At 45.7% G+C, this 243793-nt stretch overlaps 4 protein-coding genes across 9 annotated transcripts in view; 1 reads left to right on the top strand and 3 right to left on the bottom strand.

The window, feature by feature from the left end:
* Positions 1–6798: 6798 nt before the first annotated feature.
* On the bottom strand, positions 6799–164728 carry LOC119175769 (M-phase inducer phosphatase 1-B). Of its 4 annotated transcripts, none has more exons than XM_075876141.1 (18): positions 164373–164728; positions 156755–156890; positions 156542–156578; positions 155498–155565; positions 153878–153923; positions 123910–123979; positions 67576–67692; positions 65892–66002; positions 64709–64735; positions 62271–62435; positions 52640–52816; positions 31662–31743; positions 31557–31594; positions 31427–31489; positions 31258–31356; positions 29302–29429; positions 25653–25770; positions 6799–7602 (listed from the first exon to the last, which is right to left on the bottom strand). In XM_075876141.1, exons 5-18 carry the CDS (start codon positions 153913–153915, stop codon positions 7456–7458), a joined length of 1380 nt encoding a protein of 459 aa, XP_075732256.1. In that variant the 5' UTR covers positions 153916–153923; positions 155498–155565; positions 156542–156578; positions 156755–156890; positions 164373–164728; the 3' UTR covers positions 6799–7455. The 4 variants fall into 4 exon arrangements, with proteins under 4 accessions (XP_075732256.1, XP_075732257.1, XP_075732258.1 ...); XM_075876142.1 differs by having other exon boundaries at positions 156755–156887; XM_075876143.1 differs by lacking the exon at positions 156755–156890.
* On the bottom strand, positions 149664–151832 carry LOC119175768 (long-chain fatty acid transport protein 1). Its single transcript, XM_037426729.2, has one exon. The coding sequence runs from the start codon at positions 151754–151756 to the stop codon at positions 149807–149809; it is 1950 nt and encodes a 649-aa protein (XP_037282626.1). The 5' UTR covers positions 151757–151832; the 3' UTR covers positions 149664–149806.
* Positions 164729–164831: 103 nt separating the features above from the next.
* On the top strand, positions 164832–216885 carry Slbp (Stem-loop binding protein). Of its 2 annotated transcripts, none has more exons than XM_037426727.2 (6): positions 164832–165118; positions 168311–168382; positions 182418–182462; positions 209361–209480; positions 211517–211678; positions 216574–216885. In XM_037426727.2, the coding sequence occupies exons 1-6, from the start codon at positions 165072–165074 to the stop codon at positions 216686–216688; spliced, it is 561 nt and encodes a 186-aa protein (XP_037282624.1). In that variant the 5' UTR covers positions 164832–165071; the 3' UTR covers positions 216689–216885. The 2 variants fall into 2 exon arrangements, with proteins under 2 accessions (XP_037282624.1, XP_037282623.1); XM_037426726.2 differs by having other exon boundaries at positions 168308–168382.
* Positions 216886–235230: 18345 nt separating this feature from the next.
* Positions 235231–243793, bottom strand: part of mura (ring finger protein murashka) — a 195311-nt gene continuing 186748 nt past the window's right edge. For both annotated transcript variants that reach the window (XM_075876139.1, XM_075876140.1), the window contains one exon: positions 235231–238995. In XM_075876139.1, the coding sequence (XP_075732254.1) occupies positions 238933–238995 (63 nt within the window). In that variant the 3' untranslated portion in view covers positions 235231–238932. The remainder of the gene's footprint in view (positions 238996–243793) is intronic.

The raw sequence follows: 243793 nt of genomic DNA, 5'->3' as shown, positions 1-243793 counted from the left end.
CCTTCATATACGATTCTGCATCATATCAAAATGTCATCATATCAAATATCAAATGTTTGTAGCGAATTGGCTTAAGATTTTATGACGTGTTGGCAAGGCTGTATACAGTCCTTCATATATGATTCTGCATCATACGTTTTTCTTTCTGCTCCTGGCCAACCTTTTTAGTTAATACGATTTTTGCATAACATTTAATTTTCTGCGTATGTGTGCATCATTGTGCTGTCCTGTCTTGGCGCGCTGTTTTCATGCTCAGTACGTACCGACCTGGACTACCTACAATTAGTTTCGCAGAAGCTGAGACTTGGAAGACGAAGATATAGGAGTGAAAGCTGCCAGAGCAAGGGTAACGAACTTGCAGTATGCAGATGGCATGCACCGTGTTAGTAAGAACTAGAAAGTGCAAAGCCCTCAATCTGAAGATGAAAGAAGAAAGTGAGAAAACTGGTATTTTGGCATAAATAAGACATGACCACAGGTAAAGAGAGGAGCATTCAGGCAATGAAGTAATGGGTTCTGCAGAACATTGTTTTCAATGATTTAGAGTACAGAGACTGCAGCTATACTAAATTACATGAATATGCAGAAGAAAGCAGTATGTACACTTCCATAAAGGACTAAAATATGTTAGCCTGAAAGCTAAAACATATCTGATTAATTCTCTAGTTTATTTAGCAATGTATGAGTGTGAATAGACCTTTCAGAAATGGGAAGGATGAAAAGTTTGATTCTTTCATGCTCTAATGCTAGTGTAGAGTCTCTGATTTGCTAAGCGTTCAAATCTTATGGCCATGAAATAGTGTAAACCCAAGTCAGTGCAAAAGTCCTTAAACGAAATTTTTATTTTGGCATGCCATGCCGGACACCAGTTCAAGAATGCATTATTTGTACTCTTGAGCTTCAGCTGAAACATCCCTGAACATTCTGGTGTGCTGCAATCAACTGGTACAGTGTGGGTGAATTGAACTCGCCACTAGTAAAACAGAATATCACAACTGTACTGTAAATAACTCCAGTCAGCATTTCTCAACTGTTATCATGATATTGTCATGCTCGCTCATCAAAACCAGTTTTGTTACTTTCTGGGTGCACATACCTTTCATGAAAATGGTAACAGTTAACCACATCTTTAGTATGTGAACATTTATTGTTTGCATACTGCCAATCTCAGAAGAAGTTTTAGACAGAGGGGCGTATATAACACAGTAGTTTAAATATTGGAGTTTTTATACATTGGTAAAAACAAAATATAGTGCATATTTCATCATGAAATTCAAGTTACAAGAAACGTTAGAATACAATTAGGCATAAACATGGGAGCTATGATATTTTTAAAAATATGTTAAAACAAAATTATACAAGATGATGATGATGATGATATGTGACGTCCCAAAACCATCATATGATTATGAGAGACGCCGTAGTGGAGGGCTCCCGAAATTTCGACCACCTGGAATTCTTTAACGTGCGTCCAAATCTGAGCTCATGGGCCTACAACATTTCCGCCTCCATCGGAAACGCAGCCGCCGCAGCCAGGATTCGATCCCGCAACCTGTGGGTCAGTAGCCGAGTACCTTAGCCACTAGACCACCGCAGTGGGGCGCATTATACGACTGGTGATTAATTTGACGCACGTGCTTCAAGTCAGTGATTTTTGCTTGACATTCCAGTAAAAGTTTTATTCAGCTTTTCTAAGGGGCCCTAAACACATATCTTAGCTGCTGACTATGACACACAGTATAACAGCATGCTGTCATACTGAGATAAATACTAAAGCAATGATAAAGAATCGTCCAGGCCAGCAAAAACTATAAAACTATTGTCATAGATATGCTTATTGTTAGTACCAACACCTCAGCACTAGTGTAAAAGGACAAAGACACATTCAATGTTCTTTTTTACATGTAGTAGACATATCGTCACGGGATGGTACTACTATACTGTAGGGTCTTGTCTTAAAATACATTAAGAATAATGCTTGTTGGCTGGGAAAAAATGTCTTCCTGTATGCATAACCACATAGCAAAGCCTGTGTGCCTAACCAATAAAAAACAGCATAAACCTACAAGTCTCATACCTTCTGCCTCATTTCTACTACCTAAAAATGTTGGTGCGTGACACCACTGTTAGTGTAAAAACGGACCTCTAGAGTAAATTAAAATATTAAATAACTTCATTACGGCTTTGCTCAGCGTGAGATCACCACAATATTTGCAACAACGTGCTTTGCCTCATCTGTACAAAGCCATGGTTTGGCCGTCTTATTTGAATACTGGCTGCTGTATTTGAATACTGTTCTCTCCATTGCACTTGCTGAAGTGCAATGGAGGGGACAGTAGCTAATGAAACTAATTTGACTGTTTGTATAATCTGGTGAAATTTAACACAGGTATCTAGTTCTTTGTGCAGTTTCATGGCATCCAAAAAGTGAAAGTGCCTTGAAACTCAAACTGAACACTAAACTATTTGAATCAAATATTCTATGTAAAATACTACTGCTTATTAAATCGCAATGCTATATAAAAATAGTCTAATTTCTTCACCTTGTTGCACTTAACTGCATAAGCTTTAAAATACATTAAGAATAATCAAAATCTGATCACTGTGCTAAAAGTACAGTGAGCAACAGCCTATGATGTAATGAAAAATGTGTTCTTGAGAAAATAAAAAAAGAAGTTTAGAAACATGGTAAATATTTCTTCTTTAACAGGAAGAGGTATGAAATAAGCATCATCATTTTAGATTCCACAAGGAACATGGTCATCATTGTTCCCCTAAGTATGCTTCTTTTTCACTGTGGTCTCTATTAAATGGTGCATGTCAGCGGACACAGTTTTCACTTCTTGAATGCCTGAGCCATTCTTAACTTTTGATGATGACCAGCTGGCATCGCACTGTTGTTGGTTAAGCCTCTTTGCAAAATAGCAGACAACAATGATGCACTGCTGTCAAGCAGATTAATCTTACAGCGTCCAAAAGGGAGGGAAAAAATTGCACCCTGTGATGGAAATTCACCAATGCTCTGCAAGTCTGAGTTTTTCTTTTTGAAAGCACAAATTTCGCCTTCACCAGACAAAAAGTGCTTTTCAGTTAGGAATAGACAATACAAATGAGTCTTTCAAATGAGACCAAAATGGTCATGCTCCTCAACATAGTTTTCGTCTGGTGCATTGCTGAATACGATTTTCCGAGTAGCTTTGGCAAGCGAATATTGTCATGAAGTTGACTCCGAGACAAAATGACACACACATTAAATGTATATTTTAGAAAAGGCTTTAATTTTTGGACCATATGGTAATGTTAAGACATTCAACGAAACTTTTTCATGACTTTTTTTCCTTTTCATCTTGCAGATCAGGGTCTCTCAATAACTAAAGGAGTACTGACACGGATTTCAGAATTTTTGTTCTGTAGCTCAAAATAAAGATGTGTGTTCTTGAGAGCCCTATATAGAGTATTGTAGTACCTTGGAACACATTGAATATATTTTAGTACAGCGACCTTAAAAACCACTTTCGGTCTCAATATCTAGGAAATAGTTGCATAGTGTGGTGATGGAAGCAACATTTTGCTTTTTGGAACAGATTCTAGAGCAGAAAAAATGGTGCTTTGGAGCAGCTTCAAGCATCTTCGGAGCAGAAAAAAATGCTATACCCAGGGTTGCTATTGGTCTTTTCAGAGCAGATCATGTTCCTAACGACTCTTGGAGTATAAAACAATAAGCATTTAATATTTATATTTATGATTAAACATGCCATATGCTTGTATGTGCTAGTCTAGTAGCATCATTGGCGTAAACCATGGGGTAGTCAGGGGAGTGTGGACTTTTATGTTCTGGCTGGGGAGGCAAGTGATTGATTGATATGTGGGGTTTAACGTCCCAAAACCACCATATGATTACGAGAGTGAAGGGCTCCAGAAATTTCGACCACCTGGGGTTCTTCAACGTGAAGCCAAATCTGAGCACATGGGCCTACAGCATTTCCACCTCCATAGGAAATGCAGCCGCCGCAGCTGGTATTCGATACCGCGACCTGCGGGTCAGCAGTCGATCAGCCCTTGCAAGTGTCTCCCTTGAGATTCAGCTTTAGCGCATGATATAATTGAGTGAACAATTATATATAATGCAATCAACTTTTTAAAAGGCTTTTTATCTTACTGCATACCTGTGTTAAATGCGCTTTAGCTGTGTGAACTATGAAAATTGCAAAAAGGTGAAAAAAAAAGAGACTGAATAAAACAATGCAATTGCTCAAGCTCGGACGTCATGCTCGTTTTTATTTAATTTTATTTGAAAGTATGATTTAATTCTTACATAAATAAAAATACACAACCCCTATTAAAAATACAAATTCGCCACCATGGCCTGATATGTCAGCCCTCGTGATTTTTCTGGATTTACGCCACTAAGTAGCATAATAGAATGATGGTGTATACTGCTTGCTTTTGGTTTCGCTTATACTCAAAGGATGGTCCCATGGTTCAACTTCATTCTCTTTAGCTAGCCAACACCATTTTGGAGCAGTTACTAGTAAATATTGCACTTTGGAGCAGCATGGAGCAGAATTTCTCTTTGGGAGCAGTTTGGAGCAGCACTTCCATCACTGATAGTGATGCATGAACACAGTTTGGCACATGTCCAAGTCTAATGGGGACAGCAACAGCATTTGTATTGGCTGCTGTCTGTTGCACATTGAAGTTGCAAACAACTATGAGTGAATTGTCCAGCGACTCCAAGAGAGATTACAGCCACAGTGTGCGCAAATCTAGCAAACTGTGGCAATTCATCATGATAATGTCGACTGCACTGGGTCTTGCAAATGCAGAGTGATGAACATTTAAAAATCAAGTTCAAATATTTTGTGCGTTTCCTAGCTCCAGTGTGTGGAGATCATTAACACTACGTGCTAAGAAAAATGTCGCTAATACACTGCCTCAAAAGTGGTTCAGCACACCTTCAATAAGCAAAACCCACAACAGTTAAGTTCTCCTGCTCTATTACTACTATTGAAATGGGGCACTAGACAACTGAAACCACTTGTTCACCATTCACGAGCCTACTTAACCAGACTTATGAACTGTATACCTAAACATATAATGTAAGCATTTTTTATGAAATCAACTATGAAACTACGATGCAAACATTCTTTACAAATAAAAACTTTCAGTACTTAAAGATGGCTTCTCTTGAACACGAACGTTCCTATGTATAGAAGATGTGAGCGCCAGCTACGAGTTTTTTAAACGATTCGGAGTTGTGAAGAGACTTCAATTTTAATGCTCTTCTCTCACCACATGTAAGGCCACCACAACAGACGACTTAGCCCAATGTCTCACGTCATGCCACAGCTAAGCTGATCATTAGACCCAGTGGTACAAAATGAAAATAACTTCGATTCAGCAAGCTACTAGACATACAGCCAGTAACTCTGGAAGTGACCGCGCAGGCCTTCCACAAGCCTGTGGAAAGAGAAAGCTCAACTTCTGGCAGCTTGCTTGGGCAGGGTGAGATAGTTATATCAGGGCAACCATGCTTAGTCTTAAGGGTCCAGATGGCTTGAATCTTCTCATTCTCAGTGCAGGCATATGGCACATGACAACCTTGTCTAGGTTCATGCTAGAATGCTCATTTAAACAAAATTATAATGAAGAAATGTGCTCTACAGCCAGATTGCCAGTGCTAAGCACTGGACATCGTTGGTTCTGTGACTAACTGTGCCTACCATTAATGTAGAGTCTTTGAGTTGGTGTTCTTTGAGTCATCCACAATCGTGTTGTACTTCTTTATTTTAACTATTAAATGCATATCTGTGGTACTACGATCAATCACCATTTTAAAGGTGGACTTGGGCCTTTGTAGTGCACTGTTGGAAAGTACCCGCCATCACAAAGTGGCTTGTCTAGTTTGCTGTCTGGAAATGCCCACCATGTCGTTTTAAACTGGGTGCATTTTCATTTGGAAAATATTTGCAGCACCACCTTTTACTCAGTGGCGCAAGTGTTTACAAAAAGTTACTGCATATTTCATAGGTGACAGCGCCACAGAAGGTAAAAATAGGGAAAGAAAAAGTGCATGCATGTGCACACACACACAGCTGTTTCTTTTCTTTTCCCCTTTGTTGTGGCGTGGAAGCACTTGTGCTGTGCGCATTCCTCAGGCCTGGCTCTCTTGGCTTTGTAGAAAGTGGCAATGGCTCAGGTGAAAAAGATAATTATGTTCTTCCATCTGACAAAAAAAGAAAGCTCTTCAGACGAGTGCTCCATTTACAGCTGGTTCTGAAGCACACGTCTACATGCCCAAAAACGTCCGACCTACACCCTGGCGAACGCTTTGAACAGTAGCACATGTCTTCGAGGTAACACCAAAGGAATGGAATAGAAGAGAATGGAGAAAAGGATATGTTGATGTCCATCTGCATTTGAGTGTGTTTTCGTGAAGCATCTTAGTTTAGTAAAAAAAAAAAAAAAAATTTGGAATGAACCGGTGGTAACATATGTGGAAGTATATGACCGCAAAGGATTAAAAAAGAACCTGAATTGTTGGCCATCCTTGTCTGTGTAGTTTTGTTGCGAGTTGTGTAAGCTTCTGCATCATAAAGCTCCACTTGACTATTTGAGGATGAACTCCTTCTTTCGATAGTTGGGCTCGGTTTCCTCGAGCATTCCTTAAAATACAGAAGGAGCTCAACTGTACAAAGGACAAAACTAACAAGCTGAAATGATGAGAGATTTGGGTAAGATTATTGTGAGATTTGGACTTCGCCAATTCCACAAGTAATGATGATAAAAACACGAAAGTCTGCAAAATATTTTATTATTACACAAAATTGTGCGTAAGAACATGTGCGTTCAATGTACTCACCGTGAACTTTCTAAGACCCATCACTTATTTCCAGTGTCCCATATAATGAAAAAATAAACAGAGGGAGCTTACTAAATGACTAAAAGAGTTGTCACTCTCATGCTCTGAAGACAGTAAAATAACAAAAAAATATCCTAAGTGTTACAAACAACTGGCTTGCAGTTCGTGATATTTGTGAAGCAATAAATACATGCACGACCCCTGAGCAGCAAAATAAGGTAAAATGCAAAATTCATTCTTTTGTGGATGTAGACATGCTAAAGGGTGTCTGTACCACTTTGACAGAGGCTAGCAGGACTCTGCTAGAGCAACTTCTATGACATCAAATGACAGTGGGCATGATAAACTAAAACCACTTAGAGCGAACCCAACCATGCTTCCAGAAACCGCTCAATGAAAATGCCCATTGCCAAAAAACACAGTAACACGAAAAGCAGGAGAAGTGGCAGTGCAAGTTATGATGGTAAGTTGCCGTACATTTCAAGTGTAGCTTTAAACACTGCTTAGGCCACGACAGGCTGGCTTTTGCCTACAGTGTCCTCTGGTAAAGTATAACTGCATCCAACCCATTCAGAACCTGATTGCCCGAGTGCCTAGAACTTCTTCAGGGGGCGAGCCTGACCAGCACCACGACACTTGCAAGCTGCTCCTTCCGTCTTGGCCATGCCACGATACAGTCGCAGGTCAGCCTCATAGTTCTTGTGGCGCATCGGAATGTATCCTTGTGGTGTACACAAGTCCTGCAGGTATCACAAGAAGGGCACCACATATGAGCATTGTGCTGGCAGAAAACATCATAAATGCAAAGTTCTCCTGAATTTCCGTGATCCATCCTCAATACGACACAAAAACATGATGCATCAGTGGCAAGTTATGGTGAAGTGCATGTTCTGATGAATGCACACTACATTGTCATGGGAACAAAAAAATAACTCAATTGACTATATGTTGAGCCAAACATGAAATGCATCAAGAAATTTCAAGTTTTTGTTACCAAGATGCATATACATTTGTGGGAGTCGGTCTGGTTCCACTAGATGAATTGGTAGTAGAATACCAACAGATACTGAAAACATAACATACGTACAAGGACACGTGATTGTGCTCGTCTGTACTTTCTTCAGTCTTTATAGGTTCGATTCATCATGTGATTATGTTACTAAATTGATAAATAATAATTATTTGGACAACATGATGGTCTTAGTGACTGCTGCACCACATGAGTGATTAAAAAGTTTGGCCATATTGCGTGTATCACCCTTCAACAAATACTGAAACACAAGAAATGTCAATGGTAGCAGCAACACTGCTCATGGTATCCTGTAAATATTGTAGAACAATGTTCAAAAAAGTTATTTGGTTGTGCAACTGTTCCTAATGAAACATAAAAGTTACAATAAACACTGGCTTATGCAATTCTGGTGCACTACAGTGCACAAAAAACACAACGAACGGAACGCAAACGATGACGATGAGGGTCGAACTTTCAACCACAGGTTCAAAGTTCGGGTTGGAAGTTCAAAGGCTGAAAATCACTTAATCATTATAACCCTCATCATCCCCCTGAATTTCTGTCTTCTTGATATTTACTTTTGTAATTTGCAGCTCTGCATAATTTGCATATTTCTAAAACATGACTAAGTTTTTCTGCCTAGCTGTAGTGAACATACTTTTAACGCTAACGCGGATAAATCCCAAACTAAAAATTTTTGTAGCATTCCAAACATTGCTTAATGGGCTCATTTAGAACTTTGATTGAAACCAGTGACACCGTCACGAGAATAGAGTTTTCCTGCAAGTTAACTTTTTTTTTTCCTGACCTATGGGCACATCTTCATCTCCATTTAGTCTTTCTGGCCTTAAATTTGATGCTCGTGATGTGACACATGTCCCCCAATGCACACAATAAAAGTTGGCAGATGTGTGTGATGCACTTAGAATGTGGCAGCATGGAGCAATCTACTGGGTGACGACAGATAGCGGGACAGTGCCATGGCTGCATGCAGAGGGAACAGACCCCGCGATCACATACAGAAATCATAAAGGTTGGCACGTTCCCATTGTTTACATCCTCTTCTATGGCCTCAAAAACAAATATTTTCTGTGACCTTGAGAGACACAGTAGAGACACTTAGTTGCAGTTTTGCTGAGCGACTCTTGAAATGAGCTACTAGCATTAAGTATACAGCTGAGGACACTCACAGTAGCATTGCCAGTGAATGAGCTTCACCCAACACAACAAACTTATCCCAATACTACTTCAGGCATAACTAGAGTTCCTTCAAGCCAAGCCGAGATCATGGTCAAGACAAACAAGCATCATTCTGTCAGCATGAGAAACGTCGTGCCTGGGAACTGAGATATCCTGTGTGATCTGAAGCAAAAGCTGTGTACTGCTTTTTTTTTTGTTGCACATTTGCTTAGCATTTTATTATGGCTGCAGATAAGGAAACAACTTCACAAGCTTTCATAAAAAATGATTTTTTCTGTGATGTTTACACAGACTAGACTAAATCAATTTTCATGGCTTGACCCGGTGTTCCGAAATTTCCCAGCTTTCTCCAGACATGCCCGAATTCCGACAAATACAGGTTTTGCAGATTGCTCCTGTATGCAGTAAACAGTCAACTGCCTATAGAACTCGTTACGAGCAGTAATAACATGTCATGTAGATTACCTCGACCTGTGGTGTACCCGTTGCATTTTCTCAATACCTAAAGTTTCACCTAGCCAGCTGGGATATGTCATTACAAAGAGCAAACGAACAAGTGCGGTTCATGGATCAGTCAGTGCCAATCACTTTTGCAGAATACATCACACCTGTGTGATGTGAGAAAGGTAATAATTTAAAAGAAAAGGAAACATTTGTAAAGATAGAAAATGTGGCCATGGCCCAAAAATTCAGTTTTTTTTCTATCCAATGACAAGCACACACAACAAAACATACAACGAAATCCAGGGCACGTCTTGAGGACACGATTCGCTCCCTCACCTCGGGCCTACTTCAGCGATTCTCAAGGAGCCGCCACAACAACGTTCTTGAAGTAGGAATGTTTTCCAGAACACTGACTATCATTTAAAGGGGTGGTGCCACCATTTCTGTGGCTTGCGCATTCCTTGCTGCAAGCCGCTACCAGCCTTCCTTATAGATCCAGGAAGAATAATACACGCACCAAGATTAATTTATTCTCACTAAATAAATTAATATAGCACTTTTTATGTGGACCACTTTCGGTTTCGGTTTCTGGGCACAGAATTAGACTGTGACATTGCAGTGTAGCTTGGTCACATGGCCACACAAGACTGTGACGCACGTTGGGTGGATTATCGTCTGCTCTCGCTGGCTTTCTCGCACACATGTGCCGCACAAGCACCTGCAAAATAAACATGTAGCAGCCGCGATGCTTTGGCGGTACATACGTGGCGGAGATCTCACAAAGTCACTCCCCTTACTACAATAGCCGTGCGCGTGGGACAGGGATAATAGGGCGGTCACTCTTATAGTCACCCACAAGGGGGGTTGTGCAGACACAGCCTTACACATTGACATAATAAGGAAGGGGTGTGCTACAATGAACCTTTGTTCCCCCTGAAGGGGAAACCTGTGCACACCTATGCTCACTACAGATACAGTGTACTACTGTACTACAGATACAGTGTACTACTGTACTACAGATCTGGTGTGGCGTCACTGCAACTTTTGTTGGCTTTCCTAGAAAGCTAGGACAGTTCTGGATGCATTTGTGGTGGGCTTTGTTCAGGAGAATGAGCATTTAGGTACACTTTGGAGGCGAATTAAAAAATATTTTAAATCTTTGCTGTGTCCGACTGTCCATGTGGAGTGCTCTAGCATACAGAGGAATCCCACAAGCAGGGTTAGAAGTGGAAGTGGGTTTCAGTCTTTTGAAGCAGCTTTTGGAGCAGGAATAATGCAGTTTTAAAGCAGCTTTGGAGCAGTAAAAACGGAGTTTTTGAGCAGTTCTGGAGCAGGAAAAAGTTTTGTAGCATATAAATTACATTTTGAAGCAGATTTATTGGGTCACACATCACTGTTAATTAGAATTTTCACTTTCTGGTGAAGAAAAAATTTCAGTAGTTTTTACTAAGCATGAAATGTTGATCAAGCAACAAGACTTGCCTGAAATTCATATATATTAAGCCTATTAAGCCTTACAACATCAAAGGTGAAAGTGCAGTAACTCAAACAAAAAAAATATAAGCGGCATTCTGGACAGCTACTAGACCTCACATGAACGAAAAAGTTCAATGCTAAAGTGTTCCAATGTTCGAAATGTAATTAAAACACCGCATCCAACATGAACAGCAACCCAAGAAGAGATGAGCTACTATGTAATAAAAGCTCTCTTCATACTAAACCCATATAGGGCTCTATAAAAATAAATGTAAAAAACTTATGTTCCGGTCACTGAAGTGCCACAGCCAACGTGAGAACCACGAGGAAATTTAGATACGCTCGCCATGCCATCGCTAGGCAATTGAGTGAAATTTTTTCATTACAATAAGAATTATATAGACACTCAACGGGTTTCCGCCGTCGCCGCCATGTTTCGCATAAACTACAAGTTGATACGATTCCCTGCGCATTGTATGTTCGACCCACACATAAAATTGCGCTAGCTGGGGTGATGAGTGCTGCTCAAGCAGAGACTAAACGAGCCTGCTGATCTCTGTCGCTTGAAGGGCACACGCCTTAGCATCCCCCCGTGTGTTAGAACTGCCGTTGAATGCTCAAGAAAGGAAACACACCGCTAGTCTTGAACGACAATGAAAAAACGTGGGGGAAAGGGGGGTCGCTTGAGCAGCAGCTATGAACAGATTTTAATCAAGGGGATGGCAGTGAGCAATGTAACTAGAATAAGCTCTGCATCTTTGCCAGCGGAGGCTAGTGGGCCAAATGGTCGTCATGAGAACTAGCGGCACTGCAGTCCGAATTAGCTCTACTCTCGCCGCATCGTCTGCTATGATGGCGTACCGTGGTGGTATGCCACACTGTTGCTCGCGATGGCTTTCTTATTGTAATATTATCAAACTTGACCATTCATTGAGCTTCCAGTCGACATTCTCGCGTCGCATTTGTGAACTGCTTATGTGAATATGCACAAGGTCGCCTGTATAGATTGGGCCTTGTGCCTTCTGCCCATTGCAAGTTGGCTGAAGATCGATGTTCTGCCTATATCTGAACTGTCTGCATTGCGTATAACCTCAAAGTGCGGGAGGTTCTATGTGAATGAGCATTTCCTGTAGTTTTTATGACTACTGCTATCATTTTAACAAGAGCGGTCTTGCCTAAATGAAAAACGGCCTAAACATCAGTAAAAGCCTCAAACAAGTTGGCTTACTGGAATACAGAAATGCTCTAGAAAAACAGTACTCATGTTTTCTTCTAGTTGCAAAAGACATTCTTCAAAGATAGTACCCGTGCTATGCACTGTTCCCCAGACAAGTCTTTGCGATGGCTATCAATCGAGAGCAGACTTCAAAATCTTACAGCAACTTCACCTTCTTTCTTGCATTTTACACCTTTTCAGAATGCGCTTGATTGTTATTCTTGCAGAAAGAAAGGATATTCTCATTACAATATGAAACATTACTACTCTAGCCATCATGTTCTCATGATGAGCAGTATAACTCAAAAGATGCAGAGGCGACCGCTCCAACTTTTCAAGCACTATCTAAAAGAGGCCACCAACTATAGGGTTTTCATGAAATGCCTCTAGACAGCTTTCTCATCTGCTTTTAATGTAGAAAGAAGGCCAGGTAAAGGATGATGTAAGCAGCTTTCTTGAAAACACCTCATCTGAGCGAGTGCACTTTCGTATTATTTGGGCGTGGCTTCCATATGGGTGCTTTTGAGAGTTGCTATACACTTCTGCGAACACACCCACGGATGTAGTACACTCACAGTGTGTTAATAATGCCCCGCCATGGTGGTCTGGTGGCTAAGGTAGTCAGCTGCTCACGAGCAGGTCGTGGGATCGAGTCCCAGCTGTGGCCGCTGCATTTCTGATGGAGGCAAAAATACTGTAGGCCCATGTGCTCAGATTTGGGTGAGCGTTAAAGAACCCCAGGTGGTCAAAATTTCTGGAGTCCTCCCCTAAGGAGTCTCTCATAATGATATGGTGGTTTTGGGACGTCAAATCCCACATATCTCCTTCTCTCTATCTAGTGTGTTACAGGTGGACTACACTGCACCGGGAAGAAGTGACACCGATGTGTGCAACACCCCATTATCTGCTATAAGAGTTGAAAATGGGAACACTGCAATTGAAAAAAATATCTACTGCTGTAATATGAAGCAAATGTAACAAAACACAGCCACCGGTAAAAGACGACCACTTATATGCGATTGTGTTGATTCATAAGGGAAATATATATTAAAGCAAGAATATTCACTGCTTTAAAGGCAGCACGACAGTTGACAATTGATCGAATGTCACTGTGATGCAACTCTTCAAGTATAGAGAGCATTGTTTGCTGCGGGCCTTTCATCCTGCTGTTCTACTTTTAGTGGTTCGTCCAAACTGGGAACTGAGTATCCGAGAGATGCCATGCGTTTTTTTTTTTAGGGGAGGGAGATTGGCAGCCTTGTTATGAACATTTTGGCTTCGATATATGGGGTAAAATTTCTGGGAACAAGCGCGGAAGGGGACCGTGCGCGAGCTCCCAGTTCCCAGGCGAGATGAAAACTTCTTGTCCAGAAAATCATGATGGTAGTGCGTTACCATGTGATCATTCTCAAACTGAACGTCATAGGTTTTGTGTTTGGCAGTGAGCTTTCTATGTTTGCAACGCCATGCATGCTCCCACCTTTCAGGGGTGGAACAGGGCACATGGGTTTGGGAGCAGTCTTGGGAGCAGGCAAAAAAGTGCTTTTTGTAGAAGGCTTGGAGCAGTTATAAAGACGTTTTGGAGCAGGCTCCAAGCAGCCAGAAGCGCCTTTTCGACTAAGTTTAGTGCAGTAAGAACATTCACAGCAGATGTAGCCCGTTGAAAGCACTTGTGAAGATACAATTGTTCCATGCTGCGCTTTTCAAACACTCAGCTAAATTGTGTGATAGCCTCATTATTGCGATAGAAATTATTTGGACATTCCCGGTGGGCTTTTGCCATTGCCATCATGTTTTATATAAATTAAAATTGATAACATACCTCTGCACATGGTATGCTCTATCCGTGGGTAAATGCTCGCGATCAAGGACGACAAACGCGGTTGAAGCAGACAACAAATGATCCGGCTCCTCTCTGGAGCTCTTTGGGCGGCGCGCATGTTAATATCCGATATTGTCGCCCGAGAGGCCTGTAGTCGAAAGCGCCTCGCCCGTCTTGGAAGAACAATAATTTAAAAAAAAACCTAGAGAGGAGGGGGGTGTTGCTCGAGCAACAACTATGAACTGATTTTAAGGGCATGGTTGAGATCGCTGGAGCGCACGCTATCTCGGCAGTCATCAGTGGGCGGCTCAGGTATTCAATGCTACGTCCTGCACTCTCATCGGGAAGAGACTGTGCGAAAACCGCGCTTCGGCGCCTAAAGACGCCAAATGAAGCCAAGCATTCATGCCAACAAGTGTGTTCTATTTCACTAAAAGTTCTCTTCTTACTCGTCGTTCTCGAAGTCCTTCGATGCGCATGCTATTCACGCGGAAGGTTTAAATAATTTACAACAGTGGCCGTATTGGAAGCCAAAGCTGCTACTTTGGACATGAAGCGCCGTTTCACTGTAGAAAAATAGAAATCAGGGATGTATATCGTACGTTTCCCCTTCCCGCCAACGCGGTACTGCTTGCTTTTGTGCTCCTGCAGAGAGCGCGTGGTGCGTATGAGTCACTTCACAATGTACTGCCTGCAGTGCGGCTTAACAAAGATCTCTGAACTATACCAGCACTTCCGAGAAGCGAATCTAGCAAAAGGAATAAAGCTCATTAGTCACGTTTATGATGTGGACACTCGAGTCATTGTGAAATGCATTTTTCAGGTCTGTGACAATACCGTGTCGGGAGCGAGTCAGATTTCTTCGGGACAGCTGAGGGTGAGCATGCATTCCCTTTCCCGTCTATCAACTTTCATTGTTTGGAGCTCGTCGGACTTTGCCAACGGCGCCTCGCGCCTGAGGCGAACGCTCACCTTTTGTTGCCCCTTTGCGTACGCTAGGCCGAAGAGCGGTACGGTGTCCTAGTGCGTGGCCAAGCTACGCCGACCCGTATCTCTCCGAAGCCAACGCGAGTGCCTTTGCCCTCGCTCGAGCCACCGGACCCTTCGTCCCGGTGTCACCAAGAATCACTTTACAACGGAGACGTGCTCGCGGCACTCCTGTGTAGTACTCCTCGCCCATGGCGTGGATAAGCCCATTTGCTTTCCCGCCACGCATTTGCAACGGGCTGTACTGTGTTTTGGTGTTGCCGCAGACAATAAAGCGTTGCGACCCTGAGCAGTATTGTGTTCTCGCCACGGCGACGGTTAACGCGTGCCCTGCGGCTCGCTAAGACTGGACCCATGCTAGTGGCCGTACTCCTTCGGGATATATATACACTACAGCGGTAAGTCTCATTCTGTCGACATGAATCCGCGTACTCTATCGATGTGCTGCGTTGACGTTTATGAAAACCATACAATTGTTGTTTTGATGTATCTTGCAGTAGCAGCTGTCTACTGTCATGTGCAAACACTTGCGACGTGCTAAACAATAAATAAAAACTAAAGTTATACGGCCATGGCATTAAAATTTTCGAGAAGTTTAGAGTCATTCATGTCTTCCATGCCACGTGAGCATGACCCGCTTACTTCGCTGCGAAGCATCAAGCTGAGCTTTAACCACTGAAAAACAAGTTGAAGTGCTCGCCTCATTTTTTTTTTTTCTGGCTCTCATGTCATGCTTGCTCTATCTTTCACGAACGTGGCTGTGTTCGCCGGCTGTGACCGATACAGCTGTACACGTGGAGAGCTTTTCTTGGTGTTGTCTGCATTGTTATGGCATCCGAAAGCGCAATAATACATCGGACCTCGCCGATGCTTCCATGTGGCCGCTTCTTTCGTTGCGAAAAGGCAACTTCGCACAGCGAGAGTCTCATTTTAGCGCGCCAAGCCGACAGCACAGCGCTTGAGTTCCCCGCATTAACTGCAGAACGCGTTATGCGCGTGTCGCACACGCTCCCCCTTAGGCGAAACATACTGAATCGCCTGCGTCCTCTCCCACGCCTATCCTCAAATTGCCGGGAGCTCACTGCCAGAGCCAGGTGCGGCGTTGTCGTCGCTCCGCAAACTTGAGCTTTGGTTCCTAATTCTCGCATTCCAGCGTTTTGTGCACTTATCCTAGATCAGAACCAAAAGGATTAGCTGCCAGCCTCCCTTCCCTTCATATACCATTACAATTTCCCGATATCGCATTCACTGCTTCACCCTTGCAGTGCAAGTACGACATTTTTAATTATGTACAGCCGTCCATGTATGGTTTTTTTTTTTTTTACCTGAACGCGTGAGCGTCAACCACCAAGTCGATAAGTGCGAAGCACAGCGGCCAAATGAACGAGAATATGCCGATGCACTCGATGAGCAATCATGTGCACCAGCCTGCACTAAGCTAATCCTAGAACTAGACAATGCCCCCCCTCCCCACCTCTTTGAGCACCTCTACTGCCATCTTCATCCTTTTTTTTTTCTTTTCCGAACACTGTCATCAAGCTATATATATATATATATATATATATATATATATATATATATATATATATATATATATATATATATATCAATTGTATCACTGGGATGTGTAAGGCGGGCAGCCAACTCTTTTACATCAGATATTGCATAACTCTACAAAAAAAAAAAAAAACACTGGTGTAAGAGAATACAGCTTCGCCAAAGAGAGACGTTCTTCTCGCAGTCTATACGCATTGAGAGCTCAGCACGTAGAAGGGGTTCACGAGCCATTCGCGCTGATGCCTGCCACGATCGTTCACCCAGAGTGATCGCGACCGCGCCCTAAGGATCAAAGTTCACATCTGCTCATGGAGTGATCACAGCCTTTACAAAACCGAAACTATGACCATTTCGATCAAATCAATAAGGCAATGTTTCAGCCACATTTCTGGGCACAGTGCTTGATGGCTTTCACACTGTGCGGCTAAATTCTGGTGCCGAGACGCAGTAAGGCGCTGATAGGAGAGTTTGGCGCAGCAGAGGTGGTTCGGCGCAGTAAGCAAGTTTGGCGCCCAATGGCGCAAATGGCGTAGCTGTTCCACCCCCGACTTTTTGAATTGCATCGAATTTCTTTGGAGGTCTGTCACGGTCAACACTGATTGGTGTATACGCCAATGAAGAACAAATTATGGCATGCAAACGATTTACTTCACCATGCTGGATTTAAAAACTCTGCTATAGTAACACGGTCTCAACTTTTTTCGCTCATCCACTCACTTTCCTGGGGTATTTTTGTTGGACGTTTAAACTACCTTTCAGTGTGTGCCTTCATCATGCCCTCAAATTACGTTGTCGCATAAACGACTGTCTCTTCACCTATACTTACATGTCTTGATTGATATGTGGGGTTTAATGTCCCAAAACCACCATATGATTATGAGAGACGCCGTAGTGGAGGGTTCCGGAAATTCAGACCACCTGGGGTTCTTTAACGTGCGCCCAAATCTTAGCACACGGGCCTACAATATTTCTGCCTCTATCAGAAATGCAGCCGCCGCAGCCGGGATTCGAATCCCGCGACCTGCGGGTCAGCAGCCGAGTACCTTATACTTACATGTCTCATATTTATGCTCTGGATATTATTTGAACGCGATAATGTCAAAGAGCTCGTTTCGCAGGAATTCTGATGTCTGTGTCTCCAGTTGTGAGTGAGAAAACATCATCTTGTCCGTGACTATGCCAATAGAATAAGAAAGAACTTTAATACGAGCACGAATCGAACAGAGGCTCTCTGCGTGGCAATCAGGTGTTCTGCAACAACGGCACATCAATGGTTCAAACTGATTCAAACAACAATAACAAAAAATGTTAATGTCGTGTAGTAAAAGTTTTCACTGATATTGTGTCTAACAAAAAAAAGCAAGGCGTTATGTTTACACTTCTTTCGTTCATGTAGTAGAAGGAATCTCTTTAAAGCACTCATATTAAGCATTGAACGCACTCACATCAAGTACTAGAAGTGTAGAATTGCATCAGGCGTCCAAATATGTGGAATGCGCAACAAGTAGGTGTTTTAGAGGCCCACCCATTACAGAGCGCTCAAAAATATGTTTGCATGTTGCCTTACACACGTGCAGAGGGCCCTTTGCAGATTGTAGTAGTTGGCACTTAACAATTGTACTTTCAATACACATTATACGATAGTTTGAAAAGCCCAGTGTTGCATGCACAGCCGTTCGTTCCCTCACATAATATAGAGTTGAGGCATACACGGAGAGCAAAGCTAAGCTAGTAATTGAGAAGGCGATTCGCACAGGGTCCTCTTGCGCTGTTGCAGTCTACTCTGAAGGCGAACCTCAAGTGTCATCCAAGTTATCGAATTGCTTTCTTTGCAACTGTTGTGTAATTGTTTCACACAACATGTACATAACAATCAATGGTGTCAATCTCTGCTATATCTGCCAATTGCTGCTGCATGTAGTAATAATAATAATAAAATGATAATTTTCATTTGTCCAACAATATGAACTCTCAGGTAACATGCAAGAATAGAGAGAAAATTTCCTTACGATCGTCCGTCTGCTAGCCCATCACCGCAGGCCGAAAGAGACCGGGGGCTACTTATATAAGCTTCCAAAGCTGCTTATGGCAGCTTTTATCTTGGCTCCTGCGACTGTGTAACCTTGTTTATAAAGAAAAAAATTAATAAACAAGTTGCACGAAGTGGACTCCTCTTTGCGGTCTCCACTGTTGGAGCTTGGCGCAAAGCAAGTTGGCGTACCTCACTGTAGATAATCTACTTCTGCTCGGTACGCTCCATACATGACAAACGCGTTTTCGTACAAGAAACTACACCCTGTCAAGAAGAGCCCGAGAAGCACTGTGAGAATACAGTGCACCATTTGCGGTAACCGCTGACACGTCGCTGCTGCCGATCACAACACGCGCGAGTTTGTGGGGGCAAAATCAGACTGCAGCGCCACTAGTTTTCGCAACTGCCACCAGGCCCACCCCTAGGGCGGAGCTTTCAAACTGAGTTTATTCTAGTAACATTGGTTGTGATAGCTGGAGTGCGATATCGGCAAGCATTAGTGCACGGCTTGTACACAGTTCTACAAGGAGCGCTCTCAACAGGAAGAGATTCTGCAATAACAGCATATCCCCCTGGAGCGGACATACTTATTCTCTTACACCAGCATTTCATAGTTGAGTGTCGCGATGTCAGATCCAAAAGAGTCAACTGTCAGCCTTTGTATTGTTACAGGGCCGTGATGTCAACGAAGGCAGCCGCCGCTGTTTTCATGAGTGAACATTTTATTTGGGCTAACCTGCGCCCAAAAAACGATATGCCACTCTACAAGCAATACACCCTATAGAATGATGGGAGCGAATGTAGAGCGCCGGCCGTCGATAATCTGCCACGCAGCAAAGTGTTTCAGCATTTAAGATTCCAGCGTTATCGCTTGCGGTCTCGTAAGTTCCAGAACAAACAGTAATGTAGGTATAATCTCATCGGAAGGTTCCAAGATTATCTAGATGGTCTCCAGTCGTTCGCGGCACGGTTTGAACAAGGAATCGTTACACGCGTAATAATGCGGTAACTAAAATAAAAAAAAAAGGAGCGCGTGCAGCATCACCATTACAAATTGTTGCCATTGTGGCCATCGCTTAGACAATGTCACTGGTTTTTTCTTTCTTTCAATATATATGGCAAAAAACTCGCCGCACCATTGCCGAGTAGCCGCCGACCACGTGCCGAGCAACCGCCAAGCACGTGCTTGCATTACTCACCACGCCCTGCGTGTCATGTGTTCTATGTGCGAGCGAAACTGAGGAAGATGACTGCAGCTCTAGTGGAGAAGAAATGAGCTGGCAGTCTTCGGTCATGTGAAAGGCTTGGGAAAAATGTGTCAGTCCTACAGTACATGCATACTTCGACCGGTCAGGAATGGTAATGCATTATCTTGACGGGGATACCCTTGTATGCACTGTTTGTGTATAAGTGATAGACAGCACAGAAGTCACGTCACTTGCTGCAGTGACCACATTTCCTTATGACAAGACTTTGCTGAGTTATGCCAGGTTGGATGCTGAAGGAGTGAGCTGCTAGCCTCACTTGGTACATTAAAATTTTTTGATATTTTATTTTTTGCTTCTCCTTTGTGGAAATACAGTGAATTCTATCATTTCAAGCGTACTACAGGCCCCTGATGGTAGGCATTCAGCAGACATAGCTACAAGACATGTACATATAACGCTTCGAATACAAGGTGCCAAGTATTTCAGTGCTATTAGTATACTACACTTGGCATTTCTGTATTAATGAAAGAGGGAAAAAAAGAGAAAATCAAGCAGGCCATGAAAATAAATGCAAGTGAAATTTGAGAATCACGTGGAACAGGATTCACAGTGAAGAAAGACATAGTAAACCTATAACAGCATTTGCATGTGTAAAAATAACCTCACACTGTCGCAATTAACTACTGTTACGGGCAGAACTTAATGGTATGAAGGAAGTATGAATGCCTATACTTCATCTCAGAGGTTCCCTTCAGCACTATCGAGGCTACAGGGCCCCTTAGCCAATAAGAAGAGCGCTTAGCCCCTCCACATGTATTCCCCTGAGCAGCATCATCTACTAAGCGTCCCCCTGGCGTCGGCACGCACACATTCAGCGAGCAAGCGGCAAGGGAAAAATAGAGCACATGGCTGCACCAATCGGCGCTGGTGCGCTCTGCCTCTAGTTTATCACGTCATCATCGTGCAACTGTGACCCCTAAGTTCTAAACTGACGCTTGTATTTGCTTTATATTCAAGTCTGGAGCTTTGACAGCAATGTACTCGCGACTACATTGCGCTATTTCTATGCGATTAGTAAAGGAGAGGCACAAGGCGCGTGCCGAACTTGGAAGCTCAGCGACGGTGTGCGAGGAGAAAAAGAGTCACCCGAGGACATGCGCACCAGACACGTAGACGCAAGAGATTAGTATAGGAAAGGCTCGTGGCACGCGACCCTAGGCCTAGATGAAAAATCCCAGAGGATGAGTTGGCACTGGGTGTTGGGACGCCGAGCTGCGCAGACGTGGGAAACGAGCGTCGCTGCCGCGACAGAAACAGCTGAACAGCCCGGTTTCGAGGCTGTCGGCAAAGAGGCTCGAGGAGTGGCCGTCAATATCGGAAGAATCGAGTGGGGCTGCCTGGACCTGCAACAACCTGTCACAGCAGTTCCTGGGTGGACCGCTGCTCCCCCTCTTCGAGACAGAACGTATGCAGCTCGCACCATAGCCAAGACGCCGTTGACGAGTTGGGCGTAGATTGGAACCAATCGGCAATGAGGTCGAGTGGCTCTTTCGGTGAAAGAGGACGACGACGGTAGGAACTTGGGGAAGACGTCGATGACAGAAGCGACGAACTGTCCACACAGCAAAGGGCAACGAGTCGCAACGCAACAAGCCGTAAGAACATTTCCCAGTTGACGCCATATTGGCTTGAGGAGGCGTTGTTAGAGCTAGTGGCTAGGGCTAGCGATGGATAGGGACTGAGCCGCAGTCAGTTTGGGTTTACCTGTGTACACGGAATGCTATTGAGGATTATTTAGTTGTTGGTTGTTATTAAGCTATTGAATGTTGTTGGGGTTTTGAGTGTTATTTAACGTGCATTCGGTGTATCGTCCTTGTCAGTTGTGTTTGTTTTGCCACACGTGTCCCGCGTCTCTCTCAACTCCATCCAACGCCTTCTCTAGGAAGATGCCTGCCGCATGAGAAAAAAAAACAGCTGCCACACCCTTTTCCTCCTTCATTTTGAAAATGTTCTCGGTCGCTAGCGTCACTTGTGACGGACGGTGCAACAACGCAAATCTTTGCATAGCCTCCGCAACAGTGGTTCACAGTTGCAGGTCTCGAGCAACTCTCGACTGACGCGCCCCTTTGGGCCGCAGATGAAAAACGCTTAGCTGGTACCGCCCGTCACCGTGATGAAGGATGGATGGATGGATAGATATGGCTGTACCCTTTAGATCGGGCGGTGGCTAGCGCCACCAAGCCGTAACACTTAATGAACTAAAAACTAGATTTATTTTTTTTTCTTTGAAAAGTGAGTTTGAGGATTCGTACTTTGCAGTGAAGAGTTTAATTTTCACTCGTGCCTTGACTTTAGCGACCAATCAGATAACCTCCTTCTAATTAAGTCTACCCACTTAAAGTCTATTTTGCTCTCCCAGTCCCTAAACCCCAGTGCTTTGAAAAAACTCTGCGCCATCATCCTGAACTATAGGGTGAAGCCCTTTACAGAACATTATCAAGTGTTCGGCAGTTTCTTCTTCCTCTCCACACGCACTGCATACTGTGTCTACCCCTTCGTACTTGGCCCGACATGTCTTGGTTCACAGTACTCCCGTCCTGGCCTCAAACAGTAGAGAACTACCCGAAGTATTATCATAGATCCTTTCCTGGGCAATTTCCTGCTTAAAAGTTCGATAGATAACTAGTGCGGACTTCTTAATCATGCCCATTCTCCACATGTCAGTCTCCGTTTCCTTCACTTTCTTCTTAACCGATAGTTCTTTTTGGTTTGGCCACCTGCTATTTTCTAAGTATTTACCAGTCAATTTCCTGGTTCGCTTCCTCCATTTTGTATCGACATTCTTCATGTACAAGTAGCTGAAAACCGTCCTAGCCCAACGCTCCTCCCCCATTTCTCTCAATCGCTTCTCAAATTTTATCTTGCTGCTAGCTTCCCTGCCCTCAAATGATGTCCATCCCATATCACCTTGTACTCCCTGATTTGGTGTATTCCCGTGAGCTCCTAAAGCAAGCCTACCTATTCCACGTTGCTTAATTTCTAATCTTGCTTGAACTTCTGATCTCATGCACAAGACCGCATTGCCGAACGTCAGCCCAGGAACCATGACCCCTTTCCATATTCCTCTCACAACATCATACCTATTGTAATTCCACAGTGCCCTATTTTTCATCACTGCTGCATTCCTGTTACCTTTAGTCGTCACGTATATTTCGTGTTCCCTCAGGTACTCGGTCCCATTGCTTATCCATACGCCCAGATATTTGTATTCATCTGTTACCTCTATCGTGACTTCCTGTATTCTAAGCTCACTACTTTCGTTGTCATTGAAAATCATGACTGTTGATTTTTCCTTACTGAATCTAAAATCTAACCTATCTCCCTCATTACCGCAGATGTCCATCAATCTCTGCAAATCTTCCTTGTTGCTGGCCATTAGCACTATATCACCTGCGTACATGAATGCTGGTAGTGCCTGATCAATAAGTTTTCCTTGTTTGACTAAAGAGAGGTTGAAGCCCAGTCCACTTCCCTCTAATTTGGCCTCTAATCCTTGTAGGTACATCGTGAATAATAAGGGTGACAGGGGACACCACTGCCTAAGCCCCCGTTTTACCTCTGCAGGCTTGGGTACCTGTTTTTCCCACTTTCTAACTACCTTGTTACCTTTATAGATACCCTTTAAAAGATTAGTGACTACATGTTTCACAGTGTGTCCAGTATTCCCCACAATTCCTCTTGAACCACGCTATCGTACGCTCTCTTGATATCCAAAAATGCTAGCCACAGGAGCCTCTGTTCCTTTTCTGCTATTTCGATGCACTGCGTCAGTGGGAACAGTGAGAACGACAGTGTCGGTCGCGAGCGCCACCGCGCGGAGCTTGTTTGAAACTGAAGGCAGGCCAACTCCGCTGGGAACGCGAGCCATTCCTCAGGCATCTTTCTAGAGGAGTCGTTGCTCCATCCATCGCAAGCGCTTCCGAGATTAATATGCGTGACATATAATTGACATGGTTCTAAGAGCTTGTCTCGCCAATAACGACAGAGCATACCTGATGCTTGTTTGGATCATGAGGTGGCACAACCCGATTGCTCATTAGTATCACACCTCTTATTTGTTGCTGTGAGTGCTTTAGGGGAGCGTCAAGGGCAAGTTTGGATCAAAGCAGGTGATTGCATCCATGGAGTTTCCTAAAATTAACTAGAGGGGACTCTGGCGCTGCGATCGTTCAGCGACCATGGGAATGATGGGTAGTACACACATTTGTCTAGTCTTTGTACTAGCAGGCGGCGAATCGTACTTGCAGCTTCGTTTATTGCTGGTTACGGTTTTGTTTTAAAGGACGGAACAAACCCTTTTGAACTTCGTGACCCGATTCGAAATTGTAAGCCTAAAAGAATAAAGTTGTGAAGCGCAAACGCTGAACATTTGCTAATTTTTCCTTCGTAAAAAAACTGCTCCAAGCCACACGGACACACACGGAGCCAGAAGCAGGCCAGAAGTAAGAAAATTAGACAAATGTGTGTACTACCCATCATTCCCATGCTCGCTGAAGCGCTGTGCGTTGCAGCTCCCATAGACACTAGCACCAGAGTTCCCTCTAGTGCATATTAGGAAACTCTATGATTGCGTCTGCATGGGTGGTGCCATGTTGATTTTAAATCATGATTACCGGCGGTTATTAATACAACAATTAAAAAAATACACCAAAAATGCAATGAATAATAATAAACATATTACTTACTGATGCACAGCAGTGGATGCAAAACAAGGGCATATGTCTCGACCTTGCCAAATTCAAGGCGATTATATCTGGAACTATGTTTTCCTATGCAAGCATGTGGCTTGCTTACAGCACGTAACTTTGTCAGTGCTGAACGGAAGTGGCGAGGAGGAGTACAAATGCTCCAGTTTAGCAAGCTGAATTCTAAGCTATGGCAGTTAAGCTCACCTTCTCAAAGCAGCACAACAGCAGTGCAGTTAAATTTCACGTATCTTGGCAAAACAACACAATCATCTTGAGTTTCCAAACTTGGTGTCAGTGGTCCTGGGGCCCCCTGACGTCAAGTTTGGAAACTCAAGATGCTTGTGTTGTTTGAGAGTTCTACATGCGGGTGCACTTGTGACCGATATACGTGACGAGCATTGCCTATAAGATATTAATATCAGCACCAATTGACATCTCCGGTTGATGTAGACAGAGGGCCCACGTGATATTCCACGAGTAAGGCAAATATTGTCAAGATCAGAGAACATTTGTGGGACACATGCAATGCGCCACTGGCACCAGGTGAGGACTGTTGTTTGTCAACCCTCTCGCTCTGTTATCGGGCTGCTCTCAAGGTGGTTTAGGCTGCTTACGCCAAGAATGCTTTTCTTTTTTTGCAGAAGGGACACACACACAAACATGCTCAAAGCACCCAATCGTTTCATTCTTTACCGACCATGGGTCCCCCAATTTGAAAACTGCCCATTCAAGGTCACCGAAGCTTGAGCACACGTAGTCTCAGGCGCTCTCTTGCTGTGGGGCGCTAGTTCCCTAAAATTTCTTAGGCGGGCATTTCAAACTGACACTTAAGCGATCTGAATTAACAGTGCCAGCATTAATTTTATGATGCACTAGAGAATTTACGATTTAATTTAGAGATCACCAGATCCAAAGCTCTAAATTACTATAAAAAAGCCGCAAACAAAACTTTCTACAGTCAGGGGTCTTTTAACAATAACAGCTAGCACGCAAAGCATGCACTGTAGAAGGTAATTAGGCTGAACCAGCCGATAATTCAGAAAAAAAAAAGCCATTGCAGCACATAAATGAACCACTGCAAAGCTCACCTGAAATTCGTTGTAGAATGCCTTATAGCCACCTTCAAGGACATATATTTCAGGATACTTTAAGGCAGGATACTGCGCCTCGTTCATTTGCCTGTCCTTTTCACGGAGCAAACGTGACCTGTGTTGTAAGAAAAAAAAGTACAGCTAGCTTTATAAATTGCTGTCACATGGTTGCATTGAAGTGTGTTCAGATCCTGAAATCGAACAATGCTGCAAGGTCTTATCAAAGTATAACAACCGACACTGACAGCTGCAGTACTCCATCCTGCTTTGGGCTTCAACCAAAACACATATTCTACAAGAATAAACAGCCTGTGTAAAAAAAAAAAAATATGATGTAAATTGACAACACACCCAGTGAGCGTTCATAGATGAGCAGGCAACAGGAACTACTTATAATTGGCTTGACAAAAATTGTTCAGAGCAAAACGTGGCCTGCAAACAGGCAAGCAAGCAGTGTCCAGCTCTGCTGACAATGCCACCAAGACAGAACAGCGCTGCTAAGTAGCCTAATTGAATTAATTGTATGTGCTATAAAATGGCTATTCATTCCAGCAGAACAGTAAAGAAAATTGTGGTTCAGAATACAAGTAAGATGATGCATAATAAAACAACTATTGTAGCCTTATAAAAATAACATTTTTATTTAGAATATTATGAAAATATCATGTGCAAAGCTGGCTAAAAACGAAGGTAATTACAACGGCTTATTGTGTGAAAGAGGACCAAAATGCACACTTTGAAAGATAAGCAAGGCAGAGTCACACGAGTGATTTCAATGACATAGTGCGGGTAGCAGAAAACGTCTACCTGAAACTGTAGAGTTCTCAGGTAAGCCATCGATCAATGAATGAAATTGAACAAAAATGACAACCAATAGACAAATCAAGGAAAGTGCAGGGGACATTATTTGTAGTATTTACGATATAAATTAAAGAAATTAGAGTGGATGAAAAGACAAATTGCCACTGGCAGAGACTGAACATGCACTGTTGAAGTCACCAAGGAGCACTTGTAACACATATAAATACCATAGCTAATATCCAAAAAAGCTTAACAGCTGCCCAGCTTCGGCACAAAAACACCAAAAAATTGTGATTGAAAAAGGCTCCAGACAAGCAGATTTACTTTCTCCAATCGCAGCATTGCTACAAGTAATCAAACAACTGAACCAGGAGGAAGCACGAAGGAAGAGTAATGAAAAATACCTCAATAACTTAAGAGTTATAGATGACGTAATGCTCTTCAGCAATGATGGTGACAAATTAAAAAAAAAAATGATTGAGTATGCAAACAGAGAAAGTATCAAAGCAGGGGTGCAAATGAATATGCTAAGACAAAAGTAATGATTAACCGTAGGGGTGTACAAATATTTGAAATTTTGATTACTTTTTTCAATAGTGCTTGCTATTTGATTCAATTAATAGCAGAACTTTACTATTTAACGTTCCCGAAGACAAATACGTACAACAGTCAACGCCCGATCGACACTGGCCCCTTCAGTTTCTCAATATAATTCATTCCACCACACTCTCGTAATGTGGCGAAGCTGCCTTTCAGCTGATTATATATATATATATATATATATATATATATATATATATATATATATATATATAAAATATTGATGAGATCTAACAGACAGTAATGCCAAGGAATGTGCAGGGGAAGAAGTTATTAGAACCAATGGAATGTAAATAAGAAGAAAGAAAAGTGGATGAAAAAATAACCAGCCTGCTCACGGCTGGTTATTTTTTCACCCACTTTTCTTTCTTTCTTCTTATTTACATTCCATTGGTTCTAATAACTTCCCCTGTACATTGCTTGGCATTACTGTCTGTTAGATCTCATTAATATTGTGTTAAAACACGGAAAAACGAGCCCTTAGGTATAGACTTCTTTCCCTTATTTCATTGAACGAGGGTCTCGTACTGGCAGACTTGGTGTGTTTAGGTTGTATAAGAGGGACAATTAATCAGCTGCCCGCTCATAATAAGTTCACGTGCTACGTGATGCCAAACATGCGCATAAAAGGGTGTTTTCACACTCGTTGCTTGGCTTATAGATGACGCTGACTGTCACTCCTACTTCTAAATTCACATATAAACCCAAAAAAGTGGATGGAGGGAAGGCCGCTGTGGTAGCTCAGTGGTTAGAGCATCGAACGCGTTATTCGGAGGTCGTAGGTTCGTTTTCTGCTCACGGCTGGTTATTTTTTCATCCACTTTTCTTTCTTTCTTCTTATTTACATTCCATTGGTTCTAATACCTTCCCCTGTACATTCCTTGGCATTACTGTCTGTTAGATCTCATTAATATTGTGTTAAAACACGGAAAAACGAGCCCTTAGGTATACACTTCTTTCCCGGCCTTCGTCAGGATTGAATCCTGACGAAGGCCGTGCCATGGCCGAAACGTAGAGTAAACAATTATCAAATTTTCGTAAGTGTGCTCCTTTATTCCTAATTATATATATATATATATATATATATATATATATATATATTTACATCTAGAATTTTTGATGCTCGTATTTATTGACACCTAGGAGACAGATTTAGAACTACGGACTCCAAGGGAGCACATCCCTGTCCGCCACACCAGTACGGCTTCCACAGAAGTTGAAAAAGGAGGAGACACTGAGAAAATAGCATCTCCGCCTTTTGTGTGTAAAATTTGTCGGGAATCATGCCTAATTCTTTGTAAGACAACTACAAAACACCACCCTGCCATTGCTTCATCAGCCAAACTGAAAGAAGCACTTTCATGCTGCTATCTTATAAGAATATGCTTAAGAATCCACTCCAACATTGTTTTTTGGGCTATTTCACTTCGAAGTATTTGACAAACATTCTAGAAATAATCTAGATGCATTCAAAAAATATGTGATTCAATTTGCCCTCACGCTTCAATATTCAAATTCGTTGCTCACCAAATATTTTGCTATTTTCACACTCTAACAGCACAGATAAAGAAAAAATATTTGCAACTGACAACAAACCTTTAGAGACTGTACAACAGAGTATACACCTCGATTAGCTACAAACAGGAAAGCCCTACCCAGGAAAAAGAAATTCACTGACCAATAAGGATGGCACAAGCATTTGCGACAGGCATTCCGAAATGATTACAGGTAATCTACCACTGTCCCTAAAGCGCAAGGTATGCGTACAATCACTGCATACTTCCATCTCTAACATATGGAGCTAGAACAAGAAGGCTAATAAAGAAACTCAAGAAAATGTTAACGACCACACACTGCACATTAAAACAGAAAATTTACCAGATGTAACATCAAGAGATTGGCAGACAGTAGAATGGATCAGACATCTAACAGGTGTAGCTGATGTTCTAGTTCATAATACCAAACTAACCTGGGCCAGCCACTTAGTGCACAAGATAGATGATCGGTGGTCAGTTAAAGCTAAAAGTGGTTAAGAGAAGAGAAGAGAAGCCGAGGACTACAACAAGTTAGATGGAGCAATGAAATTAAGTTCACAGGGACAAAATGAAATCATCTCGCACAAGATGGGGCAAACTGGAGATCATAGAAAAAAACCTTTGTTTTACAGTAGACATAAAATAAATAGTCCACGAACTATGCTGACAACTATGCTTTGCTATGTCAGATGGCAGAGTACAGTACTCACAGCTTTGGACCCCGTTCAGAAGAGAATTCGCAGTGAAAAACCAAGATTCGGCGGGAATCGGTGTTTGATGCAGATTTGTCCAGTAACTCTGACACGATGTGCTCAGAGCTGTACAAATTTATGGCATTCTGGAAAAGCAGCCAACCATCAAGCAACTATTTAGTGCGCCAGGAATACAAAGCACAAAAGCAAAAAAAAAAAAAAACAGAACTCTTTTTATATTACCAAGTATGAACTTGGTGATACAGGGGTGTAACAGCCAAAATACAATTTCAAGCAATATTTTGAGCAGCAAAATTTTACCTTTGAAGCACTAAAATCCTGATTAGGAGCAGGTTACGGGGAAAAACATCATACATTTCTTTATCATGAAATACCATATTTGAAGCAGTATAAACAAAAAGGTTTACATTTTGAAAAAAAAAAGTAAAAACCATTTAACATCACCTAAATCAGGCAGTGTGAACATGAGCACTGCTATTTCAATGAGAGAAGTATTTTGAACCATCTCACGGGGCAAAGAATGATAGTTCATATTAGCATCTGCTTTGCCTGTCGAATCATTTGACAGACTCAGCGAATTTAAATACAGATCTACCAAGTGCAAGACCTTGAAATTTGGGAGATTCGTAAAATCGAGAAGTAGGAGTGGTGAAAAAAAAAAAAAAAAACTGGTGCACAATTCAATGCATTCCCTTAATGCATTCTACCAGGTAAACTAACAACGGCATGTGCCCGTTGGCCCGGCAGCGGTACCAGATATTGCCAGGACCGTGGCCTGGACGACGCAACTTCAAAACAAAACAAAAAAAGTTTTATGTGCCACTGCTAAGGCAATCGACGTGGTTGCTGGTAATGCTGGCGTTTGCCAGCGTTAACGCGGCAGAGGCTTCCAGTTTTAGTTCCTAACAAGCCATACCCGCATTTTCAGGCTAGAAAATTTACACTTCCCATGAAGTGTTGGTGGCTACAGCATTGCATTTTTTACTTCAATCTCCGTCGCCTCACTGATATGTATCTGCTGTGGTCAACGGACCGATGGGTGCACAGTGTTGTTACTACTTTACCTGGTCATATTTTAAGTACATTCTAGGCACTATAATTAGGGTTTGCGTGTTTTGACGGATGGCGCAAACTGCAGGTGGCCGATGTGGCCTGCGAAATTAGCGCACCTGAGAAAATTTTGAAGCTAGCTGGGCAATCTGGCACAGTGCGGCACAATTTCAGCAAATTTTACAGTTTTGGCGCAGCTCAGTGCAACAATCGAAAATAGTATCGAATTGGTGCCATTGGCGCAGCTGTTGCACCCCTGGTGATAATAAATTGAAATTGTAACAAGACAATTTTATTTTGATTTTGGGTTCAAGTTAACAGAAATGATAGATTGCCCAACTTTCGTAATGAATGAAACATTGAAAGAGATGTGCATATTTTCAAGAAACATTTGAGCCATATTGTCACGTGATTGTGATGCTGATGAAGGCAGCAGTCTGCTTGTCCAAGACGAAATGTTACTTACACAAACGTGCACTCAAAAAACAAACTCAAAATGCAAGCAATATATGCTGTGAACTGAAAGCAGCCAGAACAGTCATCGGTCATCCAGTAAACTGACCTGCAGTGAGGCGCGTTGGCATTTATACACCAGGCCTCGAACATTCAAGTATTACCGCTGGTGCTAATGTTTGCTCTTAGATACAAACTTCACTATTTGTCTCCTGCACATAATCTTAACCAAATGATCTCAAACAATCATGAAGCTGCTAACAGTCTTTGCGGGTGAAACCTGAGCGCATCAAAATATAGCAATAAACATGCGTGACAATGTCAACACTCACTATGAAGTACTAAAGCATTCAAAATGATTATGAGGACGTATGAAGTATCAATACTTCAGGTTGACCAACCTGTCTCCCAAATTGGAAAAGCAACACACTGTAGCTAATTTATTCTCACCTGTATGTGTCCTCCATCAAACTCAAAAGGGTAACGGCAGTCAATCACCATGTAGTCGTCCACAACAGAGTCATACTTTCCTCGCAAGACATCAGCAAGCTGCACAACAAAACATTGGGGAACCAGTGCAGTCAGTGTCTACAGAAAGCATGAATGTGCATATACTTACAGTGGATGGGCGTATCATCTTGAGATCATCATGCTTTCCCTTCACCAAAGGCAAGGCGTAAGGCTGAAGGAAAAGGGTGAGAGTTACCATCATACTTTACTTTCATTCTTACCTACGAAAAAAGTCTCACCTTTGTGTAATCTCCTATGAGATCAGGATCATCAGTAGCTGGAAAACAAAAATGTCAATGCATACTTGTTTCGTTTCACTAGCCGCATGGCGTGGGTTCTCTTACATTTTTGTAAGGCATTCATGATGGATGCATCAGTGTCGGAGCGTGACCTGGTAAAGTTGGTCACCTTTAAGGAACAGCTGGGCTGCATAATTAAAAAAAAAGACAGAGGCAGCTTAAGCACTAATAGACAATAGAAGCATCTAAAGGCAATAATAATAACATCTGGGGTGCCAAAACCACAGTATGATGATGAGGCACATAGTAGTGATGAGGCACATAGTAGGATTCAAGATATGGCCCAACTGAACAATGACAATGCCAGCCAGAACCATGTGGTGGAGGCCACTGTGGCCAGTGAGAACTTCAATCCAGTTCCAGCTACAACCTTGAAGGATAATCAGTTGATAACCAAATGTTTTGTATCTGATGACCAAGAGCGCAAAGTGCGTTTAGCAGCTCTCGCATCTTCGTTCTTTCTCACCTAAATGACGCAAGTTCTATCTTTAATAATTTTATTTAGTGTGTATGCAACTAAGAGATGGCACACGACATGCTGTGTAATTCTGAAGTATGTTTTTTGTCGCTTCTGTGGCACATCGAAAATTCATGACATGCATAAAAGTATGCATTAAAGTTGCATTTCTGATAATTTAACTGGAGAATGATTTAAAGGTAGCTACTTAAAGCTGGAAAATAAAAATTTTCATTTTTTTCCGCAGTTTATTATTTAAGGCATTAAAGGGTTAAAGGGCGTTACAACAAGACACCTCCCCGTTATCCCTTATTCTAAGAGTATGCAACCATGCCAACACATTATTTCACGATAACACCTCTATTTTTATGAAATAATTTAAAATACTCTTTTTTCCCTTAAACTATTGTTGACTGAAATAATCTAACTGATAAAATTGCAATGCAAGACTCGCCTTCTTTCTTTCAAAAATAGTTCGAATAGTTCATTAGCACCACTGAATATATTTGCTTGATTTGTTCCTATTTGTTGTATAATTTTGTACAATTTGACTATTTATCCGATAAATTTACTCCTTCAAATTTACATTACTTTTGTGTTTCTTCAGCTTGTTCTTGTGTTTTTGTTTTAGAATTACTATTTGCTATTTATTTCCATTGTATTCCTTGTTCAGATTGATTGATTTGTGGGGTTTAACGTCCCAAAACCACCATTTGATTATGAGAGACGCCGTAGTGGAGGGCTCCGGAAATTTTGACCACCTGGGATTCTTTAACGTGCACCCAAATTGTATTCCTTGTTCAGTGCCTTAGCTTTATTTTTTTATATAACTGGGCCTTTTTTGAATACCATGTATCTATATTTTACACTTGCTCTAGTCTGCTTGAGAGTGCAATAACAATAAATAAGTAAAAGTAAATCTTATGATAATCTCCTTAAAAAATGCACTCAGTTGCAAGATTGCTAACGCTTTTCATAATATCATTGATTTGATATCAATGCCCACCATGAACTTGAGATCAGACCGCATGGCCTTCTGGCATTAATGAATGCTGATAACGGCTTAGGCATTTCATAATAAATTACAAAATGAACACAGAATGAAAGGACACGATGGACCATGCGCCCCTCTTTCCCATTTCACAGTGAAAGTTGCCATGAGATCACAACAAGGCCGATTATGGCACTGTAGTTGTCCCTTGCTGCCGGTGTCCATAACCAATATCGAGTGAAAAAAAAAAAAAAAAAAACCACCGAAGCCGCAATAAAAGAACAACAACAACAACAACAACGACGACAACAACAACGAATCTACCGAGGCCCCATAGGAAATCGAACCTGGGCCCTCTGCGTACCAGCCCAGTACTCTACCACTGAGCTACATCACTGCTTGAAACTTTGTTGCAAACAGACCCTATGTGAGCTTCATGTTGGGCGAGGAATTGCATAATACGAGTAATGAAGCATTTTGTAACATCAAAGGAAAAGCCAGGATTCACACAATGCAAATTACATTATGAGAGGGTTGTCCAATGCTCCAACCTATTATAAAAGCCTCAGGAAAAATTTTTTGTCATCGTCAGCCACGGCATCAACAAAGTGCACATAATGCCTTACAATTGCGCAGCGGGTACTGTTCTTTTTCCAAATAATGGCAAAGAATTGCATAGTGGACAGTTTCCCAGTATGCAAAAATTATGATTCATTGCATATCAGGTATCATGCAAGTGTGTGTGTGTGTGTAGTAGTTGCCCTAACAGTGTTCAAGAAGAACTGTTAGGCTGGGCCTCGCTGTGACAGTGTTGCACGTTCCATGCAGGGTTCGCATTTTTAATACTGTGTTTTCTTTCTTCATTACTTTTTTTAAAAGACCACAACCCGAGGTCCAAAAATTTTTTAAAAAGAGATAGATATATGTGCAGTTTTTCTTTGCGAACATGCTGCCGCAAGAATTTTGCAAATACATGCTATTATGAAGAAGTTACAGAGGTTAGAACATCGGTCTAAGTGGGTTTCAAATTTTTGCGCGGCCTCGCCCCCTTCTCCCTTCCATGAAGGGGAAGGCGTAGCCCATCGTCATGACTTCGTCCACTTTGGCAACGTGACACCACATCAGCGATTGACGTCATCGGCGAACTCGATCAAATGCAGCGCACTTCCGCTTGCTGCGAAGCCTGGTTGTTTGTTTACCGTTTGCCGCACCAGCCGCGGGTCAACCGTGTAAGCGTCAGGTGCGAAGTGTTGACCACAAAAAATCAGGTCCCCGACGTACGTCGCTGAATGGCCAATTCGCTTCAGCCATGTAGCGCGCAGGGCCCCATCGTGAGACACCCGCTGCCGATGCTTCTCCGCTGCCCAGTCGCTCGATTTGCAGCTGACGACAGAGCAATGCTTTTTACCCCTGTTGCTCATGTCAAGGGCGAAGTACGTTAGTACGTGCGCACAGGCACTGTAGTTGAGCGAGGAGTGTACATGTGTACGCGACAACTGTGAGACTGGTTCTTTCCCAGCAGTGCCAAGAAACAAGGGGCAGTTTCGTCACTGTGGGTGGGAACAGGAACTGATGTTGACTTCACTACTGTTTTTTCACACCTGACTTAGACCAATCAGCGAGCTGCTTCGGCGAGCTGTGTGCTATGTCACGTCCCCGATCGCCGAGTTGACGTCACTGCGCGTGCAAGGGGGTCGGGTCATGCGTAGGAAAAATGCATGGGAATTGTTTTTTGAAATATAGGCTCTGCGTGACGCGCAGCACTGTAATATTCAGAAAACGTGATCGCTGCTGTCTAATCTACAAATTACCGAGCTTGTATGGAGGGTGTAAAAAAATGTTGGGAGCCTGTTTACTGGCCCTTTAAAATTGTTCAATTTGAACAATGCATTTCAAGTTTAAATTCTCGCGTGCTCGCAGAGTTTGTGGGCATCTAACGCCATGTAGGTAAAAAAGTAGGAAACACACAAGATCTGCAATGTTTTGGTTGTTTTTTGCTTTGGGGAAGAGCACTGATTATGGAGTCTGTTTCCCGTAAGGAGGTTCCTAAAAGATGACGTGGTTCTCGCGAATTGAGCGCATAAACAGCAGATTTTGAGGATCAAATCAGCAGCAGTGAGCCTGGAGAAGATGTTGACACAAAATTTCATCACCGATGACGAAGATGCGTCAAGTCAAGCCGGAACATTGAGCGAGTGTCAGCCGTATGTGTGGCACACATTTTGTTGTCTAATTAGTAGTTAAGGGTGGCAGAGCATGTACTCACAGCAATTTTACTCATTTTGAGGGCCTCAATTTGCTACGGACATGATTCCTTGCCGGCCTCTGTAAAGCGTGCAGTATTTTTAGAGACAAAACCCAGAAGTTGAAGTTAGACGCACACTCCAGGGTAACGCAGGACGCTTCGTCCGGGCCATCGATTCCTTCCAGCTGTCTTTCGCTGATCATCTAACCAGTATGATCTGCGACTACGCCAACAAATATGCATGGATGCATATTTTAGAGAGGCAGACATACGTGAAAAGAGAGAACTTGAGGAGGAACTTCTTCAGTCCTGATCAAGTGATGAAGTACATTCAAATTCTCATCTACACGGGAAATGTTAAATCTCCTCACCTTCACCTCTACTGGAATACCTCATCGTTATATTTGGGCCTCATTCCTTCAAAAGTTATGCCCAGAAGCTGGTTATTTTTGTTCCTTGCTTTTCTCAGTGTCATGGACTCTGAGCAGACAGACCCTGTCCGCGATAGTTGCACAAGGTAACCTATATACTGCTGCACCCTCACTAACTTTCTTTTTTGTGGAAAGAACAGCTTTTGGCAATAACTTTTAAAACTTGTACAACCTTTTTGCAACATATTTTGAATTATTTTTAACCTCATCTTTTATATTATTCTCGTTTTTAAAGCGGTAATTGTATAATTATTGCATAAACTTTTCATTATAAACATTTTTTTCTAAGTGTGCATAACAAGTATACATGCAATGTTTGTGTTTTTGGACAGAACATTCTTTTAGCTACACTTTGGTACCAAAGAATGTAAATAACGCATTAGTGTCCATTTGCAAAAACAAATGTTTTTTACACCTAGTAAAAACGGTCCCTTTCCCATGGTAGTGAAGGAGCTCACAACTACAGATCACTCTTGTTAAAATCGAACATCATAATCTGGCAAAATGGGTCCGTTTCACCCGAAGTCCATAATATCTAAACACTGAGAGAGAGAAAAAAACCTTATTGTGTGTGTGTGTATGTATATATATATATATATATATATATATATATATATATATATATATATATATATATATATATATATATATATATATATATATATATATATATATATATATAGGGAGCAGGTGGGAGGTGACCCGTCCTCACAAACACTAGGTGGGCTCCTAAGCTCACTGACGTCCAATGCCACTCGGGCTCGGTGGACCAAGGCCTTATGGCTCGCCAGGTTGGAACTGCCGAGCAGGGCTGCCTCCCAGTCCTCCCGTGTGGGGTTGAGTTTAGGGATGAAGCGAGAAGTTGACTGGCATGTGCACACCATGTGGAAGACGTATGAAAACTTCTCCGCACATTGCGGGCATTTTCCTATACAGGCAGGATCGAGATCTTTTAAAACTGCCGGGTACAGCAGTGTTTTGGTGTAAAGGCAGAGGAGCAAACATTCCTTCGCCTTTGTAAGGCCTGAATCAGTAGAATTCAGTAATTTCTCAAAACGTTAAGACTGAATTAGGTTCGGGATCCATTTTGAAAGAGCCTGAGGGCCTTATCCAGAGAGTGAGTGCACCGGCGGTGGCGTCAGCTGTTTCGCTGCCGGCGGTGGCGTCAGCTGTTTCGCTGCCTTCGAGACCCACGTGAGCTGGAGCCCATATGATCTTACGGGACACAGGGGCCTCAAAGTAATTGGTGTTTTGTAAAATGCAGTACGCGAGGTATGGGACGTACTCGGCCCTTCTCAAGTCTGAAATGACGACGCACGAGTCCTGTACTGTGGCAGCTTGAGCAACGGCCACTTCCTTCGCTACATGCCGAATGTGTTTCACTGCATGCTTATGAAATAATTCTACAACCAGCACTGGTTATCAAAGAAGCACAGATATCAAATTTACTCATGTCAAGATTTTTGTGTCAATAAATAGCTATCGACCCCCTAGTAGGGATTCGTGACCTACAGCGCAACTGTTGGATGAATAACTATTACTTTTATCAATTTAAATCACTGGTATCTAGCACAATTCGAAACGGTCAGCAATGCCACCATTTTTAGCGCTGGGATCGCTACCAGTGGTGCTACCTCTCGGTCCTGACCATTTCTCCACAGAAAAGAGTGACATCAGGCTCAGCTGCTCCGCAAACACTTTGTCTGCTAGGCCCACTCATTCAGTCATGCCTTGTCACTTGCATTGCCATCGTCGCCGTACAAAGTGTCAACTCGAGTTGAATACGATAATCTGGAGTTCGGGAATCGACCCTTTGCAGCACAGCGATTCCAAAATGGACGCCGTTCCAAGCAGCAATGAGGAGGTGCCCGAGGATGCATGCTTTGGCCATGCTCGCTCGTGTGTCCCAACTAGCTATATTGGCGTACCCAACATTCAGGTACACTCAAACCTCGTTATATCAAAGTGGCATTTTAATGTTTGTTATATCCGGAAATTCATTATATATTTCACTATATCTAGGTTTGTTATATCAAGGATTTAGTGTATACGCAAAAGATTCAATAAAATATCGGTATAGGCAATGCACACCAGGGGAGAAATACAATATGTTCCTGCTTGCCAGGTCCTTTTTTGCGCCTCCGGATGGCTCCACCTATCCGGCCTCTCACGGTTGTGGCGGTAGTAACCGGGTGAACCCAAATAAGTCTACAGAAAAACTAAAATTCACTACTAATGATACCTGCTTTTTACTTGTAAGCAATGATATTTGTCTGTACTCTACTACACTTCGATAGCTTGTGGTCATGTTGGCGTGTGATATACGTGTGATGAAAAGACATCCTCATTGCGCTTTTTCTGTACTTTTAACCAGACGACTAAAACTCAAAATGGTTCTCCGACATGCTGACTGACGAGCACACGTTGAATCACGCTCCTTTCTTTTGCCAGTCTTTTATAAGTGATTTGCCTCTTGGTAATTTCACGAAATCATTCAATGCGGTGCGACAAATATAAAACATGACGAGTCAGTGCATTTCCAGGCTTCGGCGCCAGGATAAGAACACTTGAATCGTAGACGTCATCGCTACTAGCGTATCATCATTCAGGATGGTGTGCGTGGAATGTATCACACTGAACATGTAGCACTAGTGTCAATGTCACAGGGCACTCCATTCTCCATTAAGCTCTCGTACGCTGTTTGCAGTCGGAATATAATAATTTCCACGCACTGGACGCGATTCAATTATGGCTCAGAGGACCAACGCACACCAAACAATCGAATGAACGGCACATCTCGATTCTGAAATTTGGTGTAAATGTGTTTTTAACGAAATTGCAGTGCAAGTTCTAATAAAAGAGAGAGTTCCATTACAGTAGGTGCTGGGATGCTATGTAGCCCCTCCACAGCTGCAAAGCTTAGCCCAATAATAAAGTACTAGCAGGCTTTTTCAGCCACTTTTGTTGATCCGCTTGAAATAAATTTTCTGATTTTTGCAATCGGGAAGGGGTATTTGCTTGAATTGTGCCGCCTAATTGGTGCTGGGAACTTTTGCTCACGCGCAGTGTGAACGGCTCACTTTACGGCCCAAAGTTGGTCTGGGAGTTCTGAACTGCGCAGCACCAAAGTTTTTTTCACATTAATTTGACGGGAAAACTCCCCTAATTGGAGCACCAAAATGTCTTAGTAGTACTTTCAAAGCTTTGGTCGCGATGCTTAACAAGATTACCGCAATGAGTCACGAATGCCTAATGCAAAAGACAAACAAAAACTTTTTATTTACACTTAGCTCGAAAAGAAAGTTATGATGAGACTGAAAAGTACCCCTGAGTGATAATGCAATCTTTCAGGCAGCATTTTGAGTCGGCTGCAGCACTCGAACCATGAGCGTAACTAATCAAGAGTTTCCTATAAGAGGATTTTAGCACTAGTGTCTATGAGGGCTGTAAGGCGTAGCGCTTCTGTCAACATAAGAATGATAGATAGCACGGATATGTCTAATCTTCGTTCCTTTGGCTCCGTGCGGCCTGAAGACGCTTTGCCGCAAGACAAATATCAGCCTCGGTTCACCTTGACTTCTTTTGGCTTATGAATTCAAATCAGCTCAAGGAGTTCAGAACGGTTTTTTTCTTGCATTTAACAAATCCGCACATGTGTTCAAAGCCCACGAGCACAAAGACAAGGCAAATCAGTGTACCACCCCCGATTACTACGGTGGCTCAATGATCGCAGTGCCACAGTTGTCTCTAGTTAATCTTAGGAAGCTATGAATTGAATATCCAACACTCCATGAAGAAGAAGAAAAAAAGAGCCAGGCCTGCGTGGCACACGCAGCACAGTGAAAGCTGAAGAGTCGCCTTCCTTTTTAAACTCTTGGGGCAGCTACTACAAGGACACTTGCATGGTACCCACTATGCCATTCTTCATTATTATTCGGAGAAGCGCCGTACCCGCTACACACTTGCAAGGCATTATGTGCACTTTGCTGATGCTGTGGCTGACAAATAATTCTGGCCGAGGTTTTTGCAATTGGAGCATTCAACAACCCACTCTTTAAGCAACTCGCATTGTGCGACTCCTGGTAGTAGTCAGTTTACTATTCTAAAAATGCTTCTATACACATGTTGACGCTATTCCTTACCAGACATGGCGACTGCACAGGGTCAGTTTGCAAAGGAGTTTCAAGCAACGACGTAACTCGGTGGTAGAATAGTGGGCTGCCACATAGAAGACCCGGTTTATAATCCCACTTGATTCTTGGCGTTTTTTATGTGGTTAGTTTTTCTCTTATTTCATGTGATAGTGGTATCAAACACTGGCGGCGGTGGACAACTATGGCACTAAAAACGACCCTTGTTGTATCTCACAAAAGCTTTCGCTACAAAACTAGGAGGGAGCATCATGTGATAATTTTGAAGCCTAGCCATAAAAAAAATGAAACATGAGCATGGTGGGAAGTAAGCCACACGTATGAGGAACAAGGGAAGGAGTGGTGTCTAAGGAGGTTGGATTGTCGACGCAAGGCACGCACACTCATCAATTTTTGTTTTAGTAGCTTGCTCCTTTTGCTGGAGTGTTGTCTCTAGTCATTGCGCTGGTGTGTACGATAGTGCTCATTGCTCCCGCTAGAGGCGCAGCTGTGCTCATTTCAAGAGCACTCACCAGATGGCGGCCGCCGCTCAGGTGGCGCTCGGCTGAGTGCTACACGCGAGGCTTCATACTGACTCCACACAGCGGGCAAGGACCATGATCACTGTGCGTCGCTATGAACAGCGAGCAAGCAACAGATGTGTGTTCGAAATGCTGGTGGTGGCAGTAGTGTGAACGGCATAGCCGAAGCCGCTCCAAGCGTCGCGCATTGCAGCCTACAATGCAGCTTCTTGAGTGTTGACACATTGAGCTGTCTGCCGACACCCCAATGTGGGCTGTCGCAGAAGACTAGTCGCACGCTGTGCATATAACTGGTACAGCCCACCATCAAATGGCGACATGACGATGGATGCATAGGACAGTGGCTGTCGAAGACAGCGGATGGTATCAAGCTTGTGGGCTGGCACAAGAGCGTGTGACGAAACTCTTAAAGAAAAAAAAAAAAAAACATTCCACCAGCCAGGCCTGCACAGAAGGCGCAGCACAGTCACAGTGAAAACTAGAAAAATGGCCTTTCAGAGCCCTTCAAAACACTCACTGGGTAACTACTGCAAGCACCCTTGCTTGATACCCACTGGGGCATTATTAATAAATTTTTCGGTGTAGTAGGCCGGTGTGCGCTATGCTTTTTTTCGTCACTTTTCTGAGAGGCCTGGTATCAGCTAAACACTTGCAAGTGTGAGGAAGAAGAGGAAGAAGGAAGAAGCGCATTGCCATCGCCCGGCTCGCTCGGCTGTTCGCTCCCAGGCTACGCTTCGCCTGCTGCTGCTGCTATCTTCGAGGTCGCTGTGTACCTCAATAAACCCCCGTAACAAGTGGTGAAGCTGCTGGGTCACGCCAACCCGGAACTTCGCAGACGGAAACTCAAGCCAGCCTCTGCAATGTCAGATGAAGTAGCAAATCAACCGCAGCAACAACCTGCTGCTCTGGTGCCCACATTGGTCTGCCCTAGGCCATCGCGTCAACGCGACCCACCAATCTTCAGCAGTACAGAAGAGGAGGATATTGAAGACTGGCTCGCTGAATACGAACGGGTAAGCGTCATCAACCGCTGGGATGACGCTGCAAAGCTCAGCTATGTGTCATTTTATTTGAGTGGCGTCGCCAGCGTGTGGCAACGAAACAACCAACGCGACTTCCCGACGTGGGCTGCTTTCAAAACGCACAAGACGGAAAGTATTCGGGCACCCCACTGTTCGCAAGCTTAGAGCCGAGCAACGGTTGCGTGGCAACGTGCAGCAGAATGATGAAACATTCACCAGCTACATTGAAGACATTGTCGACCTGTGTAACCGCGTTGATGTCGCAATGGCCGATACCGATAAGATCAGGCATATCTTGAAAGGGATTGAAGACGACGCCGTTCAGATGCTCCTGGCAAAGAACCCGTCTGCAGTGTCTGAACTTGTCACTCTTTGCCAAAGTTTTGATGAGCTGCGCAAACAACGCACAGCCACGCGCCGCTCTCATCCAGAGGCGACTTCAATGTCGGGATTGGCTGTTGCTCCTGACAACTCATCTCTGCTGCTACAGATTAAGGATTTCGTTCGTGAAGAGGTCGCTCGCCAGCTTTCTCTGATGCCACTTGTTCACAACCAGTCGAATTCCCCGTTGGCGTCCCCTCTCCAAAACATCATCAGGGAACAGGTCGCCGAAGAGGTCTCCCCTTCGCTCCATTAGGCTCCGACTGCTGCTCCCCTGACGTACGCCGCAGTCGCTTCCAGGTCTGTGATGCAAGGTTACAGCTTGTAGTCCGCCTATGCGCCCCCCAGTAACGCCGCCCGCCCGCCCAGTCGTACAGTACGACGAGCCGACGACCCTTGGCGCACGCAAGACAACCGTCCCATTTGTTTTCATTGTGGCCTTGTGGGACATGTGGCCTGTTACTGTCACTTTCGTGCACCACCTAACTCCAACAGTGTGCGTTTACCATGGGTCACGTATGCGCCATGTCAACCTCCCAGCACTTATTCAGACGACTACGAATCTGATCCTACTTCCCAGACCCCACCCTCCTCTCACCGCTCGCCTTCTCGCCACCACTTCCTTTCCCTCATGCACTCACGGCGGAGCCCTGTGTGCCACGAAAACCAAGTAGTGCAGCTCAGGAGGCGAGAACTGCGATTCCGGCGAAATGCATAAGGACTCAAATTTCTCCTCAAAACGTTATTGAAGTCGCTATATAAGGAACATGGACGCTAGCCCTTGTCGACACCGGCGCTGCCCTTTCAGCGATTGATGCCCATATTTGCCGCCATATCAGAAAAGTCACGACGCCTGTTTCTGGACTATGCATTCGTACAGTCAACGCGCAGCACGTCGAGCCATGCGGGGCCTGCACAGCTCCTGTCGTCATCCAGGATGTTCTTTATGCGATCGAAATCATTGTGCTGCCATCTTGTTCTCACGACATCATATTGGGGTGGGATTTCTTCTCTACACATCATGTGATCATCAAGTGCGCCCGCGCTGAACTCGAGTTGTTTCCATTTTCGACAGATGTCATCAATGACAAGGACACATGTCGCAATATCACAGTTTGTGACGACACCATAGTGCCTGCCCAGTCTACTGTTCTTGTCTCCATCTCTTGTGACTCTGAAGACGGCGGCTCAGTGCTTTTCGCACCATCTGCAATTCTAGTTCGCCGTCGATCATTGCCATTTGCCGTTCTTAAGTTCCATTCAGGCGCCTCTGTGATGCACATCACCAATCCATCGCCCGAGCCAATCACTTTACGACGCCAGGAAACCCTCGGTAAAGCCGAGCCACTGGCGTCATCTTCGATATTCCGACACCATGGACGACCCCACTGATATGGCAACCCTCGAGACATCAACTCCTCGGCCACTACCGCGATCGTTCACACCAGCTATAGCCAGCAACCTTACCACGACACAACGAGACTAACTTCTTCGTTTGCTCGACGATTTCTCTTCCTCTTTTGACTGCCAAGCAAGCGCACTCGGCCGCACAACGACTGTGTTTCACATACTATCAACACCGGAAGTGGCACACTTGCCTCTGCTATTCGGATGACATTGTCGTCTTTGTGCCAGATTTTCCGACCCATCTACAACGGTTGCATCAAGTTCTGACCTGCATCCAAAATGCCGGTCTCCAGCTTAACTTGAAAAAGTGCCTATTCGCCGCTAGAAAACTAACTATACTAAGCCATGTTGTCTCCAAAAAAGGCATTCTTCCCGATCCTGCTAAACTTCGAGCCGTATCTGACTTCCCGAAGGCTACTAACCTGAAAGCACTGCGCACCTTCATTGGCCTATGCTCCTATTTTCGGCGCTTCGTAATTTTGCTACTGTAACCGCACCTCTCAATGCACTCCTCCAATGTGACAACGAACTACCTACCTGGCCAAGCTTGTGAAGATGCGTTTACGACACTTCGACACCTGCTTACGTCTCCGCCAATATCGCCTCACTTCGCTCCGAGCGCACGCACAGAAATTCACACTGATGCTAGTTGTGTCGGCCTTTGTGCTGTGCTGGCACAACGATGCCAATGCCGAATACATGGTTGCATATGCCAGTCGTGCACTCACAAAACCCTGAACCAATTACACCATAACCAAAAAAGAGTGCCTGGCCATCATATGGGTTCTACAGAAGTTTCGCCCCTATCTTTACGGTCGCCCTTTCAACGTCGTAACAGACCACCACGCTCTCTGTTGGTTGTCAAAACTCAAGAACCCGTCAGGTCGCCTTCCTCGGTGGGCCCTCCTCCGACTCCAGGAATATGACATCTGGATCGTATATCGTTCTGGCCAACAACACTCCGATGCTGACGCCCTGTCACGCTTCCCACTCATTTCAGACACCAGCGCATCTAGTTACAATCACGATATTTCGCCATTCGTCATCTTGGACATGGCCTCAGGGCAACGAAATGACCTTTGGATCGCCACAATTCTAAACGTTTTGTCATGCCCCATGACCACTTTGGCTCCACGAGCGCTACGCCGCCAAGTGCAGCATTACACTATCCACAATGGTCTTTTATACCGCCGTAACTGCCACAACAATGGCCGCACATGGTTATTGGTCGTGCCCTGCCATCGTCGCAATCTCTGCTCCGCTTTACACAATGACCCTCAGTGTGGCCACGGTGGCGTGTTCAAGACGTACATGCGCCTTGGCCTACCCTATTATTGGCGCGGAATGTACAGCTTCGTCTGCAAATATGTCGGCTCATGCCTCGCCTGCCAAGGACGCAAACCAGTCTCGCACCTCTCCAGCCGCTTCCCTGCCCAGCCCACCCATTTGATCGCGTCGGCATTGACTTGTACGGGCGTCTCCCATGCACTGGCGCTGGAAATCGCTGAATTGTCGTCGCCGTGGATCACTTGAAATATACGCCGAAACCCCTGCATTGCCTGCCGCAACAGCCAAGGACGTTTCCTCGTTTGTTCTACGCAGCTTTGTTCTCCGCCATGGCACCCCTCGTGAACTGCTCAGTGATCGCGGCCATGTATTTCTCTCAGACGTGTTGCAATCACTCCTATCCGAATGCAAAATTATTTACCGCACCACTACCGCATATCGCCCACAGACAAACAAATTAACAGAACAATTTAACCTAACTCTTGGTGACATGTTGTCGATGTACGTTGCGTCAGACTACTGCAATTGGGATTTTGTTCTTCCGATTGTCACATTCGTCTACAATACCGCCTCCCAAGCAACCACCGGTGTTTCACCATTCTTCTTGCTATACGGCCGTGAACCCACTAGCACCATTCATACGATTCTGCCGTATCATCCAGACGTTGAAGACTACCAGACTGTGTCTGCGGTGGCTCACCACGCCGAAAAATGCCGACAAATAACCTGTTCTTTCACCTGCGACCAACAGTGTCGCCAAAAACAGCGTCACTATTCCGACATCCTTCCTGACCTTTTCACAGTCAACTCTCTCAAGTGGCTTTGGGTCCCGCCAGTTGCTGTTCCTGACTTTTCGTCTTAGCTCTTCCGAAGTATCACGGACCCTACCGCATGGTTGCGCAGACCTCTCCTGTTAATTATGTGGTTGAACCCGTTACACCATCTTCCGAACTTCGTCGTCGGGGACGAGAAACAGTCTAAATTAACATTCTCAAGCCGTATTATGACCCTCTGACGTCTCTCTAGGTCGCCAGGATGGCTACCTCTCGATACCGTGGGTTATTGTGAGAAAGAAGATGGACACATGCGGAAGCGCATTGCCATCGCCTGGCTCGCTCGGCTGTTCGCTACCTGGCTATGCTTTGCCTGCTGCTGCTGCTATCTTTCAGGTCACTTTGTACCTCAATAAACCTCCGTAACACAAGGAATTTTGTGCCAATTGATCATGCAGTGGTTGACAACGATGAGAAATTATGGTTGAAGTGGGTATGTGCCATAGTTAATAGGGGAAAAAGAACAAGCTTTTGTAATGGGTTGGAGCATTGGACAACCCACTCGTTACCCTATTCGCATTGTGCGACGACTGGTTGTTCTTTCGCTGTTTTAAAATGCTTTATAAGTCGTATTAACACGATTGTTTTGCTGACATCAAGCCTGCCTGAAGCAAGTTTGTCAGCAAGTCACAAACAGCAGCGTAGCTCAGTGGTAGAGTACTGGGCTGGCATCTAGCGGATCCGGGTTTGAGCCCCACTGTGTCATCAGTGCTAGGTTTTTTTTATAATTTCTCGCGATGTGGTTATGGACAACGGTGGCAACAGCGGTGGCGGCGGCGACAGACAACTGCGTGTGACCTGAGTTGTGATCTCATAACAGCTTTCGCTGTAAAACATTGTGTATATAATGTGTAAATAATGTGTAAATATAATCACACCACAAAAATTCTCGTGTCACGTCTTTATATGATGATGATTGAGCATATTGTTGCGAATGTATTTACTACTTTAGAGTAGAAAAGTACTCCAGCAGTCAAGATGGCAGCCGTTGTGTATTTTCGAACAGCCCAAAAACGTCGTCGTCTTCTTCTTCGCACCGCCCGCATAGCTGCATAGCCGCGAACCCGCAACATCGACCTCCGGCGGCGAAAAGCGCCGACCCGGCGCTTGTTAGCAGGTGTTGGACGAGATGTACGGCTTGAGGCGAGCGACGTGGACGATGTCGGAAGATGTGGAAGGTATCGAAGGGTTTAGAGGTGCTATTTCATAGGTAACATCAGTTACCTGCCGTAGCACACGATAAGGTCCGGAATACTTGGGTAGAAGCTTTTCAGCCAGACCAACATGTCGCGACGGAGTCCACAGAAGAACGAGGTCACCTGGACTAAAGTGGACGTCCCGATGGTGGCTGTCATAGCTACGTTTCTGACGGAGCTGCGAGTCCGAAAGGCGCTGGTGGGCAATCTGACGGGCTTTCTCCGCGGTGCTAATAGCGCGGCGAGCATATGCTGTGGACAGGTCGGCAGGGTTGGGTACAAGCGTGTCGAACGGCAATGTCGGGTCTCTTCCATACAAAAGGTAAAAGGGAGAATATCCAGCAGTGTCGTGGCGTGAGCTATTGTAAGCGAAAGTGACAAAGGGTAGCGCAATGTCCCAGTCACGATGATCCGTCGACACGTACATGGCGAGCATGTCAGTGAGTGTGCGATTCAGACGTTCTGTGAGGCCGTTTGTTTGAGGATGGTAGGCCGTCGTAAGCTTGTGCTTGGTTGCACAAGAACGAAGTAGATCGTCAATTACCTTAGATAAAAAGTAGCGACCGCGATCGGTGACCAGTTGACGAGGAGCACCATGATGTAAGATGACGTCTTGAATCAAAAAGTCGGCGACATCTGTAGCGCAGCTGCTTGGAAGAGGTCTCGTAATTGCGAAACGGGTCGAGTAATCTATGGCGACGGCGACCCACCTGTTACCGTCGGTAGAAAGAGGGAAAGGGCCCAGCAGGTCGAGGCCGACACGATAGAAAGGCTCGGCAGGTACGTCGATCGGTTGAAGGAGCCCGGCGGGGTGTACCGCTGGCCTTTTGCGGCGTTGGCACGACTCACAAGACCTAACATAACGTTGTACAGAACGGTAGAGGCCGGGCCAGAAAAAGCGTCGGCGGACACGGTCGTACGTTCTGGCAACACCAAGGTGGCCAGCCGTTGGTACATCATGTAGTTGCTGAAGTACGGTCGAGTGCAAATGAGTGGGTATTACGAGTAGTAGTTCGTTTCCCACATGGTGCATGTTGCGGCGGTATAAAATGCCGTCTATGACAACGAACATGCGAAGCGAACTGTCTGTACAGCCTGTGTTCAGGCGGTCGATTAGCTCGCGTAGGGACGCGTCACGCCGTTGCTCACATCCCATGTTGCCGAAAGCAGAGAGCGAGGAAATACAGATGGACGCGTCGTCGGTTACTAGATCTGGAGCGTCAACGGGGTACCGAGAGAGGCAGTCGGCGTCTTGGTGTAAACGGCCAGACTTGTAAACCACTGTGTATGTGAATTCCTGGAGGCGCAGAGCCCAACGAGCAAGGCGCCCCGTTGGATCTTTGAGGGCTGAAAGCCAGCATAGAGCGTGATGGTCAGTGGTAACTGTGAAAGGCCGGCCATATAAATAGGGGCGGAATTTACCAACTGCCCATACAAGCGCCAGGCACTCGCGTTCCGTAATAGAGTAATTGCGTTCGGCAGGAGAAAGGAGCCGGCTGGCATACGCAAGAACTCGATCGTGACCGGATTGACGCTGGGCTAAAACCGCGCCAATACCGTAGCCACTAGCATCAGTGCGGACCTCGGTTGGAGCAGACGGGTCGAAGTGGGCGAGAATCGGTGGCGTGGTCAGAAGTGTTATGAGCTGGGAAAAGGCCGTGCCTTGATCAGGACCCCACTCAAATGGTACATCTTTCTTCAAAAGATCAGTGAGGGGGCGTGCGACCTCTGCGAAGTTTCTGACAAATCGTCGGAAATATGAGCATAGGCCCACAAAACTTCGAACGTCCTTGACACAAGTCGGTACAGGAAAATCCAGGACAGCTCGGACTTTGTCGGGATCGGGGCGGATGCCGGAGGAGTCAACGAGATGCCCTAGAATAGTAACTTGGCGATGCCCAAAATGGCATTTCGAAGAATTAAGTTGGAGCCCAGCCTCTCGAAATACTGAAAGAATTGAGGAAAGGCGCTCGAGGTGAGACTTAAAGGTTGGGGCAAACACAATCACGTCGTCCAGATAACACAGGCAGATAGACCATTTAAAGCTGCGCAAAAGCGTGTCCATCATCCGCTCGAACGTTGCCGGCGCATTGCACAAGCCAAACGGCATTACCTTGAATTGGTAGAGACCGTCGGGCGTTACAAAGGCGGTCTTCTCCCGGTCGAGGTCGTCCACGGCGATCTGCCAGTAACCGGAGCGTAAGTCTATCGAAGAAAAATAGGTTGCGCCATGAAGGCAGTCCAGGGCATCATCAATACGAGGAAGCGGGTAGACATCCCTTTTGGTGACCTTGTTTAAATGCCGATAGTCCACGCAGAAACGCCAGGTATTGTCCTTCTTTTTAACTAAGACTACAGGGGACGCCCACGGACTCGATGAGGGCTCTATGATGCCTTTTGTGAGCATCTTATTCACCTCCTGTTGGATAACTTGGCGCTCTGATGGTGACACTCGATAGGGACGCCTGTGAATTGGAGCTGCATCACCGGTATTAATGCGATGTTTGACTTGCGATGTTTGACCTATGGGCCTACCGTCAAAGTCAAATATGTCCGAATAGCTCGTGAGAAGATCAGTGAGGTCTTTGACCTGAGACGGCAACAGGTCTGAGGCAATCATCTTAGTTACATTGTTGAGCCGTGTAGAGTTGGCTGCGTCGGTGCTATGCGGGTTCGGCGAGGCGACTGTGGCCAGTTCACGTGACACTGATGAGATCTGGCACTCGTGTGACGGTGAAAGAGTGGCGAGAACAATGCCTTGTGGTAGGATTTGAGGGCTGAGTCCGAAGTTCAGAAGAGGAAGGCACGTCTTGTTCGCTGTGACAGTTAATATGGTGTACGGGGAGGAAACGTTGCGGGCCAGTAAAACACCAGGAGAGGGAAAGACCACGTAATCCCCATCCGGAACACTGGGATATGGTTCAACTGTGACACAAGTTAGGGCTTGGGGTGGGAGGCGAACAAACTCAGCGCACGAAAGCTTGTTCTGTACCATCTTCGACTCTTCGGTGGCCGCAGGCAAGTCAAGTTGCACGACGCCGGCTGAGCAGTCAATTACAGCGGAGTGGTCGGACAAAAAATCGAGTCCAAGGATGACGTCATGTGGACAGTGAGCGAGAACATGGAATAGAACGGACGTCTGGCGGTCGGCGAATCTCACACGCGCGGTGCACATTCCGAGCACAGCCGGGGTCGCTCCACTAGCGACACGTACAAATAGGGACTCTGGCGGCGTAAGGACCTTGTTTAATCGTGCACGGAGGTCAGAGCTCAGAATTGAAATATGTGCGCCGGTGTCAATAAGGGCAGTAACAGGAAGGCCATCCACTTCTACATCAAGCAGGTTTTTGTCCGTAGTCAAGGTCAGCAGAGGGTTTTCAGGTCGGGAGTCCAATGCAGCGTCACCTCCGGGAGCTGCATTGCTCAGTTTTCCGAAGAAGGGCGTCCACTAGGGTGGGGCGACGAATAGCGGCGGTGCTGAGGTGACCTGGAGCGACGGTCATGCGGGGACGGCGAACGGCTGGACCGGCGGACTGGTGTCGCAGGAGTGCCATTGTACGGTCCATCGTCACGAGCGCTGTACTGCAGGGGCCGGTGGTTGTCGTCACGTCGATAGCCAGGAAACGACCGAGGTGGATACGTGCGGAAACGACAGTAGCGGGAGATGTGTCCTACACCATGACAATGAAAACATATAGGCTTGTCGTCCTGTGTCCTCCACTGAGCAGGATCACGATAGCGGCGGAATCTTTCTGGTGCAGGAGAAGGCGCTATGGTACTGACCCGAGGTTCCGTCAACGAACATACAGGCTGCAGCCCAACGTTTGCCAGCTCCTCTCTCACGACCTGTTGGATCAACGAGATCGTTGGTCGATCATCAGATGGGCGGGTCAGAAAAGACGGAGACGCGGCCTCGATTTCTCTACGAACGATGCGAACCACACTCTCGTTGTTATGTGGTCGACTGCATGGCGGCTGAAGGTCCTCGCAAGATGACGTAGCGGCCGTGTTCGGAAGACGCAAGAAATTCTTGGCGACCCGGCGACTCTTCAGCTCTTCGAATCGGCGGCACTCTTTGATGATGTCATCAATGGTGGAACAGTCTTTGGAAACCAGTATGTTAAAAGCATCATCTGCAATGCCTTTAAGTAAATGGCTTACTTTGTCTTCCTCGGACATGTTGGGGTCGGCACGATGGCAAAGGGCGAGAACGTCAAGGATGTAGGTGACATATGATTCGGTCGTAGTTTGTGCCCGACCAGAGAGTTCTTTAGAAGCGGCCCGCTGGCGTCCGACGGCCTTACCAAACAGGTCACGAAGCTTCTGTTTGCAAGTATCCCAGCTGGTTATGTCCGCTTCATGAGCCTCGAACCACGCGCCAGCTGTTCCGCAGAGATAGAAGCCAACGTTGGCGAGCATCATCGTAGGGTCCCACCGGTACACTGCTGCAAACCGCTCGAACTTCGGAATCCAGTCGTCAACGTCAACATGGTCGGTGCCGCAGAAGTTGCCAGGGTCGCGCGGTTGCGTCAATACGACCGGCTGTACAGGCTGCGCCGGAGTCGCGGCTGAAACAGGAGCGGCAGAATTGGTTTCTGTTGCCATGGTCGGGCAGTCGAGAACACGTCCGCTTCGAAGTTCCGTCTTGCGTCGTACCCAGCACCTCCACCAAAATGTTGCGAATGTATTTACTACTTTAGAGTAGAAAAGTACTCCAGCAGTCAAGATGGCAGCCGTTGTGTATTTTCGAACAGCCCAAAAACGTCGTCGTCTTCTTCTTCGCACCGCCCGCATAGCTGCATAGCCGCGAACCCGCAACAATATGTTCAAAGGATCCACGGTTTACTGGGTTTGACCTCTGGAGCAAGCTGCTTCATCATCATTTCGTGGATATGTGGAAATTTTTTGCTCATGAGTCCACCAAGAAAAGAAAATGAAACAGAAGCATCATGGAAATGAGCACGAAAGCAAGGAAAAAAGTGGCTTGTTGACACTATGCAAGCTCCCTTCCATTTTTTTTTCTGTTTCATTCATGTCAACATCCTCTCAAACTGGCTTGGCTGAAGGCTTGGCTTGGCCAAAAGCCACCAATGTCCTCACAACTGAAAATCACCCAGGGATGCGCGCACAGACAGCGACGTGTTCAAGCCTGTTGTCAGCCCGGTTAACACTGCAAAAGTACACTTTATGTGCCCTATTTTTAAAGAAAAATGCCGCTAATTTCATCCAACATAGCTGATAGTCTGTTGTATCATGGTCGGTTAAAAATGAACTTTGTTCCATTAATTTAATGAGCAGACCGAACTTAGGCCAAGTAATGGTCCGTGGTATCTGAAAGCCTGCTGCATGCGAGTCCGTTATAATGAGCGTACACTGTACTGTACTACTGTGTTTCTCACTAATAAAAAGAAAATGTGGCTATTGAATAACAATTCTGATATGATAAGAAAGAGAAACACCATTCTATAACGAGAACACAGTACCTGTGAACAGTATCTGGAAGTTGAAATGCTAAAATTCTGAATGTTAAATTATCGTTGCTTGACTGAAGCTTCATGGTGAAGTCACTGGTCAGGTAATCATTTTCCCACACTTTTTGCAATTAATTAATGAACATATTTACAAGCACTCAAACATACACAGCCATTTTGATGCTGGTTTGGCATATTATTGTAACAGGAAACTTGTCACAGAAGTATGCAGCACATTCTTCCTTTGCCCAGCTGGTTAAAAATGGTTCATAAACCATAAAGCAAAAAAAAAAAAAAAACAAAAAAACCTCTGGTAAGGCGAACTTTGTGGTTACTTCCAAAGGGCCAAAGCAACAAAAAGAGCTTGTAGACCTGCACAAACAGTGTATCCTTCAACCTATTTCCATAAAGCCAGAATAGTCAAGCATTCAGCTATGCGTAACTGTAAAAAAAGTGGAAGAAAAAAATTTATAAAAAATGAACAGCCGCTTTTGAAATTATGAAGTAATCTTGACTGCTGTAGGCAACGCACACATGTTATACATGTCACACACACACGCACACAAAAAAAAAGCAGCAATGGCAAACTCAAGTCCTGGGAACAAGTGCACACACAGTAGAGGAGATTACCTCAGTGTAGCTTGTGAATCTCTGCAAAAGAATGCCCTTGCTGCGCTTCTGAGATGGGAGGCGTATTATATCTCCTGGTGACACTGGGCGTTTGAAAACACTGCCTTGCAGGTATTCGAAGGGCACTGCAACCGTGGGCTCCAGCAAGCCAGATGCGCCATGGTTGGCAGCAGTTTCCTGCACAAAAGATGTGGTGGAATGAACTGTTAAAGCATCAAACACCACCAAAAGGACAAACTCGCGAAGTTTTATCCACTCTGGCCCGCTACCAATCAAGCGCAACATCCATTTTAGCATTAACTTTGCCTGCCCAATGGCACCAATACATGTATCAGTTGTTCGACCACTAGCGTTGCAACATGCAGCAAACCATAAAACGTTACGTATAGCAGCTCCACTACTGAAAAATCTGAGCAACTGCGTAGTTGCGGATCCAGCGATCCTTGTTCGTATAGAGTTCCCACAGCTCCGTTTACCAAAGCGTCAATGACTCTAATGTTTGAGGTAGCGTGTAAAGTTCGCCCAGCACAAGTAGAATCTTGTTAGGGAGATATGCAAACTCTGGGTGCAACACGTACTCTACATTTTGCTGTGCTGTAGTCACTTGCTGCTGCTTACAGCAGTTAAGATACACATAGTTTACAATGAGGTCAGTCCAGTTGTTTACCCCCTCAGATGCAGCGACTCAATGACGGCGAAGCGTGAAATAGAAGTAACACTCGCTCGGTGGGGCGATGGCACCCTCTCTGTGGAGCCCTGGAGTCGGCCACAGCTTTTAAAAACATTTTTGGCGACTTTTAGTTCATTATTAAGATTACGCTGTGGTGGACGCAAAGCCTTTTTTTACTGCGCGTACACGCATGCGAACAACTTGGTTATTTCCGTATGTTATATAATTTACACTTTGTCCATTCATTTTAACCCGGTTTCGAGCATATGATCCGTATTGGGCGATTTACTGTGAGTGTGATAACGCCACACGAGATGTATGGGTGAATGACAGGCTGGGCCTCTAAAGTGCTCTGCATTTTTTTAAGCAGCTTTCCTGATATGAATGCATAATTTTCAGTGCACATATTTGGCATGCCTTATAAGCTTTGGCCAGGCCATTGTTTTTCTGCAAGTCCTTCTGGAACTTGAGTATCTTATTAACCTGGAAGTCAGCAGGAATTAAACATGCATTAAACCACCTTTTCCTGAAAAACAACAACAACAACAACAACAACAACCCAGAAACAAACAAGTGAGCATACTGCCACAAGTTCAGTGCTTTTCAAGCAATATAATATCCACAGAATAGAACTACCACCAGGCAACTTTCTCCAATATCTTGCAGCTCCCCTACTCCCTTCAGTCCAAGGGCGGAGGGATGACAGAACCCTCCTACAGCATTTACATCAACCTTCTTTGAAGTTTTTCCAACTAAATTAGATAACCATAAGTGACACCTGAAGTAAACCTTAGATAGGGTGCCTATGTGGGGTATAACATCAGCCAAACAACACAATTTTCACAGGTGCTGCCTAGAACTCTTTCACAGCAGCTTTTAAGGTAAAAGAGATGTGATAAACACTTATTCACAGATACACTGTTACTACCGTACTTACTCGCATAATCCTCGCACTTTTTTTGCCAGAAAACCGATGAAAAGTTGGGGGGTGCGAGAATTAGGCGGGGAAAACTTTCTACGAAAACGTACAGAGCGAAAAAGAAAACGAAGTGGCCGCAAATCGGGATTCTCACACCAGCAACTAACAGCAAGCTTTAAGAAGTACTAATTAAAACTTACCTCAACAATAAAAGCAGAGGTTCAACACAAGACAAGATTTATTTGAGACACAAAAAGTGGAAGCAAATAGTCGAGAATTAGAATAACATATGCAAAGCTTGCGGACGTTGCGGGCGTAGCGGTAGCGTTCAATGCTCAACAGGAGCCCTCAAAAGGTAAGCGTGGGACTTCAGCATTGGGCTGATGGCTATTTGACAGAATTGTCCACAGTTTCCTTCTTGAGAAATAAAGTTTACCATCAATCCCAGTTTTAGGCACACGGCAGGCCCAACGCGTCTGTGTGGCTTTCAGCAGCCATCAACAGTAGAGAGCACAAAACTCGTAGACTCCGAAGGGCCTACCAGCGGCCCTGTTGCCATTTTTTAGTGCATGATCTATCACTTGCAACTTGAAATTAGCCGTAGAGCTTCAGTATCGCCTCATAACTTGACAAGGTTACCGACGCAACATACAAAACACGCCGCAACGCGCACTGGTCACTTCAGCTTGGCTTGAATTGAATTGAATCTCCGTGCAATAGTACGCTTGATGCTTAAGAGATGACGCCAGATGGCGTGTGCTATCATCAGTGGCTAGAAGGATCAGACGACATTATTGCAGCAGTTTTCAGGGGTGCGATAATTACTTGAGGAAAAAAAGAAATCGTATTTTTTTTGGGCGATGTGGGGGGTGCGAGAATTATGCGAGTGCGAGGATTACGCGAGTAAATACGGTAAATGGACGAGAGTCCTTTATTCCTTCTTTCAGGAATCCTACAGCCTGGACCATCCACCGGGCTCAGGAGGAGAGTTGGAACTGGTTGACCAGCTTCAGCTTTGCAATCTCTACCTCCCACACTTAGTGAAAAGGTGTGGCTCCGTGTTTGTTTTTTGTGGTTGCGGCACTTGGCACTAGAAGGCGATGCTTCCTTCACATTGCAGTGACAGGCGAGTCAGAGTGTTTGGCACTTACAATGCAGAGAGGGGCAGCTGTGTAACATCAGTTGGAAAAGGTGCAACACAACAAAGTGTGCGAGTGTATTTCTCTGTAGTTGCTTGTAACTGGTGCCTTCGTTTGCATTCAACCTTCATTCAAGCCAGTAGAGCTGCAACAGTGCATGGCGGGTAAGTGGCATGGATCCTGTTTCCTCCGCTAGCAATATCACCAGTGTAGAAAACGAGATGTGACCGACTTTGTGCAGCAGGGCACGGTTGGTGCTGGTGCGGGCCAAAATGCGGGACACTTCATTCCCCTTGAGGCCCTGGAGTCACAGAACCATAAATGGTGTGGGGGGAGGGGGGGGAGGGAGGAGTGTTGCTGTGTTTTAGAATCTTCATTTCTCTGGGGAAGATACTGCCTTTCATGCATGATGGACTGTCAGTAAAAGGAAATCTGTTAATCGGAACCACTGGTTCATGGTTCATGCTTCCTTACAGGACAAAAATTCAAAGGTTTTCAAGGACTTTCAAGGCTAAATCTGTGAATATTCAAGGACTGGAGCAAACATTGAAAATATGGCTGTATTAACAATTTCTTTCTAGAGAACTTTCGATAATAGTTCCTTGGAATCACGGATAACCACTTTCAGTGTTCCTGAATTTCAGTATTCTAGTAATCACTACTCTTGAATTTTCATATGAATTTCCACTGCCTCCTGCTGCTTAGTCTTGGCAGTCCTCCTAAGGGCATTTGGCTTGATGGTGCATGTCAAGTCACCAGCTGCCTCTGCTTTCTCTGCATACAAGTCTGCTATAGCTGTTAATTCGTTACGGGCAGCTTTTAGTTTCTTCTTTTTTGTTAACATTTCCATCTCCTCCAAAATGACATCTTTTTCTGTTCCTTATCCTCCTGCTTTTTCCTGTGACATGTGCAACAATGTTTATAAAAAAAAAAATTCAAGGATTTTCAAAAATTTTCGAAAATTCTAGCACTTTCAAGGCCTTGAAATACTTTCCTAATCCAAGGATTTTCAAGGGTTTCAAGGAACCGCATGAACCCTGTGCTTAAATGAAACTACTACCTCAGATATGATCGGTTTCGTAGATGAATACTGCTACGTAGTTCGCCTCTCAGTAAACAGAACTGTTAAATGGAACACATTTTCCCGGTCTATTCAGGGTTCATGAAATGAGTCTACTGTAGTTGCATGCTGCCACTTGGGAGGTGTTGACAACTGTAGGACCTTTGCTTCTATAGATATAATGCCCTCTTCGACTGTGTTCGTGAATTCGGCAAGAATACTTGCGAATGCCAGTGCTGTACACTTGTAGTCTGATGCTGAACACGAAGGCGTTTTGTCCTGGATACTTGGCTGCATCCACATATTGCATGTTTGGGTCATTACGACAGATGCACCTGTTATTGTTTACCCAAGTAAGGTTCAGACTTGGGTTCAGACTTGGGTTCAGACTTGGGTTCAGACTTGGGTTCAGACTTGGGTCCTTGGGTTCTAGGACGGCTAGGTATCCAATGCATCAGAGGACTGCTGGGCATGTGTGTGAGAGCTAGAGTCTCTCGACAAAGTAATTACGTGTTTCAGTAAGTTCTTTCTAAGCGTTGTGAACGACGATTTGAAGTAGTCGGTCAGTAGAGCCAGCTGATAGTAGTCTAAGGGCAAGCTTTGTGGCTTTCTGCATCAGTAACTTAAACGGATACTGAACAAAACTTTTCTGCTTCAGATTTTCACTCACTTTGAAAGATTTGGTTCTCAAATCAATAGAGACAACCTTCATTCCAGGTAAAAACTACAGGGAAATAATGAATTTATTGCATTTTTCACAAACTGCCCCGTCCAACCCCTGCTCCATGAACTAGCAAAGGTGTTGTCACAAATGCCCGAAGCAGGCGAGCCAACAATGCAAGCCATCGCCCCTGTCTCTCCAACCACTGAGCTTCCCCTACAGTTCTTAGAATCACTATGAACGCACTGGTAGCAAACAATGCTCCCAGCTTGGGTAAAGTATCAGTGCATTATTGGAAGGGGGAGAGTGGGATGAAAGGAGAGATGAAGAAAAAAGGAAGAGGTTAGGAACACGTGCACCCTGCATGTGCCTTGGCAATTGTGACGTCATGGCTGGCGCTCATGTGCAACTGCTGCACATTCACAATCCATAAAAAATACAGCCAGCTGTTCAAAAATATGGGAAATTAACTGTGTTTATCGAACAGTCGCATCTTCCAAAAAGAATTCTGAAGTTATGTCAGTTTTTTTTTTTTCAATTTTTGTTGTATCCCTTCAAGGCCGAGTTCCGTAATTTATAAAGCTTTACAGCAGGGCTTGAAAAAGTCTTAAGGTGGCACGGTTCTTGAGACCATTGTAGTGGTTGGCCACCATTGAATGAGGGTGAGTGATTATGAGTGCGCCGTCCAGAGTCCGTTCCGTGAACTGGAAGAGGTGTGGTCACAAACGTCCAAAGTGGGCAAGCCGACAATGCCAGAGAGACGCGGACGACGGCTGGCATTGTTGGTAAGATGGGTGAGCTGTGTCACTGTTTTCTGCAGCCAGGGTAGTGTGGTGGAGCTGGACCGATCCTAATGTATGTGTAGTCTGAGTATTTGAAACAAGCCAACCATTGGCACTATGATGCCCTGTAGACTTGCAGGATCAGCACCTCGTGGCTTGGTGGTCAGCCCGGGTGTATGCTCAAAGTAGTAAAAGAGTGCCAAACCACTTTTCAAAGTAGTCATTGAATGACCTCAGTATCAAAGTTTATTGCCTGATGATTTGATGGCAACAAAAATTTTTTGAATCTGTTAAAACAAGTTGCAGGATTTGTTGCATGCTTGACAAGTGTTTCTCTTTTCTCATTCTGATGAGCCAGACAGAAGAGATGACAAAGGAAGAAGCTATGTGATGATCTTGAGCACATGCAACTAAATGCGAACACTCTCTCCCACAGCCATTCTGGTGCCTGCTAGTGTGGCTACTGCAAACTTTTGCATACTATAGAGCATAATTCCTGGCATGTAGATATACCGTGTGGCAAGAAGCGCACATCTGGCCCTTGGTTTATGTCGGCTACCTGCCAATCGCAGTAATCTGTGGCACAACAAAAATCAGCGTGACCACACTCTGAAGAGCATGAGTACACGCCTCTGAATGAAGAAAGGGTGCTTGAGAAAGTGGCAACTTTGGGCTACGCTTATGAACTTTCCTTGCCATTCACGGCTGCAATATTTGTCTGAGCTGTTCAAAGCAGTGTCTGCTATTTCCTGTGCACGGTTTTTCACTAAGATCAAGGGTAGCTTCGGGACCTGTTTAGCAGTTCCAATTTTTCTGGAAACCATTGAAGCCTGCAGGTGTCAAGGTAACATTCAATGATGTTCACAGCCTCCTGAAAACAGTCCCGTTTGCTCACACCTCTTGCCCACATAATCTGCAGATAAGCATGGTGTATCCCTGGGACAGTGTCTAGGAGGTGGGAATGTTTGAAGAGGGCCAAATTAAAGAAGAATGGCAAGGCCACCGAACCTTTCAGTGTAACTCTGTTCATGGCCTAAAATGTTTGCACAATGGTTGGCACATCTGGGCTATTGTCACCCAATATCAGATGGCAGCTAGCTGCATAAATCTGAATAGTACTATGAACAGGTTTTTACTATGAAAAAAAATTGGGAAACTATAAGTTCCGCCTGTTAGCTCCGTGTGCAAGGCAAATTAAAATTAGGTTGAGATGCTCATAAATTTATCCTTTGCCATAGGAATGTGCTTCAAGCTTAAAACTTCAAGGAACCCTGAAACGATTTTGATGATTTTGTACAAATGCACTGGGCCAGTAGACCCAAGTCCTAAGGGTCATTTACGGACATAATTGAGCTCTCTGCATAAACTGTGCAATTTATTTTGCCTTAACACTTTCGTGACCGCGCCTATCCACATCGATAGTATGTTTTCGATATTTACAATTTCAATATTTGCCCCGTTCCGAGCGCTTGTGGACATCTTTTTCCGTATAATGCGTATAAAGAGAAGTATTTTATTAGCTTTGCTTTTGTGTTGCTCTTTTTTATTGCGTGGAGATTCTAAAGCACCTTTCTATACACACGGGTCAGCGTACGTAGTTTCAATGATGGAGCTGACGCCGTGTGTGATCACTCCACAAGAACGGTGAATTTCAGAAGAGTCTTGTGCATATAGGCTGAAATCTTAAAATGATTACACTAGCACAGGCTGACTAGCTAGGATGACCCTAGCTTTTCGAGCAGCAGAGTTTGCTACAAGCTCGATTGCGGTTGCCATGGCATGAAGACAGTGCAGAGCGCGTGATAGCAGCGTTGATGAAAATGCCTACACAAACGCACGTGGCGTTGGAAACACACGTGGGACATTTGCGGCGGTTATTAAAGAAACATCACGTGCGAGCACGTCAGGATGATTGTCGTGCTGTATTTTTGCCGACGTAACATGGGCCTCCCACAGGCGTGTCCGTGGGCATACGTCCTCTTTCACATAGGTCATTTCATTCCACCTGCAGCATGGAAGTTTCCACTCTCGAAGGCAGCAAGGCTGCCCACGTAGCACTTGCGTGCTGCTCGTTTCGCTTCTATCAAGTATTGCGGATAAATGTCAGGACAGGTGGTCACCAGGGGCGCTCGCATCTTGTCAGAAACGCGGCTGTGATTGGATATGTCGCGAGCGCGGTAAAATTGAATACGAGACACTGGGAAGTTTAGAATGACGTTCGCAGGTGTTCCAGGCATTGCTTTAGTTGCGGGCGCCATATGAGTTTTAAATTAGCGTTTGCTCCCCGTAAAAGTCTAGAGACTTTCGCCACAACTGCTAACCCAAATGCACAGAAGCTACGCACAGCACTTCGCGGGCCTCGTGGGCTGCGATCGCCGCATGCTATTTCGAATTTCCTGCAGCCAAGCTGCGAATGCGAGCAGCGGCTCGCATTCGATTGCACCGCAAGCGACCACACCGCAAGGGCTCGTGGCGCTATTATAAACCTCTCTTATAGAAGCCGCATGGTGACACAACCTTTATTTCTGCGTGTGTGTGTGTGTAGTTTGCGCGATAAAAGTGGTAGATGAACCGTGCGCTCGCTGCCGTTGCGGCGTGAGCACTGCTCCTCGGCAAGAGTAAAAGTGGTAGGCGGACTCTATATTCGCCGCGGGCGTCTGTCGATGAAAATGATAGACGCGTGAACTCAAATATAAACTCGTTGATTCTGAGAAGGCCCGAGTTCAACTCGTGACTGAGATGGTGCCTATGTAACTGTCAAGCCCTTTTTATCCCACTCTGTTTGTGCACACGCTTCTCCTGAAACGTCGACTACATGTCACATCGTTCGTGTGCGATGCGGACTACATGTCACTGGCATGCCGGTACACGTTCCTTGCGGTGCATTTGGGAGCATTCCCCGCTCTTGTGGGACGCAGACAGTGTTCTCGTTGACGAGCACCACTTGAGAGAGCTTAGTTGATGGGCGTCTCTTGCATGTCCAGTTCCCAGTCTTGAGAGGGTGCACTTCTGCGCTCAGCGGAACGACCAACAAATGAAAGAAGATGCCTCTGGTTTGAAAACACCGCCTGACTTAGTAGACCGTCCTTGGTGCGATGACTGGTTCCATCGTAAGCAATGAAACGCAGCGCGCTGAGGGGTGGATTTGACTTTTTCGTACTGTTGGCTCGTTCATAAGGGGGTGTCGCCAGAGCTTAGGAAGATCTGGAGTTTCACGAAATCGGGCGAAACTTGCTTCTTGCTTCTTGGGTTGGGGAGGGGAAGAGCACTGTTGTAGCTTAGGCAATGGCATGTGCTGGTGTGGCTTGAAGGGGGCAAGTGCCCCTTTTATACCCCCCTGCTGACGCCCATGCAAGCAACTATGCAGCAGAGGTTGCTACTACAGCAATCCTCTTAAGTCACCTTATTTTATCGTCAAAGGTAAGGAAGACGACGTCTCTCATAATCAAATGGTGGTTTTGGGACGTTAAGCCCCACATATCAATCAATCAAAGGTAAGGAAGACACCGACCAAAAACAAAAGAACTTCAAAATAAAAAACGTTTTGGTTCCCACACAGGGGCCTTGTTCACAATATCTTTTCCTATGACAATGAGCGTTCATAACCAGACAAGTTTTTGTCATACCGACATCACATCACATCAACCTCGACACACATTTTTGCGTATGCATTCACTGCGCTGACTCGTGTGTGTTTCGCTTCCTGCATGAAAATCTTCTCAAACTACAGTTGTCTAGAACTGTGGCCTAAAAGGATTAGACATAGTAGTATAATCAAAATTCAGCCGAAAACCATTCAGTCACTGACACTTTCTACTGCCAACATTGAACCAATCTTTCATCCACTTTTCACCTGATGGCATTTCAGAAAGACCGACTTCTCGGTTTCACTTGAGCACGAACCTTCGTTATCACTGCGAGCTGCAGATGGCACCCACTACAGCATGCATGTTTTGGTTGTAAATCGTGAGCCTATGCATCTCTATGCATGGCAAAGCGTGAAGTGGACACGCATGTTCTCATGTTGATCACAGGATCCAAGTGAGTTAAAACTCACTTGCAAATCAGTTATCTCTGCTACACACTTATCAATGTGACACAATTGGCTGTAGCCTGTATGACTATTTCTGGAGAGAACCAACAATAGTGGTCAGATATGCTGTGGCTGTAGTGAGACTTTGGCTGTGCATAATTGCCATTCACAGAACATGTGTGGCGAATTACAGCACAAAATCCCACAGAATGGCTTCAATCTCTCTTCTAAAAATGCTTGTGCAGGGCAGGCTTCAGAAGCCCGAGTTTGTAGCCACTCTGCCACGGCAGCAATCATTTTTTTGCTGTTTGAAATTTGTTTTCATAGCATCAAGTACGCAAAGCAACAAGATGAGCAAGCAACCTACCTCTTCTGCAGAAGAGCAAGACAACTTGGTAACATCGTCAGCCGAGTCGCTGTCGATATTTGGCACGTTTTCTTTGTCGGTGGTGCAAAAAGTTGGCGAACGCCCAAGGGTGAGAGGCGAGTCTAAGAGCTTCTGGAAGGACTCTGGTAGATCGGGCACTCGTTCCTGTCAAAAAGTAGATGCAGTCAGTATTAAAAACTGTTATGCAACAAAAACTGGCTGAGCACAAGTATTAGCCAGTTTTTTATAATATAGGTCCCGCACAATAATGCTTTAGTACCAGAAGCAGGGTTCATACAGGTCCTTTAAAACCTTCGAAACCCTAGAGTTTGAAAGGTATCTCAAGCTGACTAGAAGCATCACTTGCTTGACAGGGAAAAAAGGAGCATTAATACAGAAGACAAGGGTGAAGTCATTAGGAGGTAAGCGGAGAGAGACAACATGCACCAATGGCTTAAGAAGGAAAATTAACATTAAAACACGAAACAAACAAACATAATACACGCAAACTCACATGTTGTATGTTTCTGAAAAGGAAACTAGGTTGTACTGGGCAGTTTAGACGGCTGTAATCCTGAATTCTAGGGTTTTAAAGGTCAGAATACAACTTTCAGACCTTCAAGATCCTTGAGAACCTTTCAAGTTTGGAAATTTTATTCCAACCTTGAAAACCTTTGAATTTTAGGACAACTGCAGTCCGAAATCCACAGGACGCCGTGCTTTCCATTTCAGAAAACATACACCATGTGAGCCTCAATGTATTATATTTGTTTCTTATGTTCATTTCCCTTCTTAATTGTGTATATTGTCTCTCTCCACTTACCTCCTAACGACGTTACTCTTGTCTTTTGCATTATTGCTGCTTTTTTCCCAGCCAAGCAAGTGGTGCTTGTGGTTAGCACATAGTGCAAATGTCAGGCCTTGCTAATACTAAAGAAGTCTCAGCACTTGTCCTAAACAATTGTGTGTTGAAAACTGCTTTAGATAGCATCAGGGTTAGACTTTCCTACAGTAGAATAATACAGTTAAAACTTGATTTTACCCAATTCCAATCTAAGGAACAAATTTGCATTCCCGACAGGTGCTTATTTCCAATGACGTTGTCAACCCGAATTACAAAACAAACTTCCAATTAAAACCGTCATAACAAAGTTGTTCTGAAATAAATTAGTAAAAATAGGTTCTACTTTCTTTATTTATTACACAGATGACATTTTTCTTGAAGTGCAGACACTAACACTATTGCATGGAAACCTCTGTCACTAACAGTTACAAACCCACATGTATGGGACTGTGGACTAAACAGTTGCCCTGTAATTTACAAGACTGTGCAACAGAAGGTAGGGGTTTATTGTTCCTGATAATATTACTACAGGAACCCTACAATGTGATCAGGTTATTTCATTATTTATGCAAGAGGTTATCTCCTTGAACTTTCTTGCTCACCCAGCTCACATAATAACTGCATTTTCCTCTGCTTTACATTTTGACTGCAAGTCGTATTTCATGTGACTGCCTACCTGGTCTTCACCACCCGGACCACATATGTAGGCATCAATGTTCAGGACTCACAAACAGACATTTCACATGAGCACATGTGGGTTAGCAGCAAAAAGAATGCCATGGTAGATTTTGGGTGCCTCAATGTTACAACTTTAAGTTTCAAAGGACTGAAAAACCTCTTTCAATTTTACAAACTTCTTGATTTAACAAAACAATTTCAGCATGGTGATGACTTTGCTAAATCGAGTTTTAACTGTATAAGTGTAATAATTTGATTGGAATTTGTTAAAGTAAACAAATAAAATCCTCATTTGAATGCAGTTTTTCAGTCCTCGAAAACATGCCATGTGCCCTTGAAATTCTTTTTATATCTTTGAATTTTCTCCTTTAAAACCTGTAGGCAGCCTCCTTTTAAGGGGCAACTCATCATGTTTGGGCATCAGAAGCAAAGACATTGCTGCTATTGTCTGCAAATTATGAAATGGCTGCACAGGATGTAAGAAAACAAAATTTCACACAGAACTCCATGCACCCTTCCTCTTGAGAAATCTCGATTTCCAGCCGCAGTCAAAGTTAAACACTCAAAAATGTGCCCAGATAAAATGCTTGCAATGTTACTGAACAGGCCACGTAATATCAGTAAATCACTAAATGCGTATTGCACAGTGCTGCCGGTACGTCATGCAGCTTTATAAAAAAGGTGCTAGCTTTTTGGCAGCATTTGAACGAGACAGTACAGTCTATTTTCAGCCTATTTCATGTCCACTGCAGGAAAAAGACCTCTTCCTTACAAAAAAAGAAAGAAAAATATTTAAATACACTATAGATAGTGCCCTACAACTTTTGGTTCGAAAACTAAATGCTGAAATATTAAGGAATTTCGGAAAATTAAACACATAACGTAGTCTTTAAAAAAAGAAGAGGTGAGTGCTTACATTCATTTTGCTTGGCCCTGGAAAATTCTTAGAAAATAAAAAATACAATCCTAAGAGTGTGCATGATACAGAGTTGGCAGCCCTACAAACAAAATCCAGAACAGACATAGCTCTTGCATTTTACAACTAGCAGCAGCCAAAGACTTTCCATCTTTCAATAAAAGATGATAACATGATGCATCTAGCCTAAACTAGATGCCACCTACAACTCACTTATGTAGTCAACATGCAGGCTTAGTTGCATGGTGAACACACTAGAAGAGAGTAGCACATGAAAATGTTTAAACCTATGGTCATGAACAAAAAAATACAATGGGAACCTCATGGTAAACACTGGCCCTATTCATGTGACAGACATCCAGTCATTACTCTTAACTGAGAATGTGAACAATGGATGGCAAAGGCCAATGAGGATGAGGACATCGCAGAGAGCTATCACAAACCATTTGTATGCATGTTTCTCAAAATCAAATGGCAAACAATCAAACTTTCCACTTCTGAATTTCGTCAAAGTTTCCCAACACTTCTGCCCCAAAAAATGACCGATTTCAGCATCACAATTTTTGTAGCAAGGATACTCCGGGTTGCCTAAGGTAAGGTAGGCTTATAGCGCATAGCAAAACTTGCAACAAAAACACATCACAGGGAGATAATCCATTTCCATTTAGCGAATTCCCTTCGCTAGCAAAGGTTTAGCGTAAGGTTGTGTAACTACACAGCATACAGTAGTAAGAGAATACCTTACTAGAACGACCAAAGGAATACCATATTAGCATACAACGCTCCAAACAAAATGACTGCACATTTCGTACCTTCAATAGTCCACATATCCATGCCTGCAGAATCTTTGAATGCAAGTGCATCATGCTTTTTTCAGAATATATATATATATATATATATATATATATATATATATATATATATTTTTTTTTTCAGTGATTGAGGAAATTTAATTTGGCACCCTCTGTAAGCACTGTCATATGTTCACTCATAGTGTGCTGTAGCTTTTAGTTTTGACTGATGGCAATAAAGCAAGAGACTTGGCCAAAGAGTCTGCAGCGAGCTTTAAATTTTCACCGCCTCTCTTACATATTGCTTGAAGCACAGAGGATGGCCAGCATAGAAAGAAACTCTAGTGCATCAGTTGCCTAGCGATGACAGGATCACTGGCAAAGCCACTTACCAAAAAGCAGTCCTCAAGACTTGACACAAAACCGTCGTCACTGTCACCAGTAGAGATAAAATCCAGAGCACTTGCTCCTTCCAATTCCTGGAGGCCATCCCAGGATGCACTCTACATACATAACATGTCCTTTGATCAACAAAGCAAGCTCAATCTGTGAATGCACAGATCTGGTGCATTTTGCACTGAGCAAACTTACAGAAATTAACAAAGCCCTGCAATGACATCTGCACAAGACTATTGTTAAAACAAAAAGAATAAAAAAGGGGAATGGGGATCAATATATAGAACCTGCACAGTGGGCATTCAGATGTCATAATAGGAGCGTTTCTGTTAACTTCAACCACATGGGTTTATTATGGGTGCATTTAAATCTAAGTAAACTGTCATTTTTGCTCTTCACACACAGAAATGTGGCCACTGCAGCCAAGTATCAGACCCACTTCATCACTCTGCAGCGGAATGTTACGTCTGAGCCACTGCAGAGGACTAATTGAAGAGCATGGAGAGCAAGAGGGTGGACCTTCATCAGTGCTTTGATTATGAACACACCACCCTACATAAAACAGATGTTCATACCATCATGTCTGACAACAAACGCCCATGCAGAACCACCACTTTTGCCTACTTATTTTTAAGAACTATAGAAAAATTAGAGAATGCAATGAACTTTCCGAGGATATAGTACACTTGAGTGACAACAGTGCTATTTTCTCATCGTCCTGAATTGTGACGTGTATTACGCCTTTTATACCTGTTTGCATGCTGCAATTGTTGAATGTTATTCTTGTTGCATTCTGTTTTTGTGTATGATAGTCATTCACCATATTGGCTTTGTATGTGCACCCCCCCCCCCCCCCCTGCAGTAATGCCACTACGGCATTGCAGGAAGTATGAAAATAAAAAGTAAAAAACAAATAAAGCATAAAGCTGTTCAATGTAGACAAACACATAACAGTATACCACAACAAAAAGGTAGCAAGCAGAAATGAGCATCACTGTCACAAATCCAGTACTCCTTAAGTATGGTCCACAATGGTCCACCCGTAACATTATAGCACGCAGACAGAATTCTCGAAAATTACTTCAATTCACATTGAAAAAATTTTTGACGCAATACATCAAATTTAGGCTGGATGTGTCGTTTAATATTGTATAGAAGACACTCGGAATTTCACAAAAAGACCGCTACTTTCTCTTATATCCCCAAGTTGTACAAAATGTTACTTGTTTATTTTGAACAAATTTATTTTATCAGAACTTGATTATAAATTAGATTAACCATTTTCTGCTAGTTTCTAAATCAGGAGAAGGTTGCAAACATTTCAAAACACAGCTTTTGCACAGATGACAAGAAGTTTGCAGTAGTTTTTAAAGCAACAATTTTTAATCATGAATCCACCAGCAGATAAAGCGATCAACTCCACCCATTGAGCATGCCCAGAAGCAGATCAGCAGGAGCACTGCACCAGCCACAGCTTAATGTAACCAACACTCCCCTCAGTTCTCAGGTGTACACACACTAATTCATATATTGGCACATTCATCCCCACTGGTGTGCCAATGCAAGATACAAGCAAAAAAAAATTTTATAGGAGACTACACAGTCTTTTACATGGGCAACAACCTAACCAATCTATAAAGACCAAATTGGAGTGAATATGAAACAATGAAAGCTACACACCTCATCAGATGACTTCTTGCCTGAATCTGAACTGCAGCTGGGTGCATTTTCTTGTGAGCCACAGCTGCTTGCATGGCTACTAGATGAATGTATTCCTTCGTCACTATCATGGTGCCCCTAAAAAAAAAAAAAACAGGAAAGACTAAGCTACCATTTTCTCCTTCAACACACCTTATATTCATGGTACATACTGTTACATTCATAACATCCAAATCCCCAGAATTTTTTTTCTTCAACATACTCCAGACCTGGAACAATATAAGTTAGGGAGGCCTAACGACACCCTATGACGGTCAGTACCAGGAAGCTTGAAGTAGGAGAATCAAGGACATATAGAGCAAATTTTACTGATTGAATGCTACATTTCTTACTACCCTACACAAGGCAAACATAACATAATGCTCGATTTTCTATGCTATAATCTAGCTGAAAGCGCCATTTCACACTTGCAGTGTGTAGAGAAAGGTTCTTAGACAATTTTTTTTTATATCATAACTCTTCGTTTTATTTTAAATTTAATTATGCATGCCAAGTCCTTCTGTATATCCTGCTGTATGAAACATTGTGTCCCATAAAATTTATGTATACAGAGCTGCATTCTTCGTGGACTATTTTTGAGTTTTCAATATGAATCGATGACTACCTGTATTACTAAAAGCTACATGTACATCACGTGCTTTACTTTTTGCCAGTACCTCCCGATACCTGATAACAGGGTTGCAGTTATGAGCGAGGAAACCTTATCCTTCTATTTACTTGAGGTAGACTGTGTTTATCTTTCATTCTTTTGTCGATTTAAAATGGAGCCCTCAGCATAAGTTGTATGATAAAATATTATTTGATTTGATTTAAAAAACTACTGTAAAAGCAATACTTGCTTTATTTATAAGCAATTAACCAGTTGTGAGCAAATGTTTTCAGCATTCATAACATTACAGGGAGTTGTTGCAGAAACTGGGTAGTGGTGTTTCTACCTTAGTCCACCTTTAGACATAATAAATGTTTGGAAGAACACTAACATTTGTTTTATGCATGTTGCAAAATAGGAAATCGTGGTGAGGGTCATAAAACCAGCATTCTTATCCATAGGACATCCTCAGCAAAAACCTGTCATTAAATGGTGGCTAAATGGGACTTTGTGGATGCCGAAAGAATTTCACTTGCAGAGTTATATAACCTCTTTGCTACCTGTATCTATTTTTGTGGACATGACTTGTTAACAAAATTCAACAGCAAACTGTTCAGTGTCATTTAAAACTCGTGCCTTTGTTAACAAAAGCATCCTTTACCCATACCACAAGAGGGTGCAGCAAAAGTAAACATTAGCATCAAGCAAAAAAAAATGATGGAGGGCAGATCTTGCAGCTTAACGCTGCTTAGGAGTAAGTGCTTAAGTTTTGCAAATCAACATTTTTTGCATACAAAGTAGTGTGAACAAGAGTTGTGCTTTATTATTTGACGCACTGAAAGACGCACTTTATATTTGCCGGTGATGTTTTTTCCAGCTGATGTCCCCATTTCTAGATGCCCATTTTAATCAGTTAGAAATGACATCTCTTTTTCTTGCCTACATCTTTCTCTTTTTCTTTGCCTACATGCATCACCATAAGAAGTTGGCATAGACTTAGAAGTATGTTGGGGAGCAGCATAGCACAAAAGACGGAATTGATACACAATACACACAATCTTTTAAATATGGAAACTATGCAAAACTAAATAAAAATACTAGGAAATGTCTCTGAACAAGAGGCACCACATCTGGCTTACTGAATCAGTATTCATGGTGGTATTATGTATGAGTAACTATGTTTAGTTCTATCTAATGCCATTATACTAATTGAGGATCAAGTGGTTTTAATACAATTGCATTTGTTTATTCTTCAAATTTATTAACTATTTTTCAAATTAATATATACTCAATACTAAATACTGCTAAAACTAAACTTCTTTAGAGTTATATGGCTGTTTAACGTTTCCACGAGCCTTTAGAAATGATGAAATCAAAACCTTGCCATTCTCAGCCATTTCATCAAGGACTTGTTGACCACAACAACACATCACAATCCACCTTTTTTAGCAGAGTTATTGGAACAAATACTGCCCACTCTAGGTTAATGAGTTCTCATTAATGTTGGGTCTAATAAAGAAAACAGACCCATAAAGGGAGGTACTACTAAAAAACATTACATTTCATTTTTCTTTGCTTTCACAAGTACAGTATCCCTACTTTCACGAAGAAAATTGAAAAATCAAGATTGTAAATAACTCAAAGTTGGTTAAAATCGCCTTTCAAGAGCACAAGGTGGCTATTATTATTCAAAAAGAGCCGATTGTCTAGAGTCCCCCGAAAATTTTCAGTGCGCAGCTTGCCATTGCATTTCGCAAGAGGAGTTCACCAAAGTTACATGCTCAAATTAACCACGGCTCTCAAGTTATCATGATGAAAGAAATCATTTTAAAAGGCGCATTTTTGCCACAAAGATGAGGCTTCATTCCTCTGTTTAGAATGCGTTTTTCTCACGAGGCAATTGTGGGCAACTTCTTCAGATTGGACATCATGCTTTTGGTACCTTGATTGCCAGATAGGGATGAAATTTTTCTCGAATTTCTCAACAACATGTGAAGAGTGCAATTACATCTTTTAAAATGTGATATTTAAAAAATTATTATGAACCTAAAGTAAGAGCCTTCTCACACATTAATTTTTCTTGTGCATTAAAATGTCTTATGAAGCAATATGAGTTATTAATAGTTCATAAAAATAAAAGTTCAGTGGCAGAAAAAGTGTGTCCAGAAAGAGCTATATTTTACATACTGTCATGGTAGAAAACAAAAACTATACAACTTTACAATAAAACCGATTACATATTGTAAATCAGTGTAAAAATTATGTAACCAGCAAAAATATCATTGCCCTAGGCTATCGATGTGAGAAACCGTTTTTTTCGAGTAGCATTTACCCTTCAATTTACACTTCTTTCCTTGCCCACTCTAACGTATGTTAAAGAAGCACCTCACATTACAACATTTATTTCATATTGACAAGCATTGGCAGCAACATCAGGCTACAATGAGAAGTGCTAAACTCTTTCATTACCCTGCATACTCAAATCGATCACCAGTGACCGACGCTTTTAGATCGTCGATCTTGACATGTTAAATTTGTTTCTCGTGCACCCAGCACTGTCTAGTAGTTAGTCCAACCACTCAACTTACAGAATCAATTTGAATTTGCTCTTTTTAGCAACATATTGATTTTTGACAGACCTTTATGTGAACCAATGTGCGTGTACTGTTGGTAAAGTCAACTAAGCTGGTGAACTTCACAGAAGTTTGTGCCCCTAGTGATTATGCTACAGTAGCATTGAAACACGCACGCACGCGTGCCAACACACACGCACACACACATGCACACACGCACACACACACACACGCACACACAGCAATGATGTAGTGGTTAGAGTATCAGCCTTGCGTTCACGAGGTCCGTGGCTTCAATCCCGGTGTCGTGCAGTTCCCAACCAGATTAAAAAAAAAAAATTATCCACGTGATCATGGAATTGCATTAAGAGGCCTGGGGTGCTGCCTTACCGGTGACCACCGCTGGTAACGCACTCCCTCAATATAGAAAGATTGGCCACCCTGGTGCAGTCAGTATCTGGCCACTACCTCCCACATGCATACGTCAATTAACACACGGCCCTCAGTCCCCAGCGGCTGCGAAGCAGCTGACCACGGCGGCAATCAGATCTGCGATGCAGCAGGGGGCGTAAGAATCTCTTCGCCTGGACAGGCCACCACTGGAAGCTGAACTTGACGATCAGATCTGCAATGCAGCAGAGGGTGCTAAGAATCTCTGGGCCTGGACAGGCCACCACTGGAAGCTGAACTTAGCAACGTTTAACGCTGAAACCTCATCTAGTGAGGCAAGTCTAGCTGTACTATTCGAGGAGCTAAAGGGTGTTAAATGGGATGTAATAGGGCTCAGCGAGGTTAGGAGGACAGATGAGGCCTATACAGTGCTACAGAATGGGCGTGTTCTTTGCTATTGTGGCTTGGCTGACAGAATAGGACTCAGCATGGGGTTCTTTATACACAGAAATATAGCTGGTAACATAGAGGAATACTATAGCATTAATGAAAGTGTGGTAGGTATAGTAATTAAACTCAATAAGAGATACAAGATGAAAGTGGTAGAGGCTTACGCACCTACATCCAGCCATGATGACGTGCTAGTCAAAAGCTTCTATGAGGACGTGGAATCGGCAATGAGTAAGGTAGAAGCACAGTATACAATACTGATGGGCGACTTCAATGCCAAGGTAGGGAAGAAGCAGACTGGAGACAAGGCAGTAGGAGATTATGGCATCAGTACAAGAAATGTCAGAGGGGAGTTCGTAGAATGTACAGAACGCAATAATTTATGGATCTAGAATATCTTCTACCGAAAAGGAGGAAACCGTAAAGCGAAAACGAGAAAATCGTAAGTGGAGATGGAGGAGCCCTAATAGTGAAAGTAAGAACAAAATAGACTTTGTACTGAGTGCACACCCAGGAATTGTGCCGGATGTGGAAGTGTTTGGCAAGGTGCGATGCAGTGACCGTAGAATAGTAAGGTCTCAAATCCGCCAAGACTTGAAGAAGGAACGACAAACTGACATGCAAGAAGCCAATCAATGAGCTAGCTCTAAAAGGGAAAGCAGAGGAATTCAGAGTTTCACTTCAGAACAGATACTCCGCTCTTTTCGAGGAAACCAGCCTTAGCGTTGACGCAATGAATGATAACCTGACGAGTCTCATTACGGAGTGTGCAGTGGAACTTGGAGGTATGGTAGTTAGACAGAACCCTGGAAAGCTGTCTCAGGAGACGAAGAATCTCATTAAAGGGCCACTCACCAGGTCCCATACCAAATTTTAGTTAGACCGTGGAAGTTGTTGGGTGTCTGATGAGGAACGTTTTGCTACAAAAATTTTTGAATCAGTTCATTACAAACTGAGAAAACAGTTTTTTTTTTTTTTTGAAGCGGCGCGAAGCAAGGACGAGAGGAGGTGAGCTCAAAACCCCTGCCGCTCCTCCGCGTAGCCTTCGCAAGCCAAATCTCTTCCCTACCCTCTCCGACATCCGACCAAAAGGTCACGTGCACATGACGTGCCTTAACAAGCCCAACCCCCGTGCACGAGGTGCCTGTGAGGTATTTTTATTGCACCGGCCATCCCTCGCAGCTTAGCTTCCAGCGCTTTCGTTCGGACAAGAGAAGAGAGAATGCAATTGCAGCATGTGACAAATCTCTAACTCCACTCGCACTGGACGCATTCTTAAAATTTTTGCGGCTTTGAATTCGTGAGGCAATACGCACTTCCAGTGAATTCATTACATGGTTACTTGAAATTGTTTCAGGGCCCCTTTAATACATAGAAAAGGAGATGACAATGACCTAGTGATCCCACTACGCGATGGTGCACTGATACGAAAAGTAAATACCTTCCAACCTGTTCGACTAAAACACACACATTCAAACTTGCATTTGCAGCAAAAGTCCATCAGGAAGCATATTAGATATTTGTAGCTATGTTTCAAATATTCTCCTTTTCATCTTTGCTTAGGGTATTATACTTTGTATACTACAACAGAACATAAAAATTTAATTTTTAGGTGCCATGTAAAATATTTTGCATACGGCATCTGAAAAAAATATGGAATTGATGTTGCTTTAGCAATGAAAATAACTGTCAAAATTCATGACTGGCCACATCCTCTAGAAAAATAACAGCCTGTTTGACAGTTTCATTGGTCGCAGGTATATAGTGAAATATAGCCAAGCAATCATTTTAGGGTGAGGAACTGAAGCAGTGTACAGTTTGCACTGCAAAGCAGTACCAGTGCTTGCGTGCACCAACATAATGACAATATGAAGTGTATGCTTTCCCACAACTGTATAAAGTTTAGAATTTGTAATGGTGTTATTTTTGTTGCTTATGAGCTAGCTAATGATAATTACAATGCATGTTCTTTGTTGCTGCTTCATGAACACAGTCTTGTTATATCGAAAGGCACATGTTTTCATTTGTTCAATCGGTGTGTGCATTATTTCTAACAAGGATGCCTAATAGAGAGAACTTTCGCTTGTACAAACATTAGTTTAACAAATATTTCAGAGTAAACATTTTTAAAAATCCCTGGTGGTTTTCCTACACATTCTCTGCAGAAATCTTTCAGTTAAACAAATTTCGTAGTAGTGAACATTTCAGTTGAACGAACTTGATCTGCAGACCTGGGCTCATTTATCAAAATCATTCAATGAAGTTTTGCACTCTACAGCACTGGCGCAGCCAATCTGTGGCTCTCCCGAATCGCCCATCCATCAGCGGCAGGGTAACATCACTTGTGCACGCAGTGCCACTGAGACAAAGCCGCTGTACGGGAGTTTTAAACAAGCCTCATGCGCTTCTGTACCTGAGCAGAACTACAAGATTTAGAAATTGATTCCAGTGCTGTAAAACCAGAAGAAAAGTGTGACGAAGTTGTAATGGCCCAGACTGTAGGATAACTTAGAAAGTTTCGAGATTTCTTGTGACAGCAACAAGCTGTGCCACAGACAGTGGCAGTGCACCGAGACGTAGGCTCTCTGGACAGCTTAGTCTCTTCTTGCACTTTAAAGGCACCAGAAGAGACACAGAATGAAAATCACAGAATTATTTTGAAAATAAATTGGATTTCCGCACATGAATCAAGCACAATTTCACAATCCTGAAAAGCCCTTTCTTGTGACGACACGGTTATCGGCAGGCGAGAAAACTCGCGAAAAAAAAAATGCAGGTGGAGATGCCACCTCGAGATTCTAGCATTAAACACTGTGACATAATAGATTTTGAAGTTGTCTAATCGGTAAAAATGAAGTACATTGTCATCTGTGAATGCCATAGACCAAGCATACGATCTACCGAAAGTTTATCAAGCCAATGTCATGAAAATACCAAATATAAAATTTTAAACGCCTGCCGTAATGCGTGGCGATTTCGGTGAGAAATTTTTAACCTTTATTTTAACCAAGACATTGCTTCTCTTCAGTGTAGCTTTAAATCTCAAAAAAACAAACCGTCCTAATGACCTCACAAAAGAGACATTCTCATAATTACCCTGAATGAAAGTGCATGCACATAGTTAACATGCAAGGTGTTATGTCAGTGACAGCATGAAACAAGGACCAAATGCACTTAACCAAACAAATTAATGCAAACGCTTGCCCCTGGAAATTTTGGAAATCATTATGTTACTTCCTTCAATTAAACTACTACTAGGAATGAAATTAGACAGCTTTGAACCATACCTAAACAGAATTCGTATTTTTACAGTTGTAACCATGTTTAAACCCTGTCAAAATAAAGCGCGCTCAACTAGCCAGTGAGTGAGCAATAAGGCAAGTATTGCTACTACTTAAGAAAAAGTTATGTACTAACCTTTACGCTGCATCTAGGAGACTAATCGCTTCATGGATTACAGCAGATTGAACAAAACGCAACGCTAATGCCCAGTTTAATCTAGCTCAATTTACGCGCCTGCCGTTTTCTTGGGACTAAATAGCTGACAATTGTGCTTTAATAGTTTTAGGGTGGTGGGCCTCCAAGCAGCTTGCGTGCCCAAGCTCTTGTGTTCGTCTGTACACTCATTGCTCACGCATCGGGTAAAGAACACGGGAAGAACACAAATAATGCAAAAGAGCTTGGGCATAGAAGCCACATTGGGACACTGGCTTTAAAGGGAAACCAAAGAGAAACAATGAATCAGTTCAGAATGATAGTCTACTCTCTTAATGTAGTTATTTTCAACATCATAGGTTTATCAACAGAGAAGAAAATCAAGTTTGAAGTTTCATTTATGTCTCTCGGCGTGATGTTCCGGATCAAAGAATCGAAGTCGGGCACCAATGAATAAAAAAAGAATTCCTCAAACTTGGACTATTTTGCACATTTTCTCGCTCGCCAAGCATCTTCTCATGACAAGCGTGTTTTCTGTATCATGAAAGAGCGATTTAATAATATGAGAAAAATAGTTTTGCTCTTAAGTGTCTTTTCAATGCTATATCGTAAGACGTTTCAGATATGTGCCCCTAGACCTCTCTATTTTCGTTTTCGTGCAAGAGCCTCAAAGGTGCACTAGAGGAGGGCACAAAACACATGAGCTTGGGTACGTACGCAAGACACTAGTGGGCCCTGGCAGTTAAGCTAAATTTTCATTTTAAACACCGTTTCTACATCTTCGTAAAGGTGGAGACTACTAATACAACAAAGCCTTCCAGAGAAAAACCCAGTGTCGCCTGCAAAACTATTTTCACAGCACTACGTTAGGAGATACCCCTAAGCATATTCATGTTCTAAATGCACCACGGTACAACTGAACGCACAAAATGAGCCCAAGTAGCCCTCAAAAAGTTGCGCAAGTGCGGGCGACCTTCGGGGGCAGCCCCTTCCCTCGGGCGCTGGCCGGCCAACGACTCCCAGGAGCAACCCTGCCCCGCCGGCCGCGCCTCGGGTCAGCGCAGGAAATGGAAAGTGGTCGCGCCGCCGAAACCAGTTTGTCGCCGCCTGGCGGAAGCGACGGTCCGGACAAGAAGCGAGCGGGCCTATCAGAAGTGGCACTTCCTCGTAAACGGGGGGGCCGCAGATATTTTCGGGGGTTGTTTTCCCTTTCGCCGCCGCACGGTGCCTGCAAGGTGGAAAACAAAGCGAGGAGCTTTTTGTGGTCCTCCTCTCGCGCCAGCCTCCGGCGGAAGAGTCGGCGAAGCAGTTCCGCCAGCTGTGCGCTCAAGAGGATCCGCGGCTCGACGAGGCGTCTCCCCTTCCGCTTGCCGCAGCTGTGACTCCGGCGAAACGTGAGCGGGCGACACAAGTGCGCGTCTTCGATCGAAATAGTGGGCGTGCGAAAGAGGACACAGCGGTTCACGTGACATCTTGGATACCCTTGATCTGTTACCGCTGAAAGCTTGCTTAAGAAATAAGAACTACATGCATTGCGTGATATTAGGAACACGACCATGCATATGCGCGGGAAGCCACTGAGAAGCTATGCACTAGCCCCCAAAAATATAGTCCAGCATAATAGTCCACAGCCTGTCACATAATAATAGTCAAACACGTTCCAGCCGAAAACGAGCTGAAGACAGCCGCCACTGCCCCCGAGAACCTGCAACTGCCGCTCGGCAATAAAAGTTAACCGTGAAGATGACATCAGCGAGAGTAGGGTGCCCCCGAGCGATAGGGAAACGCCACGCTCTTTTGCACCCTCCTAGCGTTCTTGCTTAGGCACGCCCGATCGATCTTCCGGCCCCCTCTTCAAACCAAAGCTTCGAATAAAAAAAGAAAGAAGAGCCGAAGGCGCGAACGACTCGTGCAATGGCGGGAACTCCACCTAAACTTCTTCGTGTACTGGCTCGTCACAAACGTCGCGCTCTCCAAGTCTCCTCCAGAGCGGAATGCGTCGAACACTTGGCTCGCAGTGGCGACAATGAACGCACTGCGGAACCCCTCCCGAGGGCGTCCGATTGACGAACGCGGCCCCGCGCACCGAGAGACGCGGGCGCTCGCCGCGTGACCTGCTTCCGTTTCCTCCTGACACGGTCTCTTGAGTCGGAGCAGGAACTCCCAGGCGTCGAAGGTGAACGCGCCCACCGAAAGGGAAAACAAGGCGCCGGCGGAGAGGGGGCAAGGTTGCGGCGCATGCTCCGCAAACGAGAGGTCGCGTCAGATGCAAGAGAGTGCGTTTACAAAGCTCACGCTTGTCTTCAAGATCGAAACCAAAAACCATCGATGGGAGCACATAGGTGCGGCAATTGGGACCAAGGACGTGCTGGCGATATTCGCGGCACTGCGGATAGGAGGCAGTGGCCTACTTCCGTCAGCATATTCCATCACCGTGAACAGCATTTTCCGCTCTACAGAGTGGTCCTTTAATGAATTTTTTACCCAACAGGAGTTTTACCCGTCTGGTACTGGTCCTCCCCCATTTCAGTCGGTTGATTGTTTCACGGGGTCCCACGCCCTAACACGATTCGAGCTGTGAGAGACGTAGTGGAAGGCTTCGGATAATTTCAACCACCTGTGGTTTTCTACCGTGCACTGACACCGCTATAGTACACGAGCCTAAATACTACCTTCATCGATTGATTGATTGATTGATTGATATGTGGGGTTTAACGTCCCAAAACCACCACATGATTACGAGAGACACCGTAGTGGAGGGCTCCGGAAATTTCGACCACCTGCGGTTCTTCAACGTGCACCCAAATCTGAGCACACGGGCCTACAGCATTTCCGCCTCCATCGGGAATGCAGCCGCCGCAGCCAGGATTCGATCCCGCGACCTGCGGGTCAGCAGCCGAGTACCTTAGCCACTAGACCACCGCGGCACGGTTGGCACCCGCGCCTTTAGGATCAGCAGCCGAGCACAGAGCTCCGCAACTTCGTAAAGGATGGAATGAAGTCTGCAACCCCTGCCATTTAGCCTATACACCCGATGTAAGAATTAAAAGGCCGCAAGCGCTAGCCATTTTCAGCGGGAAGCGCTTGCGAGCCGCTATATTACACCTGAGCTGGCGTAAGTAACAATAACGGAAAAAAAACCCGACAGGACAAAGCGTTCACGAAAGTAACAGTGTTGCAGTCACTTGTAAAGGGCGAACTGCGTTTCATCTACCACCGAAGAACTACAAAAATGATAGTCGTGCTGTCACCCTTGCTTTTTTATATATACCTTGCATAAAAAGCTGGAAGATCCCGAGTCCATCAAAACGAAACCCATAAAGGAAGGCGAACAAGGGCAGCAGAATATACTCAAGCAATTAGAACGCCATTCGCTTGGTGGCGTGGCATTATTGCGGTCCGTTTTCGGTTTGGCTGGTTCATTAGTTTTTAATTTGAGGGTCGTCAAAATAGTGCGCTACTTTTTAAAGAGGGAAACCGGGGGAAATCTCGGTTTCCGTCGCCTGGCAGTCGAAAGCGCGAAACTTATTTTCGTGGCAACAGTCACGAGAGAGGAAATGTTTTATCAAAAATTATAAAAAAAAAAGAATCCAGGCACGTGGGAGCGAACAGTAGTGCGCGGGTTCCCTACGATGATCGCCGATGACCATTCGGGCCCGTAGAACAAAGGTCTGGCGGACCTCGGGTGCCTCGTCGTAGAGGGCATCGTCCCGCAGCTGCGGTTGTGGTACAGGATGACGGGAGGGGGGAGGAAATATTTTCGCGGCGCACCCCAGCGTGACATGCAATACCGTTGGGGAAGCTGCCACAGTCCAAACTATTGGCACAGGCACAGGCACACGAAAATTTCGCACCAAAGTGGGATCCTTCATACGTTCCTTTGAGCTCTCTGACAAAAAAGCCCAAACGAACGTATCGACCACGAGAACGGGGGTGGGTGGTGCAGGCAACTGGCGTACGCTGTGTTAAGGCGCGCAAGTTAAATACCTCGCCCGAAAAGTGGGCGCACTAAATAAAGATTTCGGGGGCTGCCCTCCCCTTCCCCCCGATTGGTTACGACCCTGACTACACGCACACGATGCCAGTATAATTGGTATAACTGTCAAACGCCAGGGACACTCGAACGTATTTTGCACCTGTCCAGCGTCTACGTAACGGAACGACTCAAACAGAGATCTTCGAGTTATGTCGCGAGGACATACCGTGGCGCCACCATGCGGAGACACCCCTGTGACGTACGAGGTTGGATTGTTCGGCCAGCCCTTTCCTGCAGAGCCCGCCACTGTTCTTGCGTCTCATTTTTTCTTAAATATTATTTTATTGAACTTCGACGAAATCTGTAAAATACTGATGTGGCTTCTTCACTGACTGTACGAAGTACTAAATAACTGCTCCGAAAACAAATGTTACGCTTCTCATAATGATAATAAGGGCTGCAGTGCGAGCACGAAGGTGCCAGAAGAAAAGTGAAACGAAAGGCGAGGCAAGGAAAGCAAAGAGGACAACACTGCTTGCCTCGCCTTTCGTTTCACTTTACTTCTAGCACCTTCGTGCTCGCACTGCAGCCCTTATTACCATCAATTCCAACCAACTAGCCCAAATAGCCGTTCTTCCTTCTCATAATGCCCAACTGCCGGTGTCGTCTGCTATGGCCACCTAATTCACGGGGGCCGAGCGCGCTGCTTTTGTAAAAGGTAACGAGTCATTCTGTGTCGAATCGAAGCCATCAAATGGGCATTAGCGCTTGCTTGCTGGCAAAACATTTTTTTTTTCTGCAAGAAATGCGCGCAACAGTTCCACTTCATACATTGCAGATTTGCACCTAAACACGGACCGTGGCGGGTGACACGACAAGAATTTGCAAATGTACATTCCTGCTTAGCACGTATAGCCCTATATGATGCATAACGCAAGCTGATCGATTACCCGCTCTGTGGGAAGCAATCCTGCATCCTCACAGATGCCCGCAGCCTTTCTGTTACGATTGGAGGCACACTTAATTAAACGCACGCGAGTGCTTCATTAAGAGTTGTAGCTATAGGTGAAATTTCTCACGAGCAAGAACTTTACTGCGGCGCGATCTTAAATGTTTTTGTATCTGTCACCCCTTATCGCGCAAATTTTCTACAGCTGTCACCATCGTACACATTCAATCGCCATCGAGCTACACAGGGGTGAAAATTTTGGATGACTGGCTCAGTTCTGGAGCTTCTACAAAGAGGTCAGTCGCGATCGGAAAATACGATCCTGACCGGGCTCGATCACAATAGAAAATGCACCGTGGGCCAGCCGGCCGTACTTAGCGCCCTTGAATAAGCATGCGGCGAGGTTTCGTTCATCGCGTACATTTTGTGGTAGTTGTTAGAAGGGTGAACCAGTTGTCGAAGCTCACCGTGTTTTCGCCTGTAGCTGAAAACATAAAGAGAACAAGTGACAATGGCTAAAGACCCATCTATACAGCAAGGAACCCCGCGAGTCCACAGTCACACATGTAAACTCTCGTGGTCGAAAACACACGTGAGAGCAACTAACATGGACACCCGGGGAGGGGGGGGGGGGGGTAAGGGGAGTGGCGGTAAAAGATACCGCCACTCCCCTATACGGTATAAGATACGGTAAAAGAATGTAACCTTTGGCAAAAACTCAAGCGGCCCATGCACGAAGTAAGAACGAAGGTTTCGTCGAACGTGCCGCACAAACACGCAAACGCAACTGGCCCCGAAATAGACTGGAATAGGCTAAACATAACGGAGAGAGAAAAGAACCGGAAGGAATTGTCGGCTCTGACAATTCAGACAACGGCGCACATTCTTAAACGCAACGACGGCAACCTCCCACACTTGCAGGCATGTTACCACATTATATTTTAAAACATACAGAATTTGGACTGTTCGCACGTTCATTTTTCGTTAAGAACGAGGCTCCCATGTGGAAACTAAATAAATTACTCTTCAAATTGGATTTAATTCTTAAGAATACTCAGCTTCTAAATTGGATTTCCGGTTATCTTTCGAATCGAAAACAGTACTTTTTCAATGACCATTGTTCTCGTACAGTACCGGTTGACTCGGGTGTTCCCCAAGGCTCTGTGCTCGGACCCCTCCTCTTTTTATTGTTTATAAATGATATATCACATGATATACCTGTAAAAGTTAAGTTATATGCGGATGATTGCATCCTGTACTCGGAAAAAGAAAATCATGCTGGTCAAATTCATTTAAACGATGCATTTCAAAAGGTCATTCGTTGGTGCGATAAATGGCAGATGTCAGTTAATTTAAAAAAACTGTTTTCATGAAAATTTCTCACAAACGTAACACTCTTCATTTTGCATATTCAGCCAATAATGTTTTTTTGCAGGAGGTACAACACTACAAGTACCTTGGTCTTTGGATTTCGAATGACCTTAACTGGACTAGACATATTAACACTGTAATAAGCTCGTGCAATTACAAATTATTTTATCTTAGACGAGCTCTTAAGCACTCCACTCCCGCCGTTCGCCTTGTTGCATTCAATGCAATTGTTCAACCTACTTTAGATTATGCATCCATAATTTGGTACCCTTACACCAGAAAAAATATCAGCGAAATGGAAAAAATTCAAGAGAGCTGTTAGGTTTATTTACAACAGTTTTGGTCGTACTTCAATAACATGTTTATTAGCAAAAGCTAACCTCCCAACACCTACACAAAGAAATAAAGTATTGAGATTGAAATTTTTCTTTCGGTTAGTTAAAGGTTATTTTAAGTTAGACTTATCACATATACTTCATTTGTCCACAGGATATACCACAAGGCAGAGGCATGCCTTTACAATAACCCCATTTTCCATTCGTAATAGCACATTCAAGTATTCGTTCTTCCCTAGGACAATTACCGAATGGAATAACCTTAGTAACGAAGTTGTTTCCCAGTCATTCTTGAACCTTTTTGCTGCGCAGCTCTAGCAGCGAGTGTCTAATTTCTATGATATGAGCTCCTGTTGTTTATTTCAATCACTGTAACCATTATCTTGAATTTAGCGCTCATTTCTCTATATGTTCTTATGCCGGTTTATTACAAACCACTGTTCTTTTTTTTTTCGTTCTGAAAGTGTGTAAATGCCTTACCTGTTTTATATTTATTTGTTTGCCGATTTGTAAACTTATGAAATGTACATCCACCCTGCCAAAACCCCATGTTAGGGTTGCAGTATTCATAAATAAATAAATAAATAAATAAATAAATAAATAAATAAATAAATAAATAAATAAATAAATAAATAAATAAAACTGAAACGTTCTGCTTTGACATGAACTTCCGTGGACGGTGTTCATTTAAGCCCACGGGCTTGGAATAACAACAATAACAAAAGAGTGGTAACAACCCCATCACCCTCTAGGAAAGCATGGTATATAGGAGTAAAAATAAAATATCGTGCTTGGCTCCTTCGCAGTACGTAGCGCACTGTGGCAGGTAGTAACCACGCCGCCGATAACTTTTACCGCACATCTTCAGAGTTTGTAGTCTGCAGAAGTTCGCACACTATAGAAGTGAGAGCAACAAAAAGCAACACTTTGTTCAAAAAAAGTGAAAACCGCGCGCAGTCAGGCTAAAAACAACGCATTCAACCGTCCGCTCCCCTTCGCGAGAACGAAGCGAGATCACGTGATCCAACTCTGCACGTGCCAGCGATTGCAGCGCCCGCGCATACAGTGGTGGGCCTCGCAACGACGCCAACCACACAATTTTCGAAGGCCACTGGACTGGACATGCATGACTCGAGAGTTGCCCCAAACGAGACTGATCAGAACATACGCATATTCTTTACACTCGTCATTTGTTACCGTTGCTTCCCTGTCCCCGATGTAGAATTGAATAGAAGGCCAGAGCAAACTATCACCCAAGCCGCCCTCTCTGCCATTCAACAAATATATCTTTCACACACGCGAACAACGAGTAGAGTAAAAAAAGAAAAAAAGTTCTTGGGCACGCCATCTCCAGTTTGTTGTGTGCCTTTACAGCAAAGGAAAGTAAAACAGTCGCGTGCTGAGTGTCCCTTATCTTACAAACTCCTGTTGACGTACATTTTATCACGTGCATTCCAAGTATCTCCGTGCTTATCGTATAGGCGTGTTCAAGCTTTGCTTCCAATTTCGGGGGGCTCTTGAAAATGTGGCTCCTTGCCGAGGGGGGCTTTTGTATCTGGCCCTCGACAAGGCCTTTCGAGTGGCAATCATTCGGACGCTTGCCAAGTGCTCCACACTCCTCCCAGCGGAAGCGCCAGCGAAGAGAAACAAACATCCGATTTTTTGCCTATGCTCGCGGCCAATTTCGAACGCTCTCTCAGTGTTCAGCCCTGAAAATATTTTCCCGCAAAGTCGCCGAAATATGCGCACTAGCACCAACCACGCCATGGTGCTATAAAGGCGAAACGTTCCATACAAGCCATTCTATTTTCAGAAACCGTTAAGCAACGTGTTTACGCCAACGCGCAGTAGCTGAAGTCTGCGCGGATGTTAGCGACTTTTCCGTTTGGGCAATGACCTCATACCTTGCATACTAAGTACAAGGTATAAAGATCAGGACTAGACCTAGGTTTCCACGGGGCAAAGCAGAATCAACCTGGATCACCGCGAACGTCGCACACATAACTAAGTCATAACATAAGTCATAACTGCACACGCCTAGTGCAGTCAACAGGTATATATAGATGGGAGACGAGAGTCGAAAAACGCGTTTTTCTCCCCCAAATTAGAATACTTCGTCTTTATTTGCTATCCTAAACTAAGTTTAGTTTCTCTACTTACAAAAAAAAAAAAGGAAAGCAATACTGAAGATGGTAAATAAACTAGAATCAGGTTGAAATCACTTTTAAAGAGCACAAGGTGGCTACTAAAAATTAACTAAAAAGATTTAATTGCTTAGAGTCCACTGGCAATTGCCAACTGGCTGCTTGCCACTGCATTTCCGCATGCGGACTTCACTAAAGCCACGTGCTCAAAATAACTGATTCACAAACTCTCACAGTGGCAGAAATCATCTTAAAATACATACCTTTGCAGCATAGATAAGCTTTGACGAGTTCCTTTAAAATGCGTTTTTCTAAAGATCCATTTTTGGGCAACTGCTTTAGTTTAGACTTAATGTTTCTGTACTTCTGGTAACCAGATGAGGATGAAATTTTCCCCGCATATTATTTAACATATGAAGGATGGAAGTTTTTCCTCTAAAGCTTGATATCACCTGTATAATTATTACGAACTTAAAGTACGCAATAAGTAATGGCTAATTATTCTAAAAATTCTCACAATTTTTCTTGCCCGTTAAAATGTCTTATACGCACTTTCTTGATAGTTATTTCCGTTATACAGTTGATTTTGAGCAATACGAGCCATTAATAGCTCAGAACCATAACATTTTACTGGCATAGAAAGTTTGTCCAAAATTAACTATAGTTTACACATTGTCATGGCACAAAACGTAAACTGTGCAACTCACTAAAAAACTGACTACAGATTTGAAATCGACATAAAAGCTTGTATATACAGCAAAAAAAAAAATCATTATCCTAGGCTACAGATTAACAACATTTTTTTTTTGGAATCACACCTCCCCTTGGGACACATGAAGAGTTATTAAGGTTTCCTAAAAAAAAAAAAACTGCTACAGTTTCATAAAACAGGCGTTTACAAAGCAGCACTCGCTGAGACAGAAAACAGACGCCGCCGTGAATTCGCGGGAAAAACTCAAGATACGCCGACGCTCGTGACACACGTTTTTTTTTTTTTTTTCCCTCAACCGAACAAACAGGCAAGCCCTAATACATATTTCTACATGTGTCCGTTCCATTTTGCTCAGCGTTAGCTCAAAGGTAAACCAGCGACCATACATGCTTTGTTTTCGTGTAAATCCATCTATAATCTGCAATTTTCGCACAAGTTTAACAAGTAACACTGAAATAGTAAGGACAGATGTACCTTATGAATGTGGTCAATCTAAAATAGCCTGTGCATGCGCTTCTTTTTCGCTCGGAATTGAAGTGGAAATCCGACGTATGCAACGAGGCGAGTGTTTGCCAGCTTGATTGATTTGTGGGGTTTAACGTCCCAAAACCACCATATGATTATGAGAGACGCCGTAGTGGAGGGCGCCGGAAATTTCGACCACCTGGGGTTCTTTGACGTGCACCCAAATCTGAGCACACGGGCCTACAACGTTTCCGCCTCCATCGGAAATGCAGCCGCCGCAGCGAGTGTTTGCCAGCATTCCGTGAACGAAAGCTTTGCTGCGCGCACTTTCAGAAGGTTGCTGCGATGGCATTAGCCAAACTCAGTATTTGGGCGGGCTGTTGCTCGTTATCTTTGAAAGGTCGTAGCTATGAGGCGGTGATAGTACTGCTTCGAGAGTTTGCGTCGGGGTGGCGAACCGCCGCAGCGGATTTTCAAGGCGGGCCGCCGCGGTTAACGTTACTAGAATAGCGGGCTGCGCCTGTTTTCCCTTGCGGAGGACAAGGGGAGGGGGGGGGGGGGCGTACACGATTTGCCCAACCGTTTTTTTTTTTTTTTCAACGGAGTCGAATAAACCAGACTCTGGCTCTTCCTTACCGTTGCCAGTACGCACTTGGATCACCAAGGCGCTGTCCATATACCTAACTCAACTCTTTCAGGACCGCGACAACACGGCCAAAGAACTTGGCCACTTCGTCTGGCGTCACCTCTTTCCGCATAGGTTGGCGTTCTAAAATACCTACGCACCCATGCATATTTATTGGAATTTTTGCAGATAGTCGCGGGCAGGCCTAAAACGTCCCAGCCCGCCCCGTAATGTGAGGCCGAAATGTGGCCCGGCTGCTTTTTTTTTGTCACGAGGAGAAGCCCTCTAGCCGGGGCCACCACATCACACCCCAGCAAGGTCTGGACCTCGCTCGTAAAACGAGTAGCTCAAAGACTGTGCACTAAGGTCAGCAGCTATACGCACGTGCGACGGAGGAGACCCCCCCTAGAGGCCGCAAACGAAACAAACCCCCGAACAGTTGCGGCTGTGCCAGGCTGACGCAAACATCGTCGCCATCAGAACTTGAAGCTGTGATGCTGTCATCATCGCACCCGTCCTCACTCCATTCAACTGGGGTTCCAAAATAATTTCAAGCTTCTCAAGGCATAGGCGCTAGCTCACCCATACGCGCATGACGATGGCACCATGCGAGCAAAGCGCAACACTGGGTGGGGCCCTGTGTCTGATATAACAATAGAAGCGAAACTGAAGCTGCTGGAAACTGGTTGAAAAGGCCGCCTCCACACGTTATAAGTACAGAAATAAATTTTTTCTCGAATAGATCTTCCCCGACTACATACAACAGCTTTCAGTGACAAGACGGAATGAATTTCGGGCAATTATTACCGCTCAACACTGCCAAATCACAAAGCTGACGACATAATTTGATCTTCAACTTGCAAAGGGATTTTTGAGTACGAAACTTGGACGTTACCACCCCCCCCCCTTTTTTTTCTGTGAAAATAAAATAATGATTCATTATTTTCGACATTGATCCTTATGAGAACCTGACGGGGAATCGAAATTTCTCCTTTAGATTGGGAACAACTGGAACTGAAACGTTCTGCTTTGATGTGACCGTTCGTGGTCGGTGTATTTAACTCCATAGGCTTGAAATAACACGCTCTTTTCGGACAGCACCTTGGCTTTTTTTTTTTTCGATCGAGCGCGCATTGTAGAAAAGGATAGCCTTGATGTCATCTAAAGTAACTGCCTCCCCCCCCCCCCCCCACCAAATGTCCAGGTGCCGAGACCTCTATAGTACTAGCAAGGCATGTGGTTAGTACATCGTCGAAGTGTACTAGCTACATGCACTGCAGCTCGCTTGACAGGAAAAAAAAACACAGCGTAAACGCAGCACCCAAGACGTGTGAAGTCGCGCGAAGACGTTCCGTAGAGATGGAGAGAAAGCAAGAGCACGCAACGACGGGTCAAGGCGCGAAGGGCATGCAAACTCGTGCCGGCACATTTCGGACATGACAAGTTTGCCGCATCGACGCTAATCTACAGCAGAAAGCAGGTGGCACTGCGATAAAGTGTTTTCAAGGACAGAATGCAATGCCAGGACATTCAAGGCCCTTCAATGTCAGCTTTTTTTTTCAATATTTAAAGGACATGTACGAACCACGTGCAGTTATTAGCATGTATAGCACAAATTCAAGGTGGCCAGTAACACTTCTGGAGCATTGTCAGAAAGCCCTGCCGATAGGTATATATAGTCGAGGCTCTTGAAAGCATTTGAGCCAAAAAAATAACGGCTGAGCGAGTGGCTAGGATTTTACTATAAATTCTCAAAGTAAGCGGCGCGTTCGAAAAAAAAAAGAGAAAAAAAGAAAGAAAGAAAAAAATCGAGCGCTCAAGGTCGCTACGAGCGCGCGATACATTTTCTCTCTCCCATCCCTCCCTGCTTCTCTCCCAGCGCGCTCACGAGACGACCAGTGGATCTCACGGGCTGACGGTTGTTCCGCCCGCAACATTTCTCGAATCTTTACTTTTTTTTCTCTCTATCTTTTTTAATCTCTCCTTATACGTTCCAATGTGATTGATTGATTGATATGTGGGGTTTAACGTCCCAAAACCACCATAAGATTATGAGAGACGCCGTAGTGGAGGGCTCCGGAAATTTCGACCACCAGGGGTTCTTTAACGTGCACCCAAATCTGAGCACACGGGCCTACAACATTTCCGCCTCCATCGGAAATGCAGCCGCCGCAGCCGGGATTCGAACCCGCGCCCTGCGGGTCAGCAGCCGAGTACCTTAGCCACTAGACCACCGCGGCGGGGCCCGTTCCAATGTGGGGCGACTGCTGAGGTGTCCCAGACAGTTGCAGGGTCCTTCTCCATTTCCCGGTTGATATGTGGGGTTTAACGTCCCAAAACCACCGTATGATTTTGAGAGACGCCTTCTCCATTTCCCATTTTAAAAACAACTACGATTCCAGCGTGCTCGTCGCAACTAGAGGAGAGAAAGCGCTCAATTCACCGCAATCCCGCTCGTGCTCTACAAATTCGAAAAAAAAAAAAAGAAATTCCAGCAGTCAATTCGCGAGGCAATAAGCACCTCTCATCATAACGCTGTTCGAAGATAACTTGGAAGAGCGACGAGGGGGTGGCGGAGGGGGGTAGTGTATACGTGGGCGGCACTAAACAATTTTTTCTCGTTATTAGTAAATTAAAATATTTCACATTACCGAAAGATCCAGCATCGCCGCGAGAAGACGCCCGGGAAAATACAAAACGCGCAATAAGAAAATCTTGCAGGCGACCAGCTCGCCGTGGACTGACAGCATATAGGGCGTAGTACATGATCGAATTCTCGCTTAACATTACTTGCATCGCGTTCTAAGGAACATAAAATATTTAACGCAGCAAGTTTGAGAAAATTCCACTAAGCTAGTTCCCGAACGCAACACTGAAGTTTACGTGCTGAAATTGGCGAAATCAATGAGGATAGAGTTGCGAAATAATTCGTCTATTCGATATTTCGCTTTACTGTTCTTCTATTACTCAGTAACGTGAAAATAGGTTCGCCAAATAAAATAATCGGACATAGACAAGTACTCTAGAACAGTACTCACGTTGACAGTGCGTTCGCAGTGTACATGTTTTGATTGATTGATTGATATGTGGGGTTTAACGTCCCAAAACCACCATATGATTATGGGAAACGCCGTAGTGGAGGGCTCCGGAAATTCAGACCACCTGAGGTTCTTTAACGAGCACCCAAATCTGAGCACACGGGCCTACAACATTTCCGCCTCCATCGGAAATGCAGCCGCCGCAGCCGGGATTCAAACCCGCACCCTGCGGGTCAGCAGCCGAGTACCTTAGCCACTAGACAACCGCGGCGGGGCTACGTATGTTTTCATACTGGTCAACAGTCAACAGCCGATAATAACATACATACTCCCGTTCCAACTCGCGCGCACCCGCCTGTTACGACGTGCATTCAAACCTTTCGTCCTTCGCCACACACTGCCGCCCGTGAAAATGTCAGCGGTACGCGTCAAATGGTACGTGAAAACGTCAGTGGTACCGACAGCGTCAAATGAAACGCAAAACATCGCCAAGCATTCGCTCTCCAGTCAGCGACACGGACAAGCGCGAGCACGTCAACGGTGACGACTGTAGATGCACGCAATACCATAAAGTTTCCCACAATACTTACTAGAGGGAACTCTGGCGCTAGTGTCTATGGGAGTTGCAACACACGGCGCTTCAGCGAGCATGAGAATGATGGGTAGTACACACATTTGTCTGATTTTCGTACTTCTGGCCTGCTTTGCTGGTTCCGTGTGTGTTCAAGTGGCTTGGAGCTGTGTTTTCACGAAAATATAAATTAGCAAATGTTCACCGTTCGCGCTTCACAACCTTATTCTTTTAGGCTTACTATTTCGAAGCGAGTCCTTAAGTTCAAAAGGGTTTGTTCTTTCTTTCAAAACGAAACCGTAACCTGCAATAAACGAAGCCGCAAGTACGAAGACTAGGCAAATGTGTGTACTACCCATCATTCCCATGGTCGCTGAACGAACGCAGCGCCAGAGTACCCTCTAGTTATTCTTGAGAAACTCTATGCGCAATACGTCTTACTGGAGAACGCAGCCCGACGGAGTCACGATCGCACGCCGAAAGTTTCGCATTCTGTAGTGACATGAAAGCTCGAAAGAGCTCGCGTGGACCGTGGGGCGAAATTTCCCACAAGACGGCGGTAGAATACGCAATTCAAGTACGCTCACCAACGTCATCGTAAAGGCATGCAGATCGAAAGGAGAAAATTAATTGATTGATATGTGGGGTTTAACGTCCCAAAACCACCATATGATTAAGAGAGACGCAGTTAGTATGAGGCACCTATTACCGGCGTGCTGCGCAAAACAGTGCGGCTGATGCAGAGCGCGTAGCCAGCGCCAGTGCCGTCCACTAACGAAGCTGAACGGTTCCGCAAAGGTGAAAGATCCGAGCACGGGAAAGAAAGGAGACTTCTTCGTTCGCACGGTGCACGAGCGGAGCCGCCAAGGTCGACCCCGTTCGGGATTAGGAGAAGGCTTACTCGGAAAAGCGTCCGGCAAGAGGCAGGCCAGGCGCCACCATTTAAGCTAATGTTGGCATGCACGCGTGCCATTGAGAATGACGCGGGGACGCGACCACTTGGCTGACCGAGACATACGGCTGGGAGACGAGCATAACCTCCCCCGCTGTACGTCATTGCCGAATGCGCTTAGGATGTCGGGGCGCCTCGCTGTCGCATGCACGCCTGGTAAGCGCACGGAGCCCAACGGTGTACCCACCGCTCTGTGGGAGGCTTCTACGAAGCAACAATTATTGATAGAACTGACGGCGCTTAAGCGTGAGAACGGCTGCCGACGGAGGCAGCACGGCCTGGCATGGGAGAGTGTCACACGCGCAGAACCTATCCATTGGCGTGTTTTATTTGGTAACGTGGTTTTAACCAACGTAGTGCATGTTATGAAGCTGTCTCTGCGATTGGTTGTGATGATGCTAGTCCCAACATATGATTAATGTTTGTGAAGATTCTTTGTTTAACCGAGGGTTGAAAAGAGGATGTTTGAATCTGAAAGGGGAGCGGATGTTCGGGCTTGGACTCGGGCAGTAGCCTGAGGCTGCAATAAAGCTTCTCTTCACCGGACTACAGCTCTTCCTTCGCGCTGCCACCGTGCACTCGAGTCACCGAGGGGACCCATTCCGAACCTGAAACATCTTCCCTCTTTAGCTAGTGTTGAAGCTAGTCGAGGAGGAGGAGGAAATTAACTGGCGCCGTAGTGGAGGGCTCCGGAAGTTTCGACCACCTGGGGTTCTTTAACGTGCACCCAAATCTGAGCACACGGGCCTACAACATTTCCGCCTCCATCGGAAATGCAGCCGCCGCAGCCGGGATTCGAACGCGCGCCCTGCGGGTCAGCAGCCGAGTACCTTAGCCACCAGACCACCGCGGCGGGGCAAGGAGAAAATCATTTCTATTGCATGACGCAAAGAGGCTGCTATACCATTCAGCAACGACTGGTGTTTCAGTTGACACCGTTTCTATTCACATTAACACGGCGAAAAGACCGCCCAGATATCGAGCTTGCCACTTATTTCATGGTCTTAAAGAACTTAGTCGGTAAACAAGTGCCCAATGTTTCTCCTCCCTTAAATTTTGTGTTTTGAGGTTAATTTCTCAGCAAAGCTGTAAAGGGGGCACCTTTTCGGCTGAGCTGTAAAATAAACACGTCCCTGAAGCGTCAGCGTTTATTGCGACGCAGTCACTTTTGATCACGACCAAGCCTCATCTGAATCAAATTTATCGGTGGTATTGGCTCCTTCGTGCAAGCCAAGCCGCTGTAGAGACCCGTCAACACATCTGTTGGGTCCCAAAAATGTGTGTTTTTTTGTAAACAATACATGTCTTGTGTTAAATAAACTTTCATACTTTCAAGCAGTGCCAAAGAGATGACGTCAACCGGGCTTAATCACGATCAGCGTTGCACCGTGTGCCACCGGTAAACCCGTTTAAATGCTGGCGAACAACCCGTCGATTTAGTTCACTTACCTCGCTCCGGAAAGCGCAACTATGGCGCGGTAGGCCCACGTGTTCCACTGATACGAATTAAAAAAAAAATCCAGTCGAATAGCGGTCTGCACAGCACACGAAAGATCAATAGATGCCGCGTTACTTGGTGCGCGCTCCGTCGCCTGCTCAGCGCTTCTCTTTTGTCGCTGTAGATGGCGCGACGTGCATCTTACTGCAAGACCGTTTGCTTTTCTTGCGTGACAGAGACCTGGTTTAGACTTTTTTTTTAGCACCGTAATTAAACGATAGTTCCACACACGAGAGACCTCAGTGACAAAAAATGAAGATGCATAAACTGGGAAACCGCTGGGCGTACTGTCTTAGCGCAGAGTCGTCTGCTGCGGCTAGCTAGCAGACGACAAAAAACCCGCGTCTGCCGGGGCTAATGGAAAAGAAAACAAAGAAGAAAAAACAAACGCTCGCGCTGCGGATTCGTGGAGTGCTTTTCTGGACACTTTCGAATACTGCCAAGTCTGATTGTCTTTTACTAATGTTGTGAGCAACTTGTTTAAGTCTCCTCTATCTCGAGCTTAAAACTAACCCCCGATGAAAATGTCGTGAAACTATCGCGCTCCGTCTCAGAGTATTCTACTTCATTGCCAACGACCGCGAACGCAGAAGAAAATCGACCCGTTCGCACTTTGAAATGCGATTTTCGATTCTATAAATTTGTGGAAGTGGATGCATTTGCGCGCAACATAATCAGCAATGCAGTCATGCACGCGTGCGTGAGTGAGTTGCCTGGGCTGCTGCTTCCGGATCTTATCCCACATGCACAACATCCATGATGACCTACCTACACCCTCAACTGCGGAGGGTATTGCAGGAGTAAAAAGGCCAAGTTACTCTTCAGAGTGTTGTTCTACTCTCGCAAAGCATCAGAGTGAAATTCATGTTCACTTTCTATGAAATGAGAGAGTGAGACTGCGTTCTACTCTTTTCCGCTCCGAGAGAGTGAAATTACCTTATACTCTTCAGGCATGAAAGAGTAAAACGCCGTTGTACTCCTGCCCTTGATTACATTTAGACTCCGTCGGCACACCGCGAGTGATTAGCACTACCTAATAACTACACTTGTCGGCAGTAAAACAAACTACACTTGTTTGTTGAGGCGTCACAGACGATTAACAAGACGAACAACGTACCCATCGCGCGCCAGTGAATTTCAGCGCACTGGAAGGCACTTGGAACCCTTAATATCCGGCTTTTTTCGCTTAGGATATGTGTAGTGAAATAAGCGAATGTTATGTTACTCAATCGAAACTCAATGCAAACGGCTATAACATTCCAATATTATTATACATGTTTTTCTACGACCATCACACACGGGGATGCTGCCGTAAGCCTAACGTACGATTGTTACAGCGCGAGAGCAGAAAGACGACGAAGGGACAAGGGAATAATGTTCCCAGTAGAAAACGCACTAAGCTTTCTTGGCGAGCCACGAGTCCAGAGAAACAAACAAACAGACAGGCATGCTCTCGCGCTATAACAATCGTCATGTCATACCAACTAGACCAAACTACCACGCTCCTAACGTACGCTACGGCAACAATGAAGTATTATGGCTTTAGTCGTAAAATGTGACCAAGAATGACTGCAAATATGTCCAAGGGAGTGGAAAAAAAAAAAACTAAATTGTTTAGTGTACACTTCAGAAACACGATATCTTAGCGAGTCACTGCAAATTCCGTTCAAATAATCGGTTGCGCTAATATTTTTTTTTCTGCTGTAAAAAAAAAAAAACGTGTCGGATAGACGCTCTGATCTCACGGAGCTCAAAACAAACACATTAAACAGTGAGATTGCCAGACCAGTGGTCTGCCCTGTCTCCGAGCTCCTGCTTCCTTGCTCCCGACATTCTTGAGGCCTGGGCATCCTGAACCAATACGGGCTTTAGCTCCACTGCTTCTTCAAGAGCGCCTCGGTGCTTCCTCCTGTGAAGGTGCGGCCGGATCGGGCGGTGCTCTTAAGCACACCAATCTGATGTCTCTTTCCTCTCCCGGCCAGGCATATTCTGCCTGATCGGCTTTCCCTTCCTAACAGTGATTTGCCAATCGATCTGTTTCTGCGCAGTGGTCTGACGGGCGTTCCTGTGGCCCTGGTTCCAACCAATGGGGAATCCATTCGCATGAAAAATCCGAGAATAACTTAGGAAGAACTCCGGAAGACTTCCGATCACTTTCCAAATGATCACCGAGGTGCGTCAATTTGGACGTGGAGGCATCCTGTGCTGCTCTCCGGAACAGGCCTTCATCACAGATCTCCTGAAATGCACAACGTTCGCCTCGAATCCGGTGAGCTGTTTCGTGCCTGCCCATTCGGCATGTGTGAAGGGACTAGTTCGAGGGGTGGACTCGAGCCTTACACCACCTGAAATACTTGAAATGTTTGCGGCTGCAGTAGCAGTCTCTGTATTCCGATGCACGCGTAACACTGGAAACAAAAAGGTCCCCACAGAGTCAGCGATTGTGACTTTTGCCGGCACGAATCGACCGACCGAAATTAAGGCGTGACTACTACTAATTAGTCGTGTTTAAGCGCTATCCCCTCACTTACTGCAGTGTAAAAAAATGATAGAGGTACGGGCACACCCTCAAGGGATGTAGATTGGATGTGAAGTGCCGCACATGTGGTGACGCAGCTGATGATGAAAGTTGCCCCATGAGGAAACATGAGTTGCGCAACTGCTAAGATCATCGATCAACAACGATGCTTCCAACGCGAGGCCCGATCTGTTCTTTCTGAGCGCTCACGTGGCTATGTCACCGCTGCCAACCGGGCAAATCAGGTGTCTGAGTCGTCGCTGCCCGATTTAATAGCATCAACGGTGGAAAGGACGATGACGAAGTTGATGGATATTATATTCGAGTGCCTAACGGAGTTATTGGCACAAATAGTTGGTACTCAGTTGAGTCGCATCTCGCAGGGCGGTAACCGATCTAATATACCTTCACCAGTTGAGGTTACTGAGATTCCACCAGAACTAGGCTCTTCGAAGCCAAAGCAAAGCACGTCGAACTCTGGCCGTAAAATAATTGTACCTCTTGTGCAGGACTCCGATTCCCATGTCTCGCAACCAGAACAAATGGACTCTGACTCGAGAAACATGAAAAGACGTGCTTCTCCTGAAGCACAATGTTCCTCAGCGAGTCCCAAATCAAGGAATAAGAAATACCAGAAGGAAAACCCATCAAAAAAAAAAAAGGATTTTTACAGGAAAGCATATTAAAGAAAGCAGTGAGTGCTGCTGGGATCTCATCAAAATAGGGAATTTAAAAGTACTACAGTGGAATTGCCGCTCTATTTTTTCGGCAGCTACTGGCTTACCTTATCTTTGCGATCATTATTCCCCTGATGTTTTACAAGAAAATTGGCCTGCAGAGAATAAATGCTCCAGGATTAAGGATTACCGCACATTTCGTTCGGACCGCCCAAATCGGGGTGGTGGTTTGGCGATATTTATCTCATCTAAAATCGCTCATAAAGTTAAAATTACATATCAGTCAATGACTCCGCGGACAGTGAGATTTTTAGCATTAGTCATTACTATTCCTGGGTTCCTACCATTATCGTTAATCAATGCATATTTTCGCGTGGGTGTCCAAAATTCTGTTCTAGATACTGCAGTTTCCTGTTGCCAAAAACATATATCACATTAGTAGGTGATTTCCATTCTCATCATATTTCGTGGGGCTTTAGAACCGATTTGAATGGGAAACGTTTGTGGGATTGGGCGGATAGGAAAAACTTTACATGCATGAACACAAGAACTCCTACTTTTATGTGTACCCAGTCCTATTCAGAGCTTGACCTAACTTTTTCTAATGCTAATCTGTCCATCTCATCATGGTCTGCGATTAACTCGGGCCCAAGTAGCGACCATATGCCCATATTGTTCGAGGCTGTATGTCCAGTAACCTCCATGGTTAGATAATCGGTTACGCATGTAAACTTCAGTACATTTGAGAGGTTATTACGAGGCGCTTTAACTAACCAAACAGATGATAGGGAACCACACGCCATTATAATAAGCGACATTTTTTTTAAAAGACCTGTTGAATAATTCTAAATTCACCATTTAAAGCTCTAAAACTCCTACCAACCCTTGGTGGAATGCAGACTGTCCGCGGGCTTATAGACTAAGAAAAACTGCATGCACAAATTTGACAATGAACGATCCGAGTTCCTTTCAAAACCGGTGAATAGAAAAGCACTATTTCACTTTCAGAGAAATAAGGAAGTTCTTCCGGTACTAAGAAACGTAGGATCCGTAGTATAATCACCAGGTGAACTGAAGGCCTTTCTCAAAGATATAGCTCAGGGCCTAAAAAGTCGCTTCACGACTATTCCCTTGTACCAAGCCCAGTCCTCACATAGGGGTGAGGATTTGGAAGAGGTCACAACTTCAGGACGCTTTGCTTTCTAGATGCAACAAGGCGCAAAAAATCGCAGCAGTCTCTAACAGCAGAGTACACTAGATGGCATGCGGCTTCCAAGATTGTGCTCACCACCTGAACACAAAGCATTGAGCGCATGGGCGTTGGCAAAACTGTCTTGGGGGGGGGGGGGGGGGTTCGTAGAATTAGTGGTTTTGAGGAAGAAGGAAATCACTCATTCCGTCTCTCGTGCGAGGGTTACACTAAACGCCAGTCTTATGGAGTATAAGCTGCGTGGTATCGCGGCTTGGGGAAGGGGGAGAAGTGAAGGCAAATGCTGTTGTGGCTCAAGAGGGGAAAACGCCTCCTTTTCACCCACCCCACCTCTGCAGGATCCCATGGCCGACCAAAAAAATTTGTAATTCTTTTTTGAGAAAATAAATATAACTTAGAATAGTGGTTCGCGCTAGTTTGCGAAAATCGGTGGTAGTTTTTTGCGCACCTCCGAAGAACGCGGTAAGAACGTCTTTTACGCTTGTCCCATTCCATAATAGGAGGAGCGCAAGTAATTACTCCAGAAATCCAACGTTTCTATGGTAACTGAGAACTTTTCTGTTACGACACCCTGCTCACGAGTTTCATTCCACACTGCTGTGGGTCCAAATATAGGCTTCCTTCCGACTTCACATTCTTAGAAAACTCTCAGTATCACTCACGACTCTTCTCCTAAAATCGAATGAAAATAATAATAGGAATCAACATGTCCGCTTTGCTGCGGAAGAGACCAGTGCGCACTCGTCCACGAACAGCGACGTGAGTCGCCGAGACGCTCTCCTCACGACACCAGTTCAGCACCGCAGGAAGTGCGCAAACCGAGCCCGTCGCCCGAGAGAGCTCGGCAGCACCTGACTGCTCGCTTCCTGCGATCGAGTGTCCGTGGGCCGACCACTCTGCATCCTGTGAAAATGACCAGTGCACACTCCTCCTGACATGAGTCACCGAGGCATTCTCCTCGCGACACCATTTCGGCAGCGCGGGAAGTGCGCAAACCCGAGCCCGTGTCCCGTCGCCAGGCACCGCCAGGCACGACTGCCCGCTTCCTGCGATCGAGTGTGTGTGGGCCGACGGAAACCGAAGACGGCGCCAGAGGACGACGGCTGAAAGACGACCGCCGTTCGTTCGGAGTCCGCTAGTCACGGCGCTCATTGGGAAAGGAACGTGCGCAGACACACGCCACCATTCTTTGTCCGAAACCTCGCGAATGGCGGAGGCAATCGTGTAGGTGTGCGGGTACAAAGGTCCGGGCGAGCGAGCACTGCATGGATGTCTACGGGCGGCGGAGTAGCAATAGGGACGATTTTGGGCAAACCCTATATGTCAGCGCAATTGCAGCGAACCGTTTCACACAGTCACAGCTTCACTGAAGTCTTCGGTCTGCGCTTTCAGGAGGTATTCGCGAATAAGGTTTTTAGAAAACAAAATTATGCCGACACGAACGGTTCTCCCTCGACATGGCGACAGAGACTCGTACGAACAGCGAGCCGCGCAGTGCTTCCCGACTTGTCTCTACGGAAATGTTCTCCCATTCGACAAAGGGCGAATGGCCATATACAGGCTTTGCAGTGTAGGAATCACCGTGAACAGAACACGCAGCTTTCACTATGGTGGTCATGGTGGAGCGACTAATCACTGAACGATCATCGCAATCTGACAAGGTCGCGCATTTACTCTCAGGGGATCTGCCTTTCCCCAGTTAGGGAATTTCCATCCATCCATCGCGAGTGTCTGCGCAGCGAATGATTCCAAACACGACAACTGCGAAGAACGTACATTTATTCGAGGTTACGAAAGTGCGCGACGTTCATCCGTGCAACGCCCCACCAGCGGCCAGAGGCGCGAGGCCCACCACTGGAAGCGCGAGCGCTGCAATCGCTGTGACGTGCATGGTTGGATCACGTGATCTCGCTCAGGTGAAGGAAAGCTGGCGGTTGGATGCGTGGGTTTTACCGTGACTGCGTGGTGTTTTCATTTGTGAACAGCGTTGTTTTGCTCTGGCTTCATGTGTGCGGACTCCTGGAGACTACACAATCCGGAAAGTTGCAGTAAAAGTTACCGGCGGCGTGCCACAGTGCGCTACGTATACGTGAGGGCAATGTCACGGCCGCTGGCTGTGCCACTGTCACCGCTCTCTTTCTCTGTTGTGGTTTTTATTTCGAGCCTATGGGATTTAAATGGGCACCGACCATGAATGATAACATAAAAGCAGAGCGTTTTAGTTTCCGCACGGGAGCATCGTTCAAAAGGAAGAACGAATGCGCAAGCAGTCCTATTGTGCATATATTTCAAAATAGGACGTAGGTGTGTACAAGTGGGGGAAGATGCCGTCATTACATTCAAGGATGTGTGCCGTTTCTAATGGAGAAACGTGTCGGATAGACGGTCAGACCTCACGAAGCACAGAGCACATTAAACAGGTTAGCTACAGTACAGCTGGTTTCGAGAAGCGCCGAGACAGTCAAATCTGCTCTTCTAAACAAGAAAATGCGGACAGATGACAAATGTTACTTGTCATGAAGAATTATACGCCATGGCACCATCTTACAGAGTGGTGTAGTGGTTACCATGTCGGGCTATGTGCAGTGCGTCTAGAGGTCGAAGTCTCGAGTAGCCCTCAGTCATCTTGTAGATTCAAAGCAGCTCTTTAACTAGCCTGTGTAACGCTGTCTCTCCGTCCGCACAAGGCTCCCCTGACCGAAGGTGTTGGGGCGGTGCCAAGTAGGTCACGCATTCCCTCGCAGTGCGCGCGCGTTTACCTCACTCTCTCCCTCGACTGTCGCCACTCTCCGCACACCATATCTCGCTTTACCATCTCCACCACTCACAACGTTCATGCGCACATCGAACGAAAAGTCTTTACTTGGCTTCCTTTTGATGAGCGCCAGCGCCAACATGCTCACCAGTGTAAACGTTAGCGCCCGCTGCTTCACATCTACACCTGGTTCCCTTCAGTAGCCGATGATCCGAAGTTTTTCAGCCTTTCCTTTCTTTTCTTTGTCGAAGTTCTTGTATTTAGCCATCATTACGATCCGCGCGCGGGGAAATCCGTCAAAAACAATTAGGAAAGCGAAATTTCGGCCCAAGTTAAGCTATTTTTTTTTTGGTGAGGTGTACTGCTACTCTCTTTGGTAGGCTCATTTTGCTCTGCTTCAGGCAGCGCTATGTTGCTCTGTTAAGGGGGAGTGATTTGACCCCTTCTAAGGAAATCATTGTACTGTGCCTCAGCAAGAGGTGATTTACTCTAGAAAAAAGAGTGAATAATGGGACAAGAAAGTACTGTCCCAAAAAAAGTGTCCAGAACTCGCTTAGTTTATAGAGTGTATACATCATAGATACTGTTAGCAGGAGCGACGAAGAGGTGACCTGTGAACTATAGAGCGCTTGAATTTTATGCTCCGTTAAGCAATCAAAGCCGCATCTGTGACGGGTGGTGTCAATTTTATCCAAGTCTTGACGCGTTCAAGCTATCGTCGCGCATCCTCTCGAAGCGCTGTATAGACGGTACAGGTTTGAATAAGTACATCCGTCTGCAACGTTATATTTTGTTGTCTCTATCGTTGCACAAAACGTACAGATAAAAACAAGAAGAAAAGCGAGCGTCCAAGCTGCGCGTCCACGTCACTGACCACGAGAGCGGCGCAAAGACAAAGTATAGGTGCATGAAGAAGAGTGTTCCACACCCGTACTACAGTGGTGGCCCTGTTAAGCAGCACGGCCCAGACAGGGCCGGACCTATTTAATTGCTTCAGGACGCTTTGCTGCGAGTTTCTGCGCGTTGTTGCATCTCGAAAGCAGTCTCTAACCGCAGAGTACACTAGATGACATGCTGCTTTTAAGATTGTGCTCACCACCTGATCACAAAGCATTGAGCGCATGGGCGTTGGCAAAACTGTCTTCGGGGGGGGGGGGGGGGTAGAATTCGTGGGTTTGAGGAGGAAAGCATTGATTTCGTCTCCTATGCGAGGACTCAACTAAACGCCAGTTTTGTGGGGTATAAGCTGCGTGGTATCGCGGCTTGGGGAAGGGGGAGAAGTGGAGACAAGTGCTGTTGTGGCTTAAGAGGGGGAAAAACCTCTTTTTCATCCCCCCACCTCTGCAGGATCCCATGATTGACCAAAAAAATTTGTAATTCTTTTTTTGAGAAATTAAATATAACCTAGAAGAATAGTGGTTTGCACTAGTTTGCGAAAATCGGTGGTAGTTATTTGCGCTCCTCCGAAGAACACGGGAAGAACGTCTTTTACGCCTGTCCCATTTTCTTATAGGAGGAGCGCAAGTAATTACTCCACAAATATAACGTTTCAATCGTTAAATTAACCTTAAAAGCAAAAAAAAAACTTTTCTGTTACGACACCCTGCTCACGAGTTTCATTCCACACTGCTGTGGGTCCAATATAGGCTTCCTTCCGCCTTCGCATTCTTAGAAGATTCTCAGTATCCTCCACAACTCTTTTCCCAAAATCGAATGAAAAACAATAATAGGAATCAACATGTCCGCTTTGCTGTGGAAAAGACCAGTGCGCACTCGTCCACGAACAGCAACGTGAGTCGCCGAGACGCTCTCTTCACGACGCCAGTTCAGCACCGAAGGAAGTGCGCAAACCGAGCCCGTCGCCCGAGAGAACTCGGCAGCATCTGACTGCTCGCTTCCTGCGATCGAGTGTCCGTGGGCCGACCACTCTGCATCCTGTGGAAATGACCAGTGCACACTCCTCCAGACATGAGTCACCGAGGCATTCTCCTCACGGCACCATTTCGGCAGCGCAGGAAGCGCGCGAATCCGAGCTCGTGTCCAGTCGCCAGGCACCGCCAGGCACGACTGCCCGCTTCCTGCGATCGAGTGTCTGTGGGCCGACGGAAACCGAAGACGGTGCCAGAGGACGACGGCTGAAAGACGACCGCCGTTCATTCGGAGTCCGCCAGTCACGGCGCTCGCACGGAAATGTACGTGCGCAGACACACATTACCATTCTTTGTCCGAAACCTCGCGAATGGTGGAGGCAATCGTGTAGGTGTGCGGGTACAAAAGTCCGGGCGAGCGAGCACTGCAAGGATGACTACGGGCGGTGGAGTAGCAATAGGGACGATTTTGGGCAAACCCTATATGTCAGCGCAATTGCAGCGAACCGTTTCACACAGTCACTAGCGACACTGGAGTCTGTGGTTTGCGCGTTCAAGAGGTATTCGCGAATAAGATTTATAGAAAACAACATTATGCCGACACGTACGGTTTTCCCTCGATATGGCGACAGAGACTCGTACGAACAGCGAGCCACGCAGGGCTTCCCGACTTGTCACGGTGGCAATGTTCTCCCATTCGACAAAACGCGAATGGCCATATACAGGCTTTGTAGTGTAGGAATCATGGTGAACAGAACACGCAGCTTTCACTATGGTGGTCATGGTGGAGCGACTAATCACTGAACGATCATCGCAGTCTGAGAAGGTCTCGCATTTCCTCTCAGGGGATCTGCGTTTCCCCATTCCCGGGTAAGGGAATTTCAATCCATCCATCGCTAGGGTCTGCGCAGCAAACACTGCCAAACACGACAACTGCGATGGACGTGTATTCATTCGATCTTACGAAAGTGCGCGATGTTCACCCGTGCAACGCCCCACCAGCGGCTAGACGCGAGGCCCACCACTGGAAGCGCGAGCGCTGCAATCGCTGTGACGTGCATGGTCGGATCACGTGATAACGCTCAGGTGAAGGAAAGCTGGCGGTTGGATGCGTGGTTTTTTTTACCGTGACTGCGCGGTGTTTTCATTTGTGAACAGCTTTGTTTTGCTCTGGCATCATGTGTGCAAACTCCTGCAGACTACACAATCTGAAAAGTTGCAGTAAACGTTACCGGCGGCGTGCCACAGCGCGCTACGTATACGAGAGGGCAATGTCACGGCCGCTGGCTGTGCCACTGTCACCTCTCTCTGTTGTGGTTTTTATTTCGAGCCTATGGAGTTAAAATGGGCTTTGACCATGAATGATTACATAAAACCAGAATGTTTCAGTTTCCACACGGGAGCCTCGTTCACAAGGAAGAATGAATGTGCAAGCAGTCCTATTATGCATATATTTCAAAATAAGAAGTTAGTGTGTACAAGTGGGAGAAGTTGCCGTCATTACGTTCAAGGATGTGTAACGTTGTATGAATTGTCAGAGGGTCAATATATAGCCTGACGAAGCCCAAAACAAACACATTAAACACGTTAGCTACAGTCCGGCTGGTTTTGAGAAGCACGGATACAACGAAATCCACACTTTTAAACAAGAAAATGCAGACGGATGGCAAATTTCACATATGTCATGAAGAATTATACGCGATGGCACCGTCTTTCAGAGTGGTGTAGTGGTTACCATGTCGTGCTCGCAACGTGCAGAGCATTTACAGGTCGAAGGCTAGAGTATCACTCAGTCATCTTCCTAGATTCCAAGCAGCTCTTTAACTAGTCTGTGTAACGTTGTCCCTCCATCCGCACCGCCCTCCTCTGGCAGCAGCTGTTGGGGCGGTGCAGGGCGGCGCCAGGGGGGGGGGGGCAAGGGTGGGCTGGAGCCTCCCAAAATTCTCGCCTGCCCCCCCTATGCCCACCCAAGTGCCCGGAAGCATATATTGAAAACCCAGTAGGAGCAGAGCTAGCTTGCCCCCCCCCCCCCCCGGAGGAACTCACTTTTCGTGGTTGCCCCCCCAGTAAAAACATCCTGGCGCCGCCCCTGGGGCGGTGCCAAGTAGGTCACGCTTCCTCTCGCTGTGCGCGCATTGACGCCACCCTCTCTCTAGCCTGTCACCGCTCATCGCGTGTCATCTCTCTCAGTTCACCCTCTCCACCACTCGAAACGTTCAAGCGCACATCGAGGGAACAGTCTTTACTTGGCTTTCGCTTGATGAGCGCCAGCGCCAACGTGCCCGCCAGTGTAAACGATAGCGCCCGCTGCTTCGCATCTACACATGGTTCCCTTTAGTGGGGGTGATCGGAAGTTTTTTAACCTTTTCCTTACTTTTCTTTGTCATAGTTTTCGTATTTAGCCATCCTTACAATCCGCGCGCGGGGAAATCCGTCAAAAACAATTAGGAAGCCCAATTTCGGCCCAAGTTCTGTTTTTTTTTTTTTTGTGAGGTGTACTGCTACTCTCTCCGGTAGGGTCATGCTGCTCTGCTTCAGACAGCGTTATGTTACTCTGTTGAGGGGGAGTGATTTGACCCGTTCTGGGGAAGTAACTGTACTGTGCCAAGCAAGAGGTGATTTACTCTAGAAAAGAGAGTGAAATATGGGACAAGAAAGTACTGTCCCAAAGAAAGTGTCCAGCACTCTCTTAGTTTTTAATATGTACGTAACATCATAAGTACTGTTAGCAGGAGCGACGAAGAGGTGACCTGTGAACTATAGAGCGCTTGAATTTTATGCTCCGTTAGGCAATCAAAGCCGCATTTTGTGGCGGGTGGTGTTACTTTTATCGAAGTCTTGACACGTTCAAGCTATCGTCGCGGATCCTCTCGAAGCGCTGTTTAAACGGTACAGGTTTGAATAAGTACATCCGTCTGCAAAGTTATATTTTGTTGTCTCCATCGTTGCACAAAACGTATAGATAAAAACAAGAACAAAAGCGAGCGTTCAAGCTGCGCGTCCACGTCACTGACCACGCGAGCGGCGCAAAGACAAAGTATAGGGGCATGAAGAAGAGTGTTCCACACCCGTACTACAGCGGTGGCCCTATTAAGCAGCACGGCCTAGAGAGGGCCGGACCTATTTGAGTGCTTCAGGACGCTTTGCTGCGAGTTTTCGCGCTTTGTTGAATCTCGAAAGCAGTCTCAGAGTACACTAGATGGCATGCGGCTTCTAAGATTGTGCTTACAACCTGAACACAGAGCATTGAGCGCATGGGCGTTGGCAAAACTGTATTTGGAAGGGGGGGGGGGGGGGTTGTAGAATTGGTGGTTTTGAGGAAGAAGGAAAGCACTCATTCCGTCTCTCGTGCGAGCACTAAACTAAACGCCAGTCTTGTGGGGGGGGGGGGGGGGGGGTATAAGCTGCGTGGTATGGCAGCTTGGGGAAGGGAGAAAGGTGGAGGCAAGTGCTGTTGTGGCTTGAGAGGGGGAAGCGCCTCCTTTTCACCAACCCCACCTCTGCAGGAGCCCATGATTGACCAAAAAAATTTGTAATTCTCTTTTGAGAAAATAAATACTGTGAAATACTAGTAGTTATTTGCGCTCCTCCGAACAACACGGGAAGAACGTCTTTTACGCCTGTCTCTTTTTTATAGGAGGAGCGCAAGTAATTACTCCACAAATCCAACGTTTCTATCGTTACATTAACCTTAGGAAACAAAACTAAGAAATTTTCTGTTACGACACCCTGCCCACGAGTTTCATTCCGCACTGCTGTGGGTCCAATATAGGCTTCGCTCCGCCTTCGTATTCTTAGAAGATTCTCAGTATCATCCACAACCCTTTTCCCAAAATCAAATGAAAAATAGGAATCAACATGTCCGCTTTGCTGCGGAAAAGACCAGTGCGCACTCGTCCACGAACAGCGACGTGAGTGACGCTCTCCTCACGACGCCAGTTCAGCACCGCAGGAAGTGCGCAAACCGAGCCCGTCGCCCGAGAGAGCTCGGCAGCACCTGACTGCTCGCTTCCTGCGATCGAGTGTCCGTGGGCCGACCACTCTGCATCCTGTGGAAATGACCAGTGCACACTCCTCCAGACATGAGTCAGCGAGGCATTCTCCATTCTCCTAACGACACCATTTCGGCAGCGCAGGAAGTGCGCAAACCCGAGCCCGTGTCCCGTCGCCAGGCACCGCCAGGCACGACTGCCCGCTTCCTGCGATCGAGTGTCTGTGGGCCGACGGAAACCGAAGACGGCGCCAGAGGACGACGGCTGAAAGACGACCGCCGTTCGTTCGGAGTCCGCCAGTCACGGCACTCGCACGGAAATGCACGTGCACAGACACACGCCACCATTCTTTGTCCGAAACCTCGCGAATGGCGGAGGCAATCGTGTAGGTGTGCGGGTACAAAGGTCCGAGCGAACGAGCACTGCATGGATGGGCGGTGGAGTAGCAATAGGGACGATTTCGAAGAAACCCTATATGTCAAAGTCAGCGCAATTGCAACCAACCGTTTCACACAGTCACAGCTTCACTGAAGTCTTAGGTTTGCGATTTCACGAGGTATTCGTGAAAAAGATTTCTAGAAAACAAAATTATGTCGACACGTACGGTTCTCCTTCGACATGGCGACAGAGACTCGTACGAACAGCGAGCCGCGCAGGGCTTCCCGACTTGTCACGGTGGCAATGTTCTCCCATTCGACAAAGGCCGAATGGCCATATACAGACTTTGTAGTGTAGAAATCACTGTGAACAGAACACGCTGCTTTCACTACGGTGGTCACGGTGGAGCGACTAATCACTGAACGATCATCACAGTCTGACAAGGTCGCGCATTTACTCTCAGAAGATCTGCCTTTCCACAGTAAGGGAATTTCCATCCATCCATCGCAGGGGCCGCGCAGTGAACGCTGCCAAAGACGACAACTGCGATGGGCGTGTATACATTCCAGGTTACGAAAGTGCGCGATCTTCACCCGTGAAACGCCCCACCAGCGGCTAGGCGCGAGGCCCACCACTGGAAGAGCGAGCGCTGCATTCGCTGTGACGTGCATGGTTGGATCACGTGATCACGCCTCGCTCAGGTGGTTTTTACGTGACTTCGCGGTGTTTTCATTTGTGAACAGCGTTGTTTTGCTGTGGCTTCATGTGTGCGGACCCCTGGAGACTACACAATCCGGAAAGTTGCAGTAAAGGGTACCGGCGGCGTGCCACAGTGCGCTACGTAAACGTGAGGGCAATGTCAGACCGCTGGTTGTGCCACTGTCACCTCTCTCTTTCTCTGTTGTGGTTTTTATTTCGAGCCTATGGGGTTAAAATGGGCACCGACCATGAATGATAACATAAAAGCAGAACGTTTCAGTTTCCGCACGGGAGCCTCGTTCACAAGGAAGAACCAATGCGCAAGCAGTCCAATTGTGCATATATTTCGAAATAGGTCGTAGGTGTGTACAAGTGGGGGATGATGCCGTCATTATATTCAAGGATGTGCGCCGTTGTATGAATTGTCAGAGGGTCAATATATAGCCCGGAAGTCCAGTCATTTTCCCTTCATTTTTGTTAATTTCACCCTATTCCGGTCTATTTCGTGGTCAGTTGCTTCCGCGTATTCGGCCAGCGCGTTCGGCTAAACCTGCTTTGTTACATGATAACACATTCCCCTCCAGTCTTTGCTAAAGCTTACTTTTCTAGTCAAGGTAAAATAACCGCAGTCTGTGCCACTCCCATCCTCCTACCCGCCTGTCCGTCTCCATGTATGTACCCGACCACACGGGTTTTCATCCACCAGTAGCGTAGCCAAGGGGTGGCACACAAAAGCTGTGACCCCCCTCCCACCCAAAAAAAAAAAAAAAATCTGCCAACGCGCCTGTCGTCCGCAACTTCAGCTCACAGAGTAACCTTTGGGAAGTACTTGTACTCAAAACTGTAGACGCAATCAGGATGGAATTTGATGATATATATCCCAAAAATGCTAAAAATTTGCCATATCAGTGTCTAAATGGCTTTTCGGAAGATCATTTAGCCAATCCAGAAACATCCATTGTGATAGAGACTGATGCTTCCGTTTGTGAAGAGAAGGCAGGCGTAGGAATCTTATCATCCTCTCTAGATTTGGCTTTCTCAATTCGATTACGCGACTTTACCCCTATTTACCAAGCTCAGCTACAGGCAATAGTTCTAGCATTGCGTATAGATTGCCCACAGTTATATCAGCGGTGATTGTTCCAAGAGACTGTCTCTGTCTGTGCTGCCTTAAGCGCATCAAAATTTTCGCATACCTTACAGACATTCTACTCGCTCATTCCTAGACATGTGCGACTCGTTCGACTAGTGTAGGTACCAGGCCATAGAGGTTTAGCTCTCAATGAGCATTCAGATGCACTAGCTATATCTTCCCTTGATGGTACTGTTCTGCCTATTTCACCTACGTCTCAATATATCACAGCAGCGCGTTGTAAAAGACGTGCAACGGCCAATAACTTCGAAAAATCTCCTTTGTTTTCATCAGACTATCCACAGCTAAAGCTCCCTTGGAAGAGCAGGAGGGGTACATCAAGAAAAGAGAAAATAGTGATTACAAGGCTGCATTGTAGAGTCCCTTCATTGAACTTTTACCTCCACAGGTCGGGTCTGGTCCAGTCACCTTTATGCCTTCACTATAATAAGAGTGAATCTCTGGAGCACTTCTTTTTGACATGCCGGAGATTTAAAAGTCAAAGGTGAAGACAACTACAAAAACCCCTACAAAAGTTAAACTTAATCTTGTCACTTCCGGTGATTCATTCATTTAGCGCAATCGCATTTGGTTTTAGCCACAGGAGCGTTTTCAACGCTGTTGCAATTTTTTTATGAGAGTATAAAAGAATGGAATGCTAAACGTAGCTAAATTCAATTGTTTTAGGCATAGACGTTTTCTTGTGTGTGTGTTTATTATGCCATCCATTTCAAAGTTTTTCGGGTTTTTTTTTAAATCCTAGAAGTTTTAAATATTACAGTAGGGTTGACAGGCGGGCTAGTTGGTACAAAGTCATATTGGAATAATTGGAAGCGCAAACCAACGGGACAAGCTGTCCCGTTGGTTTGCGCTTCCAATTATTTTATTATAAATTTTAAATATTACCTGTAACACCTAATGGATTAAACCCTTTCCTTCAAGAAGTGAATTAGTTTAATAAGCAAGGCACCGTCCGATTCATGGCCTATCCCCGTGGGTGGGCTGCGCCACGCTGTGGGGGAACCAAACAACTAACACGTTAGCTTTAGTACGGCTGAAGCGCGGAGACTGAAATCTGTACTTCTAAACAATAAAATACACAGATGACAAATACTACTTATGTCACCAAGAATTATACGCCATGGCACCGTCTTTCAGTGTGGTTTAGTCGTTACCATGTCGGGCTCGAAATTCGCAGAGCAGGTCGAAGGCCCGAGTCTCACTTGGTCATCTTTTTTTTTAACCTCTTCCTTTTTATCTTTATTTTTTTGTCTTAGTGCTCGTATTTAGCCATCCTTACGATCTGCACGCGAGGAAATATGTCGAAAACAATTAAAAAGCCCCATTTCAGCCAGAGTCCTGCTTTTTTTTTTTTTCGAGAGAGAGATGTACTACTATACTCAGTTCCAGAAGTTCCGTGCAGCACTGTGGAAGCTACAGGCCTTCTCAACCAATCAGGAGGACGAGCACATCTAAGTGTATCCTTCCGCGCCCTGTCGTCTGCTAGCGACGTGCGCTGCAGTGAAAGCGCCAAGAGCGTCTCGGGACGCTGTCCAATTGCGCAGTGAGATGAGCTGTAACTGTGAAAGCAGTTAAATATTCTCGGCACCGCAAAGGGGCGCGTCTTAGAGTTACTTGCACGCAGACATTTGAGGGATAGGGTTCAGTGGCTCACGTTTCGGTGGAAGGTGCCGCACTAGCCAAATTGAATATGAAAGCACCACGCTTCATCAGATTTAACACACGCATGCCTATGGGCATGCGAAGTGCCGCTCGCGTTCGATACGAAATGATGGCTCTATTCCCGGTGCCTCGCCGTGCTTATCGTGCTACAGCACACGCTCGCTGAAGTTGGTGGACGCAGCCGTTCTCTTAAATGAGAGAGCTCAAGCTTGCATTTCTGCCGCCCACCTTACGCAGTGTCCCGAACACATTTAGAGCCAACTGCTTCGCTCTCTTGTCGTAAAAGCTGATCCGGCAACGGTATCGCACAGGTGAACCGGGCTCCGCCATTTTGACAGGAGTGACCAAATCTGCCACCGCGGACTAATCACAACCCAAAACTGGGTCCTCCGCGGCGCTGTGGACGCTAGGGCTGTGAGGACTACTCATAAAAGTTTAGACGGTGTCGTACCATTTCTTCGTACTTTATAAGTAAAAACATAACACATACGAGCCACAACAGCCTTATTTGTTTCGTCATTTGCACCTTATAACACGTACAAGCAAGAACTCTTTCTTCAGTATCACGGAGCCACAAAAAATGTTTTCTACGGAAAATGCGACAAAATCGCGCTACAAATCACAGCTACAGCACGCAGAGAAGCCTTCAAGTAAAAATCCTCCGACGATTGATTGATATGTGAGGTTTAACGTCCCAAAACCACTATATGAATATGAGAGACGCCATAGTGGAGGGCTCCGCAAATTTCGACCACCTGGGGTTCTTTAACGTGCACCCAAATCTGAGTACACGGGCCTACAACATTTCCGCCTCCATCGGAAATGCAGCCGCCGCAGCCGGGATACGAACCCGCGACGTACGGGTCAGCAGCCGAGTACCTTAGCCACAAGACCACCGCGACGGGGCTGCGATCGACTGTCTGTGGGCCGACGGAAACCGAAGACGGCGACAGAAGACGACGGCTGAAAGACGACCACCGTTCGTTCAGAGTCCGCCAGGCACCGCCAGGCACGACTGCCCGCTTCCTGCGATCGACTGTCTGTGGGCCGACGGAAACCGAAGACGGCGCCAGAGGACGACGGCTGAAAGACGACCGCCGTTCGTTCAGAGTCCGCCAGGCACCGCCAGGCACGACTGCCCACTTCCTGCGATCAACTGTCTGTGGGCCGACGGAAACCGAAGACGGCGCCAAAGGACGACGGCTGAAAGACGACCACCGTTCGTTCAGAGTCCGCCAGGCACCGCCAGGCACGACTGCCCGCTTCCTGCGATCAACTGTCTGTGGGCCGACGGAAACCGAAGACGGCGCCAAAGGACGACGGCTGAAAGACGACCACCGTTCGTTCGGAGTCCGCCAGGCACCGCCAGGCACGACTGCCCACTTCCTGCGATCGACTGTGGGCCGACGGAAACCGAAGACGGCGCCAGAGGACGACGGCTGAAAGACGACCACCGTTCGTTCGGAGTCCGCCAGGCACCGCCAGGCACGACTGCCCACTTCCTGCGATCGACTGTGGGCCGACGGAAACCGAAGACGGCGCCAGAGGACGACGGCTGAAAGACGACCACCGTTCGTTCGGAGTCCGCCAAGCACCGCCAGGCACGACTGCCCACTTCCTGCGATCAACTGTCTGTGGGCCGACGGAAACCGAAGACGGCGCCAAAGGACGACGGCTGAAAGACGACCGCCGTTCGTTCAGAGTCCGCCAGGCACCGCCAGGCACGACTGCCCGCTTCCTGCGATCGACTGTCTGTGGGCCGACGGAAACCGAAGACGGCGCCAGAGGACGACGGCTGAAAGACGACCGCCGTTCGTTCAGAGTCCGCCAGGCACCGCCAGGCACGACTGCCCGCTTCCTGCGATCGACTGTCTGTGGGCCGACGGAAACCGAAGACGGCGCCAGAGGACGACGGCTGAAAGACGACCACCGTTCGTTCGGAGTCCGCCAAGCACCGCCAGGCACGACTGCCCACTTCCTGCGATCAACTGTCTGTGGGCCGACGGAAACCGAAGACGGCGCCAAAGGACGACGGCTGAAAGACGACCACCGTTCGTTCGGAGTCCGCCAGGCACCGCCAGGCACGACTGCCCACTTCCTGCGATCGACTGTGGGCCGACGGAAACCGAAGACGGCGCCAGAGGACGACGGCTGAAAGACGACCACCGTTCGTTCGGAGTCCGCCAAGCACCGCCAGGCACGACTGCCCACTTCCTGCGATCAACTGTCTGTGGGCCGACGGAAACCGAAGACGGCGCCAAAGGACGACGGCTGAAAGACGACCGCCGTTCGTTCAGAGTCCGCCAGGCACCGCCAGGCACGACTGCCCACTTCCTGCGATCAACTGTCTGTGGGCCGACGGAAACCGAAGACGGCGCCAAAGGACGACGGCTGAAAGACGACCGCCGTTCGTTCGGAGTCCGCCAGGCACCGCCAGGCACGACTGCCCACTTCCTGCGATCAACTGTCTGTGGGCCGACGGAAACCGAAGACGGCGCCAAAGGACGACGGCTGAAAGACGACCGCCGTTCGTTCAGAGTCCGCCAGGCACCGCCAGGCACGACTGCCCACTTCCTGCGATCAACTGTCTGTGGGCCGACGGAAACCGAAGACGGCGCCAGAGGACGACGGCTGAAAGACGACCACCGTTCGTTCAGAGTCCGCCAGGCACCGCCAGGCACGACTGCCCACTTCCTGCGATCAACTGTCTGTGGGCCGACGGAAACCGAAGACGGCGCCAAAGGACGACGGCTGAAAGACGACCGCCGTTCGTTCAGAGTCCGCCAGGCACCGCCAGGCACGACTGCCCGCTTCCTGCGATCGACTGTCTGTGGGCCGACGGAAACCGAAGACGGCGCCAGAGGACGACGGCTGAAAGACGACCACCGTTCGTTCGGAGTCCGCCAAGCACCGCCAGGCACGACTGCCCACTTCCTGCGATCAACTGTCTGTGGGCCGACGGAAACCGAAGACGGCGCCAAAGGACGACGGCTGAAAGACGACCGCCGTTCGTTCACAGTCCGCCAGGCACCGCCAGGCACGACTGCCCGCTTCCTGCGATCGACTGTCTGTGGGCCGACGGAAACCGAAGACGGCGCCAGAGGACGACGGCTGAAAGACGACCACCGTTCGTTCGGAGTCCGCCAAGCACCGCCAGGCACGACTGCCCACTTCCTGCGATCAACTGTCTGTGGGCCGACGGAAACCGAAGACGGCGCCAAAGGACGACGGCTGAAAGACGACCGCCGTTCGTTCAGAGTCCGCCAGGCACCGCCAGGCACGACTGCCCGCTTCCTGCGATCGACTGTCTGTGGGCCGACGGAAACCGAAGACGGCGCCAGAGGACGACGGCTGAAAGACGACCACCGTTCGTTCAGAGTCCGCCAGGCACCGCCAGGCACGACTGCCCACTTCCTGCGATCAACTGTCTGTGGGCCGACGGAAACCGAAGACGGCGCCAAAGGACGACGGCTGAAAGACGACCGCCGTTCGTTCGGAGTCCGCCAGGCACCGCCAGGCACGACTGCCCACTTCCTGCGATCAACTGTCTGTGGGCCGACGGAAACCGAAGACGGCGCCAAAGGACGACGGCTGAAAGACGACCGCCGTTCGTTCAGAGTCCGCCAGGCACCGCCAGGCACGACTGCCCGCTTCCTGCGATCGACTGTCTGTGGGCCGACGGAAACCGAAGACGGCGCCAGAGGACGACGGCTGAAAGACGACCACCGTTCGTTCAGAGTCCGCCAGGCACCGCCAGGCACGACTGCCCACTTCCTGCGATCAACTGTCTGTGGGCCGACGGAAACCGAAGACGGCGCCAAAGGACGACGGCTGAAAGACGACCACCGTTCGTTCAGAGTCCGCCAGGCACCGCCAGGCACGACTGCCCACTTCCTGCGATCAACTGTCTGTGGGCCGACGGAAACCGAAGACGGCGCCAAAGGACGACGGCTGAAAGACGACCGCCGTTCGTTCAGAGTCCGCCAGGCACCGCCAGGCACGACTGCCCGCTTCCTGCGATCGACTGTCTGTGGGCCGACGGAAACCGAAGACGGCGCCAGAGGACGACGGCTGAAAGACGACCACCGTTCGTTCGGAGTCCGCCACGCACCGCCAGGCACGACTGCCCACTTCCTGCGATCAACTGTCTGTGGGCCTACGGAAACCGAAGACGGCGCCAAAGGACGACGGCTGAAAGACGACCGCCGTTCGTTCAGAGTCCGCCAGGCACCGCCAGGCACGACTGCCCGCTTCCTGCGATCGACTGTCTGTGGGCCGACGGAAACCGAAGACGGCGCCAGAGGACGACGGCTGAAAGACGACCGCCGTTCGTTCAGAGTCCGCCAAGCACCGCCAGGCACGACTGCCCGCTTCCTGCGATCGACTGTCTGTGGGCCGACGGAAACCGAAGACAGCGCCAGAGGACGACGGCTGAAAGACGACCGCCGTTCGTTCGGAGTCCGCCAGGCACCGCCAGGCACGACTGCCCGCTTCCTCCGATCGACTGTCTGTGGGCCGACGGAAACCGAAGACGGCGCCAGAGGACGACTGCTGAAAGACGACCGCCGTTCGTTCGGAGTCCGCCAGTCACGGCGCTCGCACGGAAATGTACGTGCGCAGACACACGCCACCATTCTTTGTCCGAAACCTCGCGAATGGCAGAGACAATCGTGTAGGTGTGCGGGTACAAAAGTCCGGGCGAGCGAGCACGGCAAGGATGTCTGCGGGCGGTGGAATAGCAATAGGAACGATTTTGGGCAAACCATATATGTCAAAGTCAGCGCAAATGCAGCGGACCGTTTCGCACAGTCACAGCTTCACTGAAGTCTGCGGTTTGCACTTTCAATAGGTATTTGCGAACAAGGTTTTCGAAAACAAAATTATGCCGACACGTACGGTTCTCCCTCGACATGGCGACAGAGACTCGTACGAACAACGAGCCGCGCAGGGCTTCCCGACTTATCACTATGGCAATGGTCTCCCATTCAACAAAGGGCGAATGGCCATATACAGGCTTTGCAGTGTAGGAATCACTGTGAACAGAACACGCAGCTTTCACTATGGTGGTCATGGTGGAGTGACTAATCACTGAACGATCATCGCATTCTGAAGAGGTCGCGCATTTCCTCTCAGGGGATCTGCGTTTGCCCATTCCCCAGTTAGGGAATTTCCATCCATCCATCGCGAGTGTCTGCGCAGTGATCGTTGCCAAACACGACAACTGCGATGGACCTGTATTTATTCGAGGTTACGAAAGTATGTTCATCCGTGCAACGCCCAACCAGCGGCTAGGCGCGAGGCCCACCACTGGAAGCACGAGCACTGCAATCGCTGTGACGTGCATGGTTGGATCACGTGATCTCGCCTCGCTCAGGTGAAGGAAAGTTGGCGGTTGGATGCGTGGTTTGGTTTTTACCCTGACTGCGCGGTGTTTTCATTTGTGAACAGCTTTGTTTTGCTCTGGCATCATGTGTGCAAACTCCTGCAGACTACACAATCTGAAAAGTTGCAGTAAAAGTTACTGGCGGCGTGCCACAGTGCTCTACGTATACGTGAGGGCAATGTCACGGCCGCTGGCTGTGCCATTGTCACCTCTCTCTTTCTCTGTTGTGATTTTTATTTCGAGCCTATGGGGTTAAAATGGGCTTTAACCACGAATGATAACATAAAAGCAGAACGTTTCAGTTTCCGCACGGGAGCCTCGTTCACCAGGAAGAATGAATGTGCATGCACATATTTATTATGCATATATTTCAAAATAGGAAGGAGGTGTGTACAAGTGGGGGAAGTTGCCGTCATTACGTTCAAGGATGTGCGCCGTTGTATGGATTGTCAGAGGGTCAACATATAGCCCGGAAGTCCAGTCATTTTTCCTTAATTTGTGTTAATTTTACCCTATTTCGGTCTGCGTGTTCGGCCAGCGCGTTCAGCTAAACCTTCTTTATTACATGATACAGATTCCGCTCCAGTCTTTGCTAAAGCTTACTTCTCTCGCCAAGGTAAAAAAACCGCAGTCAGCCACTCCCACTCTCCTACCCGGGTGTCCGTCTCCATGTGTGTACCCGACCACACGGGTTTCCATCCACCAGTAGCGTAGCCAAGGGGTGGCACACCAAGCCCAGGACCCCACCCCCCCTCTCCATCTTTACCATGGTGTATAGCGAACAAAATAACAGTCTACCACATCTGCCTGCTAGGAACGAATTCTAATCAGCCGCTCCCGTTGCGCTGCTACCGTATCATGATTGGAGCGGCTGTCAGGCGTCGAATATGACAATCCACCACCACCCGACCAGTCAACCTGACAGTCAACTTGCTTTGAGCTCACAAGCTCACTCTAATCCAAAAGTAAGCCGAAACTATAGTGAAACCGATTCAATTACTTGAACCACGAAGCGTGAATCATGAAATTCATTCTGGGAGCTTCGTGGCAATGCGCTCTACTTTCGCGTCGTCACGGTCACTGCCAGTGAGTGGTTCCCGAGCAGACTGGGGAACAGCATGGTGCGCGCGCTCGTCACCATAGAGCAGCCATGCATTCATTTCGCTCTTCACTGCATTGACACAGCGACAAGCTATGTAAAAAATGTTTTTTTTTATTCGGGCGAATCGTGCAGCCCACAAAAGTCGTTGTGCTCAGGAGGATATCAAAGGCTCGTTTTCTTCCTCTCTTACACAAAACCTAAGAAAGGCATAGAAGAATCTACTTGTAGTGTAGTTGCCGTATTTACGAGACAATTATGAAACTACAATGGACGGAAGAACAGGCATTCGGACGGACCCTTCGGACAACGCGTCCGACGCTGAGCGGTCGTTCTGCCGTATACACTTGCAATAAGAATGCGTGGAATGCCGGCCTCGGCTTAGCGTGGAGCGTGCCGTATCACGCAGGTATTTCTGCGAATCACATGGAACGAAAAGACATTACAGCAGCGTCCACGGCATTGTCAACGGTACACACAAACTTCTCAAGCTGGCTCGATCTGCGTATCCATTGGCGATTTCTCGCTACTTGTGTCGTAACCGCAGATCAATCGAATACGTGTACGCTGATTGCCTGTACTTGGTCATTGTTCGCATTATTCCATGTACCGCTGTGCAGTCTATAAACATATTGCTTTATTTTAGACCATTACCCATTCACTGTGTCTGCTTGCGTACTGAACGTTGAGTGACTGCCTGTGACAGTCCCCCCCCCCCCCCGCCTTCTTTTGTTTGCCTTTATTAGACAGTGTTAGCGGAACACACAGCAAACCAGTTGACATCCTTAAAGGAGTCTTACCGTGCCTATAATAGACACCCTTGGGAAAAAGCGCTTTCCATATCACGGGGGTCGCGAATAGTCGAACACCCTTATCAACAAAAAAAAAAACGAAAAATAATAATAAAGCCTACCGGTCAGGCAGCACGCCATTACAGATGACATCCGCTTAGAAGGTGCGCACACGCGCCCAAACATACATACACTTTGGCGTATTGCGAAATACCACATTGCGGGAGCGTACGCGATTCGCAGCCTTACACCAACCATTGGTATACAAGGCCACAGCCACTGGATGAAAGATGGCATCATAATGGTTAGTTGTCGGGCTAGTTGGTTCGATATCTCGCAAAGGAGGGCACGGATTCAGGGTAAAAAACCGTGTCTTAATGGTATTCAGTGATCCCAATCAGCAGGTGTCAGTACAGAGCTGAGAAATACCGAGAATAAGCGAATAAAAGTACCTCGCAGTATGGATAAACGAGGAGGAGGAGGAGGTAGAAGAAGGAAAGGCAGGAAGGTCAACCAGCCGAGCGTCCGGTCTGCTATCCTACACCGGCGGAAAGGGGATTGAGGGATGAAAAGAGAGATAAAAGAGGAGAACATAAAAAAACAGGTGAACTTACAACTACACTGCTGCGTTCTATAGTAGTGGACGCAAGACTTCAGGCGTGTCACGTTCCACCGTAGGTCGTCGGATCATGATGCCTGCTGAAGGAAGGCTTGCAAGCACTGGACACCGAACGTCCAATACCCGTGGTGCGGCATCGGTGTGTGGTGGTTTCAGCCTGCGACGAACACTTGATGTGCGTCGAGCAGTGGTGGAAGAACTATTAGGATAGGTTTGTCTTCTGACAATGCCGAAGTGCGCTGTGAATCAGCCTGACGCTGAGGCTGACATACATACGTGGAGGTGCAGGAAAAGGCCGCGGCAGCAAAGAGGAGGAGCATGATTGCGGGCAATAGCCCGTTTGCGCAGGTATGATGGGTGTACTGCAGCTGCATGTACGTACGCAGGCTGGTGCTGGCCAATGATTGATTGATTTGTGGGGTTTAACGTCCCAAAACCACCATTTGATTATGAGAGACGCCGTAGTGGAGGGCTCCGGAAATTTCCACCACCTGGGGTTCTTTAACGTGCACCCAAATCTGAGTACACGGGCCTACAACATTTCCGCCTCCATCGGAAATGCAACCGCCGCAGCCGGGAATCGAACCCGCAACCTGCGGGTCAGCAGCCGAGTACCTTAGCCACTAGACCACCTGGTGCTGGCCAAGTCGGACAGAAAACTCTCTCGGCTTTTTTTATGCGTGCCTGCATTATTGAAAGGCCCTGCGTGATTGAGTTCAGAGGTTGCAACCAGGAATGAATGTGAATCAAAGAACTGTGGGACGCCTCGGGCAGGGCATTCATGTGAAGACGACAAATGCTGTAAAGGGCGATATGGGATGGGCCAGTTTTGTAGTGAAGGAAGTTCAGAGCAAAATGAGGTTCAAAGAGAAGCTGCCAGAGAGTAAGTGGGCAGAGGAGGTGTCCTGGTATTTGTATAGGAAGAGCGTTGACACACAGTGGAGAAAAAGAACCGAGGCTCAACAGCACGGCTGGCAGTGTTGGCGATATGGCAAGAGCGCTAAGCGATGGAAAAATAGTAAGCCATCTCCCGCTAAAGGGAGCTGTGTGTGGTTGCGAAGCAGCGGGGAGATGGTTCGTTTGAGCGAGAGACTGTGTAGTTTATTGAGGGCTGGCGCTAACAATGACACTGGCGGGGGCATTGACGCTGGCCACGGCATTGAGCAGGAGAGAAACCTGGGGAGGCACAAAGCACGCAGTGATGGACCGGTGTTACCTACTGGAACACGCCAATCGCTGATAACGGGCAATGAGAGACAGAAGGCGCCGATTGGACCCGGAGAGGCGCAGTCCGCTTTTAGTTGACGCGCACGCTGCAATTTTTTTATTGTTCAACAACGCACAGGAGAAATCTCCCAGTGGCACTACCTTGGAAGTCAAGATCCAGTGCAGCGCGAGCAATCGTTTTTTTTTTTTTTAATCATGAAACTCGCCAGCAGACGCCGCCAGCATCGGCGTTGCGAGGCGAGAGAGGGTGTAAAAGCCGCGGAGAGGCATGCCCGGAGGAGAGAGAGGAGTGTGCGAGAGTAGGCTAGCAGACGCGCATGAGCAGAAGGGGCTGGGGTTAGACGCCGCAAGACTGAGGGACACGGCCGCCGGCCATACACGATGCTTCGCATCTAATGGAGTCGTCCATTGGCGGATTCGGAGTGACCCACCAACTCTGCGCCGGAGCACTCCACTCTGGCGGAAGGCAACGGAAGGGCATCTACCAACGGAACACACTCCCTCCCTCTGGAGAAAATGGCAGGGTCAGAATGGAAAGCGAATGGAACTCTTCTTGCTTGAGTGGACACCCTGAATAGCAAAACGTGAGCTTCGACGCGAGGCGCAACTGACGCGACCGGCGTCCGTTGGCGCGCCCAAATATGGCACCGTTTCAAGGCACGGGGGGGCGCTTGCGACTTCCGGTCGAATTCGCAGATTTTCGCGTAGTAGAAAAATTTGCTCCGTGGAGTGGATCTCGCGACGAAGCTGCTCCAGATCTGCAAATGGAACATACAGGGAGCACTCTCAATCCGCCAATGGAATAGACTTGCTCCGCATGGAGCAGAATAGAGTATTACCGGAAATGATCTGAATCTGCCAATAGATGGCACCATAAAATTTTCTTAGTCACTAACTAAAGGGCAAGAACGAAGTCAGAAGGAAGGCAACTCGGGCGAAAGCGCTATACCGTATCAAGCGAGGTAGGGTTGCTTTGCGTAGTTATAAAGCGAGATTCAGTATAAACAGTACAATGCACATGCTGTGGGGGAAGCTAAGGAGGAAACGCCAGAGCATGTTCTGATTGAATGTGAAGTTATCCACCCACGTGTACGCTTGGGCACGAGCTAACATGGGGTTTTGGGTTTTAAGAACAATAGAAAGCTGTACAAGTCCGCGACAGAAATACGTAAGACGGGACGGTCACAATTGATCCCAGAAAACAAGATAGAAAGGTCAGCTGTTTGGGCTAGTTGGTTGAACATCGTACATAGGGGAGCGCGGATTTGACTACAAAGAAATAACACGCTCGACTGAAAATTACACACGACATAAGAGCGTCTTTTCTGTCGTGTTTCATTTCGTTGCTAACCTAATCCACGCTTCCATATGCGTGATACGTAGAAAGGAGAAACAATAGTGGGAAAAAGAATGTTATTATGGGGCGGAGAACTGGTCTGCGAATTTACGTTTTTCTTCTTGTCTACTACTACAACTACTACTACTACTACTACTAATACTACTACTAATGCTACTACTAATAATAATAATACCTGGGGTTTCACGTCCCAAAACCACGATATTGTCATTTGAGAGACCATAGTGAAGGGCTCCAGAAATGTTGACCGTCTGGTGTTCTTAACGTGCAACTGACCCCTACCATTTCGCCTCCATCAAAATGCGACCGCCACGGCCGGAATCGGACCCGCGACCTTCGGTTCAGAAGCCGAGCATCATAGCCCCTGTTCCACTGAGACGGACATTTTTTTTTTCTATAGTAAGATCGTCTTAACTGAAGAAACAAATTTTTTTATGTCGCGCCCGGTGGCATACATGTACACCGCCCCGATAAGATCAGGTCTTCCATATCAACCATCCATTCGCGGTACTCTAAGCGAAATGCCGCTATTCTGAAATTCGCTGTCCGCAAAGAATGTTCGCGCTAAAGTAACACTACCTCCTTCACTCCCCCTACTACCACGCTAAGCCGAACCCCCCCCCCCCTCCCCCCCCCTATTTTTTGTCGCCGTGTGCCTCATCAAACAGTCACCCATCACGAGTCCCGGCAGTGTTTCGCGGCCGTGTCGCGGTGCCCATCGCCATTCGCCCAAAAAAAATCCTCTACGGCACGCGAAAAGCAACAAACCACATCGGAAACATGACAAGCGTTCGACGCAAACGCGGAAGAGCGTCCCCCCCCCCCCTCGAACACGTGACCATTTCTCCCAGTCCGCGGCGGACTTGTGCACACACGCCAGAGCTGCGTCTCGCCCGTCAGGGTTCAGTGCCAGCACGGCTGTAACGCGCTGTCAAGCGGAGTGATAAATGCGTATACAAGCTCCCATCGTTTCTAAAGAATGCGCCGAAGCAGACGTTCCGTTAGGCGCACTGAATGTGCGCGACGTGTCCGAGTTTTGGGCGAAACGTTCGAATAAAGAGGGTGCGGCGAAGAACTTACTGTCAGGACTAGCACGAAGTTAGAGCGTAGCTCCTTCGAGATCAGTTTGAAAAGCGAGAGAACAGAAGAGAGCGCATACTATCAGTTCAGTTCAGTTTATTAACCTTAAGAGCTTCCCGAAGGAAGCATTACATAAGGGGTGGGTTAGAACTTCTCACATAGACATTTCATATTGATTAGTTATATGCTGCTGAAACAATGATGGGCAGGTGATGGCGGCAATGTCAGCAGGAAGGCCGTTCCAGTCTTTGGTAGTTCGGGGGATGAACGAGGCGGAGAAGTGAGCAGTTCGGGCACGTGGGCGCGCGACCTGCTGCGGATGACTGGGGTGTAGTGGCTCTCAGCCTGGTCATTAGTGGCTAGAGACGAGCGCTGCATTTGTGTTTCGGACGCTTCAAGCATTTACGCACTCAGAATAATTGACGACCTCCCGTCGCCCTATCAACTCGCTCGCTCGTAGATTTCGCTGCAACTAAAACCACTTCGCCAAGTGTATACTAATACACGCTGACGCAGTCTGCGCGGCCACCACTACAAGAGCCCGTCACCGTGTCCCGCAGCGAATTTCAGCTATTGAACACTGGAAGTCGTGAGGTGCCGCATTAAGGGAGCGTTTCATCGCAACAAATTGCCAAAGCAGTTCTTATGTAAGAAGGAACGGTGCCGTCTCACGCCTATACTTGAAGCAAGCTCGACTGTCAAACTCTGCATCCCCATGCAAGAAGCCCTTTGGTTCTGTTAAGTGCCGGGGGGAGAGGAGCACATCACGTTCATGCTTCTTCCCTTTATATTTTGAATCTGTCCCGCCGCGGTGCTCTTTGTGGCTAACGTACTCGGCAGCTGACCCGCAGCAGGTCACGGGATCGAATCCCGGCTGCAGCGGCTGCATTTTTCAGTGGAGGCGAAAATGCTGTAGGCCCGGGCGCTCAGATTTGGGTGCACGTAAAAGAACCTCGGGTGGTCGAAATTTCCGGAGCCCTCCACTACGGCGTCTCTCACAATCATATGGTGGTTTTGGGACATTAAACACCACATATCAGTCAATCAATCAATGAATCAATCAATATTTTGAATCTATCGGTGGCGTAACTGCGCGCGAAGAACCGCAGTCCCAAGTCGTGGCAAGTGCCGCCGCACCATCTGGGAGACTCTATACACTGGCCGTGGACAGTCCAGGGGTCTTGTGAGCCTCTCGAAAAGCGCCTCTACCCCCCCCCCCCCCCCCCAAAAAAAAAAGCACCCACGCGTTTCGTAAGATTTTTTTTTTTCAGTCTAGCGCGCGCAACTGGCGAGAGGGAGCAGAACTGCGCATGCGCTTGATCTAAGAGAGGTGCGTGCGTTTGCGCACGCCGGAGATCCGCACGCTATAGATCGCGGCGCTTGCGTTGCGCCCGCAACGACCATTGCGTACCTTACCTGCGGCTCTCGCGACATCTCGACCCGATTTGATCGATTGATCGTCCCAAAACCACCATATGATTATGAGAGACGCCGCAGTGGAGGGCTCCGGAAATTTCGACCACCTGGGGTTCTTTAACGTGCGCCCAAATCTGAGCACACGGGCCTACGACATTTCCGCCTCCATCGGAAAGGCGTTCTCCTTTCGTTCCGTTGAAAAGAACGCACCACATAAACGAAAACATCAAGTAAATTTGAACCAACAGTTGTTTGGTAACGCTTCTTTATATTAAATGAAAAAAAAAAAGTGCCCACTCCTAGCGAAGGGATGCGATCAGAAGCAGAGAGACAGAGGGATGAAGATCAGGGAATAAATTTTGAGTCGAAGAATAACATGCGGCCAGGCCTTTTCTTCTATTCTCGTTACCGTGACAACGACTGACACGCTGTAAATTATAGTACACGATGCGCTCACATCTTTACGGCGGTCGCTTTCTTGGACACAGCACGTTTCCGCAGCGCAGCAGAGAAAACGAGCTGTCGGGACTGCTCGCAAAAGTGCATTAAAAAAGAAATCCCTAAATAGCCACGTCAATAGATTTACTTGCGGTAAACTTTTTTTTTGTAATCCAAGATTTGCGTTTTCGTCACACACACACACACACACACACACACACACACACACACACACACACACACACACACACACACACACACACACACACACACACACACACACACACACACACACACACACACACACACACACACACAACGTCAACAGACCATTGATTTCACACTTAGTAAAATAATAACGCTCAGTTGACAGTGTTAATATAACCGTAAAGGAGATAATACGAATGACGTAAGTTCGCGTAAATAAAATAACCAGTAAATAGTTTGCTAAACAAACTAGAAGGCGGAAACAAGGCCTAGCGTATATAAAAAAAAGAACACTATAAGCTTATGAGCAGCCTGATCAGACTTTTGGGATAGAAAATTGAGCGTATACATATATATCAGAAAAATCGGTCACTGGAGAGAATCAGACTATTGTGCGACCAGGCGGGCGTCTTTTCGTCCACAAGTGGGTGACTTCCTCATTCCAGGCTTAGCCATGGCTAGCCGCCGACGCCCGAGCCCTTTCCACTAGTCGTCAGAGCTGGTCCTCAGGGATCATCGACGCCTCCCACTGGTCTTCTGGATTATCTTGTCCGCTCGGTTTATCCATGGGCGAGGTAATAGGGTTGTTTCGACAACCTCATACCATGTGCTCGCCTGTAGCCTTCTACATGTCACAGCTTGCTTCCTATTTGAGCCTTTTTTTTTTTCTGAGCAGATTGATAGCGGCATCGTTGCTTTCGGTAGTGCGCGAGTGGGTCGGAGTATTTTCGTGGTAAAATAAAACAAAAATCGCTCGGTTGTATAAGACTATAGGCTTTGAAGAATTATGTTCAGAAACTAATGAAAATCAGCTTTACTAATATCAACTCGCACCCGAAAGGGTGCCCGGGAACGCCAGAAAGATAATTTGCGAAATATTTTTAGCCACCGAGCGTCTGTGAACAAAGTGCTCAGCTAAGACCGTAGCCGTGTTCAAACGAGGAGGTCTGAGAAAAAAAAAAAAAACACCGTTCATAGTGTTCAGCAGCGGCAAAAGACAGAACCTGCGCAAAGTGGTGAATTTCTATCCGTTTGGGTAGACTCTGTACAGTAACGGTATCCCGATTAATCGAATGAACCTGTATCGAGTCACACTCGACGTTTTTTTACATACCGAGTTTTGCGGGTCGAAGATTACTCTCGGATACTTTTTTTGTAAGTCGGAACATTTTAGTTTAAGCCACCTAATATACAGCCTCCAGCCACCTAATATATACCCCCGTATTCACAAACGCTCCTTCACTCAAGGAGTCTCCTCGACTTGAAAATGTCGATGGGAGCACCGTCTCTTGGCGGGTCAAGTCACTGCATATCGGCAATATCCTGCAGCGATTCTTGAGAAGCGTAGCGTCAATTTCAGTCGAGCAGCGGCGCAGTGCGCAACTCAAGTGAAGGATAAAATTCGAGTCGAGGAGCGTTTCTGAATACGGGACATAGTCTCCGCGGCTCCAAACAAGATACAGCGCGGCTCGTATACTAATCTGAAGTTTGGGAAGACGGCGCGCGCCCATCAAGGAACAAGCGCCGGCCACGAGAGCCCCACAGCAGGGCAGTTCCGCAGAAAGAAGGAAGCCAGGCTTGGCGCGGCGACCGTGTTTACTATAGCGTCGGGAACTTTCAACAGCGCTATCTGCAAGCGGCCCGTCGGGGTGAGAGCTATCTGCAAGTCGGGGTGAGCAGGGCGCACACTTACCAGCAATCGGCGCCTCCAGTTGCACTGGCGCCGGCCGAGGTTCGTTCGGTTGGACACGTCCTTGAGAACCCTGCGCCCAGACAGCACACACGGGTTGAGCAATGGGGAGGCGGCTACATCAGCCACGGCACTGGTGAAACTACACTCTTCAAAAGTTACTAAAAAAAAGGTAGCAACTGCAGCAGTTACTACCATTTTGCTACCTGTTTACTACCTACGTTAGTAAACAGTTACTAGCTGCAACCGTTACTAACTTTTCGCGCCCTGTTCACTACCTACGTTAGTAAACAGTTAGTAACTGGAATGAAAGAGCTAGTAACTGCAGTCGTTACTCGCTTTCTTGCCCCGATACTACCTCTTTGCTACCCGGCTATTGACTATCTACTCCAAAATGGTGTGCGATTCCTAACACATCCCGAACATTTCCCGAAGTTGTGTAGTAATTAGACATTGATTGACCAACATTAACAATGAAGAAATAATGTGCCAAAATAATGAACAGGGTTGTCTCGGTTACTACTTCTTTTCTTGAAACCTTTAAAAGTTACTACCCATGGGTGGATTCCGATTCTGATAATTTATGAGAGAAATCGTCTCGACGTGTCAGTATTAAACAAAAAAATTATGACGCGGAAGTTAACCATACATTCAAGGAAATACATTTTGCTTTAAATTACACAACCGAGATGTGTAAACGTCATTCTGATATTGTCGAAACGGAGAAGTACAAGTTAACGAACCATAAGCGAGTGCTACACCCTCTTTAACAGACAATTACAACGAACTCACTAAATTACAGAAAATTAACAAGACCAGCGGATCAAAATAACCAGACGGTCACAAATAGCCTCGAAGGCATTCACAATTAATCCACTGCAGGGTGTCTCCAAATATTGTCATTGTTTTGGCGCGTCCAACCCCCAAAAACGGTCCTTACCTTTTAGCGCTGATATATTAGCCGTGTGAAGCATTCAAATGCCCTGAGAATGAGTTCGGTACCTTGTTTCGGCTGCTGTACATAATGCTTTTTTGTGGCTCTTTTATAATGAATAGATATGACATATTTTTTTACGAATAAGGCTGATTAAAAGTCTTGTGTTACATTCCCAAACACACGTAACCAGGTAGTACAATACAGTGTCATAGGTTCACATTTGCTATATTTCATCCTGAAACACAAGTGCTCCCTTGTGCCACACACGCACATGGAAAGAAAGGGCTATATATACCCCACGCTTACTTTATACTGCATGCGTAAAAAGTAACGAACTTGTTAGGTCTATGCGTTCTTTGCGTTCATGGTACACCACGCTACCTTTCCCGAAGTTGTGTAGTAATTAGACATCGATTGACCAACATTAACAATGGAGAAATAATATGCCTAAATGAATAAACAAGGTAGTATTGGTTACTACTCTTTTTCTTGAAACCTTTAAAAGTTACTACCCATGGGTGGTAACGGCTAGGGTAGTAACAGTTACTAATTGCTGGTAGTAACTGCAACGGTAGTAACTGTTACCACCCTCGCGGTTACTAACTGCGCTTACTACCAGTGTTGTAACATGTGACAAACCATTACTATCCCAAAGTTAGCAAGTACTGGTACTTCTTTTTTTTTTCTCTACGAGTGTACGCGCACGCATGTATGTACTATAGTCAGAGTCAAGCGCGACGGGCGCCTTAGCTGCTGGTTGCTTTCGAAATGCGAACTGAATTGCGATGCTTCCCCAGAACAAATAAACGTCCTCTGCCGCATGCAAAGCTGCTTTAGCAATGTTTCAAACTAGGAAAAAAAAAAAAAAAACTTAAATGAAGCAAGATTTTCGTCCACCGAGATCCGTAGCAGCGATTGACGGTGGAAAGTTCGCGATGCTATGCGAGCAGGAAAATAAATTATTTGTTTTTACCAATCGCCTTTGCCACCGATTACATAATAATTTGCGCAACATCCACTCGATTCTGTCCTAAAAGCAATAACATCTACTTGTGCATTTATACAAATGAAGCTAAACACCTTCACGTGAGACCACGTTAGACATTTCATTTAAAAAAAAAAAAAGCAAGTAAGCGAAACGGCTGGATCTCCCGTAATCGAGAGTAGACGGAAGCATGAAATGGCTACCGTCTGAGTATATTGTCTGCAGACGATAGCAGCCGCAATTTTAGTATCCGCTCGTGCGTATCTGCTTTCACTGTACACTGTCAACCTTTATGAAAGGGAACACGTGGGCGCGTCGCATGCGCCCTGCGGCGGCTGCCTACAGGACCATCATCAACCAACAGCAAAAGGCGTTGGCTGTTGGCGTCATCTATTGGCAAACAAAACAACTATTTATGGCCACTGGACAAGCGCTGCAAGATACTGTAGGCAGAAATGGCTTAAGTGAACGAGTTGATGACAGAAGGGGTGCTCCCGTTCCTATAGACCTGAAGTTAGATTTTGGGCCTACACACGTGTGTTGGCGCTTTCATCCTCGTTCACTTAAGCCAGTGCTAGATTTCACTTCAGACCATTCAAAGATAATGAAACAGGGCATAGGCGCGTCATATGTTCACTCAGCCTTGCTTAGGACGGGCAACAGATTAGCTTCCCAGGTAGCAACACACAACCAAGCAGGTTTTTCCGGAACACACCATCGCGCAAGCCTGTGAAAAGGTGCGCGAACGTTTGAAGCCAAATCGTTCACAGGCGGGAGGCGACAAAGAACGAACGGGCTATGAGAGCAAAAGAGTACACGGCCATTCCGTACACTCATCGTGTGACTCACGGTTTGAATAACTGGCCCTACGTTGATTGATTTGTGAAGTTTAACGTCCCAAAACCACCATTGTGATTATGAGAGACGCCGTAGTGGAGGGCTCCGGAAATTTCGACCACCTGGGGTTCTTTAACGTGCACCCAAATCTGAGCACACGAGCCTACAACATTTCCGCCTCCACCGGAAATGCAGCCGCCGCAGCCGGGATTCGATCCCGCGACCTGCGGGTCAGCAGCCGGGTACCTTAGCCACTAGACCACAGCGGCGGGGCAAACTGGTCCTACGTTGCGGCGTTGATGTAGTTTTTTTTTTCCTCTTCCCCACAAAAGCTGGAATCCATTAGCGCAAAAGTCAGGAAAAGCATTGACACACAAGTCAGAGTACATGGGAGGGTTCGCAGCGTTTGCAGCATCAAACACACTCTTCGGTACATTGAATGAATAATGGCGGTCATCGTCTACCTGATTCCACTATCATGCGGAAAATCATACACTGGACAGAGCGGGAGATGTATCAATATCCGTCTTAGGGAGCATGAACGATCACTATCGTACACCGAACCATGTTCACTCGCCGCCCATAGTAAACAGTGCGGTTGCATTCCGTTCTTCGCCGACACTGAAATATTGTCACGTCATAAACAACAGTTAGCGAGGGAGATCGTCGAAGCGTTCCACATTCAAAGGAAAGGGGATAAATGTATCAGCGTACCCTCTATCGCGCTAAGCGATGCGGAATTCCAATACCTAAACGCCCCCTACACATGTTGATATCAATGATTATCTGTTTTCTGTCCATTTTTACACCTTTATATTTGCATGCTCTTAATAAAAATCTGTTGCGAGTCAGCACCCGTGTTGTGCCCTTACTTTTCTTCTAAGTCCTCGTTCTCCAGTGCGCTATTAAAATCAAGATAAATCCGTACCAACTCACTCAAGTTGCAATTATCATACTGTAGACAGCCGTTGTAGAGGTCACGTGATCACGTGTTCCCTTTCATAAAGAACGACAGTGTACAGGTGGCGCCACAAACGGCGAACGGTGGCGAAAAGCGGATGCGAGCGCCTCATAGAAGCCTTGCGCAAAGCACCCGCTACAAGCCGTTGTTGTCATCCAATTTCCATTCTAGTTTGATACTTGCACTGCCAACACTGCTTTATTAGATAGCCATGACGTTCCTCACATCGATCATTCAATTTTATTTGTGTGAGAATGACGGGCCCGTTTTTTTTTTTCAATACTGTGCACATGCTCGATGCAATACGCACGTTCTTAACGCGTATATTGAAGTTGCTTGCCTGATTTGTTAACATAGACAAAATAAAGACTGTTGGCACCTTAAAACGGACATCTCGCTTTATTGAACATTCCGAACATTGATATGTGGGGTTTAACGTCCCAAAACCACCATATGATTATGAGAGACCCCGTAGTGGAGGGCACCGGAAATTTTGACCACCTGGGGTTCTTTAACGTGCACCCAAATCTGAGCACACGGGCCTACAGCATTTCCACCTCCATCGGAAATGCAGCCGCCGCAGCCGGGATTCGATCCCGCGACCTGCGGGTCAGCAGCCGAGTACCTTAGCCACTAGACCACTACGGCGGGGCGAACAGCCGGAACAGTACAACAGCTATGTAGTAAATCACGGTTGTACGCCAGCTTAGTGCGTTTCCTCTCGTTCCCGGATGTGACCTTCGTGCAAGCCTTGTATTGAACGCGTGCTCGCGCCAAAGAGAGGTCTTTCTTCCTATTGTTATTTTTTTTCGAGCGCCTTGACGGTGATAGGCATTGGGCGGAGCAGTTTAGGGGCCCGGAAGGTCGTGTGCTGTCGCTTCGCCTAACTCGGGCAAAAACCCCGCACACAAATAGAAAAGAAAAAGAAAGAAGAAAAGAAAGAAACGGGGGAAGTAGGGAGAAAAATAGAAATGAATGGACAAAGAGTGAAAAAAAAAACACAGAAAAACTGCTAAGGCGAAAAAGAAAGAAAACCTAAGAGAAGGCTGCCCAGCTCCACACTTGAGGCAGCTGCAGACTAGTGCAAAGCTGCATTTTTTTTTTTTGCGTGTTCACGCATGTAAACTAAACCGCCAATAAAAACTGTTTCCGGAATATTCGGTATAATCCCGCAAGTGAAAACATTCTTGGTGGCGCACAAGACGGTCCCAGCAGAACGCCAGGTTACGGGAACGAAGCAACGTTAATTGGTATTCAAGTTAAATTTGAGCAATTACAAGAGGCAGCAGAGCGGAGAACATTAGATGTTTATTAAAGACGGTTGAAAGAAAACAGCTATAGAGCGGAATCGTCGAGCTGAGGTCGAATTCTATTCGCGGAATAACTTATCAAAACACAGTAACAACAAACTAGCGTGCAAATTCGAGCAAGCGTTATAAATACTGAATACCGAGGTCGCCCAAACCAAACAACGTTGCCGCTCAATGCGGGCAGACGCTGCGCCGTGCTCCCTAATGGGCTGCAGAAATAAGACGCCTAATTCTTCCTCGAATCACTACCACCAACAACAACAATGCGGTGTAGAAACCGACAAGTGCGTTTGCGCATCGCCGAGCTATACTTACAATTCGTGGTGCTGTTTTATCGACAACAGCCCGACAGCACTTTGTCATGAAGTACACCGTTAGCTCTGTAGAATGCGCGACTATTCAATTATTGATTTAATGGCTTAGTGGAATTGTGAGAGATAGTGTGCGTCCGTGTGTAAGATTGATTGATTTGTGGGGTTTAACGTCCCAAAACCACCATTTGATTATGAGAGACGCCGTAGTGGAGGGCTCCGGAAATTTTGACCACCTGGGGTTCTTTAACGTGCACCCAAATCTGAGTACACGGGCCTACAACATTTCCGCCTCCATTGGAAATGCAGCCGCCGCAGCCGGGAATCGAACCCGCGACCTGCGGGTCAGCAGCCGAGTACCTTAGCCACTAGACCACCGCGGCGGGGTCCGTGTGTAAGAGACAATGCATATTGGGGGGGGGGGGGGTATAAAAAAACAAATAAAAGTACCCCGACCCGTACCACAAGCATAACGGGTTAGAGTCAGTGCATGTGTTGCGTTCTTGATTTAAAACATATTGTTTTAATTGCACCAGCCCATATACATTGGGATGCACGTTACCCCACCACTTATGTGTCGTTCCGTTATTCAATCGCAGCGATCTCAGAGCTATCACAGTCCAAAGTTAAAAAAAAAATTCCCCATCGCGTTGACGTCTTCGCACAAGAAGAACAATCTTGCCCTGCACGCCCCGTCAAGTAGCTGCCCACGTAAAGATGAAGAAGGGCAACTGAAGTGCGAGTAAGCAAACGTAGTACAATCGCAGACGAGGCCAATCGAGGAAACGGTGACGCAGGGGCGTCGCAGAACCGGAAGTGCAGGTGTCACAAAACAAGGGTTCGTTTTATAATGTCAGGAGAGACGCGAACAAGTTGAGTAAGATTTGATAGGTGGAGTTTTAACGTCCCAAAACCACCATATGATCATGAGAGACGCCGTATAGTGGAGGGCTTCAAAAATTTCGACCACCTGGGGTTTTTTAACGTGCACCCAAATCTGAGCACACGGGCCTACAACACTTCCGCCTCTATCGGAAATGCAAAAAAGTTTATTAAGCGGTGCCAAACGTAAGGGCGGTTGTTGCGGCACACATAGAGCTTCCTAACATATACATGCCAAGTTTACCGCGGGAAAAAGTTGGCGGGTGTCCCAAAACGAGCGCTCAAAAAGGGCGCGCCGCCAAATTCTCGCGACGAAACGCCGGAAGGACGCCTCGAGGTCAACGATAAAAAAAAGAAAACAAGCATCCAAAGACTCCCCGGGCGCGCGTCCCTCTCCCCTCGGAAGCGTGGGTTCGCCGACGAACCTCCTCGCATCGGCGCCCGAGCAAGCCCTAGAGAGTTCTCGATGGAAAGGGGCGTGGTGATGCAGGGTTGGGTCATCTTTCGCGGACGGCCCTCGTACCGTCTCGCCCTCTTCCCAGCCTTCGCTGCGTATCGCGCCGACGAAATGATGAGACCTTTCTGGAATCTCGCGCGGAAGGTATTTAATCGAGCAGCCGAGATGGGAGATCAGGAGAAGAAGGAAGTTAGCGCCAGTGTGCGTAGGGTATTCCGCCGTGTCTGTCGGCGAAGGTTTTGTCCTTAGTGACAAAGCAGGAGAAGAAAGTATGCGCCAGAGTGCGTAGGGTGTTCCGCCTTGTGGGCGAAGTCTTTTGTTTTCCGTGACAAAGGAGAAGAAGAGGATTTCCCCCTGAGGGGTGAAGACTCGAGCTACAGGCAAGAGTGTGTGTGTCTACCGCTATCGAGCGAAGACGCGTGGCCACAGCTGCGTGTGTGAAACCGACGTGTTTCCGGCGAAGAAGTTTGAAGCTTGGAGAGTGGCCAATTGAAGACGCGAGGTTTCCTGGAAGAGAAACTTCGGGGGCAGCGGAACGACAACAACGCTAGACTTTTAGTGAGTGATTCTCGGAAGAGTATCATTCAGACTTTTGTTCCAAGAACTTTAGACTGAATAAGTTTTCTAACTCTTTAGTCTTTAAGTGTCTTGGTTGTTCGATGCATGCGACTGCATTGTAGTGCGTATTGTTGTCTGTGTCCGTTGTTTCGAGTGTGGCTGATTGTATTGTGTAGTACGTTGTTTGATTGGTGACATATTGTATTCAACTATTGTGGAGTGTGCATACTTGTGTATTGTTTTGATCTGGCATAATTGAGAATATAATTTTGTTTTGTTTATCAACTCTCGGCTCTGACTTGTTCTTTGGGCCACAGCCGGCGTCCGCTGGCGCGCCAAAAAGGACCACTTCTGAATTGTCCACGCTTTCGTGGTGCGGTTTGGGGGGGGGGCGATATTTCGGCCCTTGGAATCAGCCCGGCGATCGCCTCCCTAATTAACGGGACCTGTGACAGCGGGAAACGCTATGCTGCGCAGACGCGCGAAAAATCGAGCGCAGGAGCGGGGGGGGGGGGAGGCACGTGAGCACGCAATAAAGAAAGAACGAAGTGTTCAACCAGGGCAACGCGGGTGTTGGTCTTGTCGCTGTCGTAACATATTGGTGCCAAAAAACCCGGGAGAAGGCCGACATCCTCAGCATCCAGACGTTCCCAGGATGGACAAACTACGCAGACATCGCGGCATCATTCGCGGTGCCACGACCCGACTTTTGTTCGAAGTCACCAATGTCCTCCTGCGAGACACATTACAGTCTGCCACCGACTAGCAGGAAATCCTTGACGGGCTCCGTGGAAAAGATTCAGCTCTCACCGAACTGGATAAACAGATTTCCGCGGAAGCAGCTTTCCCACGCTGGCTGCACGGTGGCGCTACAGGCACGCTGCTCTATGGGCGCTCTGAGACAAAGCCACCTTGAAGATTCTAGGTGGCTTTGTCCGAGATCGCCGATGAATTCTGTGGGTATACGCTGCCTCTCGCACTCTGATCACGAGCTGCCTCTGCATGGCTGTGTTCCAATACTCACCGTAGACGGCTAAATAGACAGCTAAATGGACAGCGGCCATCTTAGGTCCCATTCCAATTCTCACGTAGTCGGCAAAGTAGACAGCTCCGAGAAGACCCCATCGTAGACAAATACGATGCAGGCTACTTTGCTGTCTAAACAAAATGGCGGCTCAGCGAATCGCTCAGATAGATCAAATCTCGCCAGAATGGCCGTCTGCACACAAGCAGACGCTTTCCCAGACGCTCAATGTGAGTAAAGTTTATTTGTTTTTGATTTGAACACAAAACAAGCCATAAGTTACAACTGTTACGTTTTTTTAGCTTTTTTTTTCTCGACGCGAGGTGGCGCATTGTCGCGTAAAAGCTGTCTAAACGTGTTCCAATTATCGGACAGCATGGGCTCGGTGCGGTCTTCTAAGCAGTCTGCGTGGACTGTCTACGTGCTGTCTGAGAATTGGAACACAGCCCATCTGGCGACTCTGAGCCAGAGGACCAGAGCGGCCAACCGAATACGCCAATAATCTTCGTACTTCTGGCCTGCTTTTGGCTCCGTGTGTGTTCGTGTGGCTTGGAGATGTTTTCTCACGAAAAACCGAAAAAAAAATCGGCCAATGATGAGCGTTTGCGCTACACCACCTTATTTTTTTTTAGTCTTACCATTTCGAATCGGGTCACGAAGTTGAAAAGGGTTCGTTCTTTCCTTCAAAACAAAACCGTAACCAGCAATAAACGAAGCCACAAGTGTGATTCGCCGACCGCAAGTACGAAGACTAGGCAAATCTGTGTACTACCCATCATTTCCAAGGTCACTGAACGATCGCAGCGCCAGAGTCCCCTCTAGATAATTTTAGTAAACTATGGCGGCACACAGGCATTGAAAGTACACAGAAACGGCTTTGTAGGTGAGGCGCGCACTCTTCTATTTGACGAAGCCACTTTAACGTCTTGCCCATTTCGACTATTTTCGCAGCCGTGAAGGAATTAAGCGAACATTTAAAGGCTACAATATTAATGAGATTAGCGATATTGTTAAATCTCATTAATATTGCAGCCGTGGTGTTATTCGGTGAAGCTAGCGGCCAGGTAAAAAATATTTCCTTTTCTTAACAACGGGCGCAAACTTGGGAAACGACGACGGCGAACAGAGACGCACACAGCTACACAGCCCGGGAAGCCAACATTGTGTCTCAGACGAGCAGAAGGCGATTTCGTAACACCTTCTCAGTCGACTCAGAAAACATGCCCACCCCTAGTCTGAAGCTTGATTCGCCTAACGTGACTGCACGAGCTCCATGGATACGCTTCCAGGCGATCTTGAAGACGCCGCCTCGGTGGTGCTTCACTGATTGATTGATTGATTGATTTGTGAGGTTTAACGTCCCAAAACCACCGTATGATTATGAGAGACACCGTTGTGGAGGGCTCCAGAAATTTAGACAACCTGGGGTTCTTCAACGTGCACCCAAATCTGAGCACACGAACCTACCGCATTTCCGCCTCCATCGGAAATGCAGCCGCCGCAGCCGGGATTCGAGCCCGCGACCTGCGGGTCAACAACCGAGTACCTTAGCCACTAGACCACCGCGGCGGGGCACGTGGTGCTCCACTGTCGAGTGCTGTGGTCGATGTCAGAGCATGTTAAAGAACATGTTAAACATGTTAAGAGCATGTTAGAGATGGTCTTCCAGAGCCCTCCGTTACGGCGTCTCTTGTATCGTGGTTTTGGAACGTTAAACCCCAAACTTCGAAGCGTGTAACGGTTTAAGCTACAGTTGGTATGGACACGACGATTGTTATATAGCGCGAAAACAGAACGACGACAAAGAGACACGAAGGAGACGTTGTCCCTTTGTCGTCGTTCCGTTCTCGCGCTATGTAACAATCGTCACGTTAAAACCTGTAACAATTAACGCGCGTAACGAGTTGTCACGCAGCGGATTCCGACCAAGGGGGCCCTGAACGCGTTCATCAAGGCCCTGACGGACGTGCTTAGAGCGTTGGCCGAGCACTCGCAAAGGCAAGAAAGCGGCCGGGCGTCGCACAAACGCGGTCGCCCCGGAAAGAGAGCTATCGACCTCGTGGCCTCGCGAGACGGCGGCCAAGGCCGAGTGTTGCTAACACACTGACAGACTCCTAATTCCTATAGATGAAAAAAAAAAAGGCACAGCGGCCGCCTTTCGGTACGGACCGCTTGCACAACCGCCTTCTTTGTGACCGGTTTGTTGGCGCTCTGGCGAAACTCCGCCCCATTTTGCGGCACACGCGCAATCCGAGTCGTCGGCCACGTGGGGGAGACTTTCCCCGGAACCAGAAGACGCTCACTGGCTATATACAAAAAAAACATCAACAAGTCTCGCGATATCGCTGTACTGAAGTACGGAAGCTGCAACTTGGCCAGCGGGGTCACGTGCAGCAGACTCGCGTCGTTTCTAATCTCGTCAACAATCTTGAGCGCCACTGCCCCAGTGCCAGTCGGGTTGCGAAACGCAGTGTAGTAGTAGGTCGCAGACACGGGGGGACCATTGTGTACGCCCAGCTGCAGTGCCGATAAGCCGACCCCCCCGACCGATTCCACAACACGGCCGAGACAGTATATACCGTGACGCCTGTGTGTTCTGGGAAAGACACAGGTATACGGCGAGTGCAGGAACAAAACGCCTCGCCGACCAACACGCTTGCAGTTGCAGGTCACAAGAACTCGCACCGTCTCCCTTAGGCCCGTTTCACTGATCGCCACCTCCACAGGTGGAGTTGTACTGCCGCCTCCGACGTCGCCATGACAAAGCGACAGCGCCCAGCGATGACGGCGTCAAACATTGCTTTAACATGACGTCAAAGTTCACGTAAGACTGCCACACGACGTCATCCCGTTGTATTTTTTTAGACCGCTCTTATGACAGGGACAACACAAACGAACTTTGGCCGTTCACGATAAAGGTCATTTCTCGCGTTTAATGGGGGCATATATTAGCCATATATCAGAAATCGACTGGCGTCAATTGTCACTATGTCAACAGCGCCCAGACGACACTCCCGCCAAGCATCTCATCCCGCTTGCTTGCAAGCGGGACAATCGTGAAGACGCACGTTCTTATTGCGCATTCAGGTATACGTGGTGCTTCCCAGCGTCCATGTGAATTAAAAATCAGTTTTGGTTATGGAGTACCAACACGAGAGAGCCAAGTATCTGACAAGTGTTTTTTTTTGTATGTTTCTTTTCTTGATGCAGCGAAAGCTAGGTATACAGTTTCATCACACTCTTCTCTACACTCTAGATACGGCTCGCTTAATTCGCTGTTGGCTCGCGCGCGGCAAGTAGCACCGGCCGCATCTTGTAACTCTTGCTTGCGACTTCAATTGAATTAATCAGTGATATTTGGCGTCTGCTTTAGCTCACGTTTCATATGTATAATGTGTTGACGCTCGCTAGCTTCAATCATCCGGGATAAAAGGTTTGGCTGACAGCTTCTACATATACAACTAATCGTAATTGTAGCGGCTTTACGTCTCAAAAGCACGATATGATTAAGGGGGACACTATAGTAGAGCCCTCCGAAAATCTTGAACATGTGGAGTTCTTTAACATGCAATTAAAATAGGTAACCGCCTCCACTGAAATGCGGCCGCGACCTTCGTGTGTACTGTTATGACCGTCGTCAGTAGGCGCCATGCTGTCACTGAGAAGCGTAGCCGGGCAGCGCTCCCACGCCTGGAACCCCAGTTCTCTCGGAAACCAGCGTCCAGAGCTGACGGGGGAGCGGCGCTCTTTTTAATCCTCAAACAAGTAGCCGACTGGCCGGCTGCCTATGCCCGCCAGGTATTGTCCTACCTAGCCGGAGGATGAGACGTCGCGTCGCCACGACGCCGTAAGCCGTTCCAGAGAGGACAACAAAGACAGCGTCTTCCTTGGAAGAAACCGCGGCCGCCGCCACAAATTGCCCTGCTAATTGAGCGGACAGATCGGCGGACCGTTTGATGTATGCTGTCAGGAGCTTGGGACCCCTCGACCAGCGGCACACACACGACGAGGAAGAGGCCCCCTGGCGCCACCTTGCAGTGCAGTGATCACGACTCATATTGGATGTTCACGTGGACCGTGCATGCTCGTACCCCTCGCCTGTTGTGTGTGTGTGATTGGTGTTCCTCTCAAGGAGGAGGAGCCCGACAGGGCTTATAACGACGCCGCAGAGTGCAAAACGTCGCTCTGAACTGTGTAACGGTTCAACCACCACGCTCGTGGTTTGTGAACTCCCAACCTCATGCTGTAAATATTTGTAAATACTGCCATAAACCTGTTTGTTTTTGGTATCCCCATCTTGTCAGCGTTCGTTTCCTCCACCTGAAGTTGCGCCACGCTACCACAAGAGACCGGGTAGACCCCAGTCCGCAACAACGGGTGAACACCACTGGGATCCACCACAACTGGTTGGCAGTGGTGGGATCCACAACAGTACACAAAATTAAAAATGTGTTCAGCGTCTCAAACTATAGTTGCAGTTCAATCCGCCCACACTATTCACATGAAACATCGAAAATACCATCCCATGGCATGTCCGCCCTCATTAGTATCGAATACACTACCGGTTATATCAAGGCTTCTGCAGCCCCACCACGGTGGTCTAGTGGCTAAGGTGCTCGGCTACTGACCCGCAGGTCGCGGGATGGAATCCCGGCTGCGGCGGCTGCATTTCCGGTGGAGGCGGAAATGTTGCAGGCCCGTGTGCTCAGATTTGGGTGCACATTAAAGAACCCCAGGTGGTCGAAATTACCGGAGCCCTCCACTACGGCGTCTCTCATAACCACATGGTGGTTTTGGGACGTCAAACCCCACAAGTCAATCAAATGAATCAATCAAGGCTTCTGCAAGATTTTTGCACACGCCAATGACGTATTTTTCCCCCTAAGAACAAATTTCCCTGTAAGGGCAAAGCAATGAAATAAGTTCGATAGGAACGAATTGAGACTGTTATACGAAATCCACCCCTCCACCCCCTGTCGCTACCGAAAACAGCCGGCGGGTTTCTTCTCCGCTTGAACAGAAATCGTGGACTGCCCTCCTGCGTTTTCATTCGCCCATAAAACATTTAAGGCGCGCGGGGCGATGTTATCACCCTTGGACTACTACTTACGGAACCTCGCGACGAGACAGCAAAAATGGCTCTGAAGCGTCAGCATAATTGCAATATAAGTATATACGACGAAGAAGCATGAAACCGCACCAAGAGAAATTAAACGCGACAAGAACGCTGTTAGTACCTTCACGCAATTTTGAAGCTGTGCTTTTGAGAACATAGCAACATCTCGTAGTAGTGACCATCGCTTTTGGGACGTAAAACCCCAACAACTATTGTTAGAAATAATCGCGCACAACTCAGCGAGCAAACTTTGCCTCGTAAAGATGGCAAGGGTGTTTTTTTTTTTTTTTGTAACTCCACGTGTCACAGCATAAAAGAACTAGCAAAGAACTGTCATCGAGGAATCGAAGAAATCTAACATGCGTCATGAAAAGTCATCTTTAACAAAATAGTCGATCTTCGCCTATACAGAAGAGTTAAACAATGACTCAGCGACACTCGACATGACGGCAAGTGCGTATCATAACAGCAGTTCTAGACAAGGCGGCATCATATCTGAACTACGAACTTAACTTTGTAGCACTTATCAAACACGCAAGAAATGCTCAGCACTGTTTTGCAATCACGCTGTCAATCTGCGTCGTTCATCTCTATACTCGTCACCATTTTCGAGAGAGAACCGCTCCCCACTCGCAGTTGACCAATTTGGACACGGGCGAAGGCGAGCGTGTTGCAGTATTCATTGCCCCCCCACCGATGCCTTCGTTATTCGGAGTTTCTGCGCATACTACTGCGTGGCTTTTATACAAAAGTATGGCTGATTATGTCATGTACTGTATAGGCGACTACCGCGTCACCTTGCGGCAGCCCATAAAAGTCCGGCAATGCCGCCCAGCCATACCACTACTCAGACGCATTAAAATGGTGACACGCAATTTGTCGAATGAAGAGACCATTCCCTATGCGCCACCATCAAGACACCCCGTCGAATACCGTTTGCAATCGCTTTCTCCATACACGAGGGTGAGATCTCTATAGATGAGCAGCATCGACTTTCGTAGGGAAATTGTATCGTGCTGTTCCCGACCCGGTGAATTTACGCCACGAATATGCCCCTCGCTAAACTATCCCTATACTTGGCGTCATCTCCAAGAGCCGACACATACGCATTTGGCAAGGGAATCATTCGAAATCATGTTAGAAAGATTTGAGCCGCGACGTCAGAGTTCCCGCAAAAGCACGAAGATGGTCCTGCTTTGTTATTTGCAGTTCCTGGTAAGTCGCAAGATAAGGTTGGGAACGCTATCAGAGACGAATGACAATGTCTTACATTTGCCTATGACGCTGGTTTCGACTGCCGATTCACCGCTGTATCGGATGACTCGTTATAATGGGTGCCCACTATACGATATGAGGAGTTATCAGTCTCTGGAGAAAGAGAGTTTCAGGGGAATGAATGCGTGGATATTTTAGCGCGCTAACGGCGTGGATATTTGTCTGCGACAACAGTAGTAATTGAAGATTACGACAAAATAACGGCGCACTTTTTAAGAGCGTGATACGACGCCTCCTATACCGAGTGTCCCCGCCGACATGAAACAAGCTTATACGAACGGCTGTCTCCATATTTATATTTTATTTTCCAAACCTCTGGCTTGGCCGGGCGTTGGTAAAATACCACGCACACTTGGGTATAAGGTGAGATGTTTTATACAGAAGCTGGCGCAAGATGACGCCCCATGTTTAGCGAAGAGTTCAATGATTTAGCCTTGATAATATAGACGCCCTCTTTTACGGTCTGTGAGCAAGTGTTCCTTGTTTGGCACTGGCGAGCTGTAGCAGACGCCGAGCACTTGGGCAACGTTTAGACTTGTTGAATTAAAGCGAGAAAAGCCGTACAAGAGAGATAATCCGATGCATAGCGCGACTTAGTTCACACTTGAAGCTGTATAGTAATCAACGCGCGCTCCTCGTTTGCCTCTTCTACATGCGTGCGCAATAATAACCACCATTCCCGCCTCTCACAGAGTGCGCGTCAAATAACATCACCCCACACTCGGCGAGGCTGAACATTTTGCTTTAGGCATCACCAATGTTGATTCACTGGTCTCTCGTGTGAGGTTATACGCTTCTTAAGGGCGGTAAATTTAGGCTGCTATATAATGAACGAATACAAAGAAACATTACATATATAACATGCCACTTCATGTTTGTTCGTTGTCTTCGCACTGTTTTGAAGGTCTTGGTACACGTGAGAACTGACCCCGCAGCGGTATAGTCTCTGCGGCCTCATCTCACATCAAGAAAATTGTGAAAAATCTACCACCAGCTATAAAGGGGCACCAGAAGGTTGGCATTAAAGCTGAATGTGCGAATAGCAGAGGTAGCAGCCTCAAGATGTTTCCCCAAAAATTACCAAAGGGGACCAACGCAACGGAGAATTGAACCAAAAGCAGACCGCTGCCGTTGGAGCGAAGGTGGAGGAGGACCGATCAAATACATTTTCTCAGTCACGACGAGTACGTCAAAGCTTGCTGATGCAGCCAGTTGCTAGAATGGGAGTAACCACCGAGGAGTGCCTTTGTGCAAGAAAAGTCCCAGTTTCGCCAAAAGGGCGAAGCAATGAATGCGATAGCAACATGTCGGAATGTTTCACGAAGCAAGCCTAGCATTGTTAGGTGCAATATTGATTGCAGTAAACATGCGCTTGCTAAGTAACAACGTTTCCCGCGGCGCGGCCACAGTACAGATGACCACAACTAGGCTCGTGCGTAATGACGGCGTTGATGAGAAGCGCCTCTTGTAGTGGTGGTGGTTGTGGTGGTGTAAACTTATTTATCTACAGGACAATTTTCGAAAATTCTCGGCTTGCGGGAGGGGGGGAGGGGGGAGCTTAGTTCACGGCTCCGCTTGCAGCAGCCGCTCTGCGGGCCCTGTCAATCAGGCTCAGCTGATCTTCCAAGTTCTTCCTGGCCAGCAGCTCCTCCCATCGCTCCTGTGTTCTATTTTTGTATTGGGCAGCGCATGCTGGTAGTAAGGGCTATAAGTCGCGTGTCGCCGCTGGAGGTAGTTTGTTATGTGTAGAGCTCATCTATATGTCGACGGCCGCTCCAGGTACACTTTTGGTATCATTTTTTCGCGTTGAGAGCGCAGCCCATAGAAGCTCCTACCTGCCATGGGGACAATTTAATTGCTATCGCAACAGAAAGGAAGTTTTTTGAACACACACAGAAATATATATATATATATATATATATATATATATATATATATATATATATATATATATATATATATATATATATATATATATATATATATATATATATATATATATATATAATGCAGATTTTTAATAACAATTTTGTGAGAGTGACGCACCAGTCGTTTTAGCACACGTACTCAACGTCGAGGCAGAAATGTTTTTCTGTAACTAAAATATAGCATTGACGAGACTAACAAAACTCGTTATAGCATTTTTAATTTGGCTTAACGGAAGGAAGTTGTAGTGATTGCCAATTTATGGTGTACCCAATTTTTTTTAGAAATCACGAAAATTGCCCGTGATTGGACATCTCCCCCTTCGATATTTAAATGCGAAGTCGAAACTGGTAGGCACTGAGAAAACGCTGGCTCTGTTGCGTAAGACTACTACAACAGGAAGTGACGAAATCGGCATCGAGGCACGCCGTAGCACAAATTCGTCGCAAAATCGGCAGACATTGTGAAACGCACAAGTAGAACACTAACCCCCGTATTCTAGAATGACCCTTCACTCAGCGCTCCACCTCCACTTGAGAAAGCCGATGGAAGCGCCGTCTCTAGGCACGACAAGTCACTGCATATCAGCAATAATCTGCTGCGATTCTTGAGTAGCGCAATTTTATTTTCAGACGAGCGGCGGCACAGTGCTCGATTTTGTCAAGGGTGAAAGTCGAGTCGAGGAGCGTTTGTGAATACGGGGGTTATTCTTTCAGTGCGACGTGTCGTGGTTACCTGGAAGTGGAAGCGAAATTATCTTTCGTCTGTTTGCAACAAGTGCCACGGTGGCTGCCCCGGAGATTTATGCTTGAGAAAAAAAAAAGAGCTTGATACTATGTTTTTTCTTGCGCGCAGCTCGGAAGAAACAGACAAGTACTAAACACTACACGCAATCCTGTGAAGTGAGATGACCTGCCACTTTTTAAGACCACGACGCACCTTCATTCAAATTTCGTCACTTCCAAGTCACGGGTAGTTCTGGTCCGGCGGGAACGTATTTCCTCGAATGTCGTTCCAATTTCGTGATTGAAAAAAAAATTGCAACGTGCTACAACTTTCTCATATAAACAGTCCGCAAGTCAGTAATTAAAACATTCATTAACAGGTTCTCATTAATCAGTCTCGTGAATGTGATTTCAGTTGCGTAAAAGTATTTCCGCCTCGACATAGGGTACGTGTGCAAAATCGACTGAAATGTGACTGACAAATTTTTTCGAAACACATGCACCGTCTCAAAAAACACCCCGTGCATACTGAATTTGAAATCTCGGTCGTCCCAGTTCGGGCGCTCTTGGACTCTGGAGCGACCAAATGGAAGAGCCAGCAGTGGTGGCCGGAAAAAATCCTCCCGACCTCCATGTGTGGGCCGACTTGAAAGCTTAGGCTAAAGCACGAAAAAAAAAAAAAGAAGTCTAGCCAGCTCCATGGCGTCTAGGAGGTCGCGACCGAAGTATCTGCCCACTTAATTCGCTGCTATGAAGCATTTTTGTTTTGTTTTGTTTTGCCTCTAACTGAGTAGTTATTGGACAAAAGATTGAACAGCACACGTAGAAAATACAAGTACACGGCTAGTATTTCTGCCCCGCAAGTACAAGCGACATCTGCCTCGCGTGCCTTACTTGTCTTATCGCCGCATCACTAACGGGGTGCGCGCTCTTGGCCAGCACTCTGGACAACGAAGTTGACGAGGTCGGAGTTTTCAAGATAAGATCGCAAACGCCGTGATAAAACCCACGTTTTTTTTTTTTTTGAGGTCAGCAGGCGACATAAGTGACGTAGACGACTCTGGCAGTGGTCATCGGGTCAGTTCAGGCTAATCTCAGAGCGCATACAACTACAACCCCACCCCCGCACACACACACAAATCGACCCTTTCTCGAATTCCAACAGGCAAACCAACAAACTGCGATGCTGAAGCCGGGAGTGAAGACAGCCAAATCTTTTGACGCTTTCAGCGATGAGGCAACGCGTTTTTTTTTTTTTTCAGAGCACGCGCATGGCGCGTGTCTCTTGGCCTTGAAGGGGCCACCGAATCGATTAGCAGCGTCTTCCATGCGGCAGCATGCAGCGCCTGGTGGGTGCGCGGAAGCGTCGCCGGGGGGGGGGGGGGGGGGGGGGGGGAAAGAAGCCTCGTGACCTAGTAGAGCCCGGAGACGCCCACAAACACAACACTCGAGAAGCGGGCCTGCCTTGACGGCGCATCATGATCCTTATCGCGGCTTCGCGCTATCCACGGCAACATTTTCTTTTTTTTATCTCGGCGTGCGTCTAAACTTTCGCTCGCATATCTACCCCACGCACTGCTCACGACGCATAAACCCAAGCAGCGGTGCCGTCGACGTCAACAAGGTTTATTCTCGAACAATTATTTACGAACACAAAACGCACCCGTGTTACGAGATGGCCATAAGGTGAGGCGCAGGGCTTAAAACGGGATGCAGACTAAGTTGCGCAGCAAAGACTTCAAGTCGAGGCAAAGGTGTATAGACCCATTCCATGTTTGTAAACACAGGTAGGCCGACGTCGACACTAAGGGGTAAAATTATAGCGACGTCCGCGCGTAACTTCCGCCGTAAGCGCTGAAGGTTGCGATGTGCGCCAACAAACAAAACTAGGTTGTGTGACGCGACTCATCCTACCGCGACGCAGCTCATCGGCATACCGTTTTTTTTTTTCTCGTTGCTTGAATGAGAACACCACATGCACCATTGAAAACCATTGAAAACCCAGCAGAAATCGCGGTAGGCAGAGCATCTCTTGCCTACCAAGACCTCGCCACCGCATTTTCGTGACGTGCAAGTCCGGTGGAATTTGTCTACACAGCGTGGTGCTGTAAATAAAACACCGGAAGGCGCTATCTTGGCTGAAAAAGCCTGGCGTGACGATAGATAGGACGCCCGCTTGTCCGTCCGATCGGATTGGCGCGCTTACCAAAACAATTGCAGCAGCCGCAGCAGTTTTGTTCCTCCGTAAATACGCATTCACGTGCAGCTGGGGACATTTTGATCCAGTCTCGCGCAACCACCATGCCATCGCAAGTGGCCGCTTTGGTCAAAAGCAACTGCTTTGACTCGTCACTCGCTGCTGGATTTTCGCAGTCGCTAACCTCTGAAACAACAATCTTCCTCCACAAGGCATTATTACAAGAGGTTACTTTACAGGGCAACGATGATGGCGCGGGGCAGACGCCAATCAGGAGTTCGAAAGCCACAAGCACTGTAGGCGGAATACCGGTCGATCGCCCCACACGTGACCGTCGAAAGTGCACTAGCACAGAAAAGTCCGACAGGGACGTGCAAAGCCGCACCCATCTTCGGCGTGGAAGCGCGACTTTGCCCTGAAAGTTGTGCCACAGCGGGCGAAAGCGAAGAAGGCCCGCAAGACTGCCGCATTCCCGCACCAGCGAACACGGCGCGCCAGGACCGACCGACCGGATGCTACTTTCGCGTCACGAGGACGCGGCTGGTTTCGCTCCTCGCGAGGGAAGCCAAGAGCCCGTGGCAACGGCCAAGACGATCCTCGGAACAACAGGAGAGACAGGAAAGATGGAAACACGGTCACAGGAGTCCTAAGGTCCCTAGATGAAACAAGGTAGCGTCACTCATTGTTCTCGAGCCGTCCTCCTCACTCTCTCGATTACTCCTCTTTTAGATGCGGAGCATCTAATACTCGAGGCTTGTAGTGCGGCGCCGTCCGCAAGCTTCCTCCTCCTTCTTCCACCATCTGTGCATCCCTTCCTCCTCTACACACCGCGCGCGCTTCACTCCTCCACCATCTGTGCACTCTTCCTCCTCTACACACCGCGTTCGACATCTACAATTCTCCTGATTCTCCAGTGGACGCGCATGTGGCGTCGCGCTTCGAGAACATTCAACAGCTGACAGTGCATGCGCCGTCGTGCTGTATATATACTCAAGGTCGGCGCTCGCTCGCTCAGTTGCCGCTCGTCGGTTGGTTTGTACGGCGCGTCGACGTCCAAGGTCGCGGTGAAATGAATTCCAACGAATCCACAAACACAATGATCGACGTCCCTTCGACCAGCGCCGCCCTTTCGCATACGTGTGTACGTGTTCACTCATTTAACACCCCCTCCTACAACCACGTTAACCAATTTAGCCATCGACCCAAGTAAGTCGCAATTTAACACCCCATTTCACAACCACGTTAACCAATTTAGCCATCGACCCAAGTAAGTCGCACTTTAACACCCATCTCGTGTCGACGAATGCGCAGGAAGCTTTCACGGAGAGAGATTGCACAGGTGAAAGAAGCTACGTCACCGCGGCTCATGAAACGCGATCGCTTTTTCTCGTCGTGATGCGCGCAGGTCTAGCTACTGTGCAATGAATACGGGGCGCCGCGCCGGCACGTATACGGTACCCCACGGCAAGGAGCGCGTCTGATCCAAAACGTCGATCATGATTTATGTCGCCTATTAGCCAATAGCACCATGTCTGTTGCTCGACACCAAATGGAAAGCGCCGGCAGCTCCGAAGAAGGTGGGCGCAGGCATCTGTGTAAGAAACAGGGAGCCTGAAAAAAATTGCAACTTCACGCTCCGCCATGCACTTTCTTTGCCGCGCACAACTTCCTCATTTTCGCTGAGCTGTAGCAACCCACGCCGTGCCGAATCACTCACTGTCCTCAGTGTACTGCCGGCACCACCCGTGCCACGGAGTAGCAGTCCACGGTGACGAATGCGACGTGGAGACCGTCAGCTGTTGAGGCGCGAAGCTATACTATACGTCCAATCAGTGATGCATGGCGCTTGAACGGCCAGAGAGAACACGCACAAACAGGTCACCGCAAGCCGAGCTGATTTTTGCATAGCGTGAAAACGAAGGAGGACGAACGCAGCGTTTACCTCGGGTTCTTTAACGGGAACCTAAACGGTAACACGGGTGATCTCTGCAATACGGCCCTTGCAAATGCAGCCGCCGAGGCCGGGAATAGTACCCGCGCGCTCTCGAGCTTAGCAAGGCGACACACTTAACGTGCTCGGGCTACCACGGCGAGTCGCTAGTGGGCTTCGCGTTCGACAACTAAACTCGCGGTTGTATCCTGCCTTTTAGGCAACCGATTTCTCTTCGCTACAGCTCACCTGTTAGACCAACAGTCGCCTCGCCATCAGTACAGCTAGGGAGGCACGACAAACGGTTCGACGCAACTTGGGCGCGAAGTTCAAAAGCAATCCCTGACGCACTTTATCTTTGCTTAGCACGCTTTTTAAGATGCCATTGATTATGGAGAGAGATTATGAAGTAGGCAACAAAAAAGAAATCATGCCACATTTGCAAATCTTGGCTCGCAAAGGTATAGAGAAAGTTCTGTCCCCTCACCACGGCAACCAAGCACGCAAGCTTCGACACATTTTCGTAATTGCGTGGGCGCTAATTAGCCTGACCGATCCCAACAAGCGGCGTAAAGCACGCGTGGTAAGGAGAGAGGGCTCCCCCTCCTAATGGCCTAAAAGGGAACTCCATACTCTTGCTTGGTCTGTTGTTTTTTTTTTTTTCAGCAGGGTAATGGCCACGTAGGTTTTTGCCGATAATGGCGGCTGAAGACCTGACGATAGTTATAGCGCGAGAACAGAACGACGACAAAGAGACAAGAAGGACACGTCTCTTTGTCGTCGTTCTGTTCTCGCGAACTATCGTCATGTCATACCAACTAGTCCAAGCTGCCAGCCACACTTCTAAGGCTGAAGACCGTTGATTTTGCATTCCAAGAACTGATCTTACCTGCCACAAAGCCACGGTCAAAGGGCAGTCCATTGTATCATGATCTCATTTTCATTTGTTATCATCTACCGCAGTCGAGCAGGGGCGGGGGCTGTGCCCCCCTTGATGGGAAACCCTACGCGCGCCCACACTGTCACACGCAACTGAGCCCGCGAAAAAGCCCTTCTGGGCAGTCTGGGATAAGAACAACATAGTTCTTGACTCAAGGCAACGCATTCTTCCCAATTTTCCGCATGGTGTGACTAAAGGGACATTAAGAGACACAGCAAGATTTTAGACTGTGAGACAGCATAATTTTAAGAACTGCAGTTCCGGCAATCCTACACTAGGAATTCCACGAGAAAGCCACACTTGCGCCATTTTGAATTTCGCGGCCGTTCTGTCACCGTAGCGATATTGGTAATGTGGAAACCCCTCACCGCCACCTAACTTTAGCCCCGCCGCGGCGGTCTACTGGCTAAGGTACTCGGCTGCTAATCCGCAGGTCGCGGGATCGAATCTCGGCTGCGGCGGCTGCATTAGCAACGGAGGCGAAAATGCTGCAGGCCCGTGTGCTCAGACTTGGGTGCACGTTGAAAAAACCCAACTTGGTCGAAATTTCCGGAGCCCTCCACACAGCGCAACAAACGACTGAGCATTTCAACAGCTTACGTGATCAGAGTAGAAACCATGCATGACGTCACGTCTCTGAAGAGACCCTGACTATAGTGACGCCGGCAAAATATAAAAGACCCGTGATGTAGCCCGGCGTAGTTTAGAGCCCCCTCCCAAATGACAAGGGCCAACCACTGACACTGGCGATATACTTAGAGCCTAGTCTTTCATTCCAATTGTAAAGCGGTAATATGACGTAATGCCTGACGATTCCGTTCACGTGTACGAGACTCCTTGAGGTGCAAGTAGAGGCGACTCTGTCGCAACCAATACCGGCACGGGCGTTTTTCGCGGGCGCTATATGTTAGGTACGGGTGCATGTACACGCCGGCATCGATTTGATGTCCCAGTAAAAGTGTCACTCGCTGGGTGCGGACAACCCTCGCCTTCTTATACTGGTAAAAACGCGGAGTACTTGCACACTAGGTGCTCTAGAGTCTGGACCAGAAGCAAGCAGCAGCCGCCATTTTGCCACAACCAAAGTCACCCAGAGAAGACGACGCCTGTGAAAACGGCAGGCCAGACCTTTTCTACTCGTGAAAATATCACTGAAGAACTCAGTTAACGTGGTGTCAGGGCTGGTCATTCGTTCTTGTGTGTTTCTGGCTTCCCAAGCCTCCCCAGGACGCTTTATTAGAGAGTTTTAGTACAGCGTACGCTGCGTACGTGGCGGCGTTGCGTACGTAAGGACGCCACGTTCTGCGTAGTGCGCAGACCACAACGCGCACGTATCGCGTTACGTACGCAGCCGCTACGAACGCACGCATGAGATGCGTGCGTGCGTACGTATGAGCTGATCGCGCCGCTCTCGAACAACTTCGCGACAGCGCGAGACTTCGTTTTGCAAAATGGCGGCATGGAAGGCAAGCACCGACCGGCTCTGTGGCTTAAAATATGGCCATAATCTGGCTATAACACTTGGATTGGCTCACATTGGCTGTCAACAACACGTGCTTCTATTTTGATCTACCAGATGACGCAACACGCTTCACGCTCGTTACGTGCGCGGGTACTACGGCGTACTAAAAGCCGATTAGTGGCAAACGACGCCACGTAACGCAAGGCGCTTGCGTGATGCGTACGTAGCACCATTCCGCAGTACTAAAACTCTCTAGTGATGCTCTATGAGGCTTTAAGGAGCCGTGGCACAACCACTCAACAATTTGCGGGTTTTAGAAGTTCTATTGAACCTATACATAGTAGAAAAATGGACCGTACAAAAAATTTCAGTACAAAATAGGTTATACAAGTCGCCGACTATCAACCCCGCCCACCACCGAGTGACAGCCATTTTAGCATGACGTCACCGGAGTGGAACCATCGTCTTCCGAAGTTGGAGAACATTTGTTTCAAGTAAAATGCAGCAGAATCCTTTGGCTGGTTTTTGAAAATTGTTACCTTGCCACTCAAAGGCTGGTTTCAGAATGGTTGTCTTAATGTCCGAAAACTACTCGAAACGTATTGGATTTGTATTTGTATTCCATTCAGTTTTGAAATTTACTATTCGCACACACCTAATTACACGGCCTCTTTAAAATGAGCAATTCACTAATAAAGCTCATCATTTTCCTTGTGTCTTACTTCCTCTGTACAATAGACAGTTATATTATACCGGGCTTACCGTGATACCAGGCGTACCGCGATTGCGGGATCGAAGCGCGCATGCGCAGATAAGTACGTTACCCGTCCCACTTACCGTACACCCGCTACTTTCCGGACTTAACGTTACCGAGGTAGCTTAGGTGTACGAAGTGTACGTACAACATGGCGTCGATCTCGGACGCCCGCTTCGAAGTGATTTTGGCGTAGTTGTTGAAAAATCACTTGGTTCGCAGCAAACGACTGTTTAAAGTGGCTTCGCTTGCCTTCAGTTAGCTTCGATGACCGAGTATTACGGATAATTTGGCGTAGTTTTTGAGATGGCTTCCCATTTCGAACGCGTCTAGGCCTAACTACAAGATCGATGTCACCAAATCAGCAACATAAATGTTTTCGCGTTTGGTGCGTGGTTCATATTTATTTTTATCATTACTAAAACAAACTTGCAACAATGCTTCGCGCGTTGGCAAGGGCAAACATTCTCGTTTCCTTTTCACTGTTCGTTAACTTATTAACCAACCGATAGGTGGCGCCACAGTCACGGTTCGTCAACTTATCAACCAACCGATAGGTGGCGCCACCGTCCCAGCTGGGGCACGTAAACGCTGTCCTGCTAAACTATGAGACGCTGTCCACAACGAACGTTTGCTGCACGGTAACGCCATTCCCTTAACCTTCCCTATGACGCTAACGGTAAACTATAACTGTCTAATAAAGCGCATGTGTCGGTGCCACACCGCATGCACGTAGTGTTTAGACCTCGGAAGGCCGGTGCGCTCACTGAAAACAACGCAGCCGAGTTACGTCGTAAATCCCCTCAAGGTGAAGAAAAATTACAAATAAGGTTTTCATTACGGTACTTGCACCGCGAGAACTTGCGGAACGCCAAAAAACGTCACTTGTGATGTCATTAGCACAGCTGCACGTCGTTGTCGACCCTGGCAGTAGTGTTGCCGGCAAAATCGGGAGAAACAGTAACCCATACCGTGAATCGGCACGGTGTAGGTTACTGGCCCCTCTGTATAGTGACACGGGCAAAATAGTATGCTTCAGAACCCCATCCTTCATTCAAGTACTTACACGCCTTCACAGCGACTACCAGAAGCCAAAGTTGGCCCTGAAAAAAAATTCCTGGGTACCCATCATGTTTTCCAGGGGGCCAACGCAACAGCTTACTCCATAACTTTTGGGCACAGTCGATGCCTTTATATGCGATCAACAGGCAGAATCAGTAACATCTCTCGCTCGCACATGGTCCCGCGAATACTCTTAAACATGGCGCATTCTGCTGCCGGTCACGAGTGCGGCTCCGGGCGAGTCCGCGCACTCAGAGGCGACACGCGCCGGCACACAGGCGCTCATAGAGGTCTCGGTCGAGCGGCACGTAGCGGCCGACGGTCTGGTCCAAAAAGAAGCACGGATCGCCGCTCAGCTGGTCGATGTGGTACTCGTGCCGCTGCAGCTCCCCCTTCTTCAGCTTGTACGTGGACGTGGCGTCCACGGCACGCGTGAGTCGCACAAAGAGCGGCACAGCATAAACAGGCAACTGGTGCCGCAAAGCAGCGAGCAGCGCGTCCAAGTCGGTGCGGCGGTCGGGGTCCTGGACAGCGAGCATGCCGGCACGACCCTCGGTTCCTGGCAACGAGACGCCGTATGCGACGCAGTCGCTCAACCCCAGTGCTTGCGCCGCCACGCCTTCCACTTCGGCCGTGGAGACGTTCTCGCCCTTCCATCGGAAGGTGTCACCCGTCCGGTCACGGAAGTAGACGTAGCCCAGCTCGTCGGTGACCAGCAAGTCTCCAGAGGCGAACGCCATGTCACCCTTGCGGAACACGTCGCGGTACAGCTTCTTCTGCGTGGCCTCTTTGTTGACGTAGCCGTCGAACTGATGCATGTGGGAGCGCTCGACTTTTCCCACGAGCTCACCTACCTGGCCGGGACCGCAAGCGAGGCAGATGCCCGACTTGTCACGCAGCGGAAGCCCAGTCGTCTCGTCGACGCGCACCAGCTTGATGGGCAGCAGGCGCTCGCCCAACGCGGGCCACAGCAGGAACAGCACGGGGAAGAAGCCCACGGCCCCCGGCCGGTTGTCGGTGTTGACAAGGTTGGCGTTGCCTTCGGTGGCGCCATACACTTCGCGGAGGTCAGCAAGTCCGAAGCGGTCGGCGAACGGCCGCCACAGCTGAGGCCGCAGCCCGTTGCCGAACATGAGGCGGACCCGGTGCGCACGGTCCTGCGGGCGAGGCGGCTGGGCCAGCAGGTAACGACACGTCTCGCCGATGTACTGGGCCACCGTGCACCCGTACTGCGCGCAATCCTCCCAAAAGGCGGACGCCGAGAAGCGTGGCCGCAGCACGGCCGTGTTGCCGAACAGGAGCGCCTGGGACAAGGCCAACACTCCGGCGGCCACGTGGTACACCGGCAGGCAGACGTACAGAACGTCGTCGTCTCGCATGGGCATCATGTGGCGCACGGCACTGGCCATACTGAAAAAGCGACGCTGCTTGATGATCGCGGCTTTGGGAAGACCCGTCGTGCCGGACGTGTAGATATACAGCAGCCGGTCGTCCATGCCGCCGCGGTACGGCGGCGCGCTGGGTTCGGCAGCTTGCAACAGGGGCTCCAGCCAGGTCACCGGCGCGCCCAGATCCTTCACGTCGGCGTCGAGGCAGACGTAGAGCGGCTCGGTGCCAAGCTTCTCCGCAATCAGGGGCCGGGCGTCGCGCAGCGGTTCCAGCAGCGCGCGCGTGAACACAACAGCACGACTGCGCACGCAGGATATGCAATGCGCGAGCGAGGCCTGTTTCAGGTTATAGTTGATGAGAGCCGACACAACACCCAGCTTGGACAGGCCCAACCACAGCATGACAGCCTCGGGTCGGGACTCGGCGAGCAAAGCTACTTCGTCGGTGGGTTTCAATCCCAGCGCCGCAAACGCGCACGCAACGCGCTCCGAGTAGTCTTGCACTTGGGAGAACGTCCAGGTCCGCTGCGCCGTCACAAGACAGGGCTTGTCCGGCTGCCGGCGTGCTACCGACGCGAACACGCGCGCCACAGTCGCGTCTTCGGCCACGCGCCGGTGCATGTACCAGTTGAGGCGCATGTAGCCGACGGCAGCGAGCACGTCGCGCGGCGCGGTTCGCGCCAACAGGCGCAGCGTACGCCAGCCACCGGTGACAAGGTAGGCTACGGCCAGGAGGAGCGCCGCGGTACTCAGCGACCACAGCGTGCCGGCCACACCGAAGAGGCCAAGCAGCAGCGCCGACTTGGACGACATCGTCACACTTCTGCGGCCACAGCGCCCAGCGCATGGCGCCGCGCGCACCGACGACCTACTTTTATGCGCCGGCCCCAACGGGAAGCTCAAAGTCCGCCGGCATCGGCGAGAAAATAGTTCGCTCGCGCCATCTGGCGCCGGGCCGCGAAGGCGTCCGCGGCGTGTCACGAGGCCGCGCCGGGCCCAGTCGCCGCCAGGTCGACCGGTCTTCGCAGCCGCCGCTGACCAGCATTGACCACGAGGTCAGTGCTCGCCGTGCGGCATGCACGCTTCATTCAAATCGGGGATTCCAATGAAAATTTGTACACAGCATGCGCGAACGAGTTTCGCGTTTACCGCTCTGCGTGCACGTGCACCAAGTTACGACGCACGTGCGCTCCGAGGCGTTACCTGCATTAGCGCAATCCCTTTCTTACCGCGCAACCCAGAGAAATTCTCAACAGCATTTCGCGCTTACAACGTCTATCATCAAAAGACTCGCACAGCACAATTCGGGACACCACATTCCCAGTAATTGAAGCGACATCTTGACTTTTGGAGCAGAAAAAAAAAAAACAATAGTGCTTTGGAGTGGCCATAAGTACTTTCGGAGCTGCGAAAATGCCAGTGAGGAACAGCTATTAACATTTTTGGAGCAGATGCCAAAATATTCCAAACGACTACTGGAGCTAATAGCACACTCTATGCACCTCATAAATATTATTGTTCATTTATTAAACCTATTTAACATATAATCCCTTCAAATCACAAGAAACAACTCATTAAGCACCTGGATGATCATTGAACACAAAGATGAGCAACGTACATTTAAATTACCAGTACTTGGGGCAGAGAGGTGTACAAGCGATAAAGCTGAGCACAAAATTACTAAAGTGGCCACAGTATTAATGAGAACTGACACCTGGCGATGACTGAAGCTCCCACGCTTAAATGCGCATATATGCTCTATAAAGTGAACGAAGGGACGACCGCCACCGCAGCTCAGTGGTAGAGCGTCAGACGCGTTATTCAAAGGCCGCAGGTTCGGATGCTGCTAGTGGCAAGTTATCTTTCTGTTCACTTTTCTTTCTTCACATCTGTATTACAATTACTTCTAAATACAGCCCCTATACTTTCCCTGGCATTGTTGTCGATGGTTTCTCATTATTATTGTGTCTAACAAAGAAAACAAGTCCATAAGTTTAAAATTTTCTTCAAAAGTGGCCACAATCACATGTAACTATTGACAAATCAGCAATTTATAATTGGTACGAGTTCAATATATTTTGCCACAATAGCCAGCAATAAATAATTCAAAAATAAAATCAGCTAAGTGAGCTATACACTTAAAATGTCAGTTATTGTGGCATATGTTAGGTGAAAGCTTGCGAAGTGGTAAATATAATACGCAAAAGTCATAGATAACAGTACTCGCAGCAGCAGACATGAATCAGTACAACATTGAACTAATCTCACACACCTTTAACTCAAAATAGCCTGCTTGTTAGCTGATATAAACCTGACTCAGATGTATCATTGTAAATAAGCTAGTATATAAACCCTTTCACTGTTTACAAACAAAAGACCCTTGAAAACATCCGGTTTCATTCATCAATGTGCCCAATAGCATCGGTGGGCAAGATGAGCTTTAGAAAATAGCTCACTTTTTTCCTACACTTTCTTCTCTTATTTGGCAAAATATACTCAAATAAATGTTCTTCTGAGCTACATAAAACTGTTACGAGATTTCTTTGAACTTTATGCACGTTCCTTTTATCTGAAAACTAAAGAGAGACATTCCTTGCCTTTTAAAAAAACTTGAGAACGTGCTTTCAGTTTTGAAGTTACGAGCTGGTAAATGAGGTGACCGGAAGTGTTTTGTGGTACAATGCTTGCTATCTTGAAACAGTCTATAGCTTGTTTTTGTTTTCCTTTAGGCTCGCTAGAAAGTCACGTAGCTAAAGTTTACTGTTTTCAGTTTCCCAGTGCCATACTGAAGCAAATTCGAAGCAGTTCATAACAATTATTACACTTAAGAACAGCATGAAGCAATTAGAGCAGCACTGCATTCCTCAGTCCTAGAAAATTTCAATACTACTGTAACATTTAGCCTACGAATTGTACGAATGAAGATGCACATACCAACATTGAATGGTTGGTGAAGGCTCCTCCTCTTTCATGATACGTCCTGGAAAAAGAACAAAAATGGATGTTTAAAGTACATATCTAACATAATAATCCCAAATCACAATAACCATGAAGCGTGGAAACTTGGGCAAGTTGGTACGACGTAACTGTTTTAAGTTGCGCTGTTCGCATATTCAGTCGCAATAATCAACCCAAACATGAGTTTCAAGCCTGATCATATGGGAAACTAATTGTGATGAAACAGAAAAGATGCCTTAAATAAAATAGTTTTCAATAAAGTTACACAGGCATGTTTCATATAACATTCAGAAGCAAAGTATATAAAAAAGAAGCACCAAACTACGAAAACAATGTTTTTGCCTTTGCTTGCAGTTAAATTGAATGCTACACCACAGAAAGCTTGGTACTAAAGAAATATCAATTATTATTATGCAGAACAAGCCACAATAGCCTAGGCAGAGCCATATACCTTTTTTCTTTACTTAATATGCAACACCTTTACTTAACATGTGTACCAAATTTGGCATTGAAATGAGAAATAATACTTTTAGAAGACATTTTTTTACGACACTCAGATGACGTATCTTGAAGTTTGGAAGGCTCTCATCATGACGAATTTTTTTTTTTTAATTCTCTCCAAAACATTTTAGCAATGAGCCATTTTCAATGCAATAAATCCGCACAACTTTTTTCTGAAACACATTTGAGGTGGTCGCCAAAATGGCTGAGACGTTTGGCTTAGAATGCCCTGCGTGTCAGTGCACCAAGTATTCTTTTGCCAATTCACAGCGCCTTTTTTTTTTCTCGGAACAAAGACTGAACCAGCGTAGCTTCCAAGCATGACTGCTTTGACTTCACCCAAGGAGAGAACGAAAAGCAGCAAAATATATTTAATACTCACTGGTATATTCTGTTTTTTATTGCTGTCAAAACATAAAACTGCAGCACTTCCCAATGTTCACCTTAAAACGGACAGGAATGTTTTCAGTTGTCTCCTTGCTACAAATAAATGGCGAAGCCCTAGTGAGGCTAGAAAATGTACTGGTAAGCGTGAGTACGCCCTGAAAAATTAATTACAAGTTTTTTTTAAAGCAGAGTTTCATTCCTTCTGTACTCTAAACAGAAACTTTATGAACTTCTCGTCCTATGCTTGCGCAGGATATCACAATGTTTTAATGACTGCTTCCTGGTTTTGTCTGACGTGCACCTCACAAGTGCAATGACGATGCACTCAATGATGAACAACAGAGAGGCTTTGCTCACTCACTCACACAGATACGTTGACCTATGGTGGCAACATCGTGGGAGAATACCACTAAGAAAGAGAGGCGCAAGTGGCCACTATGTATTTTAGTACCTGACATTATCATGATTAGCCATAATGGTTCATGAAGTCATCAGAATCAATACTATAGCACGGGCTAGTGTTCATGTCAGGTGTGCTATGCAAAAAGCGACTTTAATGTCAAAATAAAACAGCATTTCCTGGGCTTTTTCTTCTTAAGGAGCACCTATACTTGCAGGCACGTTGCCTCGGTATCTTTTAGTTACCACAAAAAGCTGTCAGCATGCACAATCAATGTAAAAGGCCTGCATTGACTAAATGATGCATACCTGCTGGAGACTTTGGCAACGGCAGAACAAAGCGTGTTGACAGGGGTGTTTGTGCCGGCGATCTCGGGCTGAAAGAAAAACTAGACTCAAACCAAGGCCAGCAACAACACATTAGTATGCGCACACTTGTTCAGCTCTTTCTTTCCAAAGGGAAGCAGCTCCTAAACTTACTCTAGACATTTTTATTTATTGACACTGCAACTCCTTTAGGAGTTTTAGCAGGGTGAGATAGATACAATGATAATAATAATAATGGTAATAATAATAGTATTATCAATAATAAACAAATAAAAGAAAAGAGACACATTCAATAAAGATAACAAATTCATGTTCAATGACCCAGGAAAGCATTTACCATAGGTACAAATGAAACAAAGCAACAAGCAACGGAGATACAAATAGTCATTAGCTATAAAAAAAAATAACTGATCATGCTTCAGTCATCAAGAAAGGATAAGAATGCTGAGAAAGAAGTTGATTCAACTATTTTGTTGCTAAGGTTATCCCAATCTGTGACTGTTTTCTGAAAAAAAAAAAAATACTTGAAGCAGTCGTTATGAGAACGGAAAGGAGTGATTGTTAGTTTGTGTCTTTGGCGCGTTGAGTAACTGGAGAATGAAATCCATTCGCTAGCATTGATGTTATAGTGCCCCTTGATTAACTGATATAAGAATTTTAAACATGATGAGCGGTTTCTTTCGGCTAAGCGCTTCAGGTTAGCTCGAGCTTGCAGGTCATGTACCGAGCTGCATCAAAAATCGTTATAGATGAACTGTATAGCTCTTTTTTGGACGTTTTCTAGCTCAAGAATATTACCTTTTGTATAGGGGTCCCATATAACAGCAGCATAGTCTAAAACAGGTAGGACAATGGAATGATATGCTAATTTTCTTACAACAGGGGTAGCCAAAGTTAACATTCTCCTTAAAAAGAAGTTTTCTATAAGCAACCTCTCTACATATCTCTAGCTAAAGCCAATAACACAAAATATAAGTCACGGCTATTTATAGCAGTACAGTAAGCAGAAAGACGGAAGTTATTTACGCAAGGGTAGAAAAAGGTAGGCCGGGAGTAGATTGCCCTGAGAAAAAAGAAACAGGAAGAAGGTTATGACAAGAACACAAGCATGAGAGAAATCTTAAAAAAGAAACATGTAAAAGTGCCTACAGCATGCTCTTGAAATGGGGTTAGACATACTAAAGCAAGATAATAGCTTCGAATGCTTGCATCATCCCTAGGAATCCCCAGAGAACTTGCCTCCATGTCATTTCTGTAAGGTTTCTTGTCAGACCATCAATTGGACTCAATTCTCCTTCCCAAAGGGGAGAGCCGCTCTTGGAGGGTGAAAGCATGGTTTCTTGGAGCTGAGACTTTCTTCACAATTCTTTCCCTGCTATAATGAGAACATGTCTCTGCCTAAATCGTTATATGAAATTGCACAATTAAAAAAGAACACTTATTTCAGCTGTCAAAGCAAAGTCAAGCAAGCAAGGAAGCTTTAAACAACATTTAAAGTTTGATGAAAGGCAGTGAGGGTATTAGAAGACTTAAGAATTTTACTATGTATAGTAACTGCATGTTACCAGACATAACCCTGGCTTCACCAGTCTCTTGCTTCTACAAATAAATTACACAGTTATAAGGTTTAGGGAACCCAACAAAATACTTCGATTCCACAGAAATTTTTCTAAAGATGTACTGGTAACTAGACTAAACTTACTGAGCAATATAATCATCCAAAATGACACCTTTGTGGCACTAAACTCCGTACTACAAAACAGTTCGAATACTGAAAACAATTCAGTGACTTCAAATAACTTTGCAAGCTGCCACATTATCCACAACAGTGCTTGCAGATCAGTCGGGTCATAAATCACAAAACCCTCAAAAAGTATCATAGCCTTAGAAAACATGGATGAGAAAGACGCGACAGGATGAGCACTAACTTTATACTGTCTATTGCCAGAAACAGCAGTATATGTAGGCCTGTACACAGAAAAAGGTCCAATTAACACACAAAAAAATCTAGATTGTACAGCGCTGGAGTCTCCTTGCATGTAAGCGAGGTGTTCATTTTTTCGCTGGAAGGTTGCGATGTTGGGTATGATGAACAGCCATGCCGCCGGCACAAATGTCCATGTACCGTAACAATTGCATCACATGCGGCGGAGTAGCTTCTACACTTTTGAGCCGATAGTCTGCGTAAATCACGGCACTCCCTTTCTCTGTGCATGGATCTACACACACTGCAGTTTAGAGTAAGACACTTGGTTAGCACTTGTCCTGTTGCACCCTTTTCATCTGTGTATTCTAGCAACATGATACTTTCTGATCAATACTATGATACTTTTTAACCAACCAGCCCAAAAAGTAATTTTGTCACAAAACCCACCAAACATACTGGTCATGCTGTGCCAAACACTGGCTCGCAATTAGTGCAGCTTTTCCATTCATATGTGAACTTAACAAGTGCAGGAGAATACATTCCCAGAATATTTCTTGGTAAAAAGTTATTTGTCTGCCTGACCACCTCACCGACATGACTACCGAACTACCCTTGAACTGTACACTACTTATAAGCAAAACCATGTGCATATGAATATGTATATGGCAGCAACATCACTGCACTTTACATTGACTGTTCACCAGGATGGCTTGGTGGGCTAGCAGGTAATGCATTATAAAAGGAATATAACAACAACAAAAACAAACAGCAACATCAAGCTTGCTGTTCAAAAAAAAGGGGGGTGGAAGAGGAGATGATAATATTATATAAAACTTTACGTCCCAAAACCACAATATCACTATTACAGACGCGGTAATGGAGAGTTCCGGAAGAAATCTCGAGCATATGGTGTTCTTTGGCGTGCACTCACATCGTACAGTATATGGGCCTCTGCCATTTTGCGTCCATTGAAATACGACCACCACAGCAGGGGGGGGGCTAAGCTTAAGGCACTGATAGTGACATCAAGGTTGAACATCACAAAGGGGCACCGCAACCCGATTTGAACATGTGTTTTTCATCTGTTTTTCCGGTGCTCTGGAATGCGCCAATATCATTGCACAAATGGCAACACCGAGATCAGGGCTGTTATAATATTAATTATAACCTTGATTTTGTCTACAGCGACACACATCGGCTATATGAGAAGTGGCGTATGTCACGTGAAAGTGACAAAAACTGACAACATATGCAGTTCGTTTTTGATTGGTCTGTTGCGACAAGTAGCATGCAATATTCATATGGTGGTAGTTAGGCCTTACAAGTCACATGCTGAAAACAATGAAACTTCTTTTCACACTTCCTCAGAAATAAATAATTTCAGTTTCTAAACCATGCATTTTCAGAATTAACAAGGCACTTAGCCAACGAACGCAGCTATGGCATGCCAGCAACTAAAGGTGGAAACGCATGCAGCCTTCTTGAGTATTTTAGTGAGCCAAAAGTGTGACGCGGTGGTCGCTGGCGTTGTCGTAGAACGTCTCTTGCACGCAAGGTGAGAAGTGTCCCGGCCTAAGGAGTATGTATTTTACAAAGTGGGGAGCACTGGATTGATTGATATGTGGGGTTTAACGTCCCAAAACCACCATATCATTATGAGAGACGCCGTAGTGGAGGGCTCCGGAAATTTCGACCACCTGGGGTTCTTTAGCGAGCACCCAAATCTGAGCACACAGGCCTACAACATTTCCGCCTCCATCGGAAATGCAGCTGCCGCAGCCGGGATGTGAACCCAACCCCTGCGGGTCAGCAGCCGAGTACCTTAGCCACTAGACCACTGCGGCGGGGCGGGGAGCATTGGAGTGTCTGCTACCAGACGCATGTGGTTCATTATAACCATGGTGACAACACAATTAAAAAGAGAGGTAGCAAGGTACTGTGTGAAGGCCACCATGAGACATTTTCCATATGTTTTTCCATAGTAATAGGAAACAATGTTTGACCTCAGCGGGAGAGTGAAATGCAAAAGGAAACATTTCTCATCTTCGTCTGCGCAAGTTTTCAACTTTGAATGAGTACTCATAGCTTCACTTATCATGCACCCATTTGCATCCTTGTTGTGGCATTCGTCGTGGCTAAATAAGGCTGTCGCAAAAGTGTCACTGGGCCTAATTAACTGCTCAGACTCCCTTCAAGCTGTACAAGGGACTAGTACTTTGGCATGGCAAGGAAGTTCCTGCTACATAGAAAGAATGGCATTGCGGCAGCAGTCGTATCACCACCAGGGACAGTAATGGTGGTGCACATGTACATCGATGTTACGGCACAAGCTGAGACAATAAGCAGTCACTGTTATGAACAACATCTACACTGAGATGGCATGCACATGGGAAATCCTTAACCGTGCTCTGTTTTGGTTGCTCGACCTTGCAGTGTACGGTGGAAGCACCAAAACATTTTTAAACTTTTTTGCCAGAACAGCAAAATGAAAGGGAGCCTGGCAGTGGCTCAGAGCCTTGAGTACGGACTGTATACAAAACAAATTTTTGCTTAGACTTGCATTGTCCTATTGACAGTACTGAATTCTCTTCAGGCACTGATGAAGGAAAATGACACTCGAGCCAGTATTATCCCACCGGTCATTTTTCTTTCAACAAACTCACACTTGCACCAATGATGAATGAAAAATAGCTCAGTATGTCAGCAATTTGATATAAAAAAAGTCAACAGAGGAACATCAAGGCTGCAGGTAGCATGCCGTCCTGCAGAGCAATCAGCTTTCTCCTATCTACAGGCCTCACTGCATTACATCACTCTTGCAGTGAAGCTCACCAAAGCAAATTCTAAGTGGCGTGTGGTTTCCTTCAGGTTCAGTGCCTTGTTTTATAACATCTACTAGAACGGTGTCGTTTTGTCAGAATATTTCCAATTAAGTGTGAAGTGATTGTGAAGTTAGGAGTAGTACGCTTTTAGAACTAGGTGCAGGTTCCAATACACGGAAAATATAGACAATTTTCCGTGAGGGAAGCTTGAGTTCAAGTTTTCTCAGGCTCTTCCAATTCCCCCAGAATGACCAGCTGGTAGACAGTTTGTAGAAGAGTGCCCCACAATGCACTAAATTTATGCCAATAAGGTTACAAATGTTGTGACTGTTGCAGTCTCTGTCGCACTTTGCCTACATTTACAGATCTAAAAAAAAAATTTTAGAGCACATGTTCTCTGCTCTTGGTTTAGAACCTTGGTCCAGAACCAAGATGAAGAAACAGCACGGCTGTATTTGCATAAGTGCACAGGCTACACTTCCCATTAATGTAGCACCCCTATTGGAAAGCATTGTTAATTAAACATGCGGTGCTGATAAAGGAAGTGAACTTTGCAATACTTCAGGGATCAAATGAATGGCATGAAACGGCTTCTGTATTATTGTTAATGACAAGCAGACAATGCTGTACACATCTGTATAATGTGAACCCTGTGAAGGAAAAAAACTATGAGCAAGACCATAGTGCCATGTTTGCACACTGTCTCTGTATAAAAAACCACATTTCCTTAGACTTCACAATCAGTCCCGAGCATTTGGATGCCAGCAGTTCACAGCTTGCATAAGGAAAAAAAAATGCATTCTGAACAATATTTTCTTTGTTCTTTCATGAGCGAAATTTCATTTATAGGAGTTACAAAAGAGGCATGAGTGCAGTGAAGCTTTTCAAGTGTAGAACATATTCTAATAAAGTACATCTTTTGTGACAACTACTTCAGAAGATGCTTTTTATCATATTTGAATAGTCCCCCCCACTCCTTTTTTTCCCAGTTTTGTGACCACTATTAAAGCACAAAATTTGTAAAGTAAAAGAAGGGCTTCAGCGACACAAGCGGACTAGCTATTAGCTTAAAAAAAAAACCTTGAGCTAATTGGGTCTTTGCTTTCATGCTCATAGGGCTACAAAAAACATTTTGGTTTTCGTTCAGTCTAATCTCACATCATTTCTTGCTTTAGCAGCAGACAACAAAAACTACACAAATAGTTTAAAGATAACTTTGCATGCTATTTAAATCTACATTAGGCTGCATAAAAGTAGGATAAAGGATTACATAACTTTGGGTGTTGCAATGCTTCAGCTTAAAAGGCAGCTGTCTTAAAGTGAGTGAAGTTTTTATTTAGGTCCTAAAGATGAACTATTGAAATATTGGTGAATGACTGAAAACATTGTCCAATTTGGCCTCATACAAGAAGTAAAACAAACGAGTAATCACATGGAAACACTATTCCTCCGTTATGATGTTGAACACAGGGCTAGAATCCTGGTGTCAATGTCTTTGCAAGGACTTGAGAACAACAACTGCATCTCTGGGTAGTATAATTCCTGCATTTCCAGGCATAAGAAGTCCGAATGGGTAGAAGAATAAGAAAAAAAAAATGGAATGGGGGGGGGGGGGGGGGGGTTGCATTACAAAAAAACAAAAATGCTCCCTTTCGAATATCACACCTAATCTATTCATGAGCTTCTTGAGCCCTCACTTTACTCTTCCTTACCAATTTAAGGAGAGATGAGAGTTGTCAATTTAAGGAGAGAGTTTTGACTGCTTTGAATGACAGAAAGCTGAAATAGTTGGTAGAGATTCATGCTGATGAATTCAAGTCTGCATTCTCCTCTGATTCCTCTATTTTGCTTGAACATCCTTTGTGTGCAAGGTATATATGTATAATACTGTATGACAGCGGTCCGAAACACACACAAGCAGCCCACCGACCTTTCGCTAGCAGCCCGTGGCCTGCACAGGACTCTCTTCATCCCATATATATTTGTTTAATTTTGGAAACAAATGTTTACAAGCTACACAGGCATGGCTGGTCTTGTGCATTTTTTGCATGAGGCACAGCCTGCAGTGTTGATAACCGTGAAAGAAAACTGATGATACGGTGATCCTGGCACCAAATCCCCTTCAGAAGTGACCCACAAATGAGATATGCCACTGAAATGGCAATGTTAGCTGACTATTTGTACTGACCAGCCCCTCCCCCCTCCCTATCCTCTACATACTGCACTATCGTGGCTCTTGGAGGAGTAAATTTGTTTGACTGAGGCCCAGTAGGTGAGGAGAGTGAGGCTGTATGTGAACAAGACATTGCAGCACATATCATTACAGTATTGTTATAAAATGCCTGTTCATGCAACATCGTACAAAAGACATTCTACAACAAAGAAAGTGAATTTAATCCTAATGTCTAAAAGTAGTAAGCAAAATGGGTCAAACAGCAAGCTACAAAGGGAATATTATCTTGAATTATTACAATAATCCAATGAGGTATAGCCCGCTAAGGCAGGCCAACTACTAACTCACAAATGTATCCTACAACACTGCAACAGGCATTGGTAGTACCAGAATTTTACTATGCCACGAAAAAAATCTTTTGTAGCCATTTTATAGCTCTCATCTGCCATGTGCGCATGGGTCTGTACAAGATCTTGTCAACTGTAACCAGTGATGGCAACAAAGAGCGACAGATATGAAGCTTTGGGAGAACTCATTTCATGCACATATTCATTTATTGGGCTTTTTATTATGGAAGATGAAAGCTCCATTGAGACACTGCCATGTTCGACAAGCTGTTGAATATGTCATTAAGACAGCAATATTACCACAATGTTTTTTTCATTTTTGGCAAGTTGCAGGCAATAAGAATGCGCATGAACTCTTGAGTCGGTGTTTCAGTTAAACACAAAAATGCAACCTGACAGACTGCATAATGGAGACAGGTCATAACCATGATTCACTAGAATGTGTACACAACACCACCTTATCACTCTGGCAATAGTGCTTAGCACCTGCAACAAATTAGGGTTTTTTTTACAATTATTTCTTAACAGCACAATTCATGGGTTTTTACATGCCACAACTATGGCACGATTGGGGGACACACTATAGAGGATTACTTTGGATTAGTTTTGACCACCTAGGTTTCTTTACAGTCCATTATTACTTGTGTCTGGAGTTGACATTATCTACTTGCAAACAACTCTGTCAATGCACTAACTGAAACTATATTGTAAAAACTTAGATACAACAATACTTGCAGCGAGCCCTTTTAAACATGTGCCAATGAAGTCTACATGCATAGCACCAGCGTACAATTGAGTAGTTTTTTTTTTGTTTTTTTAAATCCAATTACTGCCAACAAACGGTGCCTGTATAAACGATTCTGACAGAAAAATCAAGTTGAGTCGACACTCATTTGCCACCACAAAGAAGCGAACGAGTCAAGTGAACAACGTGCACGGGTCACAGCATATGATCAGCAAAACTCCAATGTCGCTCCTTTTGAATCCACGCATTGCGATTGCTCCAACTGTGTGAACCACTTATTATAAGGGCTGTAGGCAAATTATTGTTAGGGCTCCGACTACGAGAAAAATGCACGGCTTAAATATATATATATAAATATCGTGCCCTTACACCTTACACGTACTTTAAACAAACTATCTTGAAAACACTAAACACGTACTATCCCCAAACGCTCGAGTTAAGAATCATATGATCGCCTTGCCGCCGTTCGAAGGCGGAGACCGGTGCACCTAAAAGCCCGACTTGCGTGCAGCTAGCGTGGCAGTAATGTAGCTCAACCCAGTTGTTCATTTACCAGACATTTTCTACTCGCAATGCTCAACGTGAAATGTACGGGAATGCACGTAAATTCAAACTAGCACAGCTACAGGTACACTAGGCTTTAACGTGGCTACGTGTGCGGTTAAGGGGCAGATGGCATAGGTGCCGCGAATCCGGGCTCAGGTGTAATTAAAGAGCTCACAAAGGCCAGTGCTTAACATCATTTCTTGAGTATGCGAAGAAACAAAAGTGTGCGAATCTGCCAAGGAAGTAGCACTCGGTCAACGAACAACGCACACGGGAAAGGAAGACACTAGCGGTTACCTTTCAGTGGAAGCAGCTAGAACCGGCCAGGTGATGGAAAACCTGTTCCCGGTGCGTCAAAAGTGTTACCGGTGATTATAGTTGGCGAGCAGCATGTTCTCCCAGCTCTTTGGCCCACTCAAACTGGCCGCGGCGAGCAGAGAACAAGGCGACGCTAGAAAAGGACGCCCTCAGCGTGGGACGGTTGCTCGCGCGCAGGGAAGAACCAACCGCGAGACCGCGAGGCTCGTTTCGTTGGCGCTTGAACTCGTGAACCTCAGGAAAAAGAAAATGATCCTCTGAAATGCCAATATACCTATTCGATGAACACCACGGGATCTTTATAGAAAGAATATTCGCGTAATAAAATCATCCGAGTAGGTTTAACTCGACAAAAGCTAATTTTCGCTGCATATGTAGTTTCGTGATTCTGCCTTAGAGGGCTGTACAGTCGATGAAGGCTCTTTATTTGGGCATCTGGCAACAGTGGGCCGCTTTTGGCGCGAAAGATAGGCTTAATTGACGCGTATTCGCGCCACAGCTGGGTGTGTTGGACTGACAACGGCACGGGTGAGCCGCTGTCTCGTGCTCATTTTCATTTAAGAAGAGTGGCGTTTGACAAGATTTCACGCAGTTGAGTTCTGCGAATTTAGTTTACTAATCGACTCACCGCTTCGCTCAACTCTGCAATTTCGGAGCGCGCAAATAACTCGATAGGACATGGAAACTGCCCCTGGCACTGCTGCGGCCGACGCTGGTGATCAGAGGTGAGACGTTCAAGTTTTCTGCTGGAACGCGTGCGTCTTCTTCACGTAACGTTCACGTAACGTCCCGCAATGGCCAAACGTTGTTTCTATTGTCTGATCACTTTAATAGCTGGTAGTGAGTGGTTTTGATCTTAGTCGTCTGCTACGACTTGGCTTCGCACCTATGCGCACAGCACGAACATTTTCCCGATTCTGGTGTGCACTTTTTTTTTCTCGCTGAACCTGACTCTCAAATTTGTGTGAGCGTTACAATTGGGCTCATTAGTGAAATCGGCATGAAGTTATTTTTTCGCTAGTTTCTCGAATGAAAAATTGCTCCGCGTTACGTTCGGGGGCACGCTAGAATCGGGAAAATACATCTTTTCGCGTTTAAGATTTCGTTGACCGCTTCACTCTTCTGATGATCTTTTTATTATTGTCAAATCGATATCGTGAGGTGGGTGCGAAGTCAACAAGTTGTTGCTTTCACATGTCGATATTACTGCTGTCGCTTGTGTTCTTTTTATTTGTCACCCACATAATCACGGCATACCATGTTCAGTACGATAATCTTTTAGGCTGGGAAGGCTGAGATGCCAAAGACGGGGACACCTTTACTTGGTCTACCCGTACCCAAAGGCATGTTCCTTGTGTACATGGTAATTAAAAAAAAAATTGTGGCCCTGTCTGTGCTGCATTTTTTTTGGCACTCTTTAAAGTAATAGTGTGGCAGATATTTTGTGTATATTTATTTTATTGCGCGTAATTTAAGCCAACACCAAGTTGCACAAAAGTTCCGGCATTTATGTGAAATTTGTAATGACACTAAACCAAACAAAAATATAGTTGTTGATGCTGCTGAAACTGCCAAGATGAGCAGAAAATCGCTCTGTTTCAAACTTCACTAAGTTGTACCATATTTTAAAAAATACAGATGTGATTCTGGCATAAATTTGAAATTGCCTGCATTACTGTTCTCCCAATCGCTATGTTGATGAGTGAGCTTTTGGTGAAAAGTCGGCTGACCAAGGCATTTTGTCTGGTGCTTATGCTGTGGGCTTCTCACATAGACCAGCAGAGTTTTTTTTTTTTTTCCTTATCTCTAGAACATTGAAACGAGTTACCCCTGGCAGTCAACATTACTCGATCAAGACCTCTTCCTAGATGTGATAACCAAAAGTGGAGAGGGTGAGAAGCTGTGACATCATGTACAAGCTTTGCACTTGTACAAACAAATCTGCATTATGCATTGAAGGAACATTCATTCTCGCTTTTTGTAAGCACACGGTTGCTTTCTGCATTTTTCAATCCCTCGAACCAATGGGTGTCGGGTCAGGAAACCTCCACTCGCATCCTTATGCTCAGTTTTTGAGGATTACAGTGAGCTTCTCTAAGTAGGCTGGCATGGTTGTGCACCTTGAACTAATGCTGGAACCTATTCATGCTTCGAACAGTCTCAAGTAATAGGTAAGGGCATTTGCACAGTCTGTAGAACATGCTGTTGTGCGGTTGAAAACGCCACACAACAAGGATTCATTGGAAGCGTGTATACGTGGGCATGTTAGTAATTCACGTTCATTTTTTAGTGCACAAAAGAACAAGGACCGAAAGTGCTGTGTCCTAGTCGCTTTTCCTATTTTTTTTCTTCGTGTGCTAAAAATGAACAGGAATTCATCCTAAGAAACTATACGCGGTAATGGATAAAAGCGCAGCACTGTTAAAAAAAATGCTGTTCTTGTAGAAGCATGCCCTTCTGAGCATGTGCCAATATATAAAGGGTAAATGAATGTGCCTACAAAACAGGGGTCTCAAACATGCGAAGCATGCTCATGAGCTGCACAGGCGTGAGTGGCATGAGCTGCACAGGCGTGGCACAGGCACATTCCTGGGGGCAGCACACCAGGAATGAAGCCTGCAATAAGTTTCTTGAAATGAAAATTCACCGCTCCACAACTATAAAAGGGTCTTTGATGTTGAGTTATCTTGTATATCAGTGCTAGTTCTTCCACATACTCTTCCTTTCTATATCCCCACAGCGTGCCGCAGTAGCTTGGTGTCGGGCTGTTAAGCTCAAGGACATGCATTTGATTCGGGGCCTTAGCAGCTAAATTTGGAGGTGAGGGTAAAATAAAGGAACAATGCTGTACTTAGATTTAGCTGTATGTTGAAGAATTGCAGGTCTTTGAAATCAATCTGGAGTTTCTCACGATGGCGTGCCTCCTACTCCTACCATGGTTTTGGCATGTTAGCAGTTTCAGTTAAAACTCGATCTAAAAAAACCAGATTTTATGAGTTTGCTAATCTAATAAATAGATTTCTATTCTCTGGCAGGTACCCATAAGGTTCAATGTTGTCATCAACCTTAATTAACAAATATCGTAGCAATAAACTCTTAATTAGTGAAATTTTTCCAGAAGTAGATTAGTAGTGCAGTCATTTCTTTCCAATATTGACACGTGGACGTTGTCTTTGCGTCTCCACTACAACATTATCATGTTAAAACATCTTGCCTCCTAGTCACAACCATAGTTTTATTTTAATGTAGCTGCAGGCCACACCAACGCAAAGAACAATGGACTTCACAGATGTAAGCACGCACTTTTTCATGCCAAATTGCGCTAGGGGTTGTGGCTGTTCAGTGTCCAGGTAAGTTCTCTCACATGAAAACTAGGGTGGCTTTCGTTACTTAACAGTGTATGCTAGTGATCGCAGTGACAGTCTTCTCACAAGTTTGTGCATTCCTTCTGCCCGTCATTGCATCACGGCAGCTTGTCGTAGCTTCAGGTAACAATCTCTCCTGCATTGTGAAGACCATGTCGAGGCTGCCCTCGCCAACTTTTTGAGACGAACAGGCTTGTGTTACCTGCTAAAAAAATGTTGCAGCAGCTTTTGGGTGCTGGCACGTTTCAGATTAGGTTTCGAAGGACCAAAAGATCTCTTGATATTTCAAACTTCCTGATTTAATGAAATAAGTAGAGTACAGTCATCACCTCATTTAAATAAATAGTCTCAACTGTATTATCCATGTTCCTCTCTTTCTCCTTATTTTCTCCCAAGTTTTTTTTTTCAATGAGTTTCTGGATTTCAGGTGATACCTTCAGTGAGGTGCAACAGTAAAGATTTTTCATTCATTGACTTTGACTTTTTTGCTTTTGTCACTGATATTTAACCATTTGATTCATGAGCTAATAAGTGCTGTTTTTATCTCAGCAGGAACGAAATTAGAGACTTCTGGGATCTCCATGAACGCCTAGAACATTCATGGGCTAACATCATAGAAAATAGGTATGTGGCCTTTAAATAATTAATTGCCTATCATGTATTTGTTACCACTATTGCATTCTGTTGTAATACTTCATGACTTTTTTTAGCAGTGCCAGTAATACCATACTGTCTATGCTATAGTATTACTATTTTATATTGGCATATTGCAAACTGAGAGCATTTTAGCTGCTCGAGTTGCTGGATGTAACATGCATGTAATGATGATAGGGGTTAATGCAAACCTTGTAGGTCGAAATAGCCATGCTCTAAGCTCAAAATAGTCATCTCAGCGTGAAAGTTTTACCCTGTATGGTATTTAGCTATATGGAAAGGCATTCGTGGAATGCTGGTTTATCACACAATGGAATCACCTTATGATGCTTCAGCTAACCATAATTATAGACACGTCAATGAGTTTTCATAGATTATCTCTGGCAAAAAAATTTTTAAGCAATATTTATATTGCACTGCTGCCAAATGTTTACAGCAGAAGAGAAACGGAATACACTAGTTTACTGCTATAATAATTTTGTGCTTGCCTGGTTTTGTGCCTATAATAGTTTTGTGCTTGCCTACAAAGGTGGTGCTATCTCTGCATCACCAGATTGCACCACCTATGTAGCCGTTGTCAATCATATCCATAGTAAACCGGTAAATTTTTAACTGTTAGATTTCAGAGAAACTAAGACTTGCTAGGGTTGTTTTGAGAAGAATGCATATGTTTGTGAATAGTGGCCTCTAACATCACAGGGATTGGATTGATGAACATTAGTACAGGCCAATCTAAGTGCAAGCCACCTTTCCATGCTATGCAGGTATATGGATTTACTCAATATCAACGTTTCTAGATCCTTTTAGTTGTCAAACTGCACGAAATGTGGCCTTCTGCTGTCTCCTCTCATGAGGTGGCACTGTCGCCACAATCGACCCAGTTGCTACTGAAGCTTCGCAAGGCAGCAGCGCGCCGCTGTATGAATGGCGCTTGTGTTTATCTCATTTTCTCACATTGTGCTACTCTTCTTAGCACCAAGTAATCCAGGAATATCCTTCTTACTTTGTGCAGTCTGTAAAAAACTGCTAATGGGTAAATGAATAGGACACTGAGGCTTTTCGTGTGAGGTACCGGGTGTTCAAAATTAAGCTTTATGATTTTTTTAAAATTAGGCGCTCGAAGGCACGTGAGAACCACTTGTGCAAATAAGTTAAGCGGCCAGGGGGACAGAAAGTTAGATGATAATTATCGCTGTCAGCAGCCCAATTAACTAAAATTTAATAATTAACTTTTTACTGGCTGCGGTAAGTTGGCATGTTTATATTGAAAAAATGTAGGCAGTGGTGTTTGTACACAGTTTCAGTTGGAAGATTTTTTCTAGCACGCCTGTGTTCCGAGATATCCGGCTCCAAAGTTTAATTGTCTTTCGCACGATTACGCATGCAAGAGGGTGAGGGTCCGCGCAAAGCTCCTCCCTAAAGTGACGCATCTGTTGCGTGTGGTGTTTAGTGTGTGAAGAGGGTGGAAGCGTAGGCATAGGTGATAGCAATTACCCTTGCCCTCTTCGGCCGTCGAAATCAAAAATCGAAGAACGCTTGCAACCAGTGTCGTAACACGCAACTGCAGAGCCTCTAACGATAGTGGCAGATACCATGCCGAGATAATGGTGCGAGCGGAGAATCTGGATGCCAGTGCGCGTGCGTAATAATCACTAGAGAAGCATGCGTGGTCGTTGCCTGGGCTACGCGAATAGCGTGACTGCTGATGTCCGAGTACTGTAACTTTTATTGAAACAAGAGCAACAACTCCACCAATAATAACTGAAACAGTTTTATCCTTGCTAACGCATATTTCCTGCTGCTACATAAGCATATTTCGGTCATGCACAAATCTCATCGAAACTCTTCACCTCTCAAGACGTCAATGCCCCAAAAAGTGTTCAAAATGCCTGCCTTCGGCAGCAACGCAAAGCATGAACCGCTGTCGCGTCGACTCGATGACTCGGCGCAGTACTTCTGCAGGAATACTCGCACAGGCAGATGTTATCCTGTCCTTCATGTCATTAACATCGCTGGGCTCTGTTACGTAAACTCGATCTTTAACGTAGCCCCAAAGGAAAAAGTCGAGCGGAGAAAGGTCAGGTGATCTTGGTGGCCAAAACATCGCTCCTGCGCGCCCAATCCACTGTTGTGGAAAACGTCTGTCCAACCAGTTCTTCGCCCTGGTAGAAAAATGTGGTGGTGCTCCATCGTGCTGAAACCATACTTGGCGCAGGTCATTCAGGGAAAGACTGCAGACAAGATCATCAATGACAACACCTAATATTTCTTCTGTGTACATCTTTCCGTTCAAGTTGTCCTCAAAAAAGTGAGGTCCGATGATCCTGTCCCCGAGTATGCCGCACCACACATTCACACTCCAGCGAACTTGATGCTTGTGCTGCCTCAGCCAGTGTGGGTTTTCTTGTGCCCAATAATGGGCGTTGTGAAGATTAACACTTCCATTTCGGCAAAACCGAGCTTCATCAGTCCAAATTATTCTGTGCAAAAAGTCATTTTCTTGATCAGTTTTGATGAGGCCCCAATTGCAGAAGTCAACTCGCCTTTCAAAGTCCGCCTCATTTAGGTCCTGATGAAGGTAAACGTGATATGGATGGAACTTGTGCTTTCTTAAAACATTTGTGACTGTTCCGATGCTGCGACCGCACTGATCGGCAATCTGTCGGATGCTGAGCTCTGGCATCGAGGTTACGCACGCGACAACGTCGATTTCAAAGTCTTCATCGACGATTGCCTTCCTGGTCCGTCTCGGAAGGTGGACAGAGCCTGTTGTGCAGAAGCGTCGAAACAGGTTTGTGAAAGTGGGCCTTGTTGGAAGGGGACGGTGTGGGTGGCGAGACGCGTAAAGCTCCATTGCTAACGAAGCGTTGCCATTCATTTCAGCCATTGCAAGCACCACGTCTACTTTTACTTTGGTAGAATACCTCACGCCAGAAGCAGCCATATTAGCTCGAAAGGACTCCACGTGGATTTCCTTGGTAGACCTTCAATGCAGAGACGCTGTGCTCTAACCGGAGGCACCCTAGTGCAGGACGGTCCTGCTAACGCGTTCACAAGAAGATGTCTCAGTGTGATCTAAAGTCACGAAAAAACGTCGCGAAAAATGGTCTCCTGTTATCGCGTTCATCAGGATCATGCGTAAGGCTCATGGCGCACCGCGCTGTCACATTTTGATTTCGCCGGCCGAAGAGGGCAAGGGTAATTGCTATCACCTATGCCTACGCTTCCACCCTCTTCACACACTAAACACCACACGCAACAGATGCGTCACTTTAGGGAGGAGCTTTGCGCGGACCCTCACCCTCTTGCATGTGTAATCGTGCGAAAGACAATTAAACTTTGGAGCCGGATATCTCGGAACACAGGCGTGCTAGAAAAAATCTTCCAACTGAAACTGTGTACAAACACCACTGCCTACATTTTTTCAATATAAACATGCCAACTTACCGCAGCCAGTAAAAAGTTAATTATTAAATTTTAGTTAATTGGGCTGCTGACAGCGATAATTATCATCTAACTTTCTGTCCCCCTGGCCGCTTAACTTATTTGCACAAGTGGTTCTCACGTGCCTTCGAGCGCCTAATTTTAAAAAAATCATAAAGCTTAATTTTGAACACCCGGTATATTGTTTTATGTATGTGTATAAAGGGCCGGTGACATAAAAATACAAAAGCACGTTTGGCAATATTCACAAAAGACTTGCTTTCTTGTTTGTTACAGCTACCTTGAGACTGTTTTCCAGTCAAAAATTCGTATCCCTCCCATAAAAATGCATCCACATAACAATGAAAAATTTCACTTTGTGCGTGAATGTGAGCATATGGTCTGCGCAGCCAAGAAAAGGGAGCCAGCGCCCCTCTAGATTATCTAAAACCTTCCAGAATATGTCTCCGCACTCTTTCTGTTTTGCACTCTTTCGCTCGCTGTAGCGATGGTCAAAAGCTCTTAGAAGGGCGATGCAGGGATTTCGATGGCAACCGCGTCGTCTGTGGAGCACACTTGTTCACCATGCAAAGAATCATTGAGCACTGAATTTTCATTTTCACCTGCTTTTTGTTTCTTGTGGCGTTGAGTCAAGGGCTGGCTGCACAGTGGGAAGATAAATATTTCGGTCAACTGGGAGACAACAGCGTCTTCTTTTGGCGTCCACTTATCATGTGGTATGGTGACCACTTAAGTTATTTATCTATTCATTATACCTCAAAGGTCCCACATGGGATTTCACTAGAGGGGCATCACACTTGACCATTCACGTTGTGGATGAAATAACCAACGAGGTCTTCTGACTGGAAGGGCAGGTCATGCACGACACAAGAACTGTCGAGTTCTTTGTCGATCCTCAGAATGGTGTACTGCGATTCGCAAAGACGTGATGCAGTCTTCCGCGGCTTGAAAAAGTGCCTCTTTTCACTCGAAGATCGCACTGAGTCGTAGCCACTCCTACAGCTGGTCACCAAGCACAAGGGGTGTAGCCACGGAGTGGCACACCGGGCCTGTTCCCCCCCCCCCCCCCCCCCTCGAAATTTTTTCCCCCTGGCGTAGAGAGCGAAAATGGACTATTTCAAAAGAGTGCCCTCTCTGAAGTCAAAAAGGTGCTCCCCCCCCCCCCGCTGAAAAAAATTTCTGGCTACGTGCCTGCAAAACACCTAGGCATATTAGATGCGAAGCATCTTAGAGCAGGGTTCGATCTGGTCTGTGCTGTGACCTCCCCAGGGAACACCACTTTGACCACCCCTGCTGCACATGCGCAACAGCTGGCCCAAGCAAAGCCACAATGCGCTAGCGCGTCCGGCCTAACCTAAAGTCTCACTCTCTAACATTCTCTCAGCAAACACGTGATGGTGTTGGGAACACGATCTGGTGACGCGCGATGAAGCAACGCCTAGGCAGAACGCGCTGGAACTCGCTAGCGTGTTTGGACCTGCGTAAGTGGCTATGTGTAAATGGCTGTGGCCAGCTTTGACGATCTGATCTCGGCATTAGGTGCCTGGCAAGATCACAAAGCAGCCGATGGAGAAGCGGAAGGCTCGATGCGCCAAAGCGCAAAGTAAACGTGGGCAAGTAGACCCTCCGGACTAGGGAAACCCAGCGCAAACGGCAACGTCGGCGGGGAACTGCTAACATGCCAAAATGCAATGGCAGCATCAACATGTAAACTCCGCTGTACGCAACACCTAAGCCAAGCGTCAGCGCCCGTGCAGAACTCCTCGCTAGACAACTTCAACACCTGGGCTTCAACGGTGCCGACGCCACTAAATAACACCAAATACGTAGCATAAAGGATGGGAACACCCAGTCGAACCGATGCAAACGCGGTGTACACTACCGGTGCTGCTTTGCAACTCTTCATGGTTCCTTTTAGCGGGAATTGGTGTAATTTTTTATCACAAAGCCCACGGCATTATCCTGGCGCATAGATAACCAACATGCGCAAAAAAGAGTGTGCGCCGCTCCGCGTGCACGACAGAAAGGGGTCAGGCGCTGTAGCGGAGTTTGACAACTAAAGGTATTTAGTAACGTTGCTAATTATACACTGCCGAAAGTTTTCTGTAGAAAGTTCATGCATGGGCACTCAGCAGCCTGTACAGTATTTCCTCACTTACTGTATTGTAAATTGGCACTGCTAAAGCTGCAAGTTTTTTTTTTTTCCTTTTTCAGAATCACTCGCAGCTTCTGTTTCAATTGCAGAAGCTGTCTGATCAGACGGGCAAAGCTAAATAGTGAGCCCTCAGTGCATCTAAAGGCACCTGTGACAGATGGATTATGACACTGGAATAGGTGTCATAAAGTCTAACCATTTGTAGCAGAGAATAATGCTCTTTGATATAATTCCTAATTTTTTGTGTGAAGCTTAGCCAAAACCGTAAAATTTATTGTAATTGCACCATGCTTTGGGCATCATCATCCAATCTAATCCAGAAACACCGACCCCAGTCCCACTGCGAAAGAAGAGAGAAAAGGGACAGCAGTTCTAAAATTTTTTGGCTTTGTCCCATCATGTACAAAACACCTTTTAAGCCACTTTCTTTGCAATGCACTGGTTCTTTGCTAAAAAGTGACTAAAATTTAGAAGGGGCTGTTAGTACTTGCAGTGGTGCGACAACTCGCATTTTGTTCCTTAATTTGTGCTTTCACAAGCCATAGAACTATAAGTATTGGTATTTATTAATGCGATAGCATTAAAGAGCTCATTTCACAGAAATGTCGGTGTCGTTAGTTGTGAGCGAAAAATCATCTTATGCACGACCGCAAAGTCGAGAAAGATGCAAATAAAATAAATGATACAAAATCCTGGAGCATAGTGGGGATCGAACCAGGGTTGTTTGGGTCCAAGTGGGGAAATAACCCGGGTCGTTTGCATTGCTAGTGGATCTACCGTGGCCATGTCTCTGCTTGTGAAAACAGAGAAAAGAACTTCCTCTGCTTGGAAATGCAGTGAAAGTAGCTTTCATGCTTCTCAAACACACGCTTCCTGTATGCATGCTTCACGATGCAACATGAAATGTTGCAGTATATTGCGTGGTATAAGCTCCTGTTGCCAATGAGCGTCAGAATATGCGATTATCATTATCGTAATGGCTTTGTGGTTGAAGGCCACTACAAAAGGCACACGCGCTATTGCGCTTATTTTCCCAAGGCAAATTCGAAAAGGTTTCATGCACTAAGTGTTTGAGGTACGTGCTAGGAACAGTATGTCGCTATCACATTCAACTCCTAAAGGTGAAGCTTTAGGGTCCCCTAATGTTTTATTCATTTATTTATTTTATATGTGCATTGCCCACATTGGGCATTACAGCGGGGAGGTTACATACAAAAAATATACAAGGTAAACACACTCGCAAAGTGTGGGAAAATACATCGTTGTCTAAAATGTGTACAACGTCAGGCAATAGAGCATTCCATTCTCTTATGGCTCGTGGGGAAAAAAAAAATACCTGGAGATGTCATTCTTTAAAGGGAATTCGCAAACTTTCAGAGCATGGTCGCTGACAAAATGATGGGCTATTATTAAGGGCGTTACCACGGCCCTGAGAAACAATTAACCAAAACAGATGCTTTTTTGCCTCCCCCACTCACTCCTTCTTTATGAATCTCCTGAATTTAAAGGGCGCCATGTGCACATTACCATTTGCAGAACTATCCCGGCTGTGGCGGCTGCATTTCCGATGGAGGCGGAAATGTTCTAGGCCCGTGTGCTCAGATTTGGGTGCACGTTAAAGAACGCCAGGTGGTCCAAATTTCTGGAGACCTCTACTACGGCGGCTCTCATAATCATATGGTGGTTTTGGGACGTTAAACTCTGCATATCAATCAATCATCATTTGCAGAACCTGTCACAATATTTGACAGTTGCTGCTAACTCTAATGTGAACTTCCGTCATTGTTGGCACTGTAGGTAGTTTAACAAAACTGCCTTTACTAGAATATCAGTGCTCACCTGCACTGTGCACGAGTTAGCTGATGTATAATGGTTTTAATGTACTTTCGTTTCTTTTTCTTAATGTAAACCTTCTTGTACCGCTTCAAATTAGGGATTTCGTGCTTGAGCAGTCGGGCTTTTTTTTCGTAGCCTGCCCCAAATTTGGATTTTCGTTTTCCAAAAAGCAATATTTTGCTGCTCGGAAAATTGCTTGAACTCGTATTTGGCTGTTTCACCCCTGTTTATGTGCAAATCCAGAAGTGTTGAGTATTTATATGTAGATCTATTAAGTTTTCCAAAAATATTAGCTCTTCTGGCATTGTTTAAGTTTGCCAAGTTTCCTGTATTTTTAAATTCTAGTTGGGTCATTTATGTTGAGGGTGGGGGCACGCCACAGTGCAATCTTCTGGAAGTGAGCCTCTGGCATAGTATGCGTAATAATGAAGTGCTCTCCTCACAACTCTTTGCCACCGCTCAAACAAAGCACCTACGCAGGTGCCTGTTCAGATAATTATACATGGCTTCAAAAGGGGGGCTGCATAGTAACAGCAACCTGAAAGCCTGGGTGAACTGTGAATATGTATGTACAGGAGTGCCTGTACTATCATCGGCAAAAGTTTGTGGGACGCGAAATATTCGATAAAGCCAAATGTCTGCTTTGTTCAGGAATGTAATTTTGAAATAAATGTTCCACACTGCACTTAACATTCCAACCTGTAAAGTCACCAGCTTGATTACAAGCAATAAGCACTGATATCGGAGAAGTTCGCATTTGTTGTGGATCCAATGTCCCGCAAACTTTTTCTGTTGATAGTACATACTATGTATATACAGGCCATCACCTCTGAAAAGATACCTTGCCTGGAACAATGCCACCTTTGCCACTAGAAGAACGCTGCCGCACATTTCAAGCGGGAGCTGTGTGGTGGTAACTAGCGACTCTACCACTGGAGTCAGCGAAAGCGACGATGTCGGCGACATTGAGTTGATGGAGCGGTGCAGCAGGCTGCTTTGTGTGGGCAATTGGTTGCGCGTTTGTGAAGCGCATTAGAGAAGCGCTTGTTCAACCAACACCAGTCATTTCTTTATAGAACGTTCGGCTAGAGCTTAAGAGCTTTTCGCGACAGGTGTTTCCTTTCAAGCAGCTTTGCGGTAGTGTTCCTGCCAGTCACTCCTTACTGCACACTACAGCGTTTACGTGTTGGAGTCCCGGTCATTTGGGCACGAAGCCAAACTGGATTTCTAGCCAGAATGAACTCACGGCTCGAAAACGCATCACTTTTTTTATGAACGTATGAAATCAAGGCAAGAAGATCTCGTTAAAAACGGGTGTTGTAGCTTTTTTTTCATGGGTTCATCTCTCTAGATGCTGTTACGAAAGACGGCGACGCCAGCGCGGTCCCGAAGGCGCCACTGCTCCGATCTCCGCCGACACGGTCACCAGCCGTTTGGTAGCGTAGGTTTCTCAGCCCGCGACTGCTTCTGCGCAGAGCTGATAGACGAGCGGACGAGACGTGGTGAGGTTAACAAGGTTTATGTACAGCATATGTACAGAGGCGTTACAAATTCGGCACTGGGGCCGACAGCTTAGAGACCCGAAGAGCCGAGTTCTCCTCTCTAACACATAGGTCTACTGAACGCGACGTGCCGCAGGGCTTTTTTTATATGCACCGGGTGGATTCTTTGAGTAACCAAATGTCCAAGTAGAAGCGCTGTTGGTCGTGAGGTCAGAATCCTCCAATGGGGTCGCCGCTGGGCCGCGTCATTCTCATCGAAGCCGCTGCGCTGCACGTGGCTGCACCCAAGGACGAGTGACGTCGCCACGCATTGCGTCAGACTCGCCAGACAGAAAGGCGCCGATTGCTTCAACGGGCTCGCTGGCTGAGGTGACTCGCTGTGCGTGCGCAGCAGAAAGGCACCGCCGCGTGATGACGCCGTTGAGTTCTTTGCGTCAGGCGGGCTCGCGGGCTGGCCTTGACACAGATTGCCTTTTTCAAAGGCATGGACGTTCGCTGTGGACTCGCAGGCATAACAGGACCCCTGCCGCCAGACAATGCGCCGGAAAGATGAGCTGCTTCCACGTGGCTCGGATGTCAGGCACGCTCGTTCGCCAGGTCGCTCCAGGTTCGCCTCCAGGGCCATGTGGAGAATGCAGCTCCAGACTCTGTTCCGGGAACACATCCCATTCTTGAGGACGGATCCCAGCTCTACTGGCTTGTCGCCACAACTTGTCGACCAGCTTCGCTCGTCTCTTCTGACGATCTTTGGTTTCAGCACTTGTCGATGGTTCTGCAACTTGTCAAGACCATTCGACAACAGGCAACACACGACACAAGCAAGTGCCCTCGGTCACCCGACAGAACACCAGACAAAGTATATTACAACATATACCTAGCTACGTGTCTATCGGAATTTCGTTCCCCCTACATCAAGAGGCACATGTGGGACTCAAGACTCTTAAAATGAGAACTCAATTTTTTTACATGTACAACAACGTAGCGAAATAAAATACAACATAAGTTGGCTCCTTAAGCTCACTCTGGACGAGAGCGCTCAGCTAAGGTTGTGATGAGGACAAAATTTTGCCCCGAATCGCCAGCGAGAGACCGAAAGGTGGAAAAGGTACTAACACGCACGGCTCAATGCGTCTGCATTATGCAGCATTTAGCTCTTAGCAGCATTAGCATTTAGCTTTCCTTTGTTTGTTGCGAACGTCAAAGTTGCGTTGTTGGAGTAGCATGCTCCATCTCGGTAAACGGCCACTTTTAGGCGACGATACCTATACGGTACCAAGAGCGGCTCATGCTTGCGACGTTGCACAGGGGAACAACGATACGGCTTGCTACGGATTGACTCCTCACCAGTTAGCTCGATATCGTGTTCGATCACCGTGGTGTTTCCGGGACGGTCCGAAAACACGTCTTCAAACTCTGAAAGAATCCTTCTCATGTCCTCCTTCTGGACTTCACTTAACCTAGGCTCTAGGTTCAACTGCTTTAAGATTACCTCTGATCCCCTTCCGATTACATCACTAGAACTCAAAATTTCTGCTCCCTCTTCCTCTGGAGCATTTAACAGCAGATTTACGACCGCTTGACGTTGAACGTATGGTTTCATCAAATCACTGTGGTAAATTTTGTTCGGCCGCCTTCCTAATTTCACTTCATAATTGGTATCAGAAAGCTTCGATATTACTTTGGCGGGCCCTTCCCAATGAACCTAGAGCTTGTTCTTTTTGGACGGCCGCAGCAGCATTACCTGGCTTTCTACTTCAAAAGCGGGCTTCTTCGCCGATTTGTCGTAGTACTCCTTCGACAACATTTGTGAAGCTTTCATTAGGCTCTTCACTAGCGCTTTAATCGAGAGGTCTTCACGTTGCTCTCGAATGAGCGTCTCTCGATCAACCCTCGACAGCTCACTCTAACTCTCCGCTACAGGCAAGAGCGTTGCACCCCTCTCGCTCTGACTGAATGGCGCCATGTCGTCTCCCCCTGCTACGGAAACCGCGCCGGTCGCTTCGGCAACGGGCCGCTTGAGTGACTGCTCTAATGACTCACAAGGAGAATTTCGTGTCTGAGGTTCCGTCGACTCGCCGCCAAGGTCGCACAGATCTGCTGCTTTTGAACTTGTTTCAACACACTGAACAATATCAAGCTTCCGCGCTTGCGATCGCGTGAGGGCCATATACGCTAAGTTGGGAAGAACGATTTACCCTGCTCTTTGAGAAGCTGCTCCGAGTTGTTAGAGAAAAGATAAGGAAAACAATCTGGAAGCGCGGCAGACACAGCCGCTTCGGTGCGAAGCTTACCGAACGGGCCTTCAATGACAACCGTAGCGATTGGTAAGCAAGCTCTCTGCTCCTCGGCGACTTGTCTGATCCACGCGGATTCTCTTGTAAAGTCATCCGGGGACACCAATGAAGGATGGACAACGTCTATGGTTGCCGCTGAGTCACGAAGTGCTTGACACGTTTTCCCATTCACACTAATTTCTTGGATATACGGCTCTAACAACCGCATGTTCTTTTCTGATTCTCGGATTGTTGTAAAAGCAAACTTGCTTACAGTTTATCGCGATGTGCCCTTCCTTTTTGCAGTTGTAGCAGATTAGCGGCTTCCGTGATTAAAATGCCCGTGTGGTATCAGTGCGTTGTTTAGGAACCTCACTCGATTTCTCTGCTTCCGTTTGCCCTTCCCCTACAGTGTCCTTCGTAAGAGATGAGTCCTTCTTAAAATTACGGTGCGGAGCGGGTTTCCGTTGATCAGGTTTCCTTGAAAAGCCCTCTTTCCTTTCATCCTTTTCAACGTGCATTGCCCTGCTATGCAACTTTCGGCGAGTATAATACTCCTCAGCTAACTCTGCTGCCTTGTTTAGCTGTACTTCGCCAAGTTTGTCCTGCAGCCAAAGCTTGACATCCTCCTCGATGCAGCGGTAGAATTGCTCCAATGCAATGCATTCTACCACTTTATCGCGGTCGTCATAAACACTTTCGCCCTTGAGCCATTCAATATAATCGGCTTTAAGACGAAACGCGAAGTCAATGTGTGACTCATTCCCCTTTTTAACATACCGGAACCTTTGTCTGAAAGCCTCGGGTGACAACTTATAACGTCTCAAGAGCACTTCCTTAACCTCGTCATAGCTCTCAAACGCGTCCCTCGACAAGCAAGTTATCGCGTCGGACACTTCGCCGGGAAGAAGAGCTAACAGGTTCTGCGCCAAAAGAGACCGCTCCAAAGCATTTCGCTCACAGACGTGTTCAAACTTGACGAGATACTTCGCGATTTCCTCGCCTACTACGAACGGTGGCAGTTGGTCCCGAATTCTATAACCGCTGACCTGAACTGTCGCAGAAGCTACGCTAGGCGCCTGCGAACATTGTAGGATTGCCAATTCTGTTCGTTTCAACTCGAGGCGCTCCTGTCTCTCGGCCTCCTCGCGCTCGCGACGTTCGCACTTTTCAGCTTCTTCGCGGTGTGCTTTGATATCCGCCCAGGCCTCATCGACTTCCTCAGCCGACACTCCTTCATCCTTCATGATCTCAAGGATCGCTTGCTTTCGTTTCACACGGCCCAAAGTAATGCCGAATTCTGCACAAATTTCGATGAGTTCCTTCACTTTAAGGTTCTCCATCGTTCACACTAGCCTCTTGCTGTTTGCCCCTGTTAACAATTTACTTGCCGTACCCACTATAAGTCAACTAGAAAGACGCGCAAGCAATTTTAACACTGCCGTGTTTACACCCTCCGCATTAACTTTGGTTTCAAAGCGCTCTGACTTTGCTTGAAATGCTCAAAGCTCACTCTAATGCTTCACACAACCCTTCTCTAAACTACTACAACCTGAGCTAGAGTAGTCTGGTGAACTGAGGGGAAAAAACATCAGGCACTCACCGCATCGATGTCGCTGACGACGGCCGATCCCGCAGCTGCCAACCACTGTTACGAAGCGCGCCTCCGACGACGTTGCAAAGGGCGCCACGAATCCCACCGCTGCCGCCACTGCTCCGATCTCCGCCGACACGGTCACCAGCCGTTTGGTAGGGTAGGTTTCTCAGCTCGCGACTGCTTCTGCGCAGAGCTGATAGATGAGCGGACGAGACGTGGTGAGTTAAACAAGGTTTATGTACAGCATATATACTGAGGCGTTACAAATTCGGCACTGGGGCCGACAGCTTAGAGACCCGAAGAGCCGAGCTCTCCTCTTTAACACATAGGTCTACTGCGCGCGATGCGCCGCAGGGCTTTTTTTATATGCACCGGGTGGATTCTTTGAGTAACCAAATGTCCAACCAGAAGCGCCGCTGGTCGTGAAGTCAGAATCCTCCAATGGGGTCGCCGCTGGGCCGTGTCATTCTTATTGAATCTGAAGCCGCTGCGCTGCACGTGGCTGCATCCAAGGACGACTGACGTCGCCACGCATTGCGTCGGACTCGCCAGACAGGAAGGCGCCGATTGCTTCGACGGGCTCGCTGGCTGAGGTGACTCACTGTGCGTGCGCGGCTGAAAGGCACCGCCGCGTGATGACGCCGTTGAGTTGTTCGCGTCAGACGGGCTCGCATGCTGGCCTTGACACGGATTGCCTTTTTCAGAGGCATGGACGTTCGCTGCGGACTTGCAGGCATAACCATGCCTGTTTATTAGACGTAGGAATGGACACATACATATTGGACGTAGAAATGTGGCACATACCCTCGTACAATATCTGTAAGCCAGCCACATTGCAGTAGACATGACGACTTAACACAGCTCAAATGTGTCACTTTGACACAGCCTTCCCGCATCCAAACCGAAAGTCGTCTTTTTAAGATAAAAGTATAAAATATGTTCAGTGCATTCCAAGGCACCATAATAGCCCTTTCGTAGAGGCTTGACACCGTGCTTGACACCAATGTTTGGAGCCGCATCATGAAAATTTTCTGAAATTCTTGTCAGTACTCCTTTAAACTTTTGTGAAACTATTAACGGGAATGATATTCTCAAGAAGGTCTGGACATCGATCAGTATTGGTGTTACATTCCTACTGTAGTGGCATAACTTCTCAACTATTCAATTTGACAAATGCTTTGCTTTTCTTTTATTTCAGCGACAAAGCAGCAGCAAACGGGCAGAATGCATCGGCACGGCGCAGGTGAGTTTTGTTTATCTTTAATACCTAATGTGCCTAAAGTTTATTTGGTATATTAAGAGAAAGCTTGTAAAAATGAAAAAAGAAATGGAAATTTGCTAACATCTCTTATGTGGTTCACTGTACAACCATTACTTCGCTGTTTATCATGTTACGTATCTTGAGTTATTGATATGAGTGTGCCTTTGTTTTTATATCATTAATTCAGCCAAAGATGCTTAATAAAACATTAGTTGAGCAATCAACGCGATCACAGACAGCAGTTTGGTTGTGCTGAGTGAAATCTAAGCATGTCTGCTACAGTTGCTGAAGCTTTGTTTAATTTAGTCATCGATGCAAGTGTAGATGGCAACAAAGGCTCAGGACTGTGTTGGTTGTTCATTAATTCCGTTCTCGCTCCTCTGCCTCGTACTTTGTGCTTGGCATGCTCCGAGGATCTTCCAAGATTATTAGGTTGATGCCATTAAACAATACAGTCGAAGCCCACTACAACGAAACTGAAGGGGCGCGGGAAAAATTTCGTTGAAGCGAAAATTTCGTTGTAGTGAAATCGAAAAAATAAAGCCAATCTGAACTGGCAAAACAAAGGAACGTTTATTCTCAAAATTCAAAAGTTTTATTCTATCCCAGCAGTGTCACGACGCCATTGTCACCCATGCATAGCGAGGCCGTGGTGAAAATCACGCTGAAACAATTACTACAACTGCTTTCGTGAACGAACCAAACAGTTGCATTAACACGTTAACACCAGCAGCTCTCGGCCGTCAAAAGTGTCGGACAGCGCCGAGATGGAGGCAGGGCATCGTGGAGCGGCGACTTTTGCATCATTCTATGCCATTCTTATCAACCATCACTCGCGGCTAGCTGGTTTTGTTGATAATGCGGACGAACAGCCGCTCTGATTAGTTACCACACTGGCCAAGCGCGAACAAAATAAGCACAGGAAGCGGGAAAAGTCGTCGTTCCGCAGATGCACCCAGCAGCTGCGCGAAGGAAACCATGAACTGAGCTTCAGCTTCGGATTGTCTGCGGCTATACAGTAAACCCGATCTTTAACATTTTGGTGCATTTTCAGAACCCGAAAATACGTCAACAAAGTATAAAACACCTTTCCTTCCTCCGTGCGTTGGCACCACCAGAAACCAACGCAGGATCTAGTAACGTTGCCAGAAACCACCGCTGTTCAGTAAGCTTGGGCGCCGCTACAGCGTACTAGAATAGAGGCAGTGTGCTCACTGCCCTATCCTTGCGGCGCTCCGCCGTAGCGCACTCTGTGTCGACTTCCACGATGCCCACCAGGGGCGCTGACGCTTGACGCACCTGAAAAACTTCTCTTGGTTCGTGTTGGCGGACGGGGCTGGTTCGCTCAGTTCAGTTCGATCGGTACGATTGGATCAACGTGGGTACCCCGTGTGCGTGTTCTGTGCTTTATGCTTGGATCATTGTGTAGTATGTGTTCGTGAAGATGCCTAACCACCGTTGAAATTACTGTTTTGCGCCCGGTTGTCGAACCGGGTACAGTCGTGTGCAGGATGCACCACAGGCGTCTTTGTTCAGCGTCCCGCGTGATGAAGAACGGCGGAAGGAGTGGGAAAGAAATCTCCACCGTGCAGATAAGAAACTGGATGAGTTTTCTGCGGTCTGCGAACTGCATTTCTAACCGAGGTTCGTTATCAAGGAGTTCGTGCACCATATAGATGGCAAAGAGGTACGCATTCCTCGTGATAAACCGATGCTGTCGGAAAACTCCGTCCCCAGGATTCTTCCAAATTTGCCGCAGTACCTCACGAAGAAGATGCCAAAACCGAGAGCTAAAAGGAAGATGTGCGAAAATGACCATGCAGCCACAAAGAAAAAGAGCCGAAGTGCTCTCGAGACTGACTGTACTGAATTTCCACGAGCTGCTATTGGTGATTCAGGGGAGGACAGCGACTTCACACAGGATGACGTTCCAGCGGAGCCCGAGCATTGCTTGTCGTTTTGTTATTGTTTAAAGATTCCTTCCAAGTAATGGTGCATATCAATGTGTAAATGTCTCGATTTGCCATTATTCAGCCTTTTTTTTACCCTAATATTTCTTGTGCAAACTCTTTCATCACTTATTTGTAAATAAACATTATTTCATTAATTTACATGGGTTTTTATCATTTCTTTTTAATTTGCTACGTCATTAACTTGATGGATACACGAAATATGAAAATTCAGAGGCAATGAATGGAATGGACTCTGGCAGTGAAGGACAGGAGCGGGTGTAAATCAATGAAAGAGGTCTCCGTCCTGCAGGACCTAACAGGCTGTTGATAATAATGATGCTACGTCTTGTTTACAGCAAGAATCACACCACACACCAATCATCACCTAAAGTCTCGAAGCAGCGATGCTATAATGTTAAACGTCGTGCGTGGTTGTCGTGGTGGTTAAAGTTTGGGTTTAGGGCGCGCATTCCTTCAGCAGGCACGTAATCGAGAAAAACCCGGCGTGGAGGCTGTCTAAGGCGTTGTACTGTTCAACCCAAGGACGTGTGTTCGATCCTAGCTGCGGTGGCTGTTCTCCCGACGGAGGAGAAAAACGAAACAAGCCGTGTGTCGGCATTTCGGCTGACGTTAAAAATTCTAAAGGGATATAAATTAACCTGCAGCCCTCCGCTATGGCGCACCTCATAGTGAAAGTGTGGCTTCGGCCCGTTAAACTCCAAAATTTTAATTCTGACATTGCGAAAAAAAAGTGCGTAGTGTTTTTCGCACCTCGGAACCGCAGTCGACATGACCGCTGCATTAGCGAAACCACTTTGAACATTTAAACGGCCGGAAAATAATACAATGTCAGTTGCTTCACGCCCTGCACACTGATAAGATGCCCCAAAAGAAGTGTCGTGCATTGCATGTCGCAAACGTTGCATAATTTCTGGCATTTCAACAATTGCGCTGTGGCTCTCTACTTCGGCGCGCAAAGGAGTTTCAGGTGACGCTGCGAACCGCGCCGCCTCTCGGCGTCGACACGAAGTGGGTCACCCACCGCCGCCTGTGAGCACACTGCCTCTATTTTAGTACACTGTAGGCGCCGCCATTGCTCGATAGCGATGGCAATGAGACGGCCCTGCTTTTGCCAGTGACAAAATCAGGGCAGTCTCATTGCCATCGCTATCGAGCGATGGCGGCGCCCATGCTTGTTGAACAGCGGTGGTTTTTGGTGGTGCCAACGCGTATTTTAGACTTCGTCAATGTATTTTCAGGTTCTGAAACTGCATCAAATTATTAAAGATTAGGTTTACTGTATAGCAATAAATATCTGAGCCTGGAATCGCATCCTGAAATTTCGTTGAAGCGAAACGGCAGAAGAAAAAGTGTTCGTTGTGACGACAATATTTATGCACGACTCCTATGGACTGCTGACGGGGAACCGTGAATTTTTCGTTGTAGCGGGAATTTCGTTGAAGCGGCGTTAGTTGTTTCGGGGTTCGACTGTATTTTGCTTGCAGGAACCACAGGGCATATCTGCATTATCTGATTTCGCAAATGAACTCGTAGGGGGCCGGTTTCTTTCTTTTTTTTTTTTTTTTTTGGCAGCGTCTCCTGCGCCGCGCGGCGCAGCAGCCATTCCCACATAGAAGTGGCTCCTGCGCCGCATGAAAGTGACGTCACTTTTAAAAAAGTTAATGTAAAGCTAATCAAATGTGCAAATTATTACTTCATAATGCAATAAACTTACAAAAGTGTTATTAAACAAATGTGTAACGTGTTTTAATGTGCATAAATTAATTATTAACGCATTGTATAAAAAAATGTTTTGTATAGTGTTTTTGTAATATTAGTATATATTGCTTCGTTTAACAACCAAATAAATTATTTGTTGGTTTATAAGTATTATTAAGAGGAAAATAAGTTGATTGTTCTCTGCTCGATGGTGCAGCGGGTTTGCCCCTGGTTTCTGTTTGGAGCGTATTTTGATCCTACGACTACGCAAATTATTGTACAGTACATGTGTACGTTCTACATCGCAATGTGCCATGTTAACAGCATTCGCCGAACACCGTGTGATAAATCTGCTAAAGCGAGAGCATCGCAACGTCAACAGAGTGTTTCTTTGATAGACCGAGAGGAAATCGGTGGTCTGGTGTCAAATTAATGTGCATCTTTGCCTGTCGACAAAGTGTTTCTTGGGTAGACCAAGAGGAAATCGGTGGTCTGGTGTCAAATTAATGGGCATCCTTGCCTTTTGTTCGCAAAATCTATGCGTCCAGTGACGCTGTTCTGGTACCACATCTACTGCGGCGCGGTTTTTCGTCATCAGAGCCTCAATAAATAGCGCGAACATCATTGCTTACCCAGTGGTGGAGGAAACGATGCAGTCAGCTATATTGTTTTCGCTTACGGGCCTGGAGTTTTGTGTGTCCTTGTACGTCTCGGCAAGAAAGTGCATCGATTGTTGAACAAGCGTATAAATGTCCAAATCTGCGAAGATAATCAAACATTCGAAATCAAAGCAAGTGGCATTCAGGAAGATCAGTCCAATATGATGTGCTTAGGAGAAACTTGTTAACTTGTGTCGCAGACAGCACATTATTGTTATTGATTTCAGCAGCGTTCTGAGGGACGAGGATCCTTCAGTGCGCTGCTAAAATCAAGAATCCGTTCCAACTTGCGTATGCAATTTATCAGTTTTCATGCAACTCATTATTGATCGCCTTATATGAAAAAGTTAACAAAAAAGTCATTTATGTACGTGATATGCATGCCACGTTAAGCTTCTGTGCTAACTATACCCTTGCACTGGATCTTAAAATGCTTACATGCTTACACCCTGAGGAAGAGATGGTCCGCTTATTTCTTTTAAACAAATTTGGAATGTTGGCCATGTTGTCGCTTGTGCCTCTAGACCAGGTAGTCGTGTCTGGACCACCAAGCAAACCAGCTTGACCTCCCTCATGCCCAGGGTCACACATCTTAATTCATGCGGCTACGATGTGCTGCTGCACTTCCACTAAGTATGAGTTGAATATGTTCGCAAGTAGACTGCCATATAAAGCACTTGCAGGTGCTCTTAGGTTTTTTTTTTTCTTTTTTTAGCGCATTATAGTGCAGCGATTGGTTCGCAGGTAAGACTTGCAAACCTTGTATGGCTATGGACAGGGCTGACTATTGTAGCTTCGTATGCGTGTAGAAACCTTTTCCAAGTAGAAAGGTTATTATCATCAACATAAGAGAAAGGTATACAAGCTGTTTTCATCCAACCTTTCTTCACAAATGAGATAAAAATGACTAACCCATTACTACTTGAATTACTAGCCATACTGTATAGGTTGCCATCATTTTAATCAATGCAACACCCAACATTAAAACCACACTAATTCATCAATTTCACCTGTGACGGCGATGTTACTACAGTCGCCATTAGGCTGGCAATCCTGGCACTGCACGAGAGCCTCTTTCAATGTTGCCTATAGCAGCTAGATTACAAAAGCTCTACAAATTTGTCAAAAGAACTCACATGATCTACGAAGTCTTCACGTCTTGCTATTGAGGTGACCAGGGCATGGTTGGAAGTGCTGCGATCATATGTCTGACTAAGGAGCTGAAGTGCTTGCTTCATGTGTGATGCCTGTATTGCGTTGATTTGCTTGCATCGGATCCATGCATTCATTGTGCACGATGACCTAAACTGATACAACACATGCACCTCAATCTCTCATAACATAGACAGATTAAGAGATGCCTTTCTTGGCTACTTAGTCCATAACTGAAGCTTAACAGTGGCAGGACAAAAACATGTGGGTCTAAACGACCGGGCAAAATCCTCCTGACCATATATGATGGTCTACTGACAAATTTTGTCACCTCCTCACCTACGCCAAATTTAGTGTTAGTTATAAACGTTCGGCGATTTTAAACTTCCAGGTATCAATTTTGTCACTTTATCTATCTCGGCTAGTGGTAAGGTAGCACATGTCTTACCATAAAAGCTTGTTCAGACTTTCGCCTAACTCAGTTTATTACGAAGCCTATACAAATTGTAGGTTCTGATTTTGATGAGATAAACCTTGAAAATTCTTTTTCTGCGAGCCTTTTAGCAGTATGTTCTGCTAAAACTACCCGAACTCATGATAAGACTCGCACCTGTTACAAAAGTACGGTGTAGTAAATGTGCATTTTTGCCTCAAAAAGCCAATAAAAAGAAGAAACAAAAATGTCTGTGTAGGTCTACACTGTACCCTATTAATCCTTGGGAATTCAACAGCAAGTGATATGGATTACAGAAAAATGCTGAAAGCCTCAAGCCGTCAGTTGAGGTGCTGTCCACTATCATCATCATCATCAGCCTGACTACGCCCACTGCAGGACAAAGGCCTCTCCCATGTTCTGCCAGTTAACTCGATCCTGTGCTTGCTGCTGCCACTTTACACCCACAAACTTCTTAATCTCATCTGCCCACCTAACCTTCTGTCTCCTCTAACTCTCATGCCTTCTCTGGGAAACCAGTTACCCTTAACGACCAGCAATTGTCCTCCTGTCTACGCACTACATGCCCAGCCCATGTCCATTCCCTCTTCTTGATTTCAACTATGATATCCTTAATCCCGGTTTGTTCCCTAATCCACTCTGCTCTCTTCTTGTCTTTTAAAGTTACACCTACCATTTTTCTTTCCATTGCTCGCTGCGTCATCCTCTATTTAAGCCGAACCCTCTGTGTAAGTCTCCAGGTTTCTGCTCCGTAGCTAAGTACCGACACGATACAGCTGTTATATACCTTCCTCTTGAGGGATAGTGGCAATCTACCTGTCACAGTATGAGAGTGCTTGCCAAATGTGCTCCACCCCATTCTTATTCTTCGAGTTACTTCAGTCTCGTGGTTCGGCTCCACGATTATTACCTGCCTAAGTAGACATAGTCTTTTACAACTTCTAGCGCGCTATTATCTATCTCGAAGCGCTGTTCTCTTCCGAGGTTGTTGTACATTACTTTTGTTTTCTGAAGATTCATTTTAAGACCTACCTTTCTGCTCTCCTTGTGTAACTCCGTCATCATGAGTTGCAATTCGTCCCCTGAGTTACTCAGCAATGCACTGTCATCGGCGAAGCGCAGGTTACTAAGGTATTCTCTATTAACTCTTATCCCTAACTGTTCCCATTCTAGGCTTCTGAAAACCTCCTGTAAGCACGCGGTAAATAGCATTGGGGAGATTGTGTCCCCCTGCCTTACACCCTTCTTGATTGGTATTCTGTTGCTTTCTTTATGAAGCACTATGGTAGCAGTTGATCCCCTGTAGATTTCTTCCAGAATGTTTATATATACTTCATCTACGCCCTGATTCCGCAGTGTCTGCATGACGGCTGATATTTCTACTGAATCAAACGCCTTCTCGTAATCTATGAAGGCTATGTATAGTGGTTGGTTATACTCTGAGCATTTCTCTATTACCTGATTGATAGTATGAATGTGGTCAATTGTTGAGTAGCCTGTTCGAAATCCTGCTTGTTCCTTTGGTTGATTGAATTCTAATGTTTTCTTTACTCTGTTAGCAATTACCTTTGTAAATAGCTTGTACACTACAGAGAGCAAGCTGATCGGCCTGTAATTCTTCAAGTCCTTGTCATCTCCTTTCTTATGTATTAAGATGATGTTAGCGTTCTTCCAAGACTCTGGTACCCTTCCCGTCGGGAGACACCTCGTAAACAGGGTGGCTAGTTTTTCTAACACAATCTGTCCTCCATCTTTCAGCAGATCTGATGTTACCTGATCCTCACCAGCAGCTTTGCCTCTTTGCATGCTCTCCAAAGCTTTTCTGACTTCTTCTATCATTACTGGTGGGGTGTCGTCTGGGTTACTGCTAGTTCTTATAGTATTAAGGTCGTGGTTGTCTCGGCTACTGTACAGATCTCTGTAAAACTCCTCCGCTATTTTAACTATTCTATCCATATTGGTAGTTATTTTGCCTTCTTTGTCCCTTAGTGCATACATCCTACTTTTGCCTATCCCAAGTTTCCTCTTCACTGCTTTGAAGCTTCCTCCGTTTTTCAGAGCGTGTTCAATTCTCTCCGTGTTATACCTTCTTACATCGCATACTTTACGTCTATTAATCAACTTCGAAAGCTCTGCCAGTTCTATTTCGTCTGTTGTACTTGACACTTTCATGGTTTGACGCTTCTTAATTAGGTTCTTCGTTTCCTGGGAAAGCTTGCCAGTGTCCTGTCTAACTACCCTGCCTCCAACTTCCACTGCACACTCCGTAATGATACTCGTCAGATAATCATTCATTGTATCTACGCTAAGGTTGGTTTCCTCTCTAAGAGCAGAGTCCCTGTTTTGAAGCGAGACTCTGAATTCCTGTACTTTCCCTCTCAGTGCTAGCTCATTGATTGGCTTCTTGCGTATCAGTTTCTGCCGTTCCTTCTTCAAGTCTATGCGAATTCGAGACCGTACCATTCTATGGTCACTGCATCGTATCTTGCCAACCACTTCCACATCCTGCACGATTCCTGGGTGTGCACTCATTATAAAGTCTATTTCGTTCTTATTTTCGCCATTAGGGCTCCTCCATGTCCACTTGCGGTTTTCTCGTTTTCGGTAGAAGGTATTCAAAATCCGCAAATTATTGCGTTCTGCGAATTCTACTAGTAGCTCTCCTCTGGCGTTTCTAGTGCCGATGCCATAATTTCCTACTGCCTGGTCTCCAGCCTGCTTCTTCCCTACCTTTGCAATAAAGTCGCCCATCACTATAGTATACTGTGTTTTTACCTTACTCATTGCCGATTCCACGTCTTCATAGAAGCTTTCAACTGAAGCGTCATCATGGCTGGATGTAGGCGCGTAAGCCTGTACTACCTTCATCTTGTATCTTTTATTCAGTTTAATTACAATACCTACCACCCTTTCATTAATGCTATAATATTCCTCTATGTTGCCAGCTATGTTTCTGTGAATTAGGAGCCTCACTCCCAGTTCTCTTCTGTCTGCCAAGCCGCGATAGCAAAGGACGTGCCCATTCTGTAGCACCGTATATGCCTCATCTGTCCTCCTAACCAAACTTGGGCCTATTAAGTCCCATTTAACACCCTCTAGCTCCTCGAATAGTACAGCTAGATTTCCCTCACTAGATAAGGTTCTAGCGTTAAACGTTGCCAAGTTCAGGTTCCAATGGCGGCCGGTAGTCCAGAGATTCTTAGCACCTTCTGCTGCGTTGCAGATCTGACCGCCGCCGTAGTCAGTTGCTTCGCAGCTGCTGAGGACTGAGGGCCGTGAATTATTTGGCGTATCCATGTGGGAGGTAGTGGCCAGATACTGCACCAGGGTGGCCAATCCTTCTCTGGTGAGGGAGTGCGTTCCCGGTGGTGGTTACCGGTGAGGCCGCACCTCAGGCCTCTTATTGTAGTTCCATCAACACGCGATTTTTTTTTTCTTTTTTTTTTTCAGTTGGGAATTGCGCGGCACCGGGCACGTGGTCCGACTGTTGATGTTTTCACAGATTCACACTGTTTTCCGTTCCTAAAATTTAAAATGTTCGTTTGTAATAGCAGTATTTGTAACGGTTGAACTCCTTGCATCTTCACGAACAAATAGACACCACTCTGACCCTCCTAGGACCAAAATTGCTAAATTTATAGGTAGATATGTTATAGGTAGATATGTGCAGAGCTCGCTTACCCGTGCTGCCGACGCGGCCGCTCCCGCTCCTGCAGTTCAAATAATCTGTGCTTATTGGCGAAGACGTGGAGGAGCAGTTCCGGTGGGCTTAATTCGCTGTGGAAGCTGTTTCGCCAAACCCAGCTCAAGCAGTGACAGCAGTCCGGTAACACTGAGTGTGTCTTCTGAATAAGTCTCTTTTGACGCTCTCAGTTGAATTGGGCGCTCGCGGTTTTTCCCACGGCTATCTCCGGATTTTAACGACTCAATTGAGACCTGATTTGTCGTCCTGGGTTGTGTAAAAGCTGAGATATGACTCGTCCTCAAAGAGGCTTGGTCCCACACAAGATGGCGGCCCCCATATGGTCATAAGGTGGGAAAAATTGCTTGTGGGTTTGTTTTCGCCGGTCAGAAACTGGTAAGATTGAGCTCAGAGCCCGAAATCCTCCTTCTGCGTGATTTAATTAACGCAGTCAATTAACCTCTGTTAATGGCTGTAACTCTTCGACGGCTCAAGTAACATCTGGCACTCTGCAGGGAAGTTTCCTTGGTCCCCTGTTTTTTTCGAATATTTGTTAATGATTTGCCTAAATGTATTTTTTCTCAAATTAGACTTTTTCACTGATGACCACATTTGTAGTGTACTGAGCCATGAAAAGTAACTCTGGCTATCCGTTATTATAAAGCAACTTTTCTGTTCAATTACGACTTGGTGCTCATCATGACCACATTTCTAAATAAGTGTAAGGCTAAACTCGTCACGTTTACAAAAAGTTTCATGCTGCTTTCTGAACTTCACATACTCCTAATGACATAAATGTTGATTCAGCTTCCACTGACAACTATTCAAATGTTCATTCTATGTTTGACCTGGCATGGAACCGTCGTACCTTTTTCGCTTTGTAGTTGCCACTACCTCTCTGCCTCTTAAATTGTAATCTACAACATGTTCCTGCACAGGTGCATAAACTCACCCACCTTACTTCAATTCATCCTAAAATATAGAGTATACTTCATAGATGTGGCACCTGGATTAGGCCTTCATCATAGGTAACATCGGTCTCTCCAGAACAATGCAACAGATTTTATTTTATTTTTTTCTGATTACTACAATTTCATTGGTGTGTCAGTCCTAAAGGCTTGTACTGGTCTTGATAACCTTTACCATCATTGTACACTAGTTTGTTTACCTCTTTTTTTTATAAAATATACTGCCACTCATTACTTCATTTTTTTTTTCAATCATATTTCCACATCACCATCATCCTTTCAAAATTAAACACATAGCTTGCTGTACTTCCAACTTTGCTAAATCATTCATCCCTAAAACCATGATCGACTTGAACCGGCTGCCTCCTTATATTACAACTGAAATGAATACACTTAAATTTAATAAACTTATTAAAAATATTACCCATTTGTAGTCTGTCTCACTAAAGCCTTTCTATTTTCAGAATTGCATTTTTTGTATATTTTGTTTATGTCACACTTTTTTTAGGTGTTTGATGAGTATTCTTGTCCTGCTTTTTATCGATGCTACAGCTTATCTGTTTTTCCCTCCTCCTTATGTAATAGATCCCTACAAGTAAGGGCCTTGAGGCGTTTCTTGCAATAAAATTAGTAAATGACAATTCTAATGCACCAAAGTCTCCTTTCCTTTGAAATTAAACTGCTTTATCAATTTTTAGGCTGGTTAGTCATTGTCCATAAAGTTTGTGAATGTCTTTTTTATGCCATTTCTAAGCCTGAAGAAAAAAATACCAAGAAAATACTTTAGCCACAAAAAAATCATTTTTTATTAAAGAGAAGCGCTTGCATGTATAGGCTGGTGCACATGTATGCGCTTATATTTTCAGAGGTGGTGCCGCTTCAGTGGCTCATACAGTACTCGCCTACTCGTCCAATAGATGCAGCTTTGATTAATCCAGGCACCACAGTTGCATTTCTGTAGATGTGAAATCCTAGAGAACCACGTCAGGTGGAATACTAGGGCACAATAAAGAACCCAATGGAGTTCAAATTGTCTGGAGCCTTCCAGTACACTGTCTCGAAAAGGTCGTACTACTTTGTTAAAGTCCGTAAACCTAAATTTAGAGGCAAAACTCTAAAGTAAATTATAACAGTACACTGATGAAGTCATGCAATAAAAGTTTGGACACAGCATGGTAGAGTTGACGTGTCAGAATTAATGGTGTGAAAGTATTGGAAAAGTGCAAGTAATATTGTGCAGTACCATTCAATTTGGTCTTTTGTTTGAATAACTCTAGGGGAATGTTTTTTGATTGTTTGAAATTACAGCAAAATCTCAATAGTATCAAACAAACACGAGATAAAGGTATGATAAATATAATCCAAAATGCCAGAATTTGTTAGATATAGACAGCAATCACTTATACATTTTAAGGAGAGTCACCAGATATTTTAGGCCCGTGGCAAAGTAGCTCCAGTGCGTTACATGCCACAAAAGTGCTACTGACATTCTTTTGGGCCCCAAATCTGAATGAAACATGGTAAATAGTGTAGTGCACATGTGTGAGTGCATGTGTTATGTGTTTATCACTGCATATATCATAGTTATCACCCAGTATCTGGAGTAACATGTCAGACGAAAAGCCAGACAAACATCTACAACTCTCCATTAAAATGATTCTCACTCTCCAACAGCTTTTTGTAAAATCTGGCTTAAAAATCACATTTTTTTTTTTGTGTTTAAAACTTGCTCTGCTTGCTAATTTCTGTAGGCGAAAATTTTCCTGTCTGTTTGTGCTAGTTTGTAGCTTTTCGCTGACCCAGCTAGAGAGTATCAAACAACAATTTTCATTCAAAGGATGTCTATAGGATGCACTCGATTAATTGGTGTTTATGGCTTATGAGATAATGTAACTATAAATAAATTACTTTTTTATGTATACAAACTCATTAAGGGATATTGGAACAAGCCAAATTGAATAAATTTGTTAAATTCGATATTCACTGTGGAAGCATGTCAAAATAAAACGGCACAAATACTATGCCATAGCAGCCTGTTCAACATGCTATGAAGTAAAAACGATTAAGGTGCTCAAGATATATCGTCTGAAAAATAAATTCCAATTTCGCTTTTTTTTTTTAGGAAAAAGCTCTGTGTTCATTGAAAACCAACTTTGCTGGTCACTTAGTGGACTAAAAGTATTCATAAAGTTATATATATTACCTAAAGATATGTAAAGTTACAGGGAAGTATTTTTTGAACTCGAGAAATACTTTATTTTTTCAATTTTGTAACACTGTAAGCTTTTTGACGCGTGTAATGCGATTGGCAACACGCGTTCGCAACAGCAGCCTTCAGCCCAAGCCCACTGACCTGGGATGTAGGCAGTAAACTTGGCACTGTCTATGAATGAAATGGGGTTATCATTGGTGTTTTATTGGCTACTGACCCGCAGGTCGCGGGTTCGAATCCCGGCTGTGGCGGCTGCATTTCCGATGGAGGCGAAATGTTGTGGGCCCGTGTGCTCAGATTTGGGTGCACGTTAAAGAACCCCAGGTGGTTGAAATTTCCGGAGCCCTCCACTACGTCGTCTCTCATAATCATATGGTGGTTTTGGGACGTTAAACCCCACATATCAATCATCAATCAAATCATTGGCGTTTTATTGCTAACAGAGGCAATACAAGCAATGTGGTCAGAGAGTGACAACATCCCAATGAGCCATCCAGCTATTACAGATTTACGATCATAACATGCTACTTTCTTCGGAGGGTTCTGCAAATTAAATAGGTGTGTTTTGTATATTTAAATAATAATAAATTAAATAATATGCATTTAATAAGCCAGATAGAGTACTGGTGCCATTCACACAATATACTAATAAAAGCTGACCTTTTATAATTGTTTAACTTCAAATGCAATCCTTTTCTTAGTGAACTTCTGTGACTTTGAATCAATCAATCATACAATCAAACCACCTCTCTCTCTCTCTCTCTCTATATATATATATATATATATATATATATATATAGCCACCTACGACCTTGCGCACTCCTTAGGATATCATTAAAGGGATGTACACCCCAAAATTTGTATACATACCATTATACATTGATCGGTACACTCGCAGTCGTTTCATTATATAGATATGTGCCAAATAGGATATGACGAGAAATTTTTGTACAAATAACATAAATTAAGGGTGTGGTAATGGGAAAACCATGGCATGCATGTTACGAATGGGCTCACATCCATGTCACGCTCATGGTGTGCTTGCGGTTATTTTGCTATAGCTTGGTTTATACCAAAATTAATATGACGTGACCATTGGGCAGCAAAACTTATGCAGCTCATTCGGACTGAGGCTCACGGCTTGATCTGAGTTTGATTTAGTCGACTGGGGGGTGAGTTCATCAACCTATGGACGTGACTGGATGATGAACATAAAGAGCAAATGGTAACATGTAAATTATGACATACAATCATGCACCACGTGATTTACATGCCGGGCTCTTGGTGTGCTTGCGGCAATTTTTGCTAGCTCAATATACAGCGAAATTTGCATTGCATATCGCTGTATGATGAACATAAATGACGTTTCCTAACATGTAAATCATAATATCCACGTCTTAATTGTACAGCATGGTTTCCTCCTTCCTGGCTGCTTCGCATTATGCATCGATTCCTGTATACTGTGCGTGGGATCTGCCTTTTCTTTTTCTTTTCAAGAAGAGCATCCTGCTTCTTGAGAGCCAAAGAATGTCATAAAACTAAAATATAGTCTAGCCTTATGACGCTGTTGTTTATGTTACAGTAACATGATGCACTGCGAGTGTCAACGAAAGCTACTATGCATGCTCCTCACAGCAGCCAACCCATGAGTGAGGCCATGTGTGTGTATCAGGTTGTTAGAATGGCGTGTATAAATTGCTGTGGGAATATATATATAACAACTATATATATATATATATATATATATATATGCACCTGCAGCAATGTTTTTCACTGTTCTGCTGTAACAATGCTTCAGAAACAGGCGGGAACTCTGGATTAGTGTCCACCGTGTAAATTTACAAGTGATTTTGCGGACACATTTATAAAGTACATGTAGCTATAGTTCGTAGTATGCTCCATGTAAATTAACTGATATTTTTAATGTGCTGAACCGAATGGCAGCCGGTAATGTGATCTAGAGTCTGCAGTCCTCATTTCTTTGGTGGAAAACCTTCGACTGCAGATCCAGCAATTTTCTCTCGTACACTGTCGCCATTTTAGATGTCAAGCGTGTTATGGTCGAGTTCACTGCTGTGTGCGGCGTGACCACCCTTGCTGTGCATGCGCTTCCCCTCCCCATCTCTCTTTTCTCCTACACTCCCCCCTCTCTCGACTCGCACCACCGACGCAAGCAGCATCTGATAGCGAGTTCCTTGATAAAAAAAATGACTGCTAGCACTGCACAACCGTTCATTGGCCACCCCATATTAGGCACTGGATATTGACCTCCAAGGTAGTGCTGGTGATAGATTTCTCTTGTGCGTTGTTGAACAAAGAGAATGAGCAGAGTGCACATTATACTTAGTTAAAAGTGTACTGAGGGTCTCTGCATTTAATAAGAGTCATGTGTCTTTCACTCATTAGCAGTGATTGGCATGTTACAGTAAAAAATACCGGTCCATCACTGCGTGCTTAGCGCCTCGTCCCCAGGTTGATCTCCTGGGCAACGCCGCGATGAGAGCCAGCATCAACGGCGCCGCCTGTGTAATCGTTAGTGCCCGCTACTTCACACGTATGCATGGTTCCCTTTAGTGGGAGAGAGTAATTTTTCTTCCACCATGAGTTCGTCTATCGGCGCAGATCGCAGACTGCGCAGCTCGTAAGCAGGAGCCGTACATTAGGAATAAGCCCTGCATGCCTGACCAAATGCATCGCGTACCACGAGATTTTTAATATTTATTCCCCATCTGCAGCAGTTAACCTAAACAGCACTGCGCGCACAATCAAAGCCACGCCACGTCAATCTATCTATATAACTCGAAACAGCTAAGACATCATGTGCGAAGATGGCACGTGGCTAAGTTACTCAAGGACTCATGCAAATTTAACTTGCGGTCAACCAGCTATAGTTCCCAAAGTGAGCAATTAAAGAAATATTACAGCTATTATCACATCAGGTATTGCCTCTCACTCACATAATAGCCTGCCAAATGTGAGCAGCTTTAATACACCAACAGGTGGGTACAATGAATAAGGCATATATCCTTTGATTGCTGCACATCATTTATTTATAGGCTTTACCGCAATGCTTTCGCAATGCAGTGAAGTTTGACCTTATTTTAGTAATTGTTCCTTTGTCTGTTTGAAAAGGTCGCGCCAAGATGAATATTTGGACTGAGCAGTCGCAAATGCTTATATTTGTTTGAGTGGCCTGTGCATGTGCATGTGTGGCCTGTGCATGTGTTCATTTCGTGTTACGTTCGTATCATGTAATGCTCTTCTGCTCACGCTGGCTTTACCGCAGTGCTTTCACAAGGCAGTGAAGCTTGACCATACTTGCTTTTATGTGTATTGCCACTTATCAAAGTTTTGTAATAGCTCAACTGTTGACACTAGAAGTGATGCATTCTATGTGAAAGTTTGATACTTAACTTTGGCGATTCATGTTTTTATAAAGTTTTCACAAGATATCAGTAAGGTCAAGTTGGAAACTATGCATTCTTGGAAAACGGCCACGAACACGACGGAGACACGAGATGAGAAAGACTCAGTACTTCGCCTTTGTCTTGTGCCTCCGTTGTTTTCACGTTCATTTTCAAAGTATCTGTCAAAATGCTGACAACGATGTTTCACTGCCAGCAACCTTTGGTGTGCAAGAAAGGGAGCTAAATTTTCTCTCAGCCTGTAAACCAAGCATTCGCGGTTACTTGATGTGAAATAAATAAAAGACCAAAATTAAGAATGACCAGCTGATATTGATAACAGGTGCTCATAGCAGCACTTTTTTTGCTGTGCACCAGAATTCCTGTCTAATGTAATGTTATGGTCTGTGAATACACAATGACACTACTACAACCAAGAAAAATTTTACTAACATTTATTTGTAAAATAACTGCTACAAAATAGAATTCTGATCCCATTTTAGTAGTTGCATAATTTAGCTGGAAGAAGACAGCATCATCCAACGTCCTGAGGACTTGACAACATGGCGAGTCCACAATGTACTAGACCTGTACGAGATGAGGAAAACAGACGAAAAAAACAACAGATAAATCAAAGAGTATAAAAAATGGCACCTGAAACTTTCAACTTGCCCACCACAGCAGTGAAAAGACTCCTCTTGTCATATGTATTTTCTGCCTGTTGGTCCGCGGGCACAAGTGCCAGTCTTGTTTATTAATAGAAGCTTCTTAGCATCACTTCATTGCAAGACTTTTCTCTATCCGCCACCCGAGAACGCGCTCTGTAGCGGTCAGGCTCCGTCTAGAGACTTGTGGCAGTGTGACGTTAATGTGGGCAATATATACACAGACTTTCGTTGCTTAATTTGTAGCAAACTTATTGTGAGCAAATTTCATAATTTAATTCATAAAATATTTGAATGTAATATAACACCGAAATTCTGAGGCTTTAGAACAATTCAAACTCAGCCTGCCTACATTAACGATCCCAGTGCCACAGGCATGCAAGAACTGCTTGCATAATCATGAATCAACTAAACCATTTTGATATTTGACAGGTTTTCAAAAATGACTATTTTTGAAAATTTGATATTCATATTTTTCTCCTAAAGGGCAAGTTACTGTTGCTGAAAAGAAAAAAAAAAGGCAAATCATATACAATATCTTATACATTTTTTTGCAGTTTACAGCTGCACATGGTAAAAGGCTGCATGCATGAGTGTTTGTTGTGTGCCATTCATGGTATTATTTCCGAAATCCTTATTCAGTTGACATTTAGCAATCAGCCTATAAATTTTCTTCTGTTTTTTTTTTATTTTTCATTCCTGGCATTAGATATGAATATATTTTAGCTCAGGAACATTTGCTCAACGAAGGAAAATTTTTCTACTTTTGGCGAAAAAAAACAAAACAAAGCAAGAACTAGTCTTGGAACTTTTATGGAAGAGACAGGTTTGATGTGATGAGAAGTCAATAAAGAAGGAATGCCACAGAAAGGATTGCCTCAACAAAGGAATTTGGTTTGTCGGGGTAACATACATTTGGCAATGTTTTTATGTACTCCTAGTTAACACTCCACCACTAGCTTACAACAAGGGAGAAAAATAAGGTGGTGCATGCAGAAAGTTAACTCATCACATAACGTGAAAATTTGACCCAAACCAGAGAAGGAACAAAGACGAGTTCTCACTTCCAACAAGATTTACCTTGAAGAGCAAACATATATACTCTTGAAATGCAAAAAACAGACAAATCATTCAAAAAGCCCACAACTGCCATGCACGAAAACCTTACATCCTCAGGAAAGACAATTCGTTTTGACAAATCCTTAGAGAGAGAGTGAGAGAAAGTGCTGATGCAGTTCAGTTCTACTCTACAAATCCTTTTTGCCACGACAATTTCTCTAGTAGTTTTTTTTTTTTTCCAATGATAATGGTGTCACACAAAAGTGGTTTGGAGCCACACCTGCTGCAGTGCAAGGCCAAGAAACGATTGCGACCATTCTTGAGGTTACAAGCGTGTTCATTGCAGCACGTGTGGCTGCAAAATGCTTTTGCACGACACCATTACCGCTGGAAGAAAAAACAACAAATAAAATGAGAAGAGAAATTATTGAGGCAAAGAGGATTTGTAGACTAGAGCTGAGCTGCGTCAGCACTCTGTCTCGGGCTTCGTCAAAACGAATTGTCTGTCTTGAGACTGTAAGATATTTGCACATGGCAGTTGTGGGCGTCTTGAATGATTTGCCTGATTTTCACATTTCAGGAGCATATATGTGTTTGCTCTTCAAGATAAATCTTCTTAGAAGTGAGCACTTGTGTTTGTTCCTTCTCTTGTCCTGGGTCAAATTTTTGTGCTGTGTTATCAGTTATGCATTACCAACATGCCTAACTTCATACTTTCGATCCCTGAAATCAGTCCTTAAAGAGCCACTCACCAGGTCCCATAACAAATTTAGTTAGACTGTAGAAGTTGTTGCGTGTCCGACGAAGAGCATTATACCACAAAAAATTTTTCGATCGGTTCATTACGAGCTGAGAAAACAGTTTCTTTTTTTTTTTTAACAGCACGAAACAAGGATGCAAGGAGGCAAGCTCGAAACCCTTGCCACTCCCCCGTGTAGCCTTCACAAGCCAAACCTCTTTCCTACCCTCTCCAGCATCCAACCAAGAGGTCACGTGCACATGACGTGCTCGAACAAGCCCAACCCTCGAGCGCGCGAGCGGTGTTGTTTTGTTGACCAGCATTATTTTGTGTCTACTGCCTGTTTCTCCGAGATTGTTTGGAAACGCTGGCTTTGATGCGGTTGAAAAGATGAGCATAATGAGTGCTCGAATGCGCAGGACCATTAATTTCTTTTCCAGGACAGGCGTATGCTTGATGCAGTAACCGCGGAGACACGAATGCATGCGAAACGCCGACACATTAGCTCCGCATCTCGTTGCAATTCATGGGGAAAGAAATGAAAAAGACAAATTTATTCTCCTATTGCGTCTCAATATGTATCCCAAGTTTTATTAATCTCTTCAAGCAACAAATTACATTAACTACGCATGTCACGTTAAAGAATTTCTGCCATGTCACGTGACACTGTTGGCAGCGTCAGAGCACAGTCGTCTACCTAGAGGACCAACGTCACTGCACTGCTGTGTATGTAGGGCGATTCATACGTGCACATCATACCCTCCTTTTCTGGGCGCATGCCCCAAAAAGAAAGGGGTAGAAGCGTTCGTCTTGAAATTTGACCCATTTCCGCGGCGCATAGAGTTGCAATGTTTGGGAGGCGGAGACGTGACCATAAACTCCCGATGTACGCATTGCGCTTGTCAGCTCAAAATCATCAAACCCGGTGAGTGGCCCTTTAAAGAAAAACAAAAATTAGAGGAGGAGACATGAAGAATGGTTAGAAATTTTGCCATATGTCTACACGAAAATGGAATGCTATTATTAATTAGGAGAACGTATCTTTTCCTTGGCAACCAGCAAACATGATTTAGAACACACGAATACTTTTTGTCCAAGTTAGCTGCTAAAGAGCCGAGACAAGCTCCGTGAAATCCTCTTGAACAACCTGCACAAGTAATGTCCAATACTACCCCACTATGTAGCGGTTGCCGGCAGACACAATGTAACTTGTAAATACTATCTCGTGGCTGTACGCGAGCAGCCATGGAGTTTATGAGGGGAAAGTCTTCAATCATACCATTCTGTATGCATTGTAGCAAACGTTTGCGTAGCACAACTTGGTTAAGGTTCAAAGTTTCTGGTTTTCTGCCTCCTGACGCTATATAATACATGTTAGCAGTTGCAAACAAGCCACAATCAAGTGTGTTGCACTGGTTTTGTGCCTTCATTGTTTGAATGGTTAATGTTGGCGATTGTAATTTTAGAATATGACAGATTTGCCTGACAGCATCAGGAGGGGTATCCTGATTAATTGAATCATATATGAAGACTGTGTTTTTGTCGGCACCAACATTTGTTACTGTAAGGCAATGATTGGGGTTCTGAACATGCAAGATTTGAACGAAAGGGCCTTTGATTTCAGTGAATTGTAAACATTGGCCCAGTAAGACATCTTGAAAGCCGACACAAGTAGGATATTTTTTCTGAATTAAATACTGTGCGACATTCATTACGCTATCTGATATGGAAGTGCCCTGTACCAGAACATTTAAATCTGCATCTGAAAGAAAATACCGTTTGTAGACATTTAGTATGTCTACTTTAACCCTCGCAAGGCCTACCTTTTTTACTTGATTTGGGAAAATTTTACGCTTGACAGCTCTCATTTTTTTTGGCCGCCCCCTTCTTGCTTTAACCAGAGGTACCACAAGTTTTGTACTGTTAGAATGCCCAAGATAACTTGTGGCAGTAGCTTGTGCTAACTGAGCTGGTGCAGCCTTTATGGCTGCTGAAGTTTGGTTACGAGGAAATGTGGTTAAATTTCTGAAGAAAGCCTGGCAGGACGAAATTTTTTCCATTAACTCTTTCTCACCACAATTAGATAACACGTTAGCCACGGTTTTTTGACATTTTGCGAAGACTCCTAAATACATAAGTATACTTCTCTTGTGCAGTGTCAAGCTTCACACAGGGTGGTGACTGAATGCTGCTTGTTACCACTGGTGTGGCACTAGTGGTTGTGCAGCTGTCACTTAGGAAATGATCCTTGCACCACCTGTCCGGTATGCAAGCCTTGTCGAAAAGATCTTGCTAAAGATAAAGAATCATTATCAATGTAACCTACCAATGCTTCTATTGCTTGAACCAAATGCATGCTTGAAAAGAGATAATTTTTAATCTTTTGATTGTTGCGCTCAATGCGATTATTAGTATTATTACCAAATATAGGAAGGGCTTGCCGATATGCATGTACCCACATTTCCTTACACAAGTGCCAGCTATGCATATAGTAAGAAATGAAATCTGTGCAAGTCATAGCTTGGAGGTCAGCAAGCTTATCGAAGTAGTCTTGCTCAGTGGGGGAATAAACTAAGCTTTCTTATGAGAGGAAGCAGCTGATCACGTTGCTGTCTAGCTTTTGCATTAACCTTTTGCTGGAAACAATGCAACACATGCCACGTACACAAAAGTATGTTGGAATAAGGAAGAATACTGGTTAAAATGTGCAGTTCATTGAGATCTTTATCAATCATCACTACTTTCCAAGCAGACACAACAAATGGGTTTAAATCTACAAACTTTGTGAACATGGGCTCAACGATTTCAGTCGTCTCATTTCGTAAGAAGGCATAACACACAGGTCTCCCACGACCACGACCATCTTGAACTAATATAGAGTAAAGAATATAACCCTCAATATTCACTTTATACGTTCCATCAATAAATAGAATCTCTGGATACTTTTCCAAAATCTCATGCATGTGCGTTGTTTGAAGAAGTATGAATTGCAGGTTATTATTTTGATTCATTTCATAGTGAATAACCCAGTTTGGATTATTTTTTAGCAAGGTCTCTACCTTCGGTAAAACCATTTCACCATGAGCCTGCTCATTGCGGATAGGAATAGAAAATCGTTGCTTGTAATTCTTCTTACCAGTTCTTACTTCTTACCAGTTTTCTGCTCGACCAAGTTTTTAAAATCCTTTGCGCCAATATTACATTTAGCTAAGTCAAAGAATTCTTCTTTTTCTCCATAATTCAGGAGCCTCTTCTGAGGATACAAATCATAATATTCTGTGGGATGGTTATGCTTAGCTTGTAGTTTAGTTATCTTGTAGTGCAGAGTAGGCGATTTACATAGGCTTACCGATACTGTCATTTCACAGCCAGTACCATTGTAAGCTTGCTTTGGTCGCTTTCCTATACCCCTGGGCTTTATTGTGCGACCGTGAATGCAGCTATATTTAATCCTAATATACTCGAAGTCCTTATCTTCTGATGTGAATGGACTTTTATTACTCTTATTTATCATGACTACATGCCTGCCCTCCCTGCACCACTCATCAAAGCTTTGCTTAAAAGAAGGAAAGTTATCAAATGTTGCATTTAAATAAACTTTGCTATCCCCACCATGTAGTGTATTTACTGGGTTATTGAGGACAATTGGGTTGGCACCAGTGTTTACACAAATAGCCTGGGCACCAGAGCTGGCAGGCCTGCTTCTGGATGTCAAAGCAGCCTCACAATACTTGTACTGCACAGCTGCAGTGCACCCAGCTTCCATAGGGTCACCAGCCTCTGTGCCAGGATCACGCTCGATTCGCATCCAATCCTGAGTCAGTGCTGGTAGATGGCTTTTGCAGACAGAAACCTCGTTCACAGCGTCATTCGTGACAGATTCACAGTGAGTTGCGGAACTAACTGAGCAGTCTTTCAAGTGCTTGCTAGGAACACGCTGCACCTTTTTAAAACTATCACGAATGACGTGCGAGACACCGGCTCGTCCTTCAGGCTTTCTACCACAGACAGCGGAAGAAGCAGACTGAATCTGTTTCTGGCTCACAACTGCTGTCATAGTTGAAGTGGACCTCATGGACTTGGCAGCTGTCACAGCAAGAACTTTGCCTTCACTGTCTGCACAGAGTTTAGAGCTCTTTTCTTGCTTGTGCAGTGTCGCAGCCTTCCGCCGGCTCTTCTTTGACTGCACCAGTTTCCACTCACTGTCGCCACAGTGGCCGACAGCCTGTGGGCACAGCTTCTTTTCCAGCACTGGCCTCCTCTTCCCCCACAGAAGAGCGCACAACAAGAGCACTCCCATGCTCCTGTGAGGCTCTCCTTATTTTCCTGTCACAAGTGGTGCTTGCACCTCGACTAGGGGTCATTGGCTGAACAGGCCTCTCCTCAGTGTTTCCTTTGCATGGTACACTTGTGCCATGGACAATGGGGGAAGGCAGGCTGTCCCAGGTCCACCAAGCCTTGCTTCCCTTGCAGCGAACGCGGACACCGCCAACGAGCGTAAAGCCAATACCATGAATGGTACTGGCCAGTTGGTCAGTGTCGTGTCTCTGCATGAGAGCACTGCTGGTTTTCCAGACAGGAGCTGGTACAGCGGAAGGTCCACCTACTGCTGGAGAATATTGAACTGCATGCATACCAAGTGCAGGAAAATCGACTTCCAAGTTGATGGCAAGTTGATGGCACTATCCAGGATAGTGAAGCCCCTCTCCAGGCAAAGCTGTGCGAGGGCGGCATTCACATTCCTGTAGTGGCCATTCAAATGACAAACATCAGACAACTGTTCTTCCCCTTCGCGGTACCGATTCTGCCCCTGAGGAAGAATGGCAGAAAAAGCTACATGCAACGTGGGATTGCTTTCGATGATTCCCTGAGCGAGCTGGCGATATTTGTCCATGCACATGTTGACACTGTCAACAGTGTTGTTCGTGCCAACATGTACAATGACAACATCAAAACTGGCCAGCTTGTCAGCAATCATTGAGAGCAAGTGCTCAATCCTTATTCCTCTGTGTGCGGCAACGCTAACAGACAAGCCACGGCGCGATGGGAAATACTGGTCCACGTATTTCATCATCGAATCGCCAGCTACTAACACACGCGTCATGTTGCACACAATTACAATTCAGAATTACACCATGAAAAAAATGAAACAAGAAAGTGAATATTTTAATGTAAAACACGGCTGTCAATTATGCAAATGCACTACGCCACAGATACGAAGCACGTTAACACGGATGACCAAAGAAAGGGCCGCGTACAGATATTGCTAAATCAGGCTATACACGAAAAATCACAAAATTACGTATAGGGATGGATATAAACAACGTTCGTAAATATAAAATAGCAGTGGAATTGAGCGGTTGAGCTTAGATGATCATGTTCGAGGCTTGCGAATATGTAGCAGAACAAGGCCTGTAGACAGCTCGCAGAAGCAACACCCAGCCCTACTCCAGCAGCAGCAGCAGCAGCTGAGTCGCGTTCCAATTCAGTAAATTCAAACAACGCGCTAAATCGGAAACGACGTATTTCGTGACAATTTTTGTGGCGTCACTTCCGTGCGGTGAAGGAGCCACTTCTGTGTGGGGATGGCTGCTGCGCCGCGCGGCGCAGCAGTCACTGCCTTTTTTTTTTTAAATCTCGTAAAAACAGATGCAACTTATTATCCTAATATCTGCATCTGTATAGATCACACTGAAAATTTGATCATGAACAAGCTCTTAGTTTGCAAATATGGCCCGCAACCATATGTTCACGCTAGTCTCTTAAGATACAGCAAAAATGTCAAAGTGGCAAATTTTATTTCAGGCCTTGACACACCGTGAAAAGAAAAATTAGGGATGTGTTGGGCCCATATGGTGAAATTGTATGAAGCACAGAATTCACAAGTCGACGTCACATTTAGTACACTTTGGGGGCACAGTGGTTCCCAGTGCACCTGCGCCGTTTGTCGTAAGGCACAGCGTCAATGAATAGGACTGTTCTGCCATTTAAAATGTGAACCGTACGGCATGCTATCAGCAAATATCGACGGTTTTTGATTGCCAGTTTCTCTTGGTCTGTTGTCCCATCTTGTAAGATAGCTTTAAGAGATTTTCCTCCGGAATTCAAGTTGAGGGATGTTGAGGGATACTATGCTGCGAATAAGCACTGCACATTGCTTATGTATTTGTCACAAAGTGAACGTCTCTCATCGGCATTTCTTGCAACAAATTGCAATCTGGCAGATGCCTACATTTGTATTTGTCTAGTCATTGCCTTCCTTGAAGCAGTTATATTAAGAAACGGCACTAGGGCGAGCCACTCTGATCTTCTGTGCACTTGAAGATAACTTCGCGTCAGGGCATGTCCTACACCTGGGCAGATATTTGGTGATTCATTGCTTTTTTCTTAATACTCTGCTCCATTTTCGACACACTCGCATCCACCAATGCGATGGCCGTCAGCCAACACTATTTTAGCACTTGCTTGAAGCTGCCTACCATATAGGCTGTCTATGAAATTTCTGGAGCCCTTCACCACAGTGTCTCTCATAATAATATTGCAATTTTGGCACCTGAAATCTCTACATTATATATTACACTTACATTGTCTATGAGAGCATCGGAATCCTTATCTGTGATATTGTCGTCAAAGTAGTATAGCTCAATGGCTCTTCGAGTGTTTTGGCTATTTCATTTGAAGTAAACCTGGGCATACAATAAATTGGCACAGGAGTGTTGCGGAAGCACCCTACAAGAAGTGTAAAACAAAGTAACAACCAGGACCAAAATGCGGAGTCTAAAAGCCTAGCGTTATCATATGGCAAGACGTAAAATAACGCACTTGGTCATCAGGAACACATTAGGCAATCTGCTTCAAATTTTCACCTGAGATTTTATTGTGCAGGTACTCTACCGGGGTATGTGCATCACCCTATTGCAAAGCATAATACCATTACAAAATTCGCTTACCCGAAGGAGCATTTCATGCCAACGCGGCAAAATGTAGAACTGCTATTTTGCGCCTGTTTTAGCAGCCCCCCCCCCCCCAATAAACGCAGAAAACGTCTACTACGTGGGGTCTAAGGGATAGCCTCAGCTATCACAAGGTATATTGCTGTGATTTGGCAAGATAAGCGTGACCCTAAGGTCAAGTTGGTACCCAATGGGCTAATGGGGATCAAATAAATGAGCTTTTACTGTATTATCCATCAAAAATTATGCAGGTATGTTGAATAAAATAAATGTTTTGCTGGCTTAGGAAAGTGCTCACACCAAAAAAAAAACCACAGGCACAGTAGCATCATTTGCATATGGCTGCATAGTTTATGCCAGCACCTGTCTGCAAACAGCTGAAGTCTCACCTGAGCAGTGAACGTGCCAGTACCAAGCAGTTACCCTTTGAGAGGTCGGAGCTTGTTTTTGCGAATTAAAGAAACCCTAACTCGGCACCGTGTGCATGTGTGAGTGATAGTCAAAGTGCTGGCCTAACAAAACCTTAGAATAGAAACTAAAGGTCAATGGCACTAGAAAAAAAATTCCCTGCAGTGTCAGTCACCACTTGCCAGGCAAGAAGGAAATGGTTGAAAGAGTGGCACATTTGTCATCTTTAGATATGGCATTATACAGTACTCACACATTCAATTGAGACAATAAATTTGTTAGTACAACCACTGCTATGGGTAATTCCTTGAGATAAACACATCATGTGATGACGAATCTGACCCCTAAGGATAATGTTGGCTCTGATTTGCATGCTAGAGTAGAAATTATGCGAATATGACTTTAACTGAAGACAGCGGAAATGTAAGTATGTGAGTGACTTGCCTCAATTCTGCTGTTTCAATCCATGAGTACTGTACACGTACAGGGACTATGGAAAGAAACACAAATAGCATGACATGTGAGTGCGCTGGTGTTTGCATTTATTATTGTGATCTTACCGTAGTGGCAACGGAAAGACCCCAGCATGGTCCTTAAGTGCACCGTGCATGACACTACTAACTTTTTATTACCAGCCAGGCTACAACCACTTAAAAATATATGCAGACGGCAAAGCGCATAGATGTCGCACTGTTCACACTTCTTTCCATCACAATTGGGTATCATTTGGGGGCTGATTTAGAATTGGCTGTATTGTAAGGTACTCTTTTACTTACAGGTACTCTTTTACTTACATATTTTTTCATATTATTATATGTTACGCTGCCTAATGGTTGATGTTCTTAATCATGCAGTCGCAGTCCTGACGTACTACTGTACGAAACAGACCCTCAAGTGCTCGGCAGGCGTCTAAAGCAAATAGAGTATGGCAAGAGTACTGCAGGCTACGAGCAGTACTGTGCTACTGTGCCCAGGTAAGTTATTTCAATGTTCAGGGTTTGTCTGCAAACTAGCAGAACCGATTTTTTCCTGTAAAAATGGGGTGAGTGGGGATATTACTTCACTGGTTAGGTGGTGGGGGTCTTAACTACCAGCACACCAGTGTTCATGGAGTGTATATTGTCACCATTGATGAACGAGTCACCGGGTATGAGCCACAGCGGCTCGTTCATCAGTGGTGACAATATCGACTTTAGGGTGAACCCATTTCAAGGTGCCTTGTCATCTCAACAATGAAAGGTTTCTTAGGGCAGCATTGCCCAGTGAAATTTTGCTTACAATCAAGAGCAAGAGCCCTGACACAATTAAGACCACTTATGGATCAAGGGTTTCTGAAATTGCTCAAATTTTGGGGGGAGGAAAGAGAGTGAGTTGAAGGTGAGCAGCAGTCGGGACGCCCTTCAATGGCGAAAAGTCAAGACAATGCACCGAGCCACACCACCTTTGCTATCATGGGCTTCCTGACCATACATAAATTGCACAACTTCTTGAGCAACCCTACAGCCCAGATGTCACTGGTTGAAACTTTTTGTGGTTCAACTGATTCAAAATGGTCGTGAAATTATTGTGCCATCACTCTGCCAAGGCCTCTTGGGAGGTTGTTACAAGGAAGCTGGAGAGCATTCCAGTTTCTGCATTTCAGGGAGCCATCAGTGATTGACATAGTCGCTGGAAATGCCGTGTTGATGCAGGATGAGCATATTTTAAAATTAAGTCAATGTTCAAAAGTGTTGTGGCTCGGGCGAGTTAGTTATCCATCAACTTGGCTTGTGTTAGCGTGGCACATATGAAAAGAAAAAGGGAAAGATGACGGAGACATCTAGAAAGGTAGGCACTAATCTTCTAGACGTCTCTGTATTTTTTACCCTTTTCTTTTCTTGTGTGCCGCGCTAACACAAGCTAAGTTTAAATCAATGTGTCTAAATTATCAATGAATTTTGTCTGAAAAGTTCAGTCCTGCTACTTACCAAACAAACCTTATAATGAACATTGTGTGAGAACCCATATAAGGTAGAAAGGGCTCATAATTTTTTTGTATTCATTTTTTCATTAATTTTGGCACAATTTGCCGAGTTTCTGCATATTTATATGACGGGTTCAAATATGCTATTACTTTTGTAGTATAATGTATAGTTTTTAAATGCTAAATATTTTACATGCTTTTTAGGGAGCAAGGCTGTTCCTAAACTGAGGGAGTTACCATTTAATTCAGCTTATCACAATAATCAGGAATCTCAAAGGAGTGCAGTACAACAAAAATGGATGTTATAAATCCATTTGAACATTAATTATTGCATGTTGAACAATCGTGTGTTAGTCATCGTCCAGCTGGGATTTCTCCAATGAGTGCTCAATATTCTATAAGCTTTGTTCAAATGTGTTTAGAACATCCCTTCGTGTTGTATTTCACACACTTCTGCTGATTTCATATTATTTTGACATTCATCACAATGAACAACTGCTATTCGTTAAAATGCTTTTGTGAAGAAGTTGGGTTAGTTATAACCAATGGTTTGCTTTTTGTCAACAAAATTACTGCTGCTTAGATGTCATTCACATATAAAAAATCCTATTGCTTATGAAGGCCCCGCCGCCGTGGTCTAGTGGCTAAGGTACTCGGCTGCTGACCCGCAGGTCGCGGGTTCGTATCTCGGCTGCGGCGGCTGCATTTTTGATGGAGGCGGAAATGTTGTAGGCCCGTGTGCTCAAATTTGGGTGCACGTTAAAGAACCCCAGGTGGTCGAAATTCCCGGAGCCCTCCACTACGGCTTCTCTGTTAATCATATGGTGGTTTTGGGACGTTAAACCCCACATATCAATCAATCTATCAAATCAATTGCTTATAAAGGAGATCTTCTGCTTTCTCTCGGTCTGAGATCACATGAGCTCATTGCCTATTTTTCCACCTGATTAGGTGGCAAAGTGAATAGATTTCTAGTGAGTGTCGCCACTTCTGTCTGCTCCAATCTTTACTGTGAGCACAGACTGAGACTCTGTTTTTACTACACAGGAAGAACCGATCCAAGAACCACCCACGCACACCAAACCGCTTCTTGAAATACAGCCGAAGGTCATGGGACGCCCAGATTCGCATCTGGCGCAGGCAATTGCACATCTGGGATCCCCCAACAGAACACTCGAAGAATGCAACTGATGAGCAGCCAAGTAGTAGGTGTGTACCATTTATCTCCTTACAACCACTGCACTTGGCTCCACGCATCAGCAGATCTTCGTGAAAAGTCTGCTTTAGTTCTCTTGCAACAAATCTTTTACAGTCAACAATGGATAATTTGCAGTTTTGGATGCCTTCATGGTACTGCCACATGGGCGTCTGAAATTGTGAGCTTTGAAATGCTTAATTAAAGGGACACTGAAGTCAATTATTAAGTCAATGTTGATTGTTGAAATGGCGATCTAGAAACCTCGTAGTGTTACTTTTGTGCCGAAGAAGGGCCTATTGTGAAATAAAATTACGTTTTAGTGGTCCGCATCGTCTCATCTCGGATCTCGCCATGGTTTCCCCGCTATATTGGTGACAGCAACATGAGTACCTGTGAATTATCTAGTAAAACACAGGGGCGCAACAGCTATGCCGAGCTGCGCCATAATCGTGAAATTCACTGAAATTGTGCCAAAATGCCCAGCCTGCCTCAAAATTTTCTTAGGTGCGCTGATTTTAGCGAGAAAGGCATGCCACGTCAGCCACTTGCAATTGGCACCATCAGTCAAAGTGCGCAGACCCTAACTATAGGGCCTAGAAATACTTCAAATATTCTAGGCACTCGCCCTGCAATCACATGACGTGATCAACCACGCAAAGTAACAACACTGTGTGCCCATCTGTTCGCTGAGCACAGTGGATACCTATCGGTGAGATGACGGAACTTCAAGGCAAAATGCGTTGCTGTAGACACCGACGCTTCGCGGGAGTGAGTGAGCGAAATAACTTTATTAGGTCCATAATAGACGCGAGTTAAAATGTAAATTTCCTAGGCTGAAAACGTGGCTATGACTTGTTAAGAACTAAGGCTGGAGCCGTATGCCGCGTTTTTCTCGCCCGAACAAGCTCGACTTGCTGTGAACGCCGGTTTTGCCAGCGACCACATTGGTTGCCTTAGCAGTGGCACATAGAATTTCTTTTTCTTGAATTTGCGTTGTCCCGGCCACGGTCCTGGTGATATATGTCCGGTACCACCGCCGTGCCAATGGGTGCATGCTGTTGTTACTTTACCTGGGCGAACGCTCCTTGCATTGGAGCCGAACCAGCATCTAACCCCACGGTGAAAGAAAAAAAAAAAGTGGCAAGTGTGTGTGTGGGAAGGTGTAGCGGTTAGAAAATTTCTTGGCTTGTGATGGCAATCTGTGCAGAGGATGCTGCTTAAGCCATCTTTGCAGCAGTACACCGGTGCCCTTCGGAAAATTGTATCGAGATTAGAAAGGGTCTAATAGTGCTAGTCACGGGACACTGCACATTTTGTTCAGTTACTCGTGCGTTTGTACGCTATGTAATTCTGAGTACCAGTATAATCAATGATGTTTGAATAAGCTACTGGCGATTATTTATAGCAGTGTGTGACAATTTTGCTTCCCTAAAAAAACTAAATTGTGCGCCAGTTTTTTTTTTTTTTTTTTTTTTCACCATCCCTATTCCTCGGTTATACGAATCTCTCAATTTTCAAGGTCGTGAGTTTGGCAGATCTATATTTAAATTACCAGAGTCCGTCAAATGATTTGACAGGTGCAGCAAAGGCTTCATCATTGTTCGCTCCGTGGGGTGGTTCAAAATACCTCTTTCATTGAAATAGCAGTGCTCATGTTCACACTGCACGGTTTAGGTGATGTTGAATGGTTTATACAAATATATATGTATATATATATATTTTTAATGTATATATTTTTTATATATATTTTTTATACTGCTCCTGATGTGGATTTTAGTTCTCCAAAGGTAACATTTTGCTGTTCCAAAAATTGCTCTATATTGTATTTCGGCTGTTGCACCCCTGAATACAGGGCAACCTCGCTAATTTGGAGCAGCTGGGAATGCAACATGATCATGAACTAAATGGCAGTGCGCACTTACAAGCACAAATGTATATCTTCTGAAACAGGTACAGTACCACAGCAGATGTTGCTAAAAGTATCTGCCAGAAAGTCTTTTGTTCGTTCTGCCAAAGTGCAGAAAAGATACCGGGCTGGCACTCTCAGAACGATCGTTTTATCGCGCGCAGTGCTGACGCCAAAGAGAATTCTGAAGCTAATACAGGGTGCGGCCCTTGCGGGATACGCAGCGACTAAAATAGCGATAGAACGGACACTATCGGCTTTCACCGATAGGTATGTACGCTTTTATACTGCGATACTAAGCGACAACTGACAGTTTCATTGAAACGCGGAGCGGCCGCGTGGACTCACATAAAGAACTAATTGCCTGTTTTTACCACCCTGAATACGTTTTTCTTTTCATTTTGATCCGAGTATTAAATGAGCATGTTTTGTATCACAGACACACACCCACACACATTTGTTGGTGGTAAGTCTTGTAAGCTCATTAGTACTGAATGTTTAGTGCGAACCACTGGTATTTTTTTTACCAGAAATAACTTTGACAATGATGTTTTACCCTAGAAAGCTTCTCCCCAAATAATTTGCGTTGCTCCAAAACAGCATTATTCCTGCTCCTTGAGCTGCTCAAAAATTCTCAAGTCCACTTCCACTCCTGTGGAAGTGGACTTGAGAATTTCACTCCTGTTTCTTGGTGCCGGCTGCATTGCCGGCTGCAAAGCTAGCAATCGGTGACATGTTAGGTGTTTAAGGGGACACTAAAAGCAAATTTTAAGTAGTCATTGATGGCTGAAATAGCGATACAAAAACCTCGTGTTACTTTCGGGCCAAGGAAATGTTTGTTTTAAAATAAAATCTCGTTTCAATGGTCCATACATCGTTAGCACACTTCAAGTCACCTGCCTGAAAATCGGCCTCTGTGATGTTGCGGTTGCCTTGCCTTTACTGCGTGGCCACCGACATACACCAACCCCCATATTCATAAACGCTCCTCGACTCGAATTCCATCCTTCACTTGACTGGGTTGAGCACTGCGCCGCTGCTCGACTGAAATTGACGCTGCGCTTCGCAAGAATCGCTGCAGAATATTGCCGATATGCAGTGACTTGGTTTGCCAAGAGACGGCGCTCCCATCGGCTTTTTCAAGTCGAGGAGAGCTCTTGAGTGAAGGAGCGTTTGTGAATACGGGGGCAAGGGTTGTAGGAATGCAGAATTACAGCACAATGGTGTCGACATCGTGTGATGCTTTGTACAACCACAGCCATTGACAGGTTTGTATTTGCCTAGAGTTTTTAAAGAAAAAAGTTATTAAAAAGGCAATTTATTTAATTTTACGCACAATTATATTGCTGGAACGCATTCACACCAGAAGTAAAATGCGCAATGTTTTTGCAATTAAAATTTTGTGCTTGCCTGGTTCAGGTGGGCCTCGCTAGGTGGTACGCACTGCCTATCCAGTCCACCCTAACCAGGCGAAAACGGAACTTTTTCAACCAACTGCTATTTCATATGGTAATGCCAAGTTCTTTTTCTGTGAATCGAACATAAATGAAGAAGCAGCATTTTATTATATTTTGTAATATACAGATGGATCTTTTTTTTTTTTTTAATGCAGCTGGTTTGAGTGCAAGTGGTTAATTGCAGTACGGCCCTTTGACGTCGTTGGAATCATTTCAAAATGCCCCACTTATGGTGCTTATGGTGTCGTAAATTTACCATAATTTCTTGACAAGTTGAGCACTACTGTTCAAAATAATGATGTTTTAGATGTTATCAAATATTGATCTTTCACTCCGACATAAATTGTTTACCTTCGGTGCTCCTTTGAGGCAACTGGTATTGAATAGATTCACTTCACATCGGTGCAAGAAGTGTCCGGCTCTCGCTGTCCACCCAACACCATGATTCATGCTTCTGTGGCCATAAATTCATCCCTGGAAGCCCTCAAAGGTCTTATGAAGTCAATATATATATATATATATATATATATATATATATATATATATATATATATATATATATACCAGATTCTTTGAACGTCCTTCACGCTGGACCCGACGTATTGTAGGCAAGAAAAAGACGACGAAGCTTTCGTGGAAGCGTCTTTACTAAACGTTTTCAGCTGGTGGACCAGCCTTCGTCAGAGTGACGAAGGCTGGTCCACCAGCTGAAAACGTTTAGTAAAGACGCTTCCACGAAAGCTTCGTCGTCTCTTTCTTGCCATATATATATATATATATATATATATATATATATATATATATATATATATATATAAGGGAAAGAAGTGTATACCTAAGGGCTCGTTTTTCCGTGTTTTAACACAATATTAATGAGATATAACAGACAGTAATGCCAAGGAATGTACAGGGGAAGTTATCAGAACCAATGGAATGTAAATAAGAATAAAGAAAAGTGTATATATATATATATATATATATATATATATATATATATATATATATATATATATATATATATATATATATATAAGGGAAAGAAGTGTATACCTAAGGGCTCGTTTTTCCGTGTTTTAACACAATATTAATGAGATATAACAGACAGTAATGCCAAGGAATGTACAGGGGAAGTTATCAGAACCAATGGAATGTAAATAAGAATAAAGAAAAGTGGATGAAAAAATAACCAGCCGTGAGCAGGCTGGTTATTTTTTCATCCACTTCATATATATATATATATATATATATATATATATATAGAAAAAGTTTTAAAAATGGCAGGCAGGGGAAGATAGAACCTTGCCATAAAGAAATCCATGAACTTGGGTTGTGTGCTCGAGCTATTGTCTTGACTAGTGGACTTGCCTTCCTTGAGGCTGAGATAACTTCGTAGAGGAAGACAAGCCCAGTTCTCGAAACGCCAGCTCGAGCACAGAACCTCTGTTTACGAATTCTTTCATGTAGAAAAAAAATTCAAGTGAATTGATGTTGGCGTGTGTGTGTGTGTGCACACTAAATACAGAAGTGCCCTTTTTATTTGCAGTCCTGATCTCGATGATGATGATATTCTTCTTGATGAAGATGTTCAAGCCCTGTTGTCCGAAGCTGACTTTTCTGTACAACCAACAGAAGTGGCAAAGAAGCTGGACTTCGAATAAGCGCATTTATTTTAAACAATGTGTTTTAATGTATTTCTCTTCATGAGGTCCTTGTTAGAAAAGGCTCGTTTCTGCTGTATTATCGCATTTTATCATTTTACCGGTATACATTTTATAACCCAGAATGCATGGTGTGCTTTTAAGTATGGTTGTTCTTATATATTCAGACAAATAAACATACCGTATTTACTCGATTATACCACGCCCTCCCACCCACAGGTCGCGGGTTCGAATCCCGGCTGCGGCGGCTGTATTTCCGATGGAGGCGGAAATGTTGTAGGCCCGTGTGCTCAGATTTGGGTGCACGTTATAAAGGACCCCATGTGGACGAAATTTCCGGAGCCCTCCACTACGGCGTCTCTCATAATCATATGGTGGTTTTGGGACGTTAAACCCCACATATAAATCAATCAATCAACCACACCCTCGATTGTAATGCGCACACGGTTTTCACGACGAAAAAAAAAGTAAGACATCGATTGCAACGCACACCCATTTTTCTCGTTGGCCCACACGATCACACTACTCAGGAAAACGACTCCTTTTGGGAGCGTCTTCCGTTTAAATATGAGGTACGGGGAAAGCTTGTGCCTATCTGATGTGCAACGGAGCATTGCCGACACTCTTGTTTTACCGTGGCTTGATGTCGGCATGCGAACTTGCTTTGCCCCCTTCTCGACGGTTGTGGTGCCAGGCATGTCGAAGTAAAGAGGCGTCTGATCGGCATTTCTGATTTGCCCAAGCAGGTAGCCGTTGTTGTGGCGCAAGTTTAGGGCGGACCTCTGAAAACTGCGAAGCTTTTCTTCGTACTCCTCCGGCAAGTTTTGGCGCATGCCCGTTCGCTTTCGGAGGGAAAAGCCTTTCCTCTTCATAAAGTTAGTTAGCCAGCACCTGCTCGCTTTTAACTGGCTCCGCGTTAGCCCTTTTTCTAAAGCTAACTGCATAGCCCGCACTTAGAGCAGTTCTGTCGTCACTGGCCGCTGTGCCGCTTGCTGCTCAAGCACATAATCGGTGAGCAGCTCTTCAATTTGCGGAAACCGACCCTGCTATGGTCCTTTGAAGCCCTTTGCATGAATCTTTGACAAAAATGCTTTTGTTTCCGCCAGTCCCACACGCACGTTTCGGGAACTCCGAAACGACCGCGATGCGGCCCGATTTCCGTCTGTTTCGGCACACGCGATGACTTTTCTTTTAAAAGCGGCATCGTGGTGCACTCGTTGAGTTTCTGGAGTCGGCCCTTCCTTGCCGTCGATGCTAATGAACTACAATATGACGAACTCCTCAGCACACGTACTAAGTGCCGCACATGGGAAACACATGGACAGAAATGGCCGACGCGCCATGCTGAAGTACGTAGGGGGCAGCCATTTTGGAAATGCCGATGGCAATAGAATCACCGTATTCATTTTTTTTCGCACTTGATTTTAACGCACATGCGATTTATGAACTCGCTTAACCAGAAAAAAGGTGCACGTTATATTCGAGTAAATACGGTATGCTTATGCAGTAGTAGCATGGAATGTTAAACATCCCTGAACATATATTTTTGCTTATATATTCTGCTTATATTCTGCATATATTTTTGCTTATATATATTTTGCTTATATATATTTAACATATATTTTTGCTTTGTTTTTTAAGAGGGTGGGGTATGAGACGTGGTATGAGATGTAGATACAGGTATTGGATGTATTCTACAATTCTTTTAGTCTACATGATAAGCTTGCACTACGAAATATGTGCAATACTCCGCTCTAGAATTTTCACTGTACACACTTGTGATCGGAAGCACTTATTGTCTTAATGTACTTTTGGCAACTGCATTTACGATGAAATAACTGCATTCATGTGTATTTTTTACAACAAATTACTTGGGCACCTAATATACGCACTGTCATAACTAGATAACCAGTACCTTGAACATGCCATGCCGGTGCTGCTCACTGAAGTGTGATTGATTGATATGTGGGGTTTAACGTCCCAAAACCACTATATGATTATGAGAGACGCCGTAGTGGAGGGCTCCGGAAATTTAGACCACCTGGGGTTCTTTAACGTGCACCCAAATCTGAGCACACGGGCCTACAACATTTCCGCCTCCATCGGAAATGCAGCCGCCGCAGCCGGGATTCGAACCCGCGCCATGCGGAATGAAGTGTGTGTGTGTGTCGTACAGTCACTGTGGAGTGGGTGCCATAGTATCCTGCCACACCTTCCACAACTTGAAAACGTTTGCTTAGTGTGTCTGTAATTGCTATCACAATGAAGTGTTGGTAAGTTTACTGGCTCGTGCAAACTGCAGCATGACAAGTGCATTACAAGCAATTTATGTAGTATGGTAGTTACAGAATATTGTATAGCCAATATTAGTACAACAATGGCTTGATTTGCCAAAATGCTGGTGTTATCATTTTTGGTTGTGAGTGAGAAACTGGTGTTGGCCAAGAGCTGAGGTACATGCAAGCTACGATAGGAGCCGAAAGGTGTTCGTACTTTGGCTTTCCTTTTGGCACAGTTTGGGTCGCCACTGAGAAGCCAAGGCAGGCTAGCGATTGGGATGTGTGTGCAATGTGTACAGTAAAATCTCGTTAATTCAAACTTGAAAGAGACACCCTGGTCGCAGCACAGCTCGGTGTATTTTTATGGGGGATAACTCCTGGTTATTTTACACGCCGGTGTTTTCGATGGTTAATTTGAACTGGGAGCCCTTGGTTTTCATTGCTCCTCGGAGAAGTGATGATAATTTGTCACAAAACTAAACCAAGCCAACTTTACTAGAGATGTGAAACAATGAAACAGCCGCATTTCTCGGAATATGAAAATTCGGACGAGCACTGTAGCTCTTGGGCAAGCCACAAGCAATGCTCATGAAGTTTCAACAGAATAAATTTATCATCATAATCATCAGCCTGACTACGCCCACTGCAGGACAAAGGCCTCTCCCATGTTTCGCCAGTTAACCCAATCCTGTGCTTTCTGCTGCCAATTTATACCTGCAAACTTCTTAATCTCAACGAAGTGAAAAAACAGCGCGTAACACAGGACACAGGACAGAGAAGAGACGGACGAGGCGCCCAAATAAGCACTGTCCTGTGTCCTGTGTTACGCGCTGTTTTTTCACTTCGTTGACCATGTACCAACCGGCCCAAATAAGCACTTTAGTACAGTTCTTAATCTCATCTGCCCACCTAACTTTCTGTCTCCCCCTAACCCGCTTCCCTTCTCTGGGAATCCAGTTAGTTACCCTTAATGACCAGCGTAGACAGACCAGGGTCTGTCTACGCGCTACATGCTCGGCCCATGTCCATTTCCTCTTCTTTATTTCAACTATGATATCCTTAACCCCCGTTTGTCCCCTAATCCACTCTGCTCTCTTCTTGTCTCTTAAGGTTACGCCTACCATTTTTCTTTCCATTGCTCGCTGCGTCGTCCTCAATTTAAGCTGAACCCTCTTTGTAAGCCTCCAGGTTTCTGCTTCGTAACTAAGTACCGGCAAGATACAGCTGTTATATACCTTCCTCTTGAGGGATAGTGGCAATCTACCTGTCATAATTTGAGAGTGCTTGCCGAATGTGCTCCACCCCATTCTTCTAGTTACTTCAATCTCGTGGTTCGGCTCTGCGGTTATTACCTGCCCTAAGTAGACATAGTCTTTTACAACTTCAAGTGCACTATTACCTATGTCGAAGCGCTGCTCCTTTCCGAGGTTGTTGTACACTACTTTCATTTTCTGCAGATTAATTTTAAGACCCACATTTCTGCTCTCCTTGTCTAACTCCGTAATCATGAGTTGCAATTCGTCCCACGAGTTGCTCAGCAATGCTATGTCATCGGCGAAGCGCAGGTTACTAAGGTATTCTCCATTAACTCTTATCCCCAACTGTTCCCATTCTAGGCTTCTGAAAACCTCCTGTAAGCACGTGGTAAATAGCATTGGGGAGATTGTGTCCCCCTGCCTTACACCCTTCTTGATTGGTATTCTGTTGCTTTCTTTATGAAGCACTATGGTAGCAGTTGATCCCCTGTAGATTTCTTCCAGAATGTTTATATATACTTCATCTTCGCCCTGATTCCGCAGTGTCTGCATGACGGCTGATATTTCTACTGAATCAAACGCCTTCTCGTAATCTATGAAGGCTATGTATAGTGGTTGGTTATGCTCTGAGCATTTCTCTATTACCTGATTGATAGTATGAATATGGTCGATTGTTCAGTAGCTTGTTCGAAATCCTGCTTGTTCCCTTGGTTGATTGAATTCTAATGTTTTCTTTACTCTGTTAGCAATTACCTTTGTAAATAGCTTGTATACTACAGAGAGCAAGCTGATTGGCCTGTAATTCTTCAAGTCCTTGTCATCTCCTTTCTTATGTATTAAGATGATGTTAGCGTTCTTCCAAAACTCTGGTACTCTTCCCGTCAGGAGACACCTCTTAAACAGGGTGGCTGGTTTTTCTAACACAATCTGTCCTCCATCTTTCAGCAGATCTGATGTTACCTCATCCTCACCAGCAGCTTTGCCTCTTTGCATGCTCTCCGAAGCTTTTCTGACTTCTATCATTACTGGTGGGGTGTCATCTGGGTTACTGCTAGTTCTTATAGTATTAAGTTCGTGGTTGTCTCGGCTACTGTACAGATCTCTGTAAAACTTCTCTGCTATTTTAACTATCCTATCCATATTGGTAGTTATTTTGCCTTCTTTGTCCCTTAATGCATACATCCGACTTTTGCCTATCCCAAGTTTCCTCTTCACTGCTTTGACGCTTCCTCCGTTTTTCAGAGCGTGTTCAATTCTCTCGATGTTATACCTTCTTACATCGCATACCTTACGTCTATTAATCTACTTCGAAAGCTCTGCCAGTTCTATTTTGTCTGTTGTACTTGACACTTTCATGATTTGACGCTTCTTAATTAGGTTCTTCGTTTCCTGGGAAAGCTTGCCAGTGTCCTGTCTAACTACCCTGCCTCCAACTTCCACTGCACACTCCGTAATGATACTCGTCAGATTTGTAGTGAATAAGAAAGACGTTGATACCATCAGGTCAGCTATCATCAGCACAAGAAAAAGGCACGAGATCGGCGATCAAGCACCGTCATCTGGGTCCGCCTGCGTTCCTTTAGAGCTACCACCCGCTTGCTCAGTCCTTCAATAAACCCCCTTTACATTTGGTGGATCGTGCTGGGTAACTCCATCACCTACACCCTGGAACTCCGATCCCGCACCCTGCCGTCGACCATGCAAGTTGACGCTGCCCAACAGACAGCACCTCTCGCGGCCGCTACTTGCCCCAGCCCGGTTCACCAGCGAGACCCTTCGATCTTTTCGGGCGCCGAAGACCAAGACGTCGAGGACTGGCTGTCGTCCTACGAAAAAGTCAGTGGACCAAACAGGTGGGATGACGCTGCTAAGTTATGCACTGTCAACTTTTATTTGGCTAATGTGGCGAAACTGTGGTACACAAACCACGAATCCGAGTTCGAAAACTGGGCCACTTTCAAGCAGTCAATATCCTCGGTTTTCGGTCGCCCTGCCGTGCGGAAGTTGCGCGCCGAACAACGCCTGCGCTCACGGGCACAAGAACCTGGCGAAACGTTTACCGCCTATATCGAAGATATACTCGATCTCTGCAGGCGCGTCGATGACGCAATGAGCGAAAGTGCCAAGATCCAGCACATTATGAAAGGTGTTAATGACAACGTATTTCAAATGCTCCTTGCGAAGTCTCCTGGCACGGTGTCTGAAGTGGTAACTCTGTGCCAGAACTACGACGGATTGCGACGGCAACGAGCTCTCACCCGTCGTCCATTTCAGCCTAACCAACCACTCGCTGCACTGGACGTCGTACCTGACCAGTCCCGCCTTCTAGCACAAATGAAAGACTTTGTGCGTGAGGAGGTCGCACGTCAGCTTTCCCTCCTGCCGTTTTGTCAGCGCCAAGAGCTCCCGCAGCAGCAGCAAGAGCAACCACCGACACCGTTAGCTCCCATGCTCCGACATGCACTTCAGGACCAGATTGCCGAGGCTATGCCAGTACCCTTTCAGCAGCAAGTTGTCGCCGCGCCTCTTACTTATGCTGACGCAGTAAAGAGGCAGCAGCCACACCAGCCCTCGCCGTTCAATGGACTGCCGCATGTCACCGCTCCTACTCAGTCTTCCGTCGCATGGGCTCCTCCTCTCGCTACCACAGCCTCGACTCAGCCGTATGCCGCGTGGGCGGCGCCCCTCGCTGCAAATGCCTGGCGAACGCGCGATAACCGGCCGATCTGTTTTGCGTGCGGCGGCCCTGGCCATATCTCCCGATACTGCCGTCGTCGCGTGCCCGCCTACACAGACGTCCGACCACGAAGCAACTACATGGACCGACCCCCTTTTGGTTATGAAAGTTCGGATCGTCAGTCAAACACGTCTTCCCGTGACTATCCGGCAACTTCGTCTCGTCGCTCACCTTCACCCAATCGACGCTCCTTGTCACCCATGCGTCCACGACCAGCCCCTCAAAATGAGGGAAACTAGCCGTCTCAGTTCAAGGGGCAAGAACTGCGCTATCGAAATGTTCAAGTCCTCGCACCTTGCCGTCAAATATCGTCGAAGTTTTTGTAGACGGCGCCCATGCATACGCTCTTGTGGATACCGGTGCCGCTGTGTCTGTTATAGATGCCAAACTTTGCCGCAAGCTCCGAAAGGTGACCACGCCACTTGATATGATGTCCTTACGTGCAGCAAATGGAGAACCTGTTCGACCTATAGTCGCCTGCACTGCCCGACTCACAATTGCGGAGGACCACTACATTGTTGAGTTTATCGTCCTTTCCTCGTGCTCTCATGACATCATACTTGGATGGGATTTCCTATCGCGTAATCGTGCCGTTATAGACTGTGCCCGTTCCGAACTTGAACTGCTTCCGTTGTTCGACCAGCCCTACGACCACACTAATCAAGCCGCGCACAAGCTAGTTGTCAAAGAGGACACTGACATTCCACCGACAACAGCAGTTTTGCTCCCTGTGGTCTCAGACGGCATGCGTGATGAAGTAGGATTTTTTGAGCCATCAAGCCTCTTTCTAAGTCGGAAACCACTTCTGCTCCCTTATTCAGCCCTCTCAATTTCTAATGGAGCCAGTGCTCTCTGCCTTACCAATCCCTTTCCGCATACCATCAAACTGTTTAAAGGCGAGTCGCTTGGATGCGTACAGCCCATTGATAACGGACAAATTTTTACCGTGCCGCAAGAATCATCCCAAAGTGACCTCGCCGCCGTCAGTGCTCTTAACCACTCTGATCTACAGGCTTCGAAAGTGTTCGATTCGGCGATCACAGACGGACTGTCACCATCTGAACGATCTGAACTCCTCCAACTGCTATACCAGCACCGCGAATCTTTCGATGTTGTTCTACCTTCACTTGGCCGCACTTCTGCCACTTTACATTACATCGATACCTGCTCCCATGCGCCACTACGACAGCGACCAGATCGTGTGTCTGCGGTGGAACGCCAAGCTATTACCGAACAGGTGAACGATATGCTTCAACGCGGCGTCATTCAACCTTCACGAAGTCCATGGGCCTCACCTGTAGTGCTCGTTAAAAAAAAAAGGATGGTTCCGTTCGCTTCTGCGTGGATTACCGGCGCCTAAATAAGATCACTCGAAAAGACGTGTATCCTTTACCCAGGATTGACGATGCCCTAGATACTTTGCAAGGTGCCGAGTTTTTTTCATCATTAGATTTGCGCTCAGGGTCTGGCAGGTCCCCCTTGCAGATGCCGATCGACCAAAGACAGCCTTCGTGACACCGGACGGTCTGTATGAGTTTAATGTCATGCCCTTCGGCCTCTGCAATGGGCCTGCCACCTTTGAGCGCATGATGGACTCGGTTCTTCGGGGTTTGAAATGGCAAATCTGTCTGTGCTATCTCGACGATATTGTCGTCTTTGCGCCAGACTTTGGAACACATCTCGAGCGCCTTAAACACGTCCTCGCGTGCCTGAAGAATGCTCAGCTCCAACTCAACCTCAAGAAGTGTCACTTCGCTGCTCGGCAACTTACGATTCTCGGGCACGTCGTATCAAAGGACGGTATACTTCCAGACCCGGCTAAGTTATGTGCTGTCGCCGACTTCCCCAAACCAACGACTATGAAGCAGTTACGGAGCTTCGTGTGGTTATGCTCCTACTTTCGCCGGTTCGTGCGCAACTTCGCCTCTATCATTGCGCCTTTGACCGAACTTGTAGGCAGCACCACTGATATTTTGTCATGGTCTTCTGAGTGTGACCAAGCGTTCTGTACCCTTCGTCATCTCCTCACTTCGCCACCAATACTGCGCCACTACGATCCTACGGCAGCAACTGAGGTCCACACCGACGCCAGTGGTGTCGGCCTCGGTGCGGTTCTCGCGCAACGCAAGCCTGGATTCGCCGAGTATGTCGTCGCCTACGCCAGCAGAACTCTAACCAAGGCTGAATCAAACTACAGCGTCATGGAGAAGGAATGCTTGGCGATCGTTTGGGCGCTTGTCAAGTTCCGTCCATACCTTTATGGCCGTGCTTTTGATGTAGTAACGGACCACCACGCATTATGCTGGTTATCTTCACTTAAGGACCCATCGGGTCGTCTTGCCCGTTGGGCTCTTCGGCTTGAAGAATATGACATTCGCGTTGTATATCGTTCCGGCCACAAGCATACCGATGCTGATGCACTGTCACAATCTCCCCTATCCCCGGACATTGCATCTGTTTCCTCGGACAACGCGTTGTCAGCTCTTGACAAGGACACCATCTCTTCTGCACAACGCCATGAGCCATGGATCGCTTCGCTTCTTGACGCGTTATCCGAGGCACCGACCCTTCCAACCACTCGATCCCTTCGCCACCAGGCTCCGCACTTCAGTATTCGGGATGGCCTTTTTTACCGGCGCAACTATTCAGCAGATGGTAGGAAACGGCTACTAGTCATTCCCCGAACGCTGCGCTCTACCATCTGCGCGTCGTTTCATTCCGACCCACAATGTGCTCACGCCGGTGTTGTCAAGACCTACGAGCGCCTACGAAAAAGGTATCACTGGCGCGGAATGTTTACTTTCGTCCGCCAGTTCATTCGCGGCTGCCACGAATGTCAGCGGCGGAAAAGCCCGCCACATCCTGCAACAGGTTCATTGCAGCCACTTCCATGCCCAGATCGCCCATTCGACCGTGTAGGAATTGACCTCTACGGACCTCTACGGACCACTACCATTAACAACGGCAGGCAACCGATGGGCTATCGTGGCAGTGGAACATCTAACACGGTACGCTGAAACTGCTGCTCTCCCCACAGCTGCAGCACAAGACGTCGCAACTTTCATACTCAATCGTTTTGTGCTTCGTCATGGTCCTCCTCGAGAACTCCTCAGTGACCGAGGGCGTGTTTTCCTCTCCGATGTAATACAAGCACTTATTCAACAGTGCCATATTGTTCACCGGAAGAGTACAGCCTACCATCCACAGACGAATGGCTTGACTGAGCACTTTAATCGTACTCTGGGGGACATGCTCGCTACGCATGTCGCTTCTGATCAAACAAACTGGGACCTCGTTCTCCCATTTGTGACATACGCGTATGACACCGCTACGCAAGTCACTACCGGGTTTTCCCCATTTTTTCTCCTGTACGGTCGCCAATCATCGCACACCATCGACACTTTACTGCCATACTCGCCAGATCCCTCCGAATGCAAGCCTGTCTCGGAAGCCGCTTGTTACGCAGCAGAGTGCCGCAAGCTAGCCAAGCGGCTTACTACATCCGACCAGCAGCGCCAGAAGGAGACCCGTGACGACGACCATCGTTCTGCACCAACGTTCGTTCCTGGAGCACTTGTATGGCTACATGTACCGCCCTGCGCCCCTGGTGTATCACCCAAGCTACTCTCTAATTATAATGGTCCCTACCGCGTGGTCGAGCGTACTTCACCCGTGAACTACGCCATTGAACCCCTTACGCCACCGAGCGACCGTCGTCGGCGTGGACGTGATATCGTTCACGTAAACCGTCTGAAGCCCTACTTTGACCCGCTTGTCCCCACGTGTTAGATTGCCAGGATGGCTTCAACTTTTTCGCAAGGGGTTATTGTAGTGAATAAGAAAGACGTTGATACCATCAGGTCAGCTATCATCAGCACAAGAAAAAGGCACGAGATCGGCGATCAAGCACCGTCATCTGGGTCCGCCTGCGTTCCTTTAGAGCTACCACCCGCTTGCTCAGTCCTTCAATAAACCCCCTTTACAGATTATTCATTGTATCTACGCTAAGGTTGGTTTCCTCACTAAGAGCCGAGTACCTGTTCTGCAGCGACACTCTGAATTCCTGTACTTTCCCTCTCAGTGATAGCTCATTAATTGGCTTCTTGCGTATCAGTTTCTGCCGTTCCTTCTTCAAGTCTATGCGAATTCGAGACCGTACCATTCTATGGTCACTGCATCGTACCTTGCCAACCACTTCCACATCCTGCACGATTCCTGGGTGTGCACTCATTATAAAGTCTATTTCGTTTTTATTTTCGCCATTAGGGCTCCTCCTTGTCCTCTTGCGGTTTTCTCGCTTTCGGTAGAAGGTATTCAAAATCCGTAAATTATTGCGTTCTGCGAATTCTACTAGTAGCTCTCCTCTGGCATTTCTAGTACCGATGCCATAATCTCCTACTGCCTGGTCTCCAGCCTGCTTTTTCCCTACCTTTGCATTAAAGTCTCCCATCAGTATTGTATTCTGTGTTTTTACCTTACTCATTGCCGATTCCACGTCTTCATAGAAGCTTTCAACTGAAGCGTCATCATGGCTGGATTTAGGCGCGTAAGCCTGTACTACCTTCATCTTGTATCTTTTATTCAGTTTAATTACGATACCTACCACCCTTTCATTAATGCTATAGTATTCCTCTATGTTGCCAGCTATGTTTCTGTGTATTAGGAGCCCCAATCCCAGTTCTCTTCTGTCTGCCAAGCCCCGATAGCAAAGGACGTGCCCATCCTGTAGCACCGTACAAACCTCATCTGTCCTCCTAATCTCAGTGAGCCCTATTATATCCCGTTTAACACACTCTAGCTCCTCGAATAGTACAGCTTGACTTCCCTCACTAGATAAGGTTCTAGCGTTAAATGTTGCCAAGTTCAGGTTCCAATGGCAGCCTGTCCGGATCCAGAGATTCTTAGCACCCTCTGCGGCGTTGCAGATCTGACCGCCGCCATGGTCACTTGCTTCTCAGCTGCTGGTGACTAAGGGCCGTGAGTTATTTGACGTATGCATGTGGGAGGTAGTGGCCAGATACTGCACCAGGGTGGCCAATCTTTCTCTAGTGAGGGAGTGCGTTCCCGGCGGGGGTTACCGGTGAGGCCGCACCCCAGGCCTCTTAATGCAGTTCCATCAACACGCGGATTTTTTTTTTTTAATCTGGTTGGGAACTGCGCGGCCCCGGGATTTGAACCACGGACCTGTTGCATGCGAGGCGGATGCTCTAACCACTACGCCATCGCCGCAACTGAATAAATTCAAATGAATGCAAATTACTGATTACTTTTAAGCCATATAAATAAATGTACATTGGAGCACGAATAGCGTTATTTATTTCGCATTAGAGCAGACTGCTCGCATGAATGCATGTCGGTGCTGGTTTCTGGTATATTACTGACTGATCAATGATTTCTGTTTGCTGTTAAGAGTTCCTTGAACTCAATTTACGAAATCACTTCCCGCGAATGTGTAGGAGCGCCTAATTTGCGATAATGAGTCGAGGGGTGGCCTCTTTAGGGTTCTGTCCGCAGTGTCGCACATTTCATTCTAGAGCCTGCCTGCTAATTCGAACAATTTTACTGCCCCCTTTGAGTTAAAATGAACGAGCTTTTGCTGTACTGATATCATCATCATCGTCAACACTTTAAGGCAAAGCTTAAGGGTCTCCCAAGTTTTCACTATTCACCATATCTTTTAGAAATAATTCTTATTGCTAATTGTTAATGAGTAAGCTTTTAAATATTATAAAATACCACATACTGCACCATTTCGACCCATCTGCCATGACAGAAGTGCACACTGACGCAAGTGGCATTGGTCTTGGCGCCGTGCTCATCCAGCGCCTTGATGACGACGAGCATGTCATCGCCTTTGCCAGTCGTTCGTTGAGCAAAGCCAAGAATTACACCGTTACTGAGCTAGATTGCCTTGCTGTGGTTTTTGCTGTGCACAAGTTCTGTCCATATCTCTACGGGCGGCACTTCACGATCAAGACTGACCACCATTCACTATTGTTGGTTGGTTGGTCTCCGTGACCCTTTTGGTCGCCTCGTGCGATGGGCGCTACGTTTGCAGGAATTTACAATATGCTACAAGACTGGCCGTCATCATGCAGACACCGACTGTCTCTCGAGGCTTCCCCAACCAACCACTCTATGTGACGCCGACAATTTTCTAGCTGCCATCGACGATACTGCTTTTCTTGATCTCGCCACCTTCCGGGAAGAACAGCGCAACGACTGCACCTTGGATGATCTCTTTGACTCGGCCACTCAACCGATAAGTAGCCCTGGCTTTATTGTACGAGATGGCTTGCTTTACAAAAAAAATTACATGGCTGATGGTGCGCGCCTTCTTTTAGTGGTCCCCAAGAAAGAATTTGGGAACGCACATACTCTAGGCTATGCATGACGACCCATCAGCAGGGCACCTGGGGTTCGCCAAAGCGTACCACCGCCTGCTGGCTCGATTCTACTGGCCTACCATGCGGCGCAATACAGAAAAGTATGTGGCCAGTTGTGATAAATGCCAGCAATTCAAGCGACCAAGTACTACCCCCAGTTGGTCTCCACCCCTTGACGTGACCCTCATCACCTTATGAAATGGTTGGAGTGGATTTTCTCGGTCCATTTCTGCGCTCATTGGATTATTGGATTATTGGTCTGCGTCGACCACATGATACGCTATGTGGAAACCAAAGCGCTACCAATAGCCACGGCCATCGATGTATCGAGGGTGCTCCTCCCCTCTGTGATACTGCGCTATGGACCGCCTCGAATTATTCTGAGTGATCGTGGTCGACGATTTGTTGCCAATGTTGTAGAAGAATTCTTGCGTCTCTGTGCTTGCCAGTTTCTCTACTCGACCCCATATCACCTGCAGACAAATGGCCTCGTCGAGTGCACCAACAGAACATTTACCAACATGCTTTCGATGTACGTCAACTCCAGGCACAAGAACTGGGATGACATCTTGCCATTTATCACCTACGCCTATAACACGGCAAAGCATGAAACCTCTGGCTACAGTTCATTCTATCTTCTTTATGTCAGACCACCCCGCCACTTTCTTGACACCATTCTGCTTTTTGATGCTCATGAGGACTCTTCCATTGCCCAGACTCTCATCAAACATATGACAGCGGTTTATGAGGGTCTAGAGATTTGCAGAATGGAGAACAGTTCGTGGTCTTCGCTCCTCTCCGCAACAACGGCACCCTTTTAAAGCTTTGGCACTCCATCATGGAAAAATAGAACTCGAGCTTGCTGAAGAATTTTGCACGAGAGTTGCCGGGAATATTATGAACGAGAGCATCGACGCCGAGATCGTTCCTGAGACGCGATTACCAAAAATGGACATTCCATTCACCATGGAAGAACCGGAAGGTGCGTTAGTCGCTTCTAAGCGCATGTCATCGCCAGGTCCTGATGGTATTACTTATAGTGCGTTGGGACACCTTGGACAAAAAGCCAGGAAAGAACTTTTAACATGCTTCAACAACTCCTGGCTCAGCGGCAGTGTTCCCCAAGAATGGAAAATAAGTTAATTAATACCACTTTTGAAATCGGGAAAATCACCATTGGACTTGACAGCGTATCGCCCTATTGCCCTCGCAAGCTGCCTCGGAAAAATAATGGTTCTATTTCGTCTCGAGTGGTACTTGGAACGATATACCAAATACCTTGCATGGAAGGCTTTCGTCGGAACCGCTCCTCCATCAACTGTGTCCTTGACTTATCGACATTTGTTCAGCAAGAAAAAAGTCGCAAGCGCATATCAGTGGCACTCTTTCTTGACGTGAGGGGTGCATATAATAATGTAGCTCACGATGCCATCCTCACTTCTCTCGCAGCAATGGGCATTGGTGGACGAATGTTTCAATGGATAAAAGATTATATAACTGGCAGGGGTTTCTTTGTGCAAACAGATGAGGGTACAACTGCTGAACATTACACCTACTGCAGAGTACCTCTGGGAGGTGTTTTAAGCCCAACATTGTTCAATGTTTCCCTCAATGGTCTGGTGAAGGTTCTGCCAAAGTTGGTGTACCTATCGATATACGCCGATAATATTTGCCTCTGGAGTGCTGCAGTTACTCGCCCTCAGGTGCGTGCACGAATACAGCGGGCAGCAACCCTCACAACAGCCTACCTTCAGAAACAAGGCCTAACTATATCAACTGTGAAGTGCGCGTTGATGGCGTTTACACGCAAACCAATGACGCCATACCCTGTTTACATCAATGGGCAGAGTGTCAAATATGCACAGACACATCGTTTCCTGGGCATAATAATCGACAGAAGTCTTTCGTGGAGCCCGCATTGTGCGTACTTGAAGAAGAGACTGCTATCTATTGTGCATATAATGAAATTGATGTGCGGGAAAGCATGGGGAACTTCTGTGGCCTCCATGCTACAGCTGTACAGGGCCCTATTTCTGGGTCTATTGCGCTACAGCTTGCCGGTACTCACTAACACTTGCAAATCCAATTCTCATTCATTGGAGAGTTTGCAGGGTCAGGCACTGCGTATCTGCCTAGAACTGCCCCGATGCGCTTCTACTTATGCCACAATCATGCTTGCCAAAGACCATCCGGTCAGGACATATAGAGTTGTGGATTGCCTCAGAGCGCACATTCGACATGCTAGCCGTGTCCCCGACCACCACTTGGCCCTTCTGCCCTCCGGAAGACCACGTGCTACGCTTTCAGACGTCATAGCCAAGCACCTAAACAGCATTCCATCAGGATATACGCCAGCTACGAGAATGGCATGTCCTTTGTGGTGCCTCGACCAGCCGCAAGCACGTCTAGAAATTCCGGGTATCAAAAAGAAAAGCAATCACTCCAGAGTAGCATTGAAGCAAACAACACTGCTATTATTACATAAGTTGTACTTGGGCCGAACGCAGATATACACTGATGGGTCCGTCTTGTCCAGCAGCTCATCAGGTGCCGCTGTAATTCCGGCTGCAGCAATGACTATCAAATTTAAGTTGTCGCATATGACTACATCTACGGCATCAGAGCTTGCTGCTATAAGAGCTGCTTTACAATATCTCGTTCAAGAACGTCCAGGAAAATGGGTCATATTCTGTGATTCGAAGGCAGCGCTTCAGAGTTTGCAGTCTGCCATGCGTAGGAGGAGTCATGAACAATTGGTACAAAAAATAAGACATTGCCATCATGAAGCTCTAGCACGAGGGCATGATATTATATATCAATGGCTGCCTGGACATATCGGTATTACCGGAAATCAATTAGCCGATGATGCAGCCCGCTCAGCCCATGAAGGAACCCGTGTAGTCCCGATTCCTCTATCAAGGAATGATGCAGCAAGACAACTTTACCTGCTGGCTCGAGATCTTAGACGCACGTTCTGGTCCTCTGCCAGCTTCCAAAGGTGTCAATTTTATGAACTGGATCCTTCACTCAAGATAAAGCTACCATCACAACTTTCCCGGTCCGATGCGACACTGTTATGCCGCCTTTGGTTGGGTGTTGCATTCACAAAGGTGTACTCCTTTCGCATTGGTATGGCAGACACTTCTACATGCGACTACTGCGGAGCTGAAGAGACCATCGAACACGTCCTGTGCAGTTGCGCTTGCTACGACACACAGCGATGCCAGCTCCGGATGGTTTTTAATCAACTTACCTTGGGCATCTGCCTCAGTTGCGCAGAAAGCAACTAAAGCACTGCTACTTTACCTAAAGTCAACAAACCTGAGCGACCGCCTGTAGACTGTGTGTGCTCCCCGAGTGTGCTCGTGATTGTGTGTGTACCTTCTCATCTCTCTGCAACCTCTTTTCTCCCCTTCATCCCTTCCCCAGTGCAGGGTAGCAAACCGGATGTGCGTCTGGTTAAGCTCCCTGCCTTTCCTTGCATCTTTGTCTCTCTCTCTCTCATCAAACATGTGGCCTTCACGTCGGCATCCGAGCACCCAAAACTGCTACATCACTAAAGCTTACACAATTAAATTTCTGGAAAGTGTGCTTATAAAGTCGCAGTGCTCATCTATCTGCTTATCCTCATTTTATGAAAAAATAAAACTTGGTATGCCTCAATAAGTGTATTGTAGCCACTATACTGTACGTGCATTGTAGTCGCTATCTTGTAAATGTATGTAACCACTGTTTTGTATGTAGCCACTATTATGTTAACCCCACCCCTTATGTAATACCTCCCTGCGAGGTCTTTAAGGAAAATAAAGTGAAGTGAAGACAGCGTTATACGTTGATCCAAAATTTGTGTGTGATGGTGCAACATACCATCTTTGTATGTTGCACAATCATGTTCAAATAAAGCACAGGTGTTGTAAATTGTAGGTTGAAAGATTCTTGCTTCTACATCCTGCTCTTTTCATTACATATCAGTTTAAGCCACTTGTGTATGAGGCACTGATAATACTATTAAATAGTGACAGCCACAGGCAGCCAGATGATGCCTTTAACTTTGAACACCAATTCTGCTTGCTAGCACTGCCTGCAACACACTTGCAACTTCATTCCGATTTCGCTGTCTAGGTGTACACAGAAGTAAAAAGTTGGAGGCAGAGTTTATGCATAGAAAGGATCATGCTTAGGGGTAGGCGGATATTTGAAAATTTTGAATAGTGGATCTAATAGAGTTCTATTGGAAATACAGAATATCTTTAAAATAATTTTTGAATAATTGGTATTAATAGGAAGACTCCAAAACAAAATTAAAGAAGCAAGGCATCATTATTGTTTTAATAATTGAATTACTAAGGTACGTACAACTCAAGCTTTTGAGAGTTCAGGACATATAGAGTTGTGGATTGCCTCCGAGCGCACATTCGACATGCTAGCCGTGTCCCCGACCACCACTTGGCCCTTCTACCCTCCGGAAGACCACGTGCTAAGTTTTCAGACCTAAAAAACCTAAAAAAGCATTCCATCAGGATTGATGCTATACTGCACACAGAATGAAGGTGTTCTTGCTAGTAAGTGCTAAGTGTAGTGGCACTAAAGCAACTGTCTGATCCACTATCATCACCACGAGATTCATCGAGATGTCGATCCACGAAACATGGTTTCGTTGTAACGTCTTGGTTTTTTTTTTAAAGGTGGTGGCGACTTATGGCCTTGACTAATGAACTGCTGTTGTTCATTCTGGTTACTAAATATATCAAAAGATGCAGTCTGTGATGTAATAGAGTACCTCAGTTTATATAATTGTTTTTAAAGTTGGTGAATAGTTATTTTAAATGAATCGCTCTAAAAATCTAGGGCTGTTGTAGTAATGGTTCCGAGACTGAATAATATTCGATCGGATTCTAAATTGCACAATTTTAACACTCCTGATCATGCTAGTTGCTAACTTTTAACTCCAGTGTGCAAGACTCTAGAAGGGCCTTTTTACATGGTTCTGAATACATTTTCTAGCTGCTCCACAGTATCCTATATGCAAGTCCAGGGCAAAGTTTCATATGTACAGCTAATATACAACTGCTACGCTTCCCATCAAAATCAAATTTAGCATGAACATTTTAGAGTATAGGCAACAAAAATTGGATGGCACCAAAGAGCCACTCACATTGATTCTTCACTTGCAGCGCTCAAGTATGCGATATAGTCAGACTGTATTCAGCGTTTCACTACAGAGCAGCATGATGTTGCAGCATGCATACGAAAAGCTCTTATGGGTTCCTTTAAATGATGTGAAGCCGGCAACATGCATCATAGTACATACTAAATAAAATCTTTGAAATCTTTTGGAGCCAAAAAATTTTTTTTGATGTCCTCAGTGTCCACTTAAATCACTTTTAAAGTTGTCATTTCCAAGACAACTGTGCATTCAATATCTTCATCAACATCCCACCCAAAAGCTTTGCTCATATCTCCAAATACAGCAGTTTTAATGCATTATCTTAACATGTGCAGATGTGCTATTCGAAGACTGGGAAGGTGAATCAAATATTCCAGCCTCTGAAAGTGCAATACAATCTCTATTAAATCTAGTTCAGCTACAAGTCTGGCCAATTCAAATAGAAACTGGATTAAGTGAAGAATAGCTCAGATGCCTACAAATAACTAAGCAGGGATGCCACTTTTCAATTTAAGAACCCTGCATGAAAATTGTCAAATTAGAAGTTGCAGAGGCAACATCTTTAACTTAAAAAAATTTACAGCACAGTGGCCTACTTCATTTTAAAACTATGCCACAGAGTGGGGTTTGGACACTAAACAACGTGTAAAGAATAAATTTGTCCCGATTCCTCCAAACGTGAGGACTGCTATTGACACCTTCAGAGAGAGCCAAAGGTTGTGTAGCGATTAAAAATGTTTTATTGTACAAACACACAAGAAATAAAACAGTCAAATGAAAACAAGCATCTCTTGAAACATGTAAATGCACACACATGTGGTACTGAATTTTTATTGGCACTTTGGGGCTTGCACTAGAATTCAGACATTACCATCCAGGAAGGATTACTCGCAAGTGACAGCCAGAGTTGGTAAGAAAGCGAAGGAGCCACTTGGACAATCGGAAACTCAACTGATGCTGCAGAGTCCAGAGAAACTTTGCATAGAAAGTGGGCACATCTCCACACTGGAATGTCACAAATGTGTAAGCTGCGCGTGTTTTGGTGCACACACCCAAACACTGCCGACTTGGCCAGACTCCTGCCGTCTACGGAAAGGCAAAAAACTGGGCTGGTGCAAGATCGGCCACATGCGTGCTACACGTAATGCCACCAGAGACTGCAAGGAAGTCTCGGAACTACGCAAGTTACTTTGAGGAAGATACAACTTGGTAAAAAAAATGACTCCGTGCAGCCCTTCTCATAGAGATGAAACAAGTACCAAGCTTTAACAAGAAAAAATAGAAATGGAACAAGTACCAAACATCAGAATGAAAAATACATAGAAATGAAACAAGTATCAAGCTTCAGCAAAAAAATACACAGAAATGACAAGTATCAAGCTTCAGAAAGAAAAATACAAAGAAATGACACAAGTATCAAGCTTCAGAAAAAATACATAGAAATGAAACAAATCAAGCTTCAGAAAAAAAAAATACTTAGAAATGACAAGTATCAAGCTTCAGAAAAAAAATACATAAAAATGAAACAAGTATCAAGCTTCAGAAAAAAAATGCATAGAAATGGAACAAATATCAAGCTTCACAAAAAAATACATAGAAATGAAACAAGTATCATGCTTCAGAAAAAAAAATAACCCCATGAAAAAGAAAAGTATCCAGATTAAATCAGACTCCTTAACCAAACGTTATATGAAGAGTCAAAAATGGCATGGTACAAGACTGTCGACAGCTCTGCTGATGCTTGACAACTGCCCTGTGGCCAGCCAACACCACTATAAATGGAATCCCTACTGCAGCAAAAGCTACCCGTGTTTAGTTCTAGAGTATTATTAACAAATCAATAGTACTGAGAGCCAATGGCATTTCAACAATGCTTCCAAATACATAAAAATGACAGGTATCAAGCTTCAGAATGAAAAATACAAAGAAATGACACAAGTATCAAGCTTCAGAAAATCAAATCACACCCACCAAATCAAGCTGGACAGTCAAACAATTCCTGCATGACCTAAGTTCCGCTGCATCAGTAGCTTGCTTTCAACATTCTTGTAACACGTCACAAAACAAACACAGCAAATATAATGCCCATCAAAAAAAAAACAATGCTAAGAGGGTGCATGAAACAAACAACCGTGCAGCCCAGCAGTGTAAATGGCTACATGCGCAAGCAAGCACCCTGCAACGCAGGCTTGCCACGGCTATTCAGCAGTGAACAGCAGGAGGACGACAGGCTTTCCTAGCAGTGCGTCATATGTATATACACAGGCAGATTCGGCTGAGATCAGGCAAACTGTCTAGGCAGGGCTGGCAAAAAAAAAAAAAAGTGGAGCACACTTATTGCACTGCTGGTGAGGAAGCCGTAGGGACAGCAAGTGTAGAACAAAGGGGACTGCATCACGACTGCCCTGCAATGGGCTCGAAAATATCCTTCTCTGTCCATTGCTGGACTGTGTGGGCTTCAGTGCACAGGTGCCAAGCCAGGGAAGTGAGCCACTGCCTTGGAATGATTTGAGGGAGGAAAGAAAACAATGCTGCCTCAATACGCAGGCAAATTGAGCGGAGGTGAATGATGTCACTAAAATTTGCACTTTTCACTTTAGCCGCCTCAAGAAATTTGGCAATTGGATGGTGCTCAACTGACGGGTTGCAAACTGACATGAAAACACACACACAAGCACACACAAACAAAAAAACGAAATACAGCACAGCAAAGGTAACAACTTGAGGGTGACTGCCCCTGAGTAAAATGTGCGCCACAAACAATTATTGTGCAGCGCAAAGATGCAGACACGTCCCAAATGGAAGCTACAACAGCATTGCAAAACCTTACTTGCAACTGAGACACCCATGTTATGTCTATGAGAAACAGAACGCTTGTTGCTATGGTATGTCAAATACTGCAGTACAGTTCAGGTTATCACCCCCAAAGGATTATCGACAACACCTTTGTCAAACAATGCATGCAAGAACAATAATGAACTGAACAACGAATATAAAAAATATGTCGGACAACTGTCCGTAACGACTCACACGCAGAGTAATGAAAAAATTCAATGAAAGAACGCAACAGCAAAAAGTAAGCCGTGAGGTTTGACTAAGACACGGCAATGGTGTGGTGGGAAGTACAGTGGCATGTGTGAAATGCTGGACAACTGTACCAACAAGAAGAACGCAACAATGCTATGCAGCATGAGAAACGTGAGCAATGAGCCTTAAAAAACGACTTAGACAAATGAATGGCATTACATAAATACATTTCAAAAGACAAAAATCAAGCTGGACAGTCAAACAATTCCTGCATGACCAGCACTGCTGCCAAGTGGGGGAAAGCCAAGCTGTCACAGGGGACAGCATGATTAAAGGGCAAAGCCTAAGGCAAGCAAGTGCTTAAATGAAGATGCTAGTTCTTAAATATGTGCAGTGGGCATGAATGAGCGGGTGACATGGGACTGTTTGCCCTTAACCCCCGATGGCTGCCAACATGCAGCATGGTGGAAGATCAAATAAACAGCGCGCAGTGGCACCACAGCTCCTAATAGATTTAGTCACTTTGCTGGTGTACTTTGGGGCGGGAGGGGGGGGTCACACTTCATCCAGCACATTGGAGTAGTACACACACCAACTTCAGCACAACAGGGACCACTAGCAGTTGAGCGACAACTGTGGCCAGCCTCTGGCTCATTCGCAACCTAGCTTTGGCTCTAAGCAACCCACAAACTCTGGACAAAAAAAATAATTGTAGGAGCCGAGACAACAGCCAAGTTGCAAAAAGAGCCACAGCAAATGGCCTCCAGCATTATGAGACAAACCTAGTAAGCAGCACACTGGGCACATTTCTGGGCAACAACTAAGCCTTGGCATTGGGAACATCCTAGGCAACGCCCAAAACGAGGAGGTCGCAATTCATTCATTCACCGGCTACCTGGCACCAAGGATTGACAACCATGCTTTTTTTTACCAACACATACATGCATGCGAAAACGAAACTGCAAAACCAAAAACACATTCACACTTTGCTCGATCTTTGCACTGGGAAGCAACTTGGTTGCAGAGCTGTTGGAGAGATATTCTACATGGTGAAGCGCCAACACAGATGCACAAAAGACTGGAGAACCTCTTGTATTGCACAAAGAAGAAGAAGAAAGTCCGAATCGGTTCTGTTCAATCCCAGAATTCAATTTTGGTGGGCATAATATTGGCCCAAAGAAAAGTGACACACACAAAAGAGGACACTGGGTTTTCGCAGCTCCACAACCAAGCATTTTGTCAGCTTTGCAGAACTCTTGGCAGACTCCACAGTATTCGAAGGTGTCAGCGACACAATGAAGTCCCCGCCAAAGAAAAAAAAAAAGAATGAGAAAGGAGAACGATGTGGTGCCACTTCTGGTCGTCATCCTGGTAGGCAGCAAGAATGCATGCTCATCCAGGGCTCTGTCCACCTTCAGCTGCATCGCCTCGGCAGATCGGGCATGTGCGGTTATTCTGGAAAAAATGATGCAGCCAACTGTAAAGCTGAAAAATCCTTACATCTTGGATACTTGTTTAGCAACATTTCGTTGTCCAGTGATGTAAGATGCATTGAATCCTACGGACACTCATCGAAGATTATAATATATTTAATTGTCAAGAATTTCACTTTTATACTATATTGTTATTGCAGGTTTCAACTAATTCTTCAATTGATCAAGTGCATGCTCTAAACGACTATTACACTAACCACTTTATTGTTGAACAAAAGCTAATCAATCCTGCAGAACACAAATGCAGTTCAAGTTTTTTACTTTCACCAGCACAATTGCCATCGCATGCAGTAACTAGTGCACAATTTGAAAAAAAAAAAAAAACAGAACTTGGAAGACTAAAAAATTTCGACAAGCTTTCTACAGAAACTGCTGCAAGAATGAACACTTGAGACAGCTCGCTTTCCATTAAGATGCAAAGAGAAGAATATCATGAGTTTAACATCCCAAAACCACAATACGATTATGAGGGACGTCGTAGTGGAGGGCTCCGACAATTTCGACCATCTAAAGTTCTTTAACGTGCACCATTATCGTGCAGTACACAGACCTGTCTCATTTAGTCATCACCAAAATGCGACCACCGCGACAGGTATCGAACCTGCGACCCTTTCGTCAGTAGCCGAGCACCATAACCGCTACACCACCGCATAGATGATGCAAAAAAAAAAAAAAAAAAGTGGTGAAGAAAGGTAGGTAGTCTCTTTTACCTACTGGCTACCAAATATAAATGCCGCAGGGCCCTCAGCACAAATTCTTTCTGCCATGTATGGGTGTTCGTAAGCTTCGGCTGCCGTGTTCATAATGTAATGCTCAACAGTTTACAAAGTGCTTAAAAAATGTAAACAAATGGGTTTTTATATACCAACCAGAAGAACATTGTCTAGTTCTAGTAATAAAGTAAATATTTGAATTCATTTTTGGTATCAAAAAGTGAGAAACATTAGGGATGTGAAGAGCAGCAGCACACTTTATATACACTTCAGCATTTCCTTTTTCCTATCAGCTTGGAAAGGCGCTTCAAGAAAGTTACCCCCCCAGCCTTTTTCTGCTGAAAAGAATCTTGAAAACTTCGACATCTGAAAGCTGTTGGTGGTACCTAATTTCTAAATACTGAGGACACCTAAACATCATGTTAAAAAATTTGAAGTACACAAAGATTTCTACATTTTGTGATCACTTGATCCACCTAAATTGCATGGTCACTGATGGTTACCACAATCCAGAAACAAAGGAAACTCTGTTCCAAATTATTTCCAATGCAGACTGCCACAGATGTCAAGAATGCTTATCTGTGCACACTTAAAAAGCACCAAAATCAATCACTGTTTAAATGAGTGGCCCTTAGTAAGCAAGCCTACACAATAAGACAATGGGAGCTCATGCATTTTAATATTACTGCAACACTTGTCAATAGATACCAACATCACAAAATACCATCCTGCTGTTGAGCGCAAGTATTGCCACATATTATATACGCCTACTGCGTCCCGACGGGAGAGGGGTGTAGATAGCACACTTACTACTCCTTACTCTCAGAAAAGTAAGCAGACAGCCTCTGTAGTTATCTATGTCATACGTATGTTTTCTATGTTTTTCGTGTTTCCACAGAGCAAAGTTCATAGTATGTGGTGGCGAAAACTTCAAGAGATGTCGATTAACAATTGTTGTGGATTAGGTTGCCTTAACACCTACAAAAACTCGCCACAGTGCGATTTTGCTTGTTTACCACAAGGCCTCATGAGCAAAAGCGACAGAAGCAATGGATTTGTTGGAAAAGGCAAGCCGCTCAGTCATTGTGTGTGTTGATGCGTTCATTGCTCCTTCTTATGCTTTTGCTCTGCCATATGGGTGCTCATTGAAGCACTGATGCTTCATCAAACCTGGTGCTACCAGGTTTGATAATCAGTCATTACATTCCTATTTTCAGTGGCGCTTTCGTAATGTCACAGGGCGAACTTTGTGGGGGTGCTAACAACCCCTGTAAAGTAGTTTCCACCTCGTGGCAGATGTCTGGCCGCATTCAGGGGTCACAACTATTGAACGATAGGTGGCGTTGTGCTCGCTAGTGTTTATTACCACCATCATCATCATAGTTAAACGATTGATAGATATGTGGGGTTTAACATCCCAAAGCCACCATACGATTATGAGAGACGCCATAGTGGAGGGCTCCGGAAATTTTGACCACCTCGGTTTCTGTAACGTGCACCCACATCCGAGCACACGGGCGTATAGCATTATCACCTCCACCGAAAATGCAGCCGTCGTAGCCGGGATTCGATCTTGCGACTTGCAGGTCAGCAGCCGAGTACCTTAGCCACTAGACCACCGCGGCGGGAATCATGGTTAGAACGGTAGTGTCGGCAATGATGCCAGGCGGCAAAGCCTAGGTGGCGGCACATGAAAGACGAGCGGCTTTTTGGTGCGTCGCAGTTGGCGCGAACGGTTGTCTTTTTCCTAGCACTGGGTCCGTGGTGCACGGCACCTCAGGTCGACTGCCATGGGCCCTCGTGTTGAGTCAAGCATTGACGACGGCACCTTGTGTGTGTTCTTGTGTTTGTTATGTTATTGAGTGTTGTGTAATTTTGTGTAAGGTTGTTTAAGCATGTTGATCACAATTGATGTGTATTAATTTGGCTGATGATATCGTCGATTTCATCATCATCAGCCTGACTACGTCCACTGCAGGACAAAGGCCTCTCCCATGTTCCGCCAGTTAACCCGGTCCTGTGCTTGCTGCTGCCAATTTATACCCGCAAGCTTCTTAATCTCATCTGCCCACCTAACCTTCTGTCTCCCCCTAACCCGCTTTCCTTCTCTGGGAATCCAGTTAGTTACCCTTAACGACCAGCGGTTATCATGTCTACGTGCTACATGCCCAGCCCATGTCCATTTTTTCTTCTTAATTTCAGCTATGATATCCTTAACCCCCGTTTGTCCCCTAATCCACTCTGCTCTTTTCTTGTCTCTTAAGGTTACACCTACCATTTTTCTTTCCATTGCTCGCTGCATCGTCCTCAATTTAAGCTGAACCCTCTTTGCAAGTCTCCAGGTTTCTGCTCCGTAGCCAAGTACCGGCAAGATACAGCTGCTATATACCTTCCTTTTGAGGGATACTAGTGGTAATCTACCTGTCATGATTTGAGGGTTCTTGCCAATTGTGCCCCACCCCATTCTTTTCTTCTAGTTACTTCAGTCTCGTGATTCGGCTCCGCGGTTATTACCTGTCCTAAGTAGACAGTGTTTTACAACTTCAAGTGCACTATTACCTATCTCGAAGCCCTGTTCTCTTCCGAGGTTGTTGTACATTATTACTTTCATTTTCTGCGGGTTAATTTTAAGACCTCCTTTTTTGCTCTCGTTGTCCAACTCCGTAATCAGTCGATTACGTAGTCCATTTAAAAGCTTTTAAATGTGTATTGTTTGGCTTATTTCGACCGCGTCTATCGTGTCCATGTTCCGAGAGAGTAGCGTTCCATTGCGAGGCCCCACAACCTTTCAATAAGAATATCTGCTCATGCCAGAGGGATCTGGTAGAGTAAATAACCGCGACTGTGTATGCATGTGCGTTAGTATAATGCTCAAAAAACCCTTACTTGAGAGTCTCCGCTGTATGCGTGTTTCTTTGCCGTCCAAGTTGCATTTCACACTACACAAGTCAATTTAAGACTAAACAATGCCGCCTAATTTTGGCATGTCATTTTAAATGGTTTTCATTGACACAAATTATATTAATACGGGTCTCCTTAGCTCTTATTGTCAAGTTTGCATTTATTTGTCCCACAAAAGATGAGCTGGTATTGTCTACATGAATAGTAAACTTTGCGTTGTTATGAATGCTTCGATCCCACCAATGCAAATTTAAAAGGTAAGAGTTACCAAAATGCTTCCTAGGGGCCTGCCACAGAAAGCTGATCAGCTTGTTCCCTCTGGTTCCTCGCAACAATTCAGCATTGTAAGTAGAACGAGTACAGAAAACATTTACTTCTCCATTAGCTTAAATTTTCGCTTTCTAAACTACAGTATTTACTCGCACATTCCTCGCACTTTTTTTGCCGGAAAACTGATGCAAAGTTGGGGGGTGCGAGAATTGCGCGTGGAAAACTTTCCACGAAAACGTACAGAGCGAAAAAAAAAAAACGAAGTGGCCGCAAATCTGGATTCTTACACCAGCAACTTACAGCAAGCTTTATGAAGTACTAATTAGATCTTACCTCAACAATAAAAGCAGAGGTTCAACACAAGGCAAGATTTATTTGAGACACAAAAAGTGCAAGCAAATAGTCGAGAATCAGAATACCATACGCAAAGCTTGCGGACGTTGCAGGCGTAACGGCAGTGCTCGTCGCTCAACAGGAGCCCTCAAAAGGTAAGCGTAGACTGTCAGTATTGGGCTGATGGCTATTTAACAGAATCGTACGCAGTTTCCTTCTGAGGAAATAAAGTTTACTATCAATCCCAGTTTTAGGCCCACGGCAGGCCCAACGCGTCTTCGTGGCTTTCAGCTGCCGTCACCAGTAGCGAACACTAAACTCGTAGAATCCGAAGGGCCTACCGGCGGCCCTGTTGCAGTCGTTTAGTGCATGATCTATCACTTGCAACATGAAGCAGCTGTGTAGCTTCAGTATCACACCATAACGTGCCAAGATTATCGACAGAGCATACAAAACACGCCGCAACGCGCACTGGCCGCTTCGGCTTGGCTTGCATTAGATTAAATCTGTGTGCAATAGTACACTTGATGCTTAAGAGATGGC

This window comes from Rhipicephalus microplus, chromosome X (assembly GCF_043290135.1).
Source record: "Rhipicephalus microplus isolate Deutch F79 chromosome X, USDA_Rmic, whole genome shotgun sequence".
Classification (NCBI taxonomy): Eukaryota; Metazoa; Arthropoda; class Arachnida; order Ixodida; family Ixodidae; genus Rhipicephalus; species Rhipicephalus microplus.
This window is presented reverse-complemented; position numbering and strand designations above follow the sequence as displayed.

Coding starts and splice junctions, on each gene's coding strand:
- LOC119175768 (XM_037426729.2), bottom strand. CDS start 151,756: ATGTCGTCCAAGTCGGCGCTGCTGCTTGGCCTCTTCGGTGTGGCCGGC.
- LOC119175769 (XM_075876141.1), bottom strand. CDS start 153,915: ATGAAAGAGGAGGAGCCTTCACCAACCATTCAATGTTG. Junction 31,744..52,639: donor GATTCACAAGCTACACTGAG/GTAATCTCCTCT, acceptor TTAATTATGCAG/CCCAGCTGTTCCTTAAAGGT. Junction 7,603..25,652: donor CATTCTACAACGAATTTCAG/GTGAGCTTTGCA, acceptor TGATACCTGCAG/GACTTGTGTACACCACAAGG.
- Slbp (XM_037426726.2), top strand. CDS start 165,072: ATGGAAACTGCCCCTGGCACTGCTGCGGCCGACGCTGGTGATCAGAG. Junction 168,383..182,417: donor GCTAACATCATAGAAAATAG/GTATGTGGCCTT, acceptor CTTTTATTTCAG/CGACAAAGCAGCAGCAAACG. Junction 209,481..211,516: donor TACTGTGCTACTGTGCCCAG/GTAAGTTATTTC, acceptor TTTACTACACAG/GAAGAACCGATCCAAGAACC.